This window comes from Microtus oregoni, unplaced genomic scaffold (genome assembly GCF_018167655.1).
Source record: "Microtus oregoni isolate MIOR12 unplaced genomic scaffold, Mior012 000098F_ref0000018, whole genome shotgun sequence".
NCBI lineage: Eukaryota > Metazoa > Chordata > Mammalia > Rodentia > Cricetidae > Microtus > Microtus oregoni.
In genome coordinates, this window is record NW_024544711.1 from 114,697 (window position 1) to 403,054 (window position 288,358).

Here is a 288,358-nt window from a genome sequence, read left to right on the forward strand (position 1 = left end):
CTGGGTCGCTGGGGATGTTTCCCGTATCTTTAACGAACTTTTCCGCTCAGCCTAAGGAATATCTGAGGGTTGTTGCTGGCTAAAAAGTTTCAGCTCAACTTTTCTGCCATCACCAGTGTCTCAGATAATACAGAGAAGTTGCTAGGAAAAAAAAAAAACAATGCCTCAATAATATTAAACCTGAGGATCACAAGGAGAAAAGACCAAATCCATTGATGTACTAAAGTAAGCTGTATTTTGGGGTGCACCTGGGAATAGCCAGTTGGCTGTCTCATCCTGAGTCAGGATTTGAGAAAGCAGCCCCTGCCGGCCTCCTGACATCCTTTTCATGGGACAGATAAGTGCCCTCACTAAATGTGGATGCCACATCTTCCTCAGTGCCTTCACTCCTTTCCCCTTCCCTAGAAATGTAAAAGGGGGAAAAAGAAAAAAAATTATAATGATTTGGGTTTTTTTCTAAGTATGAAAAGAATCACATAGAGTTAAAGGATGAGCTACGAGAGCATGAAGCAGAGGTAGGTGATAGCTAATGGGGCTGGGAGGCTCATTCTTCCTGGAGGGCGTGGTCATCGGTACGTTTCCATGTTATGTGGGCAGCACTACTGGACTTAGTGTATTATCACATAGAGAGATGCTGTAGGAAGTCTTCCAGCCAGTGGTTTCCCGCCCACGGGGGCGTGGCCTCATTCTATATAAGCCGATGTAGAGCGTGCATCCTTGCCCTTTTTCTGACTGCGGGATTGGTCGCTGTTCTCCATTCAAGCAGAGGATTCTGATTTGTGAGTCTACCCCTAAATAAATAACCATCTATTTCTCAGTCCTGAGCTACTGTGGGATTTCTTTTAAGCATCCTTCTTCAGAGAGAGATGAACTTAGGGGGAGGATTGTTGAGGGGGACATATAAAGGAAGGCAGAGAGGGAAATAGCAGGTGGTCATAGCTCAAGAATTCCCAAGAATCAGGAAAAGCTACTTTTAAGACGCCCCCGGAGATGTGTCATGCTATGGCCAAGTTGGACTTCCGGAGAACTACTTCAAATTACTCACCTCAGTTTCCAATACTAAAACTAAACGGAAAGGAGACTTGATATTTAAAATCCTTATTAGCCAACAGGCAGCTTTAGTGTAAGTACTGACCAGTGAGAGAAGAGAAATTACTTTTCTAGCTGTGTGATCAAGACTGTGGAGTAAATACAAACAAACCTGAAATTAAAACACGTGACTACCTTCTCTAAAGTGGAAGTATACCGCGTTAAAGCGTTCTTGGTGATCCAATGGAAATGACCTGAGCAAAATTTAAATATGTTTGAAATGGATTTGCAAATCCATTTGCAAAACTTCATTTCCCCGGGCTTCTTAAATCATTTGCACCATAGCTAGAATATGGGAACCCTGGGACTTAGTTTAATTTCCTTCTATTTCTCTCCATCTCATATCTTCTTTTCTGCCATTCATATCGCCGAGCTCCGGAGGCCCCCTCCGTTTCTGCTCTGTAGGTGGTTTCTGCTCTGCAGGTGGTAATCGCCACACAAAGCTGGACGGTTTACAGAAACAGCGCTGGTCACACCTGGGCTGAGCTCACATTGTGGCAGCTGCCAGCTGTCACATCCTGTCACAGCATCCTGTGATTTTGAAAATTCCGAAAGATGTCCCTGAACTTCCATGAATTTTTACTTTCTAGCACCTGCTTCTTGCCAGCAATTTCCATAGTTTGCACTCTAACCCAAGATGGTATACATGTCGGCTTGATGACCAATATCATCTCAAGGTTTAAGTGAGTGATAAAATCAGGATCCACTGAGAGTTGTGAGCCAAGAACACTTGGCGTAGAGTGGGAACTTCATCTACAGCCAACTTGTGTGGGTCAAATGGAAAAAGTGAAAGTCAGCAAACTTGTCTTTAAGCTGAGCAGTGGTGACCTACACCTTTAATCCCAGCACTTGCGAGCACTTGTGAGTTCAAGGCCAGCCTAGTCTACATAGAACTTGTGAGTTCCAGGACATCCAGGACTGTTACACAGAGAAACCCTGTCTCAACAAACCAAAATACGTAAATAAATAAACAAACAAACAAACAAACTGGTCTTTAACGGGCAAGCATCATGGTGAGGAGTGGATGTTCATCAATAGAACAAAAGAAGTCTTCCCAGCAGAACAGAAATAATACAAAGTCTTATGGCAAAGCAAGTAAGGAGACACAAGGATAGCCAAATGCTATCCCTGAAAAGGTAAGTGGAGTATAAATTTAGAAAATTTAATAAATAAATTATAATTATTTAATAAGTAGAATATTATAAATATTACAATAGTAAATATAAATTATAATTATTGAATAAGTAGAATATTTAATAATAAATAGCAGAGAAATTTAGGTCAGACATCTTGGAGGCGTCATGTAACTCCTAGAAGTTATTACAAAGAACATAGACTTTATATGCAATATTCTGAGCCTGTCCATAGCCCCCATATCTTTGCTGCTCTTGATTCGCACACTCGATGGTGGCCTTGGCAGAAGTCACTGGCAACCCCCTCTCTAAAATGCCTGCCTACCCAGATTCGTAGATTTGCTGGCAGAGTCTTTTAGTCCAGTTTGCCTGGTTTGCAGTCCTGGTAGCAAGTCCAGTCTCATGGTGGAGGAAACTCACAGGTCTGGTGAAAGAAATTTGCTGGGAAAATTGATCAAGTTGATTTGGGGCCCGGATGCACGGAAGAGAAGTCGAATTCAGGAGGATGGCATCGAGGGTCTGCCACTCAGAGGAAGCAAATCTCCTAGTTAAAACTCGTCCGTGCTAAGCTTATGAAGGAGCCTGAAGAGGAGGCGTTACAGCAAATATATTAATGAAAGTGAATGTAATGGAAGGGGGAGTAAACACTGATGTAGAAAACAAGCCAGAAAAGATTGGGGGATGAAAAGAGAGAATTAAAACAAAGAACTCGGAGAAAAAGGTGTGTGAACCAGAGTGTGAACCTCAGGAAGGCAGACAGAAGGAAACTATTGAGATGTTCAGGGCACCGGACAAGGTAGACACCTATGAGCCCTCTGCTTAGACGCAGTGGGGTCTTCAGAGACACACACTAGACCTCCCGGTAGGAGGGCAGAGTAGAAGCCCTGTTGTAAGGCGTTGACAGTTACAGTTGACGAGAAAAGGGAACAGAACTCTTTTATTGGCCCATCGGCGATTTCTCCGGCCCCCAAATCAACTTTGATTCCCCCAACAGGCATCTGATCCCCCATCAGACCCTCGACCTTCCTCTACCATCAGACGGAGCTTGCTCCTGGGACTGCGACCCACGCAGCCACTACCACAGCTGTGTTTTAGTGCAGTCAAATCGAAAGACTAAAAGACTGTACCAGAAAATCTATACAAGTTGGGCAAGTAGGCGTCTCATAGAAGGGGGTTCCCAGTGACTGCCGTCAGGACCACCAGGTGCTCCATTGAGGAGCAGCAACGATGACAGGAAGCTGCACGCCAGTTCTGAACTGTAAAGCACAGTCACCAGCCTCTTTTAAAAAAAAAAAAAATATTTATTTATTATGTATACACTGTCCTGTCTGCATGTATGCTGCAGGCCAGAAGAGGGCACCAGATCTCACTACAGATGGTTATGAGCCACCATGTGGTTGCTGAGAATTGAACTCAGGACCTCTGGAAGAGTAGTCAGTGCTCTTAACCTCTGAGTCATCTCTCCTGCCCATACCAAACTCTTTTAGAATGTACCAGCAATGCAGGCTAGTCAGAGTTTGCCTTGGCTACAGGATAGATACAAGAAAACACTGCACAGAATGAGAGCTGGGGGCCCACAGAGAAGAGAGGAATGTAAAAGTCAGTGGAGTACAGCCAGGAGCAAGGAGACAAGCGGTGGATCTGCCGAGAGGGAAACAACACTCAGATCTCATTTTGCTATGGCTCCACCTAGCTCTCCTACACCACAACGGCTACTCCTTATCTGTCGGTAATGTCCTTCCTTTCTGTCTCCATCCAGCTCTCCTCCCTCCCCTATAGCTATTTATCTATACAACACAGGAAGGAGAGTCCATTTTCTTGAAGGTGTGACCCCTCGTAGTTCGACCACATGTCAGTCAAAGGCTCAATAGCCATGAGTATATAGCTAGCATGAATCTGACCTGCTAGGTTATAGAAGAAGAAGAAAGCAAAGAGAAGGAGGAAGAGACCCAAAGTTGGGAGTTTAGAGGTGGGGTGGATCTGAGAAGAGTTATAAAGGAATAGGTATGACTAAAATACATTGTATCCATGTATGAAATTCTCAAATTAACTAAATATCATAATCGTCATTGAAAAAGGAAAACATTGCTGTTCTTATCTTTACCCAAATGCAAGCAAGACTCTACAGGGAGCAATAGGCTTCTTATTGTAGCCACGAGGGGGAAGACAAAATGAAGTCAGGAAACATAAACCATTTGCTGCCATTAAAGAATGTCTGGGACCAAATGATAGCCAAGAAGGGAGAACTGCTTCTTAGCTCCTTCATCCTGGCTCTGAAGATGGTCAGAAGCCAGCAGAAGTAAATGAGAGTGTTTCTGACCACAGATATCTGCAGAAAAGAACAAGCTCCTGAGTTCAGTCATAGGTGTTGGCTCTTTCACAAGTGTCTGGGAAGACGGAGGGCAGTGCTCCAGACACTCCCCACTGCATTCCACCCTATCGCATTCCAAGGCCTCCCTGCACTGTTTGCTTTCTAGAAGTTTCTTACCCACAGGGTACCAGTCACCTTATTCCTGGGCCAAGCCTTGTGGAAAGATTCATTCCTCTCCCAGGCTTTTAGTGGAGCTGGCCATTTGCCTCTAGCCCAGTTTACTCAACTGCTATCATTTTGTACCCAGTCACTTTTTGTTTGCTGTGGGTTAAGGGAGCATGAGAGGTACTGTCCAGTGCATACTAGGATTTTAGTAACATCCCTGGCCTCTCCCAGCTAGATGTCAAAGCCTGCTATAGTCCTGACAATCAAAAGACTATGTAGCTGTTGCCAAATATTCCTTTGGAGGCAACATACCCCACCCACAGTGAGAATCATGGCATGATATTATTTGGATCCTTAGCTCATTTGGAGAGAAATTATGTCATATGCTTTCAATTATAAATTTCTGATGACTTATACTGTCTTTTCATTCTTTCCAGGAGCCTTCCTGAGTTATTACATATGTCCTTTGCTTCACCCTGTTAAGAAGTGGACCCTCCCCGGGTTAAGTCCTGTTATACATACAGCAATGCTGGTTGATATTACTGAGTCAGGAAAACAGCTGGCTAACCAGAAAGGATGTGTGAACTCTCCTGCTTTGAAACTGTCTCTCTTTCCTACAGAGATTGTTTTTTAGAAGCGTAGCATGGTGACCCATGCCTATATTCCCAATACCCATCCAATGAGAAAGAGGTTTGCAATTTGAAGGCCAGCCTGAGGTGCTGAACAAAACCCCACTAAAGACAGGGGGCATGGGGGCACATTTACATATTTCTTCAAAATCCTATAGCTTGTTGTTGTTGTTGTTGTTACATTCATTTATTTTGTAGGTAGGGTGGTTCTCTCTTCCCATTCTGTGGGTCTTAGGGGTGGAATTCAGGTAACTGGCCTTGGTGACAAATGCCTTTACCTACTGAGACATCTTGCTGGCTCTTTGTTTCCTGTACATTTTTGAGTTGCTTTGTTTTTCTTTTTCTTGTTAGATAAAGTTCACTGTGGCATTGAACTCTGGATCCTACTTCCTCTATCTTTTGAATGCTGGGGTTGCGGTTATGCTCGGCCGCACCTGGATTAATGCATTGTTGCTGTTATTACCATGTGTGTTTGTGTGTGCATGTGCAGGACAGCTTTCGGGAGATGGATCTTCCTTCTACCATGGGTTCTGGGGATCAAACTCAGGTAATCAGGTTTGCACAGCAAGAGCTCTTAACACCTGAGCCATCTCAACAACCCTAATTGTATATTTTGATTGACAGATACACTTGAATATATTTATGATGGTCATGACTTTGCTTAAATCCAAACATATATCATGTATTGATCAAACCAAAGCAATCAGAATGTCTGTCACCTTAAACTGCTATCATTCCTTCATGGTGAGTACTTTGAATGGCTCAACTAGTTGAAATGTAAAGTCATTATTGATAGAGGCTCTAGATAGAGGAAGAAAAATGGTCTCTCTTCATCTTTTTGTTTCTTTAAGGCCTGACACCATTTACCAAGGTCAGTCTATTCTCAACAGAGCAGCTGACTTTTAGCTCAACCTTCCTGCAATCATTTTGCTTTCAGCCCTCTGCCCCCAAATGAGCACATGTTGGTGTTCCTACTTAGATTTCTGGCCACAGTCTAGCTAACCCATTTATTTATTCCTTACCCTCGCTGCCAAAAAAGCAAACATTTAAGGTTTTCATTTAAATATCCTTCCCAAATCCTACTAATCATTCCTTTAAACTGTGGAGTCTAATATTACCACTAATTCTAACATATGTTTGACTTGTTTTTCCAAATAAAAAAAATGGAGCGGGAAGAAAAACCAAAAATATCCCCATAAGATCCCAGGACACCCATTACGTTACTGGGGACTAGCAGTCCAAGCTCGTGCTGAGCCTAGACCTCTTGAGATGCTGGAGCACATAGACAGAGAAAGGATGGCAGACAGAAGCGAGCCCTTAGGTCTGTTCCCTCGCCCAAAAGAATTAGCACTTGTCATTTATCACCATAGAATATTCTCATTATTGAAATGTATCACATAAGATTTAGTAACTACGACTGTAACTCTTGGTTTGTATCCATATTTAACTGACTTGGAAGTTTAACTAAAATTGCTTGGTGTTATAATCTAAAAGCAAGTGAGATGCCGCCTCTAAGACTATAGGTACGTGTGCTTTTCAAGTCTCTTGGGAGGACTGTGTAAATAAGAGAAAGTAAAGAGTAGGTGAGAACTGACCCCCGGAACTGAATATGAGAGGAATTAATGAGCTTAGGAAGGAAAACAGGATGCATCTCTTTTAGGCCACAGAAAATAACATAGGAACCTGGGGAGGGATAAAGGAAGGAAAGATTCGTGTGCTATTTCTTGCCTTCCTAGAAAATCACTAATACTTTCTGAGAAAGGGATGATCTGTCCAGTTTTTACCAATTAATGAGATAGCAAGTTGCTGACTTAAGCATATTATCAATCACTGTCCTTCATAATAGCTCAAGAAAATCCTACTTTAAAAAAGAAATCTTGACACGTGTCTTCATTGTTTCTAAGCCACGTTAAATATGACCCAGATTAACTTGGAAGTTCTGAGAACCTCCTGGAAATATTCAAACATGATGCAATCCTGCTTACTCAGAACTCACTGAAGCATAATGGTCAGCATGCAGTAATGAGTGGTTCTCCAGGAACGTCCTGATGGATCGTTGGCATGTCAACCTTCTGTGATAACCCTTGGAAGAGGCAGCTGAGGGGAGGGTGTTTCTGATCTACTTCCCTTTTGTTGTCTCTCTTCTGATTGTGACCACTATGAGAAAAGTAGCTCACAAGGGATCGTGATCTGGCATCCTCAAGCCAGAGCAATACTTCACAAAGCCAGCCCAGTTTCCATTGAGAAGAGGCTCAGGAAACGCCCTTCGCCCTCCTCTTCACACTGATCCTGTCCTACACTGCCCTAGAAACCTAGGGATCACAGCTCGTGGACACCGGTCTGCCTAATTAAAGTCTTTATGATTATACTAGGATAACCCTCTATGATATTTAACCAACCACCAGCCTTCTCTGAATCATTTTATCTAAATAACGATTAAACACACACACACACGCACACACACACACACACACACGCACATACATACACACACACACACGCACACACACACACACGCACACACACGCACGCACATACATACACACACACACGCACACACATACACACACACACGCACATACATACACACACATACACACACACACGCACGCACACACACACACACATACACACACGCACATACATACACACACATACACACACACACACATACACACACACACGCACACACATACACACACACGCACACACACACACACTGTACAATTGCAGCTTCTAACTCAGGAGATGAAACCATGGCACTAGGTGCCAGCAGCTGTTAAGAGCTTCCAAATTCATTTGTCTTCTGGTAATTCCTGATATTTTGTAATGTAATTCTGCTTGTAATGATTCCAAAAAAATATTCTTACCCATATGGACATTTTGGAGGCATTGTGCAATCTTTTTAGTTATTTAGAAATGTCTCCTTATACTCAGAGAGCTAAAAAGCAGTAGAAGAACCATCAGCTCCCATGAAGCAGTATACATTAAATCAAGACTGTGTTGGGTAAGATGAGTACTGGTTTGTGTGCACACAGATGTGTGTGTGGTGTGTGTGTGTGTGTGTGTGTGTGAGAGAGAGAGAGAGAGAGAGAGAGAGAGAGAGAGGAATAAAATACAGCTGTGTGGCTTAAAAGAGGGTCTAACATTTTTATCATTTGCTTTCAAGGCCCTGACAGCCCTTTGGTGCCGTTTCGATTGCAGACTCCACTCTGCACACACTCGCCCCTTTGGTTTAAATATAGTTTATCTCTCCTGAAACTCACTCAGGAGCGAAATCCCCTCTGTGAAGTATTAAGTAGATGAAAACTTAAAGCAGCAAGAGTGTTAAGAGGTGAGCTGTTGGGGAGGTGATCTGGATTAAATAAAATCATTAGGGTGGGACCCACACGGTGGCGTATGAACGGCTTTATAAGACCAGCGAGGGGCTGCAGAGGCGGCTCAGCAGTTAAGTGCACAGTGCTCCTACAGAGGACCAGAGATCAGTCCCCAGCTTCCACATCAGGTGGCTCACAGCTGCCTGCCACTCCAGCTCCAGGGAATCCGATGCCTTCTTCTGGCCTCTGAGGACACCATACTCATCTGCACACGCCACACATACATATGCAATTAAAAGTAAAAAAAAATAAAATCTATAGAAAAGAATATGACTTATAATTTTTTTAAAAAGGAGACACCAGAAAGAAGTGCATTGCATACATGCACACACACACACACACACACACACACAGCTCCCTGTTACCATGAACAAACTTCTTTACTTTAAAACTTACCCAGTAGGTGGCATTACATTGTTAGAAACAGAAAACAGACCAAGGCACTGGCTAACTCAACTTGCACTGTTTCCTAGTGTCTGAAACGGGCAGGGAAGCTAAGTCCTCTTAGGTTAGCGTGTCAGCTGCAAGACTGGTGTCACTACACAGGTGACTCACCATATTTCTAGCCTGACACTTAAAATGTATATTTTTGTGTAGAATCTCAACACCTCAGAAGTGCCATGTGACAGAAAATATTTCTGTGTTCTTTCAAACTGTTTAACTACCTCACACCTTAAAATTCATATTGAAATCCTACCCTACCCCCCTCCAGAATGTCAGAGGTTGACTATATTGCTGGATAAGGTCTTCATAGGGGTAACTAAATTGTAGCAAAGTTATTTGGGTGGATGCTAACCCAACACGGCTGCTGTTCTTTGTAAGAAGGGGAAGTTCAGATACTGCAATCACAGGGGAGAAATGACATGAAAACACAGTTCAGTATCAAAGTCCTGGCCTAGCATGTGTGTGAGGGCCTCGCTTTCATCCCCAGCACCGAAAGATAAAGAAGGGGCTACAGACAGAAAGATCCTCTTCCACACAGCACCACAAAAGAACCAAGCCTGCCAACACCTTGATCTCAGACTTTGGCCTTCCTAACTGTGAAAAACTAAAGGTCAGCTGCCGAAGCCACCTGAGGTGTGATCCTGTGCCGTGGCAGCCCTGGCAAACCCATGTGTCCCCCAAAGGAAGAGCGTGGACAGCCTTTGGGTGCCAAGAAACAGATTGTAAAACAGTAGGAAGTGGGGAAGTTCATTAAGGTGACATGCGATTGCCTAAGGGCACAACTGCTCTGCCCTCCCCATAAAGGAAAGGATTAATTTTAGGCCCTGCTGGACCACACAAAGGTGTAAATTAAAGACGATTACCTCACTGATCCCAGGTATGAAGAGAAAACAACAGTTCGAATGTCCACTGAAATACTCAAAACACAAAGTCTGCCGTACAAAAGTGCTACATTAGAATAAGTAGTTGAGCACATACCACACCCAAGTCTTTGAAGCCTCCTAGTGGCAAACTCTAACCCTCTCCTAGGTGCTGCAAAAAAGGCTCATTAAGTATCTTACAGTTTGAAGACTCACAGTCAAAAGTAGTAGATGATTATAGCAATGCAAGTAAGGCTCATAAGAAATATACTTCAAATATATGTATTAATTTATTGACAACAGGATTATCCTCAGATAATGTGTGTGTGAGTGTGTGTTACACATGTTTGCATGGATGCATCCCATCTGCATGCATGTATGCGTAGAGACCAGAGGTCAGCATTGCATGTTTTCTTCAATTCTCTCCACCTTAAACTTTAAGACAGGGTCATTGATTGAGCAAGGCTGACCAGTGACTTCTGCCTCTGCACAACACCCCAGCACTGGGGTTACAGGCAAATGTGACCACACCTGACTTTTGACAAGGGTCTGAGATCCAAATCCAGGTCGTCATGCTTGCCTAGCAGGCATTTGCTGACCGTGCTGGCTAGTTTTTACGCTTGATACTAACTGAAGTTATTTTCGAGCAAGGAATCCCAATTGAGAAAATGCCCCCCCTCAAAGTGACCTGAGGGCACGCCTGTGGTGCTTTTTCTTAGTTGAGAATGTGTGCAGAGGGTCTGCTCACTCTGGGCGGTATCACTGCTGGGCTCCTTCTGCTGGGGGCTCTAAGAAAGCAGGCTGAGCAAGCCATGACAGCAACCAGCAAGTAGCTCTCCCCTGTGGTTTCTGCCTCAGCTCCTGTCTGCAGGTCCCTTGAGTTTCTGCCCTGCCTCTTAGATGATGGACAGTTACCTGGAAGTATAAGATGAAATAAACTATTTCCTCCCCAAGCTGTTTTTGGTCACGGTGTTTTTATCAGAGCAATAGAAACCCTAACTAAGACACTGACTGAACCATCTCCCCCTCCCTACTAATACAGCTGTGAAAACAAGGTTTCTATCAAATTCATTCTACTAAATACCCGTGAATCCGTATCTCAGATGCTCAGATGACGCCTCTCCTGGATTCCTGGTTAGGAATCACCAGAAGCGGCGTAAGAAAAAAGTAGGGAATATGTAAGTGGTTTTTACTTGTTCTCTGTTCATCCTCATCATCTGCCCATCAGAATGGTGTGCACCATCTACCTTCTGCAGAAGCAGAAAAGTATTACGTCATTCATATGGTGGAGCAAGCAGAATTCGTCTAATCGCCATTGCCGTTCTGTCTTAAGCTTCAGCCTCTCTCCTTGGTTTTCTAGTCAATCCGCCAGTATTCAGACTAATTTCCTCTAAATGATTCTTGGCCATTTGTTCTGGTTTCCTATTGTTCTTCATTACTTTAAATTCAGGAGGAAATGTGGCAGAGCCTGTAGAGCTGATGGCTAAGGTTATGGACCCAAGGACGAAGAGGATTGCATAAGAAGCGACCGCTGGGTGATGTATGCACATCTCGGAGTAAGGTGTGATGAAAGGCAGGCAGCAGCGCGGAGCTATTGGCAGGAAACAGGCAGCCTGAATCACATCACTTGTTTGCAAAGTCTAACATATGGCAATGGTAAGGTCTCCAGAGACAACTGCAAGATTAACTGCTATTCTCATAAAAGGAAAGAACCCTCTGTTCTTAATTTTTCCAATAAAATGCTTCGGTCCTGGTTGCTGTGGATCCTGGCAGAATAATGCAAAAGACTTAGATTCTAAATGCCATTATAACATAGACCTTATTGAAAACAAAGTCTCAAGCCTGGTGGCACAGGCCTTTGGTCCCAGCACTCCAGAGACAGGCAGGCAGAACTCAGTGTGTTTGCAGTCTTCCTGGTCAACATAGCAAGCTCCAGGCCAGCCAGTCCTATACACTGTCTCAAAAATAAAGAAATAAATTTTCATCTAATAATATAAGGAGTATAAATATCCTGTCTTTCTGTGTTTCACAAAGGATTTAAGGAGTTCTATAGGAACTCAATTAGATTATTTCCTGGTTGGGTTCAGCATCAGAATTCTGTAAATCAGATTATTTTCAGAATGGAGACTACAAGCATTCTAAATGGAACCAGCTCATGCTTGAAGCATACAAGCGTCTTCAGTTCGGTAACTGCTCAATTAATCTGATGTTCGTGACGCAGAAAGCACCAAAGGAGCTTTAGTGATTGCTTGCAAGTTGAACTTTTGCCCCCATTCTATGTGGTTTTACATAACTGTCCTGAGCAAGAAAAGAAAGAATGAAAGTGGGAAAAACCCAATATGCCATCACTCATACTATACTCCCTGGGAACTTGCTATTCTTAGGTCAAATGCTTCACCTGGGTGTCAACTCATCTGAAAGCTTCCTTTAAAGTCTCAGGTCCTCTGTAAATTATATTAGGCAAATTAAAAACCTACAACTAAGAAGTAAGTAAAAAACAACTTCACACCAAGATCAAGCACTCACTGTGTGAACTAGTTTTCTCTTTGTTCTGTTCACTTTTTATTTCATAATGATTCATTTATTGACTTCTTTGTGTGCATGTGTGTGTGTGTGTGTGTGTATGTCTGCCTGTGTGTCATGAGCACACATATCACAGCACACTTTTAGAGGCCCAGCTTTTAAAGAACCCACACTTTTAGAGAACCAACTTTTGGAGCCCACACTTTTAGAGCCTACACATTTTTTTAGAGCCTACTCTTTCTACTATTTGGATGCTCAGAATTAAACTAGGTCAGCAGGCTTGATGATAAGCACCTTTACTACCTGAGGCATTTACTGGTAGGGGCATTTCTTCAACTCAGTTGTTGTTGAATGGTAAGTTGTTGCTTGCTTGCTTGCTTGCTTGCTTGCTTGCTTGCTTGCTTGGTGGTTGGTTGTTGATTGGTTGTTGGCTGTTGGCTGGTTGGCTGGTGGATGGTTGGTTGGTTGGTTGGTTGGTTGGTTGGTTTGTTGTTGGATGTTGGTTGGTTGGTTGGTTGGTGGGTGGTTGGTTGGTTGATTTGGTTCAGTTTAATTTAAAGTACCTGAGATGATCAAGCTATAAGAAAAAAATCTTTGTTCTGACTCATAGGTTTGAAGGTTTCAGTCCATATTTAGTTGTCCCATTGCTCCTGGACATGTGATAGAGCATGACATCATGGGGAGAGCATTTGGCACAGGAAGCTTGACACCAGAAGGTGCCAGGAATGAAGAAAGAGAGGGAGGAGTAGCTAGGATCCTAATGTCCCCATCAGGGCTATTCCCTCAATGACCTAACTTCCTTCTACTATCTTGTACTTCCTGAGAGTTATGACACTTCCTTTTGGCAAAACAAGATAAAAGTCAACCCTTTATCACATGGGTTTTTGAGAGGTATTCCCAATTGCTTACCTCTTAACCTTATGCATATAATATCATTCTTCTACACAGAAAAATCCAACATCTTTATCTTTTAAACAATATTATTCTTCCATCCGGCATCCACTTATTTACCCTTTTCAGGATCACCTTACTCCAGTTTTCTTTGGGGAAATTAACTTTCTCCTCATTCAGTCCAAGTACTTAAAAGAAAGTTAACTGTACTTCTGTCTCCAGAAACACCCAAAAACCAGAAGAGTGGTCATGGTATCCCCTCACTTTTTCTATAGTTCTCTTTCCAAATATTTTAGTTGTCAACACTCTGAAAATGCTAACTGGGTAATTCCAGAAATAACTCAGAAATTTTAAGTCACACCATTCTGAGTACATGATAGTCTTTTTTTTTTTTTTGGTTTTTTTGAGACAGGGTTTCTCTGTGGTTTTGGAGCCTGTCCTGGAACTAGCTCTTGTAAACCAGGCTGGTTTCGAACTCACAGAGATCCTCCTGCCTCTGCCTCCCGAGTGTTGGGATTAAAGGCGTGCGCCACCACCGCCCGGCTACATGATAGTCTTATACTATCACACTGACTAAAGCAGAACATGAATCATCTGTTGTCCAGCATAGCCAGACTATACATGTTATCCACACATCAGTCACTCAGCAGCCTTTTCAGTTATCAGGTAGACTGTGACAGTTGCTAAGGCCCTATCCAATGCTAGACTACAATGCCCACATACTCACTTCATTTCATCTCATCACATAGAGCCCCAAAGAGTTAATCCACAGAGAACCCCAATACAAGAATGTTTGTGATGACAAACAGAAAGTTGAGGCCAGGAGTCGTGGGTGCCACATCAAACAACATGACCAGATGTGGACCAGAAGTATTTGAGAGGGAAACTATATCTGCACAGAACATGCGCAGATTCTATTTTCCCTCATCTTTGTTCTCTATATCATGCAATACAATAACAATTTGCATAGCACTTACAACGCATTAGGTATTATAAGTGATGCCGACACATTTCCCAGTACAAGGCAGATGTGCATAGTTTGCATGAAATCTAGGGTAGTCTGGAGGATGAGCCTCTTAGACACACTGTGAGGGATTATCCTGGCTGGGGTAGTTGAAGTGTGAAGACCAACCCACCGTGGCCCCATTCCCTGACTGGAGTTCTGGACCAATAGAGAATTAGCAGACATCATCCTCTGCTTCCTGAGTATGGATGCCATGTGACCAGCTGTCAGAGCCCCTATCCCAGGATTGCCACAGCGTGATGGACCGAATCCTGTAATTCTGACCCCAAATCAACACTTTATTACCTGATTTCTTGTGGATGAGCTATTTGATCATAGCAGCTGGAAATGGAGCTAACACAGAGAGGACAGTCGTGTAACATTTACTGCAGCAGATTGCTGTAGTTATTCTACTGTAAATCTCTAAACTGGACCTTGTCGTAAGTAAGTATTTGTAGGAAAACAGCAGCAGGTAGACTCTGTATAGGTCTGGCAATACATATGGCTTCCAAAATCCAGTAGAAAGCTTGGGACTCTCTGCGAAGAAAATGGGGCATTTTCCCTGCATTCCACTCCCCTCCTCTGACCATACAACGCCACCACTCACAGTCATGACTTTAGCGGTGGGCGTGTGACCCAGTCAGAACCCAGTGAGATACATGACGGTTTGCACCTGCAGACAAAGAAAGATGCAGTCACTTCTGGTGAATATCACGCAGGAATCTGTAAGCCTGTAGTCTTGGCAGACATCGTAGAAATCCATGAAGCCTTCAGTGAAGCCATAGTGAATGGTCCAGAGCTGAAGCCCAGCGCAGCAGCACTGTGAGATCGCTGCTGTCAAAGGCATCAGGGCTCAGACAGACTGACTCTGAGGTACATAAAGTCGCGGGGACCACGCCCTCACACAGATGTCTTTATCCTACCATGGGCCATGGAGACAAAAATCTCCTCACTCCTCCCGCCTGGCCCTGAAGAAGCAGCAGAGAGAATCACCTGACCAGAAAGACGGCTTGCTATAAGGAACTTGTCAGTGGAGACCCTGTGGACAAGGAGGAGAGGTCAAGAAGACAGGGTAGGTTTCTAGACGTCAGGGTGTGGACTGCCTACTGTTTCACTCCTACGGTGCCTTAGGAGTATCTGAAAGGTCATCTTCGCCCGCATTTGGGAGGCATCTGTGAAGAAAGTCCTGCAATATGGTCCTAAGTCCCCGGGCTCAGAGTGTCTGAGACCTACCAATGATGTACTTCTTCCTCGCCACCCCAGGGATTTTCTCTAATCCAGGGGAAGTCCTACTCCCTCCCTCAAGATCTTTCCATAATTATGTCCATTCCCCCCCCCCAAATATTCTATTTTCAAAAGACTTAGGACTTTGGAACACAATCCTGGAGACTCTATCTTGCCACTTCCCTTCCCTGAGGTGATGAGCTCAGAGCTGCCCATCTGCTCCAGTGAGAAAGAGAACGATGTGCCAGCAAGACCAGAAATAAACCAGGCTCAGCGGCATCATTCTTTCCTACTGTCCTGATGAAGTCAATGTTTACATCACTGCAGCAGAGTATGTTCACTTCACATCCAGGTGACAACTTCTCAACCTCGCCCTTCCAAACACGCACACGTCTCAGCCTGAGAAACTGAGTCCAAACCCCAAAAGGATGAGAACACTTTGCACAAAAAAAAAAAAAAGAGCCACAGGACCAATATTTTATCTAGGTCCCTCGAGGATGAGCTAGACAAGAATAGACCCTGATAAGATCTTCAACTTACAATGCTCTTTTACTAAGGTAGGCTTCAAATTTCTCCCACCACCCACCACCAGCTCTCAGACTCACCCATCAGATTCAGTGAACTGAAAAGAAACCTTCAATGATTCATTTTATCCAACAGGTGAAAAGCAGTTGTTGGCTAAAAGAAAGCAGTAGTAGTCTCGGAATCTTCTCCCTGACTTCTTCATTCCTAAAATAACTACACCACACACAGGCTACAGAGCCACGCAGAAAGAGGAGTGGGTAGTACATGCTCGAAATCTTACATTTTATTTTTCTTTTTGGTGCTATGGATAGAAACTGGAACCTCACGTCTCCTAAACACACGGTCTCCCACTGTGATACACCTCAGTCCCAATCCCAGATTCTTCTTTTAAGATTTTATTTCATTTTCAATTGCATGTATGTGTGTCTGTGTGGGCATGCGCATATGGGTATAGGTGCCCTTGGGGACGAGAAAAGAGCATCGGATCCTCTGGAACTAGAATTGCAGGTGGTCGTAAGCTGCCTAACACAGGTCCTGAGAACTGAACTCATGAGATGAGTGGGATTGGAATACATGATGGAAAATCCACAAAGAATCAATAAAAATTAAAATTAACTAATTAAAATTAAAAAAAAAAGACTTAGCAACTATCAGCAGCTGATGGATACTATGAAGACATAGCAACTGAGTGGATTGTAGTCCTCCAATCAGAAGTACTGGGAGCTCCCAAGCAATGGGCACAACCCTCTAGGGGTTGAACCCTCACTAACTGGAAGCCAGAATTAAGCTCTTCTCTCTGTACACGCATGGTCTCACATGATAGTGACGGGAAGCTGAGAGCCACCACACGGGAAAGCGTGTTCGCCTTTTCAGTGGCTTCAGCCAGGGCTGAAGGCGCTTCGGCGCTGGTTGCTTTCCTGCCCTTTCCGACCACAGCTTTAGCGAGGGTTGGTCAACACTTGCAAAATAAATAAACAAGAGAAATGATTCGCTGATCCCATAACTCTTTATCTTCGGATACTTGTCACATCATAGTGAAATGCCAGAGATGACACAGTCGTCTCTCATTTATTTAATGCTTTGAACAAACGTGAGTTCCGGGATTCCAGAGGCCGGCATTTGCCCTGCATTAACCACCAAAGGCATTCGCAATCTCAAGCCTGTGGTTTAAAGGTCTGATTTTACTAGTGGTCCTGAGAGGTCTTGCCCGGTCTGAACTTGGATTTTGGCCGCTTTTCAAAAGCCCATTTCCATCTAACTGAACTGGTTTCTTTCCATCTCCTTGGGTTCTTTTCTTTCATGCTATTAAATGATACCTAAAGCTTCAGAAGGTCTATACGGGAAGATGACTTCAGGTTTTTATTCTTATGGCTTGAATTCTTCTTTTTCATTTGTTTTCGTGTGGGGGGGAGGAGCCCACAGGGGAAAGGATCTGCAGTTAGATGGCAATCAGATACCAAGTCCCTAGACTTTCTTGGAATGCCAGGTACCACAGCAGGAGCCCCCAGGACTCCACTAAAACCCAGACTTCTCCGACCTAGGTTGCTGCACGGCCGGAATGAAGATGGGGGATACAGGAAAACAGGAAGCTGGTCCCCAGAGGCAGGGTCCTCTGAACCTCTGAGCGCACCCCACCTCTCCCTCTCGTGTGTGGCACTCTGTATTTCCCTCTATTCCCAGCATGCTGTGCATTTTGTGGTCATTGATTGTCTTAGCTAAAGCTGCCTCTGTGACCACTGTCACCAGCAAGCAGCCTGAGGAGTGTTGTAAAGGAAAATAAAGAACACACTGTTAAGTGAAGTTCAAGAGAGTGATTTCAAGGGAGTTATTTGGACAGAGGCACCATGTGGGACATTCGGGACTTGTGCATTCAAGACCAGGCTCTCTGCACCCTGTCTCTGTTCCCGATATTCAGCTCTTTTTCAAGTGTCTGGGAGAAGGCAGGCTCTGGTCTATGCACAAAGCCACACACACAAGTCTACAAAATTCCCCAGCTTGAATAGTAACCACTTGTCTCCACCCTCTCCGGAGAAGCCCACAAGATCCCTACAGCTCTCTTCCACTCTGGAGATCTGGTCACACCCCTTCCCAGCTTCCCAGGTGCTGGGGCCACCATGCCCCCACCCCTATAGCTAAGAACTTGCTAGGTGCCAAAAATTATTTACCTATTTTCTAAACTAACACCTGGTGTTTCAAGCTGCAGCTGTGATACAAGATGAGAACATGAAACTCGTGTTGTTGTAGGTATGAATATGAGGGGAAATGCTTGTAGCGTGGGCCAAGACAATAACTCTGAAGTCATTCTACACTGATCTAAGAATGGGGCTTTAGAGACTAATTACTGCTTTGCAAACAGAACACACAGATCAAACAGCAAACTAGAAAAAAAAATGTTCAAAGAGAGTGGGCTCTTCAGTGGGAAGATCAAGGCTCTAGTCCTGGCTCTGCCGCTTCCTAACTATGACCTTGAATACCTCACTTTCCTTCTGAAGCACACTTGCACACACACCATTTACACAGATGAGTCTCTCTCTCCTCCCTAATCCATCCCTTTCAAATTTTCAGTTCTTCCCATTAAGAATAGAGATTACTATTAAACCAGTCGCTGTGGTATACACCCTTAATTCCAGTATTCGTTTACAGAGCACGTTCCAAAACAGCCAGGACCCTGTCTCAGAAACGAAAGAAAGAAAGGAAGGAAGGAAGGAAGGAAGGAAGGAAGGGAGGGAGGGGATGAAAAAGGAAGGGAGGGAGCGAGAGAGGGAATGAGGGGGGGAGGAAGGAAGGAGGAAGGGAGGAAGGAAGAAAGAAGGAAAGAAAAGGATAGAGTGCACTCTGTAATCCCAGCCCCCAAGAGTGGGGGTAAGGAATTTCAGCAGGAGCATGCACATTTACAGATGATGAGGGGAGGGGGTCAGCAGAGATCATGAAATTAGGACTAACCTGGGGCTACAGAGTTTGAGGTTGGTTAAGACAACCATAGCAAGACACTGCCTCAAAAAGCAAAATATACAAGCATACATATATACATGTAATGTTCATTGTATTATATAATATATATTGTGATAAATGGAAAGAAACAGACAGACAGAGAAAGAATATGAAGCAACAAAGCAACAGAAGCTAGCAACACTGCAGGGACTTACAAGCCTCTATCACTCACTCTCATGGAACCTCTCATGTCCCTGTGAAGCCAGACAGCAGGACAGAAACTCAATATCCACCCCACTCCTATGTGTACCACTGAGAGGCCATCATGGGAGGCTGCCCTAGACCAGTCTGATCTCAGAAACGTGATGAGGTCCATGAGCAAGCCCAGTTACCCTCAAATGCTGTCCAAACAAGGAGAATCACGCAAACAAGACAGAGGCTCATGAATTAAATTCTTGTTGTTTCAAGTCTCTAAGATTTACACAGGCTATTGTGAGGTTAAACTCTCAGAATGTATGCTAGAATTACAGTAGCACAAAGAACATAGGACATGCTTAATAAATTTCAAGAGTGTTTTGTTCTTCAATTAGAATCTTTATTTTAATGGTCATAATGTCATTTTAAAAAAAAAAACTTATGTGTCTGGGTATTTTACCTGCACATGTGTCTGTGCACCATATAATAAAATGAACATTACCTGATACCCACAGAGGCCAGGAGTGGGTATGGAATCTCCTAGAACTAGAGTTAAAGATGCCTGTAAGTCTCCAAGTGGGTGCTGGGAACTAAACCCGAGTTCTCTGGAAGAGCAGTCATTGAGCCATAACTACAGTCCCAGAAAGTGACACTTATAACAGGGCTTTTTCTGCTATTCCTGACTGCAGGTTATATCAGATAGGACACCAATAACAGAAACATGACTCATATAAACAAAACAGACAGGGCTGAAAAGAGCTGACAAGATCCAGATCCAGACATCAAACACTATCACCATGTCTGCTCCCCTCTGTCGCTCTGCACTGGCCTTGTTCCGTCGCAGCCAGGTTCTCTCCGCAGGTGACAAAGCCAGTGGTCCTCAGCTTCCTCTGCATCCAGGAACATGGAAGGAACAGCAGTTTTCCTGAAGACTCCAGCAGAGAGAAGCTCCACAGAAAGGCTCCAATTAGCCCAGCATGGGTCTGGGTCACCTGAACCAACCCCAGTGGTGAGGTAGACACTAGGTAGTGTGCTGACTCCTACATAAAGACAGAGAAATCAGAGTTTCCCCCAAAATGCTGAGGGAAGTATGCTCAAAAGATAAGCCTGGCAGTGGTGGCACACGCCTTTAAAGCCAGCAGTTTGGAGACAGAAAAGCAAGAGTTTAAGGTCAGCCTGGTCTACAGAGTGAATTCCAGGACAGCAGGGGCTCCACAGAGAAACCCTGTTTCAAAAAACCAATGGAATGATGATGCTGATGATGACGATGAAGATGATGATGATGATGATGATGATGATGATGATGATGGTGGTGGTGGTGGTGGTGGTGGTGGTGGTGGTGGTGATGCTAATGATGACGATGCTGATATTGGTGGTGATGGTGGTGGTGGTAGTGTTGATGATGGTGATGATGATGGTGATGATGGTGGTGGTGATGATGGTAATGATGATGACAATGCTGATGTTAGTGGTGATGATGGTGGTGGAGCTGATAATGGCAATGATGAATGAAGGTGATGATGGTGGTGGTGATGGTGTTGATGATGATGGTAGTGGTGATGGTGATGATGATGGTTGTGGTGATGATGGTAGTGTTGAAGGTGATGATGATGGTGGTAGTGATGATAATGGCAATGATGATGGTGGGGATGGTGGTGATGATGATGATGGTTGTGGTGATGATGGTGGTGATGATGATGGTTATGATAATGATGGTGGTGGTGATGATGATGGTGATGATGATGGTGGTGGTGATGGTGATGATGATGGTGGTGGTGATGATGGTGATGATGATGACAATGATGAGGGTGGTGGTAGTGATGATGGTGGTGATGATGATGATGATGGTGGTGATGGTGATGATGATGGTGGTGGTGGTGATGATGGTGGTGGTAATGATGATGGTGATGATGGTGGTGGTAATGATGATGGTGATGATGATGACAATGATGAGGGTGGTGGTGGTGATGATGGTGGTCATGATGGTGATGATGACGATGGTGGTGATGGTGATGATGATGGTGTTGGTGATGGTGATGATGATGGTGGTGGTGATGATGGTGGTGTTAATGATGATGGTGATGATAATGACAATGATGAGGGTGGTGGTGGTGATGATGGTGGTCGTGATGGTGATGATGATGATGGTGGTGATGATGGTGGTCGTGATGGTGATGGTGATGATGATGATGGTGGTGATGATGGTGGTGGTGATGGTGATGAGGGCGGTGGTGGTGATGATGGTGGTGGTGATGATGATGATGATGATGCCAGAAGCTGGAATCATAAAGGGTGCTGCTGCCACCTTCCCACTTATTATAGATACAGTCATGCCCTTACAACAGACTCTGGACTACTTCTGCCTCCTTAAAATTACACCATTTCACAGAAAGACATTTTATGTCACTTGATATCCCATCCCATTAGCAACACATAAGTAGGCTCACTGCAAGCTAATAGAGTTGGGGTTTCCTGGAGCTTGAGATTCCCAGCGGAGTTAGTTGCTGGGGGTGCATTGGCAAATAAGCTTTTCTAAATCAGCTTGTGAATCATAAGACAGGCAAAAATGGAAAGATGATTTAGACCTGAACTGGAGAAACCTAACAAGGATGTCTCATGTCACCGGCAGTGAAGCCACGTGTGCCGCAGTTGGTGCCTCTGCTTTTCTGTGACGTTGGTGCAGTGATAAACTGAAAATCGTCCGCTCAGTGCTGCTGCAAAGGCTGCGTGCAAAACTAAGAAAGTCAGCTGGAGAGATGGCTCAGTGGTTAAGAGAGGACCAGAACTGGGTTCCCAGAACCAATACTGGACAGCTCACAACCACCAGTGACTCCATTTCTGGTCTCTGAGAGCACATGCACACACAACACACACGCTTACATGCTTACACACACATACAGAGAACAATAATAAATCTTTAAGAAAAACTAATGAGCCGGGCGGTGGTGGCGCACGCCTTTAATCCCAGCACTTGGGAGGCAGAGGCAGGCGGATCTCTGTGAGTTCGAGACCAGCCTGGTCTACAAGAGCTAGTTCCAGGACAGGCTCTAAAGCCACAGAGAAACCCTGTCTCGAAAAACAAAAAAAAAAAACAAAAAAAAAAAAAAACTAATGAATTATGTGTGGAGGTTGACTGGTGTTAGATTAGCCAACTGGAGTGCTCTCACATGGAAGGGTGTAGAAGGAGAAAAGGGAGAGGAAATCGATGTAATTGTGTTATAACTATATATAATTACATAATTATATAATAATAATTTTTAAAATGATTTTAAAAAGAAAAAACTAATGAAACAATCTAAGTTTTTAAATGGCCAAATAATGTCATCAATAATATAGTTCAGAAATCAGAAATTAGAGCAAAGAACCAAGCAGAAGAAGATGGCTGTTGCCCCAGCCTGTCTACTTCACAATGTTCCCGTTGTGTCTTGTTTTCGTTGAATTGAATGCACACCTTACTGACCATTTGAGACAGTTCAGCTAGTTCAAGAACCCTCCCCAGAGCACACCAGATTGACAAGGACTTACTGACAATCATGCTTTTTAGACAGAAATCATATCCTGAACATACTTAAAATTCAAAAACAAACTATTTTTTTGCTATGGATGAGAAGAGAATGAATAATTCATGAATTCTAAGAGGCCCAGAGAACTCTCTGACATTTAATTATACTTAATGGACCATTTCTCTTACCTTCTAGAATTTAGTTTGCCTGTAAGTTTTCATCTAGAACATACAGACACAACATGTAGACTGAGTCAGCAGGGTTCGCATGGAAAACCCTACTGCACACATGCTCCAAATGCCATCTTACTGCTACCTTTCTCTATAGAAAATGGAGCAGAGATGAGAACTACCGGGAAAACACGTATGAAAACACAGTCAGTATGCCTCCCCCCAAAAAAACGTGGAAGCACAGTTTTCTGGAAAAGTCTAGGTATAAATAAATATTGGGAAACATTAAATCACATATGCACATCAAATCTCAAATGTCATGGTAGTAGACATAGGAGATTACAAAATTTAAGGAATCAGGTCTTCTCTAGGTAAAGAAACTGAAGACCCAAGTAGGCCGGATAGTTTCCTGTCCAGACTCCACCCACAATTCCTTGTATCCCCACTGATAGCAATAGCCAGACTGCATGTATACTGAACTGGTCTACACAGGATGTAAATACCTGCTTCCCACACTCCTTCCGACCCTTGGTTGAAAACATGGGAGAGTATTACAGCTGCCTCCATTTCCCTAAGTTGTAAAAAGAACTAACTTCATTATTTTTAGATTCTTTTGTCTAGTGTAAGTTGGCTTCCCTGAGATATCTTACTATGGTTCAGGTTGGAATGTGAGATGACTTTCTTCTCCCCTTCTTCTTCTGTTTCTCCCTCTAACATGTATGTGTGATTTGCCTGCATGTCTATCTGTGCACCAACTGCGTGCTGTGTCCACCAAGGCCAGAGAGGGTCCCCTGGCAGTGGAGATACAGACAGTTGTGAGCCCCCCGTGTGGGTGCTGGGAATCAAAGCCACTCCTTTGGAAAAGCAGCCAGTGCTCCTAACTGCTGAGCCATCTCTCCAGCCATCTTCTTCCATTCTTCCTTCACCTCTGCCCGTGATCACAGTGAACAAACAGCAGAGATGGATTTAAATCTAGACAGACTGGAGCCAGAGAGCTTAACACAGGCCTCATGTCAACAGCCTACTGACAGTCTCCTTCAGCAGCCCAGTGGCCAACAGTCCATCGCTGAGGAGGAGGCTGTTAAACAAGGTCCCTTAGAGTGAGCCCCGGTCTAACTGAGAAGAAACACTGCCTCTGCCACGCTCCTTTGGTGCTGAGAGAAAATATCAAACTCAGGGGCTGGAGAGATGACTCAGCAGTTAAGAGCAGTGACTGCTCCTCCAGAGGACCTGGGTTCAATTTCTAGCACCCATATGTCTGTTCATAACTGTCTGTAACTCTAGTTCTGGGGGACCCAACATCCATTGCAAAAGACCAATGCACATAAAAATAAGAAAAGACAAGACAAAAATTATGTCCTACCCAAACCCTCTCTCTTGTTTGACCATCGGAGGAACAGCTGGTTCCAGTTGCGAGCGCTGATATGCATGTCGCTTTCTTAGTCTCCCGAGCTGCAAGAGATGCATCTCAAGGGACCCCAACTGTTTATCACAGGGAAGCAGCATCTCGAATCCCCCTTCACCAGGCATCCTGACAGCAGAAGTGAGCAATGGGCTCACCAGGGAAGAGCTAACCTCACAAACTGCTTAGGATAACCTACCCAGAAACGTCTTTAGGATTTAGTGGTATTTGAACTGGGTTTTATTGATGTTTGGGCCTTTGACCACATTTCTGAGGTAATGGGAATTATTGCTATATTTTATATCTTAATATTGCCAGGCATGGTGGCTCACATCTATAATCCCAGCTCTTGAGTGGTTGAACCTGCCTACAGAGGAAGACCCTAAGTGACCCACCCACAAGTTGGTGTTCAGGAAGCCCCCATCAATACAGGCAATTGTCACTGCTGTGGTTGCCCAGCCTTTCTACAAGATAAGACCCTGCTGCTGAGGACACCACACACCTTGGTTGCAGGACATAGAGAAATCTAGCAGCAGGTAGACAGGAAACTTCCTCCCTGCTGGCTAGCCCACACAGTCCTGGAAGGTGCTGTGCAGATCGGTGCAAGCGAAAATATCACCAACAGTCTTACTTAACTATGAACCCTGTGTGCAACCAGGACCAGGCAAGATAAATCCACTGAATCAACAGGAGTAAGCAAACTATGAGCTTCTGTTACTGGATTTGAAGTCCACACCATAAGAAGGAATTCATATCTGGTACTAAAAACCAGGTCAACAGCCTGTGGCTGGAGAAGTTATAAGCCCTAGGGTGGAAGCCATTGCTGTTGTTTTGCTAAATAGATATGATGTACCTGTCAAAATGCCTTCTAAATAATTATGCTTATGCCAATAGATTAATGCCATTGTCGGGAGCTTCTTTTTGTAGTGCTCAGTAGAAGAGACACATTAAGTGGTCAAAGTCCTGGGAATAAATGATTCCAGGATGCCCAGTCATAAAAGGGACAACTGTATAGTGCCCCTACCCCTCTCCAAATCTCAGGGAGCACTGAAGAAAAAGGGGGAGAAAGAATGTAAGAGCTGGAGGAAATGGGGAGTAGGGTGAAATGCTAACTTCTGAGCATGACATGACTGTGGCACTCCACTCACAGCAGCCATGAATACATGCACAAGATCTTCACGAGACTGCGCCCTTCAACACCCTGGCATGGAGGAAGCTATTGGGCTCCACACCCTCTGAGCATTAATGGGAAGTTATGGGTTTCTGAGGGAGCTGAGGGAGAAAAAGACACTTAGTTCAGCAGTATCACTACTGAGGTGCCCATGCTCCTATAAACCAACCCTCACCCATGCTCCTATAAACCAACCCTCACCCATGCTCCCATAAACCAACCCTCACCCATGCCCATGCACCTATAAACCAATCCTCACCCATGCTCCTATAAACCAACCCTCACCCATACTCCTATAAACCAACCCTCACCCATGCCCATGCACCTATAAACCAATCCTCACCCATGCTCCTACAAACCAACCCTCACCCATGCTCCTACAAACCAACCCTCACCCATGTTCCTATAAACCAGCCCTCACCCATGCCCATGCTCCCATAAACCAACCCTCACCCATACCTATTCTCCTATAAACCAACCCTCCCCCATGTCCATGCTCCTATAAATCAACCCTCACCCATGTTCCTACAAACCAACCCTCACCCATGTTCCTACAAACCAACCCTCACCCATGCTCCTACAAACCAAACCTCATCCATGCCCCTGCTCCTATAAACTAACCCTCACCCATGCCCATGTTCCTATACACAACCTGAATTGAAGTCACTGTTTGCAGGCAGAGTCGGAGGTGGGGCAGGGAGTTGAAGTGGAGCTAGTTGGGAGAGGAAGAAGATGAATAGGGGGAGGACAAATGGTAACTGGGATAAACAGAACAGAAATACATTATACATATGTATAAAACATTATCGTGATACCCATTATCACATAGAACTAATAATGCTAATAAAAATACTTTTAAAGGTTGTCTCAGAAAACAAGCAAATGCTAACTCACTGATGAATAGTGAACAGTGAAATCCAAGCCGTATTTGGACTATTGGGATAAATAAACATTGAAAAATTCTCATTTTCTTAAAATTTTACCCTAGCTTAATAATGACAAAAAAAATCACAATTGAAAGGACAGCCTTTAGTGCTTCCAACTGTCCATCAATTGCACATCCCCAAGTCCTTACTAGCCTATGCTTTGAGCGCCCTGATGAGAGACGACTCACTATCTCATGAATTGGCCGTTCCCAATGGGACTACTTAAATGAAACTCAGAACTGTCTCTTCAAACCTTCCACCCATTTCGACTTAATTTCGTCTCCTGGAATCACACAGAACAGGACACAAACCGTCCCTCCTATAACAGACTCAAGTATGTAAAACCACCATCTCCGTCCACATCAGCTTCCGCCTCTTCCCAGTGGCATGTAGTTCTTCTGCAAGAAACTTTCTGGAACTATCTGCAGCCTGCTGAGGTCCCCACTTGGGGTGCAGCACCAATAACTGAAGAAAAGGTGGTCTAGCTGGTAGGAGAGGGTGCAGCCCATCTCTTCTTCACCATATCTGACAGTTTCATAAGTGGAACCAATGCTTACTCTGCTGGTGCCATGACAGGCACCTAATTTCTACTAAACCCACTGTCAGCTCTACCTCCTAAGTCTTTTCCAGACATGTTACAGCTAACGCAATTGTGTATGTCATTGGTTTTAGGACATAAATCCTGGCCTTGCAATGTAACCTCTTTAAAATCAGTTAGACTTCTGTTTTAGTCCACTAGAGACCCGCCCCCCTGTGCAGCATCCTCCTGCCCACTAGAGACCCGCCCCCGTGCAGCATCCTCCTGCCCACTAGAGACCCGCCCTCGTGCAGCCTCCTCCTGCCCCGCTAGAGACCTGTCCTCGTGCAGCCTCCTCCAGCCTACTAGAGCTTCCTCCCATGCTCTGCGCCTCAGAAGACCTTCCAGGGTTAGCAGCAGACCTGCTGACAGCGGGACGGATTTCTCTAAAAATACCCTCGGAAACTTAGAAAAACAAATGCCACATGCAGTTAATCACTGAAAAATTACTGAAAACTTTATTTTTCTCTGGGTGCAAGTGCCGTGCCAGCTGGAGGCCAGCAGAGGGCACTGGACCTGCTGGGGCTAGTAACAGGTGATTGTGAGCCTCCCAAGGTGGGTGCTGGGATCTGAACTCTGGTCCTTTGGTCTTAAAAGGACCGTGTGCTCTTTATCACTGAGCCGTCTCTCCAGCCCCTTCACCGCGATTCTTGGGGCCACATGTTTCTATTTAGCTACTATTTATTTTCAGATACGTAACTAAGCACAGCGCCTGACCAAAAGGGAAAAAACCAAAACTAAGACAGAACAGAGATTAACCACAACAGAGACATCTCAGTAACGCGGCCCCGTGGCCATGTGTTTCCTGGCAGGCCGGGTACCACCTAATACGCCAGCTCTTCATGTTCCTGCTTAACTTAGGACACACACATCTGTGGTCATATAATGTTATTATCATGCAGACATGCTTCATTCCTGTCTGGGCCAGACCACGTAATATGTTCTTTTGGACTGAGCAACGTATTAAAACAAGTCTCAGGCTATCAAGATGGCTCAGTGGGGGAAGGAGCTTGCTGCCAAACCAGTCAATCTGAGTTCAGTTCCCGGAACTATCATCCTGGAACAAGAGAACAGCCTTCCACAAGGAGTCCTCTGACCACCATAGGCAGATGTCGGCATACACATGCCCCAACACACACACACACACACACACACACACAATTAATTTAAATTTTAAATGAAAAAGGAAAAAATAAAACAAAATTTGGGGGGGTTGATTTTTGTTTGGGGGTTGTTTTTCTTTTTCAAGGCAGCATTTCTCTGCGTAGCTCTGGCTGTCCTCGAACTCACAGGGATCCACCTGCCTCTGCCTCCCTTCCAGTGTTGGGAATAAAGCCATGGGACAATTCTGCCCAGCAACACAAATCCTTTCCACCAGCATTTTTCAAAACACCAATGTCTGGTCTCTTTTAAACTAGTCTAAAAATGCTTTTGTAAGTTCTGGACTATAGGATATTCTGCTCCAATAATGATGTTGTTTTACTAATTTCCCAATTGAAGTGCTATTGTGTGAGTGCAGCGCTATAAATCAGTAGTTTTGTGATTGTCTTTTACTGCCACCTGGTGGTCATTTTATATATTTACACCAGACCTGATGAATTTTCCTGAATTGGCGTTCACTTAAGCAGATCTCTGAATGATGCGGAAGGGATTTTTACATCGTCTTTTTTACCCAAACTAAGATCGACAGATATTACTGAACCATATCACTTATCCGTTATATAGCATAACACATATTCAATAATTCATAATGAAAAATTTTTAAGAAAAAATTTAAGGCCACTTGTAAGACAAACTTAAAAGAAAAGGCAAGGCTTACCCAAGCATAGACTGACCTGGATTCCAATGAAAATCAACAAATAAAGATCGAAATATAAAATTAAGAATTACAGGGTCTGTGGGTTCGGCTGAGTTGGGAAAAAAAAAAAACACTTGCAGAGGATAGTGAAGTCTTGGATTTCATCCCCAGCACAGCAAAGAAAGGAGGTGAGGTAGACGGTGGAGTCAAAAGGATCTGTAGTTTAAGATCAATCAGCTTCAACTACATGGTAAGGTGGAGGCCCTGTCTCAGTAAAAAATAATTAAGAGTTAGTGTCTCTATAAATGAGTAAGGCTATAAACATTTTCACAGGGTTCTTTACTATATTTTACAATTCACATTTCTCATTTATAAAATGTCTCCTTTATCTTGGGCTTCCATGATTTCTTATATAATTTAAACATAAATATTTTATTAAGGATAATATTACTCTAATTAACATTGACTACAAGTATTTGGTCAATTAGCACATAGAACATCGTTTTCATTAACTGACTGGAAAAAGCTTACATTACTGCCAAAACAAAATCACTAATTACCTTCTTTGTTCTTTCAGTCCTTTATTTACTAAGGAAACTTTACTTATTCTTCCGCGTGTAATAGTTTCTTGGTACTCATTGTTATCAGCTTCTTGTCAAATTCCAAAAAAAGTCAGTCCTTGCTGCTCTTTGAATATGAAATGTGCCCACAGACTCCTGTGCTAACTGCTCAGTGTGTCCTGTCCCGTCGCCATGGTGCCCCATGTCCGCCCCACATCCGTGTGGTGTTCATTCACACACACACACACACACACACACACACACGTCAGTGGTGTTTTTTTTGGAGAGGTGGTGGGAACTAAAAGAGAGGGCTTAGCAGGAGGAAGTAAATAGCTGAGGACGAGGATTTGAAGGTCAAACCTGGTCTCCAACCCACTTCCTTTCTCCCTGCTACCTGTCAGGTCCATCCTGGGAAAACCTCCTCCTCCGGCACTCACTAGGGCCCCGTGATGCTCTGTCCATACAGAGCCCTCTGAAATGGTGAGCCAAAATGGGGTGGGATAAATGTGGGGAGAGAAGGGAGGAGGGAGAGGGAGAGGGAACTAGGATTGGTATGTAAAATTAAAAAAAGATTGCTTTAAAAAAAAAAACAGAAGCTAGGAGAGCAGTATTTTAAATTTTGCGCCAGAATTTTTACTGAAAATATAAAGGGTGTCCATATAAATTAACTAAAATTTTCATAGTTCCACCTTCCAGCTGTTTTGGTGAGCATTCTGTCACAAAAATAGGAAAATAACACAGCGGTTGGTTTTTAAGTTTCCTGTAACCTCTCTGCTACCCAACAAATGTTTTACTTGGCCTTTCTACCATTTCATATTTCTTCTCATTTTTGTTAACGAAATTAATGTTAACCAAATAACCAAGTTGATGCAGCTAATTTGTTTTCTTCAAATAAAAAAAAAAAAAAACGAGTAACTCGTGTAATGGCAAAATACTGAAGATAAACCCTCCCAATGAAACAGAACCCCAGGCCTTAGTAGGCCCCCAAACTAACTGTCTCCATGATGGAAGTAAGGACCATTCAGGGCATAAAACTCAGCACGTAGACAGCACCACCTGCCAAAATAAAGACAAAGACCTCATCCATCAAAGCCCTTAGCTCTGGGGAAATCTCTAAATATTCTAACCTTGTTTTTAGGCTTCTGTAGTTCCGCTTCTGTCTGACTGTCTTTGCTAACTGAATATGTCAACCCAGGACACGGCTTTTGTACTTATAAATCACCCTAAGCAAGGCTCGGGGCTATACTGGGATCCCCAGCACCCAATGTAGTCTCCGACCTTCTGTTAATTAAACCCAAGTATGAGCAGTCTTCTCTGGTGGACACCCACAACACTGCCTCTGCTGACTTGAAACACTTGCATTAAGACATTCTAAGATCCCAATTGGTAGGAGGTAGGTGCTAAGAAGGAGGCGTTGGAAAATGGGGACCTTAGCTGAGGAGCCGGAGGAAGTACAGTGGGGGTGGGGTAAATAGCACTGAGGTATTTGAAAGAAGACATTAGGATGCGTTGCTTTATAAGCTTACGTTCAAATGCATATATGTGTGCACACATGCATACTGGGATGTCCACATGGAGCGACGGTGCTCACCCCAAGAGTGAGGCACCTCTAGCAAATCCCAGTACCTGGCAGGCTGAACCTCCCCTCTGTCGGTCAGAGGGACAGGTGGGACTCCCAAGCCTTTGGTGCCTCCCAGAGGTCGACAGTGAGTCCCTATTGCTGAAGACGCCACAGGCTTTGGACACAGGACACAGGAGGTGAGCTGGGACTGACCTGGAAGCCCCTTCCTGAGGACCCAGTTCTCACAGCTTCAGAAGGGAGAGCAGCTGGTAGCCCCGCCCCCGCCCCAGCTGTAAGGCCTATGAACAGGAGTGCAGACATCTTGGAGGACTGTCCTGCCTACCACACAGGGAAACTGGAGTTGTTCTGCTGTAATTAATGCTGCATGTGGCTGTGTCCTTACATGGTGCCCCAGCTCCAGGGGTCGAGGTGATTACAAACGCTCCTATCTCCTTGAGGTGTCCTTTTTTTTTTATTTTTTCTTTCCTTTTCTTTTTTTTTTTTTTTTCGTGTGTATGTGTGTGGTTTTTCGAGACAGGGTTTCTCTACAGCTTTGGAGCCTGTCCTGGAGCTCCCTCCGTAGTCCAGGCTGGCCTTGAACTCACAGAGATCCACCTGTCTCTACCTCCCCAGCTTCTTCTTGCCTGGACTTAATCCCTGGGCTTGCCCTACCAGGCTGTGTGTGCAGTTGAAGTCGTCAGAAAGATGAAGAATTTGGAAATGGCATCTGGACACCTACCGACAACCTAGTGTGGATGCTTGTGCTGTTCCTCCACCTCTCCTGGTACTCTCCAGAGTTTAGGGGGAGGAAGCGGGAAAATGGGAAGCCATGGGAAGAAAACTGGCAGCCGTCCCCCCTTCTGAGATCTTAATCCAGGAAGCTCCAATAGTCGCTCGGGGTAGAGAGGGAAATCTGAGTTCACTGGAGTCCTTTATTAGACATATACACCACATACAGCACGTGCACTCCACAGCCCTCTTTAACTCACGCTCATGTGTGTACATTCATAGCTGGAATAGGTACCATATATACATATAGAGTATACATCTATAAATGGCTGGTACCTGTAAATGAGGAAATTCGGGCTCTGAATGGTGGCCAATTGCCACACACCGCGCCCCCGTGTCTGCACTCTGTGCGCTGGCACCCAGTTCGTGAGCTTCGGGCAAGGGGGCTGGAGGTTAAAATACACAGATGCACACAGACAGACAGCGACACGGGTCATCCTTGAATGCCCCAAGAATGCCCCTTTATTGTGTTCAGGGGCCGCTTAGATAGAGATAGCCACGCCCCAGCCAAACCCCAGCCACCAGAAACCACTCTCCTGCCATCAGGAACTCCTGAAGGTCTCGTGCTCAGAGCAGCTGTAGGCACTCAGATAAGGGAATTACAAGAAATTCAGGATCTGGGGTCTCACTGCTCCCAACAGCCAATAACCCAGGGGAACAAGTGTCAGAGCTAGATGGAAACCTAGGCCTGCTATTGGCCCAACACCAGGAAATGTCCTCACTCTCCTTCTGCCTAGCAACAAAGCAAGACTAAAATCTGTCACGATTCCCATATTGTACCATCAGTGTCTTTTTTTGGAGGGGGGGGTGTCTTTTTTCCTTTTTTTTCATTTTTTTTTTTCAAAACAGGATTTCTCTATAGCCTTGGAGCCTGTCCTGGAACTAGCTCTTGTAGACCAGGCTGGCCTCAAACTCAGAGTTCTGCCTCTGCCTCCCTAGTGCTGGAATAAAAGGCCTGTACCACCACCGCCCAGCTTACAGTCAGTGTCTAAATGACAATTGTGATGGTACTGGTCTCCCTGATCCGACCTTTCTGTGTCACAGTGGCTTCTCAGAGTGGGTCAGGAGTTCACATTTCATGTCTGTGGTCTTGCCCCAGACACATTGGTTCTTAGAGAAGTTCTAGAGTGAAGATAACTGATCTAGGGCCTTCTCTTCTTCTCTTCCTTTTCAAACTACTTAGGAAAAGTAGCTCGGATGTTCCAAGTTTTAATGCATGCATTAAATGAATTGACATTCATTCATTTGAAAAGCCAGGCATGGTGGTGAAGGCTGTAATCACGGTACTCCAGGAAACTGAAGCAGGGTATCCCTGTGAGTTCAAAGCCAGCCTGGGCTACATAGCAAGACCCTGTTGCAAGGTGTGAAGACAGAGTGGAAAGAAGGAGTGGAGGAAGAAGGGAGGGGGAGGAGAGGGAGGGAGGATAGGAGACACAGAACTTACTTAAAGAGAATCCTCATTGCACCATGCAGCTCGTCTCAACGCCCAACCTCTCTCTGCAAGCAGTAACGGTTTGGGTGCGAGGTGGCCAGTTCAGAACCTCTGCTTTATTTCCGAGGAGAAAATACTCTAAAATTTCATCGTGAAGTCCAGGGCCTTACCTCAGGAACCAGCCCTATAGGACTTGTTTTTGCCTGCATCTCCCCAGCGCACCCCTCCATCCGTTCCAGTCACGCAGACCACATTCTGGTACCCCCAGTGTTGTTCCCTTGCAACACTACAACTCCCAACATCCCTCTGGACTCCAGCGCACGGCAAGCGCGGGACACATTTCCCAGAAGCCTTTGCATCCTCTGTTAAAAGCAAGGACAAGCCACAAGTTCGGCCCTTCTTATCCCTTTCCCTTGTCCCTTCCTTTCACTTTTCCTAGTGTGTTTTCCCCTCCCATTAAAAAGTGTACCACGTGGTACCGCCACGTGTCTGTGTCTTTTCTAGCGTAACCCTCGTCTAACCCGCAGGAATTAAGAACAACCCGCAGAAATTAAGAACACCCAGATCTTACAAAATTCACCTGCAGCCTCCCTAGAACTACCACCATCTGCCTACCAGGCACATACAATGACCCTTTTCTGAACTGAAATTTGCTGATTTTTTTGACATTTTATGTGATTTTTAAGCATTTGAAGGAATTTTAAAAGATCAAAGCACTTTATTAAAATTTTCTCTGGATTATATTTTATGAATATTGGGTTATTATTTGAAATGTTTTATGTTTTGAAACATTGTGATTTGGTAATATGAGAATTTAAATTTACTATTGTTATCCTCACTGTGTTTCTATTGAACAATGCTTGTTTTGTTGTTTCGTTTTCCCCAGCCAAGGTTTCACTTATAAAGCCCTGGCTGACCTGGAATTAAGTGAGTATAAACCAGGTTAACCTCGAACTCACAGCGATCTTCCTGCTTCTACCTGCAACTGCTGAGATTAAAGGCGTGCACCACAACCCGGCTTTCTTGACTTGGTGTGGATTGGTCTTTTGTTTTGAAACTGGGCTTACGTAGCCCAGGTTGGCCTGGATGTCACTAAATAGCACAGGCTGACCGTGAACTCCTGACCCTCCTCCCTCAACTGCCTGGTAGTACAGGCGCCGGGCGTCACCCCCTCGCTTCCTGGCTCTCAATGCTGTTTGTTTGTCGATCATCCAACAATAGACTGCAAGACAGGGCATTCACATCACGATTCCCAGACATTTCAGAACCTGGAGCACGTATGGAATTGCTACTGGTTTTGGTTTAGCTTTTTATGTGTTCGACCTTACTGTTCCTTATCTGGAGGAGGAGCAACGTCCGGCGTCCCCCAGCTCTAGGTTCCTCCAGCACTACGCCCGCTGCTCCTCACTGACCAAATGCCCTGGGCCCTGGAAAGAAAGGGAGCTGGAGACACAAGTAACAAAATCTCCTTATTATTCTACTTGCGGGGTGGGGTGCGGGACAGAACCGGTCCCATAGGAACAAAGCGACCGGGTGAGCGCCGGGCTCCTGCGCCCTCTTTCTAGGAAACCCGCGCCACAGTCTCCCGCGGTGCACTTCACCCTCCGGCCACACGGTGGCAGGCGAGCGCGCAGTAGCCATGGTACAGTCCACCCTCCCCCCCTTCCGGGGACAGTGGGCTCTTCCGGCCGTAGAAAAGCATTGTGGGATCGCTGCGCGTCCTTTCTCCGCTCTCACGTGGCGCGCAGCACGGCGGTGCTGGTGGCTTTGGCCTGGCGGGTGGTTATGGCTTGGGAATCCGAAGTGTCCGCGGCGGCTTTGGGCCGCTGCGATCCCTTCCCGGCAAGTGGGAAGACGGCGCGGAGACGGTGGCGGTGTGAGGAGCACGGCCCGCCGGACCCCATGGGAAATGGGTCGGTGTGAGCCGAGCGCCGTCTGTGATGTGGATCTTCGCCGTCTGCCCAGCCGCACCCCTGGGCGAGAGTGGAGTGGCGATCGGAGTCGAGAGGTGAGATCGAGTACCGCTTTCCAGGCTTGCAGTCAGGGTAGAGCCGGCCTGAGGCTCTGATGTAGCCTTTGTGTTGCCCGTTCACCTTTGATCACTAGTGAATGTGGTGTCAAAAAAGGCATAAATTAATGCTTGGCAAGCTTTTCTTACCCCGGAGTTTGGTATCTTGGGTAAAGGAACTGCTTAAGTAACAAAATCTACCCTAACTTGTGTGGGGGCGGGGTGAATGGGCCGCCCAAGGCCGGCAGTGTGGTTTGACTGGTTCTTTACCCATTTGGCAGGTAGGTGTTTGAAGCTGACCGACACTTGCGGAACGACACACGGGAGCGCCAAGGTGGCTCAAGGTAGGAAGGCACAAGGGTGGGGGTTTCTGAGCTGGGGTGCCGTCCGACTCAGTAGTCTTAATTGGTTCATTTGCATTGCTACTGCTTACCTGAGGATAGGCCAGAAGGCAGCTGCAGAGAAGATAGCCTCTGCATTGGCTCACTTTTCTGGGCGTTGAGCTGTATTTTCTGAATACGTAGTATTGAACAGAAGTGAATGCACGTTGCGATGGCTTTGTGAATCTCTTCTCATCTGTGCATCAGCTAGAAAAGTTTGTGTGTCACAGCTTGGGGGAGTTTTACTAATGCTAAAGATTGGTGGGGATTGGGCTGGAGAGATGGCTCAGCGGTTAAGACCTGCTCTTCCAAAGGTCCTGAGTTCAATTCCCAGCAACCACGTGGTGGCTCACAACCCTCTGTAATGAGGTCTGGTGCCTTCAGGCATACATGCAGGCAGAACTTTGTATACGTAATGAATATTTTAAAAAGAGATTGATGGGGATTTATATGACAAAATACTTAGGACAAATGAGTAAAGTGGTCTTGTTTTTTTTCCTTTAGGGTGTCCTTGATCGTTTGGAAATGTGATCTTCAGAAACATGGATGACTTGAATTTTCTAAGAGCTGTGTAAGGGCACATTTTTGTAACAAAGCTATGAATAAATATTTAATATGCTGCTCTGAGACTTGTGTGCTAAATGCCTGGCTTTCTATGTAACAGCTAAACTGGTAGTTAGATTTATGCTTGGGTTGACATTTAACTTCCCTTGGCTTAACAAGTAAGTACAGATTGGTCATCCTATTGAGTACTTAAAACACTCCCCCCCCCCTTGGAGCTGGACTGGAAGGTCATGGGTGGAAAGCTCGCTTTGTGAGATGAATCCACGGTTTGACAGAGTGGGAAACCTGAGGAAGCAGTTGGTGGGGGTGGGTGCCACTGCAAAGCAAAGTTGGGAGAACAGCATGTGTTGTTGGCTGTTCTTCCTCTGTTCTGGTTTTAGAGCTGGGAGTGTCAGCAAGAAAGAAAGCAAGAGGGTGGTTCCAGGGAGATGGGCTGCAAAGGATGTCCTGTAGACACAGAATTACAGCAGAGAAAAGAGCGTTGAGACATCAGATATTAATTGGAAAGGAATTCTTAGATTTATTTTTTTGTGGAAATAAAGGCTTCAGTTGAGATTCCAGTGTTGGGGACAATTTGGCAAGCACTGTATCGCTGAGCTGTCTGCCTCAAGGGGTTGTGATGGACATAAGGATGCTGAATATAGTCCTCAAAGGGACAGCTTAGCAGAGTTGAATGAACTACTGGGCTGTGGTGACTGAATGGCTACTAGAGGCAGATGAGACCCTGCATTAATGTGAAGAGGCTTAAGTCAAGGGAACAGGATTGCAAGGAGCCTTGAAATGTCCTGCAAGGGAAAAGCTGTGTTGGGGAAGGAAGGAAGGTCCAAACAGGCTTTTTTTCCCCTCAGAAAACACAAGACAAAGACACTTAAATTCAAATCAACACTTAACAGTTTTTACAATATTTGTAAATAACCATTGGGACTTAATGCCACAAAATACAATAATACAAACAGCTTTATGGGAATAAAAGTCAACAGTCTGCAGACCAGGATTCCAAAGGCTTCATGAGAAGTGTAGGTTCTGGCTGGGGTGAAGAGAGAGTTGGATGGGTTCCAGGGAAGACTGGCATCCAGTGAGTCCATAGGGTCCTTCCAGTCAAAAGGCTCCGCAGCACAAGAAGGCTGTGCATGAACCCTTAAATGCTCATTTTCTTTCGCTAAAGACGTGCCCACGATTGTGGATAGTTCTCTAGTTCACAGTTTCAGAAGTGCCACTGGCACAGGGATTTCCATCCCACCCTTTGTCCCTTAACCAGGTCAAGTCTCTGTCTTGAGGCGGGCAGCCTGGACAGTTTTTATTGTTTTTGCTGTATGCTTTCCAGCCAGGTTGATTGTAGACAGCTGAGATTTTTCTTCAATCAGGCTGTCTTTAGAGCCATTTCTTCTCTAGAAAAACAATTGATGGCAGAAGAAAATAATCAGGTTAAGTACTATTAGAAATACACCAGGAGCTGGGCATAGAGGTCACATTTGGATAATCCCAGGAAGAGAGCAAGGGCTACATAGTGTGGCCACCTTAAAGTTATTCATTTATGGCATTGCAAGGAAAAGTCTATTATACTGTTTTTAAAGTTTCCACTAGTTAACTACAAAATCAAATGTGTTTACTCTCGGTCTGACAAGATTCAGTACACATCGGTTATATTCATTATTTAAAGACTTCCTTAAGGAGGCTTGCTTTTCTGAGCAAGGCCAGAGACAGCAAGGCCTCTCACACTATGAGACAGTTACTGTACAGTGTAACTGTAGCTTAGAGTTCCCTGTCTTCTGGAACTCAGTGTCACTGTCAACTAGAGTGAGGAGCCTTGAAGATAAATCTGTATTATCAAGAGAGGCTAACTGCCTACCTGAGCCTGGACATCATACCAGCTCTTCCTGTGTCGGGACTTGTATACAACCCGCTAATTAGGTCAGATGGAAACCCAAGATGCCACCAACAGTGCTTCCACAGCTCTGCCCCTGCCTCAGGGATGACTGAATGGCTGTGGCTTCTCTTTCAATCCTAGGTACAAACACCTCCCGGATGGTATTCCCTTTGCTGTGGAGGTCAGCTACAACAGGACCTAGTTCTGTCTGGCATCCATTAACAGAGCATCTGTGCCCATCACTATTTCTCCAGCTTGGAAAAATACCTTAAAGCCCCCCCCGCCCCTCCCCACTATTTAAATCAGTGAAGCAGTTATTCTCCTCCTAGCTCCGTGTGATCGCGATCTTACCCTCCCCGTGCCCAGCTGTTCGGGATCTTCCTGCACTACCTCTTCTCATTCCTAGCAGCTCTTTCGGGGCTGTGCCCATCCATGGTTTTTGGACACATCTGTCTGCTTTAGGATTTTGCATGTGGTTTTTTTGGTAAGCAAAAAATGAGAATGGAGTTAAAGACTCACTGCTAATATATCCAAAGGAATTCTGAAAGCACAGGCTGTTTCTCAAAATTCTCAGTTGCTTCCCCTGCCTGTGCACACTTCTGACCCCAGCACTCGGGAGGCAGAGGCAGGCAGATGCTGGGATTTGAGGCCAGTCTGGTCTACAGAGTTCCAGGTCAGAGAGGGCTACACTGTGAGACCCCGCCTCACAAATAAACAGACAAGCAAATAAAAGTTAAAGAATGTTAAAGTGCCGGGCGGTGGTGGCGCAGGCCTTTAATCCCAGCACTCAGGAGGCAGAGACAGGAAGATCTCTGTGAGTTCAAGGCCAGCCTGGTCTACAAGAGCTAGTTCCAGGACAGGCTCCAAAGCTACAGAGAAACCCTGTATCAAAAAACCAAAAAAAAAAAAAAAAATGTGTTGGGCTGGCAAGATGGCTCAATGGGTAAAAGCCAGGGCAGTTCAACCCTCATAACCTGAGTTCAAACCCCATGTAAAACATCCTCAAAGAAATTCTCTGACCACACACAGACCATGCCCACATACATCATGCACACTAAATAAAATGCCTATTTTTACAGTCATCAGTGGGACACCTTAAAACCTCACTAACCTGATGCACGGTAGAGCCACCAGACCCCTGAGCGTCTGAGGACCGGGTCACTGGAAGTGGTGGCACAAGGTCTGTTTTCGAGCTGCCAAAAAGAAAGTGTCAGAACTGGTGAACAGGACAGACCTCGGATGCTGAGCTCTGCCATGCGGAGAGCTCTGCGGGCTGCTGTGTGGAGCCTTGAGACTGGCCACTTACTTCACTTCCGAGAGAACCGACCGCTCTCCGTCTGAACACTGGGACCTGCGGTACTGCCGGTAGCTCCGGGGAGAATGTGAGTGCCTGATGCGGACTGGGTCTCCCTGAGTCCTGAGAGGACAGCAACAAAGCAAGGAAACACTCAACAGTCAGAACAGGATAATGGGCAGCTTTTCCCGAATACTGAACTATAAAAGCAACCTTCAAACTGCCTGTGGTCGTTCTTGTTTTTATGTTGCAGGTGAGTTTGTTCGATACAGGGTCTTATGAAGTGCAGGCTGGCCTCGGAATAGAACCCACTGCATAGCCGAAGATGATTTAAACCCCCATCCTCCCAGCTCCACACCCCAACTGCTGGGTTATAAGCATGTACCTCCACACCTAGCTCAGACTGTTTTTTTTTTTAAGAGAACTTGACTTTTATAGGGTGTGAAAGCCGTAGTGATTTAAATTTAACAGTATTTTATAAAAAAAAAAATGTCCTACTGCTTAACCTGCATTTTCAGGGTGTGTGTGTGTGTGTGTGTGTGTGTGTGAGAGAGAGAGAGAGAGAGAGAGAGAGAGAGAGAGACAGAGAGAGAGACAGAGAGAGAAAGTTTAACCACATTTTGTTGCTGGTGTTTTAGAGACAGGGTCTCATGATGCAGTCCCGGCCTGAACTATAGACGGAAGTGGCCTAGAACTTGAACGCCCTCCTGCCTCTGCTTCAGACTCTGAGATTACAAGTGTGCTCTACTTAGCCCTGCTTAACCACTAAAACTGAAAAACTTCTGGGAATTCACTTGAATTCTCTCCAGAATGTGGAAGGATAAATCTGCAGTGAAAACAGGAGAGCTTCAACTTCCCGTAAGGAAAGGTCAGTTCTAGCTGGGTCAGTCTTCACTGGGGACGTGCTGAGCTCTTCAGTGTTCTCAGCACACACAAAAATGAGATGGTAGACCTACGCCCTCCTGACGTCACAATTAACAGTGTAAGCACATACTAGACTATCACATATACCAGAAGTCTCTCAATCTGTGCATTTATTAAAAAAGAAAAAAAAAGTGGGGAAAAAAAAGCCTCAATTCTTGACCTAGAAATGGTAGCAAGAGGACTGGCAAACTTGCCACCGAGCCTGACCTAAGTTAGAGTCCCAGAGAGAGCAGCGTGATGGGGGGAAAGGGCTGACTCCCGCAAGATGTTGGCCTATACACATGAGTGGCACACACATAAATAAACGGTAAAAGAATATATAAAAGAGCGTGGGAAGAGGTGGGCAGTGGGAAGAGGCTGAGGAGTTTTTCTGGGTGGGAGAAACTGGGTTGTGGAGGGAAATAAAGCCGTCAAGTGTTCTCCTTCCATATTCCTAAGGAGAAGCCAAGTGAGCTCTTGGAGATGTTGAAGCTTCAGTGGTCCAGCCAGGCAAATCCCACCCGTAATCTCAGTGTCTGGGAGGCAGAGACAGGAGGGGTACCCAAGTTCTAGGCTGCTTCCGTCTAACCCAGTCCAGGCTGGACCCAGTCCAGGCCGGTTTTCTCTTGACAAGGCAGAAACAGCCAATATGTGCTCAGCAGTCTGGGCTGCAGCTGGAGATTCCCACTAAATGTCACAAAGCGTGCTCAGTTCGGTGTGGTTCTATAATGGGAACTGACTTGGGCTCATATGGCCAGGTTCTATAGTAAATATAATTCTCCTATGTTAAAATGATAGAAAAACTGACTTTGTTATCAATGAGTATCTCAGCAAAAAACTTACTTAAAATGGACATTATTCATCGTTCATTCTACCTTCTCACCCACAAACAAGCAGAGGAGAGTCATGGGATACAGAACAGGAGCAGTTTTATGGGGTGTCGTCATGGGATACAGAACAAGAGCAGTTTTATGGGGTGTCGCTTGCTTGAGACAGGGTCTCTTGCTCCAGCCCAGGCTGGCCTGAAACTCTCTAGAGACCAAGCTGACACTGAACTTGTGTCAGTCCTCCTGCCTCTGCCTCCCAAGTTCAAGGACTGGAAACCTGAGCCACCACACAGAGAGAATAGCTCTATATACCTTTTCTACCTTTTCCCTACATTAATCTTTGGTTAATGTACAAACTGAGACACTGCATGGAACATAAAGAAAGAATGAAGTATTCCCTTCTGTGGTGGTCTGAAAGGGAATGGCCCCCATGGGCTCATGTTTGAATCCTTAGTACCCAGTTGGAACTGCTGGGAAGGACTAGGAGGTGTGGCCTTACTGGAGATGTGTCACCAGGGTGGGCCATTCCCAGTGTGTCCTCTCTGCTTCCTACTGTGGATCAGGATGAGCTTTCGGCTGGTTCCGCCACCTATGATCCGCTGTCCCAGATCTAAGCTGGACCCCAAGCCTCTGAAACTGTAAGCCAAACTAAACGCTTTCTTTCTGCAAGCTTCCTTGGCCATGGTGCTTTGTCAAGGCAATGGAGATGAAGTATCCATCCACCTTCCCACTGATAAAACTGCAAAGACGGTCACACTTACTCTACTTTAGTGTATGGGATCTCCTTCAGCTGCTCTTCCGACAGTCCAGACGGGTCCACAAGTTCCTTCCTAGGAGAGAATACACAATGAGGTGAAAGCTGTCGGGCCTGCATACATGCTAATACCGCTTGCTCCAATTGACAAGCTTCCCTTTCTGCCCTTGTGGGACTCATGTATGATGTGCACGAAGCTGGGAGCTAGAACACGTGCAAGGAAAACTGGGAGAACCCCACCCCTTTCCTGTAGCTCTTTCCCTCCTTTCTGTACCCCCACCTTCAGGGCCCCATCTCCCCAGTGATAAGTTTCTCTCCTGCATGGTTTTCCTTCTACATGGTTTTGCTTCTCTTTGTATTCCCTTGTAATCGACTGGCCCAGCCAAGGTACAGTGACAGACAAGCTAAGTGATCCTGGAGAGGGGGAACTGGTGCAGCCCGCGGGCAGCTGCTCGTGTGTGGCACCGGACACCATTGTTGGCAGCAGACAACACCAAATGAGCACAGGGACCTGCTGAGCTGCCAGACCCAGGCTCCCTGCAGTAGCACTGGTTTTCCTTACAGCCAATTCAAACCTGCAAGTATCACCCTGGACATAAGGCTCAGCAAGTAGGAGCACAGGCTGCTCTTGCAGAAGACCCAAGTGTGGCACCCAGCACCTACATGGCAGCTCACAACCATCCATATTCCAGATCCAGGGAATCCGGAGCCACTAGGCATGCACACAGTGCATATCCATACATGCAAGCAAAACAGTCATGTGTGAGGGTGTGTGTGTGAGTGTGTGTGTGAGTGTGTATGAGTGTGTGTGTGAACTATATACACACTGTACAAACGGGGGAGACCCAGTACTCACTGGATGTGCTTCCACAGCTCTTCTTTTGCTTGGATATCAGGACTTCTTCTGCAAATAAACGAAACAGCATTCACCTCTGCAACATGTGTCCTTCGCAAACCTTAAGAGTTACCGGTAATAGTTCTGCGAGGCCTTACTTGCCATTTGGCTGTTGACAGGATACATGAGCAGCCAGAGCTACGACAATGACCAGTGAAAAGACAGTGGGTAATTTATTGACCAGTGCCACTCAAAAGCTCACATCTGTGTACATAAAGAAAAATGAGACATCACCAAAGTTTCATTTACGAAAGAGCCTAGAAGCCAGGATGGGTGGATAGACCTGCAATCTCACTCAGCACTGCAGAGGCAGGAGTCTCACCGCAGGTTTGACGCCAGCCTGGCTGGCCAGTGCTCCACAACAAGACCCTACACATCACAAGCAAAAAATACACAGGAAGAAAGGAAAGAGCTTAGAACTTTTGGGGACATGTATACAGACCCTTTCTGGTTAGAGCTGGACAATGGACTGTGACCCAGGGGCTCTGGTTTCTGACCTTACTGTCTACTTTATTACATTTGTTTATGTGTGCATATGTGTGTGTCATGGTACGCTCAGGACAGTCTGCAGGAGCTGGCTCTCTGCTCTGACCAATCTGGTCCCAAGGATCTAACTCAATTCCTCGGACTAGGCAGCAGGCACCCCTAGCCTGCTTAGCCATTTCACCAGGCACCCACTTTTAAGCAGAAAGGAACTTACTTCTGTCACCCATTGTTAAGGCTCTCAGCATAGTCTGTGATGACCTAGCACAAGCAACAGCCATGGGGGGAAGACAAGCAGCCCAATAACGTCTCCCCTTTTCTATGACGTCTCAAGCTGCATTTCCGCACGGAAACTTAGGCCACAAGGGACAGGGCCGTCTGTGGCTCCACTTGAGCCACCGCCTTTCCCTGAAGACCTTCTTGATAGAAATTATACCATCATGTGTAAAGTCCTAGAAGAGGAAACCTGAAGGCACCACCCGTGTTCAAACTCTCCATTGAGTCAACCGTTAATCTCCATTATAGCAAGAAAAAGTAAAATGATTTCAGCCGTTGTCACAGAATGGGACTCTTCAGTGCCCTCAGGAGAAAACAACATCCAATAAGAGGCCCAAAGAAAGGTGCTAAGCCCTAACAAAGAGGCCAAGAGTTTAAATCACTGATAAACCCTGCCCTGTGGAATTTTACACTGAGGTTCAGTGTTGCTTCCAGCATATAATATCAATGCTTTCATTTTTCTCTCATGTGTTCTGGCAGGGTCTGCTGAATTCACAGACTACAATAAGCTATTTACTTAGCCATAGAATTTATTAAACGGTTTCTCCTTTGTGTATGTGGACTGGGTGGGGGAAGAACAAAAACCTGCTCTTTCGGTCAAATCAAAAGGAGTGAAACGTGGTAAGGGTTGGGGACAAAGCCTGGGTGTGTGACCACGAATGGTGCTGATTTTGTTATATAAAACTGTATGCTTTAAAAAAAATCATTCAAATGCTTCTGGAAGGTCTCTTGAACAAAACCTGCCTTTTCTACACTTTGCCCATCTGATCCCCTGGGCAGTCTATCAGCCCTTTAAATGATACTGAACTTTCAGGGAGGTGCTGGAGAACTGGTTAGTTGTCCCCATGGTATAGTGAGGTGCTGGAGGACTAGTCAGCTGCCTTTGTTTTATAGAGAGGTGCTGGAGGACTGGTTAGCTGTCTTCATGTTACAGGGAGGTGTTGGAGGACTGGTTAGCTGTCCCCATGGTATAGTGAGGTGCTGGAGGACTAGTCAGTTGTCTTCATGTTACAGGGAGGTGCTGGAGGACTCGTTAGCTGTCTTCATGTTACAGGGAGGTGCTGGAGGACTAGTTAGGTGTCTTTATGGTATAGAAAGGTGCTGGAGGACTAGTTAGCTGTCTTCATGTTACAGGGAGGTGCTGGAGGACTGGTTAGCTCTCTTCATGTTACAGGGAGGTGCTGGAGGACTGGTTAGCTCTCTTTGTGTTACAGGGAGGTGCTGGAGGACTAGTTAGCTGTCTTTATGGTATAGACAGGTGCTGGAGGACTAGTTAGTTGTCTTTATGGTATAGACAGGTGCTGGAGGACTAGTTAGTTGTCTTTATGGTATAGACAGGTGCTGGAGGACTAGTTAGCTGTCTTTATGGTATAGACAGGTGCTGGGTGACTAGTTAGCTGTCTTCATGCTACCATAATTTTTCACACCCTCAGCACTGCTGACATTTGAGCAAGAACTCTTTGGAAGCTTCCCCGTGGTTTGTAAGGTTATGTAAGTGACACCCACAGCATTTATATTAAAGAAAAGATGACTCTGGGGAGCCCAGGAGATGGCTCAGCAGGTAAAGAGCTTGCCACCTGGTGACCTGAGTTCGATCCCTTATGTGGGACTTACGTGGTGGAGACACCCAAAAAGCTGTTCTCTGGCCTCCACACACGGTAGGGCATAATTCCCACCCTGCCCCCAACACACACAAATAAATAAATAAATAAATGTAATTAAAACTGTTACATGACTATTGACATTGCCAAGTGTCCCAGGAAGGAGGACAATGTTGCCCCCACCTGAAAACTACAAATCTGAAAATAGCTAAAATTAAGTGGTAGAAGTACTTGGCCACATTATTGGAAAGATCCAGTGTGTGACTGTGGAAACAATACCGACAGGAGGCAGGGGTTGGATATTTAAAACAAAAAGCAAAAAAGTGAGTGAGACCCACATCACAGTTGGCGACAGTGACGAGAGGGAGCACAAAGTGATGTCGTCTGAAAGTGTGAGCTCAAAGTTAGCGCCATTACAAAGGTTGAGGAGAAAGCAAAACCACGTGCAAAGAATACATAACCCATGGCCACCCTGCCAAAGCTAGTGGTGAGAGATGACGAGGAGGAAGATGACAGGGCATTGCTGGAGGACTATAGCTGTCTTCATGTTACAATTTATTTTTGAAAATGAGGTGTGTGTGTACGTGCACGCGCAGGCATGTGTGTGTGCATGTGTGCAATGACTGAGCAGGTAAAAGCACTTGCTGGCAAGCTGAGTGCCGTGAGTTCCATCCCCAGGACCCAATATAGAAGGGAAGAACCAACTCTCATAGGTCATCCCCTGACTTCCACATGTTCACCACGGCATGCACGTTCCAATACATGTAAATACACACACATGCACTCCAAGGAACTGCAACGCAATTTAAACACACACATCCATGCAGCTAACAACCTGTTAAAGGGTGGGAGTATAGCTCAATGATAAATCCAGAGCCAAACACATGCAACAGCCTGCATTAGATCCCCAGTGCCGCATGCCCAGACACACCAAGAAACAACAAAAGCCTGACCGCAACGAGCATTTTTACTGACTGTCGGAGCTTCGAGAAACTCTAGTTTCTTATTTATGCCTTTCTGCTTGTACTTTTAGCCAGAAGACTTCCTTAGCTTATGATGGGGGGAAGGGGCTAAGAACTTTTTCATGTGTAAAAAAGGCTTGTGATTCCATTCATGATGCCAATCATTCTGTTTCTGAAAACTCAGCAGGAAAGCTGCCTCCGCCTGGACAAGATCACCAGTCCCTCTAAGCCATAAAGTCTGGACCTAAGAAGTTTGGGCATTTAGTCTGTGTCTTTATGTCCTGAGACCCTGAAATGGCAGTATTCTGAGGAAACCGAGTTCTAATATGTCCCCTAACTTCAAAGAGCTCAGGCAGGGGTAAATTCTAAAGCTGGGGGGAAAAATTGCCAGTTTCCTGTGACTGCTAGACCACCTGAGATCTACAAACAGAAGCCACCTTAATGTTGAATATGCTGATTTATGATTATATCTGCACATATAAGGTTTACATTGCCTACAGTTCAATACAGATTTGTGGGTTTAGAAAACCATGAAATTTCAATAGCCATTCATCTGTAGCTCAATTGGGAGAGCTTCCTTAGCGTGCACAAAGCCTTGGGTTCTACGCCAGCACACGTAAGACAAGGTATGGCTCCACATGCCTATAATCTGAGCACTCAGAAGACGGCTCAGGAGAGCAAGTTCATCCTCAGCTATATGCTGAGTTCCAGAACCTGTCTTAAAAGAAAACTTACATAGACACTGTGTTTAAACTCTTCACTCTGATTGAAAGAAGTCCCCTGATTGTCCATTGATATAAAACACATCAAATATAAACACGCTCCCAGCGTTGGTCCAGTATTTTTCAAAAGCATCTCTATCTATACTTATGCAATGATTCAACTTTAAATCAATTGGAGAAAATAGTTTGGACAGATTATTTTGTAATCCAAGCACTTGTGCAGCTGGGGGGGGGGGGGGAATGAAAGCTCCAGGCCAGTCTGGGCTACACAATCTCAAAATAGCTATGCAATAATATATAATATACAATATTTACTTCAAATAACCAACAAGGTAGTGTCCAGCTCAGATTGTTTTGTCATCTTTAAGCTAGCTGAATCTCTAAAAGACAAGTTGGAAAACTTGTACATGTAAAAATTATACTTAACTTAGAAACCTCAATCAAACACACATTTAACAAACCCTTAGTACTTCTTCTGATACTCCTTAATGGTCAGAAAAGTGGAATTAGGAAGCATCTTCTCCCCCTTCCTCCCTTCCTGTCTTGATTAGGAACATGATGTTCAGTAGCCCAGCTGTCGACGTCTGAGCAGGGGCAGCCAGAAATATCACTGAACATCCACCTAAACTGGATTTGTGTTTTTCTGGACCAATCACTTACACAGCCTCACTAATCCCATTATCAATCGTTTTCAGTCAGTAAAAATAGTACCACATGGTGGCCACCAGGGGGCGGTCAAGTCCACTAGCACACAGACTATTGTTTGAGGGCCCAGGGCATGGCCTCTTCTGCACAACCCAAAGAGTGGAGGTTTCCTCCTGTGAAGCAGTTTCAACGAGACCGAAGTTGACCCTGTTTTATGCAGATTTCACAGCAGCACACACGAATGCCATAGGAATGGAACTGAAACATATCCTAGATAACACTGAGCTTCCTAATGTTTAACAGGTAAGAGTCGGTCACGTTCATGTTTGTTTGGGGGTGGAGGGCACAAACTAATAATAATTAGTAAATAAAAAATTGTAAAAGAGAAATGGAGTTCACAATACAAAACTTCCCACAAAGAAAGATCTTGGCGAACACTCTTGAGGCAGGCAAGCAGCAGGGATAGTTTAGCCACGCAGGACTCCACTGTTTGGGCCATGCTGTGTATATCCTCCTCCTAACTTCATGATCCTGGTTAGGACAGGAAGGGGGGAAGGACGAGTAAGATGCTCCCTGGGCAGCCTGACACCCAGAACTACATGTACTATGTGCAGACGCATGTGCGCACACACACACATACACACACACACCTCTGAACAATGCACCCCACAAGCTGTTGGTAGCCTAGGACTCCTACCTGCATCAAGCCGCATGCACACCGGGCTCTGAACAATGGAATACCTTTCTCCTCCCTTTACCCCTCAGCAGCCCCTAAGCTGAGACAGATTCTGCTCAGTCACACTAGAGTTAGAGCTGAGTCTGTGAGCACATGGCCAGTTTAACTTGAACTAGTTAAGGATGAACGTGCCACAAAGGCCCGCGCAGCCCTCTACGTGAATTTGTAGGTGAAACCCTCGATTTTCCATCATGTGCCTATGTGTTATTTAGATGCATACATGATCCCATGCATTGTGGGAAAGAGCATGTGCAAATCTTCCAGTCACAATAGAGAATATGTAAACACACCCCTAGCAACCAAACTCCTCCTTCCTTTAGGCAGCATAGAGAGAGGCCCCAGGCCCTTGATCCTGGGGCCCTTGGGCACCCTCACCTGTGTGGCCCCACTGTCACTCTTGACAGTGTATCTGGCCTGCCCTATCACTCTGCTTAGAATAAAGTTACCATGCTTCTTTGCAAATCTGTGTGGGTCTTTATTGCAGTCCTCAAATATGAAGGTCAAGAATGCATAAATACTCAGCCTGGGACCCACCAGGGGAACAATCTCAGTGAAGTATTATACAAGATATTTAAAGAAGAAATAATGCTGATTTTATATGAACTCTGAAAACAAAGAGGAACTCTTCCCAAATTATAAGTTTGTTATTAAAAAAAAACTGATGGCTCACACCTTTAATCCCAGCATTTGGGAGGCTGAGGCAGGTGGATCTCAGTAAGCTCGAGGTCAGCCTGGTCTACAGAGCGAAAACTTGAAAACCACTGTGCCACATTAAAAAAAAAAGAAGAAAAAAAAAACGGACATGATAGTATCTGCCTGTAATCCTTACTTTGGGGAGGTATTGAGGCAGAAAGATCAAAAATTCAAGGTCCTAGGCAGGATGTAAAGGTATACACATTTAATCCCAGGTTTTTTTTGGTGTTTTTTTTTTAAATATTTATTTATTATGTATACAATATTCTGTCTGTGTGTATGCCTGCTGGCCAGAAGAGGGCACCAGACCTTATTACAGATGGTTGTGAGCCACCATGTGGTTGCTGGGAATTGAACTCAGGACCTTTGGAAGAGCAGGCAATGCTCTTAACCTCTGAGCCATTTCTCCATCCCTTAATCCCAGAATTAAGGAGGTAGAAACAAGTGGATCTTTGTGAGTTCCAGACCAGTCTGGTTTCTATAGCAAACCCCAGGCCAGGTCTCCTAGGGCTACATAGTGAAATCCTGTCTCAAAAGAAAAGAAAAAGAAAGAAAGAAGGCAGGAGTAAGTTTAAGGCCAAAGGCTAGCAGGTGCTTGAAAGCCTTTCTCAACAACAACAAAAAGTTCTCTATCAAGTATAATGACATATGCCTTTAATCCCAACACTTGGAGTCAAAGGCAGGCAGAGTTCTAAGAGCTGAAGGCCAGCTAAGCCTATACAGCAGGTTACAGGCCAGTCAGGGCTACATAGTGAGGCTCTGTTTTCCACTATGTGTTTTAGATGTATTTACTTTAGTGTGTATGTTTTGCCAGCGTGTATGTCTGTGCACCACATGTGTGTCTGATGTCAAAAGCGGTCAGAAGATGGTGCTGAGACCCTGGAACTAGAGTTACAGATGATTGTGAACTACCTACCATGTAGGTGTCTGGAAAGAATCTAATTCTTTTGCAAGAGCAACAAGTGCTTTTAACCACGGAGCCATCGCTCCAGCCCCATGAGACCCCAGCTAAGTATCTGTAACTGAGGAGCATCCCTTCAAATACACGGCACACGATCGATGGCTGTAGCCTCCCGTGTCTCTCCTGGCCCATAAATCTAACAATGCATTCTCAGCTTTCTTCTGGCACCCTCAGAGATACCCAGCTTGTTGTTCCACCAACTTTCCACGCCCATTCCTGTTCAGACACTCCTCTCTCCTCCCAGGAGTAAGGACCCCAGCCCATTGCAGCTGGTCACCCAGGACCACGACAGGTTTTGCCGTCAGTCCCAGCTCACTTGGAACAGGCGTGTGTGGCAAGTGGAGCAGGCAGGGTGGCCTAACTCTTGATGTGCACGCTAATGAACATGCACACACACACAAGCATGTAGGCACACCCCTTTATCAGCTCACAGATGATTGATCTGGGGTACAGGCAATCTCGCCATTTCGGGGTAATGTTGCTCACACATGTCATTGCCTAGCAACAGGAGGGGCAGGCAAATCTCAACATTGGGGTGTAATGAATCATTCAGTGACTACTGCTCACAGAGGTTATTTGACAGGAAGACAGTCACATCGGGTTTGATTTCGAAGAAGACTTCGGAGAATCCTGTAGACTCAGATTGGGCGAAGCGGAGGTGTTTCACCAGCAGCCAGGCTTCTGAACAAAGGCGGCTCTGGTTATATGGTTGGATGTATCCATTTGTTGAAAAACAACATGAAACTAAAAATATGGGTTTTGATGGCCTTGTTCTGCCTGAGCTCCAACTTCTGAGCCTTCAGAAACGGTTAATGAATGGTGAGCATGTAAGAGGTTAGACGATAAACTGGCTGGTCCCTGTGAGTGGGCAGCCTGAGCATCCAACACCTGCCCCACCCAGCTCCCGGATTTGGAACGAAATTGGAACAAGAACCACATACGAGCGAGATCTGTGTCTGGATCGCCTGTTGTTAGGATCCACTTGGGTTTTTTCCTTCTGTCGCCTTAATACGGCTTCCCACTGAGGCGCTGAGTCAACCATGTCGTTCTCCTGCCGTATTCTGAAAAGACAAAGCAGGCATCTGGAGTTCACGTCTATGCCAGGCATGGCGAAACTCACCTGGGGTCTCAGCACTCAGCAGGCTGAGGTGGGAAAACAAGGGGTCTGAGCCACCCTGGGCAGCAGAAAGAGACCCTGTCTCGGGGCCAATGAAGAAATATGAAGTTAACATCCACCCATGAATGAGAAGGGAAACACAATATACCAAAATCTACGGGACACAACGAAGGCAGTCCTAGCTTCTCAGCCACTTGAACCTCGCTTCTCAGGCAAGAGAATGGCAATTCAATTACATTATAAAAGCTGGGGATCAAAACCTGGATTAATATATCCTTAAGTAGGCATATGTACCTGTAAGTATATACACATAAGTATACAGTGTTCATAGTAAGACTATAAAACAAAGTAACTTATTTTAAAGTATAGCCTTATGGTTTTCCGTATAACCTTTGATGGTTGTAATGTCTCTTTTCATCTCTAATTGTATTGATCTGAGTCTTCTTTCTCTATCTTACGGTTAATTTGGCTGAAAACTTGGCAATCTTGTTAATATTTTCACAAAACCAACTCTTCACTTCACTGATCCCTTCTACTGTCTTTATCACTTCTATCTCGTTCACCTCAGTCCCGACTTTGATTATCTCTTCCTGTTTACTATTTACGGGCATTGTCTGTTACTGTTTTTCAAAGCTTTCCAGGGTACGATTAAGCTATTAAATCGCGCTCTCTCTGGTTTTGTTGTGTAGGTAGGTACCCATCAGCTGTCCTCTGGGGATGGCCTTCACTGTCCCACAGATGTGGATATGTTGTGTTTTCATTTTCATCCAATTCTAGGAATTTTTCATTTCCATCCTGATTTCTTCCTTAACTCGTGTATCACCTAGATGTGTTTTACGTAGTCTCCATGAGTTAGTGTATTTTTCACAGTTTCCTGCGGAGATAATATTCAGCGTTCCTCCACGGTGGTCAGAGAGAATAAAGGACATTAGTTCACTTTCCTATGTTTGTTAAAACTTTCTCTGTCCCCTCTATGTGGCTGGTTTTGGAGGAAGTTCCATGAGTGCCGAGAAGACAGTGTATTCTTTAGTTTGGGTGAAATGCTCTGTAGATCTTGGGACCATCTGATTTCTGATGTCATTTAACTCCACTCTTCCTCTGTTTAACTTCTGTCCAGGTGACCTGTGTATTGCTGAGAACGGGGTGCTGAGGCCACCTGCCACTAACTGTTGGGCTTAATCTATAATTTTAGATCTCGTTTTACAAAGTTGGGTATGCCCACGGTTTGGTGTGTATATGTTTATGTTGTAATGTCCTTATGATGGATTGTTCTGTTGGTGAATATGAGGTGACCTTCCTTATTTCTTCTAATTTGTTTCGGGTTGAAGTCTACTTGGTCAGACATTAGGCTAACTATACCTGCTTGTTTCTTGTTCTGTTTGCTTGGAATACCTTTTCCCACCCTTTCACCCCAACGTATCTACCATTAACAGTGAAACATTTTTCTTCGAGGCACAAAAAGATGGATCCTATTCTCTAATCCTAATTGCTAGTCTGTGCCTCTTTATTGGGGAATTGCGATCATTCGTATAAAGAGCTATTGTTGAAAGACGTGTATCAATTCCTGTCATTTTGTTGATTTTGCGGTATTCTGATAGGCCTCTTTTGATTTTGTGCATTGGTACTGTTTGTTTATTTCCCACGAACTCAGGTTGCTGAATCAATCGCTGTGCAGACCTTTGAGATGGGAAGAAGTGGACCTAGCTGGGGTTGTAACTGAAGGAAGTCACGGGGGAGCCGCACAGGACTATGGGATGGGAAGGAGCCTAGTCATGGGAGTTTGCGCAGCTGGAAGGACCCTGTTCCATCTTCTCATTGTAGAATAAATTAGAAGTGAACATACATGCTATGGGCATTAACATTAGAAATATAACAAAGTCTATGACCTGAGGCCATCAGCCATCCTTTGAACCTAGCACTTCCATTTAACAACATCACACGGGAACATATGCTCATTTATGGTCACGTGGGCACATGTGTGTGCTCACACATTTTCATGGCCACGCCCACAGACACCCACGAGGCTTGCTGGGAGACCTGACACACTCTCAGGGCTGAGGGATCAGGGCTCAGTAGATGCTGCTGTCCAAGGGAAAGAATCAGGTCAGTAGCAGATCTGTTCTCGCCCACAGGAACTCACGCCTTGATTTCTGGGTTTAGGGTTAGACATAAAATTCTGGATGACATCACTGTACAATTCATGGGTAGGCTTAAATATCACTACATATTTCGATATGTTTATCAGGAAGTCAGGAGCTTCCGTTATCTCAAGCTCAATTTTCCTAGCAAGACTGATATGACTTAGTTCAGCAATACTTTCCTCTAAGAACAGACATTTACAAGGAAGACAAGTGTGTTAGGAATAATCTTAAGACGAGCCTCTCCGCTAACGCAAATAATTCCGATCAAATCAAATTAGATGGAATAAAAGATGCCCATGTTTAATAAATGCAGCCCTCCTGGGTGGCCGGGAGCATGGCGAGGAAAGTGGGGGGAACCACGCAAAACCTGAGACCACGTGTTCCTTTCCTGGGCTGCAGCCTAAATAGCCCATGGCAGTGGTTCCGACCATCCCTGGGGAGGGGTCAGAGCTTGGCGGGCTTTTCCGGAGGTGGAGTCCAGACCAAGACAACTCCCAGGAGGAGGGGGCTTCCAAAGATGGATGCCGGGTATTACAAAGTGCTGTTTGTATATTCTCATCCATTGTAGAATTCAGAAGGTTGCTGGGTGGTGGTGGTGCACGCCTTTAATCCCAGCACTCGGGAGGCAGAGGCAGGCGAATCTCTGTGAATTCGAGGCCAGCCTGGTCTACAAGAGCTAGTTCCTGGACAGGCTCCAAAGCTACAGAGAAACCCTGTCTCGAAAAAAACAAAACAAAACAAAACAAAACCTAGCCAGGCATGATGGCGCTCACCTTTAATGCCAGAACTCAGAGGGCAAAAGCAGAGGCAAGTGAAGGATTGGTGGAGGATTTCTGTGAATGTGAGGCCAGCCTGGTCTAAAGAGCCTAGGCCAGTCACCTACACAGTAAGAAAAACAACTTCCTAGACACACACGTGTGGATTTCCTCTACTTTGCCAGGAGAAAGGACTAAATCAAAATGAATTTCAGATTATATCACATACTTTTATTTCTCAAACTGAAAATCTCACAGAAGGCCAGTGAAGGTCTACCAGTTCCTAGCCTCATGACCCAGGCGCCATGAAAACGAATGCCCTCTACCGGTGATGCTGCTTCATAAATATTCTAACAGAGGCATTAAAAATGCAAGGCTCCGTGCAGTCCCAGGAGAAGCGGTCTTCCTGAGTGATGCTGGTGTGGACGCCCAAGTCCAGCTTGTAATGAAGTCTGAAATTACACGCTTACAAAAAGCCTCGGTTAATGATGCCTCATTACAAGAATAAAAGTGTCATTTCTTCTGCGACTGAACTGTTCCAGAAGACACAGTTGCACTCTGGGAATAAAAAAATCCTAGCACTTATAATCAAGGATATTTTATCACTCAGTCCTTAAAGGAGGGAGTTATCTAATCCCTTTTTTAAAAAAAAATCATTAGCAAATAAAGGAAATATGTATGTAAAAAAAACCTGTATCTCCTATAATGCTTTTTTTTTCTTTTCTTGAGATGGTTTCATCATGCTGCCTGCACTCCTGATCCTCCTGCCTTGATCTCCCAAACGCTGAGACTATAGTAGACCTGCACCACCTCCGGGTGCGATTCTTAAGTTGTGTTTATGCACAGGTGTGGAATATGCATGTGCTTTTTGCTGCCTTCCAGCTACGCTTTAATTATGATATAAGGATTTACATTATGAGGAAGAGAAAATATTAAAAGCCCTGAACTGGCACATGGCCTTTAAAAGCAGCACAGTCAGGGAATTATCAAAGGGGGAGGGGTCCATCATCATTTACAGTACAGATCTAGTAGTTTCAAGTGCTACAAAAGATGAACCTCAAAACCCAGCACACTTCCTGCCTGTGTCTCAGTCTCTTCCCAAGCCTGTACTTGACACACGTTGTCTGTGTCCCCACCTGAAAGGAGAGTCACAAGATAGTGTGGGAAATACATCAAGGAAATGTAACAAGGCTTTTGTTTTTAAATTAATGTATGGGAGAGAAGGAGAAGGGGGAAAGAGGAGAGGGGAAGAGAGGGCAGTGGTGGCACACTCCTTCAATCCCAGCACATGGGAGGCAGAGGCAAGTGGATCTCTGGGTTCGAAGCCAGTCTTTGTCTACAGAGCGAGTGCCAGGACAGCCAAGGACTTCACAGAGAAACCCTGTCTCAAAAATGGTGGGGAGATGTGAAAGGTGGATGGGGGGAATGGGGGAGATGGGGAATTGGGGAGATGGGGGATGGGAAGATGGGGAGATGGTGAATTGGGGAGATGGAGGAGATGGGGGGAATGGGGGAGATGGGAAGATGGGGAGAAAGGGAGAATGCTTTTAAACAGTCATCTTGACAGTACCACAGGGCAGAGGAAATCTAATACATTTTCTCCACTTCCCAGCAGGCCTTCCCAGTCCACCTTTCCCTAGGTTACACGCAATTTAGATTCTGACCGTGTTTGACACTTAATTAAAGCTCACTAAGGTCGTGAAGATGAAATGCTACATCATCGCCTGATAACAAAGTGAAGATAACAGCAATTCTTATTCTTTTCTTTCTCCTCAATTAGAGCCCTGCCTCTTCCGCACAAATATTCACATTACCGAACGAATTCTTACACAGATCTCCTGGGACCATCCTCTGTCATCTCCCTTGATCAGCTTTGGTCTTAAGGAGACCTTCTTCCTTTACACCAGCTCTTAACTCACTTCTAATTCACCAAGATTAATGCTGAACCTCAAGCCTTTCCGAGCAAATGCATAAGCCCCGTCCTCAAGTTCTGTCTCCAACCTGCTCAGGCCACAATCTGACTCAGCGGAGACTTTAGGCAAACCGTTTATCTCCTTTGGTCAGGTCTCGGTTTGCTCATGTGAAAAATTATTACACAGATCCTTTCTATCCTTAAAACTCAATGTTCCTCTATTTGTGTTTTCTCCAAGCCAATAAGACTCTGAGGCAAAGCTCCTCTCTCTGACTGAGAGGTAACACCGGAGACAATAGCTTTGTGTGGCCACTCCACTGCTAAGATTAAATCACCAACAGACTGGGGACTTGTGTTCTCATCAACTGCACTCATTTCTACCTCACCTGATGTAAAGCAATCTTCTTTTTTTATTTTATCAGTAGCTTTTCTTCCCTAGGGAAATTTATTGGTTCCAGGCATCTGTTGCTGCATTCTCTTAAGGCCAGGAAACAGAAACTGCGTTCGCTTTCCCAGCGTTGCTCTGCCAGCAATAAATTCCTCTTGTTTGCTTCTAGAGTTGTTTTCCTTCTTCTACGTATTCCTTCTGCCCCTGCTACCACAATGGATGACCTTTGACAAGGGCAACTTTACCCCAAAACTCTCCTGCCTTCATGATCTTACACTGTTTCACCCTCAATCATGTGGCAGCTCGTCTCCAGCATGGAAGCTTTGTTATTTCCACAGACTCTCTGGCAACTCAGATTACGCTCTGGAGCCCCGTGTCACCCATATCACAGGTCTACATCTTGGTACATCCTGGTAAAATAGAAATCAGAAGCCCTTGTGCCTGTGGCCTGGTGACCACAGTCTGTCTGCACCAAGCTGACTGTGACCCTTCATAACCACAATTTGCATCTTGTTGTTGCCTTTAAATCAATAGTAGCATTAAACCAAACAAACAAAAAAAATCAACAGTAGCACAACAGGGGATTTGGCAAGGGAAATTACTATTTTAAGGTTTAGGGAAGGAAGCCCCAAATGGTTTTAAATATACTAACATTCTGCATGCATTTTTTCCTAGGCTTAGTGAAACAGCAGCCGTGTGTGTGTGTGTGTGTGTGTGTGTGTGTGTGTGTGTGGTGTTTGTACACATACCTGTGGAGGGTAAAAAGAACATCCAGCATTGTCTTGCTCTGGCACAGGGTCCCTCACTGAACCTGGTGGCTACCAAGCCCCTGGCTGCACCTCCCCCACCCACAGTATTAGCTGTAAGCACCCGCAGCCATGCTTGGATTTTCCCCCAGGTGCTGGGATCTGAACTCAGGCCCTTGTGTTTATGCAGCGATCTCTCTTTTTAACTGTCTGTGAGTTTGTTTCTGAGACTATTTGTTTCTTTCTATTATATAGCTCCAGCTGTCCTGAACTCACAATGGAGAGCAGGCTGGCCTCTTCTAACTCCTAAAGATCTGCCTGCTCTACCTCTACTGGGACTAAAGGCATGCCTGCACCACCACACCCAGCTACAGCAAGTATTCTTACTCACTGGACTATCTCCCCAGCCATGCCTTTTAAAAAACAAACAAAAACACTCTCAAGACAAAATCCTCCCCAAGTCGTGATCTTCTGCATTCACCCTACTTAGCAAGTCTTGTCTCTGTTAGTCTCAGTACCGAATTTCTGCCACAGAAAAATGCTTCTTCCTTAATTAGAAAATAATATAAAAGCTCTTATTGGATATTTATAAGACTATCTTAAGCTATTCTTCAGATCTTAATAGATATCCAGCAGAACAACAACTAGATATTAAAAGGCAGGAACCAACTCCGATAGATTCATGCCAGAATAAACTTATGTTTCAAATGCTGACTTCAGTTTTATTCGAGGGAGCCAACTCCACTTTCCATTCCCTCTGGGGCCTCGGGAGACCACGGGGGAGCTGAACGTTCTCATTAGTTTAACAAACCTGCCTGTGCAGGATGCTGTCTATAGTCCCAGCTCTTCCCTGGCCTGAGTAACTCCATACTGTGTGACATAGGGTGTTTTCGGGCTGTCCTGATCTGCGTGCAAATGCAGAATGGGGATGAGTCTGCACCTTAGGGACACTCAACCTCACACACAAAGCACAAATTGATGACTTCATCTTAACAACAAAGTATGCCACTCTGTGAACTATGAAGTGTATCAGGACTGTAGGAACACATCATACCAATCGTATCAAGAAAACCAGGCCCAAGAACTTACTGGAAGCATCAAATTGAGGGATAGGTTCCTAGAAATTGTTCTAGAAATGGCTACAAAGGGTGAAAAAGCTGCAGCAGAGGTCAAGGAATTTCAAGGAAGCCTGAGAAGCAGAAGCTGACAGGAAAGAAAAAACGAACAAACAAAAGCCCACTTGATTTTTGAGTGTCTACCGGCTTTACCTAGCCATTCCGCAGCGCACACGTCAGGCGGGTAGACAGCAATCGATGTTCTTGTGATGTGCAATGTGTGATCTGGGAGCTAATATTAGCAATTAAGACCAGAACGAAAAACCCCGTGCCTCGACAGGCTATGGAGGAAATCAGTACTACCTAGCAAACTGCTGCCAGCGAAATCCACACAGCCTATTCAATAGGTAATAAACTCTGCCATCAGGGAAGGACGCAAACGTGTTAGTCGGTTTCTGACACAATGTCCTCTTGACAATGCACCCAGAGAGCCCTGCACTACCAACGAGATCCTGTTTCCAAAAACAAAACAAAAGAATGAACTAAATATGTAAAGTTAGGACAGGTGGGAGAAGGGAAGAGGGGGAGGAAATGACAAGTAGAAGAGAAGGGGAGGGAAGGGGAAAGGAGACGAGAGGGGAGGGGTGAAGGCAGCTGAAGAAGCAGGGATTTCAGGCTGGGACTGGACTGGGACCTTGTACCCCAAAACACTCTCACCTCAAAGATTCCATTTGATCCGACAACAAAACACATTGTTGGGACTAATTGAGTCCTAGCCTTTAGCTGCTCTTCCCTGTCTAGAGCCTTCTAACTGAAGTTACTAGAAGCTGTGCCTTACCTAAAGGATCAAAGGATGGGATTTTCACCTGTTGGCCATTGACTGCAGGGTATTTAAGCCTCCATGGTGCTATTAAAGAAGGGCTTTTTGGTACCAGTGTTGGAAGGTCTGTGTGTCGGTCTTTCTCTGCGTGTGTATTCTCAACCTCCAGCCCCTTGCCCGAAGCTCGCGAACTGGGTTCTAGCGCTTAGAGCGCAGACGGGGGCCCGCGGTGAGCGGCAACACATATCATACATATTGCATGCCCCACGCTAAAGACCTAAGAATTGAATTGGTAAATGAGATGCCCAAATATCACCACAGCAGAGCTGACCCAAACCGTGGGTTGTCCCATCACACACCAGTGGCTTTTGTGCAAAGAAAAAATACAGGGAAGACAGAGGAGAGGAAGGACGAATGGGGAGGAAGCTTAGAGAAGCCAAGGAAAAAAAATCATAAAACATAGAGTGAAACCAGCAGCAAGAAAATGAAGAGGAGATGATGTAACTAGAGAGACTAAGGGGAAGGATCTCATTGGCTCAGACCTGGAGCAAGAAAATTTGCCAGGGGCGGAGCCACACCTTCAATCCTAGCATTTAGGAGGAGGGGGGGGGGGCTCTGAGTTCAAGGCCAGGGCCACACTGTGAGACCTTGTGGAAAAACAAACTTTTAGAACAACTTCCAGCTGGCTATAAAATGGGTGTGAAAATTTACCCTCTCAGCCTTGAGGACAGTAGGGACACTCACTGCAGCCTGAAGAATAACTGAAGGGAAGAGAAACGGGGACAGCATAAATGATGCCTGCAGGAGGGAGGGTGGGTCTTTCTGCTGTGAAGGAACCGCACAGAAACACATCTGTATGAAGACTGCCTACATCCCCACCTGTTCTGAACCCAAAGGGGTGCGTGTACGGATTCTAGCTCTGTGCTCTTTAATTGTAAGAAAACAACAATCCTTGCATCTAGTATTCCACTGCTGGTACTAAAAGCTTCTTCTGGATGAACTCTATTGTAAACATTATTTCTCATCACACATAAACAGGGATGTTAAAATGTTACCTACAAAACAATACAGTAGAAGTAAGCCCAGTGGGTCAAGTTTATAGAAAACCAAAAGAGCAACAACAAAAATCCCAGCATTAAGCTGGGCAGTGGTGGTGCTCGCCTTTAATCCCAGAACTCTGGAGGCAGAGGCCAGCTTGGTCTACAAGAGCTAGTTCCAGGACAGGCACCAAAGCTACAGAGAAACCCTGTCTGGAGAAAAAAATAAAACAAAACAACAACAACAACAACAAAAAACCTCCCAGCATTCCTGGAATGGCATCAAGGCCCAATAAAGACTTCCTGGCCTGAGGGTGTTGACAGAGTTTGCCCGGGAATGAGGCCCTGGGTCTGATCTCCAGAAGGCACAGAAAGTAGCAGAATGGCGGTGCACACCTTCAATCCCAGCTGTTGAAAGGTGGGATTGAAGGTCAGCCTGTGCTACACTGCAAGCCTGAGGTCAATGGAGCTTCATGAGAGACCCCTTCTCAAATAAATAGTTGTAAAATCCAGAAAGAAGGTTTAGGAAAGTAACCAACATCTGAAGACCACACAGAATCTCCAGAAGTAAAACTGACTCTGAAGATCGACAGCCCACAGAAATTTGCACAGTGGTGTCTTGTCTCCCCAAGGCGACAACCTCCCAGCATAAGAAGGGAGAGTGCAAAGTGTCGGGGAAAAGGAGCTGGTTTCAAAGATCAGAAAACACTTGGGAGACCGGGGGAGTGCAACAAAAACTAGCACTGTGTGAAAAAGACATAAGGAACTCTGACCTTGACAAGCTAATCAAAACATCAAACAATAATAATTTGAATGGAGGTACCTTGGGGGTTGAGGAAAGATGCTCTCGGAAGCCACAGGTCATTTATTGCACAATCCCAGAGCCAGAAGTGGGCCCATCTCCCTACAAGCTGTTAGGGAGGACCCTGAGACAACACCCCCTTACCCCCAATACTGGTAAATTGCCATTGGCTGCTCATCAGAACTGGATAGCCAGATTCTATTGCTGAAGATGCCACACACTGTGGTTGTAGGACATAGGAAATGAAAAATCAAGCTGCAGCTGGGCTGGAAGCTTCCTCCCTGCTGGCTAGCCCTCGTGGTACAGGAAGGTGCTATGCAGGTTGGGGGGGGGGGGACTGTCAGCAACCGGTGATATTCAGTTGTGGGCCCCGTGTGCAATAACACTGACATGCCAGGCAAGATGGTCCCAAGGGTGCAGTAAGGTAAGACTGACTGGAGGGTAATCAATATTGGAGGCCTTCTCTATAGGAGAGAACTCACATCTGGCACCATAACCCTGGTCAAAAGCCTGTGGTTGGGAGGGTTGTAGGCCCTGGTGGGGAGTTACGGCTGCTGTCTTGTTAGGCACGACGTGCCTTTCAAACTGCCTTCCAGACAGCCAGGTAGATGTGCACAGCACAGTGCTAAAGTCAGCACTGCTCATGGAAGTTTCTTATCTGCAGTGGCCAGTGGTAACTCCAGAGATAAATACTAAGATAGATACTAAGGATAAATGATTACTGAAAGCTCGGCCATAAATAAAACACTCCCCGAAGGCTTCGCGACCACTGACGATCAAGAGGCAGAGTAAACAGGGGAGACATCACCGGCTTCTAGGCAGGACATGGCTGCTGTACTCTAGGCCTCACTGCCTATGCGATGACCTGCACAAGACTAGGCCTATCAATAGCTCGTCACAGAAGAGAGAGGGGCTCACGGCACCCCGGCGCTCCCCAAGGATTTAGATGCAGTTAGCATTGATTAGAGAAGGGAGCGACATTTTCTTCATTGGTCTAGAAATCAGTAAAGGGCATGTGTGCCTGAAACAACCTTAATGAAATTCATTGATCGGGTCATCATCATCATTGAAGAAAAAAAAATCAAGATAGCAGAAGGGAGGCTACCCGAGAAGAGGAAGCAGATCAGTAAGGTTGGGGAAAGGACCAGAGAAGCAATGGGAGTGGCTATGATTGACATAGATCACACACATGAATGAAAACAGCATCATCAGACTGATCATTACATAAATGCTAATGAAAATTTAAAAATCAGTTTACCCAAAAGTTGCCCCAAAGTTAAAATTTCCCCAAGCAAGACAAAAAAGTGGGGGTGTGTCAGGGTATAGGCCCTTGCAGCAAAGACAAGGAAAGATCCAGTCCTAAGAAACAGAACATCGGCCAGCGGTGGTGGCGCACGCCTTTAATCCCAGCACTCAGGAGGCAGAGGCAGGCAAATCTCTGTGAGTTCGAGGCCAGCCTGGTCTACAGGAACCAGGACAGGAACCAAAAAGTTACGGAGAAACCCTGTCTCGAAAAATAAAAAAAAAAAAAAAAAGAAAGAAAGAAAGAAAGAAAAAGAAAAAAGAAACAGAACATTGAGCTGGGCGGCCATGGTGCAGTCCCAGCACTTTGGAGGCAAAGTCAGGTGGATCTCTGTGAGTTCAAGGCCAGCTAGGTCTACAAAGTGAGTTCCAGGGCAGCCAGGGCTGTTACACAGAGAAACCCTGCCTCAAAAAACAAACAAACAAAAAGAAACAAAGAAAGAAATGGAACACCAACCAACATGTACAAGTTCTGTTTGGCTAACGGTCACCCCAAACCTTTCGTAAAAGCAAGAAGGATGTTGCTGAGCTCTTGGTAGCCCCCACAGGCAGCCAAGCCCAGGGAAGCTGCATGAGGTCAAAGGTTCAGCATCTCACCAAGGAGTCTCCTGAGCAAGCACAAAGTCAGATATGGAGAGACAGCACTCGGAAGACTTCCTGCACAGGTGCAGAGCAGCAGCTTAAATGTTCAAAGCTGATCCAAAAGCGAGGCATTCTGGTAAAAAGGTCAAAGGCTAATGCTGGGGGGGGGGGGGGGGGATTAGCCCAATACAGTGGACAGGTGGCTCCCGGAAGAAGCAACCTGACTTTGTGCCCGCCTTCCTCGCCCACCTTTGCCTGCTGAGGCAGAACCTGCATGGATGGAGATCAGAGCTAGGGTTCCTTGGCCCGTTTCCTGCTACGCCTCATCTACTTAGGACACAGGAACTTGTGGGATCCTAGGGCAATATTACCAGAAGTGAAAATCAATTGCAAAAGCCTTTCGGATCCTTCCTGTAAAACGTGAGTGAGCACGTGCTCGGAAAGCCATTTCTCCTCACTATCCTTACAAAGCACGGTAGCACCTGAACACTCAGACGCTCAGAACTACTGCCGTGCTAACACCAAGGAAGCCAAATTAAAAAACAAACAAACAAACAAAAAATTCTGTCCCCGTGACAGGGATATAAGCCAGCACACAACAAAACCAGCAATGGGCAATTTAAAGACCTGGTGGCAACCTTTTGATTCTCTTTCATTTTTAATAGCAAATGTCACCCTTAGCCCATTTAGCGCCCCCCAAAGACACTGTTTTTTGTTTTGTGTTTTAAACAGATTTCTTCCGTGCAGTTGAGAACAGGTCATTTAGGAGCACAGTTTGGAAGATACTAAGTAAAACAAATAGATTCTGCCTTGATGAAGAAGCACAGGCCGTTAAACAGAAAAGCCACAGCCATTTGATTCGTTTTGTACAAAACTGCTTGATTGTACCGCAGGAGGAACCTACCTAAGGGAGAGCCACCTGTCATAATTGGATTTTCACAGATAAAGAAACTGAAATTGTTTCTTCGAGGAGTGTTATAACACACGGAGCTCTTGCAGCTCTCTGGTGTAATTCCAGCCTTGGAGAGGGCAGGAGGCAGAAAGACTTCCTGGGTGAGCGGCTCACGCTCACAGTGCCGACGAGGCTATCATTCTACAGGCTTTGTAGTCAGAGAGAAGAGCATCCGGTCTGTGCGGAACAAGGATCCCAAGCACTATAGAATGACCTTGGATGCTGGTCCAACTTCTTTAATGCACAGAAGAGAAAAAGATGGCTTAGAAAGAAATGCAAGGAGGCCTGAGCTCCCAGGAGGTGAAACGGGTCTCTCTCCCTCAGCATCACGGATGTTTTGGTGCTAGATGTATCTGTGCAGCGGTGTCTGCCTTGCATGTTGGAGAATGCTTAGCATCAACTCTGGTCAGTAGCAATCTCTCCCACCCAAATGTGACAAAAATGAATGTCTGCAAACACAGCCAAACATCCTCTGAAAGGGCAGAGCCTGCCCAGTTAAGAACCACTGGCTTTAAAACTTGTGTGACCGACAATCAGACCCCTCTGATGGCGTTTCCATACCTCCTGAATGACCTTTTGTTTTTAAATAGATGGTTTGGGACTAGGGAGACATGATTAATGCAAGAAGCAAACACTAAAGCTGATTACATGTCAACTGATTAGCAAACTCTTAAAAACAGACTCCGCAAAAGTGGCCCAAACACACCGGCCTGCTGTACCTCATGTGACCGGAAACACAGAGAAGCTAAGATTAACAGACGCTCTAAGATGATGAGTCTCATTTCAGGGCTAAATAAAATATAGAAATATAACCAGGAGGTACTTCAAGGAGAAATCGCCACACAACCAGCAAGCTCTTCCCCATCTTAGATAAATTCAACATACATTATACCCTAAATATAGAATTATCTTTAAACAAACAAGAATGTATTTAACTACCGGGTTATTTAATGACTGTACCCTAGAGATAAGAAACCAAAGAGCAGGCTTTCCTATAGTGGTTATTATTTGTGTTTAAATAAATAAAGCTTGGGGATCAGAGGGTAAAGCCACACTAGTCAGCTATACAAACCAGGGTGTGGTGCACACACCTTTAATCTCAGGACTAGGGAGACAGACAGGCAAAAGCATCTTTGGGAGTTTAAGGCCACCCTGGGCTACACAAGACTGAATCTGTCTAAAAGAGAAACAGAGCTCACATAAAGGTGATCCCAGCACTTGGGATCCCATCCCTTTAATCCCAGCAGGTGGAGGTGGAGACAGGAGAGATATGGCTGGGCGGAGAGAGGGATGGATATAAAGGGAAAGAGACAGGAACTTGGTGTGGTATGGAATTTGAGGATTCATGGAAAAAGGATCTCGTCCCATTTTGGTCTGAGGCAGAGGTAAGAGCGAGTGGCCAGCTGCTTTGCTTTTCTGATCTTTAGGTTAAACCCCAGTATCTGTCTCTGGGTTTTTATTATTTGTGATACAGTTTCCCAAACGAGCGATTCAAAGCAGTGGCCCTTGGACCATCAAGGAAGAAGGCAGGCTCATATCCTGAGGACCACCGATGATGGCGAGGCTCTAGGCACTGCAGTGTGAAGGATTACCTGTTTCTCTTCTTCCGGTGCTCTCGGTTAGAATTTTCTGACTCACTACCACTGCTTGTGTTACAACGTGAGCGGGACCTGAAGACGAAAGCAAACGGGAGACATTTTTATGACAAATTATAGAAAGGCTCATCGGGTACGCTAGAGGTGATTGTGGAGAAAAATCACTAGTCCAAACACAAAGAACCACATTATCTCTCTCCCACTAAGTGTTTCTGGACACAGTCAAACGTCTGAGTTAAACTTACAGTCCAAAGAGCGAGGCAGGAGGAAGAGGAGAACACATAAAGAGAAACATTGTATTCCCAGAAAGGACTCCTAAGACCCAGCATGCCTAACAAAACTCAACGCGGCAAAGCTAAACTCCACAGTGTGGACAAAATAGGGATGCCATCTCATCGTCTCCAACCCCTTACAGGACAGGTGGAGTTTATTCGCACTGCTTTGAATTTGTACTGATCATGTGACAGGTTTCACCAACAGAATGAGGTGTGAAGAGAGCCTGCCATTGGCTCCAAACAGGGCCATTGGCTTCTGCTTCCTTCTAGTTACCCTACAGAACACACACATGCACAATGTTGCTGCTTTAAGCCAAGTGTGGAGTGGTTTACAATATGGCAGGGCATAGCTTGAGACAGTTCCTCAGAGGCTCAAAAGGAGCAGGAAAGAACAGAGAAATGTCAGGGGTCAGGACAGAATGGAAGACTGAGATCCAGCTAAAACCCACCAACTGGTGATACAGTCATAGCAGCAGCAGAAGAGGGACAAACTCCACTCCCGCCCTGACGATGAACACCCCCATCCTTTCTCCTCCCGGACCCCTCCCGTTGCTGTCTTACCGCCTCCTCTGCTTCAGATCTGAGTCTTCGCCACTGTTATGAGCTTTCCTGAGGAAAACAAAAGAGAGCAGTCTGGTCAGCCGCTAAGAAGGCACAGATTTCACATCGGTGACTCCAGATGCCTTTGGTATTGGCTCACTTGCCACACATTTATGTCATGTGTATAATTCAGCCCTGTGACAGGTCCCAGAAACGCAGCACACCACCAGCTGGCCTCAGGAACCCAGTCATCTAGCGCAAGGCTGTGGTGTATGTGTAATGCCCGGGTTGGATAAGCTCCGCTCACCCAGCAATAGGGATGGCTGTGGTGTCTAGGAATGTAATCCACTAGGTAAACTCTCAGCTGATTCCAGCTCTCACTGGGGCTCACTCTCTGCGTCCTGGCCGTGAATTCCTCATTTCTTCTATAATAACCTCATCTGCAACAATTCGCTAGCCTACGTCTTCCTTAGACTTTGGCTTTTATTATCACTGACCATCTCCAGACACGGTGCTCTCTCGCCACACCGCCCCCTACTTCCTGTTTACCTTTAAGCACTTCTAGTAGGGCATCTTGTTAAAATATGCAGGCACTGAAGCCAGACCGTGTGAACAGGAATCCCACCTCCAGCACTGAAGCCAGATTGCATGAGCAGGAATCCCACCTCCCTCACTGAAGCCAGACCGCGTGAACAGGAATCCCACCTCCCTCACTGAATCCAGACCGCGTGAACAGGAATCCTACCTCCCACACAGAAGCCAGATCACGTGAACAAGGAATTCCACTTCCAGCACTGAAGCCAGACCTCATGAACAGGAATCCCACCTCCCTCACTGAAGAGCTTTGTGACTCAAGCTATTCCTCCGAGTGGCTTGGTGTTTCATGTTTTAATTTTTATTTTAGATGTAAGGATGTTTGGCCTGCATGTACGTCTGCATACTATGTATGTGCCTGGTGCCCTCAAAAGTCAGAGACACTGTCAAATCCTCTAGAGCTGGAGGTACAGATGACTATGAGCTGCTATTTGGGTGCTAGGAATCCAAGCGGGGTCCTGGAAGAAGAACCAGTGTTCTTAATCACTGAGCCATCTCTCCAGCCTGAGGTGCCTCAGTTTTAATAGAACCCCCAATAAACAGCTGTGAAGAGTAAAAAACCGGGGCTGGAGAGATGCTGCAGCAGGTATACAAGAGCATGTATTGCTCTTGCAGAGGACCTGGGTTCAGTTTATAGGGCAGCTCACAATGATCCTGTAACTCCAGCTTCTGGGGACTGAGCACTGCAGGCACCTGCACTCATGTGCACTGCCCTCATACACACACAAACACACATGCACATATACACAATTTAAAAATAAGAAAAATAAATCCTCAAAGTAATACATTCCAAGTGACTAGGACATGAGTCAGTGTAAGCTGTCACTATTACTGTTTACTCCCCTAACGTCATCCTACCCTTTATCTGACCCATGAGCTCTGCTTATTGTGTCCTTACTCAACTTAGGGTTCACTCGGTAACCTCCATGCCAGTTCTCGGTCCTATCCCTAACTCGGCTTTTTAGCTCATCATCTTGGCATCCGGGACTGAACCAGAGTAGGCTTGGTACAGCGTCAATCCGCTTTCTAACCGTGTTTCAGTTATTCAACAGTTGGACACCTGTCTCTGACCTAAGTACTGTCCCTGCAGAGTTCTGCCAACATCTCCTTTGGTGGCCTTCAGCTAAGGGGCTTCTGCATTAGCTTGTCTCTTTTCTCCTCCCAAAGGGAAAGGTGGCATCAAATGGAGCTCCTCCATCTTCCCTCCACCTGAAATAAACACTTACCATCTCCCTATTACTTACACAACTGTCTTGACAACAAAGGTTAGCCCCTCCCCCTGCTACCTCTATATGCAACACGAGTCCTGATCACTTCTCTAAATCATCTTGGTGCACTCCCTGCTGACCTCACATATATGCAACTTTCCCTGTCAAAAGCCTTTTGTAGATTTTAATATTATCAACTTTTTCTTTACACTATTTATTTATTTATCTATTTATTTGTGTTTGCGAGCAGTCAGAGGACAGCTTGAAGGAGCTGGTTCTTTCCTTCCACCATATGGCTCCCAGGATTGAACTCAGGTCATCAGATTTGGCAGCAAGCACCTTTGCTTCCTGAGCCATACATCGGCCCTTAACATTGACTCTGACTCTAGACGGCTCCTCTTCTCCCACCTGTCCCTCCTCTTGTTCAAAGCCAAACTTCCTCAGACATGTCTAAAGATTCTGCTCCATCTCCTTCCCATATGTCATCCAACCCTCAAAAGAGTAGACACATCTCTTCAACACCACCCCCAGGCCTTCTGTCTTCCCTCTGCCTCTAACTACTTAAACCATATATGACACACCGATACACAACCCCTGCCCTTAGGCTAATTTGGGGGCAATTAGGCATCCACACAAGCAAAGTCACATGTGCGGTTCCACCTATAAAAAGACTGCAGGTTCACACTCTGCTTTTGCCGACGCTTACACAGCAATATCACTTTGGAGGACAGAGTCCCCTGGCTGTAAGCGTCATTCTAGTTCCCAATGTAGTAACATTTAATATGTATTACTGATACCCTGCAAGGCACATTATATAGCTAGCATATCATCCATGTTTTTAAATTAGTCATTTTAATACAGAAAGCATGTGACTATCACTATTTATAAAAATGTTCTCTAACACTATTTCAGATAAAGACTTCAGCACCCCTGCTTGCTTTATTTTGAAAAGAACAGGCTCTTCCCGTTATCCTGAGGAGACACACAGCAGTGGCTTTCTGAGCATCATGGTATCGCAGCATGCCCGGGACCCGAAGCTTCTGGTCCCACTGGCATGAGAACCCTGTTCCGCTCACCTTCTCCGCATGGGCTGCGCAGACTCGTTGTCACTGCCGCAGGACAGGTTACGCTGGCGGGTACAGGGGAACTTTGGTGACTTGGTGCGATCACTGGGTGAGTTGTAGAGCCCACTGGAGTGGAAGAGAAAGCTCAGGGTCGGACTCAGGAGTTTTCACAGGACCGAGTGTGGAGTACAAGCATTAACGTCATTCGGACTTTTTTTCAGAACTGTACCCTGACTATAGATCAATGGTTCTCAGCCTTCCTAATACTCCAACCTTTTAATACCGTTCCTTATGTTGCAGTGACCCCAATCATAAAATTGTATGATTCATAACTTCATAACTGTTATGAATCATAATGTTAATGTCTGCTATGAGAACCTCAAGGGGGTTGCAACCCACAGGTTGAGAGCCACTGCTCTGACCCATCATGAGGGCCTTGTGGGTGACTTCTTTATACACACTGGCTTTCCTTCTTGTCCTTCTCAAAGGTTTCACAGTAGGAAACACGCTACTGACACCCACGTCAGCACTTCCTGAAGCCACAGGGCAGTTAGTGTCCTCAACTGGGTAGGCCGGGACAGATGTGCCGCCCTCTGCTGCCCTTCTCTCCAGGGACAGTGGGCGTGCTTACCTCTGGGGTCCATTTTCTTCCCACGGCGCATGAGATTTGCTTCTTTGGATATCAGGGCTGTTTTCATTCTTTGCTTTCTTAAAACTTGAATAATAAAGAATGGAAAATAAGTTGAGCAAAAACAAATGATGTTAGTCCACACTGATTTACTCAGAAGACTTATTTAACGGACATTAAGATGCATATGTGCACACATTTACTTGTTTATAGCTGCGACTCATTCCAAAAGGAACCTATGATGGCTGCTTAATAAGCATCTTTTTTTCCAGTAAGCATGTTTGTGCCTCCTCCCTGAGCCTAGTTGCATTGCTTTAGGTGAGGAGAAGTCCAGCCGACCAACTGTTAAAAACTCTCTAAAGAGTCCATTCTAGTGGCCAAGAGGAGATGGTGGGAACTGGATGAGCCAAAACTAAGGAGCGTGGGAAAGCCTTTGCAAAATCACTACTTAGGAAGTTAATTAAAAATATATAATTTAAATTGAAATATGGTGGCAAATGCATTTAATCCCTGCACTTGGAGGGCAGAGTCAAATGGGCTTCTCAACCCAGGGCCAGGCTGGTGTACATAGGGTGTGCCTGTATATCATATGTTTATATAAATATGTTATATTATATATATGTGATATATATATTATTTTTAAGGAGTTTATATGGAGTATTCTGCATGGATGACAGTACTTTCCCCAGAAGCCATGGGCAATTAGATGAAAATCTCACTATCAGGCATGGTATCAGTATCATCTCAGTTTTGTCAGAGAGGCCCCAGAGGTACCCAAAATAACAGAGGCTATAACCATTGCTCTTGCTTGCCCACCATAACTAGACAATGAGACCCCATTGTTGAAGACAACAACACAAGTCAGTTGCAGGACATACATAAATCAAGCTAGAACTGATCAGGAAGCTTTCTCCCTCCTGGCCGGCTTTCATCGTGCTGAAAGCTGCTATGCAGGTCATCGGGACTTACTCAGGAGCGGTGTGTGCTCTGCGATCCTGACCTGCCACGCAGCTTATGCCACAGGCATAATAATGGAATGACTGCTAACAGGGATAGCCAACTGCTTTCTGACTGATTCTGAGGCCTGCTCCACAAGAGACAATACTTGCCTGATAAGAGGGAGGTTGGGAGAGAAAGGGAGAGAGGGAAGGAGCAAGGGAGGAAAGGACAGAGACTCCTTCCCAGGAAAAGAGGAAATAAGAACTACAAAGTAGACAAAGGCAGCAAGATGAAAAGGGAGAGATGCTGAGTGCAGCGGTTTGGATGAGAATGGCCACCACAGACACTGTGTTTGGATGCTTGGTCCCCAGCTAGAACTGTTTGGGAAGGATTAGGAGGTGTGGCCTTGTTGGAAGAAGTGTGTCACTGGTGCTATTCCCAGTTCGTTCTCTCTGCTTCCTGCTTATGGACCGGATGCAACCTCTCAGCTTCTGCTCCAGTGCCATGCCTGCCACCATGCTTTCTGCCTCGTTGACTGCCATGAACTCTAATCCTCTGGAATCACAAGCCCCAAATGAAATACTTTCTTTGTGAGCCAAGTTACCTTGGTCATGGTGTTTTGTCATGGCAATAGAAAAGTAACTAAGATACTGGGGCATCCACTGACATGAGGCTGGCATTCTTCAGCAGAGGCCAGACGCCCTGGCTCCAGCTTGGGCTCTGAAAGCTAACTCTGGGCAGGATCAGGCTACCCTATCTGACCTCTGCCCAGCTTCCAGATATCCCGGCTCCATCCTTCCGGATCAGAATGACTTCTGAATGTCATTTCCTGACCTAGTATCGTCTTTCTGCCCTAAGAAAGTAAATATAACTGTTGTTGTCGTTACTCAAGCCCAACAAATTATTTTAGATCACCCAGACGAACAGAGGGAGGGATCTGCAGAAGGGCATGGGGCCACAGCTCACTTCCTCTGGAGTCTTAGCTTGCCGAGAAAAAGAGACTTAGCTGCTAATCTACTTTTAATCCTGGACTTTTGAGGGATCTGGATAGATGTTACAGAATACGGCTGTGACGGAATTCTTAGTAATAGCAACCAAGAGGAGAAAGGGGAAAGAGACAAGGATGCTGTAAAAACAGAACAAACGAACTTCTGCCTTAGGACACTGTATTCACACAGGAATAGTGCACACCTAATAGAAGACACATCCAACAAGGTCACACAGATCAAAGGTTTAGTACATAGCAGGCATGTTTTACATAGGTCCGATATATTACTTAACAATGACTTAAAACCACAGTTTCAAAGAACAAATTCCCAGAGTAAATGCTTCCCTTCTGAAATAATAAAAAGTAAAACATACAGCAGAGATTCACTACAGTAGTACAGAGTGTGTGCTTACTAAGTCAGAGAGAAAAGGTGAAGAGAAAAGAAGGGAGGTAGGGAAGGAGAGAGATGAACAAGGAATTGCAAATGAATGAATGACAGCGAATAACGAAATCCCAGTGGCAAGGTGACTGTGCTCCTTCCCCAAGGTCCTTCTCACTCTGCAGCCTGTGGGGGAGCCTGTCACTCTTCTGTTTTCAAGACTGTGAGCAGCAATGAGTTGCAAAGCTGACTGAATGATTTCTAAGGGGCTTGGGATCTGAATATCATGGGAGATTACTGTTCTAATATTGGATCTATCACAAGCACGCCTTGTACGTGCTGACAAAGCAGCCTCTACCCAGGACTGTGAGGCCAGCTAGGGAAATGCAGTCTTCACTAAAATTAAGATTGCATCATTCTAAAAGGTTGATCTGTAAGGAGATTGCCACAGAACTAAAGAAAAGAAAACAGGCTGGGCAGTAGTAGTGCACGCCTTTAATCCCAGCACTCTGGGAGGCAGACGCAGGTGGATCTCTGTGAGTTCAAGGCCAGCCTGTCTACAAAGCGAGTTCCAGGACAGGCTCCAAAGCTACAGAGAAACCCTGTCTTGAAAAATCAAAAAGAAGCAATCAAGAAAGAAAGAACCAAGAACTGTAGGGGAGACATCACAGCTCTGGAGAATACTGTACTCCTCAAAGCCACCACAGTCCAGCTGAGTGAAGGGGCCATTATTTACTAAGAAAAGATGGAGTGGAGGATGACCTAAGGCATCTTTGCGGGTCACACATCTCTGACTTCTGGGACTTCTCCATGATGTAAGTGGTGCAGGCTCTATAGGGAAAGTGAGCTCGTGAAAGCTACTCATTGTGTGCTGCTGATGATGCTCCTTGTGCATAATCAGAGACAGGAAAATGACTCCAAAAGTCCCTTAGCAGAGAACAGAGCTGACCTTTCAGGAACCAACCCATGTAGTGTACTAAGACGAGGTTTTCCCAGTGGGAACGCTGTTGGGAAAACGGATACCAAGGACAATGACAGAGCTTTGTACGTATGCAACCTCTGAATTCTGAGGCTCTGAGCTCTCTAAAGTTATAAACCTCTTCCCGGGGCCACAGCGCAGTGCACCAATGTAAGGAATACAGTACATTAAACAAAAGCATCACCCCCTTTACTTCCCCACTTCCTTTGAGTTAGTCCATTGTATCGTGCCTTTAAAAACCACATGGGATTCTTAGCATGCTGCGGAGGGTTGCAGACCATGCACAGTCTGTGACTTCACAATGCTGTGACAGCAAGGGCACATCAATGAGGGGCAGGTTCCAGTGTCTGGATTTTGCTGACATAGTAACGCATCCTTTGGGTACTACCCACTGAAGCCCCCAGGTTAAAAGTACTACTCAGTTACCAAAGCAAGAAGATCCGCGACCTTGCCGTCAAGGGGAAGAACTAGTATAGTGCACATAACTGCACACACACTGACCTTTTCACTGGTGAAGGTGCAATAATTTTAGTTGTTCCTTCATTCTCCCCATTTTCCATGCTTGCGATTACCCGATTTATGTTGTTTGATCCTAGTAATGAAACAAAAGCAAAGATGAGAGACAGAAGGAGAGCATGAGGAGGGAAACACAAAGACACAGGAGAATGATTTGTAAGTGCAATTTTAGGGGGCTGGGGCAATGGCTCTGTCAGTAGAACTGGTACCGTGCAAGCATGGAGACCAGGGTTGGGTTCCCAGAACCCATGCCAAAAAGCCAAGCATAATGGCGGGTACTGGGGAGGTAGAGACTGACAGGTCCTGTCCTGGAAGCTCAGCAGCCACCCAGCCTCAACTAGGTCTAGTCCCAAGTCCCCGTGAGAGACTATGTCCCCCAAAACAGGTGCACTGCTCTCAAGGAACAACACTCAAGGTTGTCCTCCAGCCTCCACAAACACGCCCACAATCTCACACAAAATTCAGTAAGTAAAATATAATTTGGGGTAATCTGTGACACATTTTATTGATAGATTATGACTCCAAATAAATGATCAGCCACTCAATAAACCTGAAATATACTTGCTGACACATCAAACCCTCAGCACAGTACTGCCCAGGGGTCTAAGCTTTGACTTTTGAAAAATAGTAGTGAGTCCCATACAATGGATCTAAAAATAAAAATAAAAACAAAAACTCAGACTCTGAAAATAAGATTCTAGATACTTGTTACCATCTTGGAATATGAACCCTTATCAGTTCTTAAGAACAAAGCAGTGAAGTTTTCCAGCATGTCCTAACTGCTCCCATCTGAAATCCCATGAACTCCCCAAGACTGAAACCCGTGAGAACATCCCAACTCAAAATGCAAATCGCAAAAAGAATAATATACATATATACATGTGATATGTACATTCTCATTCTCTCTCTCTCTCTCTCTCTCTCTCTCTCTCACACACACACACACACACACACACACACACACACACACACAGACTCCCAAATGCACCTTTTACAAAACATGCCTCAAAACCTACAGCTGAATGTTTTGAGTTTATTCCACCGCAGAGTTGCACACAGGCACGGCGGGCCAGCAGAGGGCACCCCCAGCAGACACTTCTCAGGGTTCCCTGGTGAAGAATCTGGGTCCTGATCTCAGGACAGAGACCGGCAGACGGGAATGACATCTCCAGTGGTGACTCTTCTCACTCAGAGGAGGCTGTCTGGACGGGAGGGGCAACCAGCCAACGCGTGCAGCAGGCAGAAGTGTCTTCTGCAGGACTGTTTCTAGAGGGTATCTCCTCCACAGGCAGAGACCCACATCCACTCACTGCATGCTAAGTACTGGAGTCACGGGGATCACTGGGAGAATAGCGAACACCAATATTTACTGAGGGCTCACTGTGTGTCAGGCACTGTTCTACGTGGTCTGTATGTATTTACTCGTGTGATCCCCAAAATACCCTTGTGAAGTAGACACTGACATCACTTCATTGTAAAGATACAAATACAAGTCTTTGGGGCTGGAGAGAGGGCTCAGTGGTGAAGTATACTCACTGCTCTTGCAGGACTTAGGTTTGATTCCCAGCACCCCACATAGTGGCTCACTGACCATCTCTAACTCCAGTTCCAGGGGACCTAACACCCTCTTATGACCTCCATGGGCACATGGAACACATATATACAGGCAGGCAAAATACTCGCACATGTAAAATAAATGTCTAACAAAACTGAGTCTTTCACCCTCTAGCTCCCCAGTCAACCAGCTTTGAGATGTGTCAGCTCAGTCACAAAGATTTAATTTGCCCCCACAAAGCACCCTTGTTTTCTCTCTGCATCTAAATGCTGCCACCTACAAACAGTGTGAGTCCATCGAAATTAAAGGTCAACTGGGGGAGAGGGAAGAGGTCTACCTGGTTATTAAATCTGAGGCGAAATGATTAGAAGGAACTAGATGAAAAAGATTAAGTAAACTGACTTTCCCCCAAACAACTGGCTTTCAGACGAAGAAAAGATTTGGTGAGCCTGAGAGATGAGAACTGGAGCAAGCCTGGGCTAAGCTGGGAACACGGCTTTGTTCAGCAGACTCAGCTGGTCCTACTGGCAATAGGTGCTTGGTACGTGACCCTCTCCTTCAGTTCAGAAGGAGCAGCTGCCAGAAGTGGGGACAGACAGTTCTTTAGTCATCTTGATGATAAGCACATGCATTTTAAATGACAAAAACACATTTATTTTACTACTAAAGAACTGTACACAATTCACAACTTTGACATAGGAAGTCCTTCTGTATATGTGTTGCTTTTATTAGTTAATAAATAAAGAAGCTGTTTTGGTCAGTGGCTTAGCAGAATAGAGCTGGAAGTGGGAGAGGGGAGCGGGATGGACTAAACTGAATGCTGGGAGAAAGAAGGCAGAGTCAGTGAGAAGCCATGTAGCCCTGCTGGAGACAGACGCCAAAGACAGAACTTTACCCGGTAAGCCACAGCCACATGGTGATACACAGATTAATGGAGATGGGTTAGTTTAGAATATAAGAGCCAGAAATACACTTGAGCTATTGGCCAAACAGTATTGCAAATAATACAGTTTCTGTGTGATCGTTTCGGGGCTGAGTAGCCGGGAATGAACAAGCAGGCTCCTACAATATAACTTGACACTTGTCATGTTACCCAAACAGCCCCACTACTATTCACTTACAGCTGGACTGGGTGAGCACATGACATTAAAATAAAAAAACAAAAGTCACGCTTGGCAATTGAGAAAAACTTATAGGGAAAGTAAAAGGAAAGAGTGGATCTGAGTAAAGGATATTTTTCCATATTAATAATTTCTTTTAAATACCTTCAATTATCAATTTATAAACTTAAATATATTTATCTTATATTCTATGTCTGACTATTTTGCCTGAATCCATATATGTGCACTGTGTACATGACTGCTACCTGCAGAAGCAGAAAGAGAGAATCATATCCCCTGAACTTGGAGTTCTGGATAATTGTGAGTTACCGCATGAGTGCTCAAAACTAACCCTGTGTCCTCTGCAGAGCTCTTTAATTGCTGAGACATCTCTCCGGCACGCACGCACGCACGCGCGCACACATACACACATACACACACACACACACACACACACACACACACAAATTTATAAATCTTTATGTTCAATTTTATTTTTCTTAATCATATTTTATCTTTTCCCTAAACTTTAATTTAAAACAAACAAACAAAAACAACTACATCTAATACTTAAGACAAAAAGTCAGGAAACATTATGGCCATCCCCAAAACAAGAAATCTGAGAGCTTTAGTAAATCGGCTATCCCAACACAATTTATCAGAAGAAACATTGTATTCAGGAAGAGAACCTAGCTTGTGTTGGAACAGTTTCCATTTTCTTTCCATACTGGCAGTACATACTCAGCTTGCCTTAGCCGCACCAGCTTTTCACTATGTATCATGGATAAAATAGATAATGATAATAATAGATAATAATAAAATATCAAAGGAGAATAAACCAGTAAAAGATGCCTTTTCTACTTCCACTGATTACGGTCAAACACACAAATGCTCAAAAAGAAAATTCTCTTCTATCACCCAGAAGATATTCATTTGCCAGAACACAGACTTACTAAACTATAAAACAAAAGCAAGTTTTCAAGCACGTGCTCTGGAAACTAGAAATGTTCCTGCATCTGATGGCCAATTACTTAAAGTTCAAATTCCTGACGTCAGCTCATCCAGACAAAGGGGTCCCTACCGTTCTGAAGAGTTTCTGGCTTCAGAGTCCCAAGACAGCAAAGTAAGTGAATACACCTCCTCCCTGTAGACACACAGACTTCCCAGCATCGATTTGCTACATGTCAACTGCAAGATCAAACAAGGCCTCTACTAACACGCTAGAGGGTAGATTAAAAGGACGGGAGCTAGAGGGTAGATTAAAAGGACGGGAGCGGCGCGGAAAGCTACAGGAAGCTACGTCAATGCACAAAGGAATCTTCCGCAGTTCATCTGCTTGCAGTTTCCTGTCCCTAGCACAGCGCTGCCCAACACTCCCATCTTCACCGGTACAATCAACTTGGAGATGTGAGGTAGATGGGCCCAAAGGTACCTCTCTCCCAGTCCTTCACCACAGCTACAGATGCACACATACTGGGAGACAGGCAGCCAGAGACATCCTTCTTCTCTACAGCTCAGAATGCCCGGTTCATAAACAAAAGAGACAGTAGGGAGCCTCGCTGGCTTGAAAGTTTGACTATCTGAAGACGGGGAAAGCACACCACCATTGGAGAGCCTGCTAGCAAGGGTGGAGCACCCTTCCCTCAACCTTCGGGGGCCAATGACAGCCCTCATCTCTGAATGGCTGGATGGAATCAGGAAGTATAGGAAGTATCTCAAGTTCCCGGATACCAATTATTCTTTCCCATGGTTTGAGGACAGATTGCGCCACAGGAAGCTGGTAGCTGAGTTTCTCAAGGCACTGGCTATTCCCCCAAAGCCCAAGGGGACCCTACACCTTGGAGGAACAGAGAGCAAGCCTTCCCTCTCTCAAACCCACAACTAATGTTCTCCTGGTCTAGGGTGGAGGGGTCATTGCCCCTGCTTCAGTGAAGGATACTTGGCCACTCACTGATTTATAGTACACAACGCACATATATGAGGATTACTTTTAAAAATTATCCTATGTATGACTATTTGGCCTGCACGGATATACATATACCACGTGTGTTCAGTGCCCACATAGGCCAAAAGATGGTGTCAGAGACCCTGTAAGTAGAGTTAGAGACAATTGTGAGCTTGCCATGTGGGAGCTGGGAATTGAACCCAGGTCCTGAGGAAGAGCAGCCAGTGTTACTAACCACTGAGCCATCTCTCCAGCCCCAAGGGTTACTTTTAAAAGGCTTAGTTGAAAGGAAGTTGGAAATTGTCTTTTACAATATATATTTCCATGTCTGAGCTCCTTTTTGTGAGGCTGTAACCCAGCAGTATTTAATTTTTTCACGCAAAGAATTTTTTGGCTGGGCGGTGGTGGCGCATGCCTTTAATCCCAACACTCGGGAGGCAGAGGCAGGTGGATCTCTGTGAGTTCGAGGATAGCCTGGTCTACAAGAGCTAGTTCCAGGACAGGCTCCAAAGCCACAGAGAAAGACTGTCTCTGGGAGAAAAAAAGAATTAAAAGCTATGCATCTCAGTGCGTGCATACAAGATGGAAAGTTGCACTTTTTCCTGGAAAGTTTTCTGGTTTGGTTATTAGGACAGTGTTTGGATGAGTTCCTTCATCTCCTATTACTCAACACCAAAGAGAACTGATGTTTGATGTTTCGTAGTACAGGGCAACGAAGCCAGCTGGTATTGGGCTGTTCTTTGACGACAGACTTTTTGTTACTGATTCATCTTTTATCAGTCTATCATTTTTATCTGTGACAAAATACAGACATGAAATAAAATTCCCTAGATGATAAAATTACCTTCTGGGGCTGGGGAGAACAGGGGCTGTGCAAACAAGAGCACCTGAGTCTGACGCCCAGCACCCATGTAAAAAGCGAGTGTGTCTGTAACTTACATGACCTGTGACCCTAGTGTGGGAGCGGGTGGGGTGGATGCAGAAACTAGATCTCTGGGGCTGCCTGGCTGCCAGTATCCTATTGCTGAAATGGTGAGCTCCAGGTTCAGAAAGAGTCCATCTTTTAGAGAAATACGGTAGAGAGGAACAAGCAGGAGACCTGACACCCTCCTCTGGCCTTCACACCCTTATGCACAGACACACACACCACATGCACATATGTACACCACATGTATATCACACACAGAGGCACACAAAAATAACTTCTGAATCTGTATTACATTTAGTAGTAATATTAACATGCTAGAGTAATGCCAATGATGACAAAATATTAAATACAGAAAGTAAATTGTACTAGAAAGTAGTTTTTAAATGTTTATTAATTATTTGTGTATGTGTGCGCCTGCACGCGTTTATGTGCGCTACCTGTATGCAGGTATCCAGAAGGCACTGGATCCCCTGAAACAGTAGTTACGGAAGTTTGGAATCACCGGATATGGGTTCTGGGAACTGAACCTGTGTCCTCTGGCTCTCTCAACAGCCAGGTATCTCTCTAGTTCCTAAAGTCCTGCCAGTGAGATAAACGGGTCTAGTTTCCCTAATGGTTACATGGATAGAATCAACTGGGAACTTTACTTTTGAGCCAGTGGTGGCACATCCAAGCAGCAGGGGCAGGTAGTTCTCTTTTAGTGTGAGGATAGCCTGATCTACACAGCAAGCTCAGGCTAGCCAAGGCTCCATTGTGAGACCATCGAAACAGAACAAACAAATGGAGTAAACTGTACTTTGAGGAAACTGGACAGGTTGATCACCAGTTGGGAGCACTCGTTTCTTTTTAGGGGACTAGAGTTTGGCTCTCACCACACATCGGTGGCTCACAATTGCCTGTAACTTCAGCTCCAGAGTATCTGATGCCTTTGTCTGGTTTCTACAGTCACCTTCATATGCACATCTGTGCACGTGCACACATAAACCAATAGCAAAGTGTCTATTTCTTTTAAATTTTACTGTTGGCTGGATGTGGTAGCGCACACCTTTAATCCCGGTACACAGGAGAGAAACGTCAGCAGGCAGACTTCTGTGAGTGTTTAGGGACAGCCCTGATCAACAAAGCATTCCAGGACAATGAAGGCTACACAGTGTGACCTTCTCTTTAAAAAAGGAAGAAAAAAAATACAAGGCTACACAAGAAAATCTTCTCTTAAATAACAAAGCCAAACAAAAGAAAGAATTACCTATTGCTAGACTGGAACAGTTTAACAAAAGAGACTCATTACCATTTTTATTCTTTGTGTGTGTGTGTGCTGAGACATTTTAGGCACAAAAACAAAAACAAGTAGAAAGAAAAAGTACTGCTAAGGGGTCACATGACACCCCAAGCTCCTCCAGGAATTCCGCACCTCCTCCGGACACAGCGTCAGCAATGATCCTGAATATCTGTCAGGTCACAGGTCCTTCCGTTTTGTAGTGAGTGAAAATGAGAAAACAGCTCAGAAAAGCGGATGCTACTTGACAATTAGAATCATTTACTTCTCAGCACCAGCCAAGGAGGTTTAAAGACACAGATACAATAGATTTCAGCTGGAGGAGAGCTCTATTTGCCTCTGTAAAATGAGGGAAGGTGCCGGGCGATGGTGGCGCACGCCTTTAATCCCAGCACTCAGGAGGCAGAGGCTGGCGGATCTCTGTGAGTTCGAGACCAGCCTGGTCTACAGAGCGAGTTCCAGGACAGGCTCCAAAGCCACAGAGAAACCCTGTCTCGAAAAACCAAAAAAAAAAAAAAAAAAAAAGAGGGAAGGTTCACTGCAAAAGGCACAGTGGAGAAAAAGCCAGCATGCCTACTACAGACAGATTTCTTTCAGTAAAAAAGAAAAACAACAACAACAACTAGTAATCAATCCAAACCACTGAACTATTTGTGTCCTAGAAAGCCACCATGATGTCCCACTCTTAGGAATCGGGTCACATGACCCCAAGCAGCGCTCTTTGGAGTTGGAGAAAACAACAGAAGCAAGGTATCAACACGCTAATAGAGAGGGACTATGGGGGGGGCAAAGGGAGGGAAGAGAAGGAGATAGAGACAAAGACAGACAGAGAGTGGGGGTAGTAAAAAGTCTAAAAAAAGACCACATGCTTTGCCTTCCAAACTGCATTTTATTATATATTCCTCAGCTACAAACGTAGGGATGGATGAAAAATGCCAGCTAGACATGTCCTTCAAAAATGGCTCCCTTCACAGTATCGCCATAGGCTACCTCTAGCTGCAATCAAATTACCCTCCTCACTTTCCCCAAGGGTTTTCCTTGGAGGTGTTTATTTGCTTGTTGAGAGTAGCCATAGTTGGCCTTGAACTCAAAGAGATCCACCAGCCTCTGCTGGAATCAAAGGTGTGACCATCATGCCTGGCTTTTGCCATTGTTGATAAAGACCATTTTATCTATTTTATTCTAATTTTAGTGTGTCTGAGTAGATATAGCCACTGAGGCCAGAGGCAGCTTCAGATCCCTTGTGAGCCACCTCACACGGGTGCTAGGCTCCCAGTTCCTGCCCTCTGATAGAGCAAGGGCTCTTAGCCACTGAGGCATCTCTCCAGCCGTCTTCTGTCTTTTCTGCGGTGCCCCACAGACACAGGGCATACCCCCCCCCCGCCAGAACCACATCTTTCGTATCTCTAGGTTGTACAGATTCAAACTTAAAGAACATATCTGTTCCTCATCTTTGCCAGTTTACTCACTAGCAGCTGATCTGGTGACCCTGGGTCTCTGTTCTCTCATTTGCGAAATGGGGTACCACCAACCATTTACACAGTGAATGAGAGGGTTAAATTTGACAATTTATACAGAGTCCTTGGCATAGCACTGACAAGCGTTAACTAGTTGCCTTGTGCTTGTACGTCTGAACCTGTACACACACATTAGTGACCATGCTTATTTATTTATTTTCCTTCATGTAAGAGGGTCTCATGCCACAGAGGTGATTAATAAATTCTTGCTAAATAAGAAGGAGAAGCAAAACCTTTATGGTAATTTCACCAAAGTTAAGGTTTCAATGTGAACATATATATAGTAAGTTTTTAGCTTTCCTTGCTTTTCCAATTTGAGTAGCTATGCTTGGAATGCCAAGTACTCATAGAAAGGGGCACACACTAGTTTCTTAGAATATATTCAATCAGACTGGCCATACATTAATACACCTTTTACACAGTGCAAACAAGCATCAGCTTCAAGGTGGGACAGAAAGGGAAACAGCCTTGAACAAACCCTTGCCTCTACTCAGTGCTCACCCCCAGAACTGAGATCATTTCTTTTAGAAATGGGTCAGCAGTCCAAGCACACCTCTGTAAGCCTGGCACTCTAGAATCCAGTTCAGGACCAGCCTGGACTTCTACAAATGGACTTCCAGCCGACTGACTTGCTGTTCCCTCACAAAGCAACAGCGTATCTGCTACGAGCTGGCAAGATGGCTCAGCGGGTACAAAAGCCTGCTGCCAAGTCTCCTAACCCAAGTTCAGTCCCTGGAATCCACATGGTGGAGGAAGGGGCCTGATTCCCACATTTTGTCTTCTGACCTCCACATACACACATACTACGTGCATGTGCACACACACACACACACACATACACACAAATCTCTTCAAATCTTTGAAGCAAGTTATATCTGCTGAAGTAAGAAATCACACGACAGGAGGAAAAGCAATTGTGCATTTTCAAATAATTCTAGACATTTTACTTTTTAAAGTTTACACTGACTTTTTTTTCAGTTATGTTCCCTGGAATTCTAAAGACCTGGATTCAAATCCTCGTCTGCTGCTGGTGTTTGCTCAACCTTGAATGACTGCCTCGTGCTGCTTAACAATTGTTTTGGTTTCCTCACTAATTAAAAAGAAAAAGAAGAAAATCCTAAAAACCTATTTCCCTTAGCGTCACTAAAACTGTCCAGTGATGAAGCCGGCTCTGATTAAAGAGATCGAAGGGGACAACCTGAAAGGTCTCACAGGCTGGAATCCATTGATACAGAGTCTCCCTTACCCTCTGTGCTCAAAGCAGCGTGGTTCCTCAGTGTTTCTCACAGTCCGCTCCACTTCTGCTTCTCCGCAAACCAGTTGCCCACAGCAGTACAAGGGACAGCAATGCAGCCCCAAATGTTTGGCTGCGCCGAGCCTAGCAACCCATCTGCTGCATTCTGGGTGACCTTCTTTGGGAGCTTGATTTGAGAGGTCCTCAGATGCCCCATCCTTACCACAGATTAGCCCACACTTGCAGAGGGCAAACTCATCTGCCCTATCTGCCCTCTCGTCAGAAACCCCATAGAGCAAAGAACTCCATATGCTAAGCAGGGCACTTCAGGCAGCAGTGAATGGAGCTCTTTCCTCTCCAGCCTCCCTCCAGGGCATATCTGCCTCTCACCCTCCCTGGTCTCCCACCCACCTGCCAGGGGACCTGCCAGGGACACACCGCCATGAATTTTTCACCCTCCCCACACCGACTATAGCTACCCTAAACTCAGAGAACCCCAACATTTTCCATATTGAAATCAATATCTAAGGCAAACAGAGCCATGCAAATCCATCCACTCCAGACTTCAGAGTCCAAAGAAAATATGAGATGTCTTAAATCTTAGCTGTGTAAATCTTAGGTACCGTCTGCTCCAGAATACCTATGCCCCCAACAGAATTTCAAACAGCTCAAAAATATCCTTTAACTGCTGCTTGGGGAAGAAAAATGGGGCACGCAGGGTACGTATTTAACTAACACAGCATTTTCCCAACTTTGGAATCAAGGCACCGTATTATGAACCTTGATAACAAGCAAGGGCCCGAGCAGAGTCAATCCCACCCACCACTGGCTTCCACAAGCAGGTTCACATTAGCCCACAGCTGTGTGAACACAGCTGTCAAAGTCAAACACAAACTATACAAGCCTCCCAGAAGAGATGGTCATCTCTCCCTGGTTCTCACCAGGTGAACAGTACTCATTTGTAACTAGGAGCTAACCAAAAGAGGTGAAAATGTCAGCCATCTGGTCAATTTTAACTACAAGAATAGTTTAAAAGTGGTATCAGAGCAAAGGTTGTTACAATTGATAATATTCAACTTGGCAATAAGGATTTCATTTAACCTTTGCTAAAATGTTTTTTGAAATATGAAATGTGATGTATTTCCAATAACAAAAATATATTTAAAGTATTTGAAATTATTTCATGTACATGAATGTTTTGCCTGCACGAATGTGCACCACTCATGTGCCCGATGAGGACAGAAGAAGGTCATCTGGTCCCTTAGACTGGAGTTACTCAGGGTTGTGAGCAACCATGTTGGGGCTGAGAACAGAACCTGGGTCCCCTGCAAGAGTAGCCAGTGCTCTTAACTGTGGGACTGAGCCACCTCTCCAGTCCCACAAAGACACCATTTACAATTTGGGATGACAGTCTTCACAGATCCATGAGGCTTCTGAAGCAGCAACGATCGAGCACGCAGTGGTGTTTCCCCTGAAGTCTTTTCTATCTTTTCTGTGTTTGATCCTTCCGACTCTGAGCCAGGCAAGCCAGAGAACATAAGGGAACACTAGCACTTCAGGGAGAAGAAGGGTTCTAAACGTTTACACATCCCATCCCTCTGTTCTATAGCGAATGGGACCACAGCGGATGCTGTGAGGTCTTCTGCAGTCAGCGGGGATTATTTACAACCTTCGCCTCTCTCCCTGCTCCTTTTCCTTTACTTCGCCGGCCGCTGTGGGCTTTCCCAATGGAAGAGCTGGCATAACCAGGAGAGAGCAACCTAGATTCTCCTCAAGCATTCTTACAGTCCACTCGAAGACAATGCCGAGACCCAGATTTGGACATTGTCTCAGTAGATTATCTAATTCTAATCTGTGGCACTGATAAAGAAAAGCCAAATCACATTGTGTCCAAAACAAAGTTAGCACTGTGTTAATTTTTCTAGAAACTGTCTCTACAGCCATCACACAGCAGATTGTATTCAGGATGCTTTGTTCTAATGCCCTGGGAAACGAGCTAACACTAATTTCTTCCTTTTCCTGTCCTTGGCTGACTGGAGAAAATAGACACGAACGAGCATGCAATGCCCAACAGGTGTGAAGGCTATCATGTCCGCATCTCTTTCCAGTCTCCGTCTTCTCATGTTTTCCAGTCCCTTGCCCCAAGTGATCTCGATCCAGAGAGCCTCCAAGCTAAAGAAAGAACCAGTTACTCTTAGTGACCAGCTAATCACTTCACCTCCCCTGGTCTTGGTTCCTTACCTGCCATGCAAGGCACCTGCGCCACTTCCGCTCCTGCAAAGACTGTGCATGCTCAAGACCCTTCCTTCTCCAGTTTCAAGCCCGTGCTCCGTGAGGCACCATCTGGGCAAACACCCTAACGTCTCTAATGCAGCTACCGTGCACAGCACCGGAGCGCCTCACTCCAGCCTCTGAACACTCAGTTCTGCTCGTGTTGTAGAGGAACATTGTTAAGGTTGTTACCTGAGGGGACTTGTGGATCCCTGAATCCAGAGTCCTGAGTCCTCCTTGCTCAATGACTGCCTCTCCTTTCTGAGCCCAAAGGGCTTTGTCCTTCTTTGTCCTCTCTCTTTCCATTGGTGTCTTGACACTGGGGACATTCCTGACACTTGAGTTTTCTAAGCTTGGTCTGGCATGTCTCGTCACTTGCTCTACGAATCACACTGTATACTTTCTAGAATACTAACATCAGAGTCCAGCTCAGAGCCATTCGAGACTATCTCTATTGGGAAAAAAAAATGAATGTATCTTTGAAACCATTTTCCCATCATAACGCATTCCTGACAATTATCTACTAGGCTTTTTAAAATTACAACATGGGGGGGGGGAATCAAATAAAATAGATCTTCCCCCATTCTTGATTTGCTTAGAAACACTTCCCCTTTAAAGGTCGCTACCATTACTAGCGTGTAATACACCCTGCCTGCACGTGTATCTGCGCACATATACCCCACCAAGGATTTTTTCTATGTCTTTTTATACAATGGGAGCATGAGTCACTACCAGGGCCCCGGCTGCTTTCTTCCCTCCCCGTTTCTCGCTTACGCTCTAGTCTAGAGATCATTCTGCACTTATTACAGCCATGTTTGCTCTGTGGCTCCCACTTTCTAACCTAAACTCGCATGGTCACCACATCTTCTAAAGAACTGAGTGGGACACCATCTGGAGAGATCAAGAGTGGAACCAAGCACACAGAACGCCTAATAAACGTTACTTATTAACATTTTCTTTCCCTGATGGACCCTTGTGAGCCTGGCCTTTCATGGCAAATATCCCAGGGCTGTGGAATCGCACAGATTTCTCTTGACAGATACATGGTACTGGACACAGTGTCCATTCCCAGGGCACTTCCCAACTATCGGACAGATAGGAAGTTACGGTGTACCTACAACACAGCCTGCTCATATTAGACAGGTGAAGTTGGTGAGCTTACTAAGAATTCCTTGATCCAGAACCCCGGTATCCCTATGTTGTTTGTTTGTTCAACAATATCGTGGCCCCTCTCCGCAGCCTCTGTCTTCTCTTTGTTCTCTTTCTACTGTCTACTTGATGTGACATGCACCCAGTAGGCCTGGCAACTCACTTTCCACTTCAGTCACAGGAAATCCCGAGGGGAAGAGAACAATGCGCACTTGAAGGGGGGTAAAAGAGAAAGCAGAAAGGCAGTTGGCAGTAGGGAGTGTTTAATGAGAGCAAAGTTTCAGTGCTACAAGAGAAAACCGTTCTAGAGAATTTCTCCAGCATGGTGTTTGGTATTGCTGAACTTAGGAAGGTTATAAACTTAATAGTATGTGTTTTCTTACCATGATTCAAAGGAATCAGCTTGGACTAAAGGCTACTCTAGAAGGCAGGAAGCCAATAAGGAGGCTGAGGCCTAACCATGTTCAAGGTAGCACTCGGGAGGCCAAGGCAAGAAGATCATGAGGAAATGGCCACCCTGGAACCCTCTCACAAAACGAAGGGGAAAAGCTAAACAGAGCGTACAGAACGGCTTTCTTCCTTCATATTCTGTTAACACTGAATTTTGTTTGGTGACATGAAAGTCCCCCATTTCCTACTCTATCCCCATCCATCATACTTCAGTGGCCTCTCCTCACCCCCTCTCCACTGCCCACCATCCCATAACAGCCTTATTACCCTTTGTATGACAGCATCATATGCAAAATTCATACACTGATGGGTGGATTTCAGAAAAAAACTAAAGTGTACCAAGCCCCCACTAAAGCACAGTAAGATGTTCAACTTGCTTGAAACACCATCTCCAGGGCAGTAACCCAGGAGGCAGAGTTAATATCCGCACCTGCCAGATGAAGAAACTGAGGCTCAAGGTGGTTCTGTGCTTTTAAAACACTACACATTTAATAATATGGACTTCTAAAGCCAAACTCAGATTTCCTGGGTCCGGCTTCCTATATTTCACTAGATCCACAATGCGTTGGGCTGATGATACACCTTGGATTGATGAATACCCTACTCACAGCTTCCTTTTTTCTCCGTCTCACCATAAAAGACCTGATGAACGTTCGCTATGCTGGGCTTCTGCTGACTCACATCGAACACTCTGCGCAGTTAGAGCAAGTGTCCCAATAAATGCCTCTTTCCTGACAGGCCTCTTCAGTAGCCCAGAGCAACACTGCAGTAGGTGAAACTGTTCCTCACTCCATCAATGCTTCCTGCATATCTACTGCCTTGACTGGGCCTACCTCATGTCCAGACATGCCAATCAGCTACCCACAGGTAAATCATTTGCCGTGGTCCAGAGCTGTGGCAACATCTCTCCCTATAGTGGGTTGACCAACCTACTAAGAACAAAGTGTTCATGCCAAGAGTGATGGATGAGTGTTGGGAGGAAATGTGATTCTCCCAGGGGTCACTAAAGGAGGCCACTGGGAACCCCAAGACAGACAGGTGAAGGCATCTCGTGACCATGTAGGAAGTCAACCATCTGCCCTAACTCTTCCAACCAGGGATCCTAAGGAGGCAGTCTACAGACCAAATCTGTCGCTCAGATTTAGCACATACTTTTTCTAAATGAAATCAATTACTAATATCTTGAATTCTGAATGGCACACATAAATACCCAGGTTTTGTGCTTCCTACAATACTAGAAGAATCAGGACTAAATCATGAGTCTATTCTGCAGCCATGGCCGAGGTCTGCCCGCACACTCAGCCCAGCGATCCTCCCTCAAAAGTCTTTCTCTCATCCTTCTGGTCACGGTGTCCACGGCCCCTCCCACAGAGCCTGAAGACTAATGACATTGTCTTGCTTTAATGAATATTTGCCTACATGTATGTGTGTGTACCATGAGCATGCAGGTGGCCACAGAGACCGGAAGAGGGCATTGGGTCCCCTGCAAGTGGAATTATAGGTAGGTTATAAATTTCAGAGCGGGCACAGGAAACCAAAGCCCACTCCCTGCAAGAGCAGCAAGTACTCCTAACCGCCACCTTGCTTTTCTGTGATCCAGATGATACTGCACCTCCTGTGTCTCTCAGTGGCATGTTCCTAAGGAATCAAATGCCTCCCTGGGGAATCACAGCACTGCTGGCGGTGTTACTATTTCCTTTACAGCTAATTCTGGGCTGTACTTAAATATTCTGTCTTTACTGCCTACATACAGCAGACGCTTCTCACAAGAACCCACCTTCCCGAGTTGCCAAGACCTTATCAGAGAAAGGGCTGTACAAATATGCATGTTTCCTGCCCGCCACCTCCCTTCCTCTTCACACACTGGGGCTCTAGCCGCAGAGGCAGCTCTGGTTTTTGGAATGCGCTGGCCGCCTGCCCTGGCACTGGGCTCACCTGGGTGGGGCAGCCGGCTGCGGCAGCTGCGGGGTGTAGAATCTTGACTCTGGAATGCACTTCCTCACAGAGGTGCCAAGGCCTTTGCTTGGCAGATTCAAAACACAATGACCTTTAAGCTACCAGACGTTTGTTATTCCTGACTCGTGAGAGCTGGGGTGCAGGTTAAACGGAGCAAGCCATCTACTGAGATCAGACTGTTTTCTCTTCCAACGGAATAAAGGAGTGTCTTCTAAAGTAAAAAGTGCTGCATGTAACCTAGAGACACAAACTAGCAACAACCAGCTCCAGTCAATTACAAAAACACAGGAAACGAGAGGTGAGAATATATAGTTCCAAAAACTGTAGTGCTAACACTTTATTTGGTGATCTTATTAAAAGGATTCAGCCTATAAAAATAATAGTTGGCCTTATTAGAATAAAAAAATAACCTACTTCTTCTTTAAACTATAACTCCACTTCTGCCAAATACAGGGCAAATACTAAGAACAAAAAACAAACAACAACAACAAAAAAAATCCCAAAGTCTCTATTTTAAAAATTTATCAAGCTTGTACTCAAGGTTACCACTGACAATTTATCAAGACCCTGTCCCAAAACAAAAACACAATTTTATTTTTATTGTTCTGTGTTTTAATTCTATGTAGATATTTGCATGTGGCCCCTGGAGCTGGAGTTACAAGTGATCACGAGCCACCTGACATGGGTGCTGGAAACCACACTCGGGTCCTCTGGAAGAGCAGCAAGTTACTCTTACCTGCTAAGCCATCTCTCCAGTCTCCCAAAATAAAAACTGAAAACAAACAAACCTGGAGATATAGTTCAGTGGTAATGCATGTGGTGCTAGCTTCAATACTGCAAAAATAATCAGCCTCCGCCATTTTTATGATCAAAATTTTCAAATACTTTAAATAACTATAGCAAGGTTATTCATTAAGGTAATAATTTGTTTCTTTTAGCCAGTAACATTTGGGCTCCCCCCCCCCCCTTCTTCCAGCTCTAGGGATAAAATCCAGGGCCTGATATACTTTAAACTGCACTACATCCCCAGCCTAGTTTAAAAAGCAAGCCTTAATGAATGGGAACTGCTGCTTCTTCCCTGGGCAGTTAGCAATGACTGTGTCCTAGCAACAGAGACTTGAGTGAAGGACCCTGCTGGAGAAACCAGCATGGGAGGAGAGCACGGGCTGGGAGGTGGACTCTCTGGGCAGCCGGGACCTAGGAGCCCTTATTGTAGACCCCACGGTCTTGGTCTCTCTCAGTGCAGCTTTGCAGGGATGCCCCTCCTCCACAGGGCAGGAGGTGTGCAGAGGAAAGCTCACAGCGATCAAGGAGGGAGGACTAGAGGGCTCTCTTCACTTCAACTTAGGACCCCCCACCACCACTCCCCTTTCACAGGAGTGCGGCCACTGGAAAGCTACCCCTGCTGGGGGTGGGGGTGAACCCACATCTCCCTGCGTACGAGCAGCATTAATTAGACTCTGTGAGTTAAAAAAAAAAAAAAACACGAAAGGAGGACATGATGCTGTGTGATATTTTGATTGTATTCTGACAAAGCTCGCTTGGGAGTCAGAGGGCGGAGCTAGCCACTAGTTGACCACAGAGGTTTGGAGGACTGTAAGCAGAGAGGAGACAGGAAGTGGTAAGGTGGGGTAGAGAGAGGATCTCTCAGCCCTGATGGGCTGAGGAATGGGAGAGGTCGGAGGCTCCTGATGGCTGCTCCCTGTTCTCTGATCTTTCAGGTTCTTACCCCAATATTAGACTCCTGATTTTTTTTGTTGATAAAATTAATTAGTTTAACGCTTCAACATGATGATGGGAAGGAGGTAGTGTTTATTATTTTTCAGAAGTACAATAGAGTGGGAAGTTTGCTTATTAATCTTTAGCATGGGATGGTAGCCCAATGGGATTTCATATTGCTCACATAAAAAGATAGTACAGTATGCTGAAGTAAAACTTAAGACCAGCCGTTAGAAGACTAGAATCGTATGCCTAAGACTCTGACTTAACTTAGTTACTATGTGATTGCAGAAGCACTCGGGGTGACCTTAGACTGACCTAAGTCTCCCTGGCTGCACTTTTTCAAACTAATTGTGAAGTGTGTGGGAAATGTCATGTACTAAGTTAGGAAGTGTCCGACACACCCAGCCCTTATTCTTGTGCCTCCCAAGGAAGGTGACATCCTGAGTTAGAAAGGTCCTTCTCAGGACACCCTGGGCCTTCCTCCTCTTCCTTGCATGTTGGATGCTTGTCAAAGCTTTAGCCCAGCGCCTCATATGACCATCTGAGTACAGAATACAGAGCTGGATTGCCTTTGCAGTCCCTCAGGTATGGCAGAAATAAGACAAACTCAGCTAAGATTCTACCTGCCTTACGAAGCATTGCTAAGCCCCAAGAGACCAGCTCACAGGGGATTCTAGGCTTCTGATTATTTGAAACTTTCCAGAGTCAAACTAAAAATTCTAGTATTAAAAACAAGGAGCTAGGGGGATGCCCAGAACACCAAAGCATCTATGTACAAGTATGAGGATCTGCGTTCAAAACCCCTGGTCCCAAGTAAACACAGCTGGGTGTGAGCATGTACCTGCAATCACAGTGTTCCTACAGTAACATGGGAGGCAGAGTCAGGATGGTCCCCATAAGTTCACAGGTCTGCTCTCCTGGTATACACAGCCATGAAAAACCAAAAAGAGACCCTGTCTCAAACAAGATAGAAAGTGACACCCAACACCCAAGGTTAACCCAACCTCCATGTGTGAAGCGGCCTGTGTGCAAGCATGTTCACATACACAAATGTTAGCATGTACACACATGTTCACATACACAGATGTTAGCATGTACACACACATGTTCACACACACAAATGTTAGCATGCACACACATGTTCACATACACAGATGTTAGCATGTACAGACACATGTTCACATATACAAATGTTAGCATGTACACACTTATTCACATACACAGATGTTAGCATGTACACACTTATTCACATACACAGATGTTAGCATGTACACAGATGTTAGCATGTACACATACATCTTCACATACACAGATGTTAGCATGTACACACACATGTTCACATACACAGATGTTAGCATGTACACATACATCTTCACATACACAGATGTTAGCATGTACACACGCGTTCACATACACAGATGTTAGTATGTACACACACGTTCACATACACAGATGTTAGCATGTACACACACATGTTCACATACACAGATGTTAGCATGTACACACACATGTTCACATACACAGATGTTAGCATGTATACACATGTTCACATACACAAATGTTAGCATGTACACACATGTTCACACACAAATGTTAGCATGTACACACATTCACATACACAGATGTTAGCATGTACACACATGTTCACATACACAAATGTTAGCGTGTACACACACATGTTCACATACACAAATATTAGCATATACACACATGTTTACATACACAGATGTTAGCATGTACACACATGTTTACATACACAGATGTTAGCATGTACACACATGTTCACATACACAGATGTTAGCATATACACACACATGTTCACTTGCACATCATGCACTCAAGATAAAATAAAAAGTTTACATTACTGTAGTCACCACCTCGCATGTCTTATACACCAGCCTAAAAGAAACTGCTAGATCATTTGAACGCACTGGGGTTGACTACTTACCAGCTGGCTGTGTTTGCGCTACCCTCTTGGGGTAAGTCTTACTTCGACTTCTCGCCACAGTCTGATTGGGCCGGGGAAGTTGGATAGAAAGATCTCGGCTCATTTGCAGAGCTGTCCTGCCACTGGAAAACGTGACACTTGGATTAGCAGGAGTAAAACCATATGGCCAGAGTTAAATGACAATCCGATCAGAGTACCTTGCAAACAAGACAGGGAAGAAAAGCACAGACACAGTGGAACATAGGTGTGCAGAGGTTCTTAACTGATGCCCGTGATCCTACTGACCAAGAAAGGAGCATTAACCTCAGGGAGGGACTTATGTCAGATAAAAAGAAGAGCTTGCTGAGGGACCAGCAGGAAGGGAAGATTTATCAAAGGTTAGGTTTATGTTCAAGGCAGGACAGGCTAGAAATCAAGGTTGCTGATGGCCTTGAGGCCCACGGCTAAACACTGGAAAAGTCATGGTGGGTTAGCTATGCGACGGTAGTAATTCTGCTAGCCTGTCCCGGGCTGTGCTCACTCAGCAAGCCGTAAGGCACCCCTGCAACAGAGCAGTGTGATTTTGTTTCTGAGCCCTGGCACAATCAGTCATTTATTATATCCCCTCACTTAACAAACCATGTGTCTGGAAAGAGAGAAAACAGACCTAGAAGCCTACACACGGGGCTTCATTCCCTAGAGATCATGGGAGGAGGATGTGGAGTCTCCCTAGGCTGGCATACTGGTTTAAATCTCCCTCCCTCCCTGCCTCCCTCTCTCTCTCTCTCTCTCTCTCTCTCTCTCTCTCTCTCTCTCTCTCTCACACACACACACACACACACACACACACTTTATATATTGAAGGTTTGGCTCCTGTCAGTAGCCAAAATGAGAGGTGACTAGGTTGTGAAGTTAATAATTTCAGCAATGGGTTAATCAATTGGTCAGTTTATAGCCCAATAGACTGCTAGAAGGCGGGGCCTATTTGGAGGAAGTAGGTCATTGAGGTGTGCCTTCCAAGTGAATATGTACAACATATGTGGACTGAGACCTGTCTGTCTCCTCTCTCCCTTCTTCCTGACCCTCACCCTCTTTAGCAAGCATGAGATCATCAGTCTCTCCTACCACACACTCCCACTGCCATGAGGTTCTGCCTCACCAGGGACCCAATACAATGGACAAAGCTAACCTTCAGCTGAAGTCTCTGAAACTGTAAACCAAAATACACCTGTCCTCTAGCTTAGAGGCCTCTATGAGCAGAGGCTCTTTTTCTGAAAAGCTTCAAAAAATCCCATGGACAGACAAGATTCCATTATTATATATGGTTCAGAGCATGAAGATCAGGTCTACCTTCTCCAGACTTTCTCCAACATCAAAAAGGCTTGGATAGTGTGTACCTCACTTCACAGAGGATGAAACATTCGTCATAAAAACATAACTAAATGTGCAGACCCCTGGGACATTTTATAATGAAATTTTACTTTATTATTCAATTTTTCTTCATGATTCCTCTCTCAGGAACAAAGTAATAAGAAAATAATTTTGCAAGATTAATAAGACTAAGGTCTAGAAATATCAACTAATCTACTACAGGCTACACAAGATCCAGGCCTAGAACGGTTCAGACTCTCCACCTGGTCAGTACAGAGCAGACTGTAGACAAGCAGGAACATAACACTTCACTGTTTAATTTGAAATTCCAAGCCTTGAGGAAAACTCAGATCTGCCTTTTCCTAGCCATGTGGTCTCTGAGGCTTTTTTGTTTGTTTCTTTTTAGAGATCTCTGCAGCCCCCATTCATCCTTGCTATTACAGTGCACCCCTTCTTACAATATGCTTTTTCTCTCTGGTGTCAAATAATGGGCATTAAGTACAAGAGTCCCCACTTCCATGCCCGTTCACACCCTGGCACGAGCAGCGTCTCTACTCTGGTTGGCAAAGCCACCGTACTTGAGCATCACAGTGAAGGAGAGGGAAATAACAGGGAAAGTTGCTTGGCTTCAGTTAGAAGATTTGCTGCTTACGGGTCCTTAGCTTAATGACTTCCCCAGGGGAGGGCTCCGGTTTCTCTCCTATAATTGAGGACATGATACCTCTTTGGTGGGCCGCTGTGCAGATCAAATCAGCAGTGCTTGGGAAAGCACCTGACACCAAGGAGGAGACCCTGAGAACTGGGTCTCCTCCATGCTTCATGAAATTCGAGCGCTCCTATGGTTCAATCCTACAGAGAGGATGCCTGTGTCTCAGTACTCCTACAAAGTTCGAGCAACTCATTCTTTCAAGGAGCTTAACAACAGTTAAGAGGGAAGGCTAATTTTCAAGAGACTCTAATAAGGAAATATCAATATGTAACAAAATACTTAATCAAAGATTTAATCAGTCTCCATTTCAGATCTCGGGTCTCTCAAAATAAAAACAAGAGAATCAAAACTTCAGACTTCAGTTCAGCCTTCTTCCCTATTTAATTTTGAAATATGATTATCACACATCATTTAAAATCTTTGATTTTTCTCCCCTTCTTAAACCATAAGTAGTTTCCCTAAAAGATGCAAGAATCACCCTGGCATTCTGCGAGCCTTAAGACAGAAAAGAGAAAGACTAGAAAGCTGTATTCCTCTCCTTACACACACAGCACAAGAGTCCCTGCAAACCACACACACCCATGCACGCACTCATGCATGCATGCACACATATACATGCATAAACACACAATCACACAATGCACAAATACACAATTGTGTACACATGCACACACGCGTGCGCACACACACACAAGCACACACACTCATATATACATACACACATAAACACACAATCATACATGTACAAATACACAATCGTGCATGTGCGTGCGCGCCCACACATACACATGCACACATACATGCACACACACACATACACATGCACACGCACACACACACATATCCACATCCACACACTGCAGCCTGGGACACAGCTCCTTTGCCGCCTTATCTCACATCCTGCAGGAGGTGATGATTACTGTGCGCCAGAACTATTTCATTTTGGGGTATCTCTAGATTACTTTAACAAAGAGACAAGCATGTGATCCTGGTTAAAAGAATGTTAGCTTACCAACTCTTATCACCAAACAGTCTACATTAGTGACCATGCAGCAATCAGAGACCTGTCCTGCCTGACCTCTGACCAGACAGATGAAATACCTCTCTCCCACTAGTGGCATGAAGTTAGTGCTCCTTACACACAAACAGAAATAGATTTGTGTTTCATTAAGATTTGCCAGGCAGTTAACATTAGTCATGAAATCAGGGCAGATTTAGCAGAACGTCCAATTCTGCAAAGGTTACCTTTAATTGCTTTCTTGGAAAAAAAAGTATTTAATATGCAAAATCCAGTAAGAATAATTTCTAATAATAATTCCCAGTAGCCACAGTATTTGCATTTCAATAAACTTGAGAAATCAGGTATGGTTATATTTGCAGAAGCCAACTAATTCCAGCATATGTTAAACAGCATGATTATAATTTTAATCATCTAAACACTAAGAAAACAGATGTCTTCCCATTAGCTGCAGACCGTTGACAAGGAGACAGATTCAAGCATTTTCTCTCTAGCCTTGGCAATGCCATGATTAGGAAAACAGCACAAACACTGGTGCTGCCTGTTCTTCTCAGTGTAAAAGTTATACTATCTTCTTAAATATTTCATAATTCTATTCTCGTCTAAGGGAGAACTCTGAAAACCTGAAGGCTAAATATTTACACACTGAAAGAAAACCTTCATACAAAATCAAAAGCACCTAGAATAAATAACACTTTTCTTCTTGTCATCAAATGAGCAAACGCTCTGCTAGATACCTATTCACTGGAAACACTGGGTATCTGCTGTTGGTCACCCTTAATGATTGTCTCTTGTCTTAGGTTTAAGACTTCCAAGTGGGTCACTAAAAGAGAGAAATTAAAACCTGGCTGCAGGCATGACTTTTTCAATCTCTTATGCAAGCGCTTCATCCAGTGATGTCCCTAGTCAGCTGACGGAGTAGTCTCCCATCTCCTCGGCAGCATTTCTGCACCCTGCTTGGCTTCACTAAGCCTGGAAACCTGCTTCTCTGCCTAAGAAATACTGCATCTCTTGGACAGCAGAGTGGTTTGGGCTGAGTCTGTACATCTGTGGCCCTAACAGCATTCCTGAAACATCACAGCTCTCCACTGAACAGAAGGAACTGAAACAAGACAAATGTTTCTTCAGAATGCAGCGCTCACTCCCACTTTTAAGGCAAGTGTTAAAGAAAGAGTTAGGCACCTGGCTGCACGACTGTCAAGTTTTCTCTCCACAGGCTGAGTCTGTCTCATAGTCAAGAGCACAGGCCATGGAGTCATGGGTCCCACGGCACTGCTTCCTAGCTAGGCTATGTGCAAAGTCCCTTGGCATCCCTAAGCCTCAGTTTCTTCAACGTCGATAACATACAGACGACTGTGGTGGTTAACTGAAGTAATAGAGAGATGGCTCAGAGGTTAAGAGCACTGACTGTTCTTCCAGAGGTCCTGAGTTCAATTCCAAGCAACCACATGGTGACTCACAACCATCTATAATAAAATCTGGTACCCCTTCATTTGTAATAAAATCTGGTACCCTCTTCTGGTGTACCAGCAGAACACTGTATACATAGTAAATAAATAAATCTTAATAAAAAAGAAAGTATTAAAACAATAAAGACCAAATGCTCAACAAAGTTGATACAGAGTAAGCATTACTATAAGCAGGTTTATGCATATGTAAATTATATATGTAGAAGCATGTTTGATGTAGAATATTAATTGTTCAATATGGGATCAACTGAATATTCTAACATCACAACCAGTCAGTTATATTCCAGAATATCTGCTTTGTTCCATAATCACAGAACATAATTGGAAATAACTGATAATTACAGCAAAATGAAATCCTGAATATAACAAATTCTACTGTGCTCTAAAAGCCCGTAACTTTACATAGCTAATGGAGAGGCTAGATGCATTTAAAACTGGAAAGCCATTTCTGTCAAAAAAGATTTATTTACAGTACACTGGCATGGCTGGCAGTGGCGGGTGGGGGGACCCACATATGTGTAGGTAACTGAATTAATACCTTATCAACACGCTCAAGTCCCAAGATGTGGGGGAGGGGAGACGCCACTTACCTGGGCCGATGCTTAGAACTTAGGGACCCAAATTTGCTGAGTTTTCTTGACAGTGAATTCGACTCTGTTTCTGGCATTCTAGTTAATTTTCAAAAGAAAACCAAAGACTTTTAAATACAAATATTTATATAACATTTGAGCACAGAGCTATACAAAAAACTATTTAGTAGAGATAGCTAAAATATTTTACTTATTCTACATACTAGGAGGAAATAACAGTCAGCTATTATTTTAAAGATGTATTTTTACACACACACACTCTGTGTGTGTGTGCCCACGTGAGTGCAGTTGCTCATGGAGGCCAGAAGAGGGTGTCACATACCCTGGATATGGAGTTAAAGATGGTTGTGAGCTGCCTGACATGAGTTCTGGGAACTGAACTTGGGCTCTCTGCTAGGACAGCAGACTCACTGAACAACTGAACCATCTGTCCAGCCCAATCACCATACCCAGTTACTTTAAGCTAAGCCTGAACTCCGACTTCCTCATATTTCTGAAGTTCTCTAGGAAACGGTAATGGTAGCTCACGTATTCATCCTTATGTCATCCTGGGAATTTGTCACCGTTCTGATTTATTCGTGTGAAGGTTGAATGGCAGCCAATCACATCACACGTAGTGCTGGTTCACTCTTTATATACAATATGTTCCAGCATTTCCCATTTCAGGGTACTTCCAACAGACAACACCATGAAGAGATCATGGGCCCAGTGTCACTGGCTGTGGGGAAAGTCTTGGCCGTCTGGGTCACCTCTTTCCCCTAATAGACCAGCAAAAACTGTACTAAGGGTTCTTTTCTTTTGAGACTAGGCTTCACTATGTAGCCCTGGCTGGCCTGGAACTTGCTACATAGATCAGATTGGCCTGGAACTCATGGAGATCTGCTTGCCTCTGCCTCCCATTCTGGGATTAAAGGCAGCGTGTACCTGACAGGATTAACAGTCATTTTGTAATACCCAATATAAACAGTATGGGAATAAAGGGAAGAATTCAATCTCAAGTCAATAAACAATGTATTAAGAGCCGAAGTCAGTTTTGTTGTTTTGTTTTGATCTTTACAACAAAAAGACATGAAACAATAAAGTGTACCTACAGAGCTGAGTGCAATAGCACATGCCTGTCCCAGCACATGGGAGGCGGAGGCAGGAGGATTACTCAGCTCCACTGAGGTACCTTACAGGCACTTTAACTGCTGTTATGTTCACAGAGAAACACCAAATTTCCACCCCATCACATAGCTGCTAGGTAATTCTGAGCTTTTTCCACAAAGCTTTTAACAGTTATCCCTGAATTGTTCTTACAGCGTGAGCAAAGAATATCAGTCTGAATGTAAGTACATATGTAGATCACCACACATGTGTGTATATATATGTGTGCATATCAATCTGAACATAAGTACATAAGTAGATGTACCACACATGTATGTATATATGTGCATATCAATCTGAACATAAGTACATATGTAGATATACCACACATATGTGTATATATGTGCATATCAATCTGAACATAAGTACATATGTAGATGTACCACACATGTGTATATATGTGCATATCAATCTGAACATAAGTACATATGTAGATATACCACACATATGTGTATATATGTGCATACCAATCTGAACATAATAAGTACATATGTAGATGTACCACACATGTGTATATATGTGCATATCAATCTGAACATAAGTACATATGTAGATATACCACACATATGTGTATATATGTGCATACCAATACTTGTCATGAACATGGAAGGGCACCTTCATTTACTGTACCGGGGACAAAGTACTCACTCTACTGACATACCTAAAAAATGTATGATGCTCCACACTGCACTTCCAGAGGTGTTTGCAGGCAGTTTTGCTTCGAGCTTCGAAGAAGAACGAGGTTTCGTTACACTGCGAGAGACGGGGAGAGAACACCGGTTACTGGCTGTGACGTTCTCCAGAGGGCAGCCCTCCTCAAGGGAGCAGAAATCCGGAAGAGCAGAGGCTAACACCGAAAGAAAAGCTATTTTTGGAAGGTTGCATTAAAAATTACTTTCCACTGTCTACAATTATGAAACATAACTTCCATTTAAATCTCAGTGCAGTCACCTTTATTAACTCCTTCTATGCCGTCTCATGACTATGGATCATCCAGGCAATGGAACAGGAATCCTGCAAGTCTGTTCATTGTAAGTGAACACTGTATACAGAAAACACTGATTGCGGAATTCACTCCTAACAAAGACAGGGATGCCCATACGTACAGTCCTTAACCCTACTGCTTTCAGAGACGGAGAAATCATACTTAGATCCTGTCTGGAGCATCTCAGGAGAAGCAGTGAGGGGGATGCCTCCACTACACTGAACTATTAGGTGCATAAAATTAAGTTCTATGGTAGATGCAGTATGCATGCAACAGGCAAACGAAAATTTGATGGCCATTTTAACCTAGTGGTTATCTGATATATAAGAAACTAAGAACCCATTAAGGTAACTCTGTTGTATGTGTGTGAAATATTATTTTCAATGACCAAATAGAAAACAAAGCAAAACAGAATAAGCATGAGAAGCTCTATGAAGTTATACATTGATAATTTAGCTTCAAATTTCAAAATCAAATACTAGCCTTAAACGCAGCAATTATTGTGGAATGAGTTTCCTGTGAACTCATAAACACAATGTTGGCAGTGCGCAGGAGTAACTGGGATATCTGTCCACCATTTAACACGAACACATGAAGTTCCTCCCAAGCCCAACCAGAATAACACTGCCTAACTTAGGAATGTATTTGTAAAATGTGGGATAGAGCAGAAGAATGGCCACACGTTCACGCTGCAGCAAAACCAGCCCACTACCAAGATCTTACAAGGTAAAGGAGGAAACGTAGGGAGATTCTCAGGGATTCAGTCTAGGTGTTACTGTGAGTAGACAGCAAGCGGGAAGAACTGGAGATAATGACAGTAAGGCCCGGTCAACTTATTAAAATGAAACGTCCACAGAATGCCAAACGGGCCAGTAAGCACAGAGGAGCCCCAAGCGAAAGAGAGGGCACATCTCCTGGAGCAGTACTGTCTCCTGAGAATGCCTAACATGGTCAGAAGAGAGGGCAGGGGTTAAAGGGGAATCACAGGACAACGCTCGCTCGTGAGGTGGGTCAAAGTGAGCAGGAGACAAGGGTGTCAGCCAGGCTGGGGAGAGAGAGCACATGTCTCAAAGGCCACAGAAAGGCCAGGGGGCTCCAAAGGCAGTTTCTGCTTTCTGTAGTGAGACTATCTGGGGACCTTTGTGTGAGACGTAGGACTCTAACAAGAGACGAGGGAGAAGCTCAGTGACTTCAGAACCCCATTTTCCTGATAGCGAAAGAAACTGAGGCTGGAGAGGAGCGGAGACGGGCAGGGTAAGAAAACTCAGGCTCCCGCGAGGAGACAGGAGTGCCAAGAGGGCAAGCTCTCTCCTTCCAGGTTTCTTCTCAAAAGCACAGGCACCCAAGATGGATTCACAGTAACAATTCGATCCTCCCTCACTACCATTGTCCTGACTTCCCCTCTCCAGACCTGGCCACCATTGGATTATCCTCACTACAATGCCCAGGTCACATTTCAAAGTTTGCCTGTGAGTGTGTCCTGCAGGGGTAAGTCACTAAGGAAACGCGAATGCCGGGGCAGGCGGCCTCAACCTACGCCACACGGGGACAAGGCCATCTCCTGTGCTTCTCAACAAGGGGAGCCCAGATGTGACAATGCGCACTGGGCCTCGTCATGGATGCCAAACAGGAGCTGAAGCCGGTCTCTAGCACACTCACATCTTAGCAGAAACATCCGTCAAGAAGATATATAAGTACCTGAGTCAAATTCTCAAAAATGTTGATTACATAGAACCTGTATTTCCATAAGCACAGAGGAAATTTAAAATTATCCAGTCTTTAAACTCCATTTCCTCCTCATTTCAAAATTTCCTCAGATTGTTTTCCACTTCATCCTCCACATGTCTGTATTATTTTGCTTTTCTTATTGAAAGCCAGTTAAGAAGTATCTAATTTTTTTTCCCAGTTCTCACTCCCTCCCCTCCTCCCACTCCCCCCAACTACCCCAGGGTATCTAGTTCTTAATATGTATTTTAATCTATCATCACTTAATGAAAGATAAAAGTTACTTCAAATCCAACTGGAACTTGGGTTTTCTCGAGTTTTCTTGGGCACAGACAGAGGGGCAGGGGAGTCTCCCACAGGCCTCCTAATTACCCCTGCCATGAACGAACGCAAGTATGAACTCATTCCCCGTGTGCAGAAGGCTTCAGAGAAGCTGCCTGTTTTCTGTGGCGTTACTGACAGCGTGAGTCAAATAGCAAAGGAAGATTAATGCTAAGCCGGGAGCCAGGTACTCTTGAGGAAACTCTGTGGACTTCTGTCACGTGCTGCTGGCACCAAGGAGCTGACAGAGCACTTGGGGACCATTTGGAAACAGACGTGGCCACGCACACATTTCCATTCAGCCCACGGGGCAGCTTATCTGAAGACTGAGAGCTATCCTGACTAAGAGCTAAAATCCCCTGCCCAGCATCCAAAGTGTGCTGCGTTACTCAGACACCTTCAGAGCTTCGGTCATTCACGTGGCAAGCCATGCTACTGTCTGGATCCGTCCTTTTTGGCTGATGAGTTAACTAAGCTTATGTCGTTTGTATCTAAGACAGAATGTGGACAACACTGTCCCTTGGGTCTCTAAGGAGACTCAATGGAGCAAACCCTTGATTGCATTATTGGAACCCAGAAGCTGTATTATTATCCGCAAATGCCCAGCTGGGCACCTTTCCTCTTCTTGGTCTCTCTGCTCATCTTTGCTGCTGTCTCTCTTTGAGAGCCTAAAGTGGGGGAGGGAGGGGAATATTTGCTTCTGTTCCTTGCTGTCACTCTTGACTGGATCATGGCCGTGGTTTACAATGCCAAGGCACGGCTGGGCTGCTTAAGGCATCTTGGGCCACTCCATTTCCCGGGTCTCTCAAGTCTGTGCTCTTGACACAAGAGCCTGTGTTACATACAGAGTCCTGTGTTCAACCAGCTTCTCCTTGTTTCTATGGAGACAGTCACAGGTGGGGATCCCGCCTTTCCTCAGTCCCCTGGAATTATAGGAATGAGCACATTCACAATTCTACAAAGACTTCCAACATCCAAGGTCACCAGATGTAACTCAAGATGTATGGGGGAGGGGGGACAATGAGATCGTGGGGAAAGGCAGAGGACCTGACATCAATCCCTGGGACCCACATGATGGAAGGAGAGAACAGACCCCCACAAGCTGTCCTCTGACCTCCACATATGTCCCCCTAGTACATACACAAACACTCACAGATAGATACACTGCACGGGCCACTGGCAAGCAAAAGAGATTCTAAAGATGGTAAGATAAAGCCATTCTGCAAATACGGAGGCCTGTGGCAGAGGCACTTCCTACCCAGGCCTCGCTGGAGAACCAGGAGAGGCTCGAGAGAAATGTAACATTTGAAATCTATAGGTATTTTTGCATTCAATCTAAACAGGAGTTTGCACTCTTAAACTTACTTTAGCATGAAGAGAGAAACGAAAAGAAGAAGAACCATGACAACAATCTACTGAAATAACTTCCTTCTCAGCTGCTCAGAAAGCAAAGGCAAGCAGTGAAATTAGAAAACAGACCTGCTCTTCAGACGGAAACTCACACTAGAGACACAGAATGTTAAGTAGATGCGGGAATTCATCTTTCCAATGGCGAGACTGGCTGGGTGCTGTTTGAAGCGCTGAATTATGCTGGCGTACCCGAGACGCTGGGTTTCTCTCAACGGCTTTATCATCTTTCATTACTCTTTCCTCAAGTTCAAACCTGATTTTTTAAAATGCCGCTTTTGTTATTACTTGAAAAGGGGAGTTGGAAAGAAATGTTAAAACCCTGAGTAGACCTCAGCTTGTTCTCCCAAGATAAGCTTCCATAACAACCCCCCTAAAAGGGCAATTCTCACAATGCTAGTGCCTTAAGGTATTTACATACAGAAGTCTATGGGATGCCAAGTAAGTGTGGGGCATGCTGGGTAATCACACAGTTTAATGTGGTTATGTGCACTGTCAATGTCCACTAGGCAAGGTACTGGGGTGTTTACCTAGTTAATTTAGACAAAGAACTGTCTGTGTCTTAAGAAAATATATTTTACGTACCCCAGTATCAAAAAATACAAATACAAATGCTCCTCTATACACATGCAGCATGTATCGTATGCGCGTAAGCTCACGTCAGCTCAAACACTTTTGAGATGTACAGCATAGCTTTGTTTGGTTTGGGTGTTTGTTGTTATTTGGTTTTTGGACTCACTATGTCACCCTGGTTGACATTTCTGCACAAAGAACTAAACCAAGGGCTGGGGAGGCAGCTGGGTGGGCAACATGCTTGCCACACAGGACGAGGGCCTGGGAACTGTTACTAGGAAACAGCTTAACAGCACGGCTGTGTTGTTGGCATGAAGGTACAGGAATCTGGGAAAATGTTCTGAGCTTCTAAAGGATCAATTCCTTTATTACATTTAATGGTAATTGACAGTCTTCACTCTAAAATTTTCAACCCTTTTGAAAAAAATGGCTTAATCTATTTTAATCATGAAGAACGTTGGTAAACGAATTAAAAGATGAGGCAGAGGCAGAACCGTTGTCTTACAGATGTAGCCTTCCCTGCAGCCTGGCCCAGGCTACCCAAAGGCAAGAGTGGCTGGTACAAGGTGATCTCATAGGGGTTACAGCAGGGGCCCAATTGAGAAGCACAGACCGGGTGCTCATCTGCGAGCAATGGGCTAGGCACTTTCAGTCTCCCAAGGCTTCTACAGGTAGATATTCTCTATCCCCCTCCCATCTGTCCCCACCTCCATTCCCCGCTGGTGAGGAACACAAGTGAGACAATAACAGCGAACTCTGCAAAGTTAGCTGTGCGTGGGAGCCTTGAGCTCACATGTTACCCAGCAGTTCATTCTGAGGTCAGAAAACTCAAAACAAAAACGCTACATGGCATCAGGGTCCAAATATTACTGAGGGCCACACTTCATAATCTATATTTCAGGTACTTTCATACCGTGGATAGAAATGCAGAATTGTCTACCTCTCAGCTGGGGGGAACATACGGAAATGTCAAACAAAAACCCACATACGCGCTTACCCTTCGGCTGAGCAAGCCTACTCCAAAGAACAGATGACACACATCCAAACCCCAAACACACAGATGGACAGTTACGGAGGGAAGGAACACAGAGTATTTCAAAGCTACCTAAACATTGGGCACAAACAGTGGGCTGTACACACTGTGGGACTCGCACCCACCGGAGTCTGTAAGAATGAGGGGAAAAGTGAAGCTCAGTACAGGAGAGCCCATGAAGCACACACAAGGCCCTGGACTCCACCCCAGCACCACAAAAGAAAAACAAAAGAAAAGAACTAGAAAGTTCCTGATGAACTGATACAGAGTTATTCCTGGATGAAAAATAAGGAGAAACATACAAATACTTTTGTACCATGCTACCTTCTAGTTAAGAAAGAATAATCCAAGGGCATCTGTGCACACACTCTATCACACACATGCTTTTCTTTAAACAAACAAACAAACCAACCATGGGAAAAAGGACCTAGAAAGCAGTGAAATTCAATAGCTTCAAGGAAGGTAAGAAACAACTTAAAAGAGTTCGGGAATTTGTGATGTGCCTCCGTGGGTATCTTTCTGTAGTTTCAACCTTTAGAAGAATGTTAGTTTTCTGCATATTTAAAACATAGACTTAAACAAGCAGGAATGTAAGGCAGAGGGAACCATAACTGGAAATAAATAAACCTAATTAGATTTTGAGGGTATATACAACCACAGCAGTGAAGAAGGAAGAAAGGAATGAAGGGGGAGGGGAGGAGCCAAGTAAACTGTGAACAGAAGACAGTATAGGTCCTTGGTCCACACTTGTGGGTAAAGAACTGTAACTTCAGTGTTTTGAACAAAGCAACTCTGAAACTATTTGATATGTACTTTAGGATTAAGCAAATGACTAAATGTGTAGCTACTGGAAACAAAGGTTCTCGTGGCCAAAGAAAGGACATAAAACATGGAAAGAGAAAGGCAAGAGAGAGAGGCCTGGATGAAGCAAACTCATAATTTCTACACTATATATGAACGTGCACACACTTAAATGCACGTGTACAATTGTACCTTTGCACTTCATATAGGTGTGTTTTGGGCAGTGTTTGTGTATCTACATGCAAAGATTCTCTACTTCTGTCCACTGAAAGGCTTGGAAAAGTCACTGAGGAGTAATAATCACCTTCTAGCCAAGAACTGGACCATCGCCCACTGCTAGGAACCAGCGACCTTTAGAGATGTGGCAGATACTGAGCTAGGGACAAAACAAACACAAGATGGATCTAAACATCAGAGTACACTAAAGGAAAACAGTACCACAATGACGATGGGACAAGGATGATGGAAACAGGTCCGAAAAGCACGGAGGTCAGGCTGGGGGACAAGGATGATAGGAACAGATCCGAGGAGCAGGGAAGTCGGGCTGGGGTACTTCTTCTATTCAGAGCTAGGAATTCTTAACCATCAAAATCTCTAGGTACTGGACTATATCAAAAATCATTGAGGGGGAAAAGGTTAATAAGTCTATGTAAAAAACAGATGAATAAATGAAAGGGAGAGAGGGCAGGGCTCCTGCCTACAGTGGAATACAGGGGTCTGAAGATAAATGTGAAGGGGAATGGGAGAACTAAAGAACCAACATTTCCCATTATCGTAAAAGCCTAGATTGGGTAAAAGTGCCGAGTGAATGCTACATACACAGGAAAATCCCGACAAGGAAAGAAGTGCTTGTGCTGGTTTACTGTGTCTACCTGTAGGCTACTTACTGTCTAGCTTGGGGGATGGGTACCCACAATAGGAATTAGACAATGAAGAAATTAGGAGATATCACAGCCAGCAGCTCAGACTTCAGAGACAAAGGTCACCATGTTCCTCCAGCGGTGACACCACGAGACAGACACCACCTCACCACTGTGACTACAGAGCCGGGAATGCATGATACACTCTAACCACAACCCACCAGAAAAGCATGAAAGGAAGACTCAACTACAGTAGGGTACGGTTGTGTTTTAAACATCCGGGTCATAAAAGACAAAGGAATGCTAGAAAAATACTCCAGACTGAAGGGCACTAGCTGCTTTGACTTGGCGGAGACATAGAGCATGGGGGATATTATCAGGTCATGCAACAAGATAAGAGGATTTACAGCAATTTGGCAGCAGTGATGTTTCATGTGCAAGGACCCCCATATTATGTAAACCAACCTGCTGGGTTGACCAACAGTGACCAACCACTCCTGGCCACCATCACTTCCTGTGGACACTCCCAAAGCTCTCCCAGGTTCTGCCAGTAGGTCTAATTATTCCCAGCTGCGTTGCCAGGAACCTTTCGGCCTCGCATCCTGTGACACTAAGCTTAGCTGAGTTTAGTATCATGATGCATCGTACACGCAAGTACTCCCGATATCGTTTACAAATATGCTTCCTACAGGCCAGGACCCAGGCTTGGTGTTGGGGCTTGCACCCTCCCACTGGGGAAAGCTAGAGATGGTTTAGCATTGCTTTGAGTTCAGCTCTCAGCGGCCATGTTGGACGGCTCACACCTTCTGTAAGTCCAGCTCCATGGAGATCCAGTGCCCTCTTCTGCATCTCACCAACAGCTGCACTCAAGTGTGCACATACACACATACAACCATACACAAACACAGGCATTCAAAATAAAACACACAGAAAGAAAGCATACCAGTGGGAGCTGGCACACTCCTTTAATCCCAGCACTCAGGAGGCAAATGCAGGTCAATCTCTGAGAGTTTGAGACCAGCTTGGCCTACAAAGTGAGTTCCAGGACAGGCTGGTACAAAGAGAAACCTTGCCTTGAAAAAGCGTACATTTGCAACGCAATAATAAGAAACAGTAAAACACATGAAAATAGAACTTACAAAACTCGAAGCAGGCACCTACATACAAATATAACAAGAAGGCAAATCTTCATGATATAATATTAAGTACAAAGGCACACACATGCTGAGCATGGTGTCTTGTCTGTCATTCCAGCACTTCAGAAGTAGAGGCAAGAAGACTCATGATCCCAAGACCAAATGGCCGACAGAGTAAGACTCTATCTCAAAATCAACTAAAAATAAAAAGATGTACACAACCTTACAGAGATAATATCTCTATCTATGCACATATAAACACATAATACATTTACACTAATGAGGCAAAAAAATCAATACGCAGTCATACCAAACTGTTAATAATAATTATCTCTAAACTCTAAGGTAATGGGAAATGCTGATTTTCTTCCTTGCATTCTACTTTCCATACCGTCTACCATTTGTTATGTGAAACCTTTATTCAGAGTTTATATTTCCTGTGAGGTGCAATTTAAGCCACAGTGCACTTTGAAGCGTACACCATGCATGAAAGTATCTCTGAACTTGGCCTCAAAGCACCCAGCACACACGCGGAGTTAAGTCTCTTTAACCAGACCAGTCGACCAGAAAATCAGCAGACTAAGCATTTCAGCCATTTCTCAAGCTGAATGAGATTACTGTTCCAGGTGATGGGTTTTAAGGGGCATTTTAATTCAATCTGTGATTACAGTTAGGCCTCTGTAATAATCAACTTAATTCTACCATTATGCAAATCACCGCTTCACAGAGAGGAACCCTGATGGAGAAAGGGGGGGGGGGGGGGCACCTGCAAGCAAGAACACTCAGGAAATAGAATGTTTTGGTTAAATTAATGTACCTATTTAATAACAAATTTAGGACGAGGCGTGGTGTTGAACACCTGAGATCCCATCAATTGGAAAGAAGAGGTGGACAATCAGGACTTCCAGGTTATAGCCAGCCTAGGCTATAAAAAGGAAAGGATCTGCAGTCACTGACCAGCTTCGGCACCTAATTTAAAGGTCACTTATAACTGCAGGCGGTCAGGACCCAGGACAGTGGGAATGGGACACTCAGGCTCCTCCCAACATCCACTCTATCTCAGAGCTGGGAAGAGTCCCGGGCTGAGCAGAATGCCTAGGAACCAGCTGCTATCTGGAGATGGTGCCACAGAGACTGCCACTGGGGAGTGATGCAATGTCGTCAACAGTGCTGCCCTTAGCTGAAAGTTCAGGGTACTGGCGACCTTGCCATTTCCTCTCCTGAGACAAGAGAAGAAACAGTAAAGCTCTGTGGTGATAACACAGGCAGAGCTGGAGAGAGAGAAGAAAGGGAACTCACAGAAGGAATCTAGGCCTAGGGGAAGGGTGTCCTAAACAACAGGGACACTTCCATGGGGTCCTAGCACCGTGCCAGCCCCCCTGCCAAGCGTCATTTTTAACGCATTTAGTAGATGGGATTCTTTGCATTAAATCACGTGAACCCCGTGGCAAGACAGGTAGAAAATTGCAAAATCTGACTAGCTAGCTTTTCTGCTTCTCAAATCTACTCATACCTTAGTGCATGTTTTAAGACTGACATATCTAATTAGGAATTAAAAAACAAAATTAATTTCCATCCCCCGCCAAAAAAAAATAACTATACAATTAAGAGCTTCCATGTGCTTTGGGAGCACCACTGTCTGAGAAGTTGAGACTCTCTCATTCTCACAAGTTCAAATTCACCTCGAAACCCGATTTCAATTTTATTAATAATAACAGCACTTTTTTTTTTCTTCCTAGAGGAAGAACAGACAGCATCAGAGTTTGTGTCTTTGAACATCTCAAAAATCAGTTCATTAGCCACTTCACAGATGTCACAGAGGACTCTCTAAACAGGAGACCCTCTGCTAAAAACCATGTTCCCAACCTGTGGGGATGCTACGCTGTGCCGACATCTCCTCAAGTGGCCACAGAAGCACTGGTTTGTACCTAAAATCTTTCTAGCACCAAAAGAAAAAAAAAATGGTCAACTCAAAACTTGCTGTGGTAGCACACTCCTGTAACCCCAGCACTTGGGAGGCTGAGGCAGGAGGACTGTGGTGAGTTCAAGTCTATGCTGGGCTACACAGCAAGTAAGAGGCCAAATAAGAAAACATACCAAGATCCTGTCTTAAAAAGACTTATGAAGAGTCAAAAAAGCCAGTTCACTTCCACACTGGGCTTCACTGTGTGTGAAGAGAACAGGAGACAGAGGAATGGGTTCCACCTATAGCTCTATCCTGCACGGGCTGCACTAGCAGCACAAAAGGCAGCCTAACCTTCACAGGCAGATCAAAAGGGATCCTTCTCACCCTTGCCATCTTTGACCAGCTTCTCAAAGCTGCCTGTGAAGGCATGAAAGCTCAGCCAGGCACAGACACACTGCCAGGATGCCTCGCCCTCGACTCCCCATCTCCCTTGAAAGCAGAATTCCCACACCCAGTTAGTGTGTCGTCCTCAGCAGGTTAAGAACAGATGTGTGGTACTCAGCGGGTTGTTTTGTTTACTCTGGAGCAAAACAAAGATGCACTTCTGCAGTTCCACACAGTCCACACCTCTGCGATTAAATGAGTCCCACCTTCGCAGGCAGGACGGAAACGACATTTTCCCCATCCCCATTTCCCTTTCTCGTCCGCGAGAAATTTGTGTGTGACATGGTTAGCCTGGTTCCACATGGCCGCAGCTAAGGAAAGGGTGGTAACTTCACGATGCCTTTTAAGTTACGAATGAGCAGGCGAGACCTGCTCTTCACAGGAGAGCCACGTGCCCACGAAAACTTACATCTTTCCCCAAGACTCTGAGTTCAAACTGGGTCTCCTTGAAGTGCACCTTTGTAATCCGGGGCCTGAAAAACAAAGCAGACAGCACTGGGGTTGTTGTTTTCAGAACTCTTTCAGAATTCAGAAGGGTATCCAGCAGGAAAAGATTGAGTAATGCAGGCTCTTTTATGTACTGTTGAGGACACTGCAGAACATCCCTGCATGTCCTCTGCTCTGGACATCATCCCTATGCTTCTCCACAAGTACACAACCAAGCTTGGAATCCCCATTCACTGAGGGTACCAGTTCCCCAATCCCTCCATTCCTTCCCCAGTTAGAGCTAAAACTCCAATAAGTTCTGGATCCATGGGCCACCAGCACACATGAGGATGGCTGGGAAATCCTACTATAGAGCTTCCATGGACAAGAGAGTCCAGAACAACCACAAATGAAACTACCTTGAAGATACATACATTCACAACCACTTCCATCCAGTTACCTGCTCACTACTGAGACCCATTGGCACACAAGTTCCCAAACCTGATGTATACAGTACACAACTTTAACTCACCCCCAAGCTATACTTACCAGAAATACTTCCCCACTTGCTTTTTATTCTTATAGACAACAACACCCACTGGAGTTAATCCTAAAAAATACTCAGACTTGTTTTCTCCCTGGGGGGGAAAAAAGAAGCAAACACATATATGCTGTGGGATAATGCTTTTGTACACTGTAAAGACCTGTCATTTGTAATCGATTAATAAAATGCTGACTGGTCAGTAGCCAGGCAGGAAGTACAGGCGGAGCAACCAGAGTAGGAGAATTCTGGGAAGAGGAAAGGCAGGGACGCAGTCACCAGCCAGATGCAGAGGAAGCAAGATGAGAATGCCTCACTGAGAAAAGGCACCAAGTCACGTGGCTAAACATAGACAAGAATTATGGGTTAATTTAAGTTGTAAGAGCTAGTTAATAATAAGCCTAAGCTAGGAGGCCAAAAAGTTTATAATTAACATAAGCCTCTGCGTGTTTCTTTGGGACTGAACAGATGCAGGACAGGGCAGGACAGAAACTTCCATCTACACATATATTCCCAGGACCATGACTTATTCATAAAGAAGATCCTAGTAAAACTATAATTGGCCATACAAACACATTTGTTATAATGGTTATATAATTATCAATTTATATAACTAAGATATAATTAAAATTGGATTCAAGTTTTGAAAGACATCAAGCAAAAAAACCTAGCTAAACTGTAATAGCAACTAATTTGATGCTCTGCCCCACCCCCAATCTTAGCATCAATCTATGCTTCTGACTTCAGTTCATCAAAGAAGCACAGAATGACAACCAGTTCAAGGCTGCATATGCAATGGTGCTTATGCCCAGGTGGAATCACCATGCAGCTTAAAATACTGATGAGGACAAGCCACCAAATCAGTTACTCCAGAATCTCCAGTGACGGAGGCCGAGTGTGAGAACACATGGGGTTTCGAATAATTCCATAGCCACAGCCTGAGACCCACTGACTTCTACTAGTGGTGCTTTCAAGTGACTTGTCTTGGTTTTTCTCTCTACTGTGGATAGAGCTGGGCCCAGTTTACCAGTACCAGTACCACGAGTCTCATGAGTAATTTTAGGCAGCTGCCTGCAGAGAGAGAGACTTCGATTTCCTGAGGTCTACCATGGTCCTTCCCACCTCCACTTGTAACTTTAAAAACTGAGAAGTGCAATCCCTTCTCATAAATCCTGGAGAACATTCACTTTCCAGGCTGTGACAAACCTCAAAAAACAGGGCCCTGTGACAGAGCCACAGGCCGGGTGGGTACCAGGAACATGCACAGAGCTGTCTGCTGAACGGCCTGCAAGCAGAAGACAACCAAGACAACGGCTCTGGAAAAACCCCGTCGTTGCCAACCTCCACCTTTAGAGGGATGGAGGACATACCAGATCTGGGCCATTACCCATAGATCCTTACCAGTACCTTCCAAAGCCAGAAGACCTGATTAGGAACTAAGATAGGCATTATAGAATCAAAGCATTTTGCAGAAGCCTCTATACATTTCCAAGGGGGCTGTATTTTTTAAACACCCCCAAACCTACCAAGAGGCCAACAGAGGAGAAGACAACGACTTCATGGAGTTTTAAAGATACCTTCCTTCCTTCTCTCCTTCCTTCTTTCATTTCTTACTACATGGTCCAGGCTGGTCTCAAGCGTGAGACTGTCTGGCCTCCACCTGAGATTACAGGACCGTGCTACCCAGATCTTAGAGGCAGCATTCCATCCTCTAACGAGACCAGCATCTATTATCAGGGAACTTTTAGATCCTCCGAGTCTGTAACTTCCATTATCACAATGAATGCGTACTCACGGGTGCTGCTCACTGTAAAAGTAATATGAACCAGGAACAATAAATAGCAGATGCACAGAATCCCAGCACTCCTCAGGTAAAGACAAGAAGAATTCAAACCAGTCTGGGCTACACAGCAAGACCCTGCCTGACTGAATGAATGAGTAAGAAGTTTGGTTTCTTGTCTCAGACAACACCAGTGAGCTAAAGACAGGCTACAAAATGAATGCAGGAGTGGAAATATGGAAGAGATAGTCAAAGGGAAAGGTCTGAGAGGGTGGGGCCTGGCTCTAGACCGCTCATGCAGATCTGATGCATGCTCGCTGACAACAGCTGGCAGTTTCCATAGCTACTGAAGGAAACTGGCAGACGTATCTATCCATGCAATACTCTCCTGTTGACAGGACACTGTCCACTTAGCCTGGATCCACCAGCCACTGCACCAGGACAGTTCCCCAACACCTACTTCACCTGGCAAAGAGCTTTATGTTTTTCTGCCACAAAAATCTATTTTTAGAAAATCCTCCCGTTTTCTGTCTTGCATCAATTATAGACCGATTTTAAACTGCTTTGGCATTTAGCTAAGCCCTTTGGAACTCTTATCCAGATTGTGTTTGCAAGCCCAGTTAATTGTTTTCTACACGTGGAAATACAATCACAGACTTTTATGCAAAACTCATTAGGGTTTAATCCAGGTAAGAGCGGCTTTGAGTTCTAGGACCACAGGAGGAAGTATCATCTACTTGCTAAACAAGAGGCCGGTGGCTTCCCTCAGGGAGTTCCTCTGACTTTTCAACAAAAATGTCATCAGCTTAAAATATTTTGTGTTAATTAAATGTTACTCACATAGACAGGATGGAGGTCAACGCCGTACATCTCCAGGGATTTGGCAGTCCTCAAGTAATTCAGCTCCGCTTCAGAAGGAGCCTGACCCCTGCACCCAGAATAAAACAAAGACATTTTAACTCATAGCTACCCCACTTAGAGAGAGAAGGACACTTCACTGTGCTTATTAGCAAAACAAGGAAGATTCTGCACTAATGCAAAAACTTTAAAAAGGCTTAAAAAGCTTTTAAGCTTTTAAGAAAGAATGAAGAAGAAGAGGAGGAGGAGAAGGAGGAGGAAGAGGAAGAAGAGGAAGGAAGGAAGGAAGGAAAGGAAGGAAGGAAGGAAGGAAGGAAGGAAGGAAGGAAACAAGCTAGGCTTTATCCTCAAAGAAGAACTTGGCCTTCTGGGTGACAAGAAGTTAATATTTATATTAAGTTAATTTCATTTACCAAACCGATTTCTGCTCATTATGGTCTATTCCCAAATTCTCACTATGTATTAAAAACCCTCAGTTTCAAAAGCTCCCAAGGAGATTATTGAGAATATAAGCATTCAAATTAAAAAGCAGCCACTTCCCGAGGAGCAAATTGTTGCCACGCACCAGCACCAGCAGCTGTGCGTCGGAAGCAACAGGAGCTGGCACCACACCAGGCAAGGAGCGGAAGGCCCCGCTAGCCAGCGGGGGTCGTGCCAACAGCTCCTGAGCACAGGTGTGGTGAGGAAGCACATTTGCAACACGCAGGAGCCCTGCAGTGCTTGTCATTTCATCACTGGGTGCAGAAATCTTCCTAAGGCCTTCAGTGGTGGCAGTATCCAGTGACCACCATTTGCTCTTAATGAGGGTGAGCATCTGCCAGAAATCTCCATGGATGAATGGGGGTGGGGTAGTGTGTGGGGGCTGATGGCTCACAAATGATAAAAGCTGCTAAGAATATCTAAAACTTGATATTCTCACGCTCTCCATCACTTCAGCCACCACACGCTCAGATGAAAGCCTGGATGAGTGTTCTTCATAAACTGGTCAGAAGAAAACTACCAAGTTTTGATCATGCTTTATTCCTAGAAAAAGATAACTGGCTGCACTATCACATAAAACATGAACGAGGGCCTTTATCCAAAGCCCTATCATTTCAAAATATAGCTGTTCTTTGAAACTCCTAATAGAATTAGCATTCGCAGACCGCACCAATCACGCCGCCCTTTATAATGTGTAACAAGCTCGCTCTTGTTAGCATCCACTTCAGCCAAGCCTTAAAACGAAGGATTCTATTTTCAGGCCACAGAGCATCCTGGGTGCATGCTAATCCAAGATGGAGAGCTGGCCCCCTCTGACTCCTGTTCAGCAATCGACTTCTGCCTCTACCCACTGAGGCAGAGCCATTCCGCGAACACTTTGGTTGAGCAAATTAATTCTATATTTTCTTTCTTAACTATAATAGATCTGAAACCAAGTATATTCAAAGGGGACTGTTATATAAGAAGCCAAAAAGGCAAAGTTAATCAGTATAGAGGATTTAACCAAAATAAGTATAATTAAATTATAACTTCAGTGCTCTGGGCTATTAACTACGAATCTTCCCAGAGCGCATGGGAACTCTCGGGGTGCATCATGGCTGGCACAATGACTGGGGAAGCTCCACGCCACTGTCCTCATGAGCATGGACTCGTTGCTATGGCCTAGACAGGATGTTTTTGCTTCTAATTCTAAAGATTTACCTACTTACCACGGGGCAAATCTCAAATGCACAAAGGGATGTTTAGCTATTTTCCTATAGTTAAAAGTAATATTTATACATTATAGGAATGCACATGATAGTAGGAATGGGGGAAAAAGTACCAAACCCAGCACTTATGAAATGACTCTGCTTATGTAAAACCACAATACAAAAATCTAAACAAAACCAATTTTCAGAGAGGAGAAGTCAGAGGTCATCAACCAAAACTGTGGTATCTTTAGGTACTGGTTTTACCGCCGCCTTTATACTATTTAGATAGAGGAATTTTCGACGAGCATTTATTGTTATAAAAGAAGCAATGGAAATGAGCATTGGGGCACAGGCGAACTTGTCACTGGAAGCACTTATGACTGTCCCAGCTGACTGATGCTGACGGTTGACAACATGAAGCATGATCCTACATTAGAGTCTTGTGAATCCGTTCGATGGCTTCTTCCAGCTCCTCCTTCTGGTCAGGAACAAAGCGGTACTCCGACACATACCCTGCAGTGTGCTTATAGGGGTCGTGGTCTCCAAGTTCAGCTGGAACACAAGTGGAATTTTATTCATATATAGTTTTTCTCCTAACTATCACAGGTAAGGGTATTTTAGGAAAATGCTTCTAAAAATAAAGGAATGGAATTTTCCTATCACACTCAAACATTTTTTTCATCAAATGCCTTATCAATTTATTGATGTAGCTAACTACTAAATAACTCTGCTAAAACATTACTAAAAAAAAACTTCATCAAAGACGTGTGTGTGGTACAAACAAATCAGGATTTAGAAAATAAAAGTCTACATTTTTTGCTTTCCCACAGAGCCTATCATCATTTTATTTCAATTATTTTTATCAGTACATATGAAATAGAATGAATATGCACATTTTGAATAACATAGCTACTAGAGATTAGGGCATGCATTCTAGGAACATTGGAGATGATCCCAATACATCCTCTCAGATGATAAACCAAGGGCAAGCATGACATTCCAAACAACCGTGCTGCAGGTGATGCTGGAGGAAACGCACTGGAGTACTGGGTCCATCCTTCACCATTGATGAAGGAAGTTCTGGTCAGCTTCTTCTTCCTGCAATAATCTCACTTCCCAGGCCAACCCAGTTCATCCAGCTGACATTCTGTCTGGGATATTTATTCTCTCTAATGTCTAGTCTACTAGTGTCTCAAGAACGAAGACCAGACTATCTCATTTCTCCCACACCAAATTTGAAATATGCCCAAATATCTTCTCCCCAAGCGTTTCGGAAGCAAACATACGTAAGTGGAACGTACCCTGGATGGCGTATGCTCCAAGTTGAGCAGCAATGTTGACAGGGCAGGGCAGCCGGCCCTGAAGGGCATCTTGCTTCACCTGTAAGAAAAACTGATATCTAAAAGAGAAATGGAAAAAAGGAGATTAACAATCTCTGATGCTGCTCAGACTTGAAGCTTCAGGCCCTGACCAGCAAGGGAAAACCCAATCATCCTTAGTTTTTTTTTGTTTTTGTTTTTTTTAAAAAGCAAGCCACTCCCACCGCTCTGTGAGGTGTCTCCTGAACAAGCAGGGATGAGGCCAGCCGGAAGTACTGGCGGCCTCACTAGGTTGCTGAACTCTCAGGGCAGACTGCAGGGCTTGCACAGCGGCTCTGCTGCTCACTGCATCTGTAGCCTTTTGATGTTACTCAGTTTCCCTACGGGCCAGTTGCCTCTCGGGAATGGAAAAGGACAGTATCAATTCATGGTGTCAAGGAGAAGATGAAATGTAATGTCCACCATCACCGGCTGCCGCCGTCAGTACTTCAACAAACGCAGTTCCCAAGAAGGAGAAATTACAAGGGCCCCACCTCTATGACATGCGTCATCTACAAGGCTCAAAATCATGTGCACTAGACAAGACTAACACTGCAGTGTGTGTTTCCCTGCCTCTTCCCACCTGCTTATGGTTTCAACTTTGCTTATTCTGGGATACCTTTAAAAATCATAGCACCAAGAAGTGGTCTCAAAACTGTAAAAAATGTGACGCTGTCTAAGTAGTTTACATACAATAAGCTAGAAAAATGAGGCCAGCACTGTTATCTTCTTTCTGTAGATGAGGTAACTGCCCAAGATCTCACGGCTAGTTAGTCTGCAGAAACAGAACTATAGCCTGAGCAATTGGATCCTAGAACCTTCACAATCAAGAGACTCTACATGAGCTGGGGGATGGCTCTGTTGGTAACATGCTCACTGTACAAGCAGAAGAACCAGAGTTTGATCCCAAGAAAGCTATATTTAAAAAAACAAAAACAAAAACAGACACAGTGGTATGCTTCTAACCCCAGCTTTCAGGAGACAGAGACAAGCAAATTCCTGGAGTTCCCCAGCAATTAGCTTAGCCTAATTGATGAATTCCAGGCTAGTGAGAGAGCCTGTCTCTAGATTAAAGGTGGACAGTGCCTGAGGAGTGATAACCAGGGCTAATCTCTGGTCTACACGTGTGCACACACATATACACACAAACACGTACACACATGCATATACCGAAACACACAAACATGCACGCGCATACCCACACGTGCACACACACATCCATACATGCAGACACACAAACAAGCACACGAGGGGTTCTGCGACTCTGATTCGACCATCTAGGCTTCCTTCCCCTGGGATGAGAAAAGGCAGTGGTTTAGGAGGCAGCATCACACACCAGCACACTATCCACATCCAGCTGCCATCAGTAACACACCCCACATACCCACATCCTTCAGGATGCCCTGGAAACCCCTTCCTTTGTAAGGTGACACTTACACAGGGAGAGACAAAGACAAGAAAATTAAATGGATGCTGAAAATCATCTCTGATAAATCTCTTCTCCAGCTGCTTGCAGCTACAGCCCTATGAGAAACCCCAAATGTTAGAGGTCGCACTGGTAATCCCCAGAAGACTGCTATCAAACTGGAGAGCAGCTGCAGGCTTGGGGCTAGACCTCCTCACCTGGCTGCTTCAGGGCTGGCACACTAGTCACAGGTGCACACGTGAGTGAAACCCAGGAGCGCTGGTTTCTCCCTGACATCCCTGAATCCACAATCAATCACAAACATGTGAGAGTGTGACAGTAACACATCCCTCTACACCCCTAACCTACGACCTCGCACGCTTAAACCTGGTCTGCCACCACCCACATTTCCCCTCCTCCTTCCAGGCTGCTCGAGGGAAGGAGTGCGTTCCAGAGGCAAAGAGGATGGTCCCCCTTCCATAAAGCTCAAAGAAAAATCACTACATAGTTAGAAGTATAAAAATGTTCTTTTCAAACCTAGACAACAATGAGGACCCTAAGAGAGACATACATAGATCTAACCTACATGGGAAGTAGGAAAAGACAAGATCTCCTGAGTAAATTGGAAGCATGGGGACCATGGGAGAGGATTGAAGGGGAGGGAAGAGGCAGGGAGGGGAGCAGAGAAAAATGTAGAGCTCAATAAAATTAATAAAAATATAAAAAATGTTCTCTCCAAGTGATGGAAACCAGACCTTTCCTTGATCACACGGTCACATGGAGCAGGACGTTCCATGCAGCTCCTGAATGAAGAATGAGCCAGTGGACATATCCAGTCTTCATATACAGATTCCACAAATGCCGGCTACAGAGCTATGGTGGGTGACTCAGAGCTAAATAAACACATATGCCCGGAAAGTTCTGATTAATAGCTTGATAAAGCCTTGATAAGCCATCTCAGGGCTCCACACTGGTCTTTAGCCATCATTTGGCCCCACTTCAGCTGCCCTAACCAATCTACTGAGCAGTTCCACTGTTTGTGCAGGAGTCAGCCGCCTGCATGCATTAACTCACGACATTCTTCCAGCCATCTCCCTGCAGAAATGCTGAGACATTTTTACCAGAAGCGAACTGGCTAAATGGTAAGAGAGGTTCAAGCAAGATATATGAAATAGTATAATTTTTTAAAAAATCTACTTACATGCAAAACCTGTAATTCTGTATGTAGACAGAAAACTGAGGTTAGATGGAAGATTATACACATAAAAGTTTATCTTACATTTCATATAAAATTAAGGAAAACTTAAAAACCAACACAGAGTAAATTGGAACAATGTTCCAAAGAACAGAATCAAGATAATCAATCACTCTATTTGGGACTTCTGCTTGTTTGCTTTCTGGCCCTTAACTCATGGCAATCCTCCTGCCTCAGCTTCCCAGGTGCTAGAATTACAAGCACGAGACACAAAGCCCAGCTGAACTTAAAGTTGAAAACACTGAAATTTAGCTTGTAAATACAGGCCACAGAACAGTTTTCCTTTAATGGCATATGAGGGAATTTCACTCTTGGGGTTCAGTTTTACCTCTCAGCCAGGGAAATGGCTCAGCGTGTAAATGTGCTTGCTGAGCAAAACCCTGGTGACTTGAGTTTCATCCCTAGAACCCACATAAGTGACTAATGTGGTACCATGTATTTATAACCCCAGAATTACTACTGTAAAATGGGAGTCAGATACAGAGAAATATGCTAGGAGTTCGTGGGTCAGTCTAGTCCGGAGTGTGCCACACAGTAGCCCAAGCAAGAGATATGCTGGCTCAGAAAGAGAAAGAAGAATGACTCCTGAAGAGATGCCCCGACCTCCACACACATGCCATGACACATGCTCCGCACTCAGACTCTCTTCCACATACACACATGCATGCACACACATGTGCACACACACACACATGCAAGCATGCACACACGTACACACACATTATACACATTTACAATCATACATAAACAATCAAACTCACACACGCATCACTCACATTTACAATCGCACATAGACAACAAAAGTTATTTTATGTAATTGGTCCACTTTTTCATGTCTGCTGTATTACAAACCTGTCTTTGGAGCAATGTATTCATGTGAGCCAATGGCGTCATCCTCAGTGTATCCCATACCGGTCACATATTAAATGTGCATTTAGTTTACCCATATTTTACTATGATTTAGACCAAGCAGAAAAGAAGTCATGATCACCGCCTATAGGCCAATTACACCATCTGGTTCTTTCCAACCTGGTGAGATACCTGAGGGGAAATGGCTACCCTGAGAAGCTCTGAGGCACAAGCATCAGTGGATTCTGAAGAAAAATTTCTGTTTCCTATTAATCCAAGTTAAACATGGGTAAAGAAATGTACTGTAAACCTTTGGTCTTAGCACAACATTTTCTGAAGCTAACTCTACGTCAGTGTAACTGCACTACACTGTCATGGCAAACACAGGGCGGGCTACTAAGAATCCACATGATCAAGCACATACCACTCAAGCCCATGTACCATGCTACCCAACACTTACAAAGTCCTCCGAGACACACACTGAGGCAGAGCCCATGGAAATGATGGACTTGCACCATTTTTAAACAAAATGTCCCTTTGCCCTTCTCTAATGCGTTGTAGATAAGAGAACATTTTTACACCTGTTAGACTTGGTCCTCACCCCTCCCCGTGAAGATCTCATATACACACCTCTCCTCTCAGAACAACTCCCTTCCTTCAGAAAGGTGTGCACTAGGAAGATGTGTGCACTGGCTCTTCAGAGTGCTCAGAAGCAAACCGAGGTGGGTGATGTGGAGGCAGACGTCACATGGTTCTAGAGATGAGGCCTACAAGTGGCAGGTCAGAGTGGGATGGGAAACCCCAAAGAGTCCAAAATAAAGAGGAAAGAAAGTCTGGGCTGACAGACAGAAGAAAGCAACGGGGGCTAGGGAAGTGGCTAGCCCACCGCGGTGCCTGCACAGCAAGCATGAAGGCACCCGTCACAGGCCAGGTACAGTGGTGCGTTCCTATAACCCCACCCTGGGCCACAGAGGCAGACACTGCCCTGGGACTTACTAGCCAGCCAGTCTAGCCAATGAATGAGCTTCATGTTCAATAAGAGTCCTCGTCACAAAGATGAAGGGGGGTGATGGAGGAAGACACCTGACCTCTGGCCTCCACACATGCATCCCCACACACATGCTCATGCGTACACAAAAGGATGGAACAGGAAGGAAAAAAAAGCCAGGTCGCCTTTGTTGCTATGGTGTCCAGGATTTCACATAAATGTATAAAGTTTTCCTTTAGTCTATAATAAAAGTTCACTGGAAAACTAACTGTCTGAGTTATGACAAGTGCTTTTTGCTTTCCAGTCAGTTCACTGGCAAAGTAAAGTCCAGCAGGACGTTGCTGTCCCCCTCTCTTTAGAAGGCATTTTCAAATGCTGGTAAGGACTATTTTGGCAATCTGTCTACTCAATACCCATGAGCAAATCTGTCTTTACTAAAATATAGTTTTTGGAGATAAAGGTGAAGAAATACATTATAATACTGATACTTTCTCTCCCTTTTTAATACAGAAAATAGTAATCTTTTCATTTCCTGCAAAGATAAATGAAATATCTAAACAGTTGATATTTCAACTACAACTAATTAAAGGAAAATAACTGGCCTTCCAAACAGATATTCATATGCATAAACCCAGCACATCAAAACGCCCTCCCTTGGCAGATCAAATGACTGCTCTTACACAGATACAAAGGCCAAAGGCACTGAACAATGACAGAGAATATCCTGCCCCAGCAGATGCAAATCTGTCATCATGTCACCCAGGCTCCTGTCGCTTCCCACACACATCTATCATCGGACACTGATCTGCCTCGCGCAAGGCGAAAATTTAATCCTCACAGCAGGTGCACCATGAGACACAGCTCGACACGCATTCAGGTGTGTAAACCCCACTTTTAATCCACGTTCAATACAGCCTTTCATGTATAGCACATTATCCAAAGATAAAGTTAATACTGTACCTGGTTATTTCTTCTTTTAGCTTACATGGATCTTCAGCATAGAATTTAATACCAAAGTACAAAGTATATGGAGGTCCAGCTTTAAGAAAAAGCAAAAACTAATTACATTTCACATTGTAATCAAAGTTGCATTGTACTATGTAACAATTAGGAATTATATTCACATATGGAGAATATATTAAATATGAAAAACATCTATTTCAAGCAATTGACAGTTCATTTACATACAAATTCTATTATAAGATTTACACTCTCACATCAAATAATAGTAGTTCAAGAGGATCTGAGTTCAAATCCCAATTTCAGTGTAAAAATCTAGGTGTGGCGGCGCACACTCCTGTAGCCTCAGTACTGTGCAGGGCTGACAGAGGTGTTTCTGGAGCTTTCTGAACGCCAGTCTAGCTCCTGGTTCCATGCAGGGTCCTGTCTCAAGGGAATAAGGCGGGGATGACAGAGTAGGACGCCTGACATCTTCTAGTCTCCGCATATAGGTGTATGTACCATGTGTACACACACACACACACGCTAGTGCACACATACAAGCACGTGCACACACCCTTGTGTACCCATACATGCATATGCACAAACAGAATTACCTTTGTAAAATATTTCTAAAGACACAAGAACACAAAATGGAAAAGGCATGGTTCAAGACTAGTGAAGGCAGGACATTAATGCTAAGTGCATGTTCGTTCACACATAAACACAGAAAACACTTAAGGCCCAAAATACCACAAGGCTACTGGTTCTTGTATCTGGTTGGACTGCCTATGCACAATTTTTATTAATTTCTATTTTCCTGCTATTCATTACTGAAGGAAGGAGGTAAACAGGAGAGGGTCTTCTCATCATCGAGAATTCATTGACAAATGATTTTTTAAAGTCATCCTCTTATCACATCAACTATCAAGAAAAAGTTTTTCTAAACTTCTCTGCAAAAGGCTGCAAACAATGCTGTCAGTGAGTCACAGGGACCCCATTAGTGAGCCAAAGTCACAGGTACCCCGCCAGTGAGCCACGGCTACAGGGACGGGAGCCACAGCCATGGTGACCCTGTCAGTGAGCCACAGCCACAGGGACCCCGTCACTGACCCACAGCCACGGGGACCCCGACAGTGAGCCACAGCTACAGGACAGTGGGCCAGCCCTAGCAGAAGCAAACAGGTGGAGATCATATGTGCTGGTGTGGAGAGGGTTGACAGTCTACAGTCCCAACACCTCATACGAGAAAAAAGTTAATATGTGTAGTTTGTCCCAGGAAAAAATACAAGAGGAAGTATAAGCTGTGTCAAATGCTGGGAAGAGGAAGTAGCAGTGCGCTGCAAATTAATTACCTAATATTTTCATAATCACATATATTTCTTAAAAATAATAATCAGAGTAGCCATGTAATAGCACAATATCTGCTACATTCTTAAACAATTCTAATTTTTTAATTTATTTATTTTATGTGTGTGAGTATTTGCCTGAATATACATAGGCACACCATAGGCATGTCTGTCACTCTCAGAGGTCAGAAGAAGGTCAGATCCCTGGAACTGGAAGTACAGATTGTTGTGATCTGCCAGACAGGTGCAGGGAATTAAACCAGAGTCCTCTGTAAGAACAGCCACTGCTCTTAACCACTGAGACATCTCTCCAGCCCTGTTAACTATTCTAAATAGAAAAATATATCCTCACATAGGTAAAAAAGATACTTCTTAATCATTTACCACACACACACAAGAACTAAAACTGTAGACAACTAAAACAAAATTTAAAAATTCAGAAACAAAGCCTGGAATTGCACATGCGTGGGTAAATATAAAAGTCAACACACTGTGCAGAGTGTGCAGGTCCCTTGGGTACCGCTATATTGTAGTTTGCCATTTCTAGAAATAGTTACTTCCGGGTGGATGGGTGTAATCTGCACTGTTTCCAAAAATGCTGAACTTCCAGGCTCGCAGTAATTATTAATGTCTAATATACTTTTTAAAAATCTTTATCTATTTATTTATTATTTATTTTGAGGCAGGATCTCACGCTGCTCGCACTGGCCTCCACCTCTACACAGCTGAGGCTGATCTGGAGTTCTGGTCCTCGGGTCCCCACCTCCCAACCGCCACGTCCTTTGTTTTAGAAAGGGCTCCAAGCAACTGTCAGTGCTGCAATCGATTTCACCGAAGGCTCTCTGCCCCACAAACGCGGACCTGGTGGAAACAGCTGACACCATGTAATCGATACAAAGAAACCCTAATCTACTTTCAGTTTTAGTTAAATTAATGAAGTCATAACTTAAGCGCCAGGTGAAAGAAACAAATTAGATCAAGTAATAAAAATAAAGTCAATTTATACTATTCGAACCATGTTATTGCTTTTATCCCATGCTCACACATGTTTTTGTCCTCTCCCAAAGCCCTGTTAACTGCATATACAGGACAGCAGGAGCAGGCCCATGCCTCTCCCTTCATCTCTGCCTTCCTTCATGAGTTACTTCCTACACTTAGGGATTTTTCTTAAATCTACATTTTAAAGCCTTTATCTAATTTCCTAACTAATCCATATATTGAGTTTTTTATGTATATTCAATCACTTTATTTATGACAAACACTCCCCTCAACACAGACACTAGGGAGGCAAGATTATTAAATATTTAGAAGAGGCAGGAAGTCCACTGACAGCTGATGATCTGTGTCAATCAAGCCCTGCTCCTGAGCAGATGGGTCTGCCTGTGCCCGCAGGCGGCTGGGCTTTCACCTAGGGTGGGCAGGGAGGCGTGCATGCCGCTAAGAAGCGCACAAAGGGAAGAGGCATTCTATAGACTCCAGAGCGACTTTCATTCTGTGAACGTGACAGATGACCCTATTCACCCATCACAGGCATTTCATCTGTGTCCAGTCATGGGCAGCTAAGCAGAAACTTGAAAAATGCACAATGAATAACACTCAACTTGAGTTCATTTTCTTTAAAGGTTTTGGCCTTTTCCACTAGCACACAGAGGGGGTTTGTGTCACTTCGTATTGCCCAGTGTGTGGCGCACGCAGTTAATCCCAGCACTCAGGAGGCAGAGACAGGCGCATCTCTGTGAGTTCAAGACCAGTCTGCTACACAGTAAGTCCCACGTCAGCTAGGGATACATAGTGAGACATTGTCTCAAACAACAACAAATTTCATGAGTATTTCTTGGCCACAGCCTGGAAATCACCAGAAAGCAGGTGAAGCTCTGAAGAGTTGAGCAACTTTCCTGAAACCACAGGATGAGAATAAAGCTCATGCACACCTAGTATGTGGTGCTGTGTGGGCACTGCCTTCTACAGTCTGGGAAAGCAGGCCTTGGCTCAAACTCTCGTGGGAGCACCTGGTAGAGAATCTATGGCCCCAGAAATGGTCATTTATATGCAAGAATATTCCTAGCCAGATATTTTCTAATTAACTACAAAAATGAGATGCTGATGAGGCAAGTCACTAACTTAGCAGTATCTGAAATCCGTCTAGTCTATGGCATCAACGTTAAGAAACCCTTAAAGTGAAGCTAAGATCATTTTGTTTTATCCAAAAACCATGGAGGAAGCAGACACTGGGAAGTCTCCAAACTACATTTTATAGTGCCTTAATGATAATAGGAATTTCCACTTAGTTTAGGGCAAGCAAATCCAGATTTACCTATGAGAATCTTGACTACTAGCAGTGGCCTACCATTTGGATGGCTGCTCATACTCACTGTGCTATTTGCCTTCACTATCAAAACACTTGATGAAATAAAAAGTCTTCTATGACCTGTTTCTTCAGGTGAGATTCTGTTTTATACATATGATATATCAAATATTTAACATTACTGAATATGAAAAAATATTGCTTCTTACAATGATGTTTAAGTAGAATACCTTAATAAATTGAGGAAAACTTTGGCATGCTTTAAAACCCATCTTAAAATTTTGAAAGACTTACGTCTTTTTATGTGCCTGGGTGTTTTGTTTGCATGTGTATTTGTACACCACAGGTATGTCTGCTCTCCAGGAAAGCCAGAAGATATTATTAAATCCCCTGGAACCAGGGTTACATAGGCTATGAGCTATCGTGCAGCTGGGAATCAAACCTGGGTCCTCTGGAAGAGCAGACTGTGTATTTGCTTGTTTTTGAAACAAGAACTTACTAATTAGTCCGGTTAGCCTGGAACCACTATACAGCCCAAGCTGCCCTCCACTTGTGGCAATTCCCCTGCCCCAGCCTCTAGGATTACAGGCACGAACATCTGTGGGCCACTAAAATGTTGACCATCTATTTATTTATTTATTTATTTATTTATTTTGGTTTTTCGAGACAGGGTTTCTCTGTGGTTTTGGAGCCTGTCCTGGAACTAGTTCTTGCAGACCAGGCTGGTCTCGAACTCACAGAGATCCGCCTGCCTCTGCCTCCCGAGTGCTGGGATTAAAGGCGTGCGCCACCACCGCCCGGCTATTTTATGTTTTTTTTTTAATTTTAAAATAGTTATTCTTGAAATTTTTCTGAGTTTCTGATAGTTGTTTCTTTAATGAGTCAAGTGGGCCCAAGCTGTAATTTATAAACTTTGGTGGTCTCTACAGAGGTAGAACGCTGGAGACAATGATGCCGATGTTGAGGAAATTTACACTTGTTCCTGGGGGCCCTGCATTTCCAGGTTTCCAGTTCCTTGCTGTGGCTGCATTCCTGTGCTGAGATCCATCAACGCTCATCAAGCCAATGTGACCACAGAGAAAGGGCAGGCAGTCATGGGAGCAATGGGACCCAGAGGCAGAAGGGCCCACTAGGTTCTGATTGGCAGTCAGTGACAATTTGAACAAAAAGATTCATTGGTGATAGAGGTCAGTCCAGGATAATGAAAAATTATGCAGACGGTGATAGTTACAGCAACATGAATTATTTCATGTCAGTGAATTACACACACAATGTTTCAAATTTTTAACTTATGTAATTTTAACACAAAATTTGTAATTGATTATTCTTTTGCATACTTAAGACATGTGTTTATAAATAAAACCTTGGGTATGGATACTGAGATTAAAGAATATATATTCAATTACACCAACTCCCCTAATAATTTATTTTTATCATCCTAAAAACCAGCCCCTGACAAGGAATGACCTCTCCCCAAAGTCACAGAAACTCTCATGTCACAGGCCCTGTGGCATGATAACAAAACACTCCATAGCCCAAGAACAAACACTTTCCTCTCTCTTCCTTTTTGCTTTTTAAGGTCGAGTTTTAAAGACAAACACATAGAAAAGTCAGAGATAAAAATCATGAAAGGGTGTATCCCTAGGACACATTCGCTACAGTCACAGGCTCCGCTGAGTAGCTGATGAGATTAACTGCCCCAGTCTAGAGAATCTCACAGTGCACAGCCCCATCACGACTCCCGGTCCTACTGTTCCCTCACCAGCACTAAACGAATCACAGACATTTTACCAAGCCCAAGCCACCCGCTCACAAAATGAAAATGAAATACCTACTGTTGATTAGCTCCTTGTGTTCTGCAAGAGTTTTTGCTGGGTCCAGCCAATACTGTGAAACAGAAAGAGGCAAGGATAAAGTTAGATGCTTCCGTCCACCTTCGCATCCAGAGCATTTCTGAAGTATTACTCAAAAGCCATTTAAATATCAGACAGGCAAGCAACTGTGCATCATATCACATCCACAAACACACCATGGAGCGTTCTGTGGCTAGAATATTACAGAGAGGGAAAGGTGCTCGCAGCTGGCATCCAGAGAGGCAGGGCAGCAATGAGCCTCAGCTGGGCTGTACTCACTGAAGGGTGGGTGGCAGTTAGACATTTACAAATAAGTTGTATTACTCGGAAATCCGTGGCCACTAAGAATACCCTCTAAGTGTCTTTCCAAAGTCCTCCTTCATAGCCCCCTGAGTCGTGCCTCTCCATAAAATGTCCCCAACCTCCTCACTAGCTGTCCCATGCCCTGTAACAACTGTTCCTCGGTACTAGGAAGAAAACAATTACATTAGCTCACACAGTCATTCAGGATCCAAGAGGGGAGGTCAGCTCAGCTGAGGACCTGAATCCTGGAGCACAGCCGTGGGGGTTTCTAGCTGGATCTCCCTGCCATCACCATGCAACACGGGCAAAGGACTGAAAAACTCTGCATGTCCCCACAGGGTCTCCATGCAGCTCACACACAGGACCTCCCACAAAGTCTTCAGCACTGGCTCACCCCAAGCTAGGCAACACACAGTCATCACTAAGGGGAGACGCTCACTCTTGGTAACTGGCTTTAGACCATGTAAGGTATTTGCTCATTAATGCAGATTAACCTTTAACAAACAGAATTGCAGGCAGGGATAGGGAGGGAATTCTTGGCCCTACAGATGGGCTTTCCTTTTCTTCCTGAGAAACAAAAATCACTGAAAGGAGCAAGTCTCCAGCCTCGGCTCTCCATCTGCAAGAGGAGCAGGGAGAAGCCGCAGCTGCACAGGGGAGGCTCGGGGTCTCACGGGAGGCACTGAAGGGTCGGTGGGGACAAACAAATGGAGCCTGTCCATCATTTACCCTAGACAAATACAGAGGACCCACACACACCCAGGAGCCATCTACATTTGCCTAAATGTCCTTCCTCATTAACCCTAATGAGATCACACTTCCCCCACCCCCAACACTCAGGACAGAATCAGGGGCTACAGACAAAGGCCAGGAGAACCTACCTACCAGTGTTCTCTTTCCTTCCCTTGGGTGAACCGTTATTATAAACAGTGGTACTAATATGTTATGTGATCCCCTTACCTTCTATTTCAAATGCTATATGCCAGGCGTTCATACTAAGTGCCCCATTAAGACATACTACTGAAGCACTAGCCTCAATTGATCTCCACCCAACGGCCACTGTCTCTCAAGGCAGGTCTACTTCCGCAAGATGTTTACAAAGCAGCTAACATACACAAGTTCACCAACTTAAAACAGAAGAGTTATCTGAAGCAGAGGCTGTAACAAGGGAAGTACTGTGGTGTCCACAATGACCAAAGATGCTGCTTTGGTGCCAAAACCCTGGTTCCGAGGGAGATGCTGGCACACCGTGGAGAGCAACATCAAGCCACTTGTTGCTCTGTGCTTTGGACTCATTCTTCTACAAAACTAAGGATTCTTCCCATGAGATGGAAACATAACGTACGGACTATTCCTGTCCTTTGGTGTGAGGTAAGAAAGTTCGAAGCTGAGGAGATGGCACAAAGGAGAACTTGGCGCTGTTTGTGAAACTGCTGTGCCGGCCCGGCAGCCTGAGTGTGACCCGTGCAACAGGGCACACGACCATACTCACATACACATACCATACTCATGCTTGCAAGTGCATACACATGGGGGTACATAAGACTTAGTTCTTAAAAGATTTAAATATGCCTACGTATTTCAGAAGGAAACCCAAAGAAACACAAACACCCACTTAACAGCTGATTCGGTCTCTACTGCTACATAACAAATTGCCACCAAAAAAAGTGAGGCTTAAAACAACCCCCATTTATTATCTCAGTTCTGCAGGTCAGTGGTTCTCTTCTCTCTGGGTATCTGGGTTCAAGACTCATCAATGCTGGTACCATCCACAGAGCCCGTAGAGTCCTGGAGGCAGATGCGCCCTAGAGGCTCTTGCCATGTTCCCCAGAGGTCAAAGCTGGTCCAAACACTGGGTTTTAATTTTAGGACTTACATCACACACAAGAGGATTCAAAGTGTGCCAAAAGAGGAATGGGTGGGATGGGAAGGAAGACTGAAACCATAAGGAGCCAATGAGAGCAAAGCTTCTAAATGTTCTCTTCTAAAATGATTACAAAGTGTCAAATTTTATAGACTCTTCAGTTCAAGGCATTTTGGGTAGTAAACTGCCTTCTAGTGTTTACTTTTGGCTGGCACAGAAGAAGATAAAAGTGGTCTATGTTAATGGTGTGCCATGGAGCTCAGCCTGTGTATACACTGCATCATTTTCCATTTTTCTGTCTCCAATGTTTTTTCAAACACTGAAAAGGCCATGACAAGAAAACAGGGAGGAAGCTTTTATCTCAAAGGGATAGGAAAGATGCTTGGTGCATCAGATAAAGCATATTAATGACAATCTTTCCATGAGAATGATTAAATTTTTATGTAAAAAAGCACGATAAAGTAGGATCCTTCCAAATCTACAGAGAAACCCTGTCTCGAAAAACCAAAAAAAAAAAAAAAAAAAAAAAGTAGGATCCTAAGATGAGACAGAAATTGCAATTTTCACAAAGCAAAACAAGATCCATCAGAGGTCATTCCATCAACTCCCCGCACATAAGATATGCTAACTACACATCCATCCAGCTTGCCAGGCACAAATCTCATTTTATCAAAATGGAAGGCTGAGGTGATGGAGGTCAGACAATGATAAATGCTCCTAACGTAAATAATAAACATAATCAACCAGGTTCCACAGGCCAGGATCCTGAAATGCAAAATCCACTTATGTTCAACCAAGGGAAAGATATGACCTTGGAAACAAAGCAGCCACAGTATAACCCCACTGCCACTGCTCGCCATCAGCAAGCAATCAAACACAGCACATGCCTGTTCACACCAAACACACCAGGCTGCTGCTCACACTCAAGAGGAAAAGGATGCATAACTTTGCTACTGAATGCAATACCCCAATCTGAAGGTTCTGAAGGTGGGCTTTACACCATTTAGCACGCACAGAACACCCTCTGTTGATACCTTTCTATGTCACCAGGCACTGACCTGGGAAGTAAGATGGGCCTCTAGCCTCAAGGAACTTAAAGCACAGCTAGGTACGTACCTAGAATTATAATGCAGACCATAAAAAAGTGCACAAAATGAGTGCATACGTGACAAACTTACACACAAGGAACACTGCAAGGGAAATGCAAATGACTATACTAAGAAAAAAAACAGTGAACAAACGTTCATGATAAAAATCCTCAAGATTTATGTATGGAGGGGAAAAGAACCTTATACTGTTATAAAATACATGTCAATTGTCTCAATGTCTCTCTGTGTGTGTATGTGTGTGTATGTGGTGCACGTGTTTATGTGGATGCGTGTGGAGTACGAAGTTCCGTATCTGATGTCTTTCTCAATTGTTTCTCCTGGTTTTCATATATTTGGTATATAATATTTTCATTGAGAATTTCACACATGAATACTATGTATTTTGTTCATATTCCTTCCCAACTCCTTCCCCTCCTCCCAACTTTGTGTTCCACCTTGTGTTTTGAGACAGGGTCTCTCACTGGACCTGAAAGTCCTTAACTTGGCTAGGCTAGCTGACCAATGAACTCCAGAGATGCGCTTATCTCCGCCCCACAGCCTGGAGTCACAGGCAAGCCTCACCTGCCCAGCATGTACATAAATGCTGGGATCCCAACTCGGGTCCTCCTGCTTACACGTCAGGGCCCTCTACCCACGGAACTATCTCCCCAGCCCTCCTCCACGGATGAGCACATCAGCGACGACGCAGCCTTCGCAAGGGAGCACTGTATTGAAACTGGGGCTGCCCAATGGCTAAGACATCCACATTCACGGAGCATGCTGTGGCTTGGATGCCATTTGTCCTTTCCCAACACTCATGATGAAATTCAGTCCCCAGTGAAGCGGTGCCGAGAGAGTGACCTTTAAGAATTTATATGCACTTCATATACTTCATACAAAATCCTTGACAGTATAAACAGTGGCTTGTAGTGGTATACTGAAAAGCAATGTGTTTATGTGTTTACTGTACGTAGGAGTAAAGAGCAGCCGAGAATGCTGCAGACACATATTGTGTCCCCATGTACTCAAAACATTCACTTTCTACCTCTCAAATAGTCCCCTCTCTGGTTCTCCTCTTTCTTCACTGACCACATAATCCCTCTGCTGGTTGCTTCTTAGGTTCCCAGCCAAGAAACACCAAAATGCCTGAGGCTAACACTTCCTGACTAGAATCCCTCTTCATGTTTCTGCCAATATTACATCTCCACTTGGATGCTCATTAGAGTCTGAGTATCAAAAAAAAGAAAGTTTCTACTTGAGCAAACACACACACACACACACACACACACACACACACACGCATACATGCACAAATGTGCACATAAAGATGAACGCCATCTTCCAAGCTCCATAAATGGTTCAAGACTTTGTGACACTCTGTTCATTCTTTATCTTCTACACATCTGCAAATCCTTTTGGCTTCTATATTCTAAACAGAAACAAATATGAAGGTTCATCCACATTCTCAGGTCTAAGTGGCATCACGCTTACCTGGATTCCTTAAAGAGCTGCTTTTATGACACCCTGCTCCCCGCGCCCTATTAATCCCCACCTTGGGAGTTAGGAAGAGAAACTTACTGGAAGCATAGGTCAGAGAAGTTCAGTCTTCTGGAGGGAGAGCACTCTCCCTCCAGCAGTTTCCCTTTGGATGGCCACTCAAGCCGAAGTCCTTATGGAAACAGAATGGCCTCTCCAATCCCAGTCCTGCTGCCTCCACCTCCCCCTTGACTTTGCAGGTAGAGCAGCAAGAAGCACCTTACACAAGAGTGTGGTGGGAGTCAGAAGACTTGAAGGCTGTTCCCAGAGCATGGAGGAGAGAGCAAAGAGGAAGCCCTTGGACGCAGAAGAGAGGAACCTAATTATACAGGGTCAGGGGCTTAGCAATGCTGTTGCCTGTGGAAACACAAAAAATTTTAATAAGGTGCCTAATGAACTGTATGATCCAGAGAGGGAGATTTCCAGGCAGACTGGAGAAAGCGCCAATGGCTTCACTTTGCTGCCTACAATGAAATTCAAGGAGAGGGAGAGAGATAAGGGGGAAAAAAAGTTGAAGGATAAAGGAGAGCCAGGACTTAGAGTTCAGAAATAAAACTTTCTCATTCCCTGTCTTATCAGAAGGCAGCCAGTGCTACAACTAAGAAACGGCTTCCAGGCAAAGACTGAATCCAGAAGCTGTCAGGAAAACAAGATGTAATTGTAAAATCCTTATTAAGTCCTCAAAAAGACTTCATATGAGGCTTCACGGACCCTTTCCAAATGACAGAAGTTTCCTGAGGAATCCTGAGGGTGTTCTTCAACAGCCTTGCAAGGATGGAAAGAATGGACTTACGTGTGGATACCAGAACAGCAGGTTAGTGAGGCCTTTGTCTGAGAAAGCTGATTAAAAATGAACTTGAAGCAAATCTGCAAAGACAGTTTTCTGTTTGTTTTATAATTATGCCAAATGAACGTGGTAGCACAAGCCTGTAATTCCAGCCAACACTGGGGAGACAGAGGAAGGAGGAAACCAAGTTTAAGGCCCGCCTAGACCTCACAGGGATACCTGTCTGTCTCCAGCATGAGTGGAGTAGCAAGGGGAAAAATATGTCTGTATTTTCAGGCTTCATCAGGCAGACTGAAATGCCACTCAGCTGCAAACATGTATTACTTATCTATGGAGCAGAAAGAAAATCCAGAGAACAGACCACACAGCCAATCCAGCGGGGCCACCAACACCATGGACAACTCCCAGGGACTTAAGACCAAGAAAGAGCTACATGCGCCAGGCCAGGCTGGATTTCAATATGTCGTACTGAGTCCTGTAAGTGTATACAAATATTGTCTCTGAATTTTAAAAACAAAATGTAAAGACTAGAAACTAAAAACTGTATGGGTTAGTAATTGCCTCCTGTTTCTCTCTTTTCTACATTTTTGTGGTTTTCTTTACTGCCACCCTGCTTCTAAATGGACATGTTCAGGCCCTGCTTGGTGGCTCACATCTGTAATCACAGGACTTGAGAGGCTGACAGGCAGGACTGTCATGAGTTTGAAGCCAGCCCAGGCTACAGAGTAAGACTTGGTCTCTATTAATAAAAAGTATTTATTATTATTATTATTTTAAATAAAATAAATAAATGGAAATTGTGAAAATCTGAGTAATAAATGTTCCTTGTATTTTGGACACCTGAATACTTGGTCCTCAGTTGGCGGTACGATTTGGGTAGGTTTGGGAAGTGTGGCCTGGATGGAGGAAGTATGTTGCTAGGGGCGGGCTTTGGGAATTTTAAGCCATTCTAGTTTGTTCTCTTGTCCTTCTGGAACCATGAGCCAAATAAACCCTTCTTTCTATGAGCTGACCACTCTGCCCTATCCCAGCAGTGGAAGAGGAGCTAATACGGAAGTTGGTGCCACTGACAACACACATAGTTACACAACTGAACGATGGCAGGGATTCACCTCCTTGCTTATCACCTAGATTCAGATGGAGGCCCTGAACTGCGGTGGGGCATGATGCTCAATGCTGTTGTATTTCTTCACATACTCAAGGAGGAAAATCTGAAGAAAACTGCCCAGAATCGAATCTCATGAGACTCTGAACTTGAAACCCGAGTCTTCTATCATAGTAAATGAGAATCTAGAGAAGCCAGGCAGAATACATATATCTTTATTTAGGGAAAAAATACAATTTTTGAATAAAGAATAAAATCTAATGTTTAAAAACGTGTCTTTAAAAGCTGGAGAGATGGCTCAGAAGTTAAGACACATACTGGTTTTGAAGAGGACTGGGGTCAGTTCCTGGCACCCACATGGAGGCTCACAACCACCTATGACTCCTGCTTCAAGGGATCCAATGGTCTCATCTGGTCTCCAGGGACACCAGGCACATGATGCAGATACATGCATACACACAAATCTCTACAAAACTGTCTGTAAAATTCACCAACACTATCATCAAGGGCTGTCTGGTTTCTTCTCGTTTTTAAAAACACTGGTCGGCCTCTTCAAATGAATAGACTATGGCAGAAGTCATCCCTCTGTGGTCGCATCCAGTCCTCGTTCCCTCTGTTCTTTTGGAGTCTGGGCCCTGGATGCTATGATAAGAGGAAGCCAAGTAACACTGGGGGAAACCAACCAGCTTTCAAACTGCAGGAATTTAGCAAGCACAGGTCTTTAAGGCGGGGTTTGTCCCAACTCTGTCCTAGCACCTGAAAGCTGATGCAGTTCAGTTGGCCGAGTAACTGACCACAGAGGAACCAGATCCAGCCTGGGGTGGGCTGAGAAGTCACCCTGGCCTTGGGGCCCCTGCTTAGAACTACACTGCCCAGTTGTGTCAAATGAGAGCGCCGAGCTGCACAGTTATCCCAGTGGCGCACGGCAGCCGCGCTTCCGCTCTTTCGCATTTACTCTCTCTCTGTGATTCCAGCCCATGCCCTAGCGTGACTGGACTTGGAAGTCAAGACATTTGAAATCTGTATACCCCAAATGAAACTACTAACTCCCTCCTTCTCAACCAACCTGTCCACCAGATCGTATCCTTTTCTCCCTCATTTTGCACTCCCACCGCCTGCCCAACATCCAGCCTGCACAGGCTGTAGGGTACACGCACACATATGATGAGCCGGCTTTGGCATTACCCCTTCTTAGCTTCAGCAGCCCTTCAGTGGCCCTTTCTAGGGCCAATGTTCCGCTCTCTCCGTCCACCACAGCTCTCCCACTCTTATCACCCCAAAGACGACTCTTCCGCGTGGCCAGCAGCAGATTCCCAGCCACTGTGAAGTGCCAACCCGAAAGTTCTCAGCACCGCCTGCTTGAACATCGACTAGCTCTTCTGGAAATAAACTCCTTGGAACCAGGGGCCTTGTCCCTTGCTCCCTACCATCATACACAGTAGAGACACAGTAGCTGCCAAGGAAATATTTGCTGCTTTATTGAACAGAGGTGAGAAATAGCAAGTATAGTACCAGGCCACACATATGGTCAGAGTAAGCCTATAGCACGTCAGAATTTTAAAGAAAGAAGTTTCCTAAGTAAATATCCACTAGAGAGCATCCTGACCCCAAAAGAAACCTGAGTGTCTCTTACAAGGAAAAACAAACAAACAAACAAAAAACTAAACGTAAATCATCATCTTTAGTTCACGCAGCAATGCCAAGCTTTACAGTTCCTAAAGGCAGGCAGGCATAAGCTACTCTCAGCCATCCATGCAATCATATGCCCAAACTTAAATGGTTCCTTCAGAGCTTAGGACTGGGATAGATTCTACAGATGGATCAGCATTTAGTGCCTGTAAATTAAAGACAAAATAACATGGGAAATATTGCAGAAAGCATACAATAGAAGGCTTGATTGTCATACCTCAATCTACCCATTTATTATGTTCATGAAGGACATAACATTCATGGAGGTCATGGAGGATACAATCCTCTTATGATTCAGAACAAAGGTAAATCAAGGCTAATCTGTCAGATTTATGTCATGATTCTATGCATTAAAAGAAGTTTCCCATGATAATCAAATGTGTAGGCCAAGTGTGGTGGTGTGTATACTTAGGCAGGCTTATCAAGTTAGAGGTCAGCCGAGGCTACACAGAGAGACCACATACAGTTAAAAGGGGAAAAGAGGGAGGGAGGGAGGGAGGGGAGGGAAGGAGGGAGGGAGGGAGGGAGGGAGGGGGAAGGGAAGAAGAGAGGGAGGGAAGGGGGAGGGAGGGAGGGAGGGGGGGAGGGAGGGAGGGAGGGACTAGAATGATTAACTCTTAAAGCACTGCTTCCACATATACCACCATCAAACACCTGAAATTCTATCTTAATAACTCATACTGATTTAACTAGGAAGGAACGAGTCTAACTTAATAAAAATGCTCACTGAAAAAAAAACTGGCAATGTCCCTTTTATGTAATTAATAAAGTATAAATTAGAGAAATTTCTCAAATGTCTGTTTCATTGGTAGAAGAATGTTTATCACACTTCCATACCTTGCTTTTTATCTACATTCTCTCTCTCTCTCTCTCTCTCTCTCTCTCACACACACACACACACACACACACACACACACAGTTGAATATTTCTGTATATACTGATGTTTCAATTAGTTCTGATAGCTCTTCTTTGATCTTGTATCACTTTGACTGTTTCTTTTATTCTAGTTTGAGTTTATAAAAAAATGAGAGGATTGCATGTCATTAATAAAGAAATTTCAGGAATTCAGTCCCTCCTTTTCCCTAAACCTGGAAAGCAACACCGGATAGGCACAGGATGATCCTGCATGCCCCGCAGAAGACACACTGGCGCCCACTGTGATCAGCCATCTGAGAATTGACAGCAAATACAATAAACCAAGAACCCACACAGACCAAGCAATGTATCACTTTAGACCAAGCTATGTCACAGAAGAGATTCCAGACCTAGTATGTCATAGAACACACTCTAGACCAAGTTAGGTCACAGAACAGACTCTAGACCAAGCAATGTCACAGAACAGTCTCTAGGCCAAGCAATGTCACAGAACAGTCTCTAGGCCAAGTGAACTATGTCACAGAAGAGACTCTAGACCAGCGAAACCTCTCCCACACATTTAGAAAGTTCCGTCAACACCAACACATGAAGAAACTCAGGATCAATCAAACCACCTCTGGCTGTCCTGGGAGCTACAGGGAGGAACGCATGACGCCCACCAGGCAGCTCTGTGGGTGCCACTCAGCAGCTCCGCCACAGCATCTCCCAGGGATCTTCCACACACGTTAGCTCCCAAACTCCTACTGTAAGACTGCTCAGGGGAGATAAGACCCTCTCCAAGCAGGAAGCACTCCAGAAAAATACCACCTGTTCCTGTTTTATTAAACACTGTTTAGGGACTTACAGAGGAATAGAAATTTTATTATAAACAATATTATAAGCATTTTCTAAGAAAATCAAGGTCCAAAGTCATTACTGCTACAGATGGCCCTGACCCACACAAGTCCTCATATGCCACGCCTTCTTCTATTACACATTACACAATCGTGTACTTGTCGCTAGACAAGAACTGCTGAGCAGCGCCCAGTAGCTACCAGAACATAGTAAGCATCACGCATATGGCACGCCTTGTAATTCCATAAATTTCTAAGCTAACTGTCCAATCTCTCGGTGAAACCATTTCTTTCTTAAGGTGAAACATGTTTTAACTGAGAATATGTTTTAAGTGAAAGAAGCAAGGTGAAGAACACAAAGAATTACGGGCAGCATGAAGACACAGAAGGAAGAGTGGGCCTTCCCTCCACCAGGCCTGCGCTCGGTATCTGGTGGGAGGGGAGGAGCCTCCATTCTAAAGGAGCTTAGAAGGCTTACCCTGCAGCAACAGCTGGTGGTAACCAACCTCAGGATGTTTGCAAACAAGACACTGTTAATACCTGAGATAAAAAGACTTAAGGCATTCCTGGACAGTGGAGGAAAGTTTCAAGAAAAAAAGTCAGAGACTTGGGTGGTAAGAGAAAAGGGCTTAACTGGGTGAAAACAGAGAAGAGCGCATAGGTGGTCAGGCAGGGAGGCAGCGCATTAGCCTGAGGCATGCTGGGACAGGTAAGGGGCTGCAGAGGAGCGACAGGCTCGTGCACCTGGAACTAGGGCCTGGATGGCGCACTACAGGCTCACACTGTGAGCCAGGGGGCTCAAGAGTAACTCAGGGCTGTGCCTCTTGGAGGACCTTGTGGACCATGGTTTAAGAGTAGAGACCTTCTCTTAGGGATTCCAGTGAAGAATTAGAAGCCACAGTGAGACACCATGGAAGTTCCTTTCCTGAAAGAAAACTGCAACCAAGAGTGGGAAAATGTAAAGACTGAAGACAAGAAGTCCACTCAAAATTTGCACAGGAGTCCAGACTAATCTACTAGTACCTAAAGTTTTGTAGTGTGTGTGTGTGTGTGTGTGTGTGTGTGTGTGTGTGATCTGTGTGAGGACGCACCAGCCATGGAGCCCATGTAGTGGTAGGAACACGGCTGTGCAGAGTTGATTATTCACCTTTATGTGGGTTCCAGAGATTGAGGGTTCGTGCAGCAGGCGCCTTGCCAGCATTCTGATGGCGCGTGAGACAGAGGTGAAAAATAGCACTAGAGAGCCTAACGGACCACAGGTCCTGCTATTTCAGTTATCCCGGGTTAGTTATTAACGGCAGTCCCTTTTACTCTCAGGAGCACCCGAGTTTGCAGGGTGGTATTAAGATAGAGAACTGTCCAGGTGAGCTGGCCCTGAGGGTGTTGAGAGTGGGAAAGCTGGCCCCACCCTCCTCGTCTGCCCACGTGGTGGTGAGGGTGAGACGTCCTTCCCCTCCCCTGGCCCCACCTGTGGCAGGAGAGAGAGCTAACTTACCAGCGGCAGTGCACAGGAAAGAGGGCCCTACACCTCGCCTGGGCAACACTGTCGAGCTGAACCTGGTGGTGTGGATGTGGGTGAGCTGGACCTGAGGGTGTGAAAGCAGAGCCTGCTCTACCCCTGCCTACTGCTGCATAGGGTGAGCTAGCCAGGGTAATGCTGGAGCGCTCACCTTGGTGGGGAGTTGGGGGAGAGCTGGCAGGCTGACCAACCCAGCAACACCCAGGCCCCAAACCAGGGCTATGAGTTGGCCCATCCCAACATCCACCCCATCTACGATCTGCCAGAGCATGTGAAGGGGCTGGTCCTGCAGATCCAAAGCTGCAGGATCTCCACGACACAGGGCAGCAACAGGATATCCAAGAGGAGTCCCAGTGAGGCTTTAGTATTGATATGATAGTGTAGCAGAAGCCAGAGGCCTTGAACCAGACCAGCGACTCTTTGACACCTGCAAGTAAAGATGTAGGAGCTAAAAAAATCTGGCTTATAATAAATGTTTTTATATTCTTCTTAAAGAGAGAAGAAAAAGTACAATGCAATTGTACTTTTAATTAAATATAAATTCACTGATTTCATTAAGAGCGATTTGACAGACTTTACAATGTCAGTATTTATGGCAAACCAAGATTTGCATCTGCACAGGTAAGATTTTTTTTTTTTTAAGTAGTTGAAAAAACTCACTGCCTTCAGAATCACGAAAGAACAAAGACCTCAGGGAGAGGACGAGGCGTGTCTAGTTTGAAGGCACACTGGGTGCCTGAAGGCCATCCAGGCGATGAATAAGAAGGGCTAACAATTTAACCACCAGCCTCGGCACTCATAGAGATGCCCTCAGTGATCACTGCCACCCTGGGGAGCCAGTACTATCAGCTCACCACTATACAAATGGAGAAAAGAAGCAGAAGTGAGGGAGTGTCGCCAACGCCACACAGCTCTCTGGGGAGCAGAGTGCAGTTTAAAGCCAGACAGCCCCGACCTTCAACAGTCTTTGCACATGATGATATCTCTGGGGATACCTGAGCTCGAGACACTAATTAGGGGAAGGGATCACCTGTCTTTAGACAATAATGTGTCTCTGGAACAGACGCACTACCCAGGAAGAACACATATTTACCTCTGGGGAAATGAGCACTCCACAGCCCTGAGAGGATGTTCCTCTCCTTCCCTTAAAGGGAAACGTAGTCTTCCCATGGCTTCTTTCCCAGGCACCCTTTATCCGCTGACATCACTCTCCCCAGGCCACTACACGGCTTACATGCTGCTCCTCACAAAGTCAGAGGGATCCCTGAACAGACTTTCCTACTTCATCCTTGCCCTCTGTTCCCCTATCAGGTTCCAAAAGATGCCCCGAACAGGAAAGTCCATGTGTAGCAAGTGTGACAATCTTCTTTCCTTCCCAATATTATCAGTCCTTATAGGGATTTCCCAAAATATACAGCAGGGGAAAGCTCACATACACTGTAAAATACATAATCTGGATGCAACACAGAGCGTAGTGTCATTACTCAGGGCAGAGTGCACTCGGTGGACAAGATCACATTCAACATGAGAACGTCTGGAGGTAGCATTGCATGCAGGAGCCTCTGCAGCATTCAGACATGGGGAATCGAGGATAAAATCTTGATGAATGACAACATTTGGGGCTGAGGCAGAGTAGAGTACTTGCCTATTACATATAAGGCCCACATATAAAACAAGTACCCCCCCCCCAAAAAAAAAACAAACAAGAAAGACAAACTCAATGCTTCATGGAACAGAAAAAGGAAGAGAGGGCATAAGAATCATCAAAAGAAAGTCTGAAAAGAGAAAAACAAGGAATCTGTGCTCTCATTACAACAAAATATTTCAAGAAAAAATAAGTCACTGTGGCCAATGAAGCAGAAAGGCATGGTTCTTTGTAAGGCTAAGAATGCCTCTGGCAGCTCCACAGCAAAGATGTAACAAAAAATAACTATGTTAAGTTAACTAAGAGAAGTTAAGGAACACGTGAGATCTCAGAAGTGGCTTCTACATTAGAGATGTTTGGGCATAACCCAACACTGCCAGGAAATGGAGAGGAAGAGCAGAAAAGGGAGCAAGAGCTATCACAGAAGGGAGAGGCCAGAAGATTGAGCACAGGGGCATTGACACTCTTCCCTGTGACGGGAGGGGAAAAGACAGTGTTTGGGAACGGAAAGACTCAGAAAGTTATTTCCAATTGTCTATTGTTTTGGTGACGCCAGGGAACAGCTCACTGAAGGAAGACACCCATGTGCCACTGTTACCTTTGTGTCTGACCTTTCCCTTTCTAGAGGTCAGAGGACAGCAGGTCTAGAGGCATGATCCTCAGAGCCAGCTCCAATTCTATGAGAAAAGTTCTGAGCACCTATGACTTCTGCCTCTGAGACAGTAATTAGGCAAGGGGCCTCAATGTCTCACTGAGAGACAGCACAGTTCAAAGCACTGCTGTGCTAGCCAGGAGTGGCACTGGGCATCACAGTTATCCTTACGATGGTTTCAATGTCATCATACACACCTCTACATTTTCCCAGGGATAGTTAAGAATCTAGACCTTGTTTGCTCTCTCCTTCCCTACAGACCGTGTTCTTCTTCCTACGCTACGAAAGAGAATGAGTGCTGCTTCCTCTCACCCTAGTTTCCAGAGAAAAGGCCAACTGTATGCTCAATGCCTTCTGACCTATAGAGATCTTCCATGGAAATCTGCCTTGGCCCCATGACACTGTAGAGGGTTGAGGGCAAGGGCATTTAATTTTCAGCACAGAGCAGGCTCCTGCTATGGTTTGGACAGAATTAACTACCACCCAAGCGCACGTGTGGAAAGCTTGTGGCTTGGTGTGGCAGTGTTTGGAGGTGACACAGAACCTTTAATGGTGGTGAATACGTAGATTGCTGAAGGAGTTACCCCCACAGGGAAGCGCTGTAGTTCCCCTGAGACTTTGGTTAGCTCTTTAGAGAAAGCTGTCATACACGAGAAAGGCATGGCTTCTCCTTGTCTCTCTCACTTCTCCTGCCATGGGGTCTCTCCCATATAGATACAGCCCTGCTACTTTATGCCATCTTCCATGAGGTCCTCACCAGTTGAACAAACGCCGGCATCATGCCTTTGAGCCCAAACTGTAGGCTAAATATAACTCTTTTCTTTATTCATTACTCAGGTTCGGGTGTCTCATGACAGTAAAATGAAACAGAAAGTACAGATATTAAGAGTTAAATGAGCAGGGCGTGGTGGTGCACACCTTAATCCCAGCACTTAGGGAGGCAGAGGCAGGCGGATCTCTGAGAGAGTTAATTGAACTAAGAAACTTGACCACCTATTAGGAAGAGACACGGGACTGAAAGGTATCTGTGAGCCTGACGGCTGTCCATTTCACCACATCACGCTCCACTTGCAGGAGTCTCTGAACCCCTAAAAACTGGCCTGGTTCCTTTCAACCTCTGGTTATTTTCAAATTCTTAATGCTTAAAGTGAAGAAGACCATACTACAACTCTAACACTGTGCCTGTGGCCAACAGATCTCGCCATCCCTCCCCACAGCAAGGAACCCAAGTGCTGCTGAAGCAGCAACATTGCTCACACGCACCAGGGACACTCGTGCAGCCAGAGTCACAAAGGGGCCCTGCTCATCTGCCAGAGATCTCACTACACAGGAGCTTAGCAGTGCTGTGCAGGCTTCTGCCTAATGTGAAAAATCTACACTACAGTCTTACACTTCTCCTGAGCAAGCAAGATGGAGACTCTCCTCCATATATCCACGAGACTTGCTTTCTGCTGCTGTAACAAACCGCTATAGTCTTGATGGCTTAAAACAACAGAAATGTATTCCCTTATCACTCTGGAGGCTGTAAGTCCAAAATGAATTTTACTAGGATAAAATAAAAATGCATGCAGGCTGAACTCCTCCTGGAGGCTCTCTCGGGGGGCAGACACTTCCTTGCCTCCTCCCCAGCTTTTGGAAGCCACCCGCGTTCCCTAGCTCAAGGACCTCTTCTAGTAATGCACCACTCCAACCTCTGTTTCCATTGTAACATCTTCTCCTTGCTCTCCAGCCTTCCTCTCTCACATATGAGGGCACTTGTCATTGAATCACCTTCAGAGAAGATAAGGTCTGTGTAATTTCAGCAAGGCAGCCAGTCTTTCCAGGCAAGGTCTGGCATTCATCAGAAAACTGTGTTTGTCTCTGTTAGAACAATGTATTGCTAATAAAATATGAATGCAATCTGGGGAACCCGCCAAAGCCTCAGTTTACCATTCTGCACATGTTTCCACTTCCACTACAGCGACCTGTGGCCTATACGGGACAGAAGCCAGTGAATCTGACTATGCCTGTATATAACACACAGTAACGCCCACTTGCCTAGCAGAATGCAGTGCAGTTCTTTCTATGATGATCTACCCGACACCCCAATGTTTAACTCGATTCTATGTTTCTCCTGAGAAACAGAACAGACTGTGAAACCAGCCACAAACACACCAAACGCTCAGCATCCTTCACCCTCAGCAGCACCTCGTTCCCTGCTTCTTCTCACCCTAAGGGATCTCGAGGACCATGCTCTGCACTGACTTCACTCCCCAAATACCGGAGAGCCAGCAGACCTGAAAGGGGAGGAAAAGCTCTTCATTTCAACACGGCTGCGCAGGACAGGAAATAAACGGCCAGTCGGGGGCATTTCTAAGATAAGCCTCCAAGCATTCTGCGTAAGGTTCTTATCTATAGGAAGTTAAAATCTTTCTTAGACTAAATCAACAAATATCCTTTCATCCTTCAAAGTCTATCACCTCCAAAGTCTTCCCAGTGTGGCAAACAGCACAGCGACTCTACCCTCTGAGCAGACAGGATGGTAACCCGGGCTAACCTGTGACAGCAGACATCAGAAGGAAAAGGCAGACTGTCTCTACTGTGCTCACTCCCCCAGGCTGAAGAACAGAAACCTCCTGACTTTCCTTCATTACAACCACAGCCACTCTCAAAACTTCACCAGGAGGTGGGAGACACACATGTTCTTTCTTTGCGTTTCCTCTCTTATAAGGCAGTAATGTCCCTTCCAGAGACTCTCCTCCCAACACTGTGAGACGGGGAACAGTAGGACACGGAAATCCCGCCTACAAGACGGTGGCAAAAATGGAAGCCATATAAGCCACCTGTAAAATTCAAAACTGCTTTCATGAAAAGAAGTGGTGAAACCAGCAACCTTATAGGCTTTGTGAGAAGAAAAAGTACAGAGAAATTACCATGGGAAAACGAGAGTGAAATTTCCAAAGTCATTTTCAGTTCCAAAGAAGCTAACTGCCTAAAATCACACCCAGAAAGGTGTGTGTGAGAGAGAGAGAAAGGGGAGAGAGGGACAGTGGGAGAGTGGGAGAGAGAGAGGGAGAGAGAGAGAGAGAGAGAGAGAGAGAGCGCACAGACAATTGTAACATGAAGTCATTGTACTCACTGTCTGATGGCTTCTGTCACAGTATCGCAGCCCAAAATAATCTATCTCCACAAGGTTTATGTGCCGGAAAACATGGTCAAGGACAACGGAACCTTTTGTAGACTTCTGCAAAACAAGTCACAGATTGCTTTTTAACAAGGTGTCGTGTCTTCCTCCATGGGACAAAATCAAATTCTCATCTTTTAGGAGCAGCCCTCACAGGAGCTTAGCACGAGACCACACTATTCTCTCCAGGTTTTGCCTCAGCTACAGAGATAGCTGAGCTATAAATTACAGCATATTAAAGAAATAGTCTTAGAAAAATCACCTTAAACTTTAGGAGTATCAAGTTAATATAAGCCCCTTCCCTTGTGGAATTACAAATTCTCTCCAGGATAAAATGTTTCTTTGTTTTTCAATTTTCTGTGTATAGTGGTTTTTCTGCATGCTTGCCGGTGCTTCCTGTATGTGCCCATTGCCCACAGAGGTAAAGAGGGGGCATCAGATCTCCTCTAATTGGAACTATAGAGAGCTGTAAGCCACTCCCTGAGTTCTGGGAATTAAACCTGTGTCCTCTGGAGAACCCAGTTCACCTGCTCTCCAGTTCCAAAATGCTTCCTTAAATAAAGATAACTCTCTATGTAAATAACATTTAATAAATTCGTTAAGCATCATGGTGGCTACAAGACCATTTAAAAAATGATTTCCATAAGCACCAGTACATAAGCTTACAGGTATATAGAACAGAAAATCTATAAAATTAAAACAATAGCTCAAGATTTTATTTTTTTAAGCCTAAATCCATAGATTAAAGCTGCTAAATACGTGCTGCAAAGCCTTGTGAGGATACTTTACTTGGTCTCTTACACATGAATATAGATAAAAAGAAAACATTTATTGGGGTTGCATTTTAAGTACACACACACACGTACACACACATGTACACACACACATGTGCTACTCTGTCTTCTCCCCCCCCAAAAAAACTCATGCATAGTATAAATAAGGCCCTGGGTTCAGGCTTCTTAATATCTTAGACACAATTATTTGCAAATACAAGAAACGTGTAGGCAGCAAGCAGCATGCCACACTGGTCTTGACACTGATCTATCAGGACAGCCGTGTGCACCATCAGTCTGACCTTCCTCTTCTCTGGCCTCATCATGAGCACTGAACGAAACCCCCATTGCAGTCATTCTTTCCTAGGCTTCTGTTCAATTGCCACGAGCTGCGTGATTGTATCAGGTAATCCTTGTATTCCACAGGGCTTTTAGAAAATAGATGACGATATGAAGTAATAAAATTACACACTTGGAAAAGACAGTCCTTCTTACAAACCCCCAAATCTCTAAATTACACTAAATTGCCCCCTGCAAGCTCAAGGTCCACTAACCTGTTTTCTCAAAGCCAAAAGCCCTTCTATGGTGGACTCACACACTGCTGAGAAGCTTCTGACAGAATAACAATGGCACTTCCAGTAAATGCCTCTTGGTGCTCGTGTCCCTATGTATTTCTCTGCGATAAACATCTGGAAATGCAATCACTCAATGGAAGAATATCATACTTAAAACTATAATTCACTCGGTGAAAATGCATGTGCCCGCATCCTTGCCAAAACTTGCGTTGAGATGGGAGGTATGTGGCAAAGGGGAACTGTTTTATTTATATTTCCTTGACTCTACTAAAAACAAGTTGTCCTTGCTCATGGGCTTACCAGTCCACTGCATTCCCTAGCACAGGGGCTGGGGAGTCCATAACTCGGTTTACGAGCTGACCCTCTGATACCGTAATACATGTACAATTTTATCTAGTGTATTAACTCTTCACTCCATCTGGAAATTATTCTTTGTGCTTGGAACAAACTTTGCTTCCAAATGGGAAAAAAAACTGTGCCATTGTTTACTCAAAATGCACGATTTCTTTTAGAAAATGCCTCCATTAGAACAGACTGTAGGCAAGCCTATAACACGGTTTCTTAAATAGTGACTTATGGGGGAGGGCCCATTTCTCGTAGTCCTGAGTTCTATTTAAGGGCGGGGGGGAAGGCATATCAATCCACACATCTTCGAACACCTGACTTTTGACAAAGAAGCAAAAAATATCAAATGGAAAAAAAAATAAGAAAAAAAAAGGCTGCACCAGTAAGCAACACCCTTCTTGCTTCTAGGTTCCTGCCCTGTTTGAGCACCTGTCCTGACTTCCTTCATGGATGGACTACATATGATGGAAGCATAAGACAAATAAACCCATCCTTCCCAGCTCGTTTTGGGTCATGGTGTTCATCATAACAATAGTAACACGAACTAAGACATGTTTATACATATAATCTTCCAAAACTTTACCTATGTTTTGTGGCAAAATTATAGAATTCTCTTCCCAAGAAAAGATATCCTGTCATCCCCTCCAGAACCTCTCAACATAATGTCACAACCCTGTCACTGTGTGTTAGATGGAACAGGGACCATGAGACAAAGAAACCACCACTGGTGAGTTGGTGTACACAAACACAGTTACTCCAGCAGAAGAGAAAGCAGTTACTCCAGCAGAAGAGAAAGACACGTGCTTAAGGACTCCAAGTGTCCTTGTCACTTGTGTCGGGTAAAAAGTCCAAGCTCATTTCCAAGTTTCGAACACCCACCAATTCTTTTTTTTTTTTCTTTTTTCTTTTGATTTATTTATTTATTAAAGATTTCTGCCTCTTCCCCGCCACCACCTTCCATTTCCCTCCCCCTCCCCTGATCAAGTCCCCCTCCCTCATCAGCTCGAAGAGCAATCAGGGTTCCCTGACCTGTGGGAAGTCCAAGGACCACCCACCTCCATCTAGGTCTAGTAAGGTGAGCATCAAAAAAAACCACCAATCCCTGAGCTCAAAATGCCACCAATGCCTGAGCTTGTCCCAAGCAGAAGACTTGAAATCCCACCAATCCCAATCCTGGACATCTTCACCCTGGAAAACTCTGCCTCCAGGAAACCCTGCATAAGCCTGTCCCCTGCTCAGTTCCCTGCTGCTTCTCACCCAAGCAGAGGCAGTCACCCACTCGTGTCTTTCCCAATGAATCTCTTGTGTGAGGTTTGTTGTACGGTGTGACTTTGTGGTATCCTAGACCTCTCCCCTCAGAGCTGTAGCGGCTGCACTGGGGAAACCTTTCCTGTCGGCGCTGTAGCACAACTTGAAAGACAGAGAGGATGGTCTAAGAAGCTGTGTGTGGCTGGACCATAGGAAACGTGGGCGTGTCTGTGAATGTGAAGTCAGGAAGGTTAAACTGAAGAGCAAAGCCTTATACGTTCAGGACTTGGGTCTTTCACTGAGTGAAGGAGAGAAAGCTGTGCACCAGCAGCCTCCTCCCCACCCCACCCCATTTCCTGACTGTCTTCATTTGTCTTCTATTTCTGTAATTAAACACTGACCACAAGCAACTTGGAGAGGAGAGGCTCTAGCAGGCTTGCACATTCTGATCACACTCCATCACTGAGGGAAGCCAAGGCAGGAACTAAAACCAAGACGACAGAGAAAAGCTGCTTACTGACTTGCTCACGGCCTGCTGAGTGATTTCTTATACACCCCATGGCCTCCTGCCCAAGGTCAGCACCACCACAGTTGGCTGGGCCTTCCGCATCAACCATCAACCAAGAAAGTGTCCCCAAAGACTTGTACAAAGGCCAAACTGATGGGTTCCCTCTTCCCGAGGACAAAACTAGACCAGCGCACTGACTAAGGAAGTGATAACTTTTACCCTGATAATTAGAAAAGTAATACACTCCGTAAGCGCCCTCAGGAGCTGAAGCAGCCTCTAGCTGACAGCCAATAAGGAAAGAACTACCCCATAGTCGCAAACTGAGCTTCTGCTAGTAGCCAGACTCAAAAGAGACTCTTGTGCAGAGTTCTCAGCTAAGAGGCCAGCAGACAGATACTGTGTCTGGTGATCCTGGACTCTGAGGACAGCACCGGGAGGCAGTAAAGGGTTCACACTCAAGCCACCATACCTGTAGCAATCTGTTGTGCTGAAACAGAAAGCTCGCAAGGCTTATTCTTGGGTCGTTACAATGATATGGCTGTTATCATTCTGATTGGCTACAGCTTGGTTAATGTCCTAAGGAACAGCTCATATGATGACATTAGTTTTACCCACAGCCATCCTGTTCAACTCTTATTAAACAAATGTGGCAGTCTTGTCTTTTGAGATCACCATATTTTCTACTAATAAATGCTAAGAATTCTGTTCTTGAACAGGAGTGGTGATGCACACCCTACGCAGAGACAGGCTACTCTCTGGATTCAAGAGCAGTCTGCTCTACATGGAGAGTTTCAAGCCAGCCATGAAGTCACAGTGAAACCCTGTTCCAAATTTAAAATAAAAGAATTCTTGTTCTTCCTTCATAAAACACCTCTGATTAATTACCTCTCTTTTCTTATTACATTGACAAGGACCTCAGTTACTGGCTTCTGTGAGAACACGGCATGCTCTACGTCCTTCTCTTTCTGGTACATTGGAACTGCTTCTAAAATCTCACTACTAAACATGATGGATGTCACACAGCCTTGAAAGGTACCCTCTTTCAAGGAGAAGGTCTCTTTGTCTGCTTTCTCTGCCTTTTTGTTTTGAGTTTTCATTTCTAATCAAGAAGTGCTAACCCATCAAGTTCTCCTTAGAAAGCAGAGACGGCTGTATGACTCTTGGTCTTCCATCTGACTTACATGTTCTTAATGAAGACGTTTTCATTTTAGTTTTCTGTCCTGGGTATATAATATGCACACCTTCCCTACCTGGAGAGAAGTTCCCACTGTGTGTTGGTGGGGGTTGGAACCAGAACCCCCCCCCCCAGTAACTGAAGCCGGGCCATAGACACATGGCCTAGTTTTCACTCAAGGACTCTGACCTCAAAACAAGAGATGCAGACACAGCGAAGACCTAGAATGATTCGGTCAGACATGTCCAATAGTGGAGGCATCTAGTCGTGGACCCAGCTGCAACAAGACGGAATGATTGTTGACTCCTAAGGCAGGTTTTCCATTATTCCATCCCAGTCAGGGATGGCCAAACAGTGCAGCACCTGCCTTCCCTTGCCCTATGGAAGCAGGGATGCTTGGCCTAACAGCCAAGATAGTGTTCCAAATAAAATCCAAGTGAGAGTATAAAAAAATGTCATCACAAACACGACTTATTCTAGCAATCTTAAGCATACCCATGGGATTTTTAAAGCTAATTCTGGTCTATGTCACTATGAAAAAAATTGAAAAGTTACCAAATATGTCATAGGCTCCACAGACATCAACCTGATGGGAACCCAGGCTTTACCTGGCCTCATACATCCATGGCAACGAAGCCTGAACTACTACTTGATCCATCACTGCCTCAGCCCATGACTCGGGCAATAATTCTTACCTTCTATTGCTTCCTGGTGTTTTTCAGGAATTACAAAGAAATAAACTCTGGCCAAGTGAAAAATCGTATTCCCTTACCACCCCAAGAGCTATGGAATATGTCTAAACAGCTTTCCTGTTACTTCAAAACGCTTACAGCAAGCTAGAGTGTGAGGCTAATCTCCCATCCGTATCTCTCCTTTGGGTCTTTTATTCTGTACAGACATAGAGAACAGGATGCATAAATGGAGCTCCTGACATCCTATCCCCAAACAAGCCAACAAGAAGCAATTCATGAACAAAAATGGAAAGAATTATGCAGGAAATACTGGAGACTTTTTAAAAAATATATAAGTCAAGCTTTCTCTATGAACACTACTTTAATATTCCCACATCCACTAGGAATGCTAGGCACTCTTTCATATGCATAATCTACTTATAGGGCATGAAACGGCCTAACGTGCTTAGTCATGAAGAGCATACGCAAAAGCATACTTAGACAACTGCCTCAAAGCTTGATGTGGTGGCTCGAGCCTGCAGTCATAGCCCTTGGGAGGCTTACAGAGGTAGATTGCCATGAGTCTGAGGGCAGCCTAGGACACAAAAGGAGACCCTGCTCCCCAAAAAAGGAAGAGATCCAGGGAGCCACCTCAATGCGGAAGTTATGAGACTTTCTTACATATGAGGAAGTCATTCGTCTTTAAAAACCATCATTCCCGAAGAGCCAGAACACAGTCCGCCAAGCCTTCTGACAGCTTTGTGTTCCCACAGAACCTGCTTCTGAAGATATGCAGGATTATTTTTCTTCCTTCAGAGACGGAAAACCCTCCACAGAGAAGCCACAAGGAGAGCATCCCGTGTTAGGCAATGAATGTAGTCCTGACCTAAGCAGGAACAGGACCACTCCCAATTCCCTCTGTAGCAGCAGGGGTGTGTCTACACATGCCCCGAGCCCTGAGTGCAAAGCCCAGTCAGCGCCAGAATCTGGGGTTCCATTCTCCCTTCTTGTGTGTCCTAAGAAACCATCTTCCAGTAAGGATTCTGGGGTACAGCTCCGTGACAGCAAGCCTGCCTAGGATTCTCCACCTGCCTGCTCCCCCATGTCTGGCTCCCTCAGTCTTGCATAGCCCAGGCTACCCTTTAACTTGATATGTTAGCTGAAAATGACTTTAAATTCTGGTCCCCCACAAAAGCCCCCCATCCCATGCACTGCTAGGATTACAGGCCTGTGCTACCACACCCTGGATGCTTCGTGTGGTACTGTGGCTCAAACCTAAAAAACAAGCACCCTACCAACTGAGCTTACACCCTGGTCCCAAATTATCACTCCCTGGGAGATGGGGGAAAGGAAACTAGTGGTAGGGACCAGAAGAGAGGCAGATGTGGGGTACAAAGAGCTGTAGTAAGGGAAGTCCGTGTCTGTTATCAAGACATTAAAGATAAGGGGTGACAAAAAAATCTTAACGAAACCTGTGAAGGAAGACAAGGAGAGACCCGGTTCTCATGTATTACACGTGTAAAATATTTTTAAAATCCACAGGTCCAGCAGTAGAGGTGAGGCATCACCTTGTCTGTCCAGTGAGGCTACACTGTTGTGCATTTGGCATCTGCTGCAGCGGATGCGAAGAAACCGTGCAGGGAGCTGGGCAGTGGTGGTACATACTGTAATCCCAGCACTCGGGAGGCAGAGGCAGGTGGATCTCTGTGAGTTCAAAGCCAGCCTGGTCTACAGAGCAAGGGCCAGGACTGGCTGCAAAGCTACAGAGAAACAAAAGCAAACAACAAACTAAACAAAAGAAAGAAAGAAAGACGCGGCAGTAAATGGGGACAGGACAGGAACACGGCAGTAAGCTGTGAACTGGCACTTCATTCGCATTTAAAGTTTCTTCAGGATGTCTTAATCTGATTTCCTCTTTAGCCCTTCCTTGCAGCAGTCAGACATATCACAGGCCAGGAGACTCCACTGCAGAGGCCCAGTTCCTCCAGCCCTCAAGACAAGCCCTTCGGCCCTAAACCAGACGGCTACCTTCATTTGAAACTGAAGAAAAGCTTGATTCTTTTCTTCTTTTTAGCAAAGGAAAAGGCCTGGGTGTGACTGCAGTTAGCATCACTGCAGTTTTCCTGTCTATTTCTAAGAGAGATCCAGAAGCCACTGAAGATGTAATTATAACCTCGGCACTTAGCAACATGCCTAAGGAGTTTCTAAATAGATAAACAAAATTCTGCCTCTAATAATTGGCCCCCACCAGCAAGACTCTCACAGCAGTGCTGAGTAAGAACTCCACTGTCAGAAAAGGTGTTCTTCACACCTTGGGGGGCCCTTGTGTTCTGGATGATGGCCATGCTCCCCTCCTTCTCTGGAGGATGCGTCTGTCATTTGTCTTTGGAGGTCTCAGCTTTGATGACTCTCTATCCATAGGACTTACAAAGTTTCTTGATTTTGCCTGTCTCTAAATTTACTTGATCTTTATTAAGTTCTCTTAACTTAATACTTAAAGTAATAACTTTATTACTTCTCTTTCCTATTAAAGTGGAGATGTTCTACACCTGACCTTTATCCAAAAAGCTGAGAAGCATTAAAGTTTAGATGGTTTGGAAGCAGGTAGTGCTGGCTACTATATTCCACTTCCTTTGTGAATAATCTTATAATCCCGAAATGCCTTAAAAGTTCACTGAATGAATACTAAGAGCCGATGCACAATTGCAAAACAGAACTATAATAAAAACATCAGACTTTTCCTCTCATATCCTATGAGGCTTCCATTTTCCCTGGCCAGTCAGACTTAGGCAATGAAGAGGAAATGTGTGGATTCACCTGCCACCCTACTACCTCAGAGAAGCAAAATCGATTCACTTCACTTTTATTAAAAATTTCCCTTTGTTTCAGTGATACATAATTCTAAGAGACTTGATCTATTCTAAAGGTACAATAAGAAATCGGTATCTTATGCTTGAAATTCCTAAGATTCTAAGAAACACAGTCCTGAAATTAAGTTATATATAATACATAGAGATGTATAATGTTTTCCATGCAATAAAACACCTCTGACAAGAATCCCATCATTTTAAAAAACAAAGAAGACTAGTCCTAAGACAGTTAAGCAAACAGGGAAAAGCCGTAAGTGTTACAGGACACTCGTCTGCTTTTAGCGAAGAAACTCCCAGTGGCAGTGCTGGACTGTGAACTGTGTCTTCTAACTCGGCCAACAGACACAGGTCGTTCCCATACCAGCAACTTTGCAGAAACGACAGTTTCTAGTAGAGACTTGGATATTATCTTAGAGAACAGCTCCCAAGGAGGACAAGCGGTTTGGAAATACCACCAATGGGCCTTTGAACCAGAACAAAGGATCCTTCAAATGAGTAATAACACCTTCGCAGATTAATGTGACATTACAAACCAGAAAGGCAGGTTTGGGCCAGCCACACAGAATGATATCTGCACTCAGGACAGCCTGCTCCTGAGCCAAGGGAAAATGAGCCTTGCAAAGGTCCCCACCACTGGGCCTGTGAGAACCTACTCTGTCTTATTTACTATTTTGAACGGAAGGATTTCCATGGAAAACACAAATCATATTAAATATTTTAGCACAGGTCCAGTAGAGTACAGTAAGTAGGGACCTGGAGGGACCACTTCTCAGGAATCTCTTGTCAGGCAAGCAAGCAAGGCAAAGCAGCCCTGGATGGCTTTTAACTTTCATTTACTAGGAAAACCCCTTTATTGTGGGGATAATGATTTGTTTTTCAAGTTGCTGTATTTTCCATATACAATTTATGTATCCTGATAAACTTGGAATGAACTTTTCTCAACCTTTAAGGCTCCAACTACTTACTGGTCTGCACCAATCTCCACACTTAGCAGCATCCAACAGCAACCACTTGCTCATGCCTTAAATTTGGCCAGGGCTCAGGACAGCTGGTGTTTGTTCATCTGTGTTGAAGCCTCCAGGGTGACGTCACTCACGTGTTGACAAGTCACCTGGAGTGGGTGGGGCTGGCTCATCCCCTCCCCCACCTTGTAAGTCTACAGCAAGAGACTTCATTCTAAGGTAAGTCGGGGCTCAGAGCACATAGACCAAAGCTGGACAGTACCAGTCTTGATGCGCTCTGTTGATTAAAACAAACCATAAGGTCAGGCCAGAGGGAAAAGAGCAAACATAGATTCCTTCCCTCGACAGGAGGCGTGGCGTGGACCTATACTGCGTGCAGGGAGAAAGCAGCAGTTGGCATTTTTGTAGACAGCAGACTTGTTTGCCTCCCAGCCAGGTTCTGTTCTTTACAATGTTTTCCCCACCTAGCTCATTCTTTCTCTCATATTTCAAATTACAATAAAACAAAAAAGAGTAAATTATTCTAGCCGTCTAGTTTTAAGAAAGTATGTTAAAATGCTTTCAGATACCTTCAGCTTCACGAGAGCTCTGTGAAGCGGGCATTTTATTCCTATTTTACAGGTAGCATACTTAGTGCCACATAGAAAGGCGTGGGACGGGATTTCTACCTAAACGTATTTGGCTTAAAGCCACAACTCATTCCATGACAGCAGTTATTCTCAAGGCGTGGGGGACATTAGGAACCTTCTGTGGGCCCTGAAATCAACAGCACTCCTGTGTGGGTCACACCTGTAACCCAGCACTCGGGAGGCAGAGGCCAAGTGTTGCAAGTTCAGGACCAACTGAGCTCCAGAGTGAGATCTTATCTCAGACAAACAGCAGAACGGCCCTTATGATATCATTAGTTTGATAGTTATCACTTCACACTCCTTTTAGAAGCACTGATATGGTTCCTGACGGCACCACAGAGAACATCAGACAGTAAGAGACTCCAGGTATCTGCTATTAAGTCACATGGTAAAAAAAATCTGTAAAAGTACAAAGTGAACATTTTACTTCACTGTGCAAAAAGAACTATGAAATTGTTTGTGAAAATAATGTTGTTAATATGAAAGTTTTATAATCATATTTATAATTGTATTGTTGTTTTGAAACAGAGTCTCATGCAGCATAGGCTAGCCATGACCTTGCTAAACAGTAGAGGATGACCCTGAACTCCTGAGTCTTCTGCCTGTTTCCAAATGCCGGAATGAAAGGCGTACATCAACATGACCTGTTTACTTTCAAGTGCTGGGATGACAGGCATATGCCAACATGTCCTGTTGCCTTATGACTTAAGGAGTTGTGTTTTTTTACTATTAAGTTTGCGGCTATTATATGTGAAATTTTTTTTTGAGACAGGGTTTCTCTGTAGCTTTGGAGTCTGTCCTGGAACTAGCTCTTGTAGACCAGGCTGGCCTAGAACTCACAGAGATTCGCCTACCTCTGCCTCCCGAGTATTGGGATTAAAGGCATGTGCCACCACTGCCCGGCTGTGAAATGGTTTTTATTGTGACATTTTCATACATAAAACCATTGTGTTTTGTCTGTACACACTCCCCCCAATGCCCTCCCGCAACCTCTCCCCCTCTAGTCCTCCTCTTCTTCCTCAAAATGGCCCTCCAATCTTCCCAATCTCACACACACACACACACACACACACACACAATATACATACAAACACATGTATGTTCCATTGCTCCCTCTTGAACTAGTCTAATTTCTCAGTTTTAATTTACAACAATAGTATATGTACATAGTGATAATCTATATAAGCAAAATTTCTCAGTCATTTTAAATAGCGTAAGAACTCCAAACTAAGCAGCTTGGGAATCTCCCCTGTTATTCTAAAGACAAAATTATATTCTTGGTGATATGTCTATATATAAATAAAACATATATATATATATATGTATGTATTTTTAATAGGAAATGCTCTTTATTGTTTTATTTCTGTGGACCAGCCCTTCTTTGTTTTGCACATGAGGAAACTGGACCCAAGGGTGAGCTGCCCACAGGCCACATACAGGACAACTAGCTACCAGTCTAAGAACAGTGTCAATGCAGCGTGACGGTCACTAAAGCGAGTGTTGTCCTCCCCCAACGTCTGAATGATCGTGTCACCACAGGAGCCTGTACAACGCACGTCACTAGTGAGGTGAAGCCCAGAGAAACAGAGAGGAGCCATGCACGAGGCTGCTTAGGGACTCGCTGACAGGCGGCACCACGCTCCAACACTAGAAATCCTAACTTCACAAGGAGGCCATTTCCAAGACCAATTTAAAAAGACACACTCCAGTTTCATGGGTTTTGCGTTAAATAATTATCAGTGTCTGAAACCTAAGGTGAACTTCCATTCACAAGGGCCATCCTCAAAAATGTGTCAAGTTCATGAAGTCCAGGATCTTTCTAAATTTGTTATAGTGTCCTAGATTGGGTTTCAGAATGAGAAAGGCTATTAGAAGGAGGTGCTGCTGGAATCCGTAAGTAGTCGTAGTTTAACTACTAAAATTGCATCTGTTAATGTCCTTATTATGACAATACAGTTGAACTCCATAAGAGCAACATGAAGGGAGGGTGACATGGTATTCAGTGCTTTAATTCTCATAACTCTACTACAAACCTAATTTTATGGTATCCCAAAGAGGATTTAGAAATTGGCCTTTAAATTAAAAAGCTTTTGAACACTAAGAGATACAGAATGTTTCCAAGACTTTATGTGCCCACTGCACTCTTTACAGGCTGGAAACAGCGAAAACAAAGAGAGTGTCATAACATGGCCTTTTAAGCTGGTCTTTGTTTATTCGAGACAGGGTCTCTCTGTGACATGGGATCCTTCTGCCTCCCTGAGTGCTGAGATCACAGGTATGGGCTATAACACGCTCAGTCTTTACTTATGTATTTTTTTAAATGGTTCCTATTTACAATGAAATGTTTGGAAATGCATTGATAACCTTGCTTTAACTGTCTAAAGCATCAAAATGATTATTTCCCACAAGGCTTACAAAGCAGGAAAACATGCAATAAGCCAACGGTCTATATTTTATAAATACACTCTCTTAAAATGGATAGTTGAAGCCAGGTGGTGGTGGCACACGCCTTTAATCCCAGCACTGGGGGACAGAGGTAGGTGGATCTCTGTGAGTTCAAGGCCAACCTGGTCTACAAGAGCTAGTTCCAGGTTGTTAAGGACTATTACACAGAGAAACTCTGTTTTGAAAAAATAGATATTTGAGGTCAGGCAGGGTGGCTCACTCTTGTAATCCCAGCACCTAGAAGCCTGATGCCAGTGCACTACCATAAGTTTGAGGCTATGTTGGGTTACACAATAAATTCTAGACTAGCCTATAGCATGAGATTTACAAAAAGTAAAACAGCAAATTAAATAAGGTTATGTGAATGAACTCTAGTTTGAATTTTAAAGACATTTTACAATCTTTCGATGCACTAACAAAACATTCTATTGTTTTTATCTTTTTCCTTTTATTTAAAATAGATTATCTTCTCACATAATATACCCTTATTATTGTGTGCCCTCCGTACTCTGCTCCTTCTAGTTCCTCCCCACCTGCCCTCATCAGGATCTATTCCCTTTCTGTCTCTCATTAGAAAAGAACAGATTTCTAAGAAATAATAAAATAAAATATAATAAAACCCAAACTATCACATCTAAGTTGGACAGAACAAACCAACAGAAGTCAAAGAGCCCAAGAGAAGGCACAAGAATCATATTCTATTTTTATATAGGTTTAAGAAAACAATTTTAAAATCCATTCATCTTCTATTCATAATTCTTTCAAGCTATAGTTTACTGCAATAAACTTTTTTAATTCTTGCTATCATGAGTTGGACTCTTACCATCTTCCCCTTTCCCTGGGCTAGCCTGTGACTATCCCTACCCATGATTCCTCTGCAAATGATGCGGCAGCTGTTGCAGCTGGCTGCTGCTCACTGCTGCTGCAGAGCCCTAAGCCTCCACAGAAGTCCTACCTTGCTATTAGGTTAGGAAAACACAGAAGTGGGGCTCTTTCACAGGCACTGGAAATATGGGTGAAAACATCTGAGGCTCCCAAACAGAAGAGCCCCATCAAGGATGGTGGTCAGTGGTAGGCCTTGCTGAGTGTCCCGACTTCCCAACCATGAGAAGGGATAGGATGTCGATGGTCACCCACATGTTTGGAGGTTTGTTCTACAACTAAACAACCATAGCTCACTGGGCTCCTGCACAGCCCTAGCATGCTCTGCCTAACGGATATCTCACGAAGGGCAGCCAGTCCTCGCACAAAACACCAGCAACTCTTTGACCTCCCCTTAAGCACTACAAGTAAAAACCACATTAGGTAGAGAAGAAACCATTAAAAAAAAAAAAAGAATGTAACAAGCACCAGTTTCACCCAAACCCAAGTACAGTACAATGTGCCACACCTAGAAGCTCTAAGGAGTACAGCTAGGAAGGGACCAAGTCCTGGAACTGAAGAGGCCTGGGACAGACAACGCTGGACTGTTCTATTCTGGTCCAAAGGACAAGGCAAGCACAACTGAGGTCTGTGGACTGGGTACTGTTGTATATAGTTTCCCGACCAATAGTTGTGCCACAACTGTGCGTTAGGGGCCCTTGTTTGTGGATAGCACACCATAAAACATGCAGAGCTGATGTTTTCATGTTTTCAACCCATCTATGTTTTAGCGAGAATCATGGTAACACTTACGTAGTGACATGGTAACCATCACACCCATCGTGAAGGTGTACGGCGTGCTTTGCATATTCCTCAGCTCGTCTGCAGGACTGGGGTTATTTCAGGATGAAGTTAAATAGCATCTTTCATTATTTCTTAATTGGCTCCCCAAAAGTCCCAGGCTTCCCTCACTCTGGCCAGCCTGCAACTTGCTCTCTGAAGGGCCTTCCTTCTTCCAGTCTCTGTCTGGCCCCTAGTCCTCCTGTCCTTTCTTAAGGGCTCAGTGAGGAGAAAGGTTGAATGGGAAAAGAAGAAAGCTGTGAACCCCCAACACAGGTCCTGTGTATTTTACCCCACAGCATGAGACACACTTCTACTGAAACTCCAGATATACGGCACACAGTAACCTCCCTGTTAACATTTATCTCCCCAGAGTGATGGGAGAAACCATTTCACTAAAGCCATTTCAGTAACTGTCTTTTCTACCAAAGGTCAACGCTCTAACACTGCAGCAGCAGGGAACAAGGGACCAGTGTGCTTTCTTAGCGTCTGCTTCCCTCCTGGAGCATCTCCTTACACAACCTAGGTGGGGGAGGTGAACTTACAGAGAAGGAAGGACCCCAGAGGTGGTGAGGTTGAAAGAGAGGTTGTGCCCAGAGTCCCTGTGCATAGGCAATGCATGTTGCTTTTCTCAATCTTTATTTTCACTAATGTTTTAAGACAGGCCATCTATCCATGTACAAGATGTTGACTTCCATCTACATAATATCCCTCAACACCACACATCCCCCATAAGCAGAAGAACCGCTTCATTCAGCAGTGAGGAAATTGGGGAGTACCCCACTCTGCCTCTTTCAGTGATCTGAGACACCTCGACACTCCATTCACTCATCAGTGAAGACACCTGAGGTGGCACCCACAGTGACACTGCCTGAGAAGCTAAGGGAAAGGGCTCTCAAGAACCTCAGGTACTAGAACCTCCAGGGTCTTTGCAGTGTTGCTTAGAAGCAAGACAGACACCTAGGAGACTCACAGCCACAAATCTGGTCTTATATGATTAGGGTAACAGACAGTTCAAAAGGTCTGGGGTCACAGGAAAGACAACCTGACCAGAAGAACTGTGACTGACCAGACTGGAACACTCCTAGCTCCCAGTAGGAAGGCCAAAGGGCACTTGGCAGTCAGAACGGAACTGGAAGAAAAAAAGCCCACAAGGAAACAATTCCAAAAAGCCTTGTTGCCAGCCTCCATTTCTTCCCATCTTGCAATAACACGGTGACTGAAATACAAAGATGCATCCTCCATGGCATTCCGTCATCTAACGCTCATTTGTTGGGAGGAGTGAAAGAAAAGCAGAGGGATGCCCTCTGAGGACAAAAACCCTGCAATCGCTTTACCGCTTTCTTATAAATAGCGCTGAGCTGATTATCGATAAAATTGACAAAACACACTCTCCTAAATTACACACAGCTCACCATGTCCACTCTTTAGCCACTTTTTAATCTATTCATCATCACCATGTGTGTGAGTGTTGTGAGGGAAGGCGGAGAGGGTATGTGGGGGTCAGAGAGTGTAGATGTCTAAACCAACTCTGTGGAGTTGGTTCTTTCTACCTTCGTGTGGGCTCTAAGATCAACTCGGGTTACAGGGTATGGTGGCTCACATGAGGAATATTCCCCACAGGCTCTTGTACTTGACGCCTGGTCCCCAGACCATGCTGTTGTTAGGGGAGAGTAGAGAAGCTTCAGGAGCAGAGCCTTCCTGGAGGAAACTTTGAGAGTTTATAGCCTTGTCCCAGGCTTCACTCTCAGTTTCCTGCGTCGTGAGGTGATGCGGTCGGCCAGCTTCCTGCTCCAGCCTCCTTCTGCCGTGCCTTCTCCACCACTAAGACCTCTCCCACTGGAACCACAGCCAAAACATCCTTCCATAAGTCACTTTTGGTCATGGTAATTTTATCACAACAAAAAGCAACTAATACACCAGGCTTGTGCAGAAAGTGCCTTCACCTGACACATGCCATCTTGCTGGCCCTGCAGCTATTTAAACCTCTAACCCCTGTCAAGTTACTCATCTGGAGACCTTTCCACCCTGGATCTACTACACCACAATCAAAGGAAGACTTAAGAGTGTATTTTCACCCAGGAAAAAAAGGCTTTGAAAACGCAATAGGAGAAAATCAGTGATAGAGTGTTCAAGCATGCTCAAGGCCCTGGGTTTGATCTTCAGATTCATAAGAAAACAGAAACACAAAAGAAAAGCGTTAAAACAACACCACAGAAGATCCTGAACTGCTGCAGAGGCTCCAGCCCACCTGTCAGATGGGATGACTGGCCTACACATCAAGGGTCTCCTCTGCTGTGGCCTGAAGAACACGGCAGAATTAAGAGTTTCGAAATCAGTTCATCTCTCTGCCAACACTGTCACCTCCTGGCTGTTTGCTCAGTCTCTACTCCACAAGCCAAATGAAGGTATATCCAACCCTATACCCCAAAAATGTCATCACAGGAAGGTATACCCAACCGTATACCCCAAAAATGTCATCACAGGAAGGTATACCCAACCGTATACCCCAAAAATGTTATCACAGGATTATCAGAGGACTTCACATGCAATCCCAACCCACAACTGCTTACTGAAGCCCCTTCAAACAGAGCCTCCCAGCCTCATGGAAAAGTAATAAACCCTGCAGAGGACTGTGGGCCAGAGCACTTGTTTTCATCTCAAATTCCTGAAAAGGCAGAAAAGGGAAGACGGCTATTAGAACAACAGTTTAAAATCCACAACTTTCTCACTCTGTCACCCTCTGCAGACAGGCTCTTGGTCCAGCATGACCCTCATTTACTGCCTCTTACTTCAGAACTTCTAGAAGGGCTGCAATGTGCATGGTTCCAACGACCACTTGCTGTCCTGAACTCCCCAGTCTCCTCTGCTTCCATTCTCGCTTCCTTTACTCCGGTGCTTCCAAATCTACGCCACGGAAGTTCCACATTCCACCAAACCTCTGCAGAGACAGAGCCCTGACTGCACCACAGACCAGTGCTCGCGCCATGACCCAGCCTGAGAGGCTCCTGCACACCTCACCGCTTCCCGAGCCTGAGTGGCTCCCGCACACTACACCACTTTCCCAGCAGCCATATGTCTCCGAATGGATAAGACAAGGCAGAAGCAGCCTGTTCCAAACAAGGAAACTATGGCTGAGGAAAGCGAGGTGACGTGGAATACCATGGAGCCAGAAGTGGTTCTGCGTAGAAACAAGCCTTCCTCTCCTAACTTCACTCCTCCCCAGATATGTCAAGACTACGAAGATCCACGTTTTTCACCGGAATAATTACAGAAGGTGTTGTTAAAGAAAACAAACTGAAAATGCTGTAGTCAAAGCTTATAAAAGCAAGACATGCCTCATATTTAAATCCATTAATTCTATGAACTATCTTTTAGGCCTACTTCTAACAATAAAACAATCTCAAACTTATCAACACTTACACAGCAAGACATTTGTTTCTCTTGGGATAAAAGCTGCAAACCACAAATTTTAGCTATAAATACAAATACCTGGTATATAGTAAACCATCAGCAAATTACCCTGAATAATGAAGAGGAGGGGGGAAAAGGCAGGAAGGCTAAGCAGGACCCCAGCCTGCAAGGGGGTTACCCAGGCAACCTAAAACGCTTGCGTCACATGATGTCTCCACTGGGAATTTACTCTGCCTTTGGTTCATCCCTTGGTTGGTTTATAAAATTCAGACAAGTTGCAGTCCTTTTAAAAGCGGCTATGAAGTATGGAAGAAGATGAAGATCAAAAGATCTTGGCAGACTGACATTTTCAGAAACACAATATTATGAATAAAGGCTTGCATTTCTGGAAAAATAAAAAGTTGGATACCCTGTAACTGTTTTCCATTGGTTGTATCATAAACCACTTCTCAGCAAATAAAGCAAAGTAATTGTGGACATTGTCATACAATGAAATGACTCTAACTTAAATATACCCTAGAGTCCATTAATAACCAGAGTGCAGACCAAAAGCCATGTCTCCCCACTGATCCGCGGCAGAGCCACTTGGTTAAAACGCTATCCAGGACCCGCTGAACGAGAGAGGAACCACGCCTGCCTGGGACTGGAGACCTAGCCAAGTACCCAGAGCTAGTGTAGTCATGGGTCGTGGAGGAGAACCCACAACTGCTACTTTACAAAAGAACCCCTAACTACTTCTAATTATTTGTCCTTATGGCCACAGATAAGTGTAGTCTTTACCCCTCATCTAGGAAACTTCTCTTTGTAACAGACAGAGGCCATTACAGAAACCACAACAGACCAAAACGCAGAGCTGTGATCCCAACGGATACATGCCCACCAACTACTGCACACTAGGCTCAGGGTATTGACCAAGAGGGGCAGAAAGATTTCTCAGAGTCAGAGGAACAGGGAGTTTGCTGTGAGATTGTGTCTCTTAATAATGTAAGAAGCTACATCCATGAAATCTCACTAACATGGCTGCCTAAACATGACCCAAAGAAGGACAGCAACAGACATGCTAACATGGATGGGAAAAAGCCCAGGAGGCCTCAACCTTACACAAGGAATGGCAGGCAACTAAAGAACTCAGAGCGGGGGGAAAATAGTCTTCAGGGAGCACACTGAATGGTGAGCCCTGAAAACATACAATGAGTAACAACACACATGTATGTATTTAGGAACATACATGTATATACACATGTATATGCATACATAACAACAACTAATGAAAAGAGAGGCCATGAATTTGAGAATGAGCAAGGAGGGATATACGGGATAGGTTTAGAGGAAGGAGTGAGAAATGATATAATTATATCATAATCTCAAAAATAAAAGAAATAATTCTTTAAGAAGAAAATGTTCAATTAGAAAAGAAAGGACCAGGGGAATGGAATGGCAGGTGGGGTTAACAGAGGACAATGGGTGCTTGAATATGATCAAAGTGTATCTGATGTATGTCTGTGTATGTCTGAGTGAAATGCATCATTTTGAATGATTAACGTAGGGTAATAAAATGATTGACATCCAAAAACAATGCCACTCAGCCTAAACCTGTAAGCGCCCAACTGAGAGGCCGTGAGCAAAGAAAACTTGTAAGACTGAGATCTTATAATCCTCTTACTTCTTTACGTCTGAGAATTTTGAAGCTACTCATTACTCTTCAAACAGCCAAATACCTAATAAAACAGGCCAGTTCCTTACAGTTTTCGAGGGGATATTAATATGTTGGGAGAGAGTGCAAAGGCACCTAAAGATTTTAAAACAGACATAATGAATCATTCTATAACGTGAATCACCAGCTCCTAAATCACAGGTTTTGGAAACTCAGATTTTCCTGAGTTAGAAACAGAGGATGGTGCCAGTTCTGATTACTAATGGCATTATTACAGGCCTTGCATACTCATCCTGGCTCAGCAGCTCACTCACTGGGGGAACTGGAAATGCCACTATTTTCTCTAGCTCTACATCCTCATCTTTCATGCCAGACAGCACCCAAGACCCAGTCACCATTCTGAACAATGCAGATGCTGAGATCCGCGGTTCCCACGTCCGGATCACTGCCCCTCTTCCCTTACAAATGCAACATCCTCGCTCTTCCTGATTTTGTCTGTTCAGTGGCCCAGAACACAATTCTCATGCCAGGAACTGTCCTGAAAATGAAATCTATGTCACTCTCAACAGGAAAAGGAGTGTGGACAGTTGTGAGCAAACCCATCCCTCCGTGAGGGAAACACACTTGTGGAACTCTCATTCCCTGCACCCCCACCCCCACCCCGCCACCTCGCCGAACACAAAAGGTGGCCATGGGGTTGCCTGCCTTACTGAATGAGAAGCAGGGTACCTGCCACCCTCACAGGTCTGTGCAAGGCGATGTGACCTTCAGCAAGTCGGCTGAATCCCTTTCAAATTCTGTCCTTGTTCACAAAAGGAACAAATAAGCCCTGCCCAACCCACATCACAGGCAGGCTGTCTCGGAAGATCAAATAAAGCATACCTGGAAGCTCTCTTTAAAAGCGTAAAGCACCACATAGATGGCTCTGGCCTCTCCCCACCATGAAGTGCCGGAGGCACACCATCGCACTTCTATTTCATGTTAAACAGACTCTGCAGAACTGGGAGGCGGCAGTGAAAGCACATTCCATTAATTTGCTAAAGTCATTTTTAAGGGAATAAAGGGGTTGATAAAGGCTCTACATGTTAAAAGTTGGGGGCAGGGAGCACAGCAATGTGCCCGGTGTTCTGGAGCTCGTGTCCAGCAGCAGGCACTGGGCAAGCTCTTCACATTACCAGACTCCAATAGAACACGAAGTGTTCCAATAGGAATACTCTCTAGTCTATAAACATCTATATTATTTTGATCCCCTGATCTTGTGGTCTTGTTTAAGTCAGTGGCCATCTTCAGGGAAGGAAGTTGCCTTCTCAAGACACTAAGGGACTAGTCTCACAAATCCTTAAACCAGCACAGTGGCAACAATGGCTGTGTCGATCGAGCTCCAATTCCCATTAGACATTAAGGGAACCGGAAATGGTCCTTAACCCTCTGTGTCTACCTTTCTTATACGATTTAAAATGGCTATAGGTCAAGAACCCAGTATCAAATAGGTGTCCTACCATCACTAAAACACTGAAATGTCCACCCAAGCCAGTGAAGACCTCTGTGGGCACCAGATCAGTGGTCCTTATCACAGCCACAGAGAGCAGACTAGAGCCTTTATTCCACTGCTTCTCCTCCTTTAGGCCATTCTTGCTACGATGAAGCCTTGGGTATCCGCCTCGCCAAGAGCACAACAGTGAATCTCTAGGATGCTCAAGCCACTTCCATTATTGAACTAATTGCCTAGCCTGGGGACCACTCAGAACTCTGACTTCTCCTTGTGTCTGCTACTATTAGCACTACTTCAGAGTGCAAAAATATCTACCATGCAGTAATAGCCTGTCAGTTTTGATTTTTACAAAATGGTCATACTAAGACTCTGGGTCTTGTTTGATAAAACCCTGGACGTATTTGACACGAATTCTCCCGTATTACTCACAGTCTCCCCAGAAAGAAGTCTTTCTTCCACTCCCTCACCAGAACACAACTTTCTTTGCCACCCCACTTCCCTCTTTTCCCTTGCACTCTGTAAGTCTTTCTTTTGTAGGCTTCACATTTACTGCTATTAAGTTATATTTCTGCCCCACTGGTAGTGTTGAGTAACAGAAGCTATGTTATAAAAACTAGTTAGAATTTGCAAGTAGAAACAGACAAGTGATGGAGCGATGTTTTGTTTTGTTTTGTTTTCTAAATCTATCACCTCATTTTCTGAGAAGCAAGTTCTTGCTTTTGTAATTCTGTACTTTATGGCTACTTGTAAATGGCAGAAGGCTTTCATCCTCTCCTACCTTGAAGGCATCACAACCTACCATGAAGGGATCGGTGTCAAGACAGAAGTGCTGGGCTGTCCCTACAATCCCAGCACTTGGGATACTGAGACAGGAGGATTGCAGGTTCCAGACTACCTAGACAGCAGAGTCAGAGACTCAGATCAGAACATGCTGTAGAGGGAGCAGACAGACCCTATGGTATCCATCTGTAAGCAAACCTCGTGGTTTCCAAGGTTCCATTGAATTCTCAGTGCCTACAGAGCAATAAACCCAGGAGTCACTAGGGAACCAATAGCTCCCTACCTACAGGGTATTCGTGTCCTCTGTGAGTTAAATGGAAACCCTCTCAAATGGCTAAGAGTGCATCACACCCTGGGAAGGAGCCATCAGCCAAAAAGAAGCTGCACCCTGAGCAGGAAAGGAATGTCAAGAAGAAGGATGTGGGGGTAGCACAAACATGCATGTCAATGAGCAGTGACCCTACCAGCCAATTAAGGAGACACACCACTGGTCTTCCTAGGACACTGAAGGCAGCTCACAATGGACAGATAATGGTTGTGACACCAAGCCCCAGGAGAGAGGGTACAGATGAATATGAAACAAATACACACACTGACAGACAAGTAGAACAACAGGATGCCGTGCCTGCAGCCCCTTGGTGCAGAAAGGCTCTGCTGGGAGGGGAGGGGCAGCGTGCTTTCTGAAACCGCCTGTCCTCCAGTCTCCCGCCAGATTCTCTTCCACATACACAGAGCCCCCCCCCCCACCTCTCTCTCTCTCACACACACACACTGACAGCAAATCGTTTCCCACTTTTCCAACACAGAGGTCACCAGTTCTTTCTGTAGTAAGTGCCTCCCCGACAATCCAGACATCTGTAAGGCTTCTGATTTGCCAGCAGGGACAACATGCGGAATCACTCGGTGTTACCTTCGATTTTCCTTGTGGAGGAACTAAAACTGCCAGCTCAGCACCCACTGCAGGTCAGCTACCGGCCTACAATACATCCCCAGGCGCGAGTTTAAAAGACTAAGACGTCGGGTCTGGGTGCTTCACAGATGTCCTACTGGGCAAAGCCAATGGTTAAACCTCGGGAGAGAAAACAGCTTTGGGAAACGTTTCGCCAAACACTGGTCTAGACTGGTGTAAAATCTCACCTCCAAACCATTTTCATTCCCACAATGTTACTGTACCCTTAAGAAAAAGGGGGGAGGGACAGAGGGATGGAGGAGGGGAGGGACGGAGGGAGGGAGAGAGGGAGGAAGGGAGGGAAGGACGGACGGACGGACATGGACGGACGGACATGGACGGACGGACATGGACGAACGGACTTGAGAGGGAGGGACTGAGGGTGAAACCCACCATGGTAGCTGAAGGAGGCAGGAGCCTGCACAAGGACTGGACCCTCAGGAGAACCTGGCCACAGAACAGCTCCTTAGCCACTAAACATGGCAGACAAATGCAGCACAAATAATAAAAATCCATACAGGTATTGGGGTTCAACCTGAAGATCAGAAAAGCAAAGCAGCCAGCCACTGGCTCTTACCTCTACCTCAGACCAAAATGGCAATCCTGCTTCCACAGATCCTCAGAATGAGACTGAGCTGAGACCTGTCCCCTCCTGTCTTATAGTCCTCTCTATATTCTAATCGTGCTGGGATTAAAGGCGTGCACCACTACCGCCCAGCCTCTATGGCCAACTAGTGTGGCTCTGGGATTAAAGGTGTGTGTCACCACTGCCTGGTCTGCATGGCTGACCAGTGTGGCTGTTTTCCTCTCTGATCTTCAAGCAAGCTTTATTTATTAAATACAAATGAAATATCACTACAGACAACACAGGAGAACAAGGGGAGAGCCACACAAGAGGCATCCACCTTCTCCAAAGCCGCTGAGAGATCAGTGCTCAGGGGCCTCCTTAAACATCTCAGAAGAATTCTTCCACTACATTTTAACAGGAGAGGTAAAGCCAGTAGAGACCTGTATGCAGAAAATATCACTCACCACTTCCAAAAAAAAAAAGAAAAAAAAAGAATAAGAAAAGAAAAGAAACCTCTCGCTGAGTCTAGACAGTCAATGAAGGGGGACATGAGAACGAGAAAGGGCCCCTAGTGCAGGGCTTCTAGACTTTCACCCCATTAATCCAAGCTGGCAAATACATTCTTCACTCACATCATCTGATCCAGTTATGCCAGCCAGCCAGTTCGATCATTCTGACAAAATTCCAGACATAAATCTGCCTATGACTCTCCGTCCCCACTACCATTGCCCTGTTTCCCCTGTGACAACAACTGACTCTTGCTGTCTCCAGTTTCCTGTTCAGTTAGTATACGAGGAGTGGGTTCTATCAGAGCATTTACTGTTTCCTGTTCAGTTAGTGTATGAGGAGTGGGTTCTATCAGAGCATTTTCATACTTAATGCCATTTCACTTTGTTTTGATCCATCTCCCTCCTCACCAACAGGTCCCACCCCCTGCCTCCTCTTGCTGATCCCCAACTCCTCCCGAAAGTCCCTTCTGCTTTCATGTCACATGGAATCTATTACTCTCTCTCTTTTTTCCGCCCTCCCTCTTCCCTGAATATCTCGTCTTCCTGTTCCCACCAAGAACACACATGTGCACATACACAAATACACACACATGCATGCACACACACATGTACAGACACAAGCACACACACACAAAAACACACACATGAATACATACGCAAATGTACACACAACATTCTAGAGTCTGCATTTGAGGAAAAGCATACTGTGCTCATCTCTCCAAGTCTGGCTTTCCACTTTAACATACTGATCTTTGGTGCAACTGCCTCTTAATTTTGTCCTGTCTGTTTTGGCTCCTCCCTCCATATGGCAGCCAGAGTATTTTGCAAGCAAGTTTGACGATAACATTGTCTCATTTAAAATTTTCTAGTAGAATTTCAATATAATAAGGATAAAATCCAAATCCCTACACCTTGCTGTCCAAGCTCCCTTTGCCACCTAGTCCTGACCCATCACCACTTGTGCATCTCTTCCCACACCCAGAGCCCAGCAGTTGGGCATCTAGACACGCCATCCAGCCTGGGTACAGCACTGCCCCTCCATCAAGGTGTGTTTTGTGATTGCCTGTGCTTCAGAAAAGCTTCCTAGAGAAAAGAGCCTTTGCAAACGAGGCAGGCTTGGATAAGTGAAGAAAAGTGAAGACCCTCCAAGTCTGAGGAAGAGATGAGCAAGAAGAGACAAGGGGGCTCAGAACACAGTGAACAGCCATAGTTTAACGGTGGCAGAATTAACAAACTAACCACGCAGTCAAAACTGCATGAATGTTTGGTAGCAGGACTTCCACAACAGCCCAGTAAAGGAGAGTTCCAGCTAGGCTTCCCTCAACGATAGCTCTGTACCAAGAAGTTAAGTCACAAACAGAGGGGCATGACTGTCTGTTACCCAGAGAACAGGGAGTACACGGGCTTAGACATTGCACACCAAAGGCTTTCGAGGTGGGCTCTCTGGGTCAAGAGGAGAGCCGTCCCCAGTTTCCCTGTAGGCTGCTTGACAGGCCTGGCAGCAATCGCCTTCACAACTTTCCAAGACTCAAGGCTGATTTCTCCATCCTTCCTGCTTCTGCTACCCCTCACAAAGCTCCACGTGGTGGGGTGCTCTTTACCCACCCTTAGCCCTGCAGGGGCCAGACTGTCCCCAGGACATTCCCAGGGAAGAACAGCACTTCTGGAACCTGGAGCTAAATGGGGGCCTGTGACCTGGCTTGCCACTGCGTTGATCCGAGGCATGATTAGAAAGCTAATCAGGGTGAGAGACTGAGGCAGATGATGACAATGTCCTGAGGCCTGGTGCCTGGGCCACTGAGGAGCCAGGACAGCATTTCCCATGAGTAACGGTCAGGTTTTTTTTTTTTTTTTTTTTTTTGAGGTGTAGGAATGGGAAGCAGAAGACAGCATTCTAGAAGTACATGAAATCAAGTTTGTATCTTTCCAATTTTTAAAAATCTTATCTAAAATCAGCTTGTGACTTCTCTAGGGCAAAAGAATCTTTCATTAGCACTTTCTCTTTTGTGGTCTGTTCACAAATCTTGCTTGTAAAACAATAATAACTCTGTGTGTGTGTGTGTGTGTGTGTGTGTGTGTGTGTGTGTGTGTGTCTGTGTGTGTGTAGCAAAGAGTACCGAGAACTCAAGCACCGTAGCTAGCTCTCCATCTGGAAGCAAGGTGCATCACTGACATTAATTATCTCCCTTCAGTGTTTGTCTGTTGAGCCCGTCAGACACATATCCTGGAAGATGCAAAAGCGCATCTGATCATTAATACTGCAGATGCACAGATATGGACATTTCTGGCTGTGTAAATGACACTGTATCATCTTTTCTCCTGGAATTTTACGGCTTCCTAGGATGAGAGAGAGAGAGAGAGAGAGAGAGAGAGAGCGCTCACAATTTCATCCTCGCAAAGTTCAAAGCCACTGATTCCAGTCAGCTCTAGCACAATCTGGCCCGGATGCATCCATCCATCCGCCACAAACCTCTATCTGCACCTCATTCCCGTCAGCCAGTGTTTGTTGAGCAGCTATTATTTACCAGGTGTTAAGCCTCTTGCAACTAAAACATGGAGTGAGCACTAAAAACTTGCAGGCCATTATCTGCATTGCTTCCTGAACAGAGCAGGCTGCGACTAGAGACCCCAGGAGACTGGTGACAGCCACCTCCTTCTACAGATAAGGAAAAGCAGGCTTGGAGAAACAGTCAGGGACCTAAGATCACAAAGCCAACTCTCGAGTGACTGTTTCCTGTCACACTAAAGACTGTGATACCAGTATCAGTAAAGAATCCCTTGACCTCAAGGGTTAGATTATCTAAGATGTAAAGAGGGCCCAACTGCCCCATGTAGGAGGAGAAACGCCAGGAAGCAGCAGCTATGCAAATTAGAAGAGAGTGGACTCTTCTAACTGGGGTGACCTGGGCAGGTCCCTCCCAGGAGGAAAGCAGAAGGGCTTCCCCGAGAGAAGATGGAGAACTCACTGGCACAGACACGTGGAGAGATGAAGGAGAATTCAGGTAGCTCAATGGAACCTCAGGCTCTCTCCAAAATACACAAACGTATCATCTGTCTCCGTCAACCAGCCCCAGGGCAAGCTCTCAGCCCTCCTCGTGCCCATCTCTGTCCTCCATTTGCCGTATGTCACCCTTTCCAAAGCACAGGCAGACTGTGTTCCTCTGCCTACAAGTCCGCCCATGGCGGGATGTTCAAAGCAAACTCTGCTGACCTCAGCTCCTCACAGGCCTCAAGAGCCCTTCTCATCCCTTCCTCTGCCAACCAAACCACAGGCAGGGCTTCTCTGCTCAGCCCAGCCTCCCGGCAGGCCCTCCCTTCCAGCTTCCCCCAGGCAGCTCCTTCTCTACAAAGTTCTACTCCTGCCCGCCAGTGAAGGCTTATCTCTCCACCGCCTGCTGCCACTGCTATCTCTGTCCTGGCTCTCTGGCTATGCCTGAACAAGCCCAAGGCAGTCCTGCTGGCCACAGCACCTGTGTTCCCACACTGGGAGGGCGCTTCTGGTTTCCTCCTCCTTCTTCAGATCAGAGAGCCTGTCTTCTATCAGCAGTGAACAAATGAGAACGCCCTCCCCCACCTCCAGTTCCCCAACCCCAGCCTTACTCATCCCCTCTCTCTGCCTTATTTCACCCTTGCATTCACAGGGATTTCACACACACACACACACACACACACACACACACACACACACAATGACTGATTGCTTGTGTGTGGCCTGGGAAAGAAAGCACAATGCATTGGCCACAGTTGGCTTCCGGCCTAAGCTCCTATGGCAGGTGTCCTCTGTTGTTTCCTGTGTTGTCAGAAGCAGAGTGACGTGGTTACAACCAGACCTGACAGCCCGCAGAGCCTAAAATACTCACTGCCTAACTCAGTCAACTTTGCCAATCTGCCAGAGTGCCACTGCCCACCCACTGTACACTTCCTGCTGTGTGCCTGTCACCCTTCTGACCATCTCAGCGCACCTCCAACCCCACCCTGTAGACAGTTCCCACAAATACCCTTTTCAAATCAAAGAAAGCAAATGGGGGTGGGAGTGGGGTGATGGGGCAGGGGCAACATGGAAGATGGATGCAAGAGATACAGAGGGCCGGAGCAACAGGCCTGGTGACCGAGTTTAGGAACCAGCGAAGAGAGGAAGACTCACTGAACAGCAGCAATTCTGGCTGTGTTCCTTGGTCAAAGGCTGAGGCTCCACTCAGCACACTATAAACACAAGTTCCATCGGGGCTGACCACCACACCACCGGGGGTCTAAACCAGGCTTCTAAAACTGGCTCCTTGACAAGGCCAGTCAGCATGCCCCTGCCCAGAAATAAGCGGCCTCTATTTTTTTTTCTTTCTTTTTTTTTTTTTTTTTTTTTTTTTTTTGGTTTTTTTCGAGACAGAGTTTCTCTGTGGCTTTGGAGCCTGTTCTGGAACTACCTCTTGTAGACCAGGCTGGTCTCGAACTCACAGAGATCCGCCTGCCTCTGCCTCCCGAGTGCTGGGATTAAAGGCATGCGCCACCATCGCCCGGCACGGCCTCTATTATTAGGGGACAAAGTTTGCACTAGAAATTCAAAGTTTTGGTAACTATGGCTAACATGAACAATCTGATGACTAACTAGTAATAATCAGTTCAGTTGAGCAAATTTGTCAATTTCAATTTCAATTTGTAAATTCTAAAGCAAACAGAATCATGTCGGACCTAGTAAAAGAAACCCTTTATGACTAGGCAAGACTCATTCCCTGCACTTCTATTTGAGAAAACTAAGGCCTAGTCTAGTTAAGCCACGGTGCTTCCTCACAGCAGGCTAAATGAGGAAAGTGGGCTAGATTCCAGAACTCCCAATGCTCCCCTATGCTCCCCATAGATCCAGTCCTCACAGCAGGAGGGAGGCCAGGAGAAAGGAGCAAGACTAGAAAATCAGGGCACGGTCTGGGACGTCGACACAATAAGGTCGGTGCCTCCTACATGCTGAGTTCCATTCCCCAGACCACATGAGAAGCAGGATGTAATGGTGAGGGCTTGTGACCCAGCAGGGGTAAGGAAAGGACAGCGGGTCCCTAGGATTTACAGCCTGTCAGCCTTGCCTACTTAGAGAGCTTCAGGACCAGTGAGAGACTCAGCCACAAAACAAATAAACAACAACAAAAATGGACCCAAGAGACAATACTCAAGGTTGTCCCCTGGCCTCCACATGGTGTGCACACAGGTGTGCACCCACAGAAACCCACGCACATGAAGGATGAGGGAGTAGTGAAGGAAGATTTGCCCAGAGAGGAACCCCTGTGGGCATTTCTGACTTTCATCTAAGATAACCCCTCTGATGGCCTTGTTAAAGTAGAGCTGTGGCAGTCACCTCCAGTTTCTGAAACAGGTGGTCTGGGATGGGGTGATGGCAAGCATGTTTGGCAGGCTCCCTGGTGACGTGGGCATGGCAGGTATAAAGACCAGACATTTCCCGTGGTCTATAGACTCATACTGACCACTAGTTTGAGACAGGTGAAAGGAAGACATACACACCCTTCACATTCATAATTAACTTAATGAATTAATCTCTATCAAATCCCCATATCCTACCTGTAATTCACTGTATTTAGTTATAATATATTGATCTTATTTGAAATTGACACATATGTAGCTTATCTATCTCCTTACTAATTCCCCAGGCAATAAATGTCAAATCCCATTGTGTACGGGTGTCTGAGCACACACACGTTCCCATGTGTGTGTCTGGCACTGTCTAAAATTCTGTATTACTAACAGAGGCTATCAAGTGGACTTCCTAAATTATTTGATACTTTTATTAACTGAAAAAAAAAATAATAGGACCTCCCTAATACTGACTCAACCTCACAAATGAGCAACGCATTAACAGCATTTTGTTTATGGGTGACATCCAATAATCCCGAAAGAAAATAATTTTACACTTTACCTTTAATTATATGCTCTGAAAACTTAGACATTCAATATAGAGCCCTATATCAAAAAAAACTTGAGAAATTTTTACATGCTAATCCAAATTTGTTCCAATATCTATATGTAAAACTACTTCATTTTACAGAACAGATAACGACAATTCACAAAATGGATGGCAATTAGAAACGAAATACTGGTCAGGCAGTGGTTACCCTCACCTTTAATCCCAGCACTCAGGAGGCAGAGGCAAGAAAATTTCTGTGAGTGTCAAGGTCAGCCTGGTCCGTGGAGCAAGTTCCAGGACGGCAAGGGGTGGAGGGGAGGGAAAGGGGAGGGAGAGGGGAGGGGAGGGGAGGGGAGGGGAGAGAGGAGGGAAGGGTAGGAGGAAATTAAATTCTGCAATAGAAGTGGATTGTTAGGAAATATCTACCTAAAGACTATTTTAAAATTCCCCTTAAAAAGAAGTTAATCAGTTACTGTCTTCATGGAAGATAAGATACTGAGTCACAAGGAGATGATCAGGATGTGGAGCAGGTACCCAACCCCGCGAGCCCCTCCCCCTTCTCCCTGCAGGCTCTCCAGCCTCCTCTTCTCTGGTCTCCCACTGAGCAGTGGACACAGAAAATGTACCTCCCCTTCCATCATATCTACAGCATCTGCTGCTAGGTGTTCGTACAGCTGTGCTCAGCCCAGTCCTCTGGAGGTCTGAGTGACAGGCAGTCCTGAGGAGTGACAGGCTGGGCCTGTGGGGCCTTAACTCCCACAGTGCCAGGCACACTTTCCAGGCCCCTTTTCTCAGTCACACTGAAGTTTCCTGTGCTTTGGGTAACAGTTTAACCCAATACAGGTGAACACGCCACAGATGGAGATGTCTACCCTTCCTGTGAGAGGAAGTGACTGAGGAAACATGGAGGTGGGACTGGAAGAGATGTATGGGAGAGGCCGGCAGCCACCACGACCTAGCCAGAGAGCTTCTGTGCTCCCACTCAGCCGATGAGCACACACTGCAGGGCAAGCCCAAGGCAAGACACCTGGGTTCTGCAACATGGCCGCTCTCCTGGGATGTGTGCCTGGAGTCCATCCAGGCAGCACAAACAAAGCTCTCACAACCCATCTAGAAAGACAAGACACTGGCTGCTCTAAGTAGGCTTTGAGAAGATGTCTATGGTGCATACGTGACTTTAAATAAAAAGCATGGTCCTCAGAGCATGGCTGCAGGAACGCATTCTACTCGAAAGCCACTGTCCTCTAAACAAAGCACGGCTAGGGAGCCGGGAATAGTAGCTGACTGCAGGCAAGTGCACTTTCCGCCACAGCTTTTACATTAAGGGTTCTCAGAGGCTTTGAAGAATTAATTGATTCTGTTCCCCCAGCGGCCCTGGAAAAACACTTGTTCAAATTCGGCTACATCATTTCAAGCATGTCCAGGTTCCTAGGTATCAGCCAAACATGAACTTCTCATTCAATGTGGTGAGAGGAAACTATGGAGACAAGGCACGGTGGGTAAGAACTCAGACTGAGCGACAGTACCCACCACGGAGATCAGCTCCTAGAACCAAGTCATCTGGTTGGTGCTGATGTAGCCTGTAATTATGGGGATGCAGTCTGTGTTTGTGTCACTAAAAAACAAGAAAGCGATTTGTCTCGGTTTGGATTACTACTGCCATGATGAAACACCATGACCAAAAGCAAGTTGTGGAAGGGTCTATTCGGCTCACACTCCCATGTCATAGTGCATCACTGAAAGAAGTCAGGTCAGGAACTCCAACAGGGCAGAGCCTAGAGGCAAGGGTTGATGCAGAGGCCATGGGGGATGGGGTGTGTGTGTGTGTGTGTGTGTGTGTGTGTGTGTGTGTGTGTGTTCGACCTGCTTTCTTTCTTTGTTTGTTTGTTTGTTTTTGGCTTTTTTGGTTTTTGGAGTCAGGATTTTTCAGTGTAACTTTGGAACCTGTCCTGGAACTAGCTCTTACAGAACAGGCTGACCTCGACTCATTGACCTCCACCTACCTCTGCCTTCCAAGTGCTGGGATAAAAGGCCTGTTCCACCACGCTGGGCTCAACCAGCTTTCTTATAGAACCCAAGAGCAACAGCCCAGGGATGGCACCACCCACAATGGGCTGGACCCTCCCTATCAATTGTTAATCAAGAAAATGCCTTATGGGCTTGCCTACAGCTAGATGTATGGAAGCTTTTTGTTTGTTTGTTTGTTTGATTGGTTTTTGGTTTTTTTTTTCCCAATTGTGGTTCCCTCCTCTCAGACTTTAGCTTGTGTCAAATTAACATAAAACTGGAAACAAGAAGCAACACACTCTGAGTCTGGACTGTCATGTTTGAATTGATTCTGACACCAGCTGTGGTGGTTTGAATGAGAATGTCCCACAGACTCCTGTGTTTGAAGGCTTGCCCCTCCTCCCCCTTGGTGGACTGATTTTGGGAAGGATTAGGAGGCATGGCCTTGCAGGAGTGGGTAAGTCGCAGGGTGTTGGGCTTTGAGACATCATATCAAGTCTCTTCTCTCCTATTCCCCTTCTCTTCCTCTCTATCTATCTCCGAGTCTCTGTCTCCTCCCCGCACCTGCTTCTGGGGATCAGATGTGAATTCTTAGCTACTTCTGCAGTGCCATGCCTGCCTGCTGCGAGGCCTCCTGCCATAATGGTCATGGACTGGCCCTCTGAAACGGTAAGCCCCAAATAAAATGAGTTTCCTTGGCCATGGTGTCTCTTCACAGCTCAGAACGGTAACTAAGACACTAGCTATGTGATATTTGAGAAGTTACCTGAAAAATCTAGAAGGCAGGAATAACCTTATTTTGTGAGAAAGAAATGGTTGATGCACGGAACATGCTTTAAAAAGCTCCTGGCACACAGCAAATACTCAGAGTTAGCTGAGTCACTGTCACTGAAATGCCTCACACCCTCACACCCTCACAGCCTCACACCCTCACACCCTCACAGCCTCACAGCCTCACCCTCACACCCTCACACCCTCACAGCCTCACACTCTCACACCCTCACACCCTCACACCCTCACCCTCACACCCTCACACCCTCACAGCCTCACACCCTCACACCCTCACCCTCACACCCTCACACCCTCACAGCCTCACACCCTCACACCCTCACACCCTCACCCTCACACCCTCACAGCCTCACAGCCTCACACCCTCACACCCTCACACCCTCACCCTCACAGCCTCACACCCTCACACCCTCACAGCCTCACACCCTCACCCTCACACCCTCACACCCTCACCCTCACACCCTCACCCTCACACCCTCACACCCTCACACACTCACACCCTCACCCTCACCCCTCACACCCTCACACCCTCACACCCTCACCCTCACACCCTCACACCCTCACACCCTCACACCCTCACAGCCTCACACCCTCACACCCTCACCCTCACACCCTCACACCCTCACACCCTCACACCCTCACACCCTCACACCCTCACCCTCACAGCCTCACACCCTCACAGCCTCACACCCTCACACCCTCACACCCTCACCCTCACACCCTCACAGCCTCACACCCTCACAGCCTCACACCCTCACAGCCTCACAGCCTCACACCCTCACCCTCACAGCCTCCCTCATAAATGCTATGACCACTACCTTACACACACACACACACACACACACACACGATGGAGGAAGGTCATTGGCTAATAAAGGAACTGCCTTGGCCCATTTTATTGGTTAGAAGATAGGTGGGAGGAGTAAACAGAACAGAACGCTGGGAGGAAGAGGAAGTGAGCTCAGACTCCACAGCTCTCCTCTCAGGAGCAGACGCCTCAGAGAGAGGCCATGCCCCGCTCCCAGGCAGACGCATGCCATGAAGCTCCGACCCAGGATGGACATAGGCTAGAATCTTCCCGGTAAGACCGGTGCTACAGTTTATTAGAAATGGGTTGATCAGGATATCAGAATTAGCCAGTAAGGGCTAGATAGTAATGGGCCAAGCAGTGATTAAATGAATACAGTTTGTGTGTTGTTATTTCGGGCATAAGCTAGCCAGACAGCCGGGGTGCTGGGGACGCAGCCCCGCCGCCCCTATTTACTACACACACACACAGACACACACACACACACACACACACACACACACACAGAGAGAGACAGAGACAGGGAAAATGCAGCCCCAGGCCAGGGTGTGGCCCAGATGGTAGGGCATGTGTGTGCCTAGAATGCACAAGGTCCTAGGTTCAATCATCAGCACAGCATATTCGGGCATGGTGGTGCACAGCCGTAATCTTAGTGCTTGGGACTTAGAAACAGAAGGATTGGAAGTTCAAGGTCGTCCTCAGTTAGTTTGAGGTGGGCAAGAGAGGGCTAAATGAAATCATATCTTTAACAAATAAAGTGAGTTCCTCAGTCTCACTCACTAGCCACATTCTCTGCATGTCATAGGTACGTGCACCAAATACAGATACTCCTGCCATCACAGAAAATTCCAGATTGTGCTTAAATGCTTATAGATGAAAAGATAGTGGCCAGGTCTGATTCAAAATGAAACAGGAAGGGTAGGAGGATAATGTTGTGGAATATTATTTTAACTAGGCAAGGATGTGTTCCATCTATTCATGCTGTGAAATATTACTTTAACTATGCAAAGGTGTGTCATGTTCCTGCTGCCTTTGTTGATGATGCACAGGTGTGTTACATATGTTTGTGCTGCATTTGTTTGATTATATAAAGATGTGCTGCTGTTTCACCCTACCTGCCTAAAACACCTGATTGGTCTAATAAAAAGCTGAACGGCCAATAGCTAGGCAGGAGAGGGATAAGTGGGGCTAATGGGCAGAGAGAATAAATAGGAGGAATCTAGAGAGAGAGAAGGAGGAGAAGAGAAGGATGGAGAAGGAGAGGGACACACCCAGGGCCAGAAGCCAAGCACTCATCAGCCAGCCAGCCATGGAGACAGCAGGAGAGTAAGATTAAAGAAAAGAAGACAAGACAAAAGGAAAGGTAAAAAGCCCCGAGGCAAAACACAGATAAAGAGAAACAGATTAAAATAAGAGCTAAGATAAGGCTGAGTATTGATAGCGAATTATAAGTCTCCACGTCATGATCTGGGAGCTGGTTGGTGGCCTAAAAGAAAGCCTGCTACAGGATGGAAGCATGGTTTGCAGGGACTCATGGTCTGCCTGAGAATACTCTGTCCAAAAGTCAGTTTTGAATCAACCTTGCTAGGGTATATCCCCAGTTACCTAAGAGCCAACCTGTCTGTGTCTAAAAGGCATTTTACAGATGTGGTTTAAGTCTACGAGCAGTTTACTACAGGGAATTATTTTAGACATCATGTACTGCCATACCTAGCTTTCCATCACATACATGGTAACAGGCATGTACTGCCATACCTAGCTTTTCATCATATACATGGTAACAGGCATGTACTAACATACCTAGCTTTCTATCACATACATGGTAACAGGCATATACTGCCATACCTAGCTTTAGCCTACAATATTCCACATAAACAAGACTTCAAATTTTAAGATGTATTCAATTATAAGGAATGCCACCCATGTTTGTCCCTGAGTACTGAATTTGTAGGGAGATTTTTTTCTTATTACTGCTATTGATGGAAGCACAATTTTCAGAGAGAAATATACCAATTTTAGGAACCGTTTGGTAAGTTTTGAAAATATTCATCTGAGAATCCATCAGAAAAAAAACATTCTCATTATCACAGGCCGTTGCTTAACAGTACACCCAAGAATACACAGGGACACACACTCACAGGGACATGGACACACGGACACACACAAGAGAAAGAAACAGAGACAGAAACAGAGAGACAGAAAGTCCCCTCTGCATATATGAATTTCTTTTTTCATGGATTCAGCCAATTGAAGATTTTAAAAAAACTCAAAAAAATTGTACTAAATATATACATTTTTCTTATCATTAGTTCCTAAACAATAGAGCTGTCTACACAGTTCTTACTATGCAATATATTTAATACGTTACATCATTCTATCTAAGGAACTGGAGTCCCCAGATTTTTATATCTGCTGGGCAGGAAGGGGCTGGAACAAATTCTCAGGGACCACTGAAGGCCAACTGTACACATGAAGATTCCCAGATGTGCTATTAGCATGGACAGACACAAGGACTGGCATGCACGAGCGAGCAAAAACATACACACGCACTCACACGCACACCTTTTTATCCTTATCCTCCTATCCTCATGTGCATGTGTGTTCTTTAGTACCACATTCTACAGCAGTTAGCAGAGGCCAAAGAGGGCACAGGATTCCCCTGAAACTGGAATCACTGGGAATGGAACTCTGGTCTGCTACAAGAGCAGCGAGTGCTCTTCAACGTTGAGGCATCTCTCCAGCCACATAGTGTGGGTGAGTTTTCTCCTTGCTTGCTTGCTTTTTGAGACAGGGTCTCCCTGCACAATCAGACTATCCTGAAACTCACTATGTAGACCGGAAATCCACCTGCCTCTGTCTCCCTAAATGCTAAAATTAAAGGCTATGCCACACCACCACAGGTTCCTGGTTTTATTTTTCTGATACAAAGTTTCACTGTGTTGCCCTGAAGCTCACTCTGTAGCCCAGATAGACTTGCACTTGCCACCAGCTTCTGGCTCCTAGGATTTTAGGTTGCAGGTGCGACCCACATCCAGGTTTTTAATACTCTCCTGCATTTGCCAAATGTCCAGCATAGCTGATAATTTAAGCACTTCTGACTTTAAAAAAATTTACGTTAAGTCAAAATTCTAGAGTTCATTAATTAATATCATTAACGATGAAAGATTAATATATTTGTCTAAGAATCTTAGATTACTAAATAATACCATGAAGTCTGTTGTGGTGTAACTGTGCCTGCTTCTCTCAAAGGTCGCCAGTGTTTGGTAATTTCACCTCATCTATTCAACGGATGCAACCATTGGCCATTTGTTCAATGACTAATCCTTTAAAGTTACGTAAATTATTTACTTTTAACCTACCAAAGGGGCCCAAATGAGAAAAACTTTATAAAGGCCTAGAGATTAATAACTAGAAAACCACAAGAACCTTCAAGTATAGATAATTCGTTCATAAACAGAAATGTGGTAGTCATATCTCACACTGCAAAAATGTCCAAGACAGCCAATAAATAACATAAAACAACACAAACAACATTTTAGAAAAATAAAAATTCCAAGTCAACATTTCCCTGTTTAGTAAAAAAAAAAAAAAAAAAAAAAAAAAAACCCTTTCCCAAAACCACTATGTCTCAGGCTTCTCCAATGATGGGCTGAAAGGAGATGCATATGGCCACGTTACTTCACTGCCTACCACACTCCACACTTTCTGAACATCAAACAGGAGGGTGCGTGGGTGGGGTGCCCCATATTTGTTATTTTGATAGCTACATCCAAATAGCCACACTGCTTCTAATGCAACCACAGTTGGGCATAAGCCAATAAACCAGCTGCACCCCAATCTACACGATGACGACAGATATTGCTGTGTTCAATGCACACATAAGCCGGTAAAGAAATGCTAACAAAAAAGCACCAGAGTCTATAAGCAGTTCATCTCAGCCTCCAAAATGATCTGGAAAAATCAACAGGTAGACATGCACACGAGTACTCACACGCGCATGTGCACACACATACAAACACACACACGCACACACACCAGTATTTTCAAAGGTGAACCTTGAAGAGGATCAAAACCGGGCTTGTAATCGTATTACAATGTTGTCTGCCTGTTTCGCTTGCTGGCATTTGTACTAAAGATGGAAGGGCACCTTTGCTCTGTAGTAGCACAGGATAAGGGATGCACTGACAATACGCTGGGTTTTAAAGTACCGAGGAACAAGCTTGGCGGTGGTGGCAGAGGCAGGCGGATCTCTGTGAGTTCGAGGCTAGCCTGGTCTACAGAGTAAGTTCCAGGACACATGGGGCTATTACACAGAGAAATAAATAAAAACATCTCATCCTAACACAGGGTTCCCCCTTTTACCTTTATGAACTGCCACATCTATCTCCCCTCTATCCAGAAGCAGCCCCCACACACACAAATACCCTTTCCTCTGTCCCTTGTCCCTTTCTCCTTCTCCCTTGGTCCCTTCCCCTTCTCCCTTATGCTCTGCCTCGGTCTTTGCCCTTTATCCCTGCCCTCTGTCCCTCTGGGGCAAATAAATCTCCTTTGTGCAGAGAACTGGTCTCGGGGGTCCTGACCCGACACTGTTCCCTTCCAATGATACTTACAGAAACAAGCCATAAGGGGATGACTGAACCAACAGCAATGTAAACAAAAGCTTAAGTCTGAGAGGTTCCATGGCCAAAGGCCCCAGGTCCGAGTGGAACACAGAGAGAGCACCCAGGTTCTCTGTGGAGAACCCTATGTCACTATCACCTTGCCATGCTAGCCGCCAGTCACAGGTTCCAGGTTTCCGTCTCCCACCCTCCAACACCTTCCACTTCCCATTTGCTGCTCAGTGTGTCTTTCTAGTTACTGATCCCTGGACCTCCTCCAACAAGAACTCCCAAAGACTCCCTTCTGCCTACACCTTCTGCGCCACCAAGATTAGCATTTGATGTTCTCTGCTGGGTGTGAGCTCACCTTTCCCTCTGTCTCACAATGTGCCCTTATAGCAATCAACCGGCTAAAGCCAGTATATATGTCATCCTTTTTACTTCCTTTACCCATGTTCCTGCATTCACCTAATCCGCCCATCCCCACAGTTGGCTCCACCAAGTGAAGTCACTACACATTCCTCAAGCTCCCCCGAGCTCGCCGTCCAAGCAGCTTCTTCACAAAACCTTCCATGAACCCTCCCTCCACGGGCAGTTATCACTTGGGGCTGGTACTAGAATTAAAACAAAGCACAGGAGAATGCTTTCCTAGCATCTTGCAAACTCGAGGGCTATGGCCTTCATGTTCTTACTCTCTTTGCACCTCCAAGAACACTGTCCTCATAAATTTTAAAGTCAAGTAATCATTTTCAGAATTGATAAATAAAAATATAACCTGCTCTCTTGGAAAATAAGTATCTGTAGATATGGTCCTGGATGTTTCTCAATTGTCCACAACACCAGAGTCACAGAGAGGTCCTAAGTGTTACTCAGCAAGAGAGGCAGGGTCCCAGCAGGAGACAAAGCTGTGGGGGTGCAGCTCAGAGCAAATCTACAAAGATACTGTGATGGAGCCACGATACTGAGGAAGCGTCTCAAAGTTTTGTGGAGAGAGAAAAAAGGAAAAAATTCAAAGACTCCCATTTGGGAGTCCAGGATCCCATCTATCTGCTCAGAACAACGGATGGGCAAATCGGAGTTGTGTTTTAGGATGTTTCCCAACAAGCCATTGTCCCTACACAAAACCTCGAGAGCCTCGTCCCACACAGCACTGTTCACAACACAGCTAGGCATGATGCTGAGATGTCAAAGAAGACATGACCAAGACGGGCACCAAGTACTCACAAATGAGCACAGTGCAGGTGACTGCCACACGAGACAGTGTGCAGGGTTATGGGAAATAGCTGGAGAACAAAACAAAGAGCAAGCACAGTGGGGAGAGCCATGACAACTGCTTTGTCACCACAGAGCACGTGTAGCGTGAGGTTGTTGACGTCACAGTAGGTAGACCACAGACAGAAGAGAACCGGAAACTGAAGCTTACCAAAGGAGCTGTGCCTAGTGGGGTAAAGCCTGTAGTCCCAGTTACTGACAAGGCTGGGGCAGGGGGATCACAAATTCAGGGGCAACCTGGCTGCAGAGTGAGTTCAAATACAACCTGAGCAACTGAGTGAGCTGTCATCTCAAACCAAGTGAGAGAGTGCTGGAGACACAGCTGGGTGTGCTTGTCCCTCAGAGAGGTGATGCTCTTGAGTTCGAATCCAGCAGCCTCTCTCTTTCTCTCTCTCTCTCTCTCTCTCTCTCTCTCTCTCTCTCTCTCTCTCATGCTCTTGAGTTCGAATCCAGCAGCCCCTCCCTCTCTCTCTCTCTCTCTCTCTCTCTCTCTCTCTCTCTCTCTCTCTCTCACACACACACACACACACACACACACACACCAAGAGAGAAGAATGAAGTAAGAACACCATTTTAGGGAGTGCAGAGTCGAGACAACACATCTACATAGCTTTAGGATAGGAGAGACTTGAGCTGAGTCCCAGTGCAGGACAAGGTTCTGATATCCAGCAGGAGAAGCGACTGTGGAAAGGAGAGATGGGCTACAGCTGTAGGGGACAGAGGAGTGAATATGCCATTTCTTCTAGGTCATTCCATGAGGTTGGGCAAGGTTGACCAATCAGGAGACCAGGAAGTAAAAGGTCTGTAACAGTTGCTTGGACGATGGAGGAGGGCAGGGGGTGTAGAGAGCGCTGCGTAAGAAGTAATAGAACGGCTGCTATGTGGACTTGAGAAGCTCTGCAGACGTTCCTGAGAAGACAAAACGGGCAAGCAGCAGGGGATATGGCTGGCTCCATACACAGCATGAAGAACGCCCACTGTGACTATCACCTGGAAGAGAGGCAAGTGGAAAGCCCTGGAGATGTCCAGAACGCAACGGTGCTTGTGTCCCATTAACTACAAAGGAGAAAGCAAGCCTGGAAGAAGCAGATGGTGGGGAAATGGGCAGGGGATGAAGACAGGATGGCACATTCTAATGAAAGATTCTAAGTAAAGATCTTTCTAGGATTGACAGGATCCAGAGGATGAAGAGGATGAAGTATAACCATGTCTGCGGGTGATGCCATCCCTGGGCTGGTGGCCTGGGTTTTATAAGAAAGCAAGCTGAGCAAGCCACGGGGAGCAAGCCAGTGAGCAGCACCTCTCCATGGCCTCTGCATCAGCTCCTGTGGTTCCTGACATGTTTGAGTTTTTGCCCTGACTTCCTTCAGTGCTGAACAGAAGTTTAAGTCAAATAAACCCTTCCTCCCCTCCCCAACTTGCTTTTGGTCATGGTGTTCCATGGCAGCAACAGTAACCATAATGAAACCGTGACCCAAGCTGAACTTGAATTTACTAGTCTGGCCTCAAACTTATGCAATCCCCCAGCCTCAGACTATCAGATTCTGGGGTTACAGGGATCCACTCTAATGTCTGACTAATATAAACTTTATGACTGATGAGCTGTGATGTTCATACTGACTTAGGTAATATTGGGTTCTTTGCAAACCATATGCAAGACACTATTAGCAAACTTCGTTTCTATCTGTAACTACTTTTTTTGAGTCTCAAAAACATTAATGCATTACCAACAGAAAATTAGCTTCAAGTACGAAAAAACATTGTTAGCTATAGACCTGGAAACTACTTTTTAAATTTTTATTCAAGAATAGCTACATTCTTAAAAAACAGGAGCGTTCTCAAAAAGTGGAAGAATTGGAGACTGAGCCACCAGGGAATGCTTGACATCACAATCTTGTTTTGTTTTTCCAGAAATTTCACATAAACACACAAATCTCTGTAAAATCTCATTTGCCACGGACAGAAAAGCTATTTCACTAACTTACAAGTAAATATAGATAATAAAGTAATTTCACTTATTCATTCATAATTAGTAAGATACTAGGAGCTGAAAATTATTTCAAAGGTAGTTCCTACACAACCAAGATGCTGAGACCAAGAGAATGTACATAGATCAAGTGCTTAAGACGGTTTCATTATGTTCAAATCTCTACCTAAATAAAGAGTCTGAAATTTCTCTTAGCATACACAGAGGAGGCATTGTCTTTGTTTTTATACATTAACCATAATTTGCCTTCATCCCGCCCCCCTCCACTGCCTTCTCTTCATCCTCCCCAGTTCTCCCCTCTGCTTTCATGGTGTGTGTATTCCATCACCCTCTCTCCCACGTGAAATGTCTTTTTCCCTCTCATTGACCCCTTTTTACTTCCATGACTCACGCACACACATGCGCGCGCGCGCGCGCGCACACACACACACACACACACACACACCGTTAACTTCTGCCAACAACAGAAAATACATAGCATGTGACTTTCTGAGTCTGTGTGGGAATTTAAAAGAAAATGCCCCCCAAAGGAATTAGGAGATGTGGCTTTTTGGAGTAGGTGTGGCCTTGTAGGAGGAAGACTGTCACTATGGGGGTGGTCTTTGAGGGCGCCTTTGCTCAAGCTACACCCAGTGAGGTGGACCACTTCCTGTGGCCTGCAGGATCAAGATGTAGCTCCTTCTCCAGCCTCAGCTCCTTTCCCAGCACCATGTCTGACTGCACACTCTGCGTGCTGCCAGTCAGAACCTCGCCAGCAGGCCACAACCTCATGGCAATACACAGATTAACAGAAATGGGTTAATTTAAGATATAAGAGCTAGCTAGTAACAGTGCTGTGATTAATATAGTTTCTGTGAGATTATTTTGGGTCTGAGCAGCTGGGAAACAAACAAGCAGCCTCCACCTACATTTCTGTCTACAGCCTGGCTCTGAAATAGCCAGGACTTCTTTCAGACTTCTGAACAAATCGCTAATTGCCAATTAATTAAACTCCCCAAACACAGTGTCAGCCTCTGTTTAAGGTCAAGGATAACCCTACATCTAGGGTTACCTCTTGGAAATAAATAATAAAATAAATGTACTTAGACCTAAGTATAATTAACTGCACATATCTTTATATTCATAGACATTTTAGAATTTAATGTCAATTACTGTACTATACAATGTACTGGATAAAATAAATACAAAAATAATTAAACTTAATATTCAGAAAAATAACAAAAAATATGTATTTCATAGCTGCAACAAGATTTATTTTATCTTATTTTATTCTTCATTTCCTAAGTGTACTTTAATTCCTAGCAACAACCAAGTATGAAATAAATGTTTGTTGAATTATAAATGAAAATTTAAGAGCAAAAATTAGGAGAAACTGGGAATTTCAGTAGAGCTGAACTTAAATAAAATATCACGTATTTTATTTTACTTTGAGTCAAAATATTACCATCTTCCTTACATGTTGGGCTATGGAAAAAACTGTACATGAATGTTTAGCAGCACAAGTATTGCAGATACCATAATTCACTTGTTTTGACAGAATCTCAATACATAGCCCTGGCTGTCTCAAACTAAAGGTTGCTCTGCTTCAGTTAGCTAGTGATGGATTACACGTGTGTACCACCTTGTCCAGCTGCTGTCTGCTTCTTAATATGCATGATGCTGGCCGTGCTACAAATATTATATACTCCTCTAGAGTAAGGATAAAGGTTTTATTAAAAACTTCCTTCAGGACACACATGGTAAATCAGAGGTTCCCCTGAGGGGCAACAGCAGCACACTTCTGACCCTTACTCTGACTGAGCACCCAGCGGTGGGAGAAGTCAGGCTGGCTAGAGAAAGGGTCAGCCAATGACCGTTCCAGAACTAGAAGAGCCTTCAAGAGCTCTTTCCATAGTGAGACCAACCACTCAGTTGTGCCAGCACTCCCAGGCCAATGCACGACAGAATGTGTACATTGTCGTAGGCAGGAGCTATTGAGGGATATTTGTACACTGTGTGAAGATGTATTGTTGTGACTTGTGTAATAAAAAGTTGAATGGACAATAGCTAGGCAGGAGGTATAGGCAGGACTTCCAGGAAAAAAGAGAAAGAAGAGGATGAACCTAGGCACACAGGGACACCAGCCGGACGTCAGACATGCAGAATTAAGGAGAGGTACAAAACCACATAACAGAACACAGATTAATGGAGACAGGTGAAGTTTTAAGAGCTACTGAGACAAGTTTAAGCTAAAGGCCAAGCTTTCATAATTAATAAGAGGTCTCTGTGTCATTGCTTGGGGGCTGGTGATTCAAAGATAGTCCCACAGAAAAGACTCATTACATACAGTGTCCAACATGGGAGTGCATATTTCCACACAGGACCTAAAAAAGCTTTTTTTAAAAGTTCCAAACATGCAAACTCGGAGCCAGACATGGCTTCCTAGTCCTGCAGTCTCTCAGGCAGGCCTCAGCATACAAAGATATAGCTCCCAGTCTCTGCCTACATGCTTGAGCCAGTCAGTGCCATGTGCAGAGCCATGCAGCATGTTTAAAGCGTGGGTCATGCAGTCAGAGAAGGCTACAGGTATACTTTCAAGGTCAAACAGAGATATACTTTAGATAGGCAGATGATCTTCCAATACTTTAGAGAACTACAGAATATGACATTTTGGATGTTTCAATAAGCTAAGTCTTTTCATGACAATAAGACATGTCTGCTCCTGGCAGAACCAGTTTACTTCAAAAAAGGATAATGGGCATCGAAGAACCTCCACATGGAGTTTTCTTTTATTGTGGCAAAGTTAGCCACAGGGCAAAAAACTGCCCTTGCCTTGACTGCTGGCAGCATGCTATCCAAACTGGACAAGTGGGACACTAAAGGAAGGTAGTACAGTCCTTCGAAATTCCTGCTTCACAGAAAAGCTGAGGAACATAAAATCTTAAGTCATTTGAGAAGATGTTTTTACATCTAAAAAGATATTTTAGGATGGTAGTACAAATTATGATGGAATATGGTTTAGGTATAAAACTTTGTAGTCTGTAGTGGGAGCTGCGGGTTGCTTTTTGTCCCGCCCGGCTCCCGCACGGCTAGCTTTACACCAGAAATAACAACACACAAATTGTATTCTTTTAAACACTGCTTGGCCCATTAACTCTAGCCCTTACAGGCTAATTCTCATATTCCGATCAACCCATCTCTAATAATCTATGTAGCATCGGTCTTACTGGGAAAGATTCTAGCCTACGTCCATCCTGGGTCTGAGCTTCATGCGTCTGCCTCAGAGAGCAGAGCTATCACGTCTGAGCTCACTTCCTCTTCCTCCCAGCATTCTGTTGTGTTTACTCCACCCACCTATGTTCTAACCAATAAAATGGGCCAAGGCAGTTTCTTTATTAGCCAATGACCTTCCTCCATCAGTACTCTTCTCCAAATCTGCCAAATACAAATGGAATAGGCACTGTAAATGCAATCCTCACTTAATAATTGTTCTTTTTGTATACAGTTTTACTGTATTAGAGCTAAAACCTTTCCTTTTCATTTAGACAAAAAATGGGAAATGTTGGGAGATATTTGTACACTGTGTGAAGATCTATTTGCTGTGGTTGGTGTAATTAAAAAGCCGAATGGCCAGTAGCTAGGCAGGAGGTACAGACAGGCAGGACTTCTGGGCAGAGGGAGAACTCTGGAAAGAAGAAAGGCAGAGTCACCAGGCAGATGCAGAGGAAGCAGGACTTGCAGGAGAAGAGTTAACAGCCTCAAGCCTTAGGGTAGGATATAGATAAATAGAAATGAGTTTGTTTAAATTGTGAAAACTAGTTAGGAACAAGCCTAAGCTAAGACCAAGCTTTCATAACACAATAAGAAGTCTCCATGTGGTTATTTGGGAGCTAGCTGGAGGGACAGAGAAAGACTTGTTACAAGGAGACCATGTTGAACAAGCATGAACCACTGAATTACCCCATCCAACACTTAATAACTTTCCCTGGTTCCCCATAACCTCCTTGGAAAAAACCCTCAGTATCCCTCTTCAGGCTTCTCTCTCTCTCTCTGTCTCTGTCTCTCTCTCTCTCTCTCTGTCTCTCTCTCTCTCTCTCTCCCCCACCACCACTCATTCCTCCTCGGCAACTCCCCACCCCACTTCTGCCGTCAATCTTGCCATCTTTCTCTACTGAGCCTTGCCTGCCAGGGTTCTGTGACCAGGGGCTGCCAGGACAGGGCAGGGCCTCTAGAGACCGCACCACCCTGTGCACAGCAAATGCTGCAACAGATTTGCAGACTCAATGTGCTATGTGCAGATGCCTTTGCAGTTAATTAAAAGCTTCCACTTCTCTTTGCAGAAATACAATGAAAATAGGAAAGGTTGAAAGGTCACAGGAATGACATTTAAATTCCATTCTGTCTGTGCTGTCGGAAATGTCCCAAGCACATAGCTCAGCAATTGGTGAACTGACTGCTGAGACAAAGAACCTAAAACCAAATCTGCCCAGAAGACTGGCAGTGAGCTAATGCTGACCAGTGACACCAGCAGATGATGTTAACACTGTTATTTAGAAAAGTTATTTTCAACAATTATATTTAATTCATTGGTTTGAGGAGAAAAAAATCATTATAAAGCTTATGGTACAGAAAGCATTTGAAAATACCAAAAGAATGAGTTTTTCATACATTCTAAATTTTCCATTAATCCTATTTCTCAATTTAACATTATCTTTCAGGAAAAAAACCTGTGTGTATATGCATACATGAGTTATGTGTGTGAAAGAGAGAGAGAGAAACAGACAGACAGACAGACAGACAGACAGACAGAGAGATGAAGAGAGAGGCTAGAGAGAGCAACTATTTGTGTGGAAGTGAGAGGACGGCTTTCAGAAACTGTTCTCTCTTTCCACCATGGGTTCACGAATGCACTCAAGTCATGAGGGTTTTTGCAGTAAGCACCTTTACCCACTCAGTCCTCTGGGCTCAGCCCTCTTGTGAGGCCTCTAACATTATTTTTAATATATTTTATTTACTTTTATTCCCTGCACATTCATGTTTTGCCTGCATGCCTGTCTGCATAAAAGTGTCAGATCCCCTGAAAGTGGAGTTACAGGCAGATGTGAGCTGTCATGTGGGAGGTGGGATTTGAACCCCAGTCCTCTGGAAGAGCAGTCAGTACTCTTAACTGCTGAGCCATCTCTCCAAGCCGGGGGGGGGGGGCACAGAACTGCGCCCACCTCTGCAGCACCCCTACATCTCTGGGCTGACTTACTTCCACTGCACAACAGAAAGAGCACTTTTCCATCTTCTGGGACTTGAACGCTGTAACTTATCAAAAGCTTTCAATCACTTTCCTGGATCTTAAAAGAAATATCCTTTGGAAACATTTCCAAATACCTGCGCAGCAGCAAGGCGCTCAGCCTGCCATTTCATAAACTGTCCTCCTTAGCAAACAGACATCTGACTATAAGAATCCACTCACCAATTTCAACTATCTCTGATTAAAATATTTACACAGTTTAATATTTTTCATCTATTTATTTATTTTGTGTGTGCACTATGAGTGCGAGGGGGCATACCTGACAGGGCGCATGTGAAAGTTGGAGGACGACCTTCAGGGGCCAGTTCTCTTCTACCGCGGGTCCAGGCCATGGCCCCTGGCAGGAAGCCCCTTTATCTGATGAATCCTCTCACTGCTTTAACAGATTCTTTATGAAAGCTTTGTGTCACAGCTCTAAATGGGATGTTTCCATCAAATCCCTCCCCTCAAAGCTCAGGGAACCCCACGAAGAGGCGGCAGAAGGAGTGTAAGAGCCAGAGGAGATGGAGGACACCAAGGAAACAGGCTCTTGTAAACTCACAGAGACTGAAGCAGCAACCACAAGGCCAGCAAGGGTCTGCACATCCTCTGCATATACACTATAGCCTTCTGTTTAATGCTTTTATGGGACTCCTCAAAGTGTCAACAAGGGGGTCTCTGATTCTTGTGCCTTTTCTTGAGACTCTTTTCCTTCTGTTGGTTTGCCTTGTCCGACTTTGATGGGGTGGGTTTTGTTTTATTGTATTCATTTTGTTACATTTTGTTGTTGTCTCTTAGTAGCCTGTTCTTTTCCAATGAGAGACAGAAAGGGAGTGGATCTGGAGGGGAGGGGAGATGGAGAAGAACTTGGAGGAGTAGAGGGAGGAGAAACTGCAGTCGGGATATACTGTATGAGGAAAAATCTATTTCTAATGAAATAGGGGGAAAAGTCTGGTGTGATGATTAATCTTAACTGCCAATCTGACTAGATTTAGACTCACCCAGAAGATGGTGGCGTGCACTATCTTGGATCAGTTTCAAAGAGGACCGACATGTGGGACAAGAATCAAGGGAAATGCTAGCTCTAACGGTGGGCAGCACCATCCAGTGCACCAGAGGCCCAGATAGGGAAAGGTGCAAGTTCGTTCTCCGTGAGCGGCTGTATCAGTCTCCCTCCCTCTGTCTGCCCACATCAGGCTCCCGTTTCTTCCATCTTTCAACGTGAACTCAACGTTAGCAGTTTTCCAGGAGCTTCCAGGTGCTCAGCGTGGGAATGGTACTGCCAAGGCTTTGTACTCCTTGGATTGGAGAGCTACTGGTTTCTCTGCATCTTCGTGTACATAGATTCTCCATGTATACAGATACCAATGGACTAAACCAGCCCACAGATACTTTATTATGTATATATAAAAATTAAATATTTTCTACTCCTTTTGTTCCTCTAGAGAGCCTTGATAAATGCAGTTGGCTTTCAAGTTAAAATTCCAAACTTAAAAAATAAAATTTCCCCCAAAAGTTTGTAAGCTGGGAGTTTAGAGCATGAAAATGATTTGTTCCTGCTGCTGCTGCTGGTGGTGGTTGGTACAAAACATCTATTAGGTAATAAGCGCCGTTTTAAATGGCAGAGATACACGGTAAACTGAAAAGACGACCACCCAGTATAATCTCGGAAATTTAATATGAGGAAACCTTGGCATAAATGTGCATAATACACGTGTATTCTCACAACCGTGTACATTATCAGGTCCCTAGAAGCTGTTAACTGGCGTTTGTCAAGTACTGTCCTCGGGATTTACCATGCTGCTTGGCACTTTAAATAACACTTGAAACTTCAGTGGAAGGTCTGCTAATTAACCAAGCCTCTGTTATACTTAATTGTGTTTGTGAAATGAGTAGTTTCCAGTACACATGGTTATTTAAAAGATTCCTGAAACCAAACACCCTGCAATTCAGCAAAGTCAAAATCCTAACACCTGAAGCATATTAGGTCCCTGGAGCCCTGGGACACTGCAACACTCAGAGGCTTCGGTTGCTGACCCAAGCCACGGCCAGCTGACCCCACTGCCAGGACACTGTCCTGGAGTCCATGCTGGGGAAAGCCAATCACAAGGTGCTAGCCAAAGTACTGAGGACTGTGTTCTAACCATCCAGGCTCTTTATTCATCACGCTGACCACCTACAAACATGTAACTGTGAACTCAATCAGGATGGAGACTAGGAATTGCTTTCATTATAATACACCAGCCAAGAGCAGCAAACTGTAGAGGGGAGGAACAGACAACACCTTCCTCATTCTAGAGCTTGACAGCTACCGGCAGCAAAGAGAACTCAACAGTGCTGGATACAATCGTCCTGCCACGCTGCCCACAGATGCAACTAGACGGTGAACAATCCACGTGATTGATGATGCTGGGCACAAGCAGAGTGAGAAGAACAAGGTAAGAATGAAGGAACAGGTGGAGTCCGGCACCTTAGAGACTTGACAGGCCTTAGTAGGTCAGGGGTCTGATAACTTACAGACCTGATAGGCCTTAGTAGGTCACGAGTCTGACACCTTACAGACCACAAAGGTCTTAGTAGGTCATGAGTCTGACACCTTACAGACCTCATAGGTCTTAGTAGGTCATGAGTCTGACACCTTACAGACCTCATAGGTCTTAGCAGGTTACAAGCCCAACACCTGACACCTTACATACCCGAAAGGCCTTAGTAGATCACAAGTCCAACAACTTATACCAAGGTCATAGTAGGTGACGAGTCCGACATTTAACAGACCTGTAGGTCTTAGTAGGTCACATTAAGGAGCTTAGACTTTGTTCAAAGTACAATGAAAACCACCCATGAGTTTTAAAAAGCAGGCTCACTATGGTTACTATGTAGAGAAATAAACTCTAATGGGAAAACAGAGAATGTCACAGCAACTGAACAGAGAGACGCTGACATCTGACTATACACTAAAAACAAAGGCAAGAATGTGGACAGGCATTCCCTAAATACCTGACGTATAAACACAAACATTTTTACACTATTTTTAAAACTTTTAACCATTTATATATTGGGGGTGGGGTGCCACAATGTGACATGAGGGTCAGAGGACAACCTGCGGGAGTGGGTGCTCACTTTCGATCAGGTAGGTTCTGGCTATCGAACTAGGTCACCAGGCTTGGCAGCAAGCACCTTTACCCACTGAGCCATCTTGCCAGCCCTCCCTACTACTATTTGTGGAACAATCATTAAGTAATCTAATAACCAGGAATGGAACCATCTATCCTGGAGAATGTACTCGGACACAGCCACAAGGCTGGGGAATCCAGACTGAGGCGGCACTGCTGACCCATGCAGCCTCTCCAGCAGAGAGAGGGAGCAGAGCCACCACTGCTTCCAGCCCCCTAGCTGAGGGTCCTCGGCCTGTGGCAAACATTATGCAGGCCGCAAACACTGGGGAGCGGAACACTACAGAAGATGGTGTGCGGCAGGACCAGGGGTTCAGGCGATGGCATCCTCAGGGTTGCCTTAGGTCAGCTCCTTAGGTCAGCTCCGGACACACTTCTTTCCTCCTCACTTCCCGTGTCACCATCAGCCTCTCTACTGAGACCTCCTCTTCCTCACTAGCCTTCCCTGGAGTTTCCACAGATGTCAAGTGTGCAGCCGCCTATATTTTCTTGCCATTAGAACACTAACTACTTCACTGGGCATTCGTCACAGGCTATGCATTACGTTAGAGTTCTCAACATATTAATTTGTTCTATCTTAATCAAAATCTTATTCCTGCTTTAATTAAGGGGAAACTAGGGCAGAAGTAAACTGCCCCATTCGCATGTGCCACGGGCAGGATTAGAACTCAGGTCGCCTAGCTGCTGCTCTCCTTCACGTGAGCCACACCACTATAAACTCTGGCTTCACAGTCAAGCTCTTCAGAAACAGAATCAAACAACTGTAGTCACCCTCTGGAAGGCCCGACTTACACACAGCACCAACGTGTATTCTGGCGGGGGACACCCAAGCGAATGTTCACACGGCTTCTAGTCTGCTGAAATTACATGTGTGTTTCATCAGCTCGTTTATCCCTTCCAGAGAATCAGACTAGTATGTGAAGGAAAGGGAAATGCTAAGTTTTTCCCTAAACGAGTGTCAAGAGCTCATGTGCGCACTGGTTAGTTCTGAGAGAGCGCAAGCCTGTCGGGTAAGAAACACCCGTCTCTGGGAGAGCTTCTCATCAGGAGAATTATTTGTGTAGAATGAGCAGTCAATTCAGAATCACACGCATTCTTCAAACGTCAGAAGCAGTCCCACAGAATAGCCCGGGTCCCTAACTGGACCATCAAGTTGACATCACCAAGTGGAGAGCGGAAGGCAGCAGTTCCTCCATGCAGACGACCAGCTGAGGACAGACTCGTTACCTAGCAGTTTAACCTTCCAGAAGGAACCGACCACTTCCTAGGTTCAGAATTGAGAGCCATGGGACTCTTGTCACCCTGAGCTAAAGATAGAAGAAAGAAAGGAAGTAGAAGGGGGAGAAAAAGCAAGAAGCACTGAGAAAAAAGAAAAAAAAATCTTGATTCACAAGAAACGCTTTGATGGTGCTTCAGATGATGAAATGATGAAAAGGCAAAGTCTTCTAAATAAAAATGATTCATACCACAAAACATACGTTAGTCCAGTCACCTAGGTTACACAACAATAGTGAAAAACACCGCTCAACAGTGTTTTTGCTCCCCATGTCTTCAGGCCTCTCCAACAGCTCCAGCGGCAGAGTCCTGAAAAGACGCCATGTCAGCACAGGAGTCACAACGACTCACTTCCTCGGGAGTCCTTACCAAGCTTTTGCTTCTTTAAGTGTCTATGCGCTTAGCACTGGGTGGGGGTGGGGGGGGGGTTCAAGAGGGCCGTGAGTTCAGGGCCAGACAGACACACACACACACACACACACTCTCTCTCTCTCTCTCTCTCTCTCTCTCTCTCTCTCTCTCTCTCTCACACACACACACACACACACACACACAAGAAAGGCAGGTGACAAGTGTAATCCCAGCACTGACAGGCAAAGGTAGGAGATCAAGACTAGCCTGAGCTACCTAACAAGTCGGGTTGGGGAATGGCCTGTGAGGAAAGGTAGGGGAAGGAGGAGAAAAAGGAGGAGGGGGAGGAAAAAGGAAGAGGAGAGAGGTGGGAAGGGGAGAGAGAGATGCAGATTTTATGCTTTACTGTATAAAATGGGGGGTTGGCTTTTGCCTCACGTTGAAGGTTAATTGAAAGTATTTTTTTTCTATGCTTCTCCAGGTAAATGAACCAAATTTATCTTGTGGCCTTTCACCCCTCCCCAGTCCCACTAAGAATGGTTTATAGATGCTTGAGTGGAGGAAACCGCAGTAGGAGGTCGCATTTCCAAGCTGTCTGCCTGCAGAGCCGGGCTCGAGCTCTCAGGGTAGGTTACAATCACCTGGAAAATGGCGGCAGCACCAGTGCCTAACCTCCACTGACCAAACGAATTCAGACTGCACTGGCAAGGAAGAGGTCACTGTGTTCTGCTGTTGCTTTTAGCTCCACTGGGTGACTTAAAGGGCAAAGGACTGAGAACCTGGCAAGCCCACAAAGCCCCTGAGTATATGGGAAGGGCCAAGTCAACCCCTGAAAGCACTCGAATCTCCCCTTCGCCCTAAACCCACGTCCCTTACAGATACAGACAGTAACCGACTACGCAGGCTGCACATGGTGACTCGTGACTGTAATCCCAGCACTCGGGAGGCAATGGCAGGGATGTAAGTTCGAAGGCAGCCTGGGCTACATTAGGAGACTCTGTCAGACACTTGCAATCCCCTTCTCCACACAGCAGTATATTTTTTTAAGTCATCTAAAACAAAAGATCAAAATGAGGTCCCGCATCTCAAGCATAGCATAAAAAAGGGCATGCTTCAGTGAGAACTCAAACTGAATGAGAAATCACCACTGAGCCGCCATCCCAACAGCCAAGTGACAATACAGCAACAGTAAAATTAGTAAATTTTTTTCAGTGAACAATTTGTGAGCATGCTAAATGAGGAGATGCCACCGTGTTCCTTGGTCACTTGATGTAGGTTCACTGCTGGCCCAAGGAGAGGCTGGGTCACTCAGACACAGCTTGTATGACTGTACAAGCGCACAGCCACTTTGGAAAGGAGACTGGCAGCAGAGAGTTACTGTGCACATTAAACACACAACTTGCAGCGACTGTATTCTTAGGCCTAACCAGAAAACAAAATTTGACATTTGCATAGAAGATCCGCAGGGCCAGGTATGGTGACACATGCCTGCAAAATTCAGCACTTATCAAGAGTTCTAAGCCACCCTCAGCTTCATGGAGTGCTTGCGTCCAGCCTGGACTACATGAAGTCCCAGCTCAGAAAAAGGAAAAAGTAACAAAAACCTGCACATGAACATTCACAAGAGGTGAACTTTTTAAAGGTTATTACCCACCGAGAATTGCTCGCCACAACAACAGGCTCCTAACAGTGACATGCGCCAGATTTAATCTAATGGTCATCATCTCATCCTGACCCAAGAATCCCAGCCGTCCAATTTTATTCAATAAGGAAGGGCTGCCCTGTGGCCTTGCCACAACCAATTACGTCCACAATGATGCTCGACATTTTCTAAGCTCTCCAGCCTACGGTCCCCCCAGAGCCTACACTTGTTTCTCAGCTGCAGCTTCGGGGAACGACGCTAACACGCTCCCAGGCCCCTCTGCTGGGCAGCACTGCCTTCCCACAGGCTCTCAGAAGACACCCATTACCACAGTAAGTGCTGCAAGTCTCTCCAACTACAGCAAACCTAATTGCTTCTCAGGGGAGCTCACGCTGCGGCATGTTTCCAGGCGGACGGGGAGAGTCTAGCAATTCAGTCTACAGATCCTGAATCTGTAATCAGGGCGAAAAACAGGCAGACAGACAAACAAAAATCTTGCCTCCTTCAGTTTGTACCTCGTCCTTAAAACCTCTCAGTTTACTAGCCCGTGTGCAGGACGACACTATTTCTACACAGGCCATTGGAACTGCTCTGAACCAAAAGGCCCTGTGGGGAGAAAAACCAGCCAGTGCCATTTTCACTCGGGCAAAGCTGGGGGCCATTTCACAGTGATGTGTTTGCTCCTCTTCACCTTTTCACCATAAAGTCTCCGGTCTAGCCTAGGGTACTTCTGGTATTCCACACCCTTGGGGCCATGCTGGCTTCTGCATCCTGCCTTGGTAAAATCATGTCCTCTGCCCTCCGTGATAATACAGATTGGTTTGTTCAACTCACTAGGTTCTAGTCACTCCTAAGCTGGGCACATTACGTGGGTCAGAAAGCAGTTCCTTCAAGACTGTGATCTACTCTTTTATCACTGATATAAACAACAAAAGGGGAAAATCCAAGGCTGACAAGATATGAATGACAAACAGACAATGCAAATTAACAGGTACAAGAAAACTACGTGGGGTTTCTCCAAGATGGTTTCCTGGATGGGCACATGAAAATATGGTACTGCAGGGAGCCACAGAGGAGGGTTAGCCCAGGCACCCTGAGCCACTGGAGGCAGGGCGGGCAGAGATGGCAAGGAGCCTCTTCAGCTCCTGGTCAGCTTCCGGCATGCCTCTCTGGTACTGAGATCGTCTGCTCACAGAGCCTGCTCCTAGCGACCCAAGCACATTCTCAAACAGTACATACTCTAAATACATTCTCTCTTCTCCATAAGCAGCTCAGCTGGACAGAGTTATTCTACAGCAATGGTCTAAACAGAGGGCAGAGCAGCGTCTCTGGTGAAACCTAGCTAAACAGTTAATTCTGATTTTACACAGCCAGGGCTATTGTCCCTTCGGGCACAGTTGGGGGTCTTTTCACACTACTGTGTTCTTCATTCATTTTTACCTTTTCTTCCACAAACCAGAAACTTGTGGACGTGTGAAGGAAGGAAGGGGCACACAGATATGCAGGTACCTGGTGGTGTGAACACACGCAAACACCTTCACAAAGGTGACAGAGCCCAGTAAGGCGACACCAAGTCAGTGTCACAGTAACTGAGTGACAGGCCACCTGGGGAAGTCAGGCCAACCTCCAGTTTCCAGAGCGCATCAGTGGACACAGAAAGAGCTTATACATCCACCCTCGAACATCTAAGCCATTGTCCTAAAATTAACAATCAAATTTTGATAAGTGTTTCCATTTATGTAATTAACTTCTTTTAGGCGTTGATGTGTGAAACAGTTATCCTTCCCCCAAATTTGCCCTTATGTGCCATGCATTTAAATTTTCTGTATTATATTTAGATTGTATCCTACAAATAAAGCTAGAATCTAACATCAAAATACTTTCGGAGCCCAGTGGTAGTGGTGCATGCCTTTAATCCCAGCACTTGGGAGGTAGAGGTAGGTGGCCCTGTTAGTTTGAGGCCAACTTGGTCTATAAAGTGAGTTCCAGGACAGCCAGAGCAACAAACATAGAGAAGCCCTCTCTCTCTCTCTCTCTGTCTCTCTCTCTCTCTCTCTCTCTCTCTCTCACTCACACACACACACACACACACACACACACACACACACAGGCAACTGCAGCTGCTTTCTGCTCAGAGTACTGATCTACTTAAACTTAGTCCGGCGTGTCTGACTCTCCAGTGCTAGGGTTGCAGTCGTGAGCCACCACATCCCATCCACGCATTACTGAGCCAGAACCCACGGCCTCACGCATGCTAAGCAAGCGCTCTACCAACTGAGCCACGCCCTCAGCCCAAAGAGACTATTTCAACGAAAAGAAGGCCATGCGGTTCCTCTATTCATGATCTTAGTAAGAGCACAACTTTTTAAAGTCAAAATTGAGTCCGCTGTTCAAGAAGAGTCACCATGGTTACCTGAAGGGGCACTCTGTAAGAGACAATCCCCTGCTTCACAGATTACTCAGCCCCGGTCCTAGGGAACAGCTGCATGACAGACCGAGCTGGCTATGAGAACACCAGATCAGGAATCACAAGTCCTACAAATCGGCTACGTGATGACCACAAACAACAAAACCCACGAGAAAGGCATCTCCATTTCTACGCTAAATGCTGAGCTTCCTCCCTCCCTTCTTGTCCAGAAAAAAAAAACTATTAATTTTACCACACTGCCTTCATCAAAACATAATATAGCTTCCTTGTTTTGATTTTCTGTAAAATCATGTACTTAACTACCAAGACAGACAAGAACTGGCTCCAGACACTTGGTCTAGTTCATAATGACACCACTTGAAAATCCTTGGACAACTGTCAGATTTCTATAAAAACACTTGACTACACCAGTGACCACGGTAAGACATAAAACTCAAGAGGAGGAGACAGAGATCAACCACATCCAACATCAAGCATGTATTTTTCCAGCACACATTTTGCTTTTCTCGAATCTTCAACTAGAGATCGTACAGAGACTGAGTTTCGGTCTCAACTCCTAATGTTCAAAGTGGGAGAAGTTTCTGGAAATAATGACATCGATATGTACTTAGATCTTTCAAGCCACAGCATCGATCTTTCCTCCTCCAGCTTCCCAGTTTCAGAAGCAAAGCTGTGCACTCACTTCTAGCCAAATAATTAGCTTTTTATACGGCTTAATTAGTGCTTCCAATCACTCTCGTTTCTAGCTTCTTTAATAAAGGACTCAAGCCCGGTGTTTTATATTTTTAAGAGGCATGAGGAAACGATGCAAGGCCTCCTTCAGTCTGTTAGTCACTGCATTAATAATCACAGCTGCTACACTAGGGCCCTGAGAAGGCCCCATCACCATGGAGGGCCATCTCACGGTAAGCCCTGGAAATGTAGTAAAGGATCAGCCACCAACACATTTGTCTCATAAACCAGGCCCATAAAATTACTCAAACCTGACATAAAATATCCTTACAGCAAATTACTTCTGTCTGGTCCTAAATTATTTCCAGAGGGACATCAAACCTTCAGCAATAAATTTTATTAGCATAAAATTAACAATGTTAAGTACTGATAGATTTGAAAAAGCTTGCGCATTACAGTCATTTAGGGCAGACAGGAATTTCTAATTTCATCTGTATGGCCCAGTACTGATTTAAAGGGATGCTGTGCTTATTTTAATCTAATATGAGGAATGATGGGCTTCAACTGGCAGACGCTGGTCTTTCAGAGATGTTAGACTGGGCTGAGCATTAGCTGCAGAACAGACTGTAGGAAGTTTGCAAATGAAGCCTTGATTCCGCCAGTCTTCGTTAGGGCTCCATTGCTGCAGGAAATAAAAAAACACCATGACCAAAAGCGACTTGAAGAAAAAAAGGGGTTATTTCAGCTTAAAATTCTTCAGTCACACTCCATCACTGAGGGAACGCAGGGCAAGAACTCAAGGTAGGAACCTGGAAGGAGGAACGGAAGCATAGCATTGCATGGAGGATCACTGCTGACGGGCTGGCTCGGTTCTTCCTACACACCCCAGAGCCACGGACACAGGGCGACACTATCCACAATGTGCGGAGCTCTCCCACGTCAGCCACCAACAAAGAAGAGGCACCACGGGCTTGTCCACAGGCCAGTCTGATGGAGGCATTTCCTCAGCTGGCGTTCCCTCCTATCAGATGACTCTAGCTTGTGTTGAGCTGACACAGAACCTACGAGAATACCACCTTTCCTTCCATGTCCACATTTCAGATGACAAACAAGGGGCACATCTCAAAACTCAGGCTACTGGCTAAGCCACTCTGACTGGACGGTGGAGTCTAGGGAGACACTGCAAACAGCCTTGATTCGCCCACAAAGAAGGAAAGGCAACCAGAGGAGAGAAAGAGGCCAGAGGATGCATTCATTCACCTTTCTTCTCTTACTTCACATTAACCCACCATAGCGTGGCTCCTAGATGTGTCCCTAGCGTTAGCTAAAAAGACAACAAAGTCACCCCATGCCTTGAGTGTGTAGAGGCATGGGGAGAGCCCCACTCTGCCCAAGGGAAAGAAATAGACTCACAACCAATCAGAAGAGCAAGCCCAAAGCAGAGGGTGAGCCTTCTCACTGGGGACTGATTGATCTGAGCAAGCCGTGCCAGCACCAGGAGACTGGGCTTTGTTAGGAAGCAGGTCCACCACTCGAGACAAAACTCCTAGAGGAGTAAGGGAGCCTACACCCTTCCCTGGCTCACCCATGGGCATCGTGCCCAGCAACTGTGCCAAAAAAAAATGTCCTTAACTGATAGATGCTGGTGCCAAGATCAGCCTCAACTTGGTCAGATCTGACTTCATGCGAAAAGCAAAGCAAGTGTTGAACTCACATCAGACCACGCATTCTTCCTGAGCACGGTCAAGCCGCCCATAACAACAGCCTACTTCCTTCTGGGCCCTAGGGTCTTCCACTTCATATACATCTCAAGTGTAAAATCTTAATTACACCTTATTAAAGATTATCTGAGCTGGGCATGATGGGGCACATCAGTAACCCCAATACTCAAGAGGGCTAATGATGATGACCCTGAGTTTGAGTCTAGCCTGGGTTAAATGTTTAGATCCAAGCCAACCTGGGACATTTACAAGAAACAAGATCATCTTAAGAGAATTTCTGAGAATGTAAAACCAAAATGGAGAAACTCCTGTACTTTAAACATAAACTACCACCATCAGCATCTATCATTAACTGCCCATGAATCCTTGGGGAAGGGTGAAACCTCCTGGTCCCTTTCCCTCTCCATGATGGAAAGTTAATGGCCTCGTTCTTGTGTAAGGACTCCTGAGGGCAATCACAGATGCTGACAGCTGCAGATGGCAGTAGCCACGGCATGCCCAGAGGAAAGCCCTCTGCAGTGGGAATGGTATTGCAAAATAACTGGGTGAGGTAACCTACAAATTTTTCTTTTAGTTCCAAAATAATATTTATTCTATATCATGCGCTCTCCAAAGAAAAGACTGAATTTCCAGGTTTTCAAATAGACATCATCTATAAATGTGGCTCTATATAAAACAGCTTAGTAGATTGTACATTTTATTAATATGCTGAGGCACTACACAATTAAAGAGAATAAAAGAGATCTGTCCTAGAAGATTTAATCCGAACATGGTGAAGCCACGTACTGAGACCAGAGTTTGTGCCCAGCTCCCTCCTTTAACCTTGAGTGACCTTGCCCTGTGTTTCTCTGGGGAGGGTTAAGAGGGAAAGCCTTGAGAACCTGCCTCTCCAGCTCGGCCACTGTGCTCATGGGCTGAATGACAAGAGCAGCTCAGAGAAATAAGGGCCTCTGCGCTTGAGATTTGTCAAACTGGAAAGCATTTAGAGACGACATAATCAAGATGAGATATACGTCACCTGGTCACAAAGTTCTGCCTGTGAGAAGGTGGCCACAGTCCAGGCCAGTCATCTCCTACACAAATCACTTAAAATCAATTTTCAGCAGGCTGGGCCATCTTCCAATCAGCTGACGGGCAGGCAAAGAGAGACTTTGGCCCGATGATGACAGCATCCATTCTTGGTCTCCACCTTCCTGTGCTTCTAAAGAGTGGAACAGTTCTCACTTGGATCTTAACAGCAAGAGAGAGAAGCACAGCAGGCCTACACAGTGTGGGGGCTGGGCGAAGAAATAACTGGACACCAACACACGAACCATCCAGGGAAGACCTGAAAATTGGCATGCCTCAGAAATCCAGAGGTTACTAAATTAATCCCAAACTCGAAAGGCAGCTAACAATTCACCCTCACAAAAGCTGGCCCCAGCCTGTGATTTCTAACAAAGATAAAGGTTCCTTCCCACCGTTTAAAAAGGCAAGCAGTTTAAGGTCACAGTTTAAATGAACAATTCATGACCAATGCCAACCACTCAGCCTTAAGTAACAGACTCAAGGAAAGAGGCGGGCAGAGGGGATGTCTAGAAACATCCGTCAGCAGACCCGGCTGCTTCACCCAGTTCCTTGGCTCTCACGCCTCTCTGGGCTTCTGTGTCACCTGGGGGAGAGTTTCATTTTAACCAAACACAAACACCACCCAGACAAGTTGATTTGGAATCGCTACACAGTTGCTAGGCTACCCTGGAAGCTCCTTGGGAGACCACAGTGTGCAGTCGAGGATCAGCAGCTCGCACAGTGGGGCTGAGAAGGGGAAGGGAGAAGAATGGAGAAGTTGGGGTTCGGGACAGGCAGACTGCCCTGACACAAACAGAGTAGTGCGTATCACCTGACCAGCTCCCAGCTGCCCCAAAGATCCAACCAAGCCTGACCCTGCTCCCAGTGCCCCATCCTCGCAATACTGAGTGCAGGGCGCTGGAGACCTTTGCTCTCCCCTCAGTGTCAGTACAGGATGAACAACAGCCATCTTTAATTTTAAAATGGCAGCTTGGTTAGGCAACTGGTCTTGTGAGGCAGCCGAGCAGGGGACAGGCTCAGCACTGACTCGGAAGTTTGCAGGCCCATTGCTTCCCCCATGGCCTCCTGTTACGAGTTCCCAGATGTAAATACACATTTAAGAGTAAATTATTAGTCTGTGGGCTTCTGAACCAGTTGGGTCTTAATTTAATGAGCTGTAAACTCCTGCTAAAGTAATTTCTTATCCCAGGAGACGGACTGATGTACACCCCCACGGATGCGCATGCACACACACACACACACACACACACACAATCTCAGTAGGCATGACAGTTTTCAGCCAACAATGAAGAGGCTGAGGCAAAATGATTTTTCAACATTTTGGATTAGCCTGAGCTATATAGTGAGTTTTTGGGCTAAAATACAAACATAAGACCCTATATCAAAAATAATAATAATAATAATTCAAAAGCAAATTTCTGACATTTTCAAATATGAGAGAATTGTGTAGTTTAAAATGCGTTATTTCCCTATGTTAGGAAAGTTTTGTAAAGACATTTTAATACATTAAAGTATTCCAGTATGACGGTTTGTATCGCTTTCTTTGTACTAACAAGCATTTATTGTAGCACTGAGTCCCACAGCTACGCTGGAATAAACAGATCTCGTTATAAAGGCAGAGCCTGCAAGCAGATCACAGCTGAGCAACCAGTCTGTCATCACACAGAAAGGAAGGATGAGGTCAGGACACCATAGCCAAAAGTGACACGGAGGCAGAGAGGGTGTGTTTCAGTTTACAGCTCTCAGGTCACACTGCATCACTGAGGAAAGTCAGGGCAAGAACTCAAGGTAGGAACCTGGAAGCGGGAACGGAAGCAGAGGCCACAGAGGAACACTGCGTATAGGCTTACAGGCTGGACGTTTGAGATACAAACTTCATTCCTGGCAGCTCTGTGACTGGAGCTTTTGGAAAACCAGGGTACCTACAAGAAAAATGTTACTGTCTCTAACAAACAGTCATTACAAACAGCAGAAGCGGCTGGGCACTGTGGCACACTCTACACTTGTAGCAATCCAGAGGCAGGCAGGAAGAAGCCCAGAGCCAGCCTAGCACACACCAGTTCCAGGCCAGCCTGAGCTACACTGCAGGACACTGTCTCAACAAAGGAACAGCACAGGGCTGGCAAGTGATGGCTCAGCAAACAAAGGCATCAAGCCTGATGAACTGAGATCCAGTCCTGGGGCTTACACGGTGGAAGGGCAGGAAAGAACCAACTCCCATAAAACGCTGACCTCCACACATGCGCTGTGACACACTTACACTTGTGAGTGGACGTGCGAGTGCGCACACACATACACATATATAAATAAATGTGATGGTTTTAAACAAAATAAAGCCCATAACCCCAAAGCTTTGAATGAATAAAATTCTGTTTTAAAGGTCTATTCCTCTGAAAATGTGCACTCCTAAATCCAACTGCTGTGACCTTGTCTTGGGTGGCTTGTACCAAACAGTTGCCAGCTGCAGGTAGTTATAATTGGACAAATTAGCTATCCTTAGGAACAAGCCTGAGTGTGCAGGTGGACTCTAGCGGCAAACAGGTACAGCGGTGTGGGGAGAGAAATAACTGAAGCCTGATCTATTGCCCTCATCTACGCCATATGCCAAGTTTCCTTCAATCTCCTGCTATCACCCTGACATGTCACCATGCTCATGCACACACTGTGACCCTACACCAACATGTCACCATGCTCCTGCACACACTGTGACCCTACACTCTGACATGTCACCATGCTCATGCACACACTGTGACCCTACACCAACATGTCACCATGCTCCTGCACACACTGTGACCCTACACCCTGACATGTCACCATGCTCATGCACACACCGTGACCCCACACCCTGACATGTCACCGTGCTCCTGCACACACCGTGACCCTACATCCTGACATGTCACCATGCTCATGCACACACCGTGACCCCACACCCTGACATGTCACCGTGCTCCTGCACACACCGTGACCCTACACCTGACATGTCACCGTGCTCCTGCACACACCGTGACCCTACACCTGACATGTCACTGTGCTCCTGCATACACCGTGACCCTACACCTGACATGTCACCGTGCTCCTGCACACACCGTGACCCTACACCTGACATGTCACTGTGCTCCTGCACACACCGTGACCCTACACCCTGACATGTCACCGTGCTCATGCACACACTGTGACCCTACACCTGACATGTCACTGTGCTCCTGCATACACCGTGACCCTACACCTGACATGTCACCGTGCTCCTGCACACACTGTGACCCTACACCCTGACATGTCACCGTGCTCATGCACACACTGTGACCCTACACCAACATGTCACCATGCTCCTGCACACACTGTGACCCTACACCCTGACATGTCACCGTGCTCATGCACACACTGTGACCCTACACCAACATGTCACCATGCTCCTGCACACACCGTGACCCTACACCCTGACATGTCACCATGCTCATGCACACACCGTGACCCCACACCCTGACATGTCACCGTGCTCCTGCACACACCGTGACCCTACACCTGACATGTCACCGTGCTCCTGCACACACCGTGACCCTACACCTGACATGTCACTGTGCTCCTGCACACACCGTGACCCTACACCCTGACATGTCACCGTGCTCATGCACACACTGTGACCCTACACCTGACATGTCACTGTGCTCCTGCATACACCGTGACCCTACACCTGACATGTCACCGTGCTCCTGCACACACTGTGACCCTACACCCTGACATGTCACCGTGCCCATGCACACACCGTGACCCTACACCTGACATGTCACTGTGCTCCTGCACACACCGTGACCCTACACCCTGACATGTCACCGTGCTCATGCACACACCGTGACCCTACACCTGACATGTCACTGTGCTCCTGCATACACCGTGACCCTACACCTGACATGTCACCGTGCTCCTGCACACACTGTGACCCTACACCCTGTTAGGCCACCATACATCTCACACTAACGCTTGCCCCACCTTCAGGCCTGTCCGCACATCAGCTGCCCAATTAACTCCTAAAATACCACCAAGGATTTCCTCTGCACCCAAGATATTACACCCCACTTCTGGATTGTAAAACCTTCCCTCCCCTAGCCCTACCTAAAAGGAAGGAAGCTAATTTTCTCCTTTATCTGCGGATACCTGTAGATTGAGTAGGCACTCCTCTCCCACCCATCCCTTCCCAGGAGTCCTCTGGGGTGACCTCTCACCTTTTAGATACCTCAGGCCCCAGATCCTTAGCAGTCAAGTCTCTTGGGTCTCTTCCCCTTTTAGGAGTGTACTGCTCAGTTCTATGCTTAGCTGCTTGCCTATGATTCCATGCATGCTCATCTTGCACGCCACAAGAGCCTGCCGAGTGTCAAGAAGAGAAAAGTGCCAGCACTTACAGGGCACCGCTGGGTGCCAGGCACTGAAGGAGGCCCAAATGGCTAAGTGTCTAGTAAGTGCTGTTAAAACTTCCACTGAACTAACAGCCTCACTCTTCCTTGACGGCAACTTCCGACTGCATATGATCTTGTTCTATAAAGTGGTCCTGACGAGGAAAATAATTTCTGAAAAGAGTCCTTTAAAATCAAATCTCAGCTCCACGCTCCTTCCCTTTGCCAATCGCTCAGCCCAGTTGTTGGAAACGGGAAGCCTGGTTGGTTTTTTCCCGGATCCTCTGTCTGGGCTACAGAGGGAATTGGAGCTATAGTTGTCTGTGGAACCTGAGTCGTGAAGCAATATTGTGGCTCCAAACACTGCAGATCTCTCAGCTCAGAAGTAGGCTCTGTGTCTGCCATTCTCCGGCCTCCACACCTTGGCAGCTAGAAGAAAGCTGACTACTGCTCCCAGTGTTTAAGACTTGAACAGAACATGCATGTAGCAACATCACTACCCAGACTTTAGAAACTCTTCATTCCATAAATGAAACTTCCTAACTAAGCTACTTTTGGATTTTTAGGAAAATTTTAAAGATTTATCATTTTTTATTTTATGTATATGAGTGTTTTGCCTACATGTATGTATGTGCACCATGGTGTGCAGTGCCAGGAGCAGGCACTGGATCTTCTGGAACAGGAGTTACATTTGGGTCACATGAGTTCTGAAAACCCAACCTAGGTCTTCTGCAGAAACAGCATCCTTTTACCCCCTGAGCCATCGTTCCAGCCCCAGGATGAGTAAGAATTTTTAAACATCATCCCTGCATGTACTGACACGACCATAAAAACCAGAACCATGTGGTAGCAACTACACATGTGTGCCAATCGTGTGGGCCCTACTCTTGCCCAAAGGCTTTAACTGGGAGAGAAGTGTAACATCTAACATTATAAAAACAACCACATAAACAATTGTGCACTTATTCCTTTTTCTGCCTACAAAAGTAATCTAAAGCCAGGCATGGGGATGCAAGCCTGTAATCCCAGCATCTGGAGAGGGAGGCAGGAGGATTGGGAGCTCACAGCAATCCTCAGCTATACAGGGAGTTCAAGGTCACCATTTTTTTAAATTTCAGGCCTGATCCACTTGGTGTAGGTCATACCTGACACTGTCACCTGATGTGGGATTCCCCTCTGTATGCTGTGATTACTACTAATGAATAAAAAAAACGACTTTGGAGCTATAGCAGGGCAAAACTTAGTTAGGTGGGGGAAACTAAACTGAATGCTGGGAGAAAGAAGGGCGGAGTCAGGGAGAAGCCATGGAGCTGTGCCAGAGACAGACGTGCTGAAACTTTGCTGGTAGGCCACGATGTCATGGTGATGCACAGATTAATGGAGATGGGTTAAATTAATATGTAAAAGCTAGCCAATAAGAAGCTAGAGTTAATAGGCCAAGCAGTATTTTAAATAATACAGTTTCTGTGTGATTATTCCGGGGGGCTGAGCAGCTGGGAACGAACAAGCAGCCTCCTTGTAACAGTCACCAAGGCCAGGAACTTGTGGCTAGTTAGGTCATGAGGTTTACTAGCCTGCTACCCACTACTAATACTCTGCTGAACAGGCAGAAAATGAATCCTAATGACTCAGCGCTACAGAGCATCGCTCAACCCTCATCCCTGAAGCTCCTTCTTACACACAATAGCTGACAACACAGAGACCCACAACTGTGCAACGTGCAGAGGATAAGCGACTTCAGCATGCTTGGCCCTGAACAGTATGTCTATTTCACAAGGCACCGCCTCAGGAGAGGAGGCAAGAGTCAGGGGTGGAAGATGACTCCAAGGAAACAGTGTTTTCTGGACACAAGGCAGAGGCACTATGGACTCGCAGTGATAGGGACAGCATGCACAGACCTGTCATAAGTCCAAGGTCAGAGGAGAGGAAGTAAACAGGAAGTCCCGCCTCTAGCTGAGGCCCTATTGGCATGGATTGCTGCCAGGAGAAGTAAAGTCAGTCTTCTTTAGGTGTGATACCTGATATATCAACCACACTCCCAGAGCAATCCCCATGCCTAGGAGTAGTTGACCAATATGAAACTAGACAGGAGGAGAGGGCAGGGAGGGAGGATCTGAGCTAGGGTTGAGGGAGAGGGACAAATATGATCAAAATAAATTATATTAAATTCTCAAATGAGTACACTATTTTAAATAATTTAAATTTTCTTAGAGAAAATGTGTTGTCTGGGATTCTGTCCTGCCTGATTTCTGTCCTCCCACCAGGTCCCACAGCCATTTAGCCCCAAAGAAATCACACAGAGGTCTATATTAATGATAAACTGATTGACCCATTAGCTCAGGCTTCTTATTAACAATTATAACTTATATTAACTCATTATTCTTATCTATGTTAGCCACATGGCTCGGTACCTTTTTCAGCAACGCAAACACATCTTCCTTCTTCTGTGATTGGGACAGGACTAAGCCCCCTAATTTTGAACATTTTTAGTTGTGCACATTTAGAAAACTTGGCAACTGAGAGTGTCTAATAGGCTATGAATTCTATCCAGGGCAGGAGAATTTAATAAATTCAGATGGCTAGATACATTCTGTTCATTACTTTGCTATCCAATCTCTGGCACAAGGCCAAAGTTACCTAACTACTTGAAGGTAGAAAGTCTACTGTGTGTCAAAGAGAGGCATGCCTACCTCTGCTGTGTGGCAAGACACCCAGAACCTTTGTCAGGATCACAGCTTTGACTCATTCAGCAGTCACCCGTGGAAAGCCCCACACAGAGACTGGCAAACTGTGAGTCCTTTACCACACAAAATCACCCACATGGCAGCTCACAACCATCTGCAACTCCAGTTCTAGGGGATGCCTTCTGACCACCACAGGTTCCTGTGTGCCTTGGTGTGTATCCATACACATCCACATAAAATGAAAAGAGAAATGTCTCTGAGTTTCTGTTAAAATAGTGCATTTTGTTCACGTACATGCACACTGGCGCATACATGTTCACAGCACAGACACATAACACATGCACATACACACCCACCTACCCACACATACAACAGAAAAGGAGGGACTTGTTACTTTCAAAGTAAGCGGTCTCCAACTCAGCAAATAGCTTACTAACCAGCAAATGCAAAGAACACAAAAGTCTTTTGCAAAGCTTTTAGTTTAAGGTATCACAAATCGCGATTTCTTACTTTTAAGACAGCACTACGTGGCTCCATAACAATGGCCCCTAACTTTCATCTGGTATGTGTTGTGTGCACGTGCTGGTAACTAAACTCTCACAGTGTGTTACTGCATTCAGCCTGCACGGGAATAAGAAGCAGGTATGTTACCAATTTCACCCCATTGACAATAAATCTCAGGCACAGAGTTAAACGGCTTGCCAGGGGTCACCAGGGAAGAAACGATGGGCTGCAAACGAGCCATTAACACTCTCCAGCACTTGAGAACTGTCCACGTTTGCCAGGCGTTTCTGTCTTTGAGCCCCTGGATCCACGTGACACTAGTGGGATGACCTCAGCAGCCACTTTGTTTTGTAAATGGAGAAAGTGTGACTCCATCACTGTGAATGACCTTCCCAAAATGCAAATGGAAGGTAGAGAAAGAGAAACCCAGATTTTCCCTCTCCATCTCCCAAGGAAGCTGCCCCTCCCAGTCAATAAAAGTAGCATCATGCATTGCTGAAATTTTCGTTGTTTAATAAATAATTCTAGGTTTAAGATCCAGGTTGCTAAAAAGTTACCCAGCCCAGGCAGCTAGTCTGATAAACCCCAGACTTCCTGTCTTCCTCAACCAATTCATTTCTCTGTTTATGTCCATGCTGCTCCAACCCAGGCATTCTTCAGGGACAGACCGTCCTCAGGCAGTCAAAATCAACAGCTCCTCCCTAATATGTAGTCCAAAACTGTATGAAAGCTGAAGGTTTTCCTTTAACACCGAGACACACTTCAAGACTGGCCACCTAGAAGCCCATCTATAAGACGGGACCCACTGAGTCCTGCCTTCTGCTCTTCTAAATCCTTTCACATCAAGGGGGGCTAGTGTCTCTGTGGTGGTCTGAAGGAAAATGGCTCCCATAGGCTCGTATGTTTGAATACCTTGGCCTTAGCTGGTATAACTGGGAAGGATTAGGAAGTGTGACCTTGTTGGGAAGATATATCACTGGGGGAGGGTTTTCAGGTTTCAAACGACTCGTGTCATTTTCAATGTTGCTTCCTGTTTGTGTCTTATCTGTTTGCTTCAACGCCATGTCCCACCATGACAATAACAGACTCCTATCTCTCTGAAACTGTAATCACAATTAAACACTTTCATGACCACAGATGCAAAACTTCTTAACAATAATACTTGCAAACCAAACTCAGTAACACATTAGGAAGATCATATACATTATGACCAAGTAAGCTTCATCCCAAATCAATATATATAATACATCAATAACACCATATAGACAAATTCAAGGACTGAAACCACACTTAATTGTTCAATAGAATGCTGAAAAGGCATTTGACAAAGTTCAACACACCTTCATGATAGAAGTTCTGGGTAGTTTATGAATAGACGGAACATATATCAAAAGAATAAAGGCTATATCTAACAAACCACAGCCAACATTATATTAAATGGAGACAACCTGAGAGCATTTCCTCTAAAATAAGGAGCAACACAAGACTGTTCACTCTCTCATTCAGTGTAGAGCTAGAAGTCTTAGCTTTAACAATTAGATAAGAGAAAGACATAGAAGTGACAGGAAAGAAAAAAATCAGACTATCCCTATTTGCAGATGATATGATAATTAAAACACCTTATTATAAAACTCTCGGGCCAATAAACACTTCCTTCTAAAGCTCCATTCTCGATTAACCTCACTCTGACATGCAAGAAGCAATTTCCTGTAATAACGTCTGTGCACACTGGAATCTCCCACGTAAGCTGTCCTGTGGTGTGTCCACTGCTGTTTCACCTGGTGCTTCCACATCTGCACAGAAGTGTACCCTTTACTTCATTATCACCAACAGGAATGCTGATGCTACTGAACAAACAGTAAGCTCTGAATAAATTCTTACATGGTTGTGCACACAAAGTTGTGCATACAATTACAGACATACGGCATTGTTCCAGACCCCAAAATACCCTTACATTCTATCTTAGTTAGGGTTTCTATTGCTGTGAAGAGACACCATGGCCATGGCAAGTCTTACAAAGGAAAACATTTAATTGGGGCTGGCTTACAGTTCAGAGGTTTAGGCCATTATCATCATGGTGGGACATGAAAGGGTGCAGGCAGACATGGTGCTGGAGAAGGGGCTGAGAGTTCATCTTGATCTAGCAACAGGAAGTGAACTGTCACACTGGGCATGGCTTGAGCATATATGAGACCTCAAAGCCCACCTCCACAGTAGCACATATCCTCCAACAGGGTCACACCTGCTCCAACAAGGCCATACCTTCTCGTGGTGCAACTCCCTACAGGCCAAGCAGTCAAACACACGAGGCTTTGGAGGCCACACTTATTCAAACTACCACACACTCAGAACCTATTTGTTTGCAAATAACTGTTCCAGGGCATAGTTTTAAAGTATCTTTAAAAAAAGGGATGACTTTCTGGGAAATTCAGGAAAATATTCTTATCTTCCTGATAAACAGCAGCTAAGTAGGAAATAATGTAGAGTCGTGATAGTGACGGTGAAGTACCGGTTACTCAATTACTGGAAACACCCATCGGCTGTTCTGACAGGACAATCTCACCTTGCGCTTGCGCGCTCTCTCTCTCTCCTCTGCACCTCACCCCAAGCAGTAAGAAGGATCACTAACCAGTTTTTACTTTTCCCTCCTAAAAAGAGTCAGCATGTAACTATAGGGATTCAGGGCAAAGCACAAAGATTTTATTAAAATGAAAAAGTCCATGTAACACGCACTCTAAAACTATGCCATTAAAAATTATTCCTGACTTCTCAAATAAGCACTTTCAAAATACACCTCCGCGCCCCCCCCCCGCAAAAAAGGAAATGCATGGCAGTGACTATCACTCTGAAAAGACGTCCCACACAGTCATTTCTCATACAAATTTTAAAAAATAGACCCGGCCTGGAGAGGCTGCCAAGTCCAAGCAGGAGCCATACACAGGTGCTCAGGACAGCCACAGAGCTGAGAAGACCTAACTTGAGGGAAGGGGCTAGGAGTATACGAGATAGGCAGGGCAGCCAACCTAAGTGGCTTCAACAAACCCTGGCCTCTCCTTCCATGATCAGCTCTCATTCTTTCCTTCCTCCCAGGGTGAAAGCCAGAAGGGTGGGAGAGCAGCAAGGCAGGAATGAGGAGGGAAGAGCAGACACAAAGGTCCACCATCTGGGACCTGGGAGACCAGTCCAGTTCTGAGTCCTGCGTCCTCACTGCGGACCACGGCCTCACGCTCTAAGGGAAAGCCAGTCCGTGAGAGCTTATGCCACCTTCACCGCTCTCTGCTGCCCTTTCAAGAAGGCTTTCCAGGGGCAAACTGAGCGGGGGGTAAATGAGTGTGTGCAGAGGGTCAACTAGCTGAAGCGCTGCTCAACAGACCGAACGCCTGGCGGGAAAGAGCAAATGACACGCAGAGTGAGCTCGCGTGAAGGATGCTGTAGCGTCGAGGCACTAACCTGATCCTGGACTCTCGACACTGTACACGGGAAGGCGCTGTAGTCTACACTGGGAGTTTCCAAATGTCTGAATAACTGTGGACAAGTCCACAGAGCTCAAACCATGCCAGTTTCAGAACCATGAGGATTTGCTCTGACTCCCTCAGTCATGGGAATCTTAGTCCAATGCAACAAAGCCAGGACGGCTCCCTGGCTTTTAACCTGCAGCCCTGGGGAAATCTCTAAAGTTCGGGGTTGAAAGTGATGCTGGAAAGTATGTGTTCACAGAAAGTCTTCTAGCGACCTATCACTTGTGTATGTCAGGGGGAAGAGCACACCTTACCTTGCTCAGAACAGATCACTACCAAGTTCTCAATGTTTCAACAGATGGACATATATATATATGATAATTTTTCTAACATACCTGAAAACCAGGCATATTACCTAAGCCCAGAAAAACCTAAAAGAGCAAATCAGCATATGTCCAAAAAGAGAAACATTTTCCTGCTGAGGTTAATTCACACAATCAACACTAACCCACCAATGCCTATCATTCCACAATGGCTTGACTGGGAATCCCATTAAAAAGGCCTAGTGTCCTCCCTCAGGGTTTCCCAGCCAGTAGCTACCACCCACGAGGTCTGGTGTGAACAGTAGTTTGGACCTATGAGATCTGGTGTGAACAGTAGTTAAAGCCCATGAGGCCTGCTGTGAACAGTAGTTACAGCCATGCATGAGGACTAGTGTGAACAGTAGTTACCACCCATGAGGCCTGGTGTGAACAGTAGTTACTGCCCATGAGGTATGTTGTAAACAGTTTCATCTGCAACATCTCAAGACAAGGAGGAGAGTTTGGCCCTAATTTACAAACAAGGATGTGTAATTATTCAGCCACAAATAAGGCTGCACTTCGGAGTTCTAAAGCCATGCACGTACATACAAGCCCTCAGGCAATTGCCTGAATGTTAAAGGGCCCCCACATGACCCACGTGTGCGCATGCGTGGTTCCATTCACATATGACATAGCTAAACCCTTGTGAGCATGTGTGAGCCCATCATCTGCGTATGACGTAGTCACGCCAACCCCCTGTGCACATGCACTAGGCAGCTTTTAAAAAGCTGGCCGCACCATCTTTCTCTGTACACCATTCCCCAGGCCTGTACACAGCCCCTCTAATAAACTCCTAAGCGGGTTTGTTGTATGTTCTGTGTTTCCTTCTTGCTCGCACCAGGTAATTTCAGGATGCACACTCAGAGGGTGGCTCGTCTGCACTGACAGTGATGGCAGATGGGAAGGAAGGGCTCTCCACTGAGGAGTCCGTCAGCAGGGTTACCCCTGAGCAGAACTCTGGAGCTCCTCTAGCAGGCTAGATGGGCTGGAGCTTTCCAGACAGAGACATGAATAGCAGGCATGTGGGGTATTCAAAAACTTGGACGCAGTCTGGCTTAACTGGACAGTAAGATCAGGATGAGGAAGTAGCAGCGTAAAGAACAGAAAGAATGGGAGAGGAGGGGAGGGGTAATGAGGAGAGCCGTGGAGACCGGACAGTCACAGACATTGACGGTTTGTCAGACCCATGTACCTGAGAAGAAAGAGTTTCTTGTAGAGCATTCCCTGGGATGCTCAAATAGCACGTCTTTACCTTCCGATGTGCACCGCGTACCACCACACCTCACCCCAACTTCCTTATCACCTGCCCTAACTGCATTTCCCACTCCCTACTGCACTAAACAGTGAGTGCATGTTTATGCCTCTCCTCCTGTGCCCCAGACTGGTGAACAAATCCATGCTCCACTCTCCCAAGATATACTGGTCCCCGGTAACAGACTCCTGCTACAAGCTGTTTCAGTGAAGAAGTGTATTAGCTCAGCCATGAGGGAATCCAGGGGTAGGGAGAGAAGACTCAGGGCAGTTCAGAGACACCGCTGTAACTTCTTCTATCTCTTCCGTCTTAGGAGTCGCTGTAGTGGTCTACACGCTGTAATCAGTAGCCAATGGCTCTGGTGATAAGGAGGGGAAGTGTGTATATGATAATGTGCTAGACAGGAACTTTCCCAGAAGCACTTTCACCAGCAAGCTTGCCTGTGCCTGTTATCCAGCAGGAGTCCTTCATCTCCAACGGCAACAGGCACACCTTCAGAGCAATTATCCTCCCTGGACTGGGGTAGGGCTGGGACCAACTTCCTCCTGGGCTGCTGGCTGCACCAAAGAGCAGCTGGGTGAGGAATGACAGAGGTGACTCCTGCGTGCTGAAGGCCACCAACCAAGTGCTCTACATCTTGGGCCACGACCCTTACATTTCCACATTCTCCCAGATCTTAGAGAATCCCACCTCCTAAATGTCTTTCGGATTTTATTTCCTCTCCCCTTCTCCATTACTGTTGCCTTAAGTTGTGCCCTTCTCAGTCCTTGACTGCTCCAAGACACACCTCTGAGAGACACCTAAAGACTTACTAGGGGTAACGGTGGGGAGAATTAGCATTTCCAAATTGTAAATGAGAAGCAAATATATTTTTAAATTATTATTATATAATTATTATATATTATATATTATTATATAAAATATTATATATATCACTTATTGAGTATATTTGCTCTTACATGCCTAAAATCCTTTTCCAGATTTCACCATCATCCTATGAGGCAGTTATCGCGTTCCTCTACATACAGATGAAACCGTGGCTGCCTCAAGAACAGCTGTCCCCATGGAGAAAACAGGACATGAACACGGGGAGCGCAAGAACAGCTGTCCCCATGGAGAGACAGGACATGAACACGGGGAGCACAACAAAGGACTAGAGACACCCACACAGCCCCAGAGAGGAGGCTAGCCTGGGCACCGAGTGTGAGCCCACGCTAAGCTGGAAGCAGTGGGATGGGGAGAAAAGGCAGTTTGAGAAGCAATATCTGATGTAGCCAAAGGCCAAGACTGTTTCTCAAACTTGCTTCTGAAGAAGGGCAAAGTAGGGAGAGAATCGTGCTACACAAACAGTCTATGGTTAGCTCAAGAGCCTGGCCTTCAGGCAGGTCACAGTCTGTGCGGAAATGTGGACTACTTTTGGTTTGTGACACAATCTCATTGTGTGGCTCCTTTCTGTCCTGGAACTCACTTAGGCAGATTAGGCTGCCTTCTAACCTGCAGCAATGTTCCTGCCCTCTGTCTCCTGGCTGCTGGGATTACAGGCATGCGCTCAGGACTCTAAACAAGCCAGTCCATGAGAATCTTGGAACTCAGTGTGCTGACCGCTCTATGTGGGGCTCAGAATGCGTCCTTTCTAAATCCGCTGCAGAATTCAGTTTCACTCCCTCTCCAGTCTCGGATGGCTGACCCCTCCCTTGCCATCTGACCTCTCTGCTATGGTTCTATTGTCCCAGTGTGCTAGGATGGGCGAGCAAAGACACTACCACCCAGCACTCCTTCAAACCCTGCCTTCTCCACCTTCCTTGTTCTGACTCCGTCTAGGAATGTCAGTCTCCTCTGCTAGGAAACAGACTTCTCACGCTTTGGAAAAGCAGCTAGCCCTTTCCAGCCTGCAGCCTCTGGAGGAGCCATTCTGCCCTGGGGGATCTCTTCGGAGTGTTCAGTCACGGAGAAAAGTATTAACAATGGATGGCATTAAGTAAGAATGGCTGTTTCACTTAGAAAAGAAAACAAACAGGAAGTGCACACACAGCTCAGGGGACGTAGGAATGCAAATCGTTCTTTTCTGTTTTCCTTTAGAGACTGGTACAGACTCTCCAAATTGTAAGTACAAGCTTCCTGAGTCACAAAGTAAACTGACTGGTTCCTGAACTTAACACACCTTGTCTTTGCCTAGGACATGTGATAACAGGTGTCTCTTTAGCCTTAATATGTGAGACTTACAAACAAAACGCACAGAGTAGAGGAGAAGAGCAGTTGTTCATCCCAGCCCAGAATGACCAGGAGCAACAGATACCAGCTTTACAGGGGTCGACATGTCAGAGCTAACGTTCCACCAAGCAGCCTCAGAGAGACAGGAACACAGCCAGAACTCAGACTTGTCACATCTATACTGGCCTGCAGACAAATGCCCTCCAATCAGACAGGGAAAAAAAGATTTTTTTTTTCATAAAACCCCAATGCTTATTAAGGCTGAGAACAGTACCAAATCAGATTTACACAGCTTCAAGAGTAAAATGAGCAGAGGGCAATCTTTAAAAAATCAAGGCAGACAGAACTCCCTAATTATGCGGACACACACCGTGGTACTAACCAACAGCGTCCTCAATTGAGACAACGCAGGAGAGCGAGATTCTCTAGCCATTCCTGAAATCCGCACTTCTCCTAATAAGACTCAAACTGGAAGGAGAACGCGCTATTTAAAAGAGAAATAAAAGACCTAAGATCTGAGAAGTAGAGGCAGGAGGATCAGAAATTTGAGGAAATCCTCAGGTACAGCCACTTTGAGGCCAGCCAGGACTACAGGAGACCCTGTCTCTAACCACCCCACCCCCCACTTCTACAAGAAAAGAGAAAATGGCGTGACTCATGTTTTCTGCAACAGCTGCCAATCAGCTCTTCAGTGTGCCACCCGCACTGAACCTTCTCATTCTCTGCCCATTATCAATATGAAAACTAGAGTATCTTGGCAACAGATTTTTCACAGTGAAACTCTTTATTCTGCAGTCTTTTCTAGTAAAAATCAAATGGCAAAGGAATGTCATTATCTATAGTAAAGATTTTCAATATAGCCCGACCAACTGCAGCATTCCATTCTTCCCTCCTATTCAAATTACAGTTAATAAGCATCTATTACACGAAGCGTACAGCCCGAGCTCCCGGAATCACAGGCATGGGCTCGCAAGCTACAGGAAGAGACAGAGAGTCCAGAAACACTTGGAGTGTGCTGGGGTGCCGAGACAGAGATATGTGAAGACACAGATGGGCACCCTGCCTAGTCAGGCTCAGCTGAGACACTTGATTCAAGTTTTGAAGCCTGGTTCAGATGAGGGGGGAAGGCAAAAGGGTACTTATATAGCAACCAGCAGGAGTCCCGTGCACAGTGCCCCGGGAGGGTCTGGAATGTCTGGGAAGCTGAGAGCAGTTCTGCCTGGCACAAGCAAGCCACTGGTCAGGCTGGAGGCTAGAAAAGAGGCGAGAGCGAGGCCAGCAGTCTCTGCTGCTCAGCACATTCACAAGGAATGTGTAAGGTGGCTATTTTATACAGGGTAGAACTGGGGCTTTGAAGTGACAAGTATCTTTCTAAAGCTCCACAGTCTGCTTACACTAACACAAACGTCACTTCAGAATCATTCCTTCAACCTATGTTTGCTTAAAAGGTCCCTGGTTTTGTAAGTTAGACGGCAGATATCAAAATATATCAGTACTCACATATATGCTTAGCAGAATTTATGAAAACATTTCTTTTCACTCCCTGCCCCTGCCCCAGCCTTCTCAGACATTTCCCTTCCCAGTCCAAGTAAAAGGAAACTTAGACATCTTCTTGAGATGCATATACTTTAAACCTCACTTACGACTACTTTCTTCTGGTTCCCTAGGAAGTTTCTGATTGAGGATGACGGGACTCGTAAGGATCTCACGATGGGCAGGACGTAACAGCACTTAACAGCGAAAAGATCGGCTGTACATTGTAACTGGATAGCGGGTATGGCACAGCTCCACGTTTAAAAGTTACGAGGGGCTGGAGAGAGGGCCCAGGGTTAAGAGCACTGGCCGCTCTTCTAAAGGACCAGATTCAGTTCCCAGTGTCCACGAGGCAGTTCACAGTCATCTCTAACTACAGTTCCAGGGAATCCAACACCCTCTCTGGCCTCTGTGGGTACCAGGAGGCATCCACATGGTACACCCACACACACACACACACATATGCAGGCAAAATACTTAGGCATATAAAACAAATAAATCTTGTTTTAGGTTAATGGAATTCCTAGCTCACTGCCAAGTCAGTTTCATTAATTTAGTCATCACCTCTATGAAAATCAAGTACCTCACTATTCAGAGTACCAAACCCTGCCAAGATGAAATGCTAATCTTTTTCATATTTGCATAGCAATTCTAAGGGCACAATTTACAATCAAACCTTATGACTTTTTTCAAATCTTTTGCTCTTCAAATCCAGAAAAAATAGTTTGAACCCCATTCAAGTTTTGCTTTGGAAAAGAACAAAAGGAAAGTACAGCACCTCTCCCTGCACAGAGAGCCACAAAGGGCCTCAGGAAAGCTTCCCAGAACAAACACTACAAAAACTGAGGTCAACCACAGGAGAAAGTCTTCCTTGAAGAAGCTGAAGAGACGGCAGCAGAGAGCAAACAGGCAAACGCTATTGTTCTGGCGGGACCCACAATCGATAGCGCGTAGCTTATATAAATCTCAGATCAGACTCAAGCAAGAGACTGAATGAAAAGAACTTCCTGCCTGTCAAGCGAGGTTACGTCTAAAGGAAGAATGCGAATGTCTAAGTAACACTAGAATGGATACAAGAAAAATAGTCTTTTATTGTTCTAATTACTTTTTAAACAGAAAATCATTTTCCAGTCAGGTGATAATTGTGAACACATGCAGCTATCACCCTTGCACTGAAGTGCTCTCTACCAGAACACAATCTTCCCGCTGAAAAGCCTTTATCTGCATTATGAAAAATGACTTTATAACTAACTTTTCAACTCATAATCTGGTACTTTATTTAAATAAACTGAAGGAGTACTTTCCAATTGGTGCACACGATAACGTCTTATCAGCCTTCTCTCACGTGTGTACATGTGATAGCTACAGTTAGTCTTCCAACCAAATGCCCTATTTTAACAGAAATTCAAAGGCATTCCTCTTTCCTCTTTATTTTATGTGGATATATGAATGCACACCAAGGCACACGGGTGCCTGTGGAGGTCGGAAGACGTCCCTACAACTGGAGTTGCAGATGGTTGTGAGCTGCTTGTGGGTTCTGGGAACCAAACTCTGGTCCTCCTCAAGGGCAGTTAAGAGCACTGAGCCATCTCTCCAGTCCCAGCTCTTGCTTACTTTTCAGATTTTTACAAGGGAAGTCTTAAGTAAACCACATAAGGATCAGTAAAATCACTTCCATTTAAATAAAAGAGAGCCTAGAGTGGTGGCTTCTGCCTGTTCTGGAATCTCCCTGCCTAGGAGACTGAGACAGGAAGACGGTCACAAGCTCAGGGCCGGTTTGGGCTATAGTGTGAGAGACCCTGTCCAAAAAACCACAAAATATGTGAATAAGTTTAATGCAGAGCCAGTGGTTCTTATTTGATTTTTAATAGCTGTTCTATGTTATGTGTGTGTTTGCCTGCACGCATGCATGTGTAGCATGTGCATGCCTGGTGCTCTCAGCAGTCACAAGAAGACATCAGATCCCATTGTGGTTCCCATTTCACTTGAGAATAAAAAAAATGGGCAACTCAAAATCTCAAAAAGCACTTTTTGAAAGATTTTTGTTTATTATTGCTGTATGAGTGTTTATCTGTGCACTGTGGGGTGATGAGTGTGTGGCAGCACCCAAGTAGAGGACAGAGGACAACTCTGTAGAGTTTCTCTCCTTCAAACTTTGTAAGAATTCCAGGGATCAAACTCAGATACCCAGGGATGCCGAACAGACATCTTAACACCGAGTCAACGCATCAGCTCTTGAAATGTATTTTAAAGCCAGGTGGTGGTGGCGCACACCTTTAATCCCAGCAGTGCTGGGAGGCAGAAGCAGGTGGATCTCTATGAGTTCCAGGCCAGCCCAGTCTACAGAGTGAGCTCCAGGACAGCTTGGGCCACATAGAGAAACCCTGTCTCAAAAAAACAACAAAAGTTCTTTTAAAAATTAATCGATAATTTTTGTTTTAATTTCAGAGGAAAATAAGTTAACTTATGTTGCTTAACATTGTGTTTATTTTCATTTAATTTCTGAGAATAATTTTGCTAGTATAAAAATACAAAAGGAACAATAATTACATCAAGTACATAAAGTTAAAACTCTGACTTTTCAAACAACATATGACCCTAAAGTCCTGGAAGTACTGAGTATGTGCTCAAAGCATTTGGAAAAATGCTTCAGTGACAGAAGAGGGACAAAATAAAGTCGGGGATCAGGTTTTATGCACCATCAGCGGCCACATTTATGGTCTCTCTCCCATTTCTCACCCGTTTTCTTATTTTCCTTCCAATACTTAGAAGAGAAGCATTTCCTGCTATAATGGCTTCAACTAAACTTTTGTCAATTTTCCAAGCTCTAAATCTCAGCCACGCTGCTGGAAGAACTCTAGGCTAAGCTTTTTCTCTTCCTGGCTACCATAAAACCCTTGAGTCTTTTTCATCTGATCTCTGTGTTTCTAAGATCTGAAGATTGGGCATTTTGTCTCCACTTTCTAAGAGCGGTGGACAGGCCTCGGTCCCTCAGGAACACTTGGACCTTATGGAAACTTTGGTTTTAATTGGTGATAGCCAAAGTCACCAAGCAAACTACCCCAGAGAGAACACTGTAACAGAGGCTGTTGGTTACTGGCTGTGAAGTTAACTTGTGATCTAAACAGGAGCTAATTTTATCAAATTAATATACAGTAGCTGGGACCGGAGAGGTGGCTCAGAAGTTGAGAGCACTGGCTGCCCTTCCAGAGGACCAAGGTTAGATTCCCAGCACCCACATGGCTTACAACATCTGTAATATCAATTCCAGAGGATCCGTCAGTCAGTCTCTTACACATGCATGCAGGCAAAATACCAACACACATAAAATAAGCAAAATTCAAATATGCATATAGAGTAACTGACACCTGTATGCCATAACATGGGAAGGGGAAGAGGAAGGTTAAAAAGCCAGTTCTCTATAGCATAGCCCACCTACTCAAACAATGTCTGAGGATCACTTACACAGGGTGCTTTTGCAAGCCTCGCACCATTGGCAAACATACAAATGCTTAATTTAGTACATACTACAGGTAGCTAGTTCCTAACACACTCATTTTTAAAGAGGGATAGTAGCCGCAGACAATGTGGTTAGCTCCAGCAGACATCTGTGTTGCACACACAGACATCAAAATCAGCACAGCATGCTTTTGTGACACCAAAAGAGGTGTGTGGCAAAAAGTGATTACTTCCAACGAAAGCCTGCTTTAAATAGTGTTTAGTTACATGGCGCTCAGCCAAAAGAACACTATTTTGAAGCTGTTGTTGCCTTTGAATCACTCACCAACCTTCAACCCATTTGTAAAACAAGGTAAATACTATGGATTTACTAAAAGTAAGTATGGATCAGGAGTTGGGACTCACGTTTCTTTAACAAACTTACTCTATTTGATCTGGAGTCTTGGCTGCTCTCCTGACAGAATAATCTACACAAGCCACAGCTGACAGGGGCATGGCTTTCATGATTAAGTGGGGAGCTCTTGCTGCAGACAACTCGAGAGTCCAAATGCACTTATTCTTTGCGCTTCAGAAGGTCTCTTTGCCGGACTGGTATCAGGTCCTAACTTATCCTTCTGACTGTTCCCACTCCTACACCAGGCAATCCGTCTGTATCGCCAAGAACTGTTTTTGTTTTTATTTTGGCCTATTTTGTTCACAACAAAATCTTCTATCGTACTGTGCAGTAAAGTTTTATTTCCCCCTGTTTTCCTACTGTGTGTGGATGTGTGACATAAAGAAAAGTTAAAAATATAAAGCAAGCATTGTCCCTCCAAATACTATTTTATTGCTCTTGGGGAAAACTGAAAGATGGAAATTTGATTGAATTTGCTTGTTATAATTGCTGGGGAACACTGTTCAAAACGATTTCCCAAAGGAAGGGGTTAAGTGTTTTAGCTTTAATTGGTCACTTTGGCCTTTCTCTGAAAGAGGATTACACCATGAAATTCTAATTCTGTATGCCCAAACTGGCAACATCCACGAACAGGCTTCTAGCCAGGAAGTTTTTCTGGTGGGCGTAAAGGTAATCAAAATAGACTGCCCCAAGGGAATGCCCAGAACCTACCTCACGCGGACAACTTCTGAAATGACAAGACTAGGAGAGGCTATGGGGCATCATGGTAAAGTCGACCCCCCAGACTCACAGGTTCCAGACGCGCAGGGGTGTGGAGGGGGGCACGATAGGCAGACTCCACAGCTGCCTTAACTAAAATGCCTCGGTGGTTTAATACTGAAGGAAAAAGGCAAACAAAACACACACACTGGATTCCTATCTGCTCAGAACTGTTGGAAAGGCGAAACAAACGCGCAGGCGCATCCTCAGGTTGTCAGGTATTTTTTAAAAAATGTACTCATTAAAATTAAGGAAGTGGGTCGGGTGCAAGCTCGTAGGCTTTCTGTGGGTTTTCTAGTTTAGAAGCAGCAATACATTTTTGATGACTACAAACAGGGGCAAACCGATCACAGATTTGCTTTGTGAGATGTTTACTTCAATGTGGAGATAAACCAGCTCGCTAGCGGAAAGAAAATTGGGCAAACGTAGCATTCTCCAGCTACAAACCCGGGGAACACAATCACAACAACCAGATTCTTGTTTCAGGGAGAGAGTGCGTTAGTTTACTTCCCCAAGAATACTATCAGGGAAAATGGGGGTGGATGGGGGAGGAAGGCTTCCACAAAGCCGAGAAGCACGCCTCCAGCACCCGGTTGGGGAGCAGCCTGCCCATTCAATTCTGCGAGGGGCCTAAGAGCTGCTGGGGGAGCCCGGGAGTGGGCAGAGTCACCGGGGCTCTAATTGCTGCTGGAAGTTGGGGCGTCGAGGACCCTTCAAGACAGCAGTTACTTTTCTAAAGCATCTCCAAGTTAGCACAGCCCCACAGACCCCTCCTCTGTCTGAGGCCGGGACTGCTGCTCTGCTGTTGCACGGTGGCCGGGCTGGACCGGTGACAGTCTTGAGACAAAGCCGCGGACCCCCACGTCGCGGACCTCGTACCGCGCCCCGGCTGCACCTACCTTGATGCCCTGCTGCTGGGTGGTAAGGGTGAGCTTGGACTCGTCCAGGAGCAAAACTTCGCAATAAAATTCTTCCGGAACGGCGCAGAAACAGCCCATGTCGGCTGAAAAACGTCTCCAGTCAGGCGAGAGCAGCGACCGAGGTGCCCGCCGCCTCCTCCCCTCAAGCGCGAAGCATTAATTTATTGTACGCGCCGCGGAGAGGGCGAGAGGCGCGGGTCTGGGTGGGGCCCTGGGGAGCGAAGTCTGGGGTCCTGCAGTCGAGCCGAGGGCGCCCCGAGAAGCTCGGAGAGCGGAGGCGGGAGGGTGAGCGCTCCCCAGAGCGTCAGGGACCCAGAGCCGCCCGAGAAGCGCCCGCCGAACTGGGCGCCGGGAGCGGCGTGTCCCCGCGCATCCTGCGGCTGAGGCTCCTCTTCTAAAAACTGGGGCGGCGACCTGGGAACGACAAGAGTCGCCTGGTTAGGGACGGGCAGCCAGGGACACGAAAAGGGAGGACCGGGCGCTCCAGACCCTCCCTGGGCTCGGACGCCCTTCGGTACTCGGCAGCGCCAGCCCCGTACAAGCACCGGAGCGATTCCCCTGCCGCAGCGCCCAAGTCCCCACCGGGAGCGCACCGGGCCCCGCCCCACACCCCCGTGGCAAGGTAGGCAGAGAGGAGAGCACTCAGCTTCTCTTTTGTGTCGGGGGGTGGCCAAGCCTCCCCAGCCTGGGACGCGTGGCCAGCGGCGAAGGTCGCCACTCCCTCTGCGGCTCTCACAGCCAGCCCGGGGGCGCGGGGGGGGGGGGGCTCCTCACCGAAACCAGCCGGGGGGGCGGAGATCAGCTTGTTGCGGGCTGCGGCTTCCGTCTGAGGGTCCCCGAACTCATCCCGCCGAGATGGCCAAGTTCAAGCGCTCCTCTCCCGAACGCCCTGCTACGGGGACGGAACGCCGAACGTCTTGAAGAGACGAACGCCGGAGAACCTGCGGGCGGACGCGGCAGTACCCGGGCACCGAGGCCGCCGAGGCTCCAGGGAAAGTTCTTGGCCGCGCGGGGCGGAGCCCTGGGCAGGAGCGACCCAGGTGCAGAGAGCCCCCGGGCGTCCGCAAAAAGCCGCCCAGCTGAAGCAGGATCCCCGGAACTACGATCCGGGCGCCCCTTCTGGGCGGGGTCTCCGCTGGGGGCGGAGGGCGGGGCAGAGGTGGTCAGTCTGGCCCGGTGCCGGCAGGTCCCAGCCAGAACGCGTGCACTGCGCGAGAGCCGCGCGGCCGTCTCCAGGTCACTGCGTTCGTTTCCCTGGGAGACCTGGAGGGTGGCTTCGGGCGGCCAGGGCGCAGTTGTGTTCCGACCCCTGCGTGCTGCGATCCCAGTCCCACGCCCTCCGCGCGGCGGGCCGGGGCCAGGCACTGGTGGGCACAATAGCTCTGAGGCTGCAGTGACCCCTGGTGGGTTCCGGTGTCCGTGCACAGGCAACACCGGCTGAGTGTGGAAGACACAGGACCCCCGCTGGCCCTGGGAGCAGGTGCAATCTGAGCTCTCTAGCTGGGAAGCTGCAGCGAATTAATGCAAAAGCAGTCGGTGGAGGCTGGGGCTGAGGTGGGGGGCGCACCGCGGGAGGTGACTCGCTGAACTCTGTTCTGTATTGACTACTAGAAAGAGAAAGAACTTGGCATGGGGTAGAAATTCCCTCTTCTACCACTTGTTAGCTTGGATAGTAAAAATTAAAAAAAAAAATTTAAAAAAACTATTTTAGTAAAAAACTTTGTGTCCGCAGCAACATAGTAAAAATAGTTTTGCACCAGTTGGACACAGTTGTCAACACAGTGATTTCCCACGAAAGACTAATATAAGAAATCTCACTTTTCCCTGCCCAACTTCCAGATAAACGAGATAAAAACCCTCGTTAATCTTTCAACGTTTCTGGAAATTGAAGCAGGTTTTGGGATTCTGTCAAATTCTGTATGCAACTTTAGGTTCTACTTTAGAAGTTTTATTCAACTTAAACTTGTGGATTTTAGCATCTCACGATGGAGGCTTTTCTGCAATCGAGCTTTCCTGTCATTTATGGCCAAATGTGGCTGGAAGATATCTTAATGGTTTTCTTTCTGTACCACAATATGCAGCAGAACTATATAAGCCTACAAAGAGTTCGAAGCCACCTACCGGTTCATGGGACTTTGGTTTAGGATTTTTGTCTGTTGCCACTGACGGAAAGGCTGGGTTGGGGGTGGAGCAGTAATTCTGTTGCAAAGCCTTGACATTCCATACATACAACAGCCTATACTAAGTGAGACATTTTCTTTTCCATCTCTTCATCGCAGATTAGAGATAAGAAAATTAAAAACCGGGGGCTGGAGAGATCGCTCAGAGGTTAAGAGTGTTGCCTGCTCTTCCAAAGGTCCTGAGTTCAATTCCCAGCAACCACATGGTGGCTCACACCCATCTGTAAATGATGGAGGAAGGTCATTGGCTAATAAAGGAACTGCCTTGGCAAAAAAAAAAAAAGAAAAGAAAAAGAAAAAAAAGAAAATTAAAAACCTGCTTTTAATACAAAACTGAAGCTTCCTAGAGATAAGAAAATTCCACACATTTTTAGCAGCATTACCGAGTATAACTGACACACCACGGGTACATATATTAAAACTTTACAGCTTATATTTGACATATACACCTATACAACCATCACCGTAATCAGGCTGATAAATCCATCCATCCATCATCTCTAGTTTACTGCAGCATGCTTGCATTCCCTCCCTCAAATACCTCGCCACACCTCCCCTCCAGGTACCCACAGATCTGCTTTCTGTCACTAGAGATTATCTACACTTTCTCAGGTTTACATCATGGATTCACACAATGTCAAATCTTTGCGGGGGGGGGGGGGGTCTAGTTTGCTTCACTAAGTACACGTATTCTGAGATTTATCCATGTTGCATAAATAGTTCATTCAAGTTTATTGCTCAGTTGCATAAAATTAGACACACACACACAGTCTGCGTGTCTATGTATCTTCTTTTATTTTCATTTATTTGGGTATTTCAGATTTTGAGCATTACTGATAAAATAACTAAGCTGATCATCTTTGTCTTGTCAACTCTGACAGCCTTAACAGAGCATCATAGATTAAGTCACTTACACATTAGACATTGTCCCTGGAAGTCCAAGTTCATTGTGCCAGCAATGTCCACTTCTAATAAGGCCCCCTCTTGACTCTAGGTGGCCTCCCATCTTGCAGTGCGCTCTCTTTGTGTGTACACACATGTACATATACATGTGTTCATGGAAGCAAGCACTTTGGGATTTACTCTAAGGACACAAATCCTTGAGTGTTTTACAATCTCATTTAACCTTAATTGTTTTCTGGTAGACCCAATCTCTAAATACAGTCATTGGGTCAATACGGTCAGTACTTCACACAAAAAGGTTAAGAAACACAATTTAGCCCAGGGTAAGAATACATATCTTTATGTGGGCCAGTGCTATATAGAATGATGAATAAGGAGATAGACAAGTGGCAGATAAGCCCACAGAAAGAAGTTCCAGTCCATTGTCATTGGAGACAGCAACTCAAGGATGCCACCCACACCTAGGGGAAGTTCCCATACAGAGCTGCCTCTCAGAATCGTAGTGAAGGTGTGGGGTGTTTTGTAGTCTCACTACTGTTGTGCACAAGAGAAGACACAAATCACATTGGGTAACAGTTTGACAGGTCCTTAAAACTTGAAAAAAATTAACAAGGTACAATGTAAGCTTTTTATCAGGAAAAAAAATAGTTTTTCAGTGTGTGCACAGTCTAGTGATCCTATTTAAAGCTTCCTAACCAAATCTTTGAGGATTCTTCTCAGAAAAATTTTAAGTAAAATATTGTCTTTTGTTCAGATCCTATTTTGTCACAATTAACCTGATACAGATAGGTCAAATGGCACACAAATTCAGAGTAAATCCAGTTCTGCAAGAATGCCTAAGAATCCTCATCCTGAAAGAAGATATTTCACTCTACAAAGACATCCTCCATCCTGGCTGAAAATGTGCACTTCAAAATGCCAGGCGCAGAGTTACTTATTAGGTGGTGGTGGTGGTGGTGGTGGTGGTGGTGGTGGTGTGTGTGTGTGTGTATGTGTGTGTGTGTGTGTGTGAGAGAGAGAGAGAGAGAGAGAGAGAGAGAGAGAGAGAGGGAGGGAGGGAGGGGGAGAGGGAGAGAGGGAGAGAGAGAGAGAGAGAGAGAGAGAGAGAGAGAGAGCAGAAGAGAGTGTTGAATCCCCTGGAGCTAGAGAGTTACCATCAGCTGAGAGCAGCCCAGTGTGGGTGCTGAGAGCTAACTCTGGTCCTCTATCAAAGCAGAAAGGGCTCTTAATAGCTGAGCCATCTCTCCAGCCCCCAGAATTCTTTTTAAAGCATTATATTCTCAGTAGAGAGATGTGTTTAAGTGACCAAAATCATTTTATGTTTTCCAAACTTCTGAAACTTGCTAATTTAAAAAAGGGGAAAAAAACTTTTGAAAGCACTGATGATAAACACATAAATTTCATTACTTAAACGCGAGTGGGTAATATGGCAGAATCACCATGAAGATAGGTAGCCCACAGATTCCTAGCCTGAACCCCAGAGTTCTTAAGTAGGTCTGGAGCCCACGTTGAGAATTTCCATTTCCAGCAAAGCCTAGCAGTGAAACAAGGACATTTTGCAAACCGCTAGAGGTTATCGTTCCCCCCAAACAGTAGAAGTTGTTGCTAATTACCTACAAGTGATTGGGAGGGTGATTCATCCTTCACTGGTAGCCTCTCTGTTAATCGACCTCATGCATCAAGTCAGTGCCTGTCAAGGAAGATTACTGAAGACCCTGTCAAGTTGGTCCCAGCAGAAGGAATGGCTTTTAAGGAAAGGAAGTATCCTTGCTTGGGTTTTGTAATGTTGTTGCCTAGGCTGCTTGGATAACATACTCATTTTCTTTGTAATATAGAAAGTGCCCGGGTACATTCGCTCTTCAAGGCTATCCTGCCTCTGACTCAGTCATGGCTGTGTTGCTAAACAGTTGTCCTCCCTCCCAAGGACTGAAGTACAGGATGGCACTTACCGAAAACGCCTCCAGGCTGTGACCCATGTTGCAAGAAAACTCACTCCCCAAGTCTGCCCTACCGTGAAAGCTGTTTCTTCCTCCGTATGCTCTCCAAATAGAGGCTCTCTGGTATTACTGAGAGTTCTTAGGCAATTTTAAAGCCAAGTCTATGTTGTTGAATGCACCAAGATGGCGTCTACTTAGTATAAATGGTTAAGGAGCTTGACTCTGAAATACCCTAACCTTTTAGGATCTTGGGAATTTTGGTTGTTATTTGTTTGTTTTCAGTTTTCTAAACAGCAGATTCCTTTTTTTTTAATTTTATTGATTTTTATTGAGCTCTACATTTTTCTCTGCTCCCCTCTCTGTCTTTCCCCTTCCGTTCAACCCTCTCCCAAGGTCCCTATGCTCCCAATTTACTCAGGAGATCTTGTCTTTTTCTACTTCCCATGTAGATTAGATCTATGTAAGTCTCTCTTAGTGTCCCCATTGTTGTCTATGTTCTCTGGGATTGTGATTTGTGGGCTGGTTTTCTTTGCTTTATGCCTAAAAGCCACTTATGAGTGAGTACATGTGATAATTGTCTTTCTGGGCCTGGGTTACATCACTCAAAATGATTTTTTCTAGCTCCATCCATTTCCTGCAAAATTCAAGATGCCATTTTTTTCTGCTGTGTAGTACTCCATTGTGTAAATTACCACATTTTCCTTATCCATTCTTTGGTCAAGGGGCATTTAGGTTGTTTCCAGGTTCTAGCTATGACAAACAATGCTGCTTTGAACATAGTTGAGCACATGTCCTTGTGGCACGATTGAGCATCCTTTAGATATATGCCCAAAAGTGGTATTATTGGGTCTTGAGGAAGGTTGTTTCCTAATTTTCTGAGAAATCACCACACTGACATCCAAAGGGGCTGTACCAGGTTTCACTCCCACCAGCAATGCAGAAGTGTTCCCTTTTCCCCACAACCTCTCCAGAATAAGTTGTCATCAGTGTTTTTGATCTTGGCCATTCTTACAGGTGTAAGATAGAATCTCAGAGTTGTTTTGATTTGCATTTCTCTGATGACTAAGGATGTTGAACATTTCCTTAAGTGTCTTTCAGCCATTTTAGATTTCCCTATTGAGAGTTCTCTGTTTAGTCTGTACTCCATTTTTTATTGGATTATTTGTTCTTTTGATGACCCATTTCTTGAGTTCTTTGTATATTTTTGAGATCAGACCTCTGTCTGATGTGGGTTAGTGAAGATTTTTTCCTATTCTGTAGGCTGTCATTTTGTCTTGTTGACCATGTCCTTTGCTTTACAGAAACGTTTCAGTTTCAGGGGGTCCCATTACAATTTATTAATTGTTTCTCTCAGTGTCTGTGCTACTAGGGTTATATTTAGGAAGTGGTTCCCTGTGCCAATGTGTTCAAGGGTACTTCCCACTTTCTCTTCTATGAGGTTTAGTGTGGCTGGCTTTATGTTGAGGTCATTGATCCATTTGGACTTGAGTTTTGTGCATGGGGATAGATATGCGTCTCTTCATTCTTCTACATGTTGATATCCAGTTATGTCAGTACTATTTGTTAAATGTGCTTTCTTTTTTCCAGTTGATATTTTTTGATTGTCAAAATCAGGTATTCAAAGGTGTGTGGATTAATATCCATGTCTTCTATTCGGTTCCACTGGTCCTCCTGTCTGTTCTTGTGCCAATACCAGGCTGTTTTCAATACTGTAGCTCTGTAATAGAGTTTGAAGTCAGGGATTGTGGTGCCTGCAGAAGTTCTTTTATTGTACGGGATTGTTTTGGCTATCCTGGGTTTTTTGCTTTTCCATATGAAGTTGAGTACCGTTCTTTCAAGGTCTGCGAAAAATTTTGCTGGGATTTTGATGGGCATTGTGTTGAATCTGTAGATGCTCTTGGTAAGATTGCCATTTTTACTATGTTAATTCTGCCTACTCAAGAGCATGAGAGATCTTTCCACTTTCTGATGTCTTCTTCAATTTCTTTCTTCAAAGATTTAAAGTTCTTGTCATACAAGTCTTCCACGTGTTTGGTTAGAGTTACTCCAAGATATTTTAAGCTATTTGTGGCTATTGTGAAGAGTGATGTTTCTCTGAATTCTTTTTCAGCCCATTTATCATCTTAAACAGCAGGTCCTTATCTTTTGCCTGTTTGAGAGAGATTCCAAAGATTGGCCAACGGGGAGAAAAGGGAGAAAAGGGGTGAGGCAATAGCTCAGTCAGCAAAGTGCCTGCAGCTCAAGCATCTTACCCGAGGCTGATCAGATCCATAGAGCCCACATAAAAAAAGACCCATTAATCACAATCACGTGCCTGGAACCTATCACAAAGGGAGAAGAAATCAGGAGATCCCTGGAGCTCACTGGCCAGCCAGTCTAGCCTGAGTGCCAGGTTCAGTGAGAAACTATCTCAAAAGACAAGGTGGGAAGCAATTGAAGACGTGCCCCACATCAACCTCTGACCTCCACCCGCATGCACACATCCTGCACACACACACACACACACACACACACACACACGCACACACACGACAAAATGGTATTTGGGTACATTGTTGGAAGAACTAGAAAGCGACTTAAGGATTTTGGAATGCAACCTATCATAATATAATATTTTAAATATGCATACACTTTGATCCAGACATTTAGCAACTAGGAATTTAAATCAAAGCATAATGATGGATATATGTGAAAAGATATTTACTATATCATTGATAATATTAAAATTTTTTGAACAATCTAGATGTTCAATAATAGGAAAATATTAAGTTGATCATGGTGTATACATATAATAGTGTACAAAAAGATTAAATAGTTGTATAATATACTGACATGGAAAATTATCAAAGTTTTTGAAAAAGAGAACCTCATATAACTATGCAAAATTGGAAGGGTCTGTTTTGTGGTTTGGGCTTCCTTTCTTTACATTTTAAACTTTTTATCTTTTGTATTATGTGAATAGGGCACATGTGGAGGTCAGCGGACAATTTTGGGAGTTGGTTCTCTCCTCCCACGATGTGGATCCTAACAACCAAACTCAGTCCCTCAGGCCTAACTGCAAGTACCCCTGGGTCGTCTGGCTGGACCCATTGTTGTCTGATTTTATGATACAAACACGCTGTATTGGTTGCAATGGTAGATAAAGAAAAGAAATTTTCAGATCTTGATCGTGGAATCTGCAGGCCCAGGCACTACTCTCTCTTGTTTTTAAAATAAAATTTAAAGTTTTCTCAATGCCCATCAAAAATTTTAAACAACAACAACAAAAAAAGACAGAAAAAAACGGATTCTTATACTAAAACATGATCTCTGTCAAATTATTCCTTAGTGAAGCTGGACTTCAGTTAGAATTTTCTAAGTCTTAACCTAGGTCTTAATGTATTGACTGTTATTGACTGTTGTACCTAGTTAATATGCTCTGGTTTTGTCCTGAATAAAGTATATCAATGTAATGACAGCTTAGTCGATTAAGCGTTTGTCCCTACATGAAAACAGTAGAGAAATTAACCTACTTGGTTATCTCATCACCCTCTTTGTTTTGAGTGAGGTTATACCACTTTGAAGATGTTCCATCATCTCTGGGCGCCTCAGCCTGGTATCCATCAGATGAGGATCTTGGGATAAATGTTCCGGTTACTGCAGATGCAGAGTATGTTCAACAGGCTGAATTCCATGTTTTTCTACATTACTATTCGTTAAAGGCAACGATCCCAGGAAGGAACAGCCCAGCATATCAGACAGCAAAGAAACATCTGGAGTAAATGACCTCTGAACTCACATCTATCCTTCTGATTAAGACAAGGCCAAGAAAAACTGAAACCCTCCCTTTCCTCTGTGGAGAGGTGTGTGTGACTGGTGGACTGGCCAGTAGAGACAACTTGTTACAGTTTTGTATCCTGTTATTCCCTACACGTGTTGCCTCCTTACTGCCTGCATGTATGTTTTTAAATCGTTTAGAAAAAGGCAAAGGGAAGACTATGGTATCTCCTATTTTTTTAAATTTAATTTTATATGTAAGGGTGTTTTGCCCATGTCTGTGCACCATTCAAAGCCTGGTGCACTCAAAGGCCAAAAGGATGTCTCAGATCCCCTGGGACTGGAGTTACAGAAGGTTTGAGCCTCCATGTGGGTACTGGGAATCAAAATGGGTCCTCTGGAAGAGCAACCAGAGCTCTTAAACCCTGGCATCTCATTCCTGATATTCTCTCTTAAATGAGTGTGTGTACAGCAAGGATTGGATCTACAAAAGAGAAACACCAGCAGTGAATTAGCTCTTTGCGGCAAAACCATAAATTCTGTTTCCTGTTGTTTTATTTTTATCCATTTTATTTCTTGAATATCATTCCTGTGGCCATGTAACTATAAGATTATTAATCTTATAAAATAAAGAATATAAGGAGGCCAAGCTCAGGGGTGTGTGAAGTGGGCAGGCTCCTTTAGAAACCATGCTTCCTGGCTCTCGCTAGCCAGCCTGTGAGTCACTGGCTTTAGCCCCAGATCATTAGGCCTCCTCTCACTCTGTGGGCTGTTTTCTCAGCTTAAAAATCGTCTTGATACCTTTTCTTTGCCAAACCTGCATTTGTTAGCCCATTTTCATCTTGCTTGGCTCCACTTGCTGTTCAGAAATCAACCTATCTTGTTCTCCCTCCTCCATGAAGCTCTCCTGACTCTGAGATCAGGACTGGGTACCATGTATATTACCACCCTCTTACCAGACTGTAGTTCCGTATAACCAGGGCAGTGCTATGAATAAGAGCTACCTCTTGCTGTATTCCAAGCTCTTGACGCTTGCTCAATGGATAGCAGACTCAATAAACACACACTGAATGGCTGAGGGTCTGTACAAACCTCATCGCTAGTATGGTACCTGCAATTTTCAATAAACGCTAAGTCAGCTCCTTTCTCTTATGTTGTCAGGGTTAATGCACCTGTGATCTCAGCATACAGGAGGCTAAAAGAGAAGAATTGAGTTTGAAGCTAACTGGAGCTGCATAGCAAGATCCTGTCTCAGTCTGGGCATGGTGGCTCACAACTGTAATTTCACCTCAAAAGGTGAGGCAAGAGGAGCCCTACAAGTTAAAGACAAGCCAGGGCTCACTCCGTAGCAAGTTCTAAGCCAGGCTGAGCTACAGAGTTAGGCCCTTTCTGAAAACAACAACAATTTTTAAAAAAATCAGATGTGAGAATGTAGTTCAGCAGTATGCTTGCTTAGCAAGTATGAGGACCTGGGCTCAGACCCTAGTACCAATTAGTTGATTAATTAATTACAATCCATTAAGATAAACAAGAATAAAAAAGAATTGGCAGAGCCGGGCGGTGGTGGCGCACGCCTTTAATCCCAGCACTCGGGAGGCAGAGGCAGGCGGATCTCTGTGAGTTCGAGACCAGCCTGGTCTACAAGAGCTAGTTCCAGGATAGGCTCCAAAACCACAGAGAAACCCTGTCTCGAAAAAAAAAAAAAAAAAAGAATTGGCAGTCGCAGCATCCCAAGTGAGTGCTGACTGAGAGAGAGCACCAGCTGCTGTCCAAAACAGCATCACCAGAGTGGTATCCTCATGTCCTCCAGAACCTGAGCTAACTCGCTCAAAACAAGAAGCCAGCTTTAATAACTTACTCATTCTATCTTATAGTACACCTTATCAATACCCTGATTACAGTCGGGGCCGGTGATATCAATGCAACAGCTATAACTAATACAATCTCGGTAGAGCCGTAGCAGGGGAACTATAGGGCGAACTCAACAACCCGATCCCACCTCTTAATTATACCTCAGGCAAGGTTGCTGAGACGTAAGGACATTTCTCATTTAAAATTTACTGCTTACAATCTAATCCTCACCAAAACTCTGGGAATGTGCCAAGTTTCTTTGTTGTATATATGTGTATTTATTATAATATGTCTGGATATTTCTTGCCCGGGTTGTAGACAGAGTGACAAGGACGTAAGAGGGGAAATATCCACCTGTTGTCATATCGAACTGAATGTGCTAGCAATTGTCTACTTGCTCTTCTTTTATTTACTACTAAGAGAAAAACAATTTCAGTTGATTAAAGACATCATCAATTATGGATGTACCCTGAGTTCAAAAATGTTAAGATGTTAGGAAAATGTGTTAACTGGACAATGAAGAAACATGGCGTGTAGGTCACGTTTACACTCTTCATCTTTCCTTAATTAGGTAGCTTAGTTAATGTATGTTAATATCCAATATTCATGCAATGAAAATAAGCAAAGGATACTAAAATAAAGTTTTTCACATAGCAGATATATAAGAAAAGTACTTATCTATAATTTTTAAAAATAAGTCATGTGGCATCAAGATGTTTTTCCATGGTTTGAAATAGAGTCTATTGCCTCCCTGACTGTAATCACAGTGTCATCAAGACACTGAGTTCAGGTCTTCCTGTCCTTTTACCTCTGCCACCTCCACATAATGGCCTTGAATTCAACTAGCCTCCCTGGAGCCATTCCAGGGCTCACATCTGCTCACCACACCACACATGTTGAAGAGAGACATCCGTCCTCTTGGACTCAATGCCCCAAGGTTTATTCTTATTGACATGCTTTAGTCACAAGCAACTCAATGATGCCATCAGGAGCATAGATTCCAGAGCTCACTGCCTGAGTTCAGAGACCAGGCCAGGTCACACAGAGTGACCCGGAAGGGATCATGATAGTATCTACCTCGTGGTATTATCACCTGACTAGAAAGGCTCATGTGATGTTTAGAACCTAATAAATTAGCAAATGCTGTGAAAATACTGATGAAAATGATGGAGATGACAATGATAATGATGATGATGCCGATGACGACGTCAATGATGATGATGACAATGATGACGATGACGACGATGATGACAACGATGATGATGACGATGACAATGATGACAACAATGACGATGATGATGACAATGATGATGCTGGCGACAATGATGACGATGACAATGATGATGATGACAACGATGATGATGACGATGATGATGATGACAACGATGATGATGATGATGACAACGATGACGATGATGACGATGACGATGACAACGATGATGATGACAATGATGATGATGACAACGATGACGATGATGATGATGACAATGATGACGATGACAACGATGATGATGACGATGATGATGATGACAACGATGATGATGATGACGATGACAATGATGATGATGACAACGATGACGATGATGATGACGATGATGATGATGACGATGACAACGATGATGATGACGATGACAATGATGATGATGACAACGATGACAATGATGATGACGATGATGATGATGACAATGATGATGATGACAATGATGATGATGACAACGAAGATGATGACAATGATGATGACAACGATGATGATGACGATGATGATGACAATGATGACGATGATGACAATGATGATGATGACAACGATGACGATGATGATGACAACGATGATGACAATGATGATGATGACGATGATGATGACGATGATGATGACAATGATGATGATGACAACGATGATGATGACGATGATGATGATGACAATGATGATGATGACAACGATGACGATGATGATGACGATGATGACAACGATGATGATGACAATGATGATGATGACAATGATGATGACAATGAAGATGATGACGATGACAACGATGATGACAATGATGATGATGACAACGATGATGATGACGATGATGATGATGATGACGATGACGATGATGACAATGATGATGATGACAACGATGACGATGATGATGATGATGATGACGATGACAACGATGATGATGACAATGATGACGATGACAACGATGACGATGATGATGACGACGATGACGATGATGATAGCATTACCTAACACCGAAGTTTTCCCTGAGGCAGATTTTGCTGACCAGCTTACCCTACATTAAACCATGCCTCCTGAGCAATAGGAAAATTAGCATGTCTGGGTCCACACAGGCCCTCAAAAATGAATCAGAAGGAATAACTAGGGAGTTAAAGCATGAAAAGCAGGTACAGCCAACCAACAAATGTCAAGTATACAAATCATGGTTTAAATACACAAGGTCATTTGATAAATCATAGTCCAAAATAAATACCACATGTTCGTGGAAAATAACCACCCTACACCTTATATCTTTCTCAAATATGTACATCTGTATGTCAAGGCTCTACATTATATGAATTATACATCTTCTAATTGCTACTTAGACTTTCCTTTTGCTCACACTCCCTTTTATCTAACTACTCAGCCAGGACTCATTGGCCATTCTGCGTGTACAAGGCCTAGCAATGGCAGACAGTTTTCCACCCTTGTAGCAAGTGTTAATCGTACTTTAACTAGAACGCTGTCTCAAAGTGTGACCAGGGCCCTAGAAAAACACCAGTGACATTTTTAAAAAATAGACTGTTTCCTAACGGTAGGATTGTGAGTTACTGAGTTTATTCTATGTGTCTTCTCCCTTCCTGTGAGGTTCCTGAGGGACAGAGGCAGCCCCTACTTAGCTTGTCTGTAGTTCCTAAGATAGTATGTGGCATATAATACATACCCACAACTTAAAAAATATTTTTATTAATTCTTTGAGAATTTTCATCCCCTGTCTCCTTCCAAATCCATTACCCTCATTCTATATGCAACCAACTTTGTCTTTTTAAAAGGACAACCTTCTCCTTGGGCAGCTGAGGATAGGGAACCTGAAACGACCCTATCCTATAGCAATACTGACGAATATCTTGCATATCACCATAGAACCTTCATCTGGTGATGGATGGAGATAGAGACAGAGACCCACACTGGAGCACCAGACTGAGCTCCCAAGGTCCCAATGAGGAGCAGAAGGAGGGAGAACATGAGCAAAGAAGTCAGGACCACGAGGGGTGCACCCACCCACGGAGACAGTGGGGCTGATCTATTGGGAGCTCACCAAGGCCAGCTGGACTGTGACTGAAAAAGCATGGGATAAAACCGGACTCTCTGAACATGGCGAACAATGAGGGCTGATGAGAAGCCAAGGACAATGGCATGGGGTTTTGATCCTACTTAATGTGCTGGCTTTGTGGGAGCCTAACCAGTTTGGATGTTCCCCTTCCTAGATATGGACGGAGCGGGGAGGACCTTGGACTTTCCACAGGGCAGGGAACCCTGACTGCTCTTTGGACTGGAGAGGGAGGGGGAGAGGAGTAGGGGGAGGGGGAGAGGAGTAGGGGGAGGAGGAGAAGGGTGGGAGGAGGGGGAGGGAAATGGGAGGCTGGGAGGAGGCGGAAACTTGTTTTTTCCTTTTCTCAATAAAAAAAAATAAATCCATTTTTTAAAAAAATCCATTGAGTCCCATTAGTGCTGCGTATACACTCCTAGGCACATAGCCATCCACTGGAGCACATTAGACCTACCAGGGACCAGACGCTGGACCAACTCTCCCTCTCCCAGCGGCTATCAATTATCAATAGGCCCTCAGATATACGAGGGTTTTCATGCCTCCTCCCAACTCGACACTGGGATTCCTCTTGGCTTGAGTCTTGAACTTGAGTCTTGTGCATGCTATTGTAACCGCTGTGAGTTCACATACGCAGCTGCCCTACTGTCCACAATAAACGGTCCCCTGTATCCACCCACTGCTGCTGGCTCTTACATTCTCCCCAGCCCCTCTTCTACCAGGAAGGCAAGGAGAGTGATGCAATGTCCCGGTTAGGGAAGAGTGCTCTGTAGTCACTTCTTCTCTTCACTGTGACCAGATATGTGTCTCTGTCAATCATCTACCACAGAGCGACCCCTCTCTGATGGTCTGAGAGATGCACTGATTGATGGCTACAAGGAGACATCATTAGGACTCGGTTTGATAAGTGTCTCATCAGAAGAGCTACAGCAGTAGGGTCTCTCCTAGAGCCTAGGATTTGTCTAGCTCCATTTCTTCGTCCCAGGAACTCTGCTGGGTATGGGTTCCCATGTGTAGGGCAGTCTTTAAAGACTGCTAAAAAGTGGCATTTGCACCACTACCATAACAGTGGACATATCCTGCCGGGCCATTTGCTATTATAGCCCACAAGGTTCCCAGCTGAATAAGATTAGTGATTACTTTTCTTTCTTTCTTTGTTTTTCTTTCTTTCTTTTTTGTTTTTCTTTTTTTGGTTTGTTTTTGTTTTTCGAGACAGGGTTTTTCTGTAGCTTTGGAGCATGTCCTGAAACTAGCTCTGTAGACCAGGCTGGTCTCAAACTCACAGAGATCTGCCTGTCTCTGCCTCCTGATTAATTAATTATTTAGTCTCTGCTGAGATTAAAGGCATGCGCCACCACTGCCCGGCTGGTTACTTTTCTGAGATCAGGCTCAGCACCGTCCAGCACCACGGAAGCTAGTCGGTATGGTTGAAGCTTCCAGGTCAGCACCAGCTTGAGTTCTCCACATTGTATGACTCAAGCACATGACATCTTCAGCAAGAAGGTCCTCCCATCAACTTTTAAAGGGTCATCAAGGACAATGACAATAACCTGTAATATTTGGAGGGAAGGGAGGTAACCCAGTCCTAACATTAGACTTTTTGTTGATATCCGCACCTTTTAACTGGGTAATTTAGTCCAACCTCCAAAAAATAGTGTTCATGGCTCGAGCTAGTAGAGGCAAGGCAGGAAGAGACACTTGCTGTGTTTACCTGAAGAGGCCTCTGGGTCTGCAGTTTGCCTTCTTGTTCTCCATAGACACAAGTAAATAACGTTTTTTTTTTTAAGCTAAAGTTCCCCCCTCCCCTTTAGCTGGGCACAGTTCTTAGGTTCCCTTGTAGGTAAATATGACCATATGATTATACCAATGAGGCCTAAAAGCTAAATGGTAAATGGTACCTTTTGAGAGCCTCTACATTTCCCCCACGGTCTTTCAAAAGAAAACAACCCACATCTCTGTCCTCCCTTCTGGTGGTTCCAGTTTGATGTGGAGGCCCTAGTGCAAACACCCTTCAGACAATGAAGAGAAAGAGCCGGAAGGTTGGACCCCTGTAAGTGTAGGGTGCCACACCCAGCTTCACAGCCTCTCTTGAACTTCCTCATACAAGAGGAAGAATGAAAGTCCCACCTTTGTGTAACCCCTATTATTTGTTTGGGGTTTAGTAAAATTGTTTTGTTTTGTTATACACAGCTAAACACAATCCTGATTGACACACCATGTGACTAGTAATGTAAAAGATCGAGACACCAAATTAACAAACTTAGTCTTGGTTGTGTGCAACTATATGCTTCTCTTTGGAAACAAGTTTTGCCTACTCAATGAAAACAGTCAACTTCCTTTCCCCTTCCCCGGGGCCCTCAGGTTCTAATCATCTGGAGTACGTTCACAATGTGTTTTACCAAACAAAGTCTTCCATAGACCTTAGCTTAACACCTTTCAGTCTCAGACCAAGCAACTCGTACTCTCCTTGGCAACCCCTGGAACTGATTCAGGAGACAAGCCACTGCAAAGGTACCCTGGGGAGACTTCTCGTAAGCATGTCCTTTTGTCTCCCTGGAAATCCACTGCTGCGAGAAATGTACCTAGAAAGACACACACACCAACCTTCTGTGGGCCACTCTCTTCCATCTTTGACCACGGGGCACCCAGAGAAAAGTGTATATCGGGGCCGACCTTGACACATCTGCCCAACCTATTTGATCAAAGTCAGGACATCTCCAGTAAACCCAGCTCTCCAGCCTAACCTGAAACTGAGCTGTCCTGGGACTTAAACAATGAGCTCAACACTTCCAATAAAAACATGGTGACAGCAAGCCACCAAAAGTTTGGGGGCATGTGTCCTATGTGAAGCAACCCTTGCCACCTCGGGAGAGTCCAGAGACATTCCTTCCCATGAATGCATGCCTACACTTGCCATGAGCAAGAAACCAACGTTAGCTGTTGAAGGAGACCTCCACATGATAACTTTTGCTCGTGTGTGTGTGTGTGTGTATGTGTGTTTGTGTATGTGTGTAACATGATCATGTATGGAGCACATGTGGGTGCGTGTAAAGGGTACAGAGGTCAGAGTTCAACCTCGGGTTCATTCCTCAGGAGCCATCCACCTAATCTATTTATTTATTTATTTATTTATTTATTTATTTATTTTTGAGACAGAGTCTCTCACAGGAGTGTGGAGGTTCGCTAATTAGACAAGGCTGGCCGACCAGAAAGTCCCATGGATCTTCCCGTCATCCCCGACCCGGCATCAATTACAAGCCCATGCCCCACTTTGGCTTTTTATGTGGGTTCTGGGGATTTAACTCAGGTCCTCACGCTTGCACAATGTTTAACCAGCTGAGCCACCTCCCGCTTTGCTTTTACTTCTCCAAATTTCTGTATTGCCTTCTCAAATCAATTATATTGGTCTTATTCTAAGATAAATTGACTCCAGATGTCGGGCTGTAAATTGACCATGATTCTCAGTTTCCTATGCATAAGAAGTTTTGGTTGTGTAACCAGACAAATGGGGGTTTGGGCGAGCACTCTAGGGTAATGCTGTTCTTCAGTGCAGAGCAAGACGGTCTACAGAGATGAACAAAGCCTATGAGCAAAGGGATAGCCATGCCCCACAGTGCATGCGTCCTAGGTTCAGCCACTAAGCAGAAGCATGGAAATGCACCATTTCCCAAGCCTCTCCACTACGTTTCTTCACTACGGTGCGGTTGGCAGTGGCTACAGTGCGGGTATCCATGATGTAGCTGATGGTGCATCCGGGAAGATCTGATCCTCGACTGGATGCAGAGGGAGGGGCAGGCAGAAGGAAGAATGGCTCATCCACGTTTACCTGACACTGGAGTGCAGTGCAGTGGATTGATGTTTTTATTACACTGCCTCTCTGGCCTCCACAAACTAGGGCACCACCAGATAGAAACCGTGGCACATTTTTATCCGAAATGGGGTCTTCAAAATGGGGTCTTTCAGCTAAATAAAAGACTAGGAAGCAACTGAAAGAAAACAGCTTTGTCAGTATAACAGCCTGACATTTCTGCTGCTTTAATTAAAGCAGTAATTCCCACCTCTGTCACAGCCTCAGCACATGTCTGAAGGGAATTTGAATAGTCACAGCTAGAGACATGCCACTTCTCTCAAATTGTTAGAGAAAAGGAATTCTGCTAAACATTCCACAGCACTTAAGACAGGTCCAAAACTATATCTGTGTTACTGCCTTTAAAAAAGAAATGAAAGAACTGGACATGGTGGTACACTCTTATAGTCCAGCTACTAGGGAAACTGAGTCATGAGTTCAAGGCCAATGTAGACAGCATAGTAAACTGTACTAAAAACAGACTTAAAGTTAAAGCAAGATTTCCTATGTTGTTTAATGTTTAATATACTAATACCTTCCAATCTCAAATCACATGAAGTTTAATAGTGCAATTCTATCCAATTAAATTTACCATTAATTTTATTTTTTGAAATTATTGCTTGTTGCTAAGTATATATATACATTAATTTTAATATACCTTACAATCACTCATTTCAGAGGGTTGATTTGGTTTTGACTTCACATATTGTATGATCCCATTTGTATGAAATATCCCAAGTAGATCAATCCAAGGAGATAAAACACATATGAACAGCTAGCAGAAGTTGGATGAGACAGGAACAAAAAAAAAATGTTTTAGTACTGGAGTATTGAACTATTTAGATGCTAGATAGGAGGGGTGACGGCAAGATAGTGAACTACACAGCATTCGGTCATTCCATATACGATGGTTAACCTTATGTTACATGAGTTACACATCAATGCAGCAATTCATATGCAGATACCACAGTGTGGTGGTTTGAATAAAGATGGTCCCCATAGCTTCATAATAGAATGGTTGGTCTAAAGTTGGTGGAACTGTTTGGCAAGAGTTAGGAGGTGTGGCCTAACTGGAGAAGGTGTGTCACTGGGGATGATGGCCTTTGAGATTTCAAAAGCCCACACCATTCCTGTTGTCTCTCTGACTCATGGTTATTGTCTCAACATGTAAGCTCCCAGCTACTGCTCTGGGGCCATACCTGCCTGCATGCTGCCAAGCTCCCTGCCATCTGGTCATGGACTCTAATTCTTTAAAACTGTAAGCAAGTCCCTAATAAACTCCTTATTTTGTAAGTTGTCTTGGTCATGGTCTCTTTACACAATAGAAAAGTGACTAAGACAATAAGCAATGTCTTTTCAATCTTGTACCTATTTTTTTAACTTCTCATGATATTTTATGCATATGTATTTAGAATTACTAACAAAAACTTGTTTTTAAATATGTTCATTAGTTTTAGGGATGTTCATAAAAATGAATGCAGAAATGAATGACTATTAAGGAATCTTAAATGACTCCAAGTATCAAATAAAACAATGTGTTTAATCCCAGCACTCGGGAGGCAGAGGCAGGCGGATCTCTGTGAGTTCGAGGCCAGCCTGGTCTACAAGAGCTAGTTCCAGGACAGGAACCAAAAGCTACAGAGAAACCCTGTCTCGAAAATCAAAAAAAAAAAAATGTGAAAGTAAAAATAATGCAACACTAATAATACAATGAAATCAATCTTCGGTATCATGAACTGCTACAGGGATTGCACAGGTCTTCTGGTCTTCCTTAGATTTGTGTGGTGTTTGAATGAGAAATGTCCTCTGTAGCATGAGTTCTAATTCATCTTAATAATACGAATTCAGAGTCAGATATAGGGGTTAATGCTGAAAGTTCAGAGAATCAGAGAAGTCAGCCACTAGTTCTTACCTCTACCGAAATCTCAGACGGAAAGGGTGATCCTGTCTCTACGAGTCTTCAGATTGAATGCGCTGAGCTCCTCTCTCCTCCTGCCTTGTATTCCTCTCTCTGCCCAGCGTTATCCCTTCCTGACTCCACCTTCCTACTGCTGGGATTAAAAGCATGTGACTCCCAAGTACTGGGGTTAAAGGTGTGCGCCACCACCACCTGGTTCTGTTTATCTTTTAGACTGGATCAATCTCTTGCAGGGTGGCCTTGAACTCACAGATATCCATCTGCTTTTGTCTCCCAAGTGCTGGGATTAAAGGTGTGTGGCACCACTGCCTGGCCTCTATGGCTAACTAGTGGTTTAGCTCCATGCTGTGATCTTCAGGCAAGCTTTATTTGTTAGATCACAAACAAAATGTCACCACAGTCCTCCATAGACTGGGGCATTTGAACACTTATTTCCCAGTTGATGCCACTGTTTATGAAAGTTTAGAAGGTGCGGCTTTGCTAAAAGCCCACTGGGGGTGGGCTTCGAGAGTTCATAGTCTCACCCTAATTCCGCTTACTCTTTCTGCTTTGTTCTTGCATTGAGGACCTGATCTCTCAGCATCCTGCTCCTGCCACCGTGCCTGCCCCACACCACCTTACCTCCTTGCCATGGTAGCTCTTATCCCTCTGCAACCATGAGCCACAATAAATTCTTCTTTCTGTAAGTTGCCTGGGTCAAGGGGTTTAATCACAGCAGCAGAAAGTGACTAATACAGTTCATCTTTTAAAAGTCAAGTGTCCGGATACTGCACTAGGCTCCTGAACTAGGAGATGGAAGGATGAATCCCCCACTGATTTCACATGTGGCCAGCTCTCCTGTCTATTCCTTCTTTGATTACTACGATGGCCTTGAAAAACAAGAGTGGGGATGATAAGAAAAGACTGACTCAATGGTACCCAGAAGCCATTGTGGTTATCCTTGCTTGTGTTGACAGAGGTTTCTGTCCAGCCAGGTCCTTCAGCCATTCAGCCCCAAAGAAACACACAGAGGCCTACATTAACTATAAACTGGTTGGCTTATGAGCTCAGACTTCTTAGTAATTAACTCTTACATCTTACATTAACCTAAAATTCTTGTCTGTGTTAACCACATGGCTTGGTGCCTTTTATTAGTGAGGCATTCTTATCTTACATCCTCTGTGTCTGAATGATGACTTGCTGACTGAATTCTCCTATTCTGGTCACCCTGTCTATACTTCCTGCCTAGATACTGGCCAATCAGTGTCTTATTAAACCAATACAAATGACAAATCTTTACAGGGTACAAGACCATTGTCCCATAGCACTTCCCTTTTAATACCAACATTCAGTTTAGTTTTCCCCACCTAGCTCTATTCTGTCCTATCACAGGCCAAAGCAGCATCTTTATTTGTTAACCAATAAGAGCAACACATATACAGAAGGACTTCCCACATCATCTCCCCTTTTCTGTTTAAATAAAAAGGAAGGCTTTAACTAGAACATAGTAAAATTACATATAACAAAACAGGTATCAAGTAAGAGTTACAGTTATAATATTTATATCTACTTCCTATCTATTCTTCAACTTTATCAATGACCCCAGATGGATATAGTATTTCCTAAGTAAACAGGAAGTACATTGTAAGCAACTTTCAAAACTCTGGAATTGACAGAGATATCTCACTGCCTGAACAGTCACCCAAAAGTTCTTCTCTACCATTGGGACACCCATCTTCAGCCTACAGACCCATAGTATCCAGCAGATTTTTCCATGAAGCAGTAAATTTCAAAGACAGTTCCACCTATATTGGCAGTTTGTCAGTAACTTTCTTCTGGGTCCTGCAGAATGTCTGGCAGACTCTTTTTGTTCTTTTATAAATCAGGAACCTTGAAGGACCATCTCACTTTTATTCAAGTTCAGCAGTCATTTTTCTGTGGGTCCTGCATGTCCAGTTCATATATAGCATAACATCAAGACGTTCAGGCAAGAGCAATTTCTTGCCCACTTGGCTAGCAGACTCCATAAGGAACCTCTTCAATGCCCATCATCCTCTTGAAGTAGATTGGTGCTGCTCGAAGCATATGTGTCTCATTGTCATGAAAAGTCTTAAGTTTTTTTAACATTTTAAATGCCATATTCTGTAGGTTTTTGAAAGGTTTGAAGATTATCTAACTGAAATATATCTCTATATATCTAAAAAAGCTAACTAACATGACTACAAACTTGACTATTATAGATGACTATCTATTAACTTGTATTTCTTAATTATACATTACATTTTTAAATGAGCTGCACAAACACAATACCTTAATCAAGAGTAGAAATACACATATAAGAAAATTGACCTTAAATTTGTACCAATAAGCCAAGATCCATACCAATGCAAAATATTCATATCTACAGCAAGCCTGTAAAATCTGTGACAAAGGCCAGTCCATTACCATCATCATGATACCAATCCTGACCCTATAGTGAGGACTGCTGAACTGAAGCTCACAGAGGTGACAGTGAAAGACCCTCAGAGTGGTCCTTCCCTCAGGAGGAGACCCCTAACCCAAGGAACAGTCGACACCACTGGCTGCAATTAGCAAGAGGTTTATTGGGTGGGCACAGGTACCTGTGGGCAGCAAAGTCCTTTCGGAGGACTTGCCCCCCTGCAGGCTGGGAGAAGGTCTTTTTATAGGAAAAAGGGTAGCAAAAGCAGGCATACAGAAGCAATGCATGGTTACAGGGATCTCATTGGTCAGTTCGAATGAGGCGATGGGTTCATTTAGGGGACAAGTTCCCCAGAGACATGAAGGTCTGATAATAATAACAGACTTGGCCCTATCTAGGGTACATGTAGTTTTTCCCAGAACTGTTCGTTCCCCTCCTAGGCCTGGTGTCTGACCATAGATATCCTGTTTGACCGCCTAGGAGTACTGACTTTACCTTGAACTTACATTTGTTTGTGTGAAGGCTTTGCAAAATGGCATTACAGTAGGTAAGCTGGGGTCTTTCAACAGGACTTCCCCGTAGAGGGGCAGGTAGATTGGTAGTGGGCTCTTCCACCAGCACGTGCCAAAGTTAACTCCATTCTCAACAGAGCCATTTCTTTTTCCTCGGTAACAGTGAGATCCAAAGTGAAGGTGTGCTTACTGTCAGCAGTTTGACTTTGTAAAGGTTCCTATGAGACAGTTGCTATACAATCAGTATGCACCCTACCCCTCCTTTCCCTGGACTTGGCTTTTATGGGCTGCCTTTGATGGGAGACTTCAGGGGTCTGGGAAGATTAAGGCACAAACAGAGACCTTACCACCGTTTCTTCCCAGACTGTCTTGTGTGATGGAAGCCGTGCTGGCTGGGCCAATGGCTCCTGGCTGATGAAACCAGCCAGCTCACTTCCCCTGGCACCCAGAGAGCATATGGTGTCAGGGTCAATATTTACCTTCACTTAATGCGTACAGTGCTTCGTCTGTTTGTTTATTTATTCAGCAGGCAATTAGGCTTCACAGAGCAAAATCCCTTTGTTCTCTGCTTGGGTTACTGAGCATCTGAACTATGGAAAACAGTTTTCAGACAAGCCTGCCCAAGCCTCAGTGTGTGGGGCTTGCCTGCAGCTGCTGCTCTGATGCAAGGAAAAAGGAATACACCCACATAAGTAGACACGATACATAAACACGACACATAAATGCTGAGACTGGACTGCTAGTATTACATATAGCATGTATATTTGAGTATACCTTATTAAAAATATAGCACAGGCATTATTTTGGAAATATAGAATCATAGTCTCATTTAATTTTGGCATACGTCCAATCAATGTGTTTTTTTTTTAAACATCTTTGGATGGTTTCTGTGAACAGAAATTTTTTAAAGTAAGTGATGTATCAAAGTTAAAATAAAAAACTTGCCGGGCGGTGGTGGCGCATGCCTTTAATCCCAGCACTTGGGAGGCAGAGACAGGCAGATCTCTGTGAGTTCAATGCCAGCCTGGTCTACAGAGGTAGTTCTTGGACAGGCTCCAAAGCAACACAGAGAAATTTACAAGTCTTATCCTATTCTCAAAATGAACAAATTTTAACATCATTTTAAAGGAAGTTTTGATCAAATTAGTATACAACCTTACATTTTGAACTGTGTCTATATGCTTTATTTCCTTGAGTGTTCAACTTATCTAAAAAGTACTTAAAAACATTATTATCACATAATTAAATATATGCAAATTTTACCCAGCATTCAGGAGACTGAAGCAGGAAAATAATGAAGTTGAGGCCAGCCTAGTCTACATATAAGATTATCCCAGAAAAGGGAAGAGAGGACTACAGCTCAATGATACAACACTTGCCTAGCATGGGCAGAGCCTTTGGTTTAACTACTGATTGAAGAAGAAGAAGAAAGAAGGAGGAGGAATGAGAGCAAGAGGAAGAAGAGAAAGAGGAGAAGACGGTGGAGGAGGAAGAAGGAGAAGAGGAAGAAGAAGAAACTCCTAAAAAAAATCAGTTATTTTTGTATATAGATATTAAGCAGGGTTGGAGAGATGGCTCCGCAGTTAAGAGCACTGGCTGCTCTTCCGGAGAACCTGGGTCCAATTTCCAGCACCCACATGGAAGAATAATTCTCTGTAACTCTAGTTCCAGGAGATCAGATGTTCACTTCTGAGGCATGCAGGTGTTACACAAGCAGATATCCAGCAAAACATGCATACACATAAAAATACTTTTTAATCTTAAGATATTAAGTATATAAGCATATTATTTATTCTTTTTAAACTGCTAATCCTATTTTTAAGTCATCAATGTATTTTACATGTAGACTTATAGTCACAAGCTTAAATTAGTATTTAATTATCAATATATCTTGGGAACAGCCTGCTTGTCTATTCTACTAGGCTCAATTGTCTTAAATATCACAAATACTTAAAAGTATCAAATACGCACAAACAAAAACACTATTATTTCCCTGGATTTGCTTCAAAGTCTTCCAGAGATTACACGAATGTTTAAAAACTAAGGAGTGGGGTTAGAGGGATGGTTCAGCAGTTCAGAGTGCTTGCCACCCTTGCAGACAACTTGAGTTGGATTCCTAGCCCCTGTGTTGGGTAGCTCACAACTGGTGGTGGCTCCATCTCCAGGAGATCTGACGCCCTCTTCTGGCCTCCCCATGCCCATACAGACACATACATCATACACACATGCATACGCAGAAATGATAAAATAAATCATAAAAACTAAAGAAATGCCAGGCGGTGGTGGCGCACGCCTTTAATCCCAGCACTCGGGAGGCAGAGGCAGGCGGATCTCTGTGAGTTCGAGGCCAGCCTGGTCTACAGAGCTAGTTCCACAACAGGCTCCAAAGCCACAGAGAAACCCTGTCTCAAAAAAAAACAAAAAAAAAAAACAAAAACAAAAAAAAAAACTAAAAAAACATTACATCTCAAACATTTTGGGGTCTGCTTTCTCAGGAAGCTAACCATTCATTAAGATCACAAAAGCTAACAGGGACTTGAGGTTTGGAGTTAGAGATAGAAAGTATAATTTACTCCCTTACCTGTATGGTCATCTTAGCACCTTTCTTATGGTTACTATGGCAACTTTGAGGGACCAGAATTCAGTCTCCTGAGTCCACAGGAGCCTAAGCCAATTTGCAGACCTTTTGTAAGGAATGTGCAGGCCTGGACTTCATCCTTCCCTCTCCTTCAACAAAAGCACACAAGCCAGACACCTGGGGAAGGCTGTTCTCTCCTCTAGTTCATGAACTATCTAAGCTCCCCCAGACTATACTCCATCTATTTCTCTCTCTCCAAGCTGCCCCTTCACTCTTTCTCCACAGCTGCTGCCAGACCTTTCTTCCTTCAGGTTATCCAGTGATTCCCTTCCGAGTCTCACCTGTTTTGGGGGCTCTACCCTAGCCACACCTTCAATTGTGATATCCCACTTCTATCATTGTCATAAGAGCCACCTGTCCTTCCAGCCTTCAATCACGATAATGATCACTATGGTGGTTTGAATGAAAACGGTCCCCACAGGCTCACAGGGAGTGGCACTATTAAGAGGTGTGACCTTGAAAGAGTAGGTGTGACCTTGTTGAAGGAAATATGTCCCTGGAGATAGGTTTTGAGGTTTCAAACACTCAAGCCAGACCCAGTGTCTCTGTCTCTTCCTGCTGCGTGCCAATCCGGATGAAGAACTCTCTAGTACCTCTCCAGCACCAAATCTGTTTGTGTGCCGCCAAGCTTCCTGCCATGAGGATATGAATAAAACCTCTGAACTGTAGCGAGCCCCAACTAAATGTTTTCCTTAATAAGAGTTGCTGTGGTCATGGTGTCTCTTCATAACAACAACAAAAACCTGTAACTAATACAATCACATTGTCACAATCATGGTTGTAACAATGGCCCCACCTTCAGCAAGGACAGAGCAGCCATGCCCCTTCAAGATGAGAAAAACCAACCCCTTCAGTTATAGTGAGATCAACCACAACCCCCTTCCATAATGCTGAGAGCAACCACTGACTTCAATCAGGGTGACGTGCGCCTCCCTTTGGACACAGTCGCCTGTTTGTTGGTCACTGTAAACAACTACTACCATATACAGATACAAATGCACGCCCCTCAAGACGCTGGAGCCTTTGCCTCTATAGCTGTGCCCTTCAAATCCCTGAATAATATAAATGATTGTTCATTTTAAGATCAGTAAACTGAAACTCAAAGAGGTTAAGTGATCTTTCCATGACCTCTGTGTCAATTTAAAAGGGGGGGGGGTGTTAAATACAACTGCTGAATAGGTCAGTGTCCCAGCCAAGAGTCCTCTCCCTTCTCCACCTATGGCAGCCCTGCCACTTCCAAAACTATATTCCGGATGCCTTCCTCAGGGAAGACTGCCCCACCTGGCCCTTGGTCTGAGCTAGGTGTCCCTCTCTTGGTTTTCCATAGCACGTTCTACATCCTTTCATGGGATGCTCGGCACACTACCATAAAGTGTTCTCTTGGGCTTCCTTAGCCTCCGCAGCAGAAAGTGTGAGAGAGTGCCCGCCAGGATGGGTCATGATAAATGGGGCAAGGTGGTAGAAGAAAGCAGGTAGCACTTCCTGTGACTGAAGAAAGCTCCCAGGTTAGAGATCAAAATATTCCACCCACCCATAGGGCTGGAGAGATGGTACAGTGGTTAAAAACATTGCCTGCTCTTCCAAAGGTTCTGAGTTCAATTCCCAGCACCATGGTGGCTCACAACCATCTGTAATGAGGTCTGGTGCCCTCTTCTGGCCTGCAGACATACAGACAGAATATTGTATACTAAATAAATAAATAAATAAATGTTTTTAAAAAATATTCCACCCACCCGACCTGGCTGGCGATCTTGGACAGTTAATCTTTCTGATTCCATCCCAATGGCTACGAAAGAATAATAATGCCCCTTTCTAGGTTGTGATGAGAATGAGAATTCAAACACAATTTTGTGTTTTTTATTTGTCAAGCCATACAGCGCAGGCCGTTGCCATTCTGCCGTTGTTTTAGTGATTGACCAACAAAGACTCTTGCTTCTAAGTATGTCTGCAAATGAATTCTGTAAGCATACAGTACCCTGAGGGCAAGAACCTAGCATCTCTGGAGGCCAGGAATAAACCTGTGATATTCAGAATCTGCCTCCCACTTCTATATCAGATACAGCTTCCTTTCAGCACAGTCAGGGGACCCCGAAAGTCTTCCCCATCCCAGTTGAAATCAACATCCACTGAGCTCTCATTTTTCCACAACTACAGAGCTTGTGAAGAACACAGTAATAAGCACAGGTCTTCACTCTTCCAGGAACACAATTCCAGTTCCCAAAGGGGAAGCACGAATCTCTTGTGACCGATACACACACAGCATATATGCAAAGGAGGCCGTGGCTGGTTCCCACAGGGCTTAAACCAGGTGGAAGGGAAAGAGAAAGAGGCAACCAGTGAGATCAGGTGGGAAATCCATCTTGCCAGGCAAGTTTGCTTGTGGAAAACCTAGTATGAGTGCTGAGATTGGAGAGTATGCTGAAGAGCTTCAAGTATGAACTTTATGAGCTGGAGTTCTGGGGATAATACAGTGGAACCAAAGAGTTCAAGTGCACCGTAGTTCTGCTGAACCGCACAGTACTTAACGCGTGGCCCGAACCACACAATACTTAACGCATGGCAAGAGAGGGATTGCTGCAAAATTTGACTCCCTGTTCAGGCTAGTGTGGGGGAAGATTCTTCAGCTGCCATGCAGAGAGGGAAGTGGGAAGTTGCAGGGCTGGAGACAGGACGCCCACTGCCTGTGAAGAGTAGAGAGAAATGCAGGCGCAAGGAGAAGAGCCTGCACTGGGGACATGAGGCCTGAGAATGGGGATTCTGGGTTACGCTTGATATGCTTCTGAACATTTTTAAGTAGGTTACATCATTTGATTCTCATATCCAAACATGGTGTCCGGGACTCTTTTGACTTCTGTTTATCTAGATGACCATGTGTGTTACAGATCAGACAGGACTGGAAGATGGCTTCCTAAGAACTTGTCATCTGCCAGAAGTCTCACACTCCTTTGCTTAACATTTGACTCTAGGAAAGGTGCATGGTTTGAATTGGAGTAGGATCGCATAAATTATCATCTTGGTGGCCAGATAAAAGGGCAGAATAAGCAAATCCTTACTTAGTCCTTACTCTATGTCAGACTCGAGGCTAGAGGCTGGGCCATAAACAGCAAGAAGCAGGACAGTCCTTGTCTTGCGGCGGCTCCCAACCTCCTGGGAAAGGAGACTAGTTTCTGAGCCTACCACCCTGCAGGGAGGAGAGAGTTCAGCAGGCCCTGTGGGTCAGAGTTCTGGGAAATAACAGAAGGCATGAGGATCCTGAGAACAAACAGTCAAAATGGTAAAGGAAGGGTTTTCCCTGATATTAGCTATTTCATAATTTGATCTCTGGTAGCCTCGTTTCCTGGGCTTCTCAACCCATTCTAAGGAATCTGGGTTCATGCCTCTGCTTCCAAAGATGCTGATATTACAGCATTCCCGTCGCAGGCATTCCCTTAGGAATCCTGTGGCTCTTCCCCATATTTCCACGGAATCTCCTCTTCATGACTTGCTTTTGGGGAGCAATATTAATTACCTACGAATAATATGTACATCATCCAGGACGTAAAAGACAGGGAGATGCGACAACTAAAATCGTAGTGCTGCTGTTTGAACTGTACTGAGGCCTTCTGGGAGGCCATCTAAGGCCTTTCTAGTTTATATATAAGGCACCAACCAGCCTGCAAACATGGGGGAGTTCCTCTCTGCTCCAGCTTCTACACAAAGCAGCAGAATCATATTTGAACCAAAAAAAAAATGGCAGAAAAAAAAAATAATTCAGCCAGAATCAAGGCAGTTTCCCCTCCAAAGCCTGGATTAGACAGTGTTCTTCGGATTTTGGGAGATTTTGCATCTGAATTTGTACTCCACCATGCCAGCATAGCTCAAGATTGCATTAGTCCCTCAAGATCCCCATCTTCTTCCCTCTGCTGAAGCTGCAAAACCCTTGAGCTGCTCTTTACTTTGCAGCCTTTCCCTCAAGTCTCCCTTTAAGGCTCCTTTGTCTTCCAAGACACCTAAGACAGGGCTTTAGGACACTTAGTGTGTGGCTTGCTGATAAAACACTTAAGAATCAAACACAGCTCCTGAGGAAATGGCAAAGTTGTTGAAAAAGCTGAGAAGCGAAAACCAGGTCACCAAGAAAAATTGTCTTTTCCATCACAAGCATTGAAGACGGTTGTGCAAGCACACAGCAGTGAGTGCTGGCTGCTGAAACCTCTGTGATGAGCCCCTCAATACTGGGCTGGAGGCCATGAGAAAGCCAAGTTTTTCACAAAATAGAGAACATGGCTAGGCTAAGTAAACTCAACAGAATTACTAAAAAGCCATTTTTGGAGGGCAGGGGGAATGGAGTCATGAGATGTCACTTAAAAATTTATCTGCCCCTTGGCAGGAGACAGAGATCCAGACAAAAAGATCAAAATTCATGATTTGAACCAAGATGATCACTGACACCAGACTTCGATGATCCTTAGGCAAGACTGGTTCGTTTATTCAGTCGTGTGTGTGTGTGTGTGTGTGTGTGTGTGCGCGCGCGCGCGCATGTGTGTCTGTGTGTCTGTGTGTACCTGTATGGCTGTGTCTGTGTATATGTGTGTCTATGTGTGTGTCTGTGTGTATCTGTGTGTCTGTGTGTATGTATCTGTGTGTCTGTGTGTGTGTATCTGTGTGTCTGTGTGTATCTGTGTGTCTGTGTGTGTGTATCTGTGTGTCTGTGTGTATGTATCTGTGTGTCTGTCTCTGTGTATCTATGTGTCTGTGTGTATTTATGTGTCTGTATGTATCTGTGTATCTGTGTGTCTGTGTGTGTATGTATCTGTGTGTCTGTCTGTATGTGTGTATCTATGTTTCTATGTGTACTTATGTGTCTGTATGTATCTTAATATCTGTGTGTCTGTGTGTGTATGTATCTGTGTGTCTGTGTTTGTGTGTATCTATGTGTCTTTGTGTGTGTTCTTTTCCTCATACAACTCTGAAGTTGCTTGTGTTAAAGCAGCTGTGTGTATGTTCCAAGGTAAAGCAGGTTTGCTAAAAACACAGTGAAAATAATAGTACTTTTGCAAGACCAAGAACTTTGTTTTTACAAGAAAACAAGGAGCATGAGTTTATTATTGAAGCAAGGTACAAAGACATTGGGGTTAGGGCTGGGTTTAGGGTGAGGTTAAGAAGAATATGAAAGGAACAGGAGCTCTGAGCATAAGAAATTGGGCAGAGTGTCATCTTGAGGAAGAGCACAAGTATTTGCAAAGACCACTGTAATCCTCCTGCAGAGAATCCTAGCTCCCCTTCATGGGGAAGTGAGCTGCTTTCCCTTTCCAGCTCTGAAGTCGCTTGGACAGAACAGCTCTACGGATGTTCCCAGGTAAAACACGTTGTTCGCAACACAGTGAGAGCAGCAGGAATTGTGGGAAAGCAAGGATGCGTGTGGAAGTTAGAAGGCTGGAGTTAGAGGCATTTTCTGGGACTCCCAGTTGTTCCATAGGAGCTAGGATCTGAACTCCTGTCTTCATGATGACCTAGCAAGCACTTGTAGCTGCTGAGGCAGCTCTCTAGTCCTTCACTTGTTCATTCTTCAATGAATATTTATGACACAGAGAAAAACAGTCCCTGCTCCAAATCTAGCTAGGGTAGCAACATCACATTCCTACAGAAGTCAGAAAAGCACTGTTAATGAGGTAAGCCACTGGAGGCTGTGGTAGTCTAAATGAATAACTAGGTGCCAATTAGGAGGCTGATAGCCTCCATTCAGACCCACTGACGACAGTAGTCCCGTCTTACCCAAGGAGGAGGGGTGTTCTAAGACCCTCAGTGGATGCCTGAAACTAGGGGTATTATCGGACATGCATTCATAAGCATATTCTCATAATTTTCATAAGTATCAGTAATAAAGTTTATTAATTAGGTACTATAAGGTTCACAGTAACTAATAATAGAATATTTATAACTGTTGTAATAGGAGCAGCGGGGCTGCGCCCCCAGCACCCCGGCCGCCTGCTAGCTTGTGCCTCGAAATAATTACACAGACACTGTATTCTTTTAAACACTGCTTGGCCCATTAACTCTAGCCCTTACAAGCTAATTCTCATATCCCGATCAACCCATCTCTAATAATCTGTGTAGCATCAGTCTTACCGGGAAAGATTCTAGCCTACGTCCATCCTGGGTCTGAGCTTCATGCATCTGCCTCAGAAAGCAGAGCTATCCCATCTGCCCGGGAGAGGGGAGCATGGCGTCTCTGAGCTCACTTCCTCTTCCTCCCAGCATTCTGTTCTGTTTATTCCACCCACCTATGTTCTAACCTATCAGGGCAAGCAGTTTCTTTATTTAATTAACCAATGACCTTCCCCCATCATATAACAAAGTATCATAATAAAAGTTACATAAAAGTTTTCTTTCAGTCACGCACTGGTAGCACAGGACTTTGATCCTAGCACTTGGGAGGCAGAGGCAGGCGGATCTTTATAAATTCAAGATCAGCCACAGCTACACAGAGAAACCTTGTCTCAAAAATAAATAAATAAAACAAAACAGAAAAGGTTTCTTTTTCTCTGGTTTTTATTATGCTTTCTCCATTTTGCTTAAAGGAAGCACTTTGTGACTTCTCTTTAACAATCAAAGTTGCAACATCAGAAGTATCATTACTTTTGCATTTTAAGACTGAGGTAGTTTAAATGTAACTGGCCCTGTTGGCTCATAGAGAATGACACTACTAGGAGATATGACCTTGTTGAAGTAGGTGTGGCATTGCTGGAGGAAGTGTGTCACTGTGGAGGCGGGCTTTGAGGTTTCCTATGCTCAGGACAACCCCAGCATCTTAGTCAACTTCCTGTTGTCTGCAAGATATAAGACTCATGGTATCTGCCTGCACATTGCCATGTTCCCCGCCATGATGATAGTGGACTGAACCTCTAAAACTGTAAGCCACCCTAATCAAATATTTTCATTTATAAGAGTTGTCTTGGTCACGGCATCATCTCACAGCAATAGAAACCCTAAGACAGCCACTTTTCCTTTTGCTTTAACAAAATGCCCAACAGAAGCAATGGAAGGAGGGGAGGACGTCTTTGGACTCACGGTTTGAGAGTACAGTCCATCGTGGTGAGGATGGCATGGTGGTGGTAACTTGGCGGCAACTGTTGGCACTGTGTCCACAGTGAGGAAGCAAAGAGATGAACACTGGTGCTCCACTTGAGATTTTTTCTTTTTAGTCTAGGGCCCCAGTCAATGGTGCTACCTGTGTTTAAAATAGGTCTTCCCTTTTCAAATTAGTCTCCTTGGAAATGTTCTCACAGACACAACCCAGGGTGTGTCTCCTAGGTGGCTCTAAGTCTAGTCATGTTGACGATAAAGATTAACCATTGCATCCCTGTAGTCCTCCCACAAGGGAATTTGAGTCCTGTGTTGTTGTAGTTTCCAGTTTTCAAAACTAAAGCATCAGATGCTAATTTCACTGACTGACTGGAGGATGGATGGATGGATGGATGGACGGACAAATGGATGGATGCATGCTGGGGATCACCAAGCTACATGCTCTGTCCTTCAAAGTCTTCTTTTGTGTGTAGGTGGGAAAGGCACTGGAATTGAACCCAGGACTTCACATATGGTAGGTAAACGCTTTGCCACTGAGACGTCCCCTCCTCCAAGTTACACTTTTCTTGAACACTGACAACTAATGTCAATTTCAAAATTAGTGCTTCACCAGCAAACCAAAGCCTAGCTGTAAGCAAACTTGACCTGAGCAGCTACAGACTGTCACACAGTGTGTGCAAACATCATGTCGGAGGTAAATGTAGTGAAATCTTACCATTTCTCTCTCCTCTCAATTTCTGGAAATATATAAAATAGAGGAGAGTTTCTCTGCTTCTCTTAAAACTGTTTGGCATAACATAACACTTTTTTTTAAATGATCTGAATAGGATAGTAGGAGTCCCAACTTGGTGTGTAGAATTTTCTGCACCATAACTGAGATCGCGGAAACTTTCTAACCACGTACCCATAACACTTGTCTGTTGTCTTTCCTTTGTTGTTTTCACAAAGGCTGTAAGATAGCTAGGTACACTGCCCTCTATCTCATGTGAGACCTTAGGGGCTGGAGAGATGGCTCAGCCAGTGTCAGCCTGATGATCTGGATTTGGATTCCCAAAACCCACATAAAATCTAGAAGAAATCATGCAAGCATCTGAGATCACAGTGCGCCACTGCTGGGAGATGAGGGGCAGAAGCAGAACTGCAGGAAGCTCACAGGCCAGCCAGCCCACCACATGCAGCAGTGAACAAGAGAGCCCTCCCCCCAAACAAAGAGGAAGGTAGGACCTACATACAGATGTCCTCTGACTTCTGAATGCATGCTATGGCATGCACACACACACATATCATACATACACACACACACACACACACACACACACACACACAAATATAAGTAAAATTTAAAATTAAAAGTAAATTCATAAAACTCGGGTTCTCCTGGTACTCCAGACTCTCACGAAATTTACCAGTGGGAAGGTAACCTTTTGCTTTTCGCAAGGAAAGCACTCTCTCTGTGTCCTAAGATGTCCCCCCACCCCCAGCATGAGTGTTACAATCACCTAACACTACTGCTATCAAACAGTGCACAAATTAGGAAAGGAGACCCTTCGCTCTCCACAACACTTGCTGGGAGGGTCTCAGAATCAATAAATCTCCACTTTCTTCAAGACTGTGTACAGCATACAACCCACACAATCATGATTGGTCCTGGACCCGCCCTCCTCAGAGGCACTTTCTCTTCACCCTACCTCCGATGCCCTTTTCTTCTGGCACCTCACAAACTGGCTTCCTATCTTCACAATTAGGCAGCCATTCAATAATGTAAAAGCTAAGCCGTGCATTCATGTGCCACCCCCGGGTTAGACTCTGCAAAAGTCTGGCAGGCAGGGTAATCTCTATGGAGTATGTGTTGCGGGACAAAACTTTTTTGGGGGGAGATGTTTTGGGGAATACACATGTCTATTCACCTCCGATAGGGAGCCCACAACCGACAGAAGTATAGATACCACCAAAGTACAACTTGATGAACCAATGACTTTTCCTGGAGTTACAGGAATATGGGTGAGGGATTACTCACAAGAGCAGAAATGACTCAAAGACAGCTACATCACCAATGGCCACCCCAGCATGGGTAACGACTCATAAGATTTGGGAAACCTAGAGCATCCTGCACAGCCTGCAAGCAACTCAGGGAATGTCTTTTCCAAGTAACTCTGGTCTAAACCTCTTCCAGGCAGCTTGTTTCTTCCAGGCAGCTGTTCTGGTCTCAAAGAGTCTTTGTCACTTGGCTTTCCTGGGTGTGTTTTTGTAGCTTAGCTTGTCTGAAATTCTCCTTTGTCACTTTGTTTGCCAGAATCATTTTTGTAGCCTTACTCTGCTTCTCTAAGGGGGGACTTTCTGCTTTCACTGTTTACTCTAACAAGGAGAGCCCTATGGGGATCTAGTTAGTTTTAGGGACTTCCTTAAGCTGTTTAGAGTTTGCTTACTTTTCTGTTTAAAGAACTTCCCGTGTGGTGGAATGTTGCAATTTTGGAGGAAACTGTTAGACAACACTCCATCTCTTTCTCTGGCTCTTATACACCACCACCACCCATTTAGCCATGATCGCTGAGCCTTGGAAGGGGTGACTACAGATGTTTCCCTACAGCTAAGAATTAGGCCTCTTTGTCGCAGCAATGGTTATTCTCAAGAGCACCACCAATGTTTATGAGCTGATGCTGGCAATGGTGGTGATCTATGGGTACAAGTACACATTCAGAAGGCAGATTGACAGGCACATCGTATCCATCTAGTAAAACCATGGAAATTCTTTCCCCGTTGGGACCTACAACCTCCCCAAGTCATAAGATGCTATTTTGGCTTACAGTACCAAATGTGAACTCCTCCCTCTTATGGAGGGACTATAAATTCAATTGAAAGGCTGTTGGTCTTACCCATCCTAGCCAAGCCAGCATTGCATATAGTAGTACATCTGCCTGGTATGTTGGTGTTTGCACATACAGGGTCCATAGTAGAGCGGGAATGTTGGTGACAGTCCCCTGCAGGCAGCCTACGTGCCCCCTCTGGCACTATAAAAGCCAGCCAACAGACTGAGAGTTTCCAGTCCAGTCCCAACCTAATTTTTCCATGGCCTACAGTCAAAGCATGCACATGCGAAATCTTCAGCAATCGGATCTTTCTATCTAGTTTGGGCATACAGCCAATAGCCGTAGCAATAGCTTTTATGGTTTGTGAGGCCTAAGGGCCTTCCCTGCCAACAACTTACAGGCAGGAGGCCCACCCCTGGCACTGGAATTCTCATTTAATCACCTTATGGCCTCTGGGAGTATCTTTTTCCACCCATGTAGTATCCGTACTTTGGCTTGACATGTCCCCCCCAGGAAAGGGTTTGTCACACAAAATAATGGTGCCCAAACGGGGACACAACAGAGCCCAGAGATGAGCTAGGGAGACGTGAATGAATGATTCTAGCTGTGGGTGGCAAGGCATGTAACTGAGGCTGAGCAGCCCACGGGGGAGCATCACAGAAGGAATTCCAATACAGTGGTCCTTCTATGTTCCTCTGTGCTAGGATACCGGTTGTACCATTCTTGCTACAGGCAGTGAGATGCACCACTAAAGCTGAACCATCAGGATTAGGCGTGTCTGTGAGAAGAATCCCAGAATGGCAGTCTTTGACTATGTGGTACGGGGTGGCACACCTGCTTGATGAGTAGAGTGGACATTGGAGAGCCATCAGAGAGACATACAGGTGCATCTAAAGGAACAGGGATGGGTTTCAGTCTACCCGGTATAAAAGGGCCAGGCACAGCTGTCAAATTCTTGTGGTATTCTGGTCTGGTAAGATGTCTATGACACCTGACAATGTTACAGACAAAACCCTACAACAGTCTGTTGCTTTTGTCATAGCGACCAGTTACAGCCTTTCAACATCTGGTGACTTCTAACGAAAAGGGACAGTTGGGTAGTAGGGTACACGCTGTTAAAAAAAAAAAAAAAAACTCCTCTTGAGCCTTTCTGTCTCCATTCCAGAGAACACTCAAGTTACACAGAGGACGAACAGCTTAAGCAAGGTGGGGTATGAAAATCTGCCAGTGTCCCAAGAGACCCCAAGAGGCCTGTAGCGTCATTACAGTTACAAGTGCGGGCCATTATAGGATCTCATCCTCCTGAAGCTGTTTTGAGTTGCTTACTGTGTAAAGATCTTCCCTAAAGGGGGGAATGTTTCCGTTTCTGGGGAGGAAACCGTGTGCACAGCACCCTCTGAGGGATGCTCCAAGCACCTGGAATAAGGAGGAAGAAGTGTGTCTTGTGTGGCAGGGTTACAGGGCTGCTGGGGTCCAGGCTTTAGAAACAAGACTGGAAACTGGAGGCCGCAGTTGCAAATGAGTTCAATCTACCCTAAGATGTGACTTTGGTGTTTGCCCACCATAATATCTAAAGTTTATGTCTGGATTTATTTAGGGCTCACAGTGTCCCTTACAGCTATCACTATATTGTGATTTTAACTGAGAAGTCGATTCTGCTATTATTCAAAGAGCCAAAGTAACTATGCCTTAAGTAAAATAAGAGCTTGTTCCTCACCTCAGAGTAGGACCACAACCATGGTGGGAAGGATTCATCCTCATCTGAGCGGACCGAGATAGCTCCTATTCACCAAGTCTAGATTGGAATTGATGGCGGTGGTGGTGGGAGGAGGCGGGTTCCATTCTCTGCACTGATCCGACAATGGGCCAACACAGAAATCACATACATCCCTTCTCTGGGCACCACACTGCCATTACACTGCCTTGCCCAGTTGCAATCGTGTCCAGCAAGTGCAGTGAGTTCTTAGGAATGTGTGAAGCCCATTAAGTCCTGTTTGCCAGTGTCCCGGTGCCTCCTCTGGCAAGACTGCTCCGGTGGCTTTGTTCTTTCCCTTTGTGGTTTTCTGAATCCTAGGACTCCAGAAACATCCATATTCAGAAGTAATCATAATGCAAAGGTTAGCATAGATGCTTCTTTTAGTTACCCACCACGGGTCTCCGGTGTTCCTAGGAGAACCCTGATTTAACACTCCGGAGAGCAAAGGTGGTTACTGAACGAATGCTAATTGTAGAAAGTGGTTTTAATTTTATAAAAATGGTTTGCGTTGCTTTTTAAGGAGAGGAAAGTAGTCCACCTTTTGTTTTTGTGCCAGTGGCTAACTAAACCACCCGCTTCAATGAGGCGTAGCCTAACAGAACTGTCTGGTGCGCAGGCTTCGGGCTCAGACTTCGAAATTGACTCTATTGTGAAACTCTGTCTTTTACAATACGTTAACTAAGGTCAAACCGCCCCATATCGAGGATTTAATGGCTAATCTGTTCAGACAGCTGCCTCTTAGCCTTTAAATGACGAGGTGACTGGGTTCATTAAGATTTTCACACACAGCTAGCTCCTCAAATGGTACCCCATGCTTCCATAAGAGCTTCACGGGCAAGGCTTGTCATCTGGGCCATGGGTTATAGCAGAAAGAGCTGATCTGTCGCCATTTGTTTTCCAGCAGACAAAGAGGCATTATTTTCAGGTTGATTAAAGCTGGTCATTCGAGCCAAATTCCTGGGTGAGGTCACGAAGATCAGTCACTGTGAGGTTTATTGCCGACGGCAAGGGAGAGGAGTCCAGCTTTCTCTCCTGAAAGACATATTGCCAGAACTTCTAGTTGAACTTGAAAAGTCTGGTACCTTTTTCCAAGTTGTCCTGTACGGATTAAAAATAATGGAGCTTTAGCGGGTCCTTAGACACCAGCTTTCTGCTCGTTTCACCGTGCAGAGTTGAGTTAGAACATCATTCTTTGTTCTCACCATCTGCTTTCCTCCTCTGAATCCATAGTTACTCTAGAGAGCTACATTTTATGAGCAAAAATATTTTAATAAATGCTTCATTCTGCTCACAACTTTTTTAAAATTTCATTACTAATTATTAGAAAAACTTCTGTGGTGACTTCAACCCTTCGTTTTCTCATATGTTATATGATTGACTCCATTTATATAAACCATCTAACTTCTATAATAAAATAACCATGAATTCTCAAGACAACAGGAAGTCTGATAATATAAGTGTACTACAATAAAATCTCCCATACTCAAAACAAATGAGTACTTTATAGAAGAATTCTGAAAGGAAATAGCATTAAATGAAATGGCCTGTTAATATGATGTATGGTGGAGAAATAAAGAGTGGAATGAGCTAACAACGGGAGCAATTAACACGACTCCTTTAACAACAACAGAAACATCATTGCTGCCAACAGAAACCGCTCCTCCTGGGATGGATTTCCTGATCCATGAGCTCTCGATCCTAAAGCCAAGCTCTGTGCTACCAGCTCTTCTAGCCAACAAGGCCCTGGAATCAGCAGTGCAAAAAAGTATTTTAGTTTTAATTAATAAACTTTTAGTTAGACATCTTGAATTCAAAATGAAATAATTATGACTGAGAAGAAATGAAATCTTTCTATAAGGTGTAATTATAAAACAAAAAATTCACACAGAAGAATATGAAGATAGTTATAGCAGCATGTTAAACATAAAAAATAAGCCATGGAACTGAGGCATGGCTCAGTGGTTAGAGCATTTGATGCTCAAGAATAAGGATCTGAGTTCAAATTCGCGGCACTTCCACTAAACAATCCAGGTTTGGCCATCTGCACACGTGTAACCATGGAGCTGGCTGCCAGCCCAGCCCCAGGTTCAGTAAGAGGCCCTGTCTCAAGGGAATATGCCAGAGTCATAGAGCAGGACAACAGCTATCCTCCCCTGACCTCCATGTGTGCACAAGTATGTGCACCTGCACATACAGGTGCACATAGACCATATACACACGAACACACACATGCATGCACACACATGCACACGCACATGCTCACAAGCAGTTTTTTGCTTAGAAGCTTACTAAGGTGTAAAAATGACTCCACTGTCAGGGATGGGATGGTGTGGGAAATCCTTCTGTATATGTGTTGCTTTTATTGGTTAATAAAGAAGCTGCTTTCAGCCAATCGGTTAACAGAATATAGCCAGGCTGGGAGACATATATATAGAGAGAGAGTAGGCGGAGTCAGTGAGAAGCCATGTAGCCCCACCAGAGGACAGACGCCAGATGGACCTTTTCCTGGTAAGCCACAGCTGCGTGGCGATACACAGATTAATAGAAATGAGTTAATTTAAGATGTAAGAGTTAGCCAGACATACACTTAAGCTATTGGCCAAACAGTGCTTCAATTAATACAGTTTCTGTGTGATTATTTTGAGTCTGAGCGGCCGGGAACTAAAGAGCGGGATTTCCCAACAATGGAGAAAGCTAGTGTCAGACTCACATGTGATGCTTCCTGGAGCAATGCTGGAAGTTTAACAGTCAAGGACATAGAGCATGGGAGACCGATTCAAATTTTCTTCAGTGCAGCATTTACTTGAAATCTCTATGTATTAACTGCTTCTCCTTTCGGCTTCTCTGCAGGATGCTGGAGATAACAGCCTTTTGAATGAGCCAGCTCAGTGGGGTGTGGGCAGGAAGGACCTTCATTTCTCTCATCCTTTGGTCTTTGGATATCCTCTGTCAGATCTTCCTTCTACACCCCAGGAAGAGGGCTTAAGCATATCCCACAGATTTCCAATCCCTTTCAGATTTTAAAAGGCTTTTCTTTGTGGGTGCAGTGTTAATGAGCACCGTGTGATAAAAATGAAGACTTCAATCTCTCCACTTCTGTCCATCACTGTCTACAGCCTACAGTGGGGAAGGAGGAGGAGTCGGCTCTACCCATTGTGTCTTAACAAATCCCAACCCATAACCTGCATTTTCCCCTCCCACAAACTATGCACCCTTTGTTCCTCGGGTCGGATGAGGTAGCGGAGACAGGCCATGGATGTGTCAGTCAGCAATCCAAATCGCTGCAACAAAATACACAGTTGCAAAATACAATTGCTGCAAATCCTAAGCGATGGTCTAGCATCTCTCTTTACAATTGAGGGGTTCTTTACATCCATTTCTCAATCTTAGGGCCTCAATTGAGATAAAAAAAAATCTTGTTCCCATGTGTGATATTATACCCTCCCACTTATTAATAAATATGCTTTATTTATTGCTTCTACCGCATCCCAGTGCATAGTCCTGGAAAAATGAAACGGCAAACCCATTTTTAGTACTTCTGACTTTCCACTCAAACATGTCAAGATCATAGAGGCTTTTAAAGTCAACTAGAGGAATGTCCACACCGATCTGCTCCCCGCAGCAACTCACACACAGGATTGATAGCACCAGAAGGGTATGCTCTGTTCTGGGGCTTAACAAAAAGGGCAGCAGACACTCACATATTGGTGGGAAGGAGTTGTGAGGGAGCATGGTAGAGTCTGGGTAGGGCTCTCTTGAACAGCTACAGACTTGAGTTTGAGTCCTGTGGGAAAAGTAGCGGCAGTAGAAACCTATGGATCTGGTTTCATAGGACACAAGATCATGAGACATAAGGATGCCATCAGTGTGGCTTCTGTACCATGGTAGGGAGGAGAGTACATCATCCCAGGTAAGCACAGAACTCAGAAAAGACATGTGTAACTTGGGATTAAAATTTGAGGGTGTAGAAGGCAGCACTGTGAGATCAGCCAATCTCAGTGGCCCTCTGTGACCTCAGTCAGTGGATATCAGTAAGGCAGCTCCAGGCATAGTTCCTGGGAGGCGGAAGTGATCCAGGTATCATCTATGCCCTTCAGTGGCCTCTGAGTTGCCTTGATAGCACTCAGTTTTTCTTCACATGTAATCTTTAGGTTCAACCAAGCTAAACAGCTCCATATAAAATAGGAAAGAGAGAGAGAATAGCGAGAATAGTAATTCTATTTGGAAAGAAATATGCTCGCCGCTAGACCATTGTATACATTCTCTCCTACTGGGTAGTAATATCTAGGACTTTGATTTAGCAGTTCTTGATCTACCTGTTAGCTGCCTCCGCTTCTGCCCTTGAATGACAGGAGGAACCTGCATTGCTCACTGACTTCTATGTTTGCTCATCTGCTTCTGGAGATCTCGTGAAAATTCTCAGACCCACAGTAAAGCTGGGTGCTGTTTTGGTGGTCATGGGGCCACTTTCACCTTCTATTGGTGTGAGTTCTAGGGCTTTGGTGAAGGTGAGTGTTGGTTGCTATTTTCTTCATTACTCTTTTGGCTCTTTTAGGGGGCCTGACATCCAGCTCCCAAATAAATACACATGGAGAGACTTATTACTTATGAATGCCCAGCCTTACCTTGGCTTGTTTCTAGTCAGCTTTTCTTAACTAATTATCCCATCCATCTTTTGCCTCTGGGCATTTACTTGTTCTATTTTGGTATATCTTTTCTTTTCTTCTTATTCCATGTCTAAATGTTTGGCTTGGTGTCTACCTCCTTCTTTTCTCTCTCCTTGATCTTCTTTCTCTCTTTTTATCCTTCTATTTAATCTCTTTGCATGCCAGCTCTGCTTATCCTTTTTCCTGCCTTGCTATTGCCATTCAGTTTTTTATTAGACCAATCAGGTGTTTTAGGCAGGCAAAGTAACACAACTTCACAGAGTTAAACAAATGCAACATAAAATAATGCAACACATTTTTGCATCATTAAACAAATGTTCCACAGCATAAACAAAGTCAACACATCTTAAAATAATATTATATAACAGTGAGCAATCAAGACTGTTGAAACCCATGTTTAGGAGCACTGTGTTGGTGTAAGTCCTTAATGACTTAGCAGGCTTCACTTCCTGCAGTGGTGGATTAATGTCTTAAATTCATTGGCATCATCAATTTCATGAAGAGAATATGTTCTATACAATTCTTATTCTGTTACAGACCTGGTACCTGACACACCCTTAGTTTCTATTTTAAGGGAATTTAAAACAGCAGACTGAGGCAGGACGATTCTGAAGAATGTTGTTTCCCTAGTTTCTACAGAACCTGACTCTATATGCTTTGAGGTGAGAACAGGACCTCAGCAGAAGTGTGTTTTTCCCTCTCAATCAAGGGCAACCTACTGAAGCATTGCTGTTAATTGGATGTCTACTTAGGAACTATCCTAGCAGTTTATCATTAGGAGGTGCATGCAATGTTCTAGTCCAGCAGCATACACAACATTAACAGAGCCCAACACACAGTACAAGGTTCCTTGATCAAAAATTTAAAAAATGCTATTAAAGATACTAAAATATAAGGTTTCTTTTCTTTCTTTTGCGTCTTTTTCAACTTCACCTGTGTTTTAATTATCATTCTAGGGAAAGAATATTTAAATAATTAGCATGAATCTTGCAAATGTTTTAAAGTGGAGGAGGGCTTTTCTTGACCTAAGCTGGTCTTGAACTCCTGAGCTCCAGAGATGCGCCTGTCTCAGCCTCTCCAGTGCTAGGGCTCTTGGCAGACCCCAGCGAGCCTGGCACCTACCATCCATTTTTAGGTTTTTCATTGCTGACTGTAAAGGCAGATAGATGTGTCCTTACCTGGCATTTAGGCTTACTGAACTTTATAGCTGATACGTTGTAGTTGAATTTGTATGTTGAAATACTGCCCGAAAAGAACTCAGTGGTTTTTGTTTTACTCTCTGATCATAGTCTTACAACACACTCTGCCTTTACCTTATTGATGGGGAAATGGGCTTAAAAACCAAGGGTGCAGAGTTCCTATTGTTCCCATTATGTCTTCCACCGTCATGATTTTCAATGCAAGTGACTGATTCAGGGAGATTACAACCATAAAAAGGGTAGGGTAAGCTTCCTAGGTTGTTTATATTGTTCTCTCTTTTGGCAGGAGTAAAAAGATTTGAAAGTAAGTAGGATTCTTAGGAATTGCAATTTGGAAGAAACAGGTTCAGATAATCTGAATCAGGATTCCAAATCCTTACGTTTCGTGAATCTCATCCTCTTCCTTCTGCAGTCAGAACAGTGTTTAAAATAGAAAGTGTGGCCCCCAGGGTGTAGCCATCTTACTCAGTTGTAGGTATAATGTGACCAACTTGCTCTTGCTTTGATTGTCCCTGAACTCTGCTTGTGAGGCATAGTGGACACTGTGTGAATGAGGCAACAAGGAAGGGAGGACTCTCACATTGTGTACAGCTCGTTAGACAGAGACTGTTCATTCCCGGCTGCCCAGATCATGAAATAATCACACAAAAACTATATTATTTAAATCACTGCTTGGCCAGTCACTTAAGCATATTGCTAGCTAGCTCTTATATCTTTGGTTAACCCATTTCTATTAATCTCTGTATCACCATGTGACTGTGGCTTACCGGGTAAAATTCCTTCCAGCGTCTGTCTCCAGCAGGGCTACATGGCTTCTCTCTGACTCCACCTTCTTTCTCCCAGCATTTAGTTTAGTTTTCCCTGCCTAGCTCTATTCTGCCCTGCACAGGCCCAAAACAGCTTCTTTATTAACCAATGGTATTCACAGCATACAGAAGGGAATCCCACATCTATTGTGCTCATGTGCATGCTCTATTGTTCCATCAAGTTCACAGATAAAGTAATTAAGATTTTCAAGATAGGGACTGGAAAGATAGCTCAGCAGTTAAGAGCACTGGTTGTTCTTCTAGAGGACCTGGGTTCAATTCCCAGCACTCACATTGCAGTTCACAACTATCTATAACTCCAGTTCCAGAGAATCTGAAGCTCACTCCTGGCTTTTGAGGGTACCCAGAGCCCATACATCTAAAACAAACAAAAAAATCTATTTGCTAATGATATAATAGTATATATAAATGAGCCCAGAAATTCTACCAGGGAATTTCTACATCTGATAAACACTTTCAATAATGTGGCAGGATACAAGATTAACTAAAAAAAAAAATCAGGGCTGGAGAGATGGCTCAGAGGTTAAGAGCACTGACTGCTCTTCCCAAGGTCCTGAGTTCAATTCCCAGCAACCACATGGTGGCTCACAGTCATCTATAATGAGATCTGGTGCCCTCTTTTGGCATATAAACATACATGGAAGGAATGTTGTATATATAATAGATAAATAAATCTTAAAAAAAATCAGTAGCCCTCCTATATACAAATGATAAACGGGCTGAGAAAGAAATCAGAGAAATATCATCCTTCACAATGGCCACAAACAACATAAAATATCTTGGGGTAACTAATCTAACAAGTGAAAGACCTATATGACAAGAACTTTAAGTCTTTGAAGAAAGAAATTGAAGAAGACACCAGAAAATGGAAATATCTCCCATGCTCTTGGGTAGGTAGAATTAACATAGTATAAGTGACAATCTTACCAAATGCAACCTACAGATTCAATGCATCCCCATCAATCTCAGCACAATTCTTCACAGACCTCAAAAGAACAATACTAAATTTCATATTGATAAACAAAAAAAAAACCAAGATATCCAAAACAACCCTGGACATAAAGGAACATCTGGAGGCATCACCATTTCTGACTCCAAACTCTATTATAGTAATGAAAACAGCTTGGTACTGGCATACAAACAGACAGGAGGACCAATGGAATTGAATCAAAGACTCTGATATTAACCAATACACTTATGAACACCTGATTTTTTTACAAAGAAGATAAAATTATACAATGGAATATGGAAAGCATCTTCAACAAATGGTACTGGCATAACTGGATACCGACATGGAGAAGAATGCAAATAGATCCATATCTATCCCCATGCACAAAACTCAAGTCCAAATGAACCAATGACTTCAAGATAAATTCAACCACACTGAACTTCATAGAAGAGAAAGTGGGAAGTACCCTTGATTTGAATGCATTGGCACAGGAGACCGCTTCCTAAATATAACCCAGTAGCATGGACTCTGAGAGCAACAACTAAAAATTGGGACCCCCTGAAACTAAAAAGTTTCTGTAAAGCAAAGTACACAGTCAACAAGACAGAATAATGGCTGCCTACAGAATAGGAAAAGATCTTTACCAACCTCACACCTGACAGAGGGTTGATCTCCAAAATTTCAAAGAACTCAAGAAACTAGACAATTACCAAATAATCCACTTTAACAAAATGAGGTACAGATCTAAACAGAGAATTCTCAACAGAAGAATCTCAAATGGTTAAAAGACACCTAAGGAAATTCCCAACATCCTTATCCATCAGAGAAATGCAATCAAAACAACTCTAAGATTTCATCTTACACCTGTCAGAATGGCCAAGATGAAAAACACTGATGACAGCTTATGCTGGAAAGGATGTGGAGCAAAGGGAACACTCCTCCATATGCTGGTGGAAGTGCAAACTTGTACAGCCACTTTGGAAATCAGTGTGGCAATTTCTTAGAAAATTAGGAATTAATCTACCTCAAGACCCAGCAATATCACTTTTGGGCATATACCCAAAGAAGGCCCACTCATACCATGAGGACATTTGCTCAACAATGCTCATAGCAGCATTATTCATAATAGCCAGAACCTGGAAATAATCTAGATACCCCTCAACTGAAGAATGGATTTTTAAAAATGTGGTACATTTACACAATAGAGTACTACTCAGTGGTAAAAAAACAATGACATCTTTAAATTTGTAGGCAAATGGTCAGAACTAGGAATAAAACCATCCTGAGTGAGGTAACCCAGACCCAGAAAGACAAATACAGTATGTACTCACTCATAAGTGGATACCAGACATAAAGCAAAGGGTAACCAGTCTACAGTCCACAACCCCAGAGAAGCTAGAACCCTCTTCCAGAAACAGATGGAAGCAGATACAGAGATCCACAACTAAGCTCCCAGAGTTCAATTGAAGAGAGGGAAGAATGATAATATAAACAAAGGGTTCAAGATCATGATGGGGAAAACCCATAGAATCAGCAGACCTGGGAGCTTGCTAACTCCAGATTGACAACTGGGAACCTGCATAAGACCAAACTAGACCCCCTGAAAGCAGGTGTCAATGGTGTGGCTTTAACAGTATGTGAAGCCACTGGCAGTGGGACCAGGATCTAACCATAGTGCATGAACTGACTTTGTGGAACCCGTTCTCTATAGAGAGATATCTTGCCCAGCCTAGGCATTGGGGGTGGGGCCTTGGTCCTGCCTCAACAGGCAGGGACAGACTTAGTTGACTTCCAACAGGAGGCCTTATCCTCTCTGAGGAGCAGATTGGGGAGGGGAAGAGGGACAAGAGGAAAGAAGGGAAGGGGAGCTAGGATTGATATGTAAATATAAATAAATAAATAAATAAATAAATAAATAAATGACTTTTAAGAGTGTTGTAGGAGAGGCTGCTTGTTTGTTCCCAGCTGCCCAGACCCAAAATAATCATTCAGAAACTCTATCATTTGAATCACTGTTTGGTCAATAGCTTAAGCATATTGTTAGCTAGCTCTTATATCTTAATTTAATGCATTTCTATTAGTCTGTGTATCACCACATGGCTGTGGTTTACCAGCAGAGTTTTGGCATATCTGCCTCTGGCTGCAGCTTCATGGCTTCTCCTGACTCTGACTTATTCCTCCCAGCATTCAGTTTAGTTTTCCCCACCTAGGTATGCTGTACCCTACCACAGGCCCAAAACAGCTTCTTCATTAACCAATGGTATTCACAGCATACAGAGGGGAATCCCACATTACAAGAGGACAGCATTCGTTACTAAACTGAGCTCAGGGCTTTTCTAGGCACTGGGCTCCCGTGTGACACCACAGGTTATACACCCATGAAAATGGTCCACCCTACACCATCATGCGGCAGTCACCTTTCTCAATAGTTTACACATTTTAATGAATTTAGCCCTTTCAACAGGTACACGGTTCATATTTGGTCTCTATCTCACTCTCTGACTTTGTAAATCTTATAAAACTCAAGATTTATCTTAGTGTGTCTTTATCTAGAACTGTATTGTCAAAATGTCACTTGCTTGACCATATTTACTTAGTAAATATGTAGTTTGTGGGTGAAAAGACAACAAAAGAGTCATTGTTTCAGGAATGGCATGATTTAAAAGGATAAACATCTATTATTTGTGTGTATGCGTGAATGTATGTAGGTTTGGGTATGCCACGGTGTGCATGTAGAACTCAGAATACTACTTTCAGGAATTGGTTCTCCTCTTCTTCTACCATGCGGGTTCTGGAGATCAAACTCGGGGCATCAGGCTTGGCAGCAAGTGCCTCTACCCACTGAGCCATCTCACTGGGCCTGAAATGGCGTAGATTATAAAGAGTTATTATGACAAAAAGTTGACAACAAGGTGGTTATTTTATTACTTAAATCTATATAGATTATGATACACCAGCGGAAAATCTTGCTGAATAATAATTAAGAAGTGTCTCGTCCATCTTTTTGCTCTGTGACCCTCACAGGAGGCTCTATTAGGTGTGACACACATTTTAAGGAGAAAGGAAGCGAGTGTCTTCTCCTGAGCATGTGTCTCCCTATCCTCAGCTGTGTGTCGGTGCAGAAAAGCACAGGGAGGAGTTGTGACACACTCTCGGCTAGCCCATCTGCAATGTCTACTTTAGCTCTTCCCTTTGATCCAGGGCGCTCCCATGCTCCTCTGCTCATGTATTCAATTCATGCAGAACATTAATCCGTCCTTCCCCAGAAACAAGTCTAAACTGTCATCTAGTTCCTACATGGAGATCAAAGGCCAGCTCTCCAGTCCACATGTCCTTGCAAACATATGTTGGAAAGTAAAGACGTCTGCTCTGAACACACTCACTGCGGTGGAGGGGGAAGAAAAGCTAGCTACAGTAAGAGCTCTCGTCTGTGAAGTCAAGGATGGAAAAAACAGCCCGTATTTCATCCTGCAGACAGCAGGAATGAGGTCCTTCTGCTTAGGCTGTGGACTTGCATGTCTCAGACCCCGGCTCTGCCCTTCAGGGAAATCTGCCTTGTCTTCTGGTTATAGATCATGAAGGAGACGTTTCCTGTGAACTTCATTTAGCTCCACCTGAAATCAACATTTAGCAGAATCCTCTCCCCGGACACTTCTGGGGGTCTGCAGCCATGTTTCTGTAGGTTTCAAGTCAATCTTGGAAGGCTGCTGTAACAGATTGCTAACCTACTCGAGTTTGCTTTGTTTCAGGGAAAATTTCCTCGCTTTTGCAATATAATTTCCCTACCATAACCTGGCTTCTGTTTTGGTTTTCTTTCATTTGTGTTGGGAGCAGTGAGACCCCAGATCCCGAATATCTTGTAATCCCCTGATCTGAGTGCCTACCGCTGCTCTGAGCACGAGACCTTCAGGAGTTCCTGATGGCAGGAGAGTGGTTTCTGGTGGGTTTGGCTGGGACGTGGCAATCTCTATATAATCTGCCCCTGAACACAATAAAGGGAGCATTCTTGGGGAATTCAAGGATGACCCGTGTCGCCGTCTCTCTGTCTGTGTGTGTCTGTGTATTTTAACCTCCAGGCCCTTGCCCGAAGCTCGGTAGCTGGGTGCCAGCACACAGAGCGCAGACACTGAGGCACGGTGCACGGTGCGCGGCATTTGGAGGTTCCAGCCGAGATTTCGGCACTTTTGCTCCAACAGAACCACGTTCTACCAATCTCAGCCCTGCTCTGGGCTTTGAGATGCTGACCTAGGCAGGGCCTCAGTGATTTTCCCACCTCTAATTTTTCTGTTGTACTTCACTCTGAAGTTGCTCAGAACAAGAGTGAGAGCAGATTGTCTTCAGCCCAGGCCTCTCTTTTTAGTGTGTTATCCTGGGCCCCAGAGAAGCAGCAGCTCTGCCCAGGGGCTATCTCATGCTAAGAGCTCCCTCCCTCCCTCGCCTTGCTCCCCAGGTTCTCCCTCTCCCTCTCTCCCTCTCCCTTCCCCTCCCATCCTTATTTCCTTCCTCCCTATATGCTCCCTCCGTCTTTGTCAATAGCCCGCTTCAGATCACTCAACATTGGGGTCTTCCTTTTCCTGCCAGCATCCTAGCCACAGCAACATCCAATCTACTTGTTTCTGGTTAAATGTGTGTGTAGATATATGGATTCTGGGAAAATGGCATAACATCTGGAAAAGATGGAGAATGTAAACTTGTTTTAAGTAGATGAAGAATCAAATCACTTGGAGGTTTTTGATTGTCATACAGCCAAAACTATTATTAACATGTAGATAAAAGCCATATGAAAGCTGGGTGGGGTGGCGCATGCCTTAGATACCAGAACTCAGGAGGAAGAGGCAGGAGGATCTCTGTGAGTTCCAGGACAGCCAGGACAACACAGAGAAACCTTCTCTTTAAAAAAATGCAAAATATGGAAGAAATAAATAATACAATGACATGATGCCATTAAAATTCATGAAAGATAGGTGAAGGTGGGGGTACCGCTTGTAATCCCAGCATCTGGGAGGACTAACAGTTTAAGGCCGACTGCAGCTACATAGTATACAATGCATACTATCCTGGGGTTGGGGAGATTAGTGAGGCATTGATGTACCCTATTCCTTCCATCTTCCAGCCAAGGAAAGTGAGATCTGAAAAAGTTAAGTAGCTTCGACTTGGCCAAACAACAAGCCACAGATCTGGGATTTGAACTTGAGAAGCTAATTCCAAAGGCTAGGCTCACAGCTCCATCCGCTGACTCTGTGGATTGTATCTGGATAAGTGGGACTGGGGACAAGTTGGCCAGAGATAACACAGGCATTTCCAACCTCAAATCCTAAAAGTTGAAACCACAGAGTGTCCTGTAATTTCTCACAGTTAAATAAAGCAACTGTTCTGGAACTAAGACAGAAACTGAGTTCTTCAGAAGAACCACAGGATTGCGCGAGCCCTCGACAGCACCCGCCACAGGCAGGCTGACCGAGTTCCTTGGGCTCCGCCAGTATTGCCCTTTATAGTGCCTATTATAAGGTAATGGTTAGTGTCCATCTATTTCTAGTGTGTGAGCTCATCAAATAAAAGAAACCATGTCTTACTCGTCCCCATTAGTGCTCTGTAATACGGATCGTTTAATGAAAGGCCAATTAATAGCTAATCCATAAATACCCATGTAATCACATCTTTTTTTTCTCTTTTGGTTTTTCGAGACAGGGTTTCTCCGTAGCTTTTGGTTCCTGTCCTGGAACTAGCTCTTGTAGACCAGGCTGGCCTCGAACTCACAGAGATCCGCCTGCCTCTGCCTCCCGAGTGCTGGGATTAAAGGCGTGCGTCACCACCGCCCGGCTCATGTAATCACATCTTAATTTACCCTTTTGGAGAGTTAGCCACACTCTTTGGAATGACAGGAAACATTTATCAGGTTTGTCATTGACTATTACATATATTAGAAACCAATTCATAAATTTACCCTCAACAATACTGAGACAAATAATAAGATTTAATATAAACTTACATGAGATCAAGAGAAAAAAGCAACAAATAACAAAAAGCTAGTTTCTTTTTTTCTTTTTTCTTTTTATTGTTTTTATTGAGTTATATATTTTTCTCCACTACCCTCCCTCCCTCTCCCATGATCCCCACACTCCCAATTTACTCAGGAGATCTTGTCTTTTTCTTCTTCCCACGTAGATTAGATCCATGCATGTCTCTCTTAGGGTCCTCTTTGTTGTCTTGGTTCTCCAGGGTTGTGAGTTGTAGGCTGGTTTAAATTGAATTTTGGAAAAGAGAAAAAAATGAATCAAGAAAAGAGAGTTTTACCAATCATATCCTAAAAATAAAAATGTCTTGGTTTATAGCAAGCTCAGTTGGCCCTTCCTGACCAGAGAAGCAAGTAGAGACCTGATCACTGCATCTGGAGGCTGCAGAGACAGTGCAGTGACAGATCACAAGTGTTCCTGACTAGCTGATGCTGCCACTATTTTGTTCCCATTATTTTAATAGATGCATAGTGATACTACATTGTTGTTTTTAAATAAATAATTTAGAACCATTTTATTTTCACAGAAAAAAAAAATCAACAAGAAGTATGTGGACTTCCCTTCCAAACCGAAGGGCATGCTCTCGCTGATGAACCCACAGGTTGTGGTCAGCCAGTCCAAGGTCTAACGAGGACTCGCTTTCGTGTCTTCCACCCCATGGGATGGACAAATGCGATGGCAGGCATGAGCCACTGCAGCAGCATCCGGAGTAGCTTTCCTATAGGAGGATGCTGCTGCTGCTGGGAGAGGCTACGTAGTTGGGAGGGCAGCGTGTGTGTGTGCGATGTCTCCACCTTCCTCTCATTTTTCCTGTGAGCCTAAAACTGCTCTTTAAAAAAAAAAAATCATTAAAATGAAAACCCTCTGTGTTCTTTCTGTCTCTCTCTTCCCCCTTCAGCCCCTAGCAACCGTTCTCTGTGGCTGTAACTGGCTTTCCCACGGTGTTAATTTAGTGGTGCATCTTTCTGTCTTGCCGGGTGAAAATTCCCTTCGTGTACTTTGCTGCGGTTCTAACTATCCGTGGCTCCTCCACCTCTGTGATTTAAGCGTCCTCCCTGCAGAACAGAAACGTGGGCTCTGTTCAGATGCCTGACCTGCCAAGGCTTCCTCTCGGATTGTAGCATGGCTTTCTTTTCAGCAGAGGCTTGCGTGGAATAAAATGTTAATTTTCATGACATCTCATCTATTACCTTGTTTTATTGACCGCGTTTCCTGATGCTGAGCCTGACGATGCTTTGTTAAGTCTTAGTTACCAAAGGCTTCCTCCCGTTCGTTCTCTCCTTTCGCATGTGTCTTACACTTTATATTTAAGTCTGGATCCATTTTGAGTGACTTTCGAGCTGTTTGTCTCCTCTGTATGTCTTCCTGTCCCAACTCCATGTGCTGAAATGTTTCAGCTATTAAATTAAACACTTACTTGTTAAAGAGGCAAAGCGCGGGCACCTTTTTGCATGCCGTATCTGTGCCCTTCTCTCTCCAACATCACACAAGCCATTACTATCATGATACAATGGTTGAAATCTAGTGACTTACCAATCCTACTATATTATCTTCCAATTTTTCAGATATTCAACTTCCCTTACCACTTAAAAAAATGTAAAATATTATTCAAATCTACAAAAAAAATCTGGTATTTTGTCAGCAGTAGTATTATCTTGTATGCGAATGGGGAGAGCTGACACCTTTCACTGAGCCTAATCCATAAGCGTGCTATATGCACAGACTATGTACACGCTTGCTAGGTAAACAGTATGTCATCTGATGGCAGTGGTAAACGGTGCTGTGTTTTACATTTTTATTTCTGTGTGTTGACGGTAACTAGAGTTACCTTGTGGCTACAGGACAGTGGTGAAATCCCTGGCTCCCTTTCAACTTCCTCAGAAACCTTATTTCAGGAAAAGGGGGAGGGGTAAGAGCCCGGGGGAAGGGTCAGAGATCTCATTAGAGCCCCACAAATGCAGAATCCCAGACTTCCCACCCGGCTTTTGTTGGCACAGGTAGTGTGAAGCCATTTTTGTTTCTACGGTAGGTCTTGTGTGAGTGTTCTCCCTTGCCAAGGTCTTGCTGCTTGTTTGTCCTTTATAAATAAAGATTTCTTGGGATATGGTGGTTGTTAGGGTTCTTTTGTCTGTGTCTGTCTGGGCTTTCTGAGTTTGTCCTGTTTCTTCAGCTCCAAGCCTGGGATGTGGGAAACATGGAGAACCTGCCACTGCGTTGTTAGTTGTGTTTCAACATTCTCAAATGCTCTCTCTGTTTCTCTGCAATGTTCAAGCTCTTCTTAGGTTTGTTTTATATAGAATATATAGAGCTGTTTATACTAAATGGGGAAGAATGTCGAAAAGAACATCTTTTTTAAATCTATTGTACACAGATCACATAAGGAAGCTGTGTGAGTCACACGGTGAAGATTGACATGGTAGAGACAAGTTTGAGTCCAGCTGTCATGGCCAGTCTTGGATGTCAGTTTGGCCTCATCTGGAACTAGCTAAGACCCAAGTAGCTGGGTAGGCCTGTGAGGGGTTTCTTGACTGGATCGTTTGAGCTGGGAAGACCCACCCTAAATCTGGGCCACACCTTCTGGTAGCAGCCCACATAACGGACAAAGAAGAAGGAAGCTTTTGCTTTTTGGCCTGCCTACCCTCACTCTCGCTGGCCAGTTCACCTCTATCCTGTTGCACAGGCATGCATTCCTTCATTAAGGACCTAGTTCTTCAGGATTCTAGCACAGACTGAAAACCAGCTCTCCGGGAATCCTCTGTGACTCCAGCCTCAGAACGGGACTGCTTAGATGTCTGGTTTCCTGGACTAAACAGCCACTGGACTCTTGACCTTTCCATCACGACGGAGCCATTGTTGGACCTGGTTCTTAAGTACCACACTACCTAGCCTGTAAGCCACTGTGATGCACACACACACACACACAAACACACACACACACTACATGTTCATTCTCTTATCCTTTAGAAAATCCTGAATAACACACTAGCCTTTTTAAAACTGAGTTGAATTGGAAGAGGGGCCCATGGGGCCCTGCCCCATTCCTCCCTGTGGATCAGAGAGATGCATACCTATCTCTGGTTAGGTATACATGTGCCTGCAAATAATCCATTACCCATACTCCTGCAAGCAACTTTAATGAAACCTGTTGGAGAACATACATATAAGGAAGGGGAACAAGTTGGGAAGAGAAGCATGGGGGACATTTCTCAATCAAACCACTACAAAATACATGTGTGAAAATGTCATAATGAAACATGTTAGTATGCAGTTATGTATAGCTAATATATACTAATAAACAACCTTTTAAAGTTGATTGAATTAGTAAAAGTGGACAATAAGAAAGAAGAAGAGAAAGAACAGAGAGGGAAAGGCATTCCTAAGAGGACAGGGATCTGGGGGTGGGAGGCTGGGGATGGATCTCCGGACCTGTGCGAAGGCCGGCATGACTAGATTGGAGAACGCATGCTAGACTCCTACGGGGACAGCAGTGAGACAATCTTGTCTGTTCGGACCTGAGTATTTGGCAATAACTTCACATATATTGAGTTATTTACTCTATTGAGGCAAGCACTGGCCATTAGTATTTTACAGAGGAGTATGCTGGGCTCATAAAAATAGAATACTATACCCAAACATCATATAATTAGCAAATAGCAGAGCCTGAGTTAAACACAGGTCATATATGTGAATGATATATATATATATATACACATTACATATATAATGTTTTTAGACACCTGATCTTATTTCAGAAAAGACAAAGAGCTCAAATTTTGATCTCCTAGAGACACAAGTGATGAGGTTAAAGTCAATGCCTTAGAAGATGAATAAAGAAATAAAATCCATATTAAAGGAAGAATGACCATTTAATGGAAGGAAAACGCACTGAAACTAGAGAAATGCTATCAGCACTTAGCTAGCGCTTTCTCGTTCCATTTTGTATTTAATTCATTCATTTATCAAATGTTCACATTAGCCAGAGTTCCACTGAGAAGCAGAACCAGTAAAGACGTATGCATATAAATATAAGAAAATATATATTATAAATAGTAGAAGCTGAAGGACAGAGGAAGAAGTTTTTCTGTAGAGAAGCTTCAGATCAGGATTTCAACTGATTCAATCTTATTGAAAGCAGCCTATAAAACACATCTTCAGAGCAACATTTAGACTCATTTGACTGAATAACTGGGAACAATAGCCTAGCCAAGTTGAGGATATCACACACTGTATACTACTGTAAGTTACTCCGTCCCTCCCTTTGTGAAATTTGCAGTGTAGCGGCTGAAGAATCCTCACCATTGTGGCAATCCAAGCACAAATAGAAACGAAGGTGGAGGCTGGAGGGACACCTCTGACTGCACAAACACTTGCTCTTCCTGAGAACCCAAGCTCGGTTCCCAGCACCCACATTGGGTAGCTCACAATTGCCCGGTACCCTTGGAGGCCAGCAGAGGGCATCAGATCCCCTAGAAATAGATTTACAGATGGTTGTGAGCAGCCATGTGGGTGTGGGAACTGAACCGGGGACCTTGGCAAAAGCAGTAAGCAGTCTTAACTGCTGATTCATCTCTTCAGCCCCACAGAATTAGTTGTGAATTCTTCCCCCCCCCTTCTCTGCGGGATGCTCTCTCTTGTACCTTTCCATCCACTGAAGTCTCTCTTCTGCTGTAAAAGCAAATGTGTTTGCTTACTTAATTTTTAAATTTGTATTTATTTATTATAGTATTTCTTTATTTGTTGAGACAGGGTCTCATTATGTAGCCTTGAATGATATGCATCACTATGCCTGACTATTTTTTTTAGTATTTATTTTATTTGTGTGTGTGTGTGTATTTGGTATGGATGTGCATGCTTGGTACCCACAAAGACCAGAGGAGGGTTTCCGATTCCCAAAGACTACAGTTACAGATGGTTCTAAGCCACCATGTGGATGCTGGGAACCAAACCCTGGTCCTCTGCAAGAGCAGCAAGTGCTCTTAACCACTGAGCCATCTCTCCAATCCCTTATTGGTTTGCTTTTAATGTCAGCATAAAATCATACCCATTTAACACATTCATACTTCTCAAATCATCTCAATGTTGCGTGTAGGTTTTGGGAACACAGGTAAACCTTTTATCTTATGGAAAAGTATCCCTTCATATAAAATGCTAGAGAGAATCTGGACTGGAGGATAACATTGAAAACAGATACAGCTATGTCATAGCAAACTATGTATTCAAAGAGATGGAGGCAGGAGTTTTCAGAGATAAAATCTGTTGCTTTTGAAGCAAGAATCCTTGATTAAAAGGATCCATAACAGGGCCCAGGTTGAGCATACAGTTATTGGACAAATGTCCTCGCAGAAGTATTTTCTAGGTAAGGTCGCAGAAGTATTTAAGGTTGTTATTCTGGCAAAGTATGTGTTTATTATTATTATTATTATTATTAAACATATGTGTGTGAGATTCCCCCCTCCAACCCTCCCTACTGTTAATTTCCACTATTTTGACATATGACTCCATTTTTGTTCTGACAGTTTTGATAGGACTAATTAAAAATGCAGAGAAAAGGAAGAGACATTGAAAGAGCAAGGAATTGGCAGACATATCTGTAATTCCATCATTCCAGAGGCTAAGACAAGAGGATCAAGAGTTCAAGGCTATCCTGGCCTGTATAGCAAAACCTGTCTCCAAAAAAATGAAAAGAGGACCAGTTATGGTGGTACTCACCTTTAATCCCAGCACTCGGGAGGCACAGGCAGGCAGATCTCTGTGAGTCCAAGACCAGCTTGATCTACAAAGCAAACTCCGGGATAGCTAGGGCTACACAGAGAAAATCTGTTTTGAAAAACCAAAACAAAACAAAAGTGGGGACTGATGGTGAGAGAAATGAGTGTCACCCTGTTAGGGGAGGAGAAGACGTTTTAAACAGTGGTACTGTTCTACCACATAAGGAGGGAGAAGACCACGGCCATCCTGTGTGCAAGGTCTTTGTGCTCCTAGTATCTCTGAGAGTGCTTAGTACTCAGTAAACAGCTGGGGGCTGGAAATGTAGCTCAGTGTGGAGTTAACACACTCAAGGCCCTGTGTTCAACCCCCAGTACTGAAAAAGTTAATAGATGTTTGTTAAATTAATAACAGCATTTTGTAATACATGAGAAGCCGGTGAGCATGTGAGATTAAAAAGAGGTCTCTGGTTTAAGCAAATAGGATTAACTATAGCCCATAATAATGTACTGAATCTTCAAATCAAAACATACTACAAACCTCCAAAATTATATCCCTCTGCTTGTAGGTGAAGAAACAGGTTCAGAGAACCCTTTTTTTTTTTAATTTAATGTTTTGAACAGAAGGCATCTGTGTTAACACAGGGGATTGCTATGTTCTAGCTTGCAATAATCCTCCCACTGCTGTGTTCTTATTAAATTGCTTAAAGATTTGCCTCTATCTTTATTTATGGTGTGTGCATGCGTGTGTGTGTGTGTGTGCGCACGCGCGCGCGCACGTGCACGCACGTGCATGCCAAGGAGGCCAGAAGAGGACTCTGGATCCCTAGAGCTGGAGATTCTAATAGTCATGAGCTGCCTGATCTGTGTACTAGGAACCAAATTCAGGTTGTTTAGAAAAGCAGTGTGTGCTCTTAATTGCTGGGCCAACACTCTGGCCCCTCTTATTAATTCTTTTATAATTTAGAGAATCATTACAAATTTGAGGGTTTTGTTGTCTTGGTGTTTTAGTGTGTGGCGGGGGAGGTGTTTTTCTTTTTTGCCTGCATGTTCTATGCACCGTGTGTATGCAATGCCCATGGAGGCTAGAAAGGGCGTCGGATCTCCCAGAACTTGAGTTAAAGATGGTTGTGAGCCACTATGTGGGTGCTGAAAATCAAACCTGGGTTTGATTCTTAACTACTTAATTACTGAGCTATCTCTGTACTCACAGATTGTAGTGATATTTTGTTTGTGTTTTAACAAATAAAGTTTGCCTGAAGATCAGAGTGCAGAGCTAAACTCTAGAGGCCAGGCAGTGATGGCACACCTTTAATCCCAGGACTCGGGAGACAGAGGCAGAGGGATCCCTATTAGTTCAAGGCTACCCTGAGCTACACAAAATTGATCCAGTCTATAAGAAAAACAGAGCTCACACAAAGGTGATCCCAACCCTTCAATCCTTGCACTAGGGAGGTGGAGACAGGAGTGCCATGGCTGGGCAGAGAGAGGAATACAAGGTGGGAGGAGCTGGGAGCTCAGTGCAGTCTGAGGTTTGGTGGAGACAGATGGAATCTGAGGTTGCAGTCTGAGGTTCAGTCTGATGCAGCCCGTGGAGGCAGTCTAGGACAGGAGAGCCCCTTCGGTCTGAGCACTGATGAGGTAAAAAGTCTGTCTAGTATCTGGGTGCACTGCTTCTCTGATCGCTCAGCTTTCACGTCCCCCACCCCACCGCCATATCTGACTCTGGGTTTTTATTATTAAAAACAATTAGAATTCATGCTACACCAGACCTTTGTTTTCTTTTGATTTTTGGTTTTTTGTTTTTGTCTTGTTTTGTTTTTTTGAGACAGGGTTTCTCTGTATAACTTTGGAGCCTGTCCTGGAACTCACTTGTAGACCAGGCTGGCCTCAGATTCACAGAAATCCCCCTGCCTCTGCCTCCCAAGTGCTGGCATTAAAGGTGTGAGCCACCACCGCCCAGCTCAGACCTTTTTTGTTGTTGTTGTTGTTGTTGTTGTTGTTGTTGTTGTTGTTGTTGTTAAAAAAAAACTGACCAGGCCTGGTGACACATCTCTTTAAACCCAGCACTCAGGGAGCAAGTCAGCCTACAGAGTGAGATGTTCCAGGACAGCCAGGGCTATTATTAAACCCTGCCTCAAAACAAACAAACAAAAACCTGGTAATTGTTGCAGTTAAAGTGCTAAAACAGGAACGTTCTGATGAGAAAAAAGGAAGAGAGGGGCTGTGGATGGGCGTGTAGCTCAGTTGATAGAGTGTTTGCCGAACCATGGGTTTCACTCCCAACACCACATAAACCAGTCATGTATACCTGTAATCCCACCACAGGAGGATCAAGAATTCAAGGTCATCCCCAGTGGCATGGTGACTTTGAGGCCACCCTGTCAAGAAAAGGAAAAAAAAGAAAAAGAAAAAATAAAGAGAAACAATGAAAGTTGAATTTTGTAATAATTGCTTGAGGCAGCATCTAGATTCTGTCTTAAGGGTGAGTAAGCTTCGACATAACTCCTAGAGTCTGAGGAAGGGCAGCACCGTGGAGCTGCTCTTGGCTACCAATGGAAGGGAGCACCACAGGGGACACCAATTAGATTCCCTCCAAAGTGCAGACCGGGCCCCATTTTCACATCTTTGCTGGGACATTGACAGCAAACGGCCTTGGCAGACCCCAAAGGAGACAACTGGACAGCAGTATCTGTGGCCATAGCACCAGGCCATGGCCCCCAAATCTTCTGGACGCCAACAACCCAGGGCTCTAAGGCCTCAGGAAAGGCTCAGGAAAATACTGGGGCTGGGGTAGAGGAACGAGACGGAAGCTCACTCAATAAACAAATGGGTTGGAACAAGAGATATTCTAAAGTACCAAGGTAAAGGATCAACTCAAGATGCTCTAGGATAACCCTCATGCCAAAAACATAGGCAGCGTTCTGATCTGCTGTTACTGTTTTCCAGGGTGAGCTGTGCAGCTTAGAAGGTAACAGAGGCAATTACCATGATCATTTGCTCAAATACAAATCTCTGCCTAATTCCTCTTGATTTAGGAATTTCTGGATGTCTCAAAATTAAACCCAGTCTACATACCACTTCTGATCTAATGTTTGAAGATGCGGTGGTCTGAATAAAAATGGCCCCATAGGTTCACCTGATCTTGTTAGAGTAGGTGTGGCCTTGTTGGAGGAAGTGTGTCCCTGGGGGATGGACTTTGAGGTTTGAGAAGCTCACATCAGGCCTAGCTCACTGTCTCTTGCTGCTGACTTTCGGATCCAGATGTAGAACTCTCAGCTACCTCTCCAGCACCATGTCTGCCTGCACGCCATCATGCTTCCCACAATGATAACGGACTAAACCTCTGAACTGTATACCACCCCCAATTAAGTGTTTTCCTTCAGAAGAGTTGTTGTGATCACGGTGTCTCATCGCAGCAATAAAATAATAACTAAGAAGATACATTTAAGTATTTAAAAACAACTGTTTACTAAGCAGGGTATAATTATTCATGCCTATGATACTAGGAACTTTGATAGGCATTCAGGGTCACCCTTGGTGACATTATCAGTTCAAAGCCAGCCTGCTTTACCTGGGAGCCTGTTTTAAAAGAAAAAAAAAAGGAGCTGGGCATAGTGACTCACAACTTTAATGCCAGCAATTGGGAGGCAGAAGCCAGTGGATCTCTATGAGTTCAAGGCCAGCCTGATCAACAACAGAGAGAGTTCCAGGACAGCCAGGGCTACACAGAGAAACCCTGTCTCTAAAAACAAACAAACAAATAAATAAATAGAAAACAAAGTAGCTGAAAACAGCAGTTTAAGGAAAAAAAATATTTCTTAAGAATACTTTGTTATTGTTATTAATATTACAGTATTAAGTGGAAAATGGAAACAAAACATCAGGATGATTAGAAGTCAGAATGAGATGCAGTCAACTAATCAGACAGTTGCCAGAACCTGACAACAGTTAAATATATTTTACTGACCCAGAGAGCATCCACCTTCACCACAGCCAGAATATTTAATGTAACAGATGATTTGTGGGTACCAACAGAAATATGTCATGCAGTAGTGACACAATTGAACTTGGCCAAAAGATTTAGAGTCGTTAGATATATGAGACTTAATTTTCAATATATACTTTATAAGGAGAGCACAAATATTTGTCATTGAAGTCGAGGATTGATGACTATTTACATAGTTTATTTTTTCAGGACCTTGCCTGATCCAACCTGACTCACTCAATCACAGCATGTAAAATCTTCTATTTTACAGAAAGTACTTAATTCATTTTGGGGGAAGAGAAGAATTTAATTGCACGGTTGCCTAGAGCCCGAAGGGCTGGAGAAGCTTGACAGACCTGAGTGATGCATTTGCAAAGTTAACAAGCGCTTCCCTCCCGGGCTAATCAGACGCTGCCACACTGCGGCAGGCCCTGATGTCTGAGGCTTTTCATCTGAGCTCCAGGCGAATCGTGTCACCCAGAATCCACGGTTCTTCATGACAGAGGAGCCCGAGCACACGCAAAGACGAATGCGTGTCTCAAGAACATGCCGCTGGCATTAACCCATTAAATTATCCTATGTCTTCCTTGGCTCTTTAATGTAGATGCTTTGAGGACAGATCAGTATGATTTGTGGATTTGTGCAGCAATTTGGGAAACGCCAGAAAGTGCCGTAATTACCTGGAGATGTTTGGAAAGGAAAAAGCATAAGAGTCAGCAAAATAAGGATTGTGGGTAAATTGTAAGCGATTGTTTGAGAGCTGGGTTGGTGTCCTCTCTTACTCCAGGCCTTGTTTCTGAGGAGCTGCTAGTAGGAGGCTGACCTGTCCTGTGCTGGCATTCCAACAGGAGGAAATCAGAGAATTTCAAAGCCAAAGGCAGCCATGATTTCTTTCATCTCAATAACCTTTGGTCTGGGTCCCCATTCTTACTACTTCCAAGTGAATCTAGACAGGTTCCAAACAGTGGAGAGGAGTTACAGTTGCAGGGCTGTGCTCACTGAGGATCTCAAAGGGCCCCTTCTTCAGAGGGAGGCAGGCAGGGCCCTTGCTACAAGCTACTAAAGGCAAGAACCCAGCATCCATCATCCTCCTGGCTCATGAATAAACGTCTGTGTGATGTTCTGTGTTTTTTTAATTTTCTCCCATGAAAGGAGAGCCTCTACAGGATATTTTGTACTTCATTGGTTAATAAGTAGTAGAAAGTGAACCCTAATACATATTTTTCCACCTTTAATTTAAGTTGAATCCTCATTTCCAATAACCAGCCTAGAGTTTTGGGGGTGTTGTATTTAGGTGGGATTTTTGGTTGGTTGGGTGGGTGGGTTGTTGTTGCTGTTTTATAGTTTGCTCCTCCTAACAATGGGACTTTTAAAAGATGAATAAGTTTAAACAATATATCCAGGTGGTGGTGGTAGGTTGTGGACTATTACTATAACTATGTAAAGATGTGTTACATTTATTTATGCTGCTTTTGTTTAACTATATAAAGATGTGTTGCTGCTTTACCTTACCTGCCTAAGGTACTGTTTGGTCTAATAAAAAACTGAACAGTCAATAGCTAGGCAGTAGAGGGATAGGCAGGGCTGGCAGGCAGAGAGAATAAGTAGGAGGAAGAATCTAAGTTCGGGAGAGAAGGAGAGAACAAGGAAGAAGTGAGGGAGATGACCGGGCCAGCTAGCCAGGCAGCCACCAGCCAGCCAGAGACAGAAGACATACAAAATGAAAGAAAGCTAAGAAGCCCGGAGGCAAAATATAGATGAAGAGAAACAGGTTAATTCAAGTTAAGTTAAAAAAAAAAAAAAAAAAAGCCGGGCGATGGTGTCGCACGCCTTTAATCCCAGCACTCGGGAGGCAGAGGTGGGCGGATCTCTGTGAGTTCGAGACCAGCCTGGTCTAGAGAGCCAGTTCCAGGACAGGCTCCAAAGCCACAGAGAAACCCTGTCTCAAAAAACCAAAAAAAAAAAAAAAAAAAAAAAAAAAAAAAAAAGCTAGCCAGAAACAAGCATAAGCTAAGGCCGAGCATGTATAACTAATATTAAGTCTCTGTGTCTATCTGGGAGCTGGCTGGTGGCCCAAGAGAAAGTCTGTTACATTTGTGGTGCAGGCCTTCAATACCATTACCTGGGAAGCAGAAATCCAAGCTCGAGGTCAACCTGGTCTAAAGGGTGATTTCCAGGATAGCCAGGGCTGCACCTTGTCTTGAAAACCAAACAAACAATTGAAGCTAAATGTACCTGAAAATAATATAATTCTGTAAGACTGCTTTTAGAAATAGTTTTAATTTCACAAAAGAGGCCCTGATGTAGTTCAAGCTTTAAGTGACACACTAGCTCAGCAATAGGCATCTCAAACTGATTTCTCTGAGTCCCCTCTAGGCTTTTCCCTTGTTATCACAAAATGGCCGCTTCAAAGTCAATCATAAATCCCTCGTGCTGCCGTAGTCGAAGCAGGCTACATGCACGTAAATTCCACCGGACTTTGCCTATCTACCCTGGGCAACAAGAAGGTTGGACAGAAGAGATGAACGTGGGCACGTGGTTCAGACGCGTGATCCTCATAGAAAGATGTCAAACAAGACAAGCCCTGTGAACACTGCAGCCTTCTGCCTGGAGTGATCGCCAGACTACAGTGCCAGAACGGTGAAACAGCTTGCTTGATAGCTTTATTTCACACTCCGTTTATAGAGTTTGATCAATTTTGACATGTGTATACACTCACAAAGCCACTGCTAGAGTCGACTGTAAACATGTAATTATCCCATGTCACTTAGACCAACCCCCTCTGTGGGTGACCAGTGTGAGCTGCATATTCTCATTTTCTCTCTCCCTCTCTCTCTCTCTCTCTCTCCCCCCCTCCCCACTTTCTCTTTCTCTCTCTCCCCCTCCCCACCCCTTTCCCCCCTCCCTCCTTTATGTTTATTTCATTGTGTGCATTCATAGCATCTGAGCCCTCTCACTGGCCACGTCTGGTTTTCTGAGACAGTCTCATAGATGCCAGGTTGACTTCAAACTCAACCGTGTAGCCAGGAATGACCTCGAACACCTCATCCTCATCCTTCTGCCTTGTTTCCCAAGTGCTGGGATTACAGGGGTGTGCGCTCTGCCTGGCTGTGCCTGGCTCTGCCTTTCTCTTAGATAAACACTTGTGATGGTAATTTCCCAATCTCAAGATTAACTAAATCACATCTCCAAAGAACCCTCCAACCCTTTCTTACTTGTTTTTTTTAACATATATGATAACAGTGTGTATTGAATCCATGAATTAAAATGTAACTATCTGGGGACTGGGGCATTTTCAGCCTACCATGGCTATCTCTCTACATTTTAGCCATTCTGACTGTTCAGTAGTGGCTCGGGCACAGTTTTACTTTGCCTTTCTTCAGCAGTGATGAAGTTGTAGCTTCTCACATGCTATTTACCAACTGTGTCCTCTTTTATAAAGTGTGTGTTCAAATCCTTTGTTGGTTTTTTAATTGGACTCTGTGTTTTCTTAGTTTTGAGCTCAAGAGTTCTTTATGCCACGCATGCGCGTTCTTTCCCACCTCAATGATTTATAGTATTTCATCCACATTGAGCCTTGCCTTTGCATTTCCAGCCAGTGACTCCTTGGACGGCATTCCTTGCATTATATCATGATCCATCCCTATTAGGCTTCGTAGACCCTGCAGGGAATGAACTATAAATCAGTCCACATCCTCAGCTCCCAGCTGACGCCTAGGACGTGCTCACTGGC

The 288,358-nt window shown here is 44.8% G+C and overlaps 1 protein-coding gene, 1 long non-coding RNA gene and 1 other non-coding gene across 4 annotated transcripts; 2 read left to right on the forward strand and 1 right to left on the reverse strand.

Moving 5' to 3' along the window:
• The first annotated feature begins 34,907 nt into the window (after positions 1-34,907).
• LOC121443044 lies at positions 34,908-36,204 on the forward strand. The gene is made up of 3 exons (XR_005973621.1): positions 34,908-35,197; positions 35,479-35,541; positions 36,082-36,204. It is a non-coding gene; the product is annotated as an uncharacterized LOC121443044 (long non-coding RNA).
• Positions 35,261-35,393, forward strand: LOC121443053. Its single transcript, XR_005973627.1, has one exon. It is a non-coding gene; the product is annotated as a small nucleolar RNA SNORA13 (small nucleolar RNA).
• Positions 36,205-36,713: 509 nt separating the features above from the next.
• On the reverse strand, positions 36,714-225,456 carry LOC121443022 (band 4.1-like protein 4A). 2 transcript variants are annotated; one of them, XM_041644705.1, is made up of 24 exons: positions 225,157-225,456; positions 224,362-224,796; positions 144,191-144,295; positions 127,157-127,208; positions 121,689-121,767; positions 116,175-116,272; positions 115,305-115,425; positions 113,186-113,273; positions 110,574-110,662; positions 110,008-110,071; positions 99,069-99,160; positions 97,262-97,339; positions 92,126-92,247; positions 73,060-73,150; positions 69,277-69,360; positions 68,658-68,771; positions 65,801-65,848; positions 64,962-65,039; positions 50,702-50,821; positions 42,643-42,690; positions 41,794-41,862; positions 39,315-39,425; positions 39,120-39,201; positions 36,714-37,529 (listed from the first exon to the last, which is right to left on the reverse strand). In XM_041644705.1, the coding sequence occupies exons 2-24, from the start codon at positions 224,458-224,460 to the stop codon at positions 37,401-37,403; spliced, it is 2,061 nt and encodes a 686-aa protein (XP_041500639.1). In that variant the 5' UTR covers positions 224,461-224,796; positions 225,157-225,456; the 3' UTR covers positions 36,714-37,400. The 2 variants fall into 2 exon arrangements, with proteins under 2 accessions (XP_041500639.1, XP_041500640.1); XM_041644706.1 differs by lacking the exons at positions 39,120-39,201; positions 39,315-39,425.
• Between the last annotated feature and the right edge of the window lie 62,902 nt (positions 225,457-288,358).

Bases quoted from the DNA above. Each gene is read 5' to 3' on its own strand.
- LOC121443022 (XM_041644705.1), bottom strand. From the start codon at position 224,460: ATGGGCTGTTTCTGCGCCGTTCCGGAAGAATTTTATTGCGAAGTTTTG. The intron at 116,273-121,688 runs GTACAGTATTAA...TTTCTCTTTTAG, and splicing joins CTAAAAGAAGAAATAACCAG to ATATCAGTTTTTCTTACAGG. The intron at 68,772-69,276 runs GTAAGCACGCCC...CTTCCACTCCAG, and splicing joins GAAGAAAATGGACCCCAGAG to TGGGCTCTACAACTCACCCA.